The sequence below is a fragment of the Cololabis saira genome, chromosome 18 (assembly GCF_033807715.1).
Source record: "Cololabis saira isolate AMF1-May2022 chromosome 18, fColSai1.1, whole genome shotgun sequence".
Taxonomy (NCBI): Eukaryota; Metazoa; Chordata; class Actinopteri; order Beloniformes; family Belonidae; genus Cololabis; species Cololabis saira.
The window spans coordinates 11,803,633-12,091,990 of record NC_084604.1 but is presented as its reverse complement, the minus strand read 5'-3'; the positions used below and the strand labels follow the sequence as shown (position 1 = coordinate 12,091,990).

General features: G+C 41.1%; 4 protein-coding genes across 6 annotated transcripts in view; 2 read left to right on the top strand and 2 right to left on the bottom strand.

Moving 5' to 3' along the window:
• The window catches only part of LOC133418595 (exostosin-1), a 380,641-nt gene extending 315,854 nt beyond the window's left edge, over nt 1-64,787 (bottom strand). Inside the window, exons 1-2 of the mRNA XM_061707365.1 lie at nt 64,503-64,787; nt 62,336-63,087 (exon numbers count right to left, since the gene is read on the bottom strand). Of these exons, the coding sequence (XP_061563349.1) occupies nt 62,336-63,087; nt 64,503-64,787 (1,037 nt within the window). The remainder of the gene's footprint in view (nt 1-62,335; nt 63,088-64,502) is intronic.
• Nucleotides 64,788-94,209: 29,422 nt separating this feature from the next.
• LOC133418413 (sterile alpha motif domain-containing protein 12-like) lies at nt 94,210-100,006 on the bottom strand. Of its 3 annotated transcripts, none has more exons than XM_061707088.1 (5): nt 99,916-100,006; nt 99,309-99,428; nt 96,496-96,642; nt 96,225-96,365; nt 94,210-95,955 (listed from the first exon to the last, which is right to left on the bottom strand). In XM_061707088.1, exons 3-5 carry the CDS (start codon nt 96,614-96,616, stop codon nt 95,939-95,941), a joined length of 279 nt encoding a protein of 92 aa, XP_061563072.1. In that variant the 5' UTR covers nt 96,617-96,642; nt 99,309-99,428; nt 99,916-100,006; the 3' UTR covers nt 94,210-95,938. The 3 variants fall into 3 exon arrangements, with proteins under 3 accessions (XP_061563072.1, XP_061563071.1, XP_061563073.1); XM_061707087.1 differs by having other exon boundaries at nt 99,314-99,428; XM_061707089.1 differs by having other exon boundaries at nt 99,324-99,428.
• A 47,711-nt stretch (nt 100,007-147,717) lies between these two features.
• Nucleotides 147,718-149,851, top strand: LOC133464923 (uncharacterized). The gene has a single exon (XM_061747128.1). The coding sequence runs from the start codon at nt 147,906-147,908 to the stop codon at nt 149,511-149,513; it is 1,608 nt and encodes a 535-aa protein (XP_061603112.1). The 5' UTR covers nt 147,718-147,905; the 3' UTR covers nt 149,514-149,851.
• Nucleotides 149,852-162,774: 12,923 nt separating this feature from the next.
• On the top strand, nt 162,775-277,134 carry scara5 (scavenger receptor class A, member 5 (putative)). Its single transcript, XM_061707260.1, has 12 exons — nt 162,775-162,948; nt 175,997-176,114; nt 183,684-183,812; nt 225,126-225,325; nt 229,178-229,356; nt 229,440-229,566; nt 229,647-229,815; nt 239,292-239,372; nt 243,669-243,776; nt 256,776-256,841; nt 264,562-264,750; nt 271,979-277,134. The coding sequence occupies exons 2-12, from the start codon at nt 176,003-176,005 to the stop codon at nt 272,110-272,112; spliced, it is 1,494 nt and encodes a 497-aa protein (XP_061563244.1). The 5' UTR covers nt 162,775-162,948; nt 175,997-176,002; the 3' UTR covers nt 272,113-277,134.
• Nucleotides 277,135-288,358: the final 11,224 nt, after the last annotated feature.

The following is a 288,358-nucleotide window of genomic DNA, read 5'->3' as shown; positions in this document are numbered from 1 at the left end:
TGCTGTCAGTTACATCTCCGCCACATTAGAAAGAGTTCCCCACAATCCCCGTGGGAATCTGTGCAGTCTGTAAAACTCAAGAGGGTGAGAATGTACGGCTGCTCCCCGCTTTAGCCTTGTTTAGGCTGCTGCAGGTTATAAAACAGTTGTATGTTTTATTTGTCTTTACTTATTTGAAAATTGTTTTTTTAGGTTAATTTTGTCCGAACAATTTGATTTGGATACTGCAGTTTAGGAGCAGAGTGCATCGACATCATGCTAAAAGATGCATTAACAATAATCCTGTAATTTTTTATTTTTTTTTTTACCTTGTCTGCACACATATTAATGGTTAATACCATGCTGGTAAAAACCTGGTAAAAAGGCATATATGTGCATTGTTACTATATTTAATATATAAACATATATATACGCATACATACGCATACACATACATATATATATATACACATACAAACCCTTTTTTTTGGGGGGGTGACATCCGCTGCTAAACCAGGAAGCAAGAACACACATGGAGGCGCACGTCGAGCACTGGAAATCTGCAACAAAAAAACAAAAAAAAAAGAAAACAGAACAGACACGAAACCGACACGGAACCGGCAGAAACACGAGCAGCAACTGTCCCAAGTCTCGAGATCCAATCACAATCTGAGCTAAGCTACCGCGATATAGATTTTATTTAAATGTGGATTACAAATGGAATAAACAATTATGCTAATTTAATGTGGTGAAAAATCTCCTCGCATTGCATGTTTTTTTTGTTGTTTTTTTACACACACAATAGGTTTGCCCATCAATGTTTCTGAAAATGTATCATATATGTATATATATATATATATATATATATATATATATATATATATATATATATATATATATATATATATATATATATATATATATATATACATATATACATATATATACATATACATCTTCTGGACATCCTCTGCTTTTAACCCAGTTGCCAGTTACACAAGGAGAAGTGTGCTCCCATCTTTCCGGTGCCCGGGGATCAGGTAAGAGGTTAAGAGCTTTGCTCAGGGACCCACAGTGGTTCACCTTTGTTAGCAGCCCAGGGAGTTGGACCTCCAGGCCCAAGCCTGCCTCTGCACCTCTGCCACTTCCTGATTGTCACATTAGTCAACGTTCAATCTCATGATCCAAAACTAAAACTTTCCTTTAGTGAAGATATTCCTCATGGAAAGAGTGTAGCTTGTTTTTAACCTCTGAGTTCCCTCTTCAAGAAGTCGCAGGGCTGGTGGGGAAAGTTTTGACGGATTAAATGCATAAAAAAAAAAATATATATATATATATATATATATTATATATATATATATATATATATATATATATATATATATATATATGTATGTATATGTATGTATGTATGTGTATAACTTTCTCCCCTGTCAGAATAGTTGTTGTGAAGTGTAATAAGCATTTTCTGGAGTATATCCAGACAACAAATAAACTGGGATATTTCTCACTAAGATACGCTAGATGTGATTTAAGGAACGTGGGCAGAAGGATGTGACAAGATTAAAGCTGTTTTGGGAAAATGTCTTCTTATGGAAATGCTACAATTTCCACTTGATATTGATATGTCACTGATATTGTAATTAAATCAGTTCCCTGTTATGGATGACAACTTTAACTTGCTTAGGGTTTCCCATTACGCCAACTTACATGCATCAAAGAAGTATATATTAATTAGTTCTTTGTGAACACTAGAACAGTGGCAATATCGTCAGATCATTTCTGTTTAGATAGTTTTACATACACACACTGCAGCTCTGAGAGCTTCAAGAAATGCATCAGAGGACCTGCAGGTTACACTTCAAATGGGGTCAGACTTGTTGCTCAGACCTCTAGTGCGTGAATATACTACTAGTGAATACTATTGCTTTCCACTCACTTGTTAATATACATGGGATTGATTTGAACTCAAAAACCACAACCTGAATTAGCCCCACCAACCATTCTTGACAAACTGTAAAAGGAAAAAAAAAACAGCACTACTGACTAAACAAAATATTCACTGCACTCGCAATACTATTTCCAGCTATGGCACACTATCTATCATGTTTGAAGAGCGGGCGTGGTTAAACTCTGGACCAGAGTGGATGCTGGTCCTCAAGAAAATCTCTGTTCTTAAAAAGTGGGAACATCTTCTTTCTCATTTATGCTTTCCTCAACAGATTTAATACTTTTTGGTTTCTATGCAGTATAGTCTAAAATCTACTTTAAGTCTCCTGCTGTCCGCCGTGCACATTCAGACTGTGGCCTCAAACTTATTGGATAAGGGCTGCCCTCTACAGGGAGCCCAGTATAAATCCGGCTTAGGACTGCGTTCTTTTCAAAAGGGTAATGTCGTGTGTGTGTGTGTGTGTGTGTGTGTGTGTGTGTGTGTGTGTGTGTGTGTGTGTGTGTGTGTGTGTGTGTGTGTGTGTGTGTGTGTGTGTGTGTGTGTGTGTGTGTATGCTGCAGCTCCACACCTCATGGTTAGTCGCACAGCTGCAAGCAGCAAGTGGTGTGGCTTTCGAGCAGGTATAAGTCTGTATCAGTCCTCTCCTGGCAGCACACAGAGCTTTGCAAACAAATGTCAGCCTGTTGTAGCCTTTTTCTGCGAAATGAGGGGTGTCAAAAACCAAAATCTGGAGCAACTGACAGCAAGAGCAGTAAGGAGTATTGGCTACTTTCTGGGAGTGTGTGTTTGTGTTTGTGTGTCTGTGTGTGTGCACTCTTTTTGGTTCTTTTGGCTCAATAGGAATAGAGTTGAGTTATGATCAACCAAGGAATACTTTATGATGGTTTCAAATAACAGAATTACAGGATGTAATAATGACAAAATCTGTGAAAAATGATATGGATCTGGCGACACAGTCATGGGTCATGAGAGTGAAGAGCAGCGGGCTCAGGACGCAGCCCTGAGGTGAGCCGGTGCTCAGGGTGATGACTGAGGAGGTGTTCTTCCCCACCCGAACAAACTGGGGCCTTTCAGAAAGAAATTCCAGTATCCAGTTGCATAGTGCTGAAACCAAGGGCTGCCAGTTTATCTGCTAGATGCTGGGGGATTATTGTGTTAAAAGCTGAACTGTAATCAACAAACAGCATCCGTACAGAGGTGTTCCTCTCCTCCAGGTGTTGAAGGCTCAGATGGAGTGCAGAGGAGATGGCGTCCTCTGTGGAGCGGTTCGGGCGATAGGCGATCTCAGTGTAGTTATAAAAAACAACAACAACCAAATGTGAGTAAACTGAAATGTATATGGGAAATATGCGGATGGCCAAGCTGAATCTTGGCCATCCGCATATTTCTTCACATATTTCTCTTTTTTCATGATCTCATGCACCAAAACAAGGTTCTCTGCTGACAGCAAAACTGTCCCAGGACATTATACTCCCAGTACCATGTTCCTTTGTTGGAACTTAGTTTTTTAAGTTCAAGGCATCTCCCATCCTTCACCAACAAAAGCAGTTTCCATGTCCCAGTACAGCTCAAGCTTGGTGTCATCAGACCATCAGAAAGACTTCAAACACTCATCCCCATGTTTTAGGTGATCAGAAGCAAACTTCAGTCTGGAAGTGCAATGGAGTTCTTCTTCTATTGTGACCTTGAAATTCAAATCTTCTGTGCAACATGAAATCTTTAGGAAAAGCCAGTTCGGTATTCAGGATTGTTCTTGAAAATCTTTCACCATTTAACTCCCCAAAGTTTGGGAAATCTTGCACTTTTGCCACATCCAAGTTTGTTTTTGATATAATTTGTCTCCTCTCACAACCTCCATATTCACTACATTTTGAATAAAGAGAACATAAGCATTTACAGTATCTTACATTCAAAAGTGAACCAAATAATTTCCTTAACATCAAGTCATGTTTTGCTACATAGAGTTTGACAAATAATGCAATCTTTTAAGCACTTTGAGTGTCCAAGAAAACCGCAATATAAATGTAATCCATTATTGTTATCATTATTATTATTGATCAGTATTTTTGAGGGGAGAGTTTCGTTGTACCCTAATCATTTTGACTTCAAGTGCATATTACCACATAAACTGTTTGTGAAGGTCATGTGATTTTAGGCTTATAATCATGATCCTTCTCGCTTCATTTTGCATTTATTGACTTGTTTTCATAGACGTGGTTGTGAATGTCTCAAGAACTACCAACACTGCATGTCGTGTTATTTCTGCTTAGTTGTAGGAGAAAGTGTGGTAGTTTCCCCTGGCACAGGTTACAGTGCCAGGAGAAACTAATGTAACACAGCTCAGCAGATCTCAAATTAGAGTCGTATTGGTCGTGAGAGATGCATTCAAAAGAGCAATTCTTTCGGGGGAATGAACTTAACTGAATCACTTACTGAAACAATCCATTCATTTCACAATTCATCTGAGAATAAGGCAGCAAACGCTGCAGCTGTTAATGAACATGATTGGTTCTCTGCAAACGTATGACCTCAGAAAATCAGTCACTGAATGAATGTTCCCCTATCCCCCGAGCCAGCGACTAATATGGTCAGGTGTTAGGACTTTGCGCAAGATCTTAACTCTTACACAGTCACAAAGGCAAGTTCTTGCTGTTTAAAACCTTCTCAATGAACAGAATATCAAATTATTAGGGTGTCCGTGTGAAAAGGTATAGCGACCCATCGATGTGTTCAGTGATTTACTTACTGAGCATAATGGTTCATAGTAAATGCTCATCCCTAGAGATGCTCTCAGGCTTTAACTGGAAAGCCCAGGTGAAATGCCAAATTATTTGAAACTGCAGCTGTGGTTCTCCTCCACCAAAATGAAGTAGTGGTGTTTAACCACAATAAACGCATGAGGCAAAGCCAAACAAAAGAGACAAATGTGATGGTTTATCTATGTCATATATGTCGGATGGCAACTTAAATAATATATAAATTTGGCTTAATCCAGCTAAACACCCCTACACAGCTTCTCAATATTTCCCTGAATTAACATTACGTCCCATCTGTGTTCCTTTTACAGAAATTACCTAAATGAAATTATCATAAAAGGAAAATGTTTAATCGCATTAGTTTTAAAAAACACGAAGTTCATTTACAGGGAAAGAAAGTGGGAAACAGTCAGAAGATGAGAATTGGAGGATCTGCGTGAGAGACGAGTGTCAAGGTGAGAGCAAGCTCAGGATAATCAGTGCATAAAACCAACGTTAAGGCTACACGATTTTATTCATCTTTCCAGATTTTACAAAAACACAGAGTGACTGACCCTCAGTGGCTGAAGCATTCAGCAGGCTCAGGCATAGTGAAGACATGATTTGAGTTATTAATGATTGTCCTTTGACAATTATTATTAATTAATAAAGCAGATTATTTATCAAATTGAATTATCAAAAGGAATTAATCAAAACGGGGCACCACCTGACATAATCAGGAAAATGATAACTAAACAGCAAAATCAGTCTCAAGGTAAGTTATTCCTCAAAATAATAGTGAAGGAATAGAGTCCGAGCACAACCAGCAGTTGTGACAAATATGTATAAAATAAACACAAACAACTTCTCTCATTCAAATTGATCAGAATGTATTTACACAAGTGTCAAAGAGATGATAAAACAACACTTAGGATAAATTCTGATGGCTAAACTACACAAAAACAACAATTAACAAAACATCAACACAAACTTCCGATCATCTGCGTGTGTGTGGGTGTCAGCGCGCGCGTGTGTGTCAGTATGTGTGTGTATCAGAACAACGTCATGTCACGTGGACATATAACCAACCAAAAGGGAGATGGCGGACAACGGCACGCAGACCAAACAAGATGGCGGACCACGCCACGTGGACCAAAAGGGAAATGGCGGACAACGTCACGTGGGCTTAAGCAAAATGGCGAACCACGCCACGTGGAACAAACAAAATGGCAAATACGTCACGTGGATCTACAACCAAAATGGCGGACAGTGGCTATTCATACACGTGATAGGCTAAGACAAAAGAAAAGATGGCTGACAAAGTCACGGGGTGACTGAGTCGCGCGCTTTTCAAAGCTACGGGGGAAGGTTTCTCCACCCAGGCTACTGGAGGTATTGGAGGCCTGATGGTCTAGGTCAGAGGTCACTGACTGGCAGACCGCGGTCCGGGTCCGGACCCAGACGCCGTCCTACGTGGACCCAGACCTGTAATCAATAAATTACTGAGGGATTCTATATTCTGACGGGGCACTTCTATTTTAACCAGCGCAGCTTTACTATTCTTTACGGCATTTGTTTAGCAGACCTTACAGACCAATTGCATATGAGTTAAGCCATCCCACATGATGCTGCTCAGCCAATCAAATCCGTGTAAAAATGTGCCACGCGCCCAATGACGCAAGGCGCCCATTGTATTTGTAAAGGCCGATTTATGGTTCCACGTTAAGCCTGAGTTATGGTTCTGCGTCAAAACAACGCTGTGCACACGCCATCGCCGTGATGCCGTCGTGAACCCTTCGGACTTCTCCGTCACTCCATTTCGCCGCGGTGCAGTACCCCCTGTGACCGCTAATTCGCGATTTTTTCCTGAATGGTTTATCCGACTTTTTCCGGTCACAGTCAATCAAAGAGATAAGGACAACTATTGTGCAAAAAAACAAAACCAAAAAAAGTAGTACTAGTAGTAGAGACCACCATGAGAATGTTAAAGGGGCCCGGCGGCGGCTCCGTGGCGGGACACCTGGAGCGGACGGGGCGACTAGGCCTCGCTACCGAGAAGGAGACGAGGCTCCCGGAGCAGCTGCGCCGCAGAGGCGGGCCGCAAGGCCGGGGGAACCACCCGACCGAGCGGCAGCCGCAGCTTCCCCGCGATCAGGCTCGGATGAGTCCTGACAACTGATCAATGTAATAACTTAAATAAAGTACAATCAAACTAAGTTTTGCTCTCGCTCTATTTTTAAATACGCAAACTTGTATGCTCGTGTGTGTGTGTGTTGTGCGGCAAGCGTGTGTGTGTTTAAGGCGGCGCTCCATGTGTGTGTAGACCATGCCTTTTCGGTCGGTGCACCGTGTGTGTGTTTTAAATACAGAAATGACTCACAAAACTGAGGGTGCGCCTTTCCACACGGCGCACCGTATGGTCGTCAAAATACGGTAATAGCAGCCGATCACAAAATGCACAGACCAATTGAGTACGAGTTAAGCCATCCCACATGACGCTACTTAGCCAATCAAGTCTCGGCATTCCAGCCACTTGTAAACATTGCGGCTCTGCTCTAAAAAAAAAAAGTACCGGCACACTGAAAAAATATGGCAGAGAGAGTCAGATAAATGAAGAAAGCAGAGAGAAATAGACGAAGAAGAGTCGGCAGTTAGAATAACAGACGGAAAAAGGAGCGGGAGACAGAGAAACAGGCGGAGAAGTGAGTCGGAGACAGGGAGGCGATACAGACGGAGAAAAGAGCGGGAGACAGAAACTGACGGAGAAGCGAGTCGGAGACAGGGAGAGATACAGACGGAGAAAGAAGTGTGAATGAAGAAAGAATGGCACTGTCTAAGAAAAGAAAAGTGGATAGTGAGAACAGAGCTTTCAACCCGGAATGGACAGACTCGTTTCTGTTCATTCTTCCCACTGAACCACTCTGTCTGATATGCTCAGAGACCGTGGCGCTGATTAAAAGTGGCAATGTGAAACGCCACTAGGTGACCAAACACCAAGATTTTGACAAAGCATACCCACCCAAGTCTGAACTGAGGTCACAGAAAATAATCAGGCTCAGAACTCAGTATGATCAATCCACCAGGATCATGACTCAGTCATTCACTGCCCAACAACGTGCTCATGAATGTTCCCTCAGAGTTGGATTTTAGGTCAACACAAAAAACCATTCACTGATGGGGGGGTCGTTAAGGAGTGCATGAGTGTGGTTGCCGAAACCTTGTTTGAGGGAAAGCAAAAATAAGAGCTTTGTAACAAAATAAAGCAAATACCCATGTCAGCATCATCAGCCACAAAGAAAAGTGAGACTTTAACCCAGGATGTACTAACCCAGCTGGATGAAGCCATTCATGAGGCACCATGTGTAGGCTTGGCTGTAGATGAGTCCACTGATGTGTCTGACAATGCTCAGTTGTTAGTTTATGTAAGATTCTTCAACAAAGACAAGAACATGTTCTGTGAAGACCTCTTAGGTGTCACTCCCCTTCCCCTTCAGACCAGTACAAGAGGAGAGGACATGTATCTGGCAAGGAGATGTTAACAAAGCAAGATATAGAGCCAAAACAAGTGGTTTCTGTAACCACAGATGGAGCCTCTGCCATGATAGGGAGAGAGAAAGGAGCTGTGTCAAGACTGAAAGAAGACAATCCTGAGCTCATTGCTTACCATTGTATCATTCATCAGTCTGTCCTGTGCTCCACCTTGTCAGGTGAGCATGCTGAGGTGATGAACACAATGATGAAAATGATACATTTTCTCAGGGCATCCTCCATCAGCATCGCTTGCTCAGGGAATTTCTCAGAGAAGTTGAAGCAAATGCTTGGGCGGCAGTAGGTCAGGTGGTAGAGCGGGTTGTCCAATGATTGGCAGGTCGGCGGTTCAAATCCTGCTCTGTCCCAGTTGCTGTTGTAGTGTCCTTGGGCAAGACACCTTACCCACCTTGCCCTGTGTGAATGTGCTTGTCATTTACAAACGGTCCAGCAGCTCACCTTGTCCTAGGGAAGAAATGGCATGAGCACATCACCCCTGTTCTGGCGCCCCTCCAATGGCTTCCAGTCCAGGTCGGGATCAAGTTTAAGATTTTATTGTTAGTTTTTAGGAGTCTGTACCATATGGCACCGTCTGAGCTTTCATGATCCTGTCAGAACTTTGAGATCAACCAATCAGCTGTTCCTAGATCCAAATTAAAAAGCAGAACAGAGCATTTTCTATTGTTGCTCTCAAATTGTTAATTTCAGGGTTTTAATTTGCTTTAGTGTGTTCAGCACTTTGGTCAACTGAGGTTGTTTTAAAGGTGCTAAATAAACAAACTTTACTGTCCTTGAAATTATAGACACGTGACACCAACCACTTTTTGACTGCGTATGTTAAGACCCAACACCGCTATCGCTCATGGTTGCTGTCTCCAACTACAAGATATCAGTTACTCGGTAAGTCACAAGAATTTCAGGAGCAAAGCATTTAGTCTAAAATACTACACAAGATGTTTTCAATCAGATAAAATTGCATCTTTCTGCGGTATAAAATAACCAGGTCACTTTTCGTATACTCTGAAAAAAAACTTCCTATTTGAATCATCAGCTATTTTTACTTTGAAACAATTTCCAGTGAAAACAAACACTTTCTTAGAGGAGTAGTGCTCAGGGTATCCGGAAATTTAGCAGTGAGACTCTGGTGGAACTACAAAATTACAATTTTCTGTCTTTGTTAATATATGCAATAGTAATCCTGCTCACAATACAATACAGACTAATTATATGTTGCAAATAAATCTGCAAGCTGCCTATATGATTAAACTAACTCCAGAAACCTTCAAGGGATGCCTTGGAAAATGAGCAGAAGTACAAAATATGCATTTTTCTGGATATTGAGTTATATCATGCATTAGAAATGGGTTTAGTCAAATCATAGAAGAATGATGAAAGCTCAATAAGCTCATTTAAATACTTGGAAGCATCAATACTGCAAAGAAAAAAAGACAGTTGGAAAATATTTATACTGCTTCGTACATTTTGGATTAAATTCAATTCTAACTTCTTCATAACATTTAAAATTTGCAAAAGAAAAAGCAAGAAAGATGAAAATTGAAGACAATTTCCCAATAATATTAAACAAGTCATTTAAGCCAGTATGTTCACACATTTTTCCAACGATTCACTTTGAATATTATCCGTTCATTAAATGTTCATTTTTGGTTGCAAACACTCCCGTAATTATGCCTCCACTAACATCCGCACTGATCAGTCATCAGAATGCAGACAGAAGGAAACACAATTAGGGAACACCTGACTGTTGTTTGAATACAAATGGATCTAGCTCAGTCTTTACTTTCAAGACCTTTTTCAAGAAACCATAAAAGAAAAGGTTTTAAAGCTAGTCTTAACGCAGCTTAAATCTACAACATGCAGAGCTATGAATGCAACTCACGCAAAAGTTCTGTCTTTCATTAGTGTGGATTATACTTAATTATTCATAATTCACTGCAGGACTTGTGTCAGACGTCACTGCAAATTTGACCACATCACAGCAGAGTGTACAAGTGCGTTAACTTAACTTTTGGACTTGTTGCTGAATGGTCCGTTTTGCTTGTGGTCCAGAGCATATGGCATCATTTTCTCACCAAAAAGAGCTGGACTATTAATTGATACTGATTTACTATACACGTTTCTGCTGTGTGGTGGTCCAGATTCCTCCGAGTCCAGACGCCTCCTCCAGACAAGGATGTAATGAGTCTCATCTTTTACACTGTTTTGTATCTTAGTGAACCAATATTAATTAAGATGTGCAGCACATACTACATCTCAACTGATGAAAAACGCAATCATTGTGTTTCTCCTTGAAATCACATTTAATTCCTTTTTTGTGTTTTCATGTATCTTGATCCATTCACAAGGAGCTAGTAAAATTTAATTTAGAAATTAGTTTACTATGCAGAGCCCTCACATTGGGTAGATGATGTGTTTTACTAAAACATCTTTACATTATAAAGCTTTCTGGTTCTAATTAATCCCACAATACGTAATGGTTTTTGTTAAGTGACATCTGCAGATGCAGCCAGCAGTCAGAGCTTTAGTTGAGGTAAAGACCTTGGGCTGCCAGACCAGCATCCGTATTGACCCTGAACCAAGATTAAAATTAAAATGTTCCTTTCCACATGCTGCAAAATTTTTTGAACGTTCTTCATGATAAATAGAATCAATCATTATTATATCCTGTAGTTGCCATAGTTACATCAGGAAACCCAGAGGAAGCGAACACAAAAACAGATCCCGTATCCCTGAGCAAAGAGTGGTATATTTCATCTGTACTGTCTTTATAACTATGTGGTTGTATTTGTATTTTCTATTTCTTTTCTCCTACCTCCTATACTAATTTTGTTGTCCTTTTGTGAGCATTTATGGCTACCTGTCTGAACATAAGTCATCTATGTCTTTTTATTCTTCTTCTATTTTCTACTGAACCTACTTATTCGTCTGTCTGGGATCCCTCATTAGTCCTCTCGCTGGACTCCCATCTCCTTCTGTGCACTCTCAACTGCAACTGCAAGTGATCATTTTAACGCAGTACTGATTTCTTGTTTGCCTTTCTTTCTTGTAGTTATTGTTGACCACAGTGTCTTGACTTTAACTGTGCAAACATTGCTCATTTATTTATATAATTTAGTATTATATTTGTTGTTGTTTCATTCCTCATTGTAGTTATATAATATACTTTGTCTCGACTTTTTTATCGCATCCTCTTACCCCTCTTTTCTGATCCCCCTCTACTCCCTCCATCTGCTTGTTTGTGTTTAGCCTCTATTTGTATCCAGCAACTGTAAAAGGAAAATAGTGGAGCTGGAATATTGAAAGAATGAGGGCAGGGTATTTGTCATGGTAGGATGGAAACACTGTGCAATACCATAGCTGAAAAAAATCTTTTAATATGATGAAAAAAACATAAAAGGAGAGGGGGAGAAAAACTCTCAACAATACGGAATACCACAGTATGAACCGGTATGTAACAGACGCCACACACTAAAAGTTCAAACAACTGGTCGGTATCAGATAAACAAATGAAACAAGATCTCTGAATCCACAAAAACTGGTCTAAAAATGTTCAGTTCATTATTATAACATGAAAGGATAGTGATGAACCATTGCCTTTGAGAGGGAAATATGGACAAAGCAAAAGTTTGAAAGATCATGATTTTTGAGTCTATCAAAGAAAATCAGTGTCATTGTTTAGCTGTGAAAGCAGGAACATTTCCAGATGAAAAAAGAACCTACGATGCTAAAATCTGAAGAAAATGACTTACTGGTTAAAGGTATTGTGGCATAATTTTTAACATTCTTTTAACACTATTAAAAGTCTTGGCCAATATCCCTCAAATGTGTCTAAAAAGGTGTAACAAGAAAAACTTCACTCCAGTACTCCATGCCTGGCTTTTTTATGACGGTGGTTTTTGCGCAGTGAAAAACGCTTCCTTTTCCCCCTTTCCTGTCCATCATGCCCTGCTCCTTCTCCCAACCCGGACCTATTCATGGGTTTCAGTCACGTGACATTTTTTGTTGTCAGCGCCATCTTGAGGACCGACCGAGGACCTTCACGTCGCGCAGCCAATATGACGTCTCACCTAATAACTCACTTAACTCCCGAAGAACAGCAACGGTATCTACAGAAAATTGACACTTTAGGTTTCGATCCGTATATAATAGCTAATCAATTACTGACTCCACTCCAGTCTGCCAAAAACCTCCTAGATTTGTCGTTTGCGGACATATATATCTACCTGGTCCACAATCCTTCTCCATACACCGGCGAAGCTCCAAGCCGTTTCCCAAATCCAACTCAGCCTGGATCATTTCTCGTGTCCTCTGCTTTTTCCCCACATCTCAGTAATGATCTGACATGCTGACATGTTTGCTGCATTTAACACCACACGTCGCTCATTCCACGCTGTTTGCTGTTTGATTGCGTCACCACACGTAGTTATTAATGCCGCGTTCCATTTACCTCGGAAATCGGAACTGGGAACTGGGAAAGGCAGCCATCTTGGAATGGTAATTCGGGGGTGGTGAAGCTTCTCCCACTTTCCCAGTAGGAAATCCCACTACGAGGGGCGTTCCAGTTGAAAATTCCCACTGGCAACTGGGAAATTCCGACTTCCGAGGACAAATTTTTTTCCCCACTTACAGGACCTTTTCTCTCCCTCCCGTCCGATGTTCCGGGACCTATATAATAATAGGATATTATTTCTTTCTGACACTTTATTGTGGTTTTTGTGGTGAAATGAGGAGGTATCATAGAGATAACTTCTCATTTCAACTAACTGGATCAGCCGTTCCTCATCATGACTGTTTCCTACAGCGCTTTCAACCGGCTTTCAACACGAGTGACAGGAAGAAAATAGAAGAACATTTAATTATCACAATATCCCACGGCCCACTTAAAGCACTGGTAAAAGGTCAATCCCGTTTTTTTAGACTTATTATTGTCGCATCCCACGGCACAACAGATAGACGGCATGTTGGAAGTCGGTCCTCAAGATGGCGCTGCGAGTACTGTGTGACGTCACATGATATCCATGAATACGTATAGGTCTGCCACCCAACCAGATGCGCCGTTTTTGCATAATTATGCGGAAACTCCCAGAAAGCACACAATACACTGAATGTTAAAAGTTCGTTTTTTTTGGGTGTAATTGATGTCAAGACACCCAACAAAACACAAAAAATCAAGAGAAATGTGTTTTTCATGTCACAATCCCTTTAAGATAATCTATAAAACCTCAAACATCAAACGTTGTGACTATAATGCAGTATTATGGTATAGAAATGCTTCAGTTGGTCTGGTTCTGGAATAGTTCGGCAACTTTATGTGCCAAAGAAAAGAAAAGAAAGAAAGAAATCATCTGAATACCTGAATAACTGAATTTTTTTTGCTTCTATCAACAGATTGTTTAGTTTGGCTCAGGGAGAATGAAACATGATCATTCTTTGGTATTTCTTCTTTGTGCACCACATTTCTAACATTATAAATGTCTTCTTTTATGAGGACTCTGAAAAGCTGTCACAAAATTTGGGGAAAATAAGTTGAGAGGGAGTTTTTTACATTAGATATAACAGAGTTTCTCAGCACGTAATCTATTTAGAGGGAGATTTTCAAGGTCAAATTATCTTTAAAGAACTTCTTTGAAACCTGAATGGATTCAGGGATATCAGGACAAAACAAATTAATCAAATCATGCGATATGACCAAAACCTTCAGAGACTGTGCCGGAAAAACCAACCAACCAATAAAATAGTCACGTAGGCATTCGTACTGTTGCTTCATGACTTCACCAAGACAACCAAACATTTCCAAACAGCTCCCCCATATCACCCATTAAGCCTAATAAATAACACTATAGGTTCTTAATTTCCTGTTTCTGTAACATAACTGCAAAGTTATTTACTTAAATGTCTTTGGTTTTTGACTTTCTAAGATGGTTTGAAAAACTGGGTTTTCACCAAAGATTTTATTTGTGAACCTATGTGACAAATACATATCTGCACACTTGAAGGCTTACAGGGTATTTTTCTGTTAATTTAAGGTTTAATGAATTATGAGTGTGATGGAGGTACCGCCATTCACAATGAGTTTACTTTTACCATTGACCCATCCACCTCTTACCGAGGAAACATGCCATTGACTAGGGCTGTTCGATTTTGCCCAAAAATAAAATCTCGATTTTTTTCTCTCAAAATCCGATTTTATATTTATATCGATTACGATTACGATTATTTTGTGAATTGACAAAAGGCAAAGAAATGATTTCAAATATGCTGTTTTTTTATTGAACATTTGCCCCATTGGGCTTTAAGTGCAAACTTTGCTCTTATTAAACCAAAAATGAATGAATAAAGTGCAAAACTCTGTAAAATAAGTTGAAAAAAAGTTTTAAAAAATATAATAAAATATAAAGTTTTATCTCTGAAAAAAAAAATCAGCAAATCAGCACTTGCAAATATACATTAAGTTATATTTCCAATTAAATAAAACAAGAGATTTTCTAATTAAACTAAACTGGGTCTTTGCATGCTAAATAATAATGCACCAACATTAAACATTCATCAAGCCGTACTACTGTACATGACTCATGTACGGCTGTAATACAGCCAGTACCAACAGCAGTCTTTATCCTCCTCTTGCCCAAGAACAGGATTTGGTAGCTCCATTTGCAACAATCATTATTTCATCCATTAACTAATGTGTTAGCGACCAGAGGCATATATAAATCAGCTGCATATAGATTTACAAGCGCACACATATCCAAGAGTCCATTAAGGCCCCACTGACAAATCAAGTAGGAAATACAAACCCTGATGCTCCATCACTGAAAATTAATATATGCAAAACAAATGAGCTGCTCTGGCTTTTAAAACATCAATCTCATTATAGTCCTGATTTCAGAAATGGGATACAAGCGGCACAATGTGCACTTGTGCATGGAGACAGCAGTTCAAGCCTCAAGGTCAGACAACCTCAAATTCAGCACATCCATTCATGTATCCGGGGCATTCGTATATTTTAATACTCAAAATCTTACATTTAGACTATGTAGGGGAAAACTGGCTCAAAATTCTGTTGTGATTCCAAAACAGCATTACAGCCCTCGATGTATCTCTACAACATTCTGACTAACCTCTTTTCATTCTTGGCACTCTGAGCAAAGTTATAAAACTCCTGCAAGGCATTGGTTTCTCCTTTTGTCTGTCTTCTCATCTCCGTCTCTGTCAGGTATTAAAAGAAGCACTTCTCACTTGCAGGCAGCTCGCAGAAAGCCTGTTTGGTAAGACGACTACAGACAGGCAAGTCAAACGGAGAATCAAACGAAGAAGAGGGGAACCGCATAAACGGAGTTCACAGAGATCTGGTATCATAAGGGAAGACGAGGAAAACGAAGGTAGACATGTTGAGAATGCAGGATGTAGCGAGGCTAAAATAAGAGCCAGGTGGGGGTGTGAAATGGTGAGGGAAAAAAAAGACGGACAGAGCTGCCTCACTGAACAGTCCTCACCTTTTAACCCTAAGATTTCACTCCGTCTTCAATATACAGTTTATACTGTAGGCTTATTGCCTAGTCTGGGTCTCTTGAAAGGTTTTATTTGAAACAAAAATATATATGCCACAATATATCTTTTATTATTCTCAGACCTGTTGCAAGGAGGTGTTATTCAGAACATGCTGAAGAAAGTTTTGTGCTGATAACATAAACATCAGGGGTTATTGATGTATAACTCCTTATTTATCGACGTGGGAGTTATTGGAAATCATTTTTCAGAAATATTAGTTGGTCTGTTTGTTAAAAAAAACTGATTATTGATCTTTTGATGATCTGACTGTGGTGATTCCCACCAGGTTTTTATGTTTTCATCTTTTCCTCTTCTGCTGTAACCAAGTATTCACGGCTGTTTTACTTATATCTTCAGTAATCCCCTAAATTTACCATTTTATGATAAAGATCTTTTTTATCAAATGTTAAATGATAAAATATAAAAGAGATCCAATTATTTAAATTCACGTTTCAAAACCTTTCACAACATTGAAAACCTACTTACAGTGTTACACGTGGTGGAAAAATATTTAAACTACTTAATAACATAGAAGTCCTGAATCAAAAGTCCTACCTGAGTAAAAGTATATAAATAAATGTAGTACATGTTTCAAAAAACCCAAAACAAAACTGTTAAGCCCGCTCCGCTCATGCTACCACTGTCAGCGACACCAGCCTTCTCCTGAAACTACAACTCCCAGCATTCCTTACTTCTCCACTTCATGGACTGCACCTGTGCCCTCATCACCTTCATCCGTTTCACCTGGTCTCATACCCACTAAGACCCTGCACATTCCCTAGCTGTTCGTGTAGTATTGTTTGGTCCTCATTTCCTGTGAGTTCATGCGACACCGGTGCGTTTTACAGCACTGTGTGATTTATTATTAAACCATATTTTAGTCACGTCGGCGCTTGTGTCCGCCTGTTGCTTGAAAACCTGACAAAAACAAAAGCTTTGTTCCGGTAAATATTCATTTTGACATCCTATAATTATTAACACTGAAGCATCAGTATGTTAGCAGCGTGCTAAAATTATGGCTGCTGAAGAATGATTCCTGGGAAGCTGGAATGGGATGGATCTTTGGAAAAGGCACCAAACTGGTCTGAAATCAGCCAGAATAGGCAGGCAACTGATCATTTGTGAACGCACAAACGTCATCTCTGTGGTTAAAATACCTGCCCCAAAGTCTACACTTTAATATCAGCAAGCAAACCAGGATCAACTTTCTTTTTTTTTTTTTACCCACATTTTTAAGAGATTTTCATTTTAAAAGGAAAACTGGTGGCTAAATGTCTGCTAATGATGATCATATAATTGATGTTATGTCAACATTAAGGTTGGGTTAGGTGTATTATGTTGTATAATGTTGATTCTTTACATTAACAAGCTATAAATACAAAGGAAATACAAACTTAGTACTGAAATGCTTGATTAGAAGAGTCACTAGTCACTAACTAGAAGACTGAGAATCTAAACCAACAAATCTCACAAGAAAATGTGCATTTACTGCATTTGTCAATATTACCAAGAAAGTCACTTTAAAACTCCAACTATAACATATAACCGCATTTGAACATATTACAGTTGTGACATTTTGACTTTTTACAAAACGTAGGCTGCAACCTGAGCCAGCAGTAAAAATGAATTGCTTTGCTTTCATGGTTTGTGTGACCAGGGGCCTCATTTAAAATGGAGTGCGTAGGAGTCATACTAAAAGTGCACGTACGCTCAAAAGCCGAAAATGCCGGGCGCAAAAAAAAATCCGGATCTATAAAACCGCGTGCACGCAGACTTCCACGTAAGGTTCTCTTTATAAATCACAGTCCAGCTGGAAGGCTGCGCACGTGAATCCGCCTGGTATCCCGCCCTCAACACGCCCACTTTCTACCGAAAATGGAATCATTTTGCATATGAATGAGCCTGCTGAGCATGCGCAGTGGCTTCCTGCAACCTGTTTGGCTTCAGAATGAATGAATGAACGTGTCGAGCCACCGTGCCACTGAATTTCACTGAGATCTGAGATCTAGATGTTGTTGATGAGGAGGAGGACAGGAAAACCACATTATTTTGTGGTCACAGTAAAAGTAGAAAAATAAATAGTATAAAATAAAGCGAGTGAGTGGCAGCACGCCGTTGCTGCGCGGAAAGCCGTGAGTTCCCCGGTGCAACAGGGGGACACACGTCCCCCCGTCTTTTCAAAATCATGTTTATTTCCCCCTTACTTTTTACAGTTTAAAAACTAACGGTAGGCTCAGCCTTAAATTGCAAATTATCAAGACACTGTATGAAAGCGATACGAGAACGGCCCCGCAGCCCCCCCCCCCCCCCCCCCCCCTCTCTCGTCTCCCCTCAGAGCGGCTCAGGGCGGGTTTATGGTTCTGCGTCACCAACGCAGAGCCTACGGCGTAGGTGCGCGTCGCCGCGTACCCTACGCCGTAGGCTCTGCGTCGTTTTAACGCGGGGCCATAATTTAGGCACCATACACCCGCACGTAAAGGTTTCACGCGCCCGTAAAACTCATATATATGAAAACAAATCTGAGTCCCTTTAGGGAAGAAATGAGGGGCTCCGTGGGGCTCCCTAAACGCAGCCCCTCATTTGTTCTGTCCTAAAGCGGTGAAGGAGGTTCCCGGCGTGTCCTGCACCGCGGCTGCAGCTCCAGCAGCACCAGAGTCCTGACTGACAGCTTCACACACAGAGGAACACGATCAGCGCTATATTATTTTATTTTATTATTTTATTATTTTAAGTCTGATATATTTTGTGATATGTGATGACATTATTAAGAGTATGACATGAATCTGGCTTCATTTCACCACCTCACAGCCTGCGTCGCCAGCTCCCCGTGTCTTAAGTAAATTCTTACGGGAGGGTCCTAGTTGCCGTAAAGATAAGCAGATTTTTCGGTTAGTTTTTTCTTTTTAGATCCGAGGATTTGCGTAGAAGGCGGCTTACGCAACTTTCAGGCGCTTTTTCTGCGCAAGCAAGCTTTATAGATGAGGCCCCAGGTCCTTTAAAGGTTTACTGGTCGGAGCCCATTTAATATTATATATATTATATACTGTATATACTGCACATGCCGAGTTAAAGATTTTTTGCAACCTCACTGCAGTGACAATTTTACCTTTCTGTATTTTTTTCTGGTTTTTGTTTTTTCAAAAAGCAATATAATCAAATTCCCAATGACTGCAATCTCCACTTGATCTTTTGATTTCTTGTTCTGTCCCCAAATGTCGATGAACTGAATGAAAACGTACCATCCAGTCAAACATTACAGCTGTTTTGTACCTGTAGTGGGGATATGAATATCACAAACTGACAGCGTTTATGAGGCACACGGCTCAGTGAGAGAAGTGGAAAAAAATGTTTTGGTTCCAGGCAAAAAATAAATAAATGAATGCTCCTGTCAGAAGAGCTTGCAAATGCATCCATTCACACCTTTGCTGGAGCTAGAATCATCACTAAAAGCCATTAAGTTCAGCGAGGAGCTTTCATGACAGGATAGCTAATAATCACAGTTACTTTAAGTATAACACTTTCTTTCCCTGTTGTACTGAGATGCACTCCGTCGTTTGTGCAACTGCAGTTTACCAAAGAATGTTAGCGATGGCTGACACCCGTGATTACTGTGTGACAGTGTGTCACACAGTAAAATCAAAGAAGAAGAATGCAATTCAGTGAACAAAGGATGACAGTGGCGGACATCCAGCACATCATAATCTCTCTTCTTGCAAGAAGGAGCTGATCTTTTGGTGCACCGTCAGAAGGGTGAAATTGTACAATATGCTTCTTTTTATTTGGTACACTTGGTACACTCACAACGTTTTATGATGGCAACTCAAATAATTGTATACCCTGCTGAACCAAATGGCACTGTACTGCTTGGTGGAAATGGGCTCTTAGATAAAGAAGTCAGAAGTACTGTCTAAAATGGGATTTTCTGTATAAATGAATACACTTTGAGTTTAAGGGGGGCGGGGCTGAGCGGGTGAGGTTAGAACCATTTTTTTCTTTTTATTTTACCTAATGCTTATGTGGACCCAGTTCTTGTACGATATAATAACGTCTCTGTGAATATCTGCAATATAGCAAGTTTATACAAACCAGCCCTACAAATGACAAAAGAAACTTGTCTTATTCATTGATGGCGGAACAGCTCAAGTCAAAGTGTAAGTAAAGGCCTTTTTTCTCCAACATCTTTAGAAATGTCTGTACTTTCCTTATGGTTGTTGTTGCCGTAGATGTCTTTATTGTCACTATTATCACTGTAAATGTGTATTAACAGGCAGGTGTACCTTAGCCTCTCCGGGTATGTATAAGAATATAAATAATATGTATATGTGTGGTTATGTACAGTATATCCGTGCATCTTTGCATGTTTTACATTTAATAATTTGAGGCCCAGTTCCTAAAATTCATATTCAAATGTAGTTCCAAACTTAATTGTTAAATGTTGTTCTGTTGAAAATATGACCACAAATATGACCACAGCAAACCAGCCAAAGCAGTAACTAATGTTGTTCTGCTTGTCTTGTTAAATCCTGTTTGCATCTTTTTAATTTGTTTTCTTAGCATTTCTTGATGACATCTGGACATCAGCAATCAAAAGGCATGATGTTACATATCGTAAATAAAGCAAAGATTATAATTTCAATCGAATAAAAATGATGAAATATGATGAAAAATCTTGAAAAGAAAATCATCACATGAGATGTGTTTTTAAGCATATCACCTCTCCCTTCCACTGGTCACTACTTTTATTCACAGTGTTTCATCAAGGCTCCATTCAAGGCTTGATGGTGGATTTAGACATTGATCAATGAAATATAACATCAAAGCACTTTAGTTACACAAAACTGTAGAATGTTAAACTAGAACAGCCTGAAGCAACAATCGCCGGGATCCAAGTAGATTAGTGGCAACAGCAGCCCACGCTTGAGTGGCTTCAATAACAAGCCCCTTTGGATGAAATCCTGTATGAGACACTGTCACGTGTCAGGGAAGGGAGGACCCAATTGCAGGAGACTGAGGCAGCAGGAGTATCAAGCAAAGGTGTTTTATTGACAAAAAACACTGTTAAGCAGGTTACTAAAAGCTTGGCGCATCCAAAAAAATAACAGCGACTGGGAAAAACCCACAAAACCAGGAATAACCTCAGTTAGGGGAAACAAACAGTACGGACCAGCATGGAGGAAGGGAAAGACAGGTGGCAGGTGTGTTTAGACAGAAGTATTTTCCTCTTTAAAAGAAACTATAACTGTAAGAAACAATGACTGACTGCAAAGCTATTTTTGATCAATTTGATAGATTGAGAATCAGAAAGGAGAATTTATTTCAGGATATGAACAAACAGAAAATATTAATGAAAAATGTATAAATTTTTTTTGCAGGAACGTGAGCTTTGAACTTGGGAGCTTGATAAGAATTTCCATTGTACCTAACATGGACCTTGAGATATAACCAAAAAAATAAAATGTCTTACTCTTGTGCCACTTAACAAGGTCTGTGGTCTACCGTGGTAATTAAAATTCAGCCTAGGTACTAAGGAATAAAGCTTATACCCCAATATTTTCAGACTAAATATATTTGATATAATTTGATCTTTTATATGAAGCAGTTTATGTTTTAAACGAGAATTTGCCCAAATGATAAATTCTATTTTAGTGCCACACGTAATATGTAATAGGGCATTTTTATTTAAAGGCTTTAAACTTCCAGATTACACAGATGAGCAAATAAGAAATCTGCAGTTACAAGTTTTTTCCTGTTGTTGCATACTTTTTATCAACATGTAACTGAAAAGGTAACCCTAATTTAAAAACATACTAAATTTCACAATTTTGACTCTCGAAGGTCGGAAATTCTGAAACTCTGAAATTCTCACTTTAGAAAAACATTGCAACAAAAGCTTTTAAAATTACAGGATCTGGTCCTGAGAATACGCGTTACAGTGGAGGATGATGATGACTGAATGAGCAGCAATGTGATGTGACTGACTTTCTGTAGCCCAAAAAACATAGCATGCTACTTTACAAGCTTGTCTCAGACTATATGTAAGAGTTTATGAAGTGGGAAATTTTTACTTTATTAAGTCATATTTTCTGACCTGTTTTCCCATGACATTGTACACTCCCCAGACTCTCGATTGAAATGCAAAAATTAGGCAAAGTTAAACAGATACAGAACCAGGAGACAAGAAGAGAGGAAATAGTTCTGGTGGAAAAAAAGGCCTTAAAGCAACATGGATATTGATATATTGCCCCATCTCCATATCTCCTTCTAACATATATCCGTATATCTATACTTCTGAGCCCTAATTATATTTGTTGGAGATCTTTGAGGGTTCTAAAATCTATGTGCCAGGTTTGGTATGTATAATCTCTGCTACCCACACACATCTAAGACTGGAAAAGAAAAGAAAACAAATAATATTCTTGACAAAAACAAAAGGGTTCCAGCAATTTTGCTGTTTGGCACCCTGAATATTAAAAACATGACCTCACCGAGCGGTTCAAAGCTTCAAATTTGAAAGAATTCTTGTGTAAAAACACCTTTTCTTTGGAGAAAAAAAAACATTTCATTTTCACCCTCTGCATTCATCTGTTTCCTTAGTGCTAAGAATGTAAGTCAGCAGAGTCAGTAAAACAAGATATTGTTATTCCTCATGTAAGCAAAAACCTTGACCTTCTTCCTTTTTTACCACACAAATCCTTACATACTTAACCATGAATTGGGTGTACATTGAATTCCCTGGTAACTGTTTTCAAATCACGTTCAAGTTTAAGTTGCTGTTAAATTGTCCATAGTGCAAAGTAAACCTTGAAGCTGAAATGGAGACAGGAATAATGCCTGATATAAGCACTGTGCTCTTTATCTATTAGACAGTGAATGTCCGAGAGTGTGTTTATGAAACTTTTATCATCTCTGAGACTCATACACAGTGCTTCACTGAGATCTGATTAATTATACAACATCTGACTGCTTAATGTTCACTTTGTTAACGTCTCTCCAGCTGGCTTTCTATTCCTGTTAATGTCTTTTGATCTCTTCCTCCTCCTTTTCGCTCTGATCCTGCGTTTTAAATGAAGAGGAAGGATTAGCTCAACTAAATGCTGAACGAAAACACATGGTGTTTGTTCCTTTTATAGTTGTATATACCGTGACATATTTTCTCCACTCCAGCGGAGCACAAAGAGATATTTTTATCATGAAATGTGTAACACTGTAGCAGCAAGAAAAGCGGCAGGTATTTTCCATCTGATACTTTTAGGTGACCTTAATGTCAGAATGATTGGTGGCCGCATATTTTGGTGAGTCAGCTTTATGATAAATGATCATTACCTTTATTAAGAACATAGTTGAATTGCCTTTTTACGGCCCGAGCACTGACCGTGCGAAGGCCCTATTGTATCTGTAGGAATTTTTCTCTGTTTTCTTCTGGTTTTTTTTTCCTTCTTACGATGAAATGAGGGCCTTTTTGCCCCCCTAAACGTGACCCAAAAGTCACCAAACTTTGCATGCAAGCCAGGCCTGGCGAAACTTTCATATTTAATGGTTTGCATTAATGGGCGTGGCCTAATGGCTCAACAGCGCCCCCTAGAAAACTTTGTGCCTCAAGCCCCACAAAACGGTTCAACGTAAATGCACGAAAATCGGTACACACCTGTATCATGTCGCAACTTAAAGAAAAGTCTCTTGGCGCCATGGCCGAAACCGAACAGGAAGTCAGCCATTTTGAATTAATTGTGTAATTTTGGCACAATTTATGCCATTTCTTCGGCCGTTAATGCGACCCGAACCGTAACGTGCACCCAGGTATGATATACATCAAAATGTGCGTCTCGATCCTGCGACGATGGGCATTACTTTTCTCAGTCAAAAGTGTTACCGTGTCGATGATAGACACCAAAAAGCACACCCCCCCTTCATCTGATTGGTCCATATTTGATAGTTCATATTTTCTGTCATAACTTTTGAATGGTTTGATATAGAGTCGTGGGTGGTGTCATCGGACTCGGTTTAGACTCCTTCACCTTAATTGGTGCAAATTAGCCCAGCCTCTTCTTCTGATTTGTCGATATTTGATAGTTCCTATTTTCTGCAATAACCTTTGAATGGTTTTACATAAAGAGTCGTGGGTGGTGTCATCGGACTCGGTTTTGAGTCTTTGACCACAATTGGTGTGAATTAGCCCCGCCCCTTCTTCTGATTGGTCGATATTTGATAGTTCCTATTTTCTGCCATAACTTTTGAATGGTTTGACATAAAGAGTCATGGGTGGTGTCATCGGACTCGGTTTTGAGTCCTTGACCTTTATTGGTGAAAATTGCATGCGCGCGGGCCCGTTCATCGCTGCTTACAGCTTTAATTTTATTTATGTTTGCATGCATACGTGAGTATCTTTTCTTCCCTTTGGGGCAAATACCTTTACGCTTTTAGAGGCATTTAAAAAGTCAGACTTGTGAAAAAGCAATCTTCCTTCGTTATCCAACAGGACACCACACACCAAGTCTGATAGATGGCCCTGACCTCGCCCTGGTGGATATCATGGTAATGTCTCTTCCTGTGTGTGTGTGTGTGTGTGTGTGTGTGTGTGTGTGGTGTGTGAGTGTGTGTGTGTGTGTGTGTGTGTGTGTGTGTGTGTGTGTGTGTGTGTGTGTGTGTGTGTGTGTGTGTGTGTGTGTGTGTGTCTGTGTCTGTATTCGCATAAGCAACCTTTTGCAGCAGCACAACATGGCCATTGATCCTGGCCTATAATTGGAGAGCCTCAGACAGAGCAGAGCGTGCGTCTATGTCATTGCTTTTACAGGAAATGTTTACTGAGCTGCACACTGCTACAGAGATAAATTCTGATTCATATTTATACCATCTAGCTCACTTCAATAATTTTTTTCTTGATGTAAGCTCAGTTTTCTTGCAGCATATCTCAAGCCACAAGTCTCCTGGATAATTTAACAATACTGTAGGATTAGGTTGCAAGGTTCAGTTAAATAATTAAACTTTTCCTGTCAGTTTGGTGATTCACGTGGCTGTAGAAATTTAAATATGGTTAGAGGAAGGAAAGTTTGTAAAAGTTGTACTAATGATTTACTATTAACTTTTTGGAATGAGTGAACTCAAAGGTAGATTAAACATTTAGAGAGGCAAACAATGATAAATGTTTAAACAGGAATAAAAATACAACATTTCTTGCCTTTTCTTTGGAGACAGTCAGTGTGCTCTCAGTAGTACAAATGACATTTGAGGTTGATTGATGAAATCAAAGAGGAGCCTGATAAATAAACTTTAATGAGCCCAAATATGTCATTAAAAACAATATTAAGAAATTAAAAAGATCATAAAAGTTTCTCATAAATTTTGATCCACACCTACAGTACCGTTACTTCATGTGTGCAATGCATTCTGGGATGAGGAAAGTAAAGCACGTCCTCACGATAGACTGTATATACTGTGGACAAACCATTAAGTCAACTGACTCATTGGTCGGTTTTGATGCCTCTTTTTCTTTGAGCGTGGTGCAGCCATGTTGCGGAAGCATGAAAATTACGGATGAGGAAGTAATAGTATCTAGCCACATTGTTTGTAGTGACTGTCAATCAAAAGGCTATGGGTTGTAGTTCCCTCTCCTCAGGTGCCACCGGATGTAGTTTTTTCCCTTTTCCGGCGGCACTCGCCAACCAGCCAACCATGAGAACGGGCAAGCAAACATGCAAAGGGCCTATTAGGTTAATTGATTATTTTAAATTACCCATAGGTGTGAGTATGTCTTTTTATTGTACTTCAATGTAATTTTAAAAGCCTGACTAGATAATTATGCATGTGTCTTTTAAAAAGTCTGTTCGATGTAAATGTTTGTGTTTGGAAAGACAAACTGTTTGCTTTAGGTATCCCAAAATGATCAGACTTGCACAGTATAACCAATCAAATCAAATCCTCTTGTTGCAGCTATTAGATAAAGCTGTACTAACCCTGCATAGAGAAAAAGCTGGCTAGTCGAAGAACCCCCCCCCCCCCCCCCAAAAAAAAAACCCAAAACAGGCTGTTTGTGCGGCATGTTAATAAGATCCCTCTGTTGACACCGATACTCTGCTTTCCACTTTATGCCTTCGGACTCCCCTGCAGCACTTCTCACACTTTTAAACCACTAAACTTTGATATTATGAAACTGCGGGGTCAGACTTACAGCTCATATCAACAGAGGAGGAATAGCAGGAAAAAATGTGCGAATGTGAAGAAAAAATGTAGGCTATAGACTATTTAAAATTCTCAGTAGCTAATAATGTTAAGAAAAAAAAAGGATTTTCCATGGTTTAAAATTGGTTAAATCAAAGCTCACATAAATATAACAACGTGGTACACAATTTCACAATTTATTTAAAATAACCTAACACACTCTTTTTGCTGAAATTCAGAAAAAGTACACCCTAACGAATGAAATAACTAGCAGGTGCATCTAATTCTATAGAAGCAACTCTGTACCATAATTAAAATGAAAATGGAACAGAAATGCCTCATTTTCAGAATACAGCTGCATTGTTTGACCCATACATAAAGTTCTTCAAAACTGCTCATACTTCAAATCAAATCAAAGTTTATTTAGACGGGACCATGCACATTAATGAACACTACATTAAGCAGTGTAAATACACTGGGTTTTAGCAGAAATGCTAGTTTCCACCCGCAGTCCCCACAGAAAACATATAAAACAATTTAGTCAAACAATACCTTCAAACAAGGGAACAAACATAAAACATACATAGTAGCAAAATAGATTTAGCAGCATTTAAAAGCAGTATGGATTGTATCTAAAGTGACTTGAGTTTACAGTGGTAGCTGTGATTGAAGCCCGGCTAGCTGTGGTTGAAGCCCGGCTAGCTGTTGTTGAAGCCCGGCTAGCTGTGGTTGAGGCCCAGGTAGCAGTGGAGGTAACGCAGGAAGGGGCCAAGCTACCAATGGATGTAGCCTAGGTAACAGTGAAGCTAGCCATGTGTGAGGTCCAGATAGCTGTGAATGAGGCCCAGATAGCTGCTGAGGCAGCCAAGATAGGAGTAGAGGTAACCCAGGAAAGGCCAACCTACTAATGGTTGTAGCCCAGTCAACAGTGAAACTAGCCCTGGTTGTAGTGATTGAAGTCCAGGTAGCAGCAGAAGTAGCTCCATTAACAATGGATGTAGCTCAGGTAGCCTAGCATCCAGGTGGTTTGTGTTCTGTTGTAATGGCCCTGGGTTTATTTCAACATCACCAGCATGGAGCAGGATCAACAGAAGGTGTACAACGCTCAAGAGAGGTTTAGAAGACGGTGACAGGGGGGGACGGGGGCCTCGCAGGCGGTGGGTTGCCTCCCTCCTACTTCTCCCCTCTGTGGGGTTGCCGGTGGCCTGGGTTCCGGGCTCTTCCGTGTCGGCCTCTGGTCTCGCGGGTGGCGGGGTTGCTCCCCCCCCTCCCCCACTATAGATACACTTCAGGAGGAACTTTGTTTGGTTTATTACACACACACACACACACACACACACACACACAAACACACACACACACACACACACATATAGTCACTTAGTCACATGCATATACACACACACACACACACACGCATGATCATATACATACACACACACACACATAGACATACACACTGGCTTGTTCACCTGCATGCTGGCTCTCTAGTTTTTGGGTTTAGGTAGCGGTAGCGATAGCTTAGCTCAGACTGCGATGATCAGATCTCAAGATTTAGGTGGATTGCTGTTATTGTTTTGGCTGGCTCCGTGCCGGTTTCGTGCTTTGTTTGTGGTTTTTTGTTGCAGATTTCCAGTGCTTGATGTGTGTCTCCGTGTGTTCCTGCTACCTGGATTGGCAGTGGATGTCGTCACCCCCCCCCCCCCCCCAAAAAAGAAAAAAAAAAAAAAAACACTGGGTTTGTATGTGTATATTTATGTATGTGTACGCATATGTAGGGATGGGAATCGAGAACCGGTTCTTGTTGAGAACCGGTTCCCAGTGTTTCAATTCCTTGGAATCGTTTGCCTTTTTCCCAAACGATTCCCTTATCGATTCCAGTCGGCACGAATGACGTCACCAAGCACGTGGCGCACCGTGCGCATTCGCGCGCAGCAGGAAAACACGGGGACAAAGCGGCACAAACGCTGGAAAGTTTGGTTACATTTTACCAAAAAGGATGACAACAGGGCGACAATTCTTGCAATGTGGACATTTCAACAAAGGGGGGAAACTGTTAGGACTCGGCCGGCTGATGCGCGGAGTCAGCCTGCATGTGGTAAGGCTGATTTATGGTTCCGCGTTACACCAACGCAGAGCTACGGCGTAGGGTACGTGGCAACACGCACCGTACGGCGCGCGTCGCCGCGTACCCTACGCCGTAGGCCCTGCGTCGATTTAACGCGGAACCATAAATCATGCTTTAGAAGAGCTGCGCCACGCGGACGTGCCGGGCGCTCCGGCGGACAGCGGAGCTCCTGACACAGCTGCATCTCTTCAGCTCATTTATGGAGAAGGTAAAGAGCTTCTACCACTAGATGCTCCTTTCATCAAGGCAGGGAAGAGTATCAGGCCAGAATAAATGAATGTTATCATCAGTGACTAAGTTTGTGGTGTTGAACATGTTACTGAACATTCTTGTGTAATTGCTACAAAATAATTAGTTGTTTTTCGTTAATTTCTACAGAAGAATATTTATTTTATTATTATTATTTTATATTAAATACATATTTTACTGTATATTACAAATCATTTTGTGGGGACCCCCTGGCACCATCGAGGAGCCCAAGGCTGTGGGCATCTTAATGCCGCGTTCCATTTGTCCTCGGAAGTCGGAATTTCCTAGTTCCCAATCGGAATTTTCAACTGGAACGCCCCTCGAAGTGGGTTTTCCTACTGGGAAAGTGGGAGAAGCTTCACCACCCCAGAGTTACCATTCCAAGAAGGCTGAACCTTCCCAGTTCCCAGTTCCGATTTCCGAGGTAAATGGAACGCGGCATAAGACCTCACTTATATTTTTTTTGTTCAAAGATATAAAAGTTTTATATCTTTGAACAAAAAAGATCGGAGAAACAAAGAAATTGAAACAAACAATTTTAGTATCAACTTTGTTTTATTAAAACAAAGTTGATACTAAAATAGTTTATTTTTAGTATTTTAGTATCAACTTTGTTTTATTAAAACAAAGTTGATACAAAAATTGTTTCTTCTCCTTTTTTCCAAATGAGAATCGATAAGAGAATCGATAAAGAATCGAATCGATAAGCAGAATCGATAAGAGAATCGGAATCGAAAAAATCTTATCAATTCCCATCCCTACGCATATGTGTGCGTATATATATGTATATATATTAAATATAGTAATAATGCACATATATATACTTTTGGTTTCTACCGTCATGGTATCAATCATTAATATGTGTGCAGACAAGGTAAAAAAAAAAAGAAAAAAAAAAAAAAAAAAGAAGACGGTGACAGTTCATGTTTACCAGGGGGTGGCCTAGCATGGCCCTCGTCTAGTACTCTTGTGAAGAGGAGATGTTGGCTCACCTATAGGCTACTGGATGGAGGACTTGGTCGCTGTTTTTATCCCTTTCTCGTGGAAACGTTAGACACAGCAACAAGTAAAGAGTACCTGTTGTAAAGAGTACTTGTGACTTGATTAAAGTTATAAAGAAAAGGACATTGCTTTTGACGTCAGCGGTCACTCCCCTTCAGTCCCCAGTCTGACTGTGCTACACATCCAATACGTTAGGGAGCGTTCATATTTGAGCAATAGATGAAAAGTAATAGTCCTATGCTATCGCCCTTTGGCTGTATTTGAGCAGCTAATATTGAGGTGACCCGACCCAATGACCGCACAAAATGTGTCATGTGTTGTAAGTGTTTGCATGTTAGCTTGGAATCGTACCTCAAGCAGTACGGCGCACAGGAGCAGAAGGTGTCGTTATTAATGTGGAGGGAGTTGGGTTGAATCCTATTGTTTCCAGCTGGTTTTGCCGTTCCAGGGTAGCTGCGACTTCCCTCGGCAGCGCTGGCACAGATTTCACCATGGTGGATTTTCCTGCCTCTGAAAAGATGTCACGTCTACGGTTCACACCCTCTTCTTGTCCTACTTTTCCTCTCTTGCTCCAGCTTCAATATGCACAAGGCCCTCTAACGCATTGGCTGCGTAGCACCTTCATGCTGGGGACTGAAGGGGAGCGACCACTCACCCCACTCTCCTGGGCTACGTGGGATTTGCCATTTCCATCTCAACTATGCAACACTTTTTGCAGGTCGGCATGACAAAAAAGCAATGTAATTTTCTTCATCATTTTAATAAAGTCACAGAATGAGCAATGTTCAGGAAAAAAATGAAAAAGCTGTTTGGATGATTTATTAATTTAATTTATGAGTCAAACACAGCTTTGTTGTGAAAATGAAAGAGCATTTCTGTTGATATATTTCAGTTTGAATTATGGTTCAGATTTTCTTCCATACTAATCAAACACACGATTAATTTATCATCAGGAGTTGTAAGCAGCTTTATAAAGGCAGAAGCGTTTGACAGTTGGTCAGGGTCATCGGCTGTATAAAGAGAACAAGGGATAAACCTCTCTGTGATGTCAAACACAGGTTTCTAAAAACTAGCGTCAAAGCATGATTTTTTTTTTGTTGGTTTGTTTTGTTTTTTAAACCCCAGTAGTCACTATCTTTGCACAGCTGACTCAGCCCAGCCCCTGGAAAATCTAAAAATTGACAAATGGGCAGAACAAACAGGCTGTCGGTTTGAACTTGCCCATCTACCTCATTTAGCACAAACTAGCTTAACAGATTAATATTACCCTTTGGACCATATAAATTGTATATGTTTATAACTATGCAATAATTTGAGGTTTAAAATTATTTCAACATGGTACATGAAAATCACACATCCCATCCCTACCTCCCATAAGTATGTTTATTCTGTTGTAAAGTTGGATGCTTCAACAAGGGGGTTGTAGCAAGGGCTTGCTACTTGGACAGAGGACACAGGGTTTAGTGGATAAATTCTTCACTTTATTTTCACCAAGATCCACACTTGTGAAACAGCACTCCGCTCTGTGTCCTTCCTCCCAGCAGAGACCCATGGTGTGCAGCCACTTTTTATGTAGCCAGGCAGGGTGGAGAGGTTGATTGGGCAGGAGCAGGAGAGGAAGCCAGGGACCGCCATCCTAGCCCCCGGGCCTTCCAGGTTGGGCCGACCGCTGGGACGGCTCGGGAGGTCGTCCTCTGGGTCGGGACGACTGGCGAGGCGGCTCGGGAGGTCGCCCGCTGGGCCGGGCCGACCGGCGGGACGGCTCGGGAGGTCGCCCTCTGGGTCGGGCCGACCGTCGAGAAAGGTCGGGAGGTCGCCCTCTGGGTCGGGCCGTGGGTGGCCTCGGGGCAGACGGAATCCGTGGCGCTGGCCGAGGTGCACCCAGGACCGCCTCCGGAACAGAAGTTAGCGCCTCTCCCCTCCGGGACCGACGCCTCGGCGGCCGATGCCTTCGCCTCGCCGACTGACGCCTCCGGACTGCTGTGGCGAACCTCCGGCGTGGCGCAGGGGTGGGTCGCGCTGCGGGTCCCGCCGTCGCTGGGGCCGCCTCAGGAGCCATCGATTGGCGGCCTCCAGCCTCCACCTCACGGCCTACCGGCTGCTGCGCCACCAGCGCCTCCAACGCTGCGGTCTGCCGCTCCCCATGGCTCTGCAACAGGGCTGCCAGGTCCGCCAGCACCTTTGCCAGCATCTCCAGGGTCCGCTCCCCGCATTTCTCCTCCATCCTGTCGGGCCCCACGTTGGGCGCCACTGTAGAAACCTCGTGCCACTGGGGTCGACCGACAGGACAGAGGACACAGGGTTTCGTAGAGAAAATGGTTTATTTACTCTTTCATCCAGCACCTTCAGCAGCTCTCCTTCCTCCGAGCAGAGACCCATTGCTGGTGTGCAGCCACTTTTTATGTAGCCAGGCAGGGTGGAGAGGTTGATTGGGCACACATGTGCCCAATCAGCTGAGTGGCTGCTCCCCGGCAGCCCACACCCAATCCTCCACCCTGCCACAGGGGTCAATGAAAATTGACTCACCTTTGGAGCCACCCTATTGGTCATTTGAGGAACTGCATGTTTTCACACTTCCACATTGGTTTGATTTTTCAATACAAGATGTGGCCTCTTGGTCTGGAGCAGTCTGGTGTATGCTAACACAACGCTAAGTAGGTAAGACATAGCAATGGTGTGAAAATGGGTATAAGGCAAATTTCAGACAATTTGGAGTCCATCATATTACAGGGAGGATGATTTACAACTAAAAATACTGAAGGTGTGGCAGAAAATGTATTCCAAGGTCAGACTGTGTAATGTCCTGAGAGATTACAAATAAGTCCACAAGAATCTCAGACTCTACAACTACAGGCAGCTTGTCCACAAACACCATAGTATACAAAAATATTTTTAGAGTCAAACTTGAGAGCACCTTTCCATCAGCGGAAGCTTAGTTAAAATTGGGTGAAACATCAGGGCATCAATCCCACATACATCAGTAGATCCACAACAGAAGGGTTAAAAAATAAAAGAATGGATGTGTTGCAATGCCACAGCCAGTCTTTTATGCACTGAAATGGATCAGAGCTCTGCATAAACGAAGGTTAGAAAATATTAGCGAAGGGGAGAAATCCTGTAAAGAATAGTGGGTCAAAATTCCTCTACAAAGCTTTTAGAAACTGATAATGTCATAAAGAAAATATTTTTTTCAAGTTGCTGTTGACAGAGAGATGTAACTGAAGCTAGTTTTTCCACTCACTGCTTCTGCATTTTTGGGAAATTAATTTGTTTCTGAGTATTAAAAGCTCATTTGAAAAATGTTTTTCCTCTCTCTCTCAGCTCATACCCACAAACACTTATTTAGAGAGCAAAATAGAGTATATCAAAAATTGACTTTCAATTAAACTGCTGTCTTACTGAGTCCTACAGCAGCTCTGAAATGCAGTCTCTTCGAAGCAGCCTAGACCGTTTCCCCTTTCGAATTTACAAACAGAAATGACTTTGAACACTCATTTCTGACTGTCTGAGTTTCCAATCGGCAAAGCACTCGAAGGGGACTGTGTCATCACGAGTGCTGGGGTGTTGCTCAAATGTGTGTGTGTGTGTGTGTGTGTGTGTGTGTGTGTGTGTGTTTGTGTGTGTGTGCTTGGATGCTCATGCATATGCATGTAGAAATAATACATGGCGGCATGATATAAAAAAAAAAAAACAGGGTAGCTGTCAGCAGAAGGCAGATGGGGTCACAGGAGATGGTAGCGGTGGTACACCCACACATACAAACATGCACAAACAAAAGTTAGTGGAAAGACAAACGGCTGTCAGCACATCACATGTGAGTCAGGGTGAGATTCTCAAGTTTACTTTCACAACAAACAGAATGATTTCACAATCCGCTTCACTACCTCATGTCTTTGCTGACATGTTTTCACTCTGAGATTTGTGAAGAAAGGATTAAAAAAAAAAAAGGTGTCAATTAACTTTCCAGTCCCGATGAAATATGGTGGTGCTTTAGGAGTCTGTCTGGTTTAATTTAGCAACGAAAAATTGGGACAAGATTCAGGTTTTTATGACTTGTTTAGGGCTATAGGGACATTGAACTCTTTCCAGTGTTACTTTCACAGTTATTGTTTCGTTCGCACTACATGACAGTGACCAGTGACTGTCACACACTAACCCATCCCTGACAGTGACTTTGTCACCCAACTGGTCTTCAAACCAAATAGTGTCAACAAAACAAAGATGCGATACAGAAAATGAGGCGACAACAAAACAGATGTGATACAGGAAATGAGGCTTGATAACGCACAAAAGGGGAGTTATTTATTGTAAGCTTTCAGTGCACAACATTTGTTCAGAATAGACAACAAAAAAAATAGACAAAGAATATGGAAAAAGATTGAATTAGCACATAAGAGTTGTCTTTGATATAGAGACACTTGGAGGTGAGTAAAACACTTATTTCTAGAAACCTTAGTTTGCTGCTTGTCTTGTATGGCATATTGTGTCTTGCTGAATGCTTGCAGCATATACTCCTTCAGGGTCAGGTTTCTCCTCAGGTTTTTGTTCCTCACTATTCAGTGATCTCATTGGCTGTAGATTAAATGAGGATTACTTTGACAGCTCCAGATATTAGTTGCCCATTGTAGATAGTTTGGCAATGTGCTGGTTAGTGTCTTTGATGAGCGTTTGAAGCGTTTTCGCTCAACAACTGAGTGCTGACATCAACCCGGGGTCCCAACCAGATGGGGAGTTCAGCAACTATCATGTCATGTGAATTTGGCTAGAAGCCGTATTCCGGCCAGCCGGCCATAGGCTTTGGCAAGAAGGAGCTCTGACTGTGGTTAGGGCAGCGAGCCTATCACATCATCTGCTGCCCTGCCAGTAATTTTCTACTCTCCTCCCCTATACTCCACTCTCCCTGCCGGCCACACCCAGCGCATCAGCCAACTCTGCTCACTTGTGCAGTCACATGCTCCTCATCTGTGACAAGCCTGGATTTAGGCCTCTCTGGTTCACGGACTCACTGCCAGATTGTTTTTGCCCCCATGCCTGACTCTCCAGCACTTTTGTGGGAAATGCGGTAGGAGAGGTAACGGGGGAGTGAAGGGGTGAAAATCCTTCAAAAGGTCTCATCGTTGCAGGGCCGATCGGCGGGCCGGGTTGCCCGCTGGTGAGGTACTGCAGTGTGAGGTACTGTGTCAGGGCTCTGAGCTGGAGTGGGACAGTCCTCCGTGTCATGAAAGTAGAAGCAGTCTCAGATATGACAGAACAGATGTGGGGTGGCCTTCTTCTCACGCTTATACACTCCTTCTCAAACACCTTGCAGAAGACTCCGATCGGCTGGGTCCATCTGGATGTTGCCTTATGTCACAATGTCCCCCAGAAAAGACCCTGAAGAGACATGGAATTCACATGTTTCAGCTCTGACATAGAGGGAATTCTCCAGGAGGACATGATATCACCATAAAGGACCGTTACCCACTGCCACTCATCTACACTGTCTTTGAACAGCTCCAGGGGGCCACCATTTTCTCCAAGCTTGACCTGCGCAACGCCCACCATCTCCGCATCAGAGAGGGAGATTAATAGCAGGCAGCATTCAACACCCCAACTGGACACTACTAATCTATTCCTCCGCTGCCCTGCCAGTAATATTCCACTCTCTCTGCTGGTCACAGCCACCGCATCAGGTAACTCTGTTCACCTGTGCACTCAGGTGATCCTCATCTGTGTCAAGCCTGGATTTAAGTCTCTGTGGTTCAGACTTGCTGCCAGATTGTATTTTTCCCATGCCTGACTCTTCAGCACTTCTGCAACGACCATCGCTTCTGTGTCAGCCCCGGTAAATCCTCCAGCCTTATGTCCCCAACCACGAGTTTGCCTGCCTGCTTTCTGTTCCTTGTCCGCCTGTGGCTGGTTGGTACTAGGCCAGTTCCTGCTCCTACCACAGACCCACCAGATAAGCTTCTCCTCTCCAGCTAACATCCTCTGGGAACTTATCAAGCTCTGGATCCAGTTCTCTGCTGCCATTCTCTGACCTATAAACCTGCCAAATAAAGACTGTTTGTTTAATTACAAAAACATGGTTCATTTGTGCTCCGATTGGGTTCACTCCATACCTGTTACAATCTCCAATCAAACACATTTACATAACTTCCACGTGATATGTGAAGATGGTCAACAAGCATCAAAACCTTTTAGAGGACAAAAGCACCAAAGTTACATAATCACTAAGAAGCTAAATCAGCAAAAGATTCAGCATAGAGATTTCTCTACGAACATAACACGTAATGTAGGTATCATATTATATAAAGATGCACTTTTTTTAAGTCAGCTTTTAAACACGTATCATTTCTAAAGATGCACCACTCTTAAAGTAAAATGTTATCTTTGTTTTAATCAAACTTTTTGTTGTTGAATAATCTAAACTTTGTGTTGGTGTAAATACATTAAAAACACAAATCCTCTCTTATAACTCTTGTAACAAAAATACGCTCTCAGAAGCCTTATCCAAATGCAATTAATGAATTATTTCTCATGCAACAAGCCAACTTTTTACTTGATTTAATTAACAACAGCACAATCTAATAGCTTCCTGTGAGGTAACCTTAATGATATTAAAGTTTATACAATATGAGTGTCAGTTATTGACTTCATGACAAATATAGCAACATCAACTCAGAGAGATAAACAGGATGCTCAGTTGATCGATTTGTTTCATTTAGCATTTCTCATCAATAAATATTAGAAATCTCTCTCCAGTCTCCAGTCGTCTCTGTTGTGTGAAAAGTATGAACGCAGGGTAAAGAAAATGAAAAGAAATCAGAGATGAGTTGAAGAACTTCAGTCTAAGGATTAAACACCGACACAATATCTGGAGAAAATCTTGACAAGGTGTCAAACAGCAAGAGCACAGCTTGTGTTTGATGTGTTTGAGTGTGCCACAGTCAGCAGAAACAACATATGGCCCCATTAAAAATAACACAAGTCAATTACTAGAACAGGTTAGATCTGCCAACACAGCAGCACGGCTGCAGACAGGAATACTTAACTTTTATGAGTCAGCCCACAGAGCAAAAGTGGAACAGATTATACAATAAATCCTGATGCAAATAAAAATATGCAATAACCTGAGTGTTATTGTCACTTCCTATAAAGAAGTAGTTTTTTGTTCATCTTAATAAGCAGGCATCTGGAGTTTATTAAAAAAAAGAGGTATTTGTTAAATCCTCAAGTGGCTTTCAAATTGGCATAAAGGTCATTTGGGCTGCAATAATCTAGATGAAATGGTTTAACTTCAGCGTTTTTGACATTTCATTTTTAAGAGCAGTTACCCCAGGAAGTGCACAAAATCTAAGGGAGAACACCATGGAAACTATACTGCCTTCTGGTTTTGTGTTTGTGATAAATTGTTAAATTGTTAAATTGCCAATATGTGGTATTTCTTACAACTTTATTCATCTAATTCACCAAAGAAGAGTCAAAGATGTTTGTCATTAGCAGAGAAGATTTGGTAAATCTTTCATGCGCACAACCCACATACTCAACTCTGCTGCTCATCCTGAACCAAGTTCTTTACAAATGTGGTGCCATGTAAAAGGGAAATAAACAGGCTTTCCAACAGTATGAATGTTATTGCCAAAAAGCATTGTAACAACAAAAAAGTTTACATTAATGGGTCACTTTAATCATTAAAAAGACCTTAAAGACAATAAAAATCTGAAACTGGAAGTAACATTATGTCAAGCATAACTTAAGTCAACAAGTAACTCAACATATTAATATGCATCTTGCATTGCTGATAAATAGTCTGGTAATAATTTGACAAACTAGATCATAAAATCCTAAAACATTTCACCTTATAGGAATAAATTAAGACTGGTGCCTGCCTAAATCTGATTTTAAGCACAGTATATCCAGATTACTCTAGATATATCTTTTGTACAGCCTGAACCCCTAAAAACCACATATAATGCAGCTTTCCCAAGCATGCAATTCTGATTAGATTTACACGTATGTGTCTCAGTCTGGACAGTCTGGTGGCTCAAATAGCCTTTTTGTGTAATTTACAACATAACACAAACAACAACCATGTCTGCCAGCATGATGTAAGTGACCGGGGATTGAAAATTTGGGTTGCGGGGCAACATAATTCTTTGCCACAGTAGTACAGCCAGTTCACCATCTTGCATTTTGTTTTTTTCACATCTGTTCTATGCATGTAGGTTACCATAGCAACCGTGGGGATTAGGGAACTTGAGCAAGGACGTGCAGATAGGATCTAATCACCTGGAACACATCATTTAATGCAAACATCCAGTGAGGAAGGGTAGATTCTGATCAGATGTGCTAAAAGTAACATTTCCTCAACATAGTACAAAAGCTTGGTATCCAAATGACATAAAGAAGAACAGAGGTCAATCAAAATCAATATGTATTCAGCTATCCTGTTAAAGTTTGCATTTCTCCAGTGGCATTATCTTTACATTGTCAAGTAAGTCATGAGGCCATACCCTACACAAAGTATTTTGGTGTTTAGAATAAATAAAAACGTGTATCGGGATCTTGTTCACGAGTGAGGGAACGATGAAGCGTGAGATTGACAGACGGATCGGTGCAGCGTCAGCAGTTATGCGGTCGATGTACCGGACCGTCGTGGTGAAGAAGGAGCTGAGTCGAAAGGCGAAGCTCTCGATTTACCGATCAATCTACGCCCCTACCCTCACCTATGGTCATGAACTTTGGGTAACGACAGAAAGGACGAGATCGCGGATACAAGCGGCCGAGATGAGTTTCCTCCGCAGGGTGGCTGGACGCTCCCTTAGAGATAGGGTGAGGAGTTCGGTCACCCGGGAGGAGCTCGGAGTCGAGCCGCTGCTCCTTCACATTGAGAGGAGTCCGCTGAGGTGGCTTGGGCATCTGTACCGGATGCCTCCTGGACGCCTCCCTAGGGAGGTGTTCCAGGCATGTCCCTCCTCCCTAGGGAGGTGTTCCAGGCATGTCCCTCCTCCCTAGGGAGGTGTTCCAGGCATGTCCCACCGGGAGGAGACCCCGGGGAAGACCCAGGACACGCTGGGCTGGCCTGGGAAGGCCTCGGACTCCCCTTGGAAGAGCTGGAGGAAGAGCTGGAGGAAGAGCTGGAGGAGGTGTCTGGGGTGAAGGAAGTCTGGGCATCCCTGCTGAGGCTGCTGCCCCCGCGACCCGGGAACAGATAAGCGGAAGAAGATGAGTGAGTGAGTGAGAGAAAAACGTGTATATAGTAATAGTAATAGTCATCCTTGTAGTGCACCAGTTAGCCCTTGTGTATCTCTCCTTTCTCTGTTTTTCATTCTCTCTGTCTCTCTTTTTTTGCACTGCCCAGCTGGTCTCTGGCAGGAGGATCCCCCCTTATGAACCAGGTCCTGCTCAAAGTTTCTTAATAATAATAATAATAATGACTTGGATTTATATAGCGCCCTTCAAGGCACCCAGAGCGCTTTACAGAGATCATTATTCATTCATACACATTCTCACCAGTGGTGGTAAACTACGTTGTAGCCACAGCTGCCCTGGGGCAGACTGACGGAAGCGTGGCTGCCATATCGCGCCTAACGGCCCCTCTGACCACCACCAACATTCATACACATTCAAACACATTCACATGGGGCAAGGTGGGTAAGGTGTCTTGCCCAAGGACACTACGACAGCAAACTGGGACAGAGCGGGATTCGAACCTCCGACCTTCCGATCATTGGACGACCCGCTCTACCACCTGAGCCTCTTCCTTCCTAAAGGGGAGTTTTTTCTTGCCACTGTTTGGCTTAAGGTTTTTCTCCCACTAGGGGAGTTTTTACCTCCCATTGTTTATGTTATGTTTATATAATAATTGCTCGGGGGTCATGTTCTGGGTCTCTGGCAAGATCCTAGAGACAACTTCGGTTGTAATAGATGCTATATAAATAAAAGTGAATTTAATTGAATTAGTGGAGCACAAAGGAGAACCTTGTAAAAGAGAGAGAAGACAAGTAGGTGTAACACTGAGATAAAGGGGAGTGAAAAAATTAAAATAAAATGTATAGAGAAAATTTTAAAAAGAAAGGAAAGGAGAATAGAGAGGAAGAAAGGGATGCAAGGAGGGAGAAGAACAAAATAGATGGGAACTTAAGAAAAGAAATAAGAAACACGAAAAGGCAAAACTTTTCAAAGTCCTTTTGCAAAGAAGTACATAAGAAATAAAAGAGAACAGTGCCAACTATGATGAGATGTAAAGAAAGAATGTTCAGAAACAATGCAAGAGATTGAAATGAATAAAGAGAAAGAAGGGGGAAGGAGAGGAGAAAAGATGAAGAGGAGAAGCAGACTGCTGGTTTCTGAGTGTGTCAACGTTTGATAAGCACCATCTATCCAGCTGTATCTGCCTGAAGACAGATCCTGATAAGAGTTAATCTGTTCTGATCACTTTCACAGCCTGACGTTAAAGTGACACTGTGCTGTTTTGAGCCTTATGTGTTAGTTACACAAGCCCTTTGCTTTACATGTGAAAACATGTTTTGAGTTTTAGACTCCAGGTCAGACAGCAGAAGCAATGGGGAGAGCACAAGAAGACACCTTGAACTCCTTTACAGTTATGAGTTTCTTGGAACAAACGATGGTTTAATGAGAAAGTTAACTGACAGATTCATCAATGACAATAATTATCTGCGGATGTAGACTCAGTCATTCAGGTCATGGTAACTCTCATGGGCTTGAAAAAGGCAGCCGGACTTCTTTCTATTTTGTTCTTTAGGAATTATCACTTCACCTCCAAAAAGTATAGTCAGTTAAAATAGAGTGAGGTGGATTTTCAACTTTCTAAGATGTGAAGTCATATGTAACTCATCGGCCCTTCCTTCCTCCACCCCAACCCCCCTTACCCTTCCCCCAATGGACAAAACGTCTAAACAAAAACAAAGCAGTGGTGTATATGCATTCCAGTGTTGTGAAGGATGCATGGACAGTTACATCTAAACAGCAACTCCTGTTCACCTCATCAGGCCAAGACTCAGAAACCCAACTCCATGTTAAAGACAAGGGTCCTCCTCTGAGGACAAAATTGCACACATTTTGGACAGAGAAAGCAGATGGTTTGAAACAGGAGTAAAATAAGCCATCTATGTCAAATGGGAAAAAAAACTGTATTGAATAGTGGAGGGAGATTCAGATTTCACCCATTAAACACCTATAATGCAGCTTTGAATCTCCTACCCAGACAGTTTCATAACCATTCGCACCTTGATTTAAGTGACCGAAACCAGGTGAACATCTGACTGTGAAGAAACAACTCTTAACGAGACACAGCAAGGAAGGGAGGGCAGTGACTTCCACACAACTTCACAGCTCAGTCAAAACTCCAACTCACTCTATTTGAACTGACTATACCTTCCGGATGGGAAGGGATTTGTTTTGAAGAACAAAAGAAAAGTCCAGATGCCTTATTTCAAATCTTTTGACAGACAGAAATTCAATTCAACTCAAAAGTTTTTTCTGCTGAACATGATAGTGTAAGTAACGGTGAAGCTTGAACATTTAAACAATGAATGCAAGAGAGACACTTTTTTTTTTGGAGTCAACATGACGTTTAGATAGAAAAGAGATATTCCACCCAAGGCTCCAGCAGACCCCCGTGACCCTGCAAAGGATAAAACAAGTATCTTGTGTCATATGTAAAAAACATTGTGTTTTACAAGCATTTGTTGTGTAGCTCTGAAATATAATACAGGTTGTAACTGCTGCCTGACGGGACTTTTTGTACAAGGACAGTCTTACATTTTTTTTTTACTATTTTTTTTTAACACAATGGCCACGGTTACATGATGTTTTTTAATTCAGAATTAATTATTCCGAATTAAATAATTCCGAATTAAACTATTTTCCTTCGAGTTTACATGGAAATAGTAATTCCGAATTGAGGTTTACTGTACATGAAAAACACGTTTGATCCGCTTTATCCAATTCCGCTTAAGGTCTGGGGGTTGGGAAGGTTCTGATTGGATAGGGGGGCGGACTGGAAGTTACGTCTACTGGAAGAAAAACAAACTTAGCCGCTACAACTTTGAAAAGCTCACAATTTGTATGTTTCCTCCCATCTGTTCTCTTAATTATTTCCAGGTCCTCCAGGCTATTTATTAAATAAATGGTCTCTGCTCTTGACCACCGTTTACTGCGTGCTCCCATCTTGAAACTTTGTTGGGAAAACAAGCCCAGCGTGGAATATAAGCGTCATGGAGACAGACGGGCGAGGGAACGGGCAGCGCAGAAAGACCGGAATTAATGTAAAGTGGAATGAATGTTTACATGATCACGGAATTATTCTATTCGGATTTAAAATCGGAATAAACCATCCACTTACTTCCGAATTAAGTTTAATTCGGAATGGCCATTTTCATTCGGAATTAGGTGTTTAAATGGTAATTTTTACTCATTTTAAATCGGATTTAATTTTAATTCTGAATTAAAGAGGAATTAAACTTCCCATGTAAACGCACTGTCTCCTCTAATAATCAGAAGTGGTGCAAAGATGTCTCTATATACTTTGTACACATATTCATAGTGTCTAAAACGCTATTTTGCTGCTCATACATTAAACATCTGTAGTTTTGGCATAAATTATCTCTCTTCTATACAGTAGCTCTTTTTCAATCCTCACACAAGAACTAAATACCTAAACCACTTCTTTCTTTCTCCCTAATGTCTCTTTTTTTAATTCATATTAAATACATTGCTACGCTATGGACAATCCATACATCCAACGTAAATATAAGCCTCCTGATATGCTTCTCCTCACCACTGTGCACTTGCAGGTGGAGGCTGCTGGCTGTGTTTGCCCTCCGTCTCTAAACCATGATGCTGCAGAAGACCAAAGGCCATGACTAGCCACAGGGTTTCAAGAGCAATATCACATTTTCGTAATGAGAGCCAATGAGCTGTAAATCCCTGCTGACACAGTTATGGAGTGAGAAAAGCTAATGGCAGCGATCGTGAAACTATTAAACATTCCCAAACCCCACTTACCTGTGTAGCAAAGACATTCATTCAAAAAGCCACCTCATAGGTCATTTCCTCGCCAAGTAGTAGAATTATTTTTCATTCATTCATTCATTCATTCATTCATTCATTCATTCATTCATTTAAAAAATATTTTTTTTAAAAAGCAAGTTTAAATTAACCAAAATATTAATACTTTGCTCTCTTGTACCATTTCCACAGGTTCTGTATAAAAACAGATTATTTTTTGTTTTTAATCATTACATTTAAAAAAAAAAAAAAAAAAAAAAAAAAACATTTTTAATGCTTCCATTACAAACACTTAAAGGAGCATGAGGCAGGATTGAGGCAGGATTTATGACAAAAATCCGTATACGTTTTAAGTTTTCTAGTAATAATGTCAGATGAAGCGTTCCAAACCAAAAAGAATGAGCCCTCTAGTGTATCTCTCCGTTGCCTTGAACAGGCTGTGTGCTGCAAAATGTGCTGCAATTGTGGGCACGAATTTCCCGTGCTGTCCTGCGGATGTGACGTCACATGACGCTGCATGCGCGTTCTCCCCGTTCTCCCGTGCCGGCTTCGCTGTCGGCTGCAGTACCCCCAACGGTCGTTGTGGCGCTAATGAGTCTCATTTCTTAAAGGAGCCTCATGCTCCTTTAATATAATTAGCAAGGTTCGTCTTATGTAAAGGTGTTGATACCATATCCCAAGGTCTTTAAAACTGTATTTGATATTGTTATAATAATATATGCAGAAATAGAAGCAGAGATTCTTTCCCGACCAAGTCGTTACTGCTAATTTTATAGCAGCTGTTTTTAGTGGGTGGAGTTAGAAATGTGGTTTGACTCCACCCCTCACCTCTGCAGGGTGTGTATGTTTTCAAATGATTGTTAAAGCTTCAACATAAACACGTCTGAGGGACACCAGATGCAGTGGGATGTGAAGATGGGCAGAGAGGCTGAAAAAACACCACTGATCTGAGTCTGTGATGCCACAGTACCCTGAAAATCTGAACAGGCCATTGATCAATTTACTGTACTTTCAGACTCAGTCACTTGAACTAAAAAGACAAGGTTGTGTATTTGATACTTGTATTCACTTCAGGCACCCAGTTATGTGCTATTCAACAAATAAATGATTTGAAAAAGATAATATATCCCTTTCAATTTTAAATGTTTTCATAGTAAATGCGGTGTTAATTTCTCTTGAATGAAGTCTGTAACTCGACCTTGTTCCTGAAATAGAATAAGAGAAACTCTATACTTTCTTTCAATTTCTGGGAAATACTGACTCTACGAACAGCAGCAGGTGTAAAATCTAGAATAACAATAATCCCTGAAAGGAGATCTGATGTTATCCTTTACAGGAATGTCAGATATTAAAAACTGTAGGTCAGTGTTAAAGTAGAGCTGTTGGTATCAGTTCAGCTTCTAGCCTGGGACTTTATTCTATCACTGAAGCAAATTTATTGCTGGAGGGTATCTCAATTCTCATTAGTTACACCAATTAAAATGTTTTTTTGTTTTTGTAATTGTTTTTGTCTAACACACTCAAAAATAGCTGACAGTACAAATAGTATACAAGGCTTTGTTGAAACTCACAAATACACATTCTGAGATGAATTTTATACTTCTACTACATACAATTTAGCGTCCCTTTTTACACAAAAAACTCATTTTCAATGATATTTTGATGAGTTGGACCAATTCTTTATACACTGATGGTTACCAGCAGCGATTTATAAAAACCTTATCTCACTGCAATGACACATAATATTGTGTTGAAATTGAAAAGGCGAATAAGTAATTTTGGAGTTTAAATGAGTGTTTTGTCCCCCAAATGATCGCCATATGTAAGGGAATTGAGATTAATTAGAGCAGTCGTGAACTTTCAGCGCTCTTTTCTTCGTGTGTGTGTGATTTTTTTTGTTTCGGTTTTTTGCACAATAGTTCTCTTTGATTCACGGTGACCAGAAAAGTCGGATAAACCATTCAGGAAAGAACGCACCCCCCTAGCACTCGCGGGGGGTACTGCACCGCGGCGAAATGGAGTGACAGAGAAGTCCGAAGGGTTCACGACCTCATCACGGCAGCGGCGTGTGCTCTGCGTTGGTGTAGCGCAGAACCATAATCCAGGCTTTAAGTGTTTCCCTGCTTCATCACACCCATGTACAAGTGACTGTGTCCTTAACAGACTTGTGCAGACCTTAGTGAGAAGCTAATGATGACCATTAGTTAGAATCAGGTGTGCTGATGCAAGGAGCCACCTAAAGCATGCAGGACAGTAGCACTCGGGGACCAGGTTTGCCTCCCCCTTACATAATACAACTCTCACACTAATCACAGCAGGAATCAGGCAGTTTGTCACCTTTTTTGATAAGCTTCCCCAGTGATTGAGAGGAAACAAGGGTTCTTTCCATTTCCTTCACCAGTTTGGCTTAAAGAAAAAGAAAGTAGGATCTACTAACACAAGCATATGTGTGAATTAGTTCAAGCGTTGCAGCATTATAAGTAGCAAAACTCCTTTTCTTTCAGTTGTGACTTTTGACAACGTAAGAGATGATGGGAGTCATGAATGAGTGTAAAGCTGTGGCACAGATTTCAAAGGAGATTCTGAAAGCAGCTGCCATGAACAGAGCTATAAAGACGTAGAAAAGTTAGCTTTTGTAATGTATCCCTGTAGTGCTCTAATAAAAGCATGCAGACATTTTTATTAAACCCTATGCAGAAATTGTATCAACCTTTTTTTTAATGCCATAGTAAATGCAGGGGAACTATTAACACGCCTCATTTTCTTCATGTCACCAACTTTTCATTGACAGCTAACGCGGTGAACATGCACTCAATGAGCACTTTAATAGGAAGACCCCACTAAAACTAGGCTCACTCAGTCTTTACTGTTAAGCACTCTAAATAAGTTATGTATGTCATCAAATCCGCAATACTTGAGATTCTGCTTCATGTTGGCATGACTGCATCCCATCGTCCCTGGAGATCTATCAGCTGAACATTGATTATGTCAATGTCCTGTCATGTAACTGGACTTTTACAACGTAATGAAGCATTACCAGGCTGGAATTGGACGTCAGGGCATGGTGAACTATGGCTGTAAGAGCTTTCTTGTTTCCACAGGCTGCCGCTCTAAAATCTTGATTTACTGGTTTAAATGTGCCTAAAGTGTGTCAAAACAACCCTCCCACCAGCAGCAGCTTCAGCCACTGACACAAAGCTGGTTGGCTGCATGGATTTTTGCTGTAGGTGCCAAACCTGCAGCTATAGATTCACTAGACTACACTAGAAACTTTTTAATGAGTTGTGGGCCACTGCAGCCTCAGATTGTATTTTTCATATGTTTTGTTACCTGTTTGACCACAATCAGCCTGACCAGTCCATTTGCCACCAAACATTGTGAACATTAACTGAAATTCCTCACCTGTAACTGCATAGTGGGTCACTGATTGACTGTATAGTCGTACAACAAACTCCTAAAAACACCTGGTGAAACAAACAGATGTTGGCATACTTTGATTGACTGTCGGCTCAGCCAATGGCTAGCCATCATAACTTTGTAACCAGTAGTTTATATTAACCCAGCATAAGGTAAACAAAGTGGTAATTTCTGATTTTGCGACCGGCACGATAAGTGAAGCAAGATATTCTGCTGTAAACATCCGTCGACAACTGCAGCTTCTCCAGCGTGGAACGGCTGAAGGAGCTGACAGCCACAGCAAACTTTGATTGACACACGGTGGGTTATGACAAAAAAGTATTGTACTGTATTCTTAATTTTTTCCTATTCTACATTCTATGGGAAAAAGAGGCTTCAAACTAGAGGGCTGCATTGGGATTGGGTCCCGCCGGGTCCCGCAGGACCCAACGCAAATCTCGCGGGATCGGGCGGTTTGAATTTTGCTGCGGGCGGGAGCGGGCGGACAAAAAAAAAACACTGCGGGATCGGGATGTAGTTTAGCGACCAGATGGAAATCAATGACGTGGAAAAAAACCTCGAACAAGGTCTTTACAAAGCAAAGACAAATCAAGGCCAGTCAGATATTTGGAGAAACTGCATGTAGTGTCTGTGGGCGCATGTTGGAAGAGAGACACACGGGACCGCAGTCGGTCAGCAGCATTCTCTTCCTCCACAGCAATATAATGGCTAAGCGATTCATTTGTTAAATTGCAGTAATTTGTTTTATTCATTAACATTGTTTATTTTATGTTATTTATTAGTCTTATTTGAGCCACTCACAACCTACTCTCGTTGCTGTCACCATAATCACATAATTGACGCGTGCGCAAAAGGCGAGTTTTGCAGGAGCGGGCGGGAGCGGATGTAAACACTGCGAGAGCGGGCGGGAGTGGAACACACACGTTGCGGGTGCGGGCGGTAATGGTCAGAAATGCAGCGGGAGCGGGATGAAAAAAACAGTCCCGGGCAGAGCTCTACTTGAAACCCAATCTTCAGGAAACCAATGTGTTACGTAACTGATGCTTCCTGCAGTTTATATCAAATTATTAGTACATATCATAACAATAAAAATGTTTTAAGGTTACTTAAGGCACATTTCCACTAGGAGTTCAGGGTAAATCTGCCGTACAACGCCCCCCCCCCCCCCAACCCTTCAGAGGGCATGTTTCCATTACACTGTAGCGCCACACAAGAACCTTGGACTGAAAAAATAGCGCCACCTAACACCAGGTGGCGGTAATGTACAGTTTTTGCAGTTCAGAAATAGCCAGAAAAAGTGTATAAATAAATTGGTGTAATATGACAGCAAGACCTGAACTGTCCATCCATGATTTTATCAAGTACTCTAACTGCATCAAATGTACTTGTAGCAAAAATGTCTCTGGTCCAAATACTTGATATAAATGATTTGTGGTCACATGATTTGAGTTCACGTGAGAGGGCTGAACGTAATTTCCTGCTTTTAGAATACCCAACCAGCAGAGACCCCCCCCCCAGGTAGAACCTCTAGGCCCTCTCCTACACTACAGGACCGTCTTTTGCCCCGTAAAGGTTCCTGAGGGTTATGTTACAGGACTGTTCCAAAATGTACCCAGAACTCCCACTAGTGGAAAAGCGCCTTTAATATTTTTACTAAACCTCTACTTTGTACTGAACACGTAACTTGAGTAAAAGCAAATGTATCTAAGGGATTGATAGCATAAATTAAAGATTTTGGAGCAAATGTTATCTGCAAATTCAATACAAATTGCAGTTTATTGAACTGAGATTAATTTGTTCTTTGCTACTTTGAGAACCCTGACAAAAAGTTAATTTAATCAATCTGACAAATGTTTAATTACACCCACTGTGCCACTTCAGATCCTCAGTTACCACATGTTATGTCAACTTCTTTTTCCTGTTAAGGGTGACAGAGTCAGCTAAGATAAATGCCAAGGCCTTGTCGCACTAAATGCCAATCTATGTTAGGTTTCACCCAGCAAGAGGAGCGATTAACCTCTATTCATCTGCTGATTGGCCACAGTGGCGAAATCAAAGATGATCAATAGAGCATCCTTTCATCCTCCAACCAGCCTTGGCAGAGAGCTTCAGCACATCGATCAGTTCAGCTTTTGCTGTCTGACAAATCTGCAAATAAAAATGCTTTGCACAACTCTCCTTAGTCTCTTGGTAATGGGCAATGTTATGATTATTTTTCAAGAGTCTAAATGACTTCATAACTATAAATTTCTTCCACTGGACAGTTGCAGGTATTCATTACATGAACACATTTTTTAAAGCTTTGTACAGAATAAATGACATGAAAGTCTAAGTGAAAATAAAATCAAAGGAAATGAGGAGTTTCCCAGAGATGTCAGGAAACCATGGTGACCTGTGTCAGGAAAATAATCAATCAAACATAGGATTTGCTTCCCACCATCCTGGTGTTAAAGTTGTAGTGCAGGATTTTCACACACTGATGAGTGTGATATGTCATCCGCTTTCTAAACAAGGTCACACAAATAGTGGGATGTTTACCAAGCTTTTGCAGCGCTTACGACTAACCAAACAGCGACTGAAATGGAGAGAAAAACTGAAAGTAAACTGCAAAAACGAAGCACTTAACAGAGAAAACGAATGGGCCTAATTTCAAGTGAAGTCCAGTCACATACATGTCAATCAAATCTAAATCAATAATGAATTCAACAGATATTTTTCAAGATCGATTCATTTAATATTACATTATTATTTTTTTTCCAATTTTAGGCCAGTTATATGCTCCAAATGAGTAAATTACAAAAAAGGGCAGAAAAAGCTTTTACTTCTTTATAATCTTGGCATTTTGTCTCCCAACACTTAAAGGAGCTTGAGGCTCCTTTTAAGAAATGAGACTCTCTAGCGCCACCCTTCACCACGACGGCCGTTAGGGATACTGCAGCCAACAGCAAAGCCGGCACGGGAGAACGGGGAGAACGCGCATGCAGCGTCATGTGACGTCACATCTGCAGGACAGCGTGGGAAATTCCGGTCACAATTGCAGCACATTTTGCAGCACACAGCCTGTTCAAGGCAAAGGAGAGATACGCTAGAGGGCTCATTCTTTTGGGTTTGGAACACTTCATCTGACATTATTACTAGAAAACTTAAAATGTATACGAATTTTTTTCATAAATCCTGCCTCAATCCTGCCTCATGCTCCTTTAAAAAACATTCTGACTTTGATTATAACAAGGAACGAGATATCTCTTAAGTCTTTTTTTTTCAAGGAAGCACAGCAGCAGGGCGTCATGGTTGATGCATGTTTTAATTTCAAAATTCTCCACACATTGTCTGTTAGGGACTGGTCAGGGCTGCAGGCAACCCAGTCATGACCTTGCACAGACTATGGTTTTGTTTTGTCTTGTTGGAAAACAGTGAATGGATAGTCCTGGGAAAAAATGTGGTTTTAAAGTACTTAGTAAAGTAAAAGTTATTCTAATCTCAGTGTCATTTTTTAGGCATTAATGGTGCTATCACAGAAGTGGAAATTAAATTAGCTAAGGGCATTGATTTTCTCTCCATTTCAGTCGCTGTTTGGCTAAGGGCATTAATAGAGGCCCATACTGCAGGCTCTGACTTTTGCTGATAACTCATCTTTGGACCAATGGCAATGCCAGGAGTCATTCCTGCGAGGAACACAGTGATCGATTGGGAGTATAAGCCATGAAGATGGAAGTTAAGTAGATACCAGCAAAGCTGGCAAACATTATAAGAATTTAATAGTGACTTTAACGTTATACATGCAGACACTGGTAGCCAGTGGAGACCAGTGAGTAGCTCCACTTTGGGTTCCTTAAAAACCTGATGCATCACCACATTTTGAATCATCTAAAGGTTTTATGGACTAGATTGTGATAAACAAGAAGAGTGTGTTGCAAGACAGTGTTGCAGTAATGGAAGTGTGAGATAACCGTGGTCAAAAGATGGGTCCCCCACTGGGTTAGGTAGAACCCGTTTGTTCATAAAGCAGCATGAGTGAGAGACCATAGCTACATGTATATGGGCAACGGAGGATGGCTGGTCATCAATCAGCCAAGTTCCTCACCACCAAAGTGGGAATGAGAGATGAGAGGCCAGCATTAATCAGGCATATTGATTGGCCTGACCACAATACCCATTCCCACTGTGTGATGGTCCATCCTGGATTCCACTGAGACCAGAGAAGTTAAAATTAGACTAAAAAAAAAAGCTTTCTTTGTTACCTCAAGTATAAAGTGGCATTTGCAAATGTAGCATCATATTGTGTTTGTGTCAAGTTACTTAACGTAATCCCTTAATCATGTGGTCATTTCAGCTTTTGATGAATGACAGATTCTGATTTAGTGAGGGATCAGCATTCACAGGGTTCCAGCTTAGGCTCACAGCGTTGACCTTTACGCATTGAAATCGTCAGCATACCCTGGATCATTTAATCATATCAAGTTATATTGAAGGATGTATAAGCAAATCCCTTTTGAGACTCATCCATTAATGAAAAATTCAATATTTCAGTTATTTACCCCTGTTTTTTTTTTTTTTTTAACCAAGCGGAGATCCTCTACATGTTTGTTCATCAAAGATTTGACACGGCTCTTAAACCAAATGATCATCACAATCATCTGCTGACATCACCTGTTAGAAATGACATCATTATTTTTGCTTTCAGTTTCTGACTATTTTTCCATCTTCTTACAATTTTTTTTTTCATTTAGATTTTCAGTATCATATCACATTTCCTTCTTCGGCATTGAACAAACCCCACGCAAAAAAATGTCCTGACCAACCAGCAGGATCAAACGGAGATCCAGGTTTATTTGTAAGTGTACTGTGTCATCCCAAGTGTTTGCTGCCAGGTGTCCCTCTTTCTTCCTGTCCTTGTGTGCATTTTCAAAAACAAGCTGCTTTCGTCTGCTTTTTGTTGCTCAAATGGGGTCACACATCAAAGTTCTTAGAAGTCCTGAATTTGTCTCTCCGCCTCTCTGAAAGCGACAAACTCTGTCATTATTCCTCCGGGTGCTCTTCATCATGACTTGCATCAAAGATGCACTGAGACAGCAGAGCGGTAAAACCTTTTCAGTGTTTGGTTTAGCTCAGCGGGAGAAACGGGAAGACAGGGGGAGTGAGGAAGAGGACAGACACGGAAATAAAGGACAGATAGGAAAGAAAGGACAAGCAGGAGAACGGGAGAGATTAAAGTGAGGAGAGGAGAAAGGATGGTGAGCAACAAGGAAAGAGGGAACATAAAAAGTTCAATATTTTCCATTTTGAAGTCTAATTGTCTTGAACATAGGTTTTGTAGATCACACAGCCTGATAGACAGATCAGGTGCCTCTCATAGCAGCTTCTTTGACCCCCGGCCACACTCCTGACATCTCACTCTGCTTATTGTCACTGATTGTTGTTACTCTACATAATGTTATTGATCACTTTTTCGAACCAATCAAATGTAAAATACAACAGGACTGCCAGGACTGTTCAGGACGCCTCCTTCATGTGTACGAATAGGTGTTGTTTGTGGATGGGCTGTGTGGCTGCAAGGTGAGTTATAGAGCCGTATATGTTGGAGCAAAACTCTAGAAAGGGAGCGTTGTTAACTTTTAGAATCGTCTTGACAACAATTGATCCAGGACACTTCTGAATGTGAAGAACAACGTGTTCCCGGTGATGATTCAAGAATTTAGATCTCAGTTTTGCAGCATGTAGTACACACGAGGCTGCACACTTAGGGCCCGATTTACTAAAGGTTTGCGTGTGTAAAAACGCGTGCAAACTTGACATCACCCGCAAACCAATGTGCAAGCTGATCTACTAACAGCGTGCAAAGAGGACTGCGCCTCTCAAATGCGCAAAATAGCACACGCTATTCATTTAGTACTTTTGCCCTGATGAATAATCAATATGGGGCGTACCCGCCAGAAAGCGCTAAATACTGGGAGGGGAAAATGCAAATATCTCCTTTTACCACGCGCAATGAGATTTACCAAGCCTGAAAGTAATTGCGGGGATTGTGATTGCGTCTGTATTTAATACGTTCGAAAGGAAGGTGCTAATCTGCCCAGCATTACGCACCGATGGCTGCTCGTGCGCAACGGAAGATAAGCCATCTTCAAGGGCTGTAGACTGTTTTTTTTTGTTCTTGCAGCAACTCTCTGTCAATGTCCTCATAAACTGGCCGCTTTTGAGGCTCTGCAGGGATGCTTGTTGGTGCCTGATTTGAGGAATGGGGTGGGGATGGCGAGGATTCTCCACTTGCAAAAAGAGAAATATTTTATTTGAATGTTAAATCGAGTATTATTCAGCAAAAGGTTGCCACAGGAGGCACATTCATTTTTTTATTTGTGATAATAAATAAATCATGTGTTTTCATGGAGAAAAAAGTGTTTCTTATTGTGCGCCTATACTTGTTCTGCAGTTGGCTCTAGCGTGTCATACCCCGGTATCCCAGTTATCTGCTCCTCGCAGAAGCTGAGCTGCACCTGCTGCTCAATGCTGGTTAGAGGCATCTCTTCCGCAGCCCCTCCACCTGTCTTGTTTGCCGAAGTTTTATTAAAGGCCACTTTTTCTTTAGTTCTTCGCCTTATATCTTGCCACCTTCTTTTAACCTCATCTGCCGTTCTTTTTGTCTTACCAACTGCATTTATTCTATCGCAGATTTTCTCCCATATTGCGTTTCTTTTGGTAATGTTTAAATTTCTTTGCTGTAGTTCATGAATGTGTTTATTTGCCTCTTCCACTAATATCTCCAACTCCAACTCGTCAAATTTCATTTTGCGCTTGCGACTATCCTGCTTCTCCTGCTTCCATCCAGACTCTCCATGGCGCAAACCGTAAGACACGCAACACCTCATTTAAATACTGCTGTTTGCACCTGTTACCAATTGCGCACGCAATCTTAGTTGATCACCCGCAAAACACACAACAACAGCACGTGCAAACTTTTTCAGTGCACACGCAATTTAGTACTCTTTATTTAGGATCTTAGTAAATCGGGCCCTTAATGTGCAACAACTTCCAACATCTTCATAGTGTTGACTTCTGTTACCACAACTCCACTAATTCTTTAGTTCATTTTACATTTTGCTTTTCTGGAGGCATTGTGATGGGTTGCATTATTAGCTCATTTTAAGTTACATTTTAACTGGCTAGTCAGTGGACGAGGTCGTGGCATATCAGGCTCAGTCAGAAAATCAAATTAGGCCGTCTTTGTCCGCAAAACCAGTCACATTGTAAGACCTGACACAGCCGATTCGGACCTGCGATGGCGGTTATTTCTACGGGTCTTTCACGACAGCCACCTTTCATCTGAGACGGCTGAAAATCGCCCAGCGTGTACGAGCCTTCAGTGAGAGCATTTGGATGATTTCATCTGTGATTTACAAACTGCCTTGACTTACGTTAAGATGTATTTACAATCAAATGTGCACATGGCATGATGCCAAGCAAGGTGGAGCGTGTTTCCTGCAACAGCCTAACCTCCTGCCAGCTAAAGCAGAGGTTGATAAATACATATTTATTAGCTGTGGCTGAGTGCTTTTGCTACAGGCAGGAATCCAGTCAGCAAACTCACGACATTGACCTTTTACAGGGGAACAAATGGTCTGAAACTTTCAGCTTTGAGTGCTCTGAAACACATCTATTCATTATTTTTGACAGTTGTGTACCACTTAAAATACAACTATATGACATTAAAGATGACTATGATATTACAAATCATTTCTGAATGTCTTGAAGTCAGGAACAGGATAATATGGGGTTTTTAAAGGAATATCTTTCAACACGGCCAGCAAATTAAGTTCTTTTCTAATCCGTCAAAACATGGAGAGTGGAGCCCACCTGCGTGGCCACAGCTGACATTTAAATTAATACAATCGGACACTTCCATCATACATACTGGATTCTGCAGCTGGCAAACTTTCACAGATCTGACAGCAGCTGTGTGTGTTTTTAAGCATGCTGGGACCCATCAAATTAAACACACTGAACAGACAGAGCATGTTATAACTAATTCATTTAGTGTCTTTACTCCCTTTTTATGAAACAATTACAATGGGAACGCATTTGTCAAATGACAGAGTGATCACCGGGTGTTAAATAACAATGCAGCATTCGCTTTCAAAGGTGTTTGTGTGCATCACACAGTAAAGATATATATAAATGTTTCATTTCCTTCCTTCACCAGTGCTTAATGAAAGAAGCCATCACCTCCACCGTGAACCACATTGTGCTCTATTACAGTGACTTAACTTGGATGAAGAATGGAACACATTTTATGGCAAACTAATGCCAAGAAATGCATCAAATTCCAAGGAGTTCCCATACTTTTTCTAACCTCTTCAACAAGGTTTCGGGAGTTTCTGCAGGAGATTTAAAGTATCTCTTGCTCTGTTTAACCTAATCTGATCGCATGAGCCAGCTTGTCTTGTTGTAGCTGACAGAACAAGCAGCTCACTAACATCTCAGTAAGCTGCACAGCAGCGCTGTTTGGGCGTAGGTGTATAGTTCCACAGGAAATTGCGCACACCTCCAACAGAGGGTCAAGGCCGTTCAAGTTTTTACTGGAGCAACTGTGAAGGTGTAAAAACACCAACAACAAACATATTACAAGCCTGAAATACTCAGCTCACATGGACAAGATCAAGACCGAACTAACGCAGGTAAAAGCTTGCATTTGCAACGGCACAGACTTAACTGTTAAACTACTAAATCACTGTTTCCAAAACTAGTTCTCCTCAAGCAATGACACTAAGCAGTCAGTTCTGGTAATTGCTTTATGGGCCGTCTTGATTTGTGCATTATGAAAAGTCAAACTGAGCCTGAGAGCTTTAAACATCTTTGAGTTCATTGTTTTATGTCTTTATAACTTGCACAATCTCTTTTTGTACTTTTGAGCATCAAATCAAGAAAAATGCATTTATATCCTATAACAATTCAAAGCACTTTACATAAACTTGAAATGAGTTAAACGATGTATCAACCACAATACATACAGGTAAACAGAATAGCAAAGAAAAGAAATTAAACAAATTTTCTTTAAGAGTTAAATATATATAGTGTATAAGATTTCAGATAGTGTCCTAGTTTTATGTTTTTCTTTTTACTCCTTACTCATATGAAATGTCTTTATTTTATTTCTGCTTACAATCTGTGGCATTTAAAGACCATCTGTTTCTATACAGCAACAAAAAGGAAACCGTTGTAAGCATGGCAAAATAAAATGATTAGACTTAAAATTACTTTAAGATCCTGTAAAGATAAGAATTGAAATGGAAAAGAAATGGAATCTGTGGCAGAGGCAAAACTTTGCAGAGGGAGATTTATGCATACGCTCCTGAGATGCCAGGACACGGCTCATGCCATTGGGCCATGGGTACTGTTTCTTTCCTTCAACATTTTAAGCATGAATGTTATCTTAAAAAATGTAAAAGTCATCGGAGTTAAAGATTTTTTCATTTCTACCACTTTGTAAGTTAAGCCCGCAGCCTGTGATATCAAACTGTCTTTGGGTAAAAAGTTCAGTACAACAAGGGTCTAATTGGTTAGGCGGCTGTTATCTTTGTACAGTAAAACAGCTTGAGTTCAATCCGGCGCCGCTCAGAGGGAGGCGAGATCTCTATCTATCCCCTTCATTCACAGCTTAATTCAATTGGAGGGCAATTATCGACCGCCCCGAGGCTCCAAGATCCCCGTCGGTTTCTGTTCTCATCAGGGAACCTCGCTGGGTAAGATCTCCCTCTAAACACATCACACACACACACACACAGACACCATCTGTACTTGGTGATGTCTGTATCGATGTGCTGTGTGTAAAACACCAGAGCAGGCGCCAGCAAACAAGCAGGAAGGATTCCTCAGCAGCGAGCTGCTTGTTTTGCAGGAGGAGGAGTTCAGAAGAACTTGTATCCTTGAGCGGACAGAACGATCGAAACCCATCTACATCAGATGGCAGACTGATTTTCTGTATTAGTGTTCGTGACATCATGAGGGCCTTCAGACAAAATATAAAACAACAGCTGACCATACTGCTGTTTTTCTGTTTGTTGGTTTTTTCATGAATGCATATTAAATGTTTAGCAAGTTGTTACAGCATGTGGATTTTATTACTGTGAAGTTTTAGGCGTGCGATAATCCAGCATGTAAACCGTTTTTACACCCACTGGGCCTCATTCATGAACCAAGAGCAGAACACATTTGTGCAAAAACTGTTTCGGCGTTCATAAAAACTTTAGTCCATAACTTTCCACATGTACTGTATGAACAAAATCTCCTGTTTCCAACCATGTGAAGGGCTTCTGTAAAAAGCTTACAATTGTGCAAATATTGCTCATCATTATCAGATGTTAAAACATTAACGTTATTTGGACTTTTATTTTCACAGTATGCAGATACCTTAAAACACATGCAGTAAATTAGAAACATAGTATTGATGTATATATACTGAATTGATGGGCATTTAGCATATTTAAGATTGTGATCAGATTGTGTTTACTCAAATGCCAATGGGTTGATTAAATCAACTGCTGACAGACACCCACAAAGCCACTTGCACCGATACAAAGTGCACCAATATTGTCACTAAAGGTGATTCAAGCGGCAGCCCCATGCTCAATAAACCCAGGAAGGTGTGGAGAATGATATTGGCTTGCTGTTTGTCCTGCACAATATGGCCATGAAATGAGGCCTTCCAGTGATCCATTCTTTTATTTATTTTTTTGTACATGTACCATGTCTACCTGCAGGCTGAGGATTCATCTTTACACCCTCTTATACGGTGCTGCCTGGACAAGGATTTATGCTAATTATCGAGCAGCAGTAGCGCATTTCCAATTTGCACTCAACCAACATTCATAAAGGTGCACATGTTCTTATGATCCAATCTGAGTTCATGTGGGGTTCTTGAATCCAGAGTAGGTTTTTAGTAAGGGGATTGTTTAAATGTAAGCTAGAGACAGATTTGTGAAGATTTCATGAAATTTGCTCGTCTCCCAAACCCATCACCTGTGTGTCAGTCCGACTATGAGAGGTTTGGTTTAATTCTGTACATTGTACATTTACATGTATTTTAAAGCTAAGATTTTAGTTGGACTAATATTTATTTTTTCTCTAACATGTAAACACACTAGGTGCGTTTCCATTAGTGGGGGTTCCAGGTAGTTTTTCCGGATTGTTGATGTGCAGCTCCATTACCAGGAACAGCCTTTGGAAACCGTAACGGGGCAAAGAACATTCCTGTAGTAGGACAGAAACTCCGATTGGCCTACAGGAACTCCCTGGCAGGAGATCTCTGCTGATGAGGATTTCTAAATTACATTCAGCCCTCTCACGTGAACATTAATCACGCAAACACAACTCATTTCAACCATTTGGACCAAAAACATTTGCTGAAAGTACATTTTATAAAAATTACAAGAAAAAACAGTAGAAGGATCAACGGGTCGTTTCAGGATGTTGCCGTGTTATGCTAATGAAGCGATCACGCCCCCCGCGTGATCGCTTCATTAGCATAACACAGCAACACGGCAACACGGTTTTCTTTTCATCTCAATCACTACTTATATTAAAGAAACAAACAGAACACAGGTACAATCCCTTTCTTTATGTGTTTCTTCTCTTTTTTCTTTTGCTGCCTTCTTTTTTTAATTTTTTAATTTCCTTTTATGCTGCTGGATGTTTCCAAACAGCTAATGCTCATTACTGCCATTGTGTGGTCAGCTGCATTAAAAACTAGGTACTGGGTGAGGTGTTGTGTTGCCAAGAGGTGACAACATGCAGTTAAAGAACTTAAATCATGATTACTGCAACATAACATTTCCCTTCAAGGATTTATAAAGCATTTTTGAATTAAATTGAACACCATAAGACAAAATTTTCATGACATGAAAGTTTAGCTTCACTCATAGTACCACTACATGACAGTGCTTGGAAAAGGTTAGAAAAAAGTATCATGATACAAAATCCAAAACGCTTCATTATGAAAAATGTTTACCCCTTGCTTGTATGACCCAAATGTGAGACATAAACAATGTTAACGAACACGTCATCTACATCTCTGAACATGCAACAAGACCCACTAATTAACCTGACTTGCAACCTCACAGACATAACTACTTTTCTTTCCTCACTAGAATAATCTTATAATGATTGGTGGTTTTTTGCGTGAACAGTGGAAGGTTTTTTGCAGGCAGCTTTGTCTCAGCTGATCGCGTGCCCAACTCAGACATCTATCTTATGACAAAAATGTATACAGTTAATTTCTGGATTTCAAGCACATGACCCGCTGGATGCAAATGCTGCTGGCATACAGAGGACTTTTCCTGTAGCCTGCAGACAAATGCACAGCAATCTCTCCAACAGATGACATCTGTGTGGCTAATCTAAAAGTATTTCATCTGGCTTGACTACATATGAGGTGCTATATCAACTGTCAGACCGTGTCATAATACGTCAATAATGCAAATTAGCTGAAAATCTGAGCAGCCCCTGGCGTAAGCCTGGCCAAGAGAGGGGATGCAACAGTGAAAGGGATTCTGTGGCCCTATGAGAATGTAATGTAATGTAATTGTAACCACAGTTTATCAATTTTTAGCCAAACCCACCCCATATCTGGCAGGTTTTTTTAACAAGGTAACCCAAACCCACGCCTAACTCTAAGGGTCAACCCATCCATCAATAGAAGACCATCATTATGTCGGAAGTTGATGAATTAGTTGTGTGCTACAAACTGGGTAATTTTTACATTTCTGTGCAACTAAAACTACATAGAATTAGTTGGTTAAGGTTTTTAAATGTACCTGCGGTTGTACGAAGCAAGCTGTAATGGAAAAGAAAGTAAGGCACCAGATACTTCACAAACACCAACTGTCACACGAGAGCAGCGACATCTAACATAAACAAACATTTTCAAAAATAAAAGTGCACCCAAACAACCAAATGTTCAGCAGCGTGTAAATCCTGAGCAACGTTAAGTCTGGATGTTTCTGTCTTTATGAAAGAGTTTTTGTACATCATGGAAAGTGCCTTCAGGTTAAAGAAGGTTTCCTCAGCTGTGGGCTTGAAGGCTTTGGATTTCATTTATTATGTTCACATTCCCTTAAACATAACAAGAGTTAGAAAAGACTTCTGCATAAAATAACTATTTATTCATCTTTACTTTTAGCTCCTCCAGCAAGCCTCTGCTCCCCTCTCCATGGAGGCATTTCAAAATATGTAATACAATATCTGCAAAGTGAGGTGAAAAGTAAAGAAATTCCATCATATTCCAGTGTTCAAAATTATTGTTTTGTGCAGAAAGAAGATTTAGCCTTAAAAAAAACTAAGAAAAGACAGAAATGTAATGTGGATTACCTGAAACCAGGAAACACTGAGTAGTTTTTCACTTGAAACAAAAATATGTGATTTTATGAAGCTGGATTACAAACCTATCCATCTTTTCATGTAGTTTGCATCAATCTATGCTTGACTGGGTGAAACAACCCTGTAAACTACACGCACGCACGCACGCACGCACACACGCACGCACACGCACACACGCACACACACACACACACACAGCATGCCATATTTCATAAAACATGCCAGAATCGAATCAGCAATAACGTCAAGCTCAAAGTCAAAATTTCATCAAATAAAGTAGAAAATAAAATAAAATCAGTTATTTCTTGACATTCTTTTTTTTTCTTTTTTTGTATTTTCTAGAAAAAAGCTCTACTTGATGTTTTTGTTTCCTGATTTATTTTAAAAGAAACCATCAGAAATCTTTTTCTTTTTTCTTTTCAGCAAGATGACACATTTCAAAGATGCTTGAAATATATGATTGAGCAAAGTGAATTCCAGGATTAGACGAGGAAAACAGCAGACGTGAGCTACTGAGAGCTGAACAGTTGGTATTTGATATGATGCCAGTAGCAGACCGACTGAGGCGGAGGAAGAATTAATGCACTGTTTAATTAGTCAAGCCGCCTCTTAAGCACTTTTCTGCTCATTAACATACTCCATCATTCACCACCTTTTGTGTTTTATTCAGCGGGTCTGCACTGAATTGCTCTCATTAAAGACTTAAAACATGTATCTTGTTGTTTAGTTCCTGAAAGTTTTATCATTCCTCTTTAAAGCTGCACATAAAACCAACAGTTTTACCAGCCACGTTCATTAATCACCACATGTTCATGCACTCCAACATGATGTTAATATACTGACAGTTGCAGTTAAATACATTTTATGAAGAAAACCATCAACACTCTTACTCAAAAAACAGCTTTCAGTGAATATTGTAATTTAAAGGTGATCACGTAACTAATTTTTATGTTAGTAGTTGCATTTTATTATCTTAAACTGTTGGGTTCGGGAGAATCTGGTCTCCCCTGTTGTCAGCATGTGAGCTGCAGCTGATAAGGCGTTGCTACCGACCTGTGAAGCAAAGGGAAATATAACTCTGTGTATGTGATTTCTGTCATTGCTCTTCAGCAACACACTGCAGTCCATTACTGGTGGGTAACAGAGTTTTCTCTCACTGTGCTGGCTTTCTGCTGCAGCACATTAGATCTGAAATGAAACAGCGCCTGCAGGCTTTAACTGCTAACTGTACAAACACAGACAAGGCCAAATGAGACATGGTGATCTTTATCCTCAGCGTATCATTTCACAATGAGATGCATCATGTGACTCTTTATGTGAGGAGGGACACACATAATCATCACCACACTCTGCTCTGACTCATCATCTCTCTCCATGAACATATTTGAGCTACTTTCAACTCATTTTTCACAGACAACATTTAACAAAATTGCTGAATCTTCACCACCTCACACAAACCCTTGATTAGAAAAAGTTTGCTGATGAACACATTTCCATGCTAATGCAAAGGGGGTGTATTTTAGAGTTAATTTGGTCCAAATAGCTGATATTTTGCTGGGTTTCATGAACACAGCCGCAGCCAGGTGAAATACAATACATCGATACAGTCCAGGACCTCGAAGTTCACCAGATCAAAAGTCCACATGGAACAGAAGCAACCCATGGAGGCTCCACCCTGGAACCCACATCTAACAATGAAACAGTTGTCTTCTCAATTTAAAATGAACAATTTCTGTCATTTACCAACATTCACCAAGTGCCAAAACAAACATGTTAATAATGTTCAAATAATAACACAATAATCGAATAATAAAATGGATTCATAATAACAATAAGTTATTCCGCCTTTCTTTTCTTTTGTTTTTGGAGGGTGAGTTTAAAAAATATAAAGCTTGAGAAATGTTTATTATTCATATGCTGTATGTAGTGATACACCTTTGGCAGAATTTTGGCTCCTTGAGTTGCCTTTTTTCTTTCTTTTTTGTTCTGAATTGTTTTTCACCACATCCAAATGAAAATACCTGTTTTCGTCTTACAGGAACATGATTTCTAGGGCACTGAGCTGCCTGAACTATATTTTCCAAGATGTTGCAACCACCAGGCCTTCACCGCAATCTCAGCTTTATGCATAAAGCATGTACTTCGATAAATGAAACTCACCAGTCAGAACAAGTTTCTTCAAGCCAACAGTCAAATTACTTTTTTTCTTAGATGTATTTTGAGAAACAACCGCTTACTTGAGAACTGCTGCAGAGGACTCAAAAGACTGAAAGGAAATTGCCAAAATGGCCTGATATTTGTAGAATGTTCTGTACCCACAAGCACATTGTAACAGTTCAGCTAATTTCTTGCTGCACTTTGCAGACTTCCACATCCAGCGTGTTTTTTTTTTTCATTCAGCATCAGCAGTTTTCTGCACCTAAAATTTGCTACAGATGACTCAAACCTACACATCCAAGAAAAAACGAGGTAAAGTTGGGAGAGATGCCGCTGCTTCACTGTTCATGCAACTGTTTTGCTTCTTTCAACTGTCGGCTTTAGCTAAAATTTTCAAAAGGTGAACTTCTCTTCTTGGCACAGATCGCTTTTCAGTTGCTGAGCTGACTAAACTTTCAGTCTTTCCTGCCGCCATATCTCCCTCATGCACACAAAACAGTAAGGATACCTGCACATTTGTGTTTAACTTTGTCTCAAGAGGCACAGCAACAGTGAGGCTTAACTCCCATGACAGTTGTGATATCTCCACATGAAAGCATCCAAGGCCTTTTCCTCAAAGAAGAGGCGCGTCATGCAAAGCAGTCACAGTCGCAAACTCCACTCAGAAGAAGGGTTTGCAGCCAGTAAACCAAATTTGTAGCGATCAGCAGCATTAACAAGCACACACCTGCACACAAATATCACGAGCTGTTGTCAAGACGCACAAACAAGTCACATTTGAAACAGCAAGTTTCAGCAAGAGCTGATAATGAGAAAAGTGTCACAACACTAATATCTGCAAAAATGCAGTTCAGCTGTTCTCTTTACAGACACACAAATAGACTGAACTGATAGATAAAATCCCCAAAGGCAAAAGGACAGCAATGAAAAGGTGGGAGAATCTTAAACCAGGACACTGAGTCAGCATGGAAAGCCTTTGGACTAATCAATCACCTTAATTCACAGATTCAAGCGCACAGATGCTTGTTACAAACAGCCCCCAGAAGCAGGAGAAGAGGGTAAATGAGATCAAGAAGCGCATCTTACTTTGAGTAGTCTTCATTATCTCTTTCGCAGCGGGAATCCTTGTGTTTCTCCCAGTCTTTGCCATGTTTACACGTGGTCAGCAGAATAATATCTTCCCCATTGTGGATGTGGTAGAGAGCATTCCTCGTCTCTGAACCAATGCCGGTTAGATACCGCTTCCCTTTAAAAACCAGCTGGTACTTCCTGGAAGGTGGGGCATCAGTCAGCGTCACATGATCTGTGCCCCTGCCTTTAAGGGGGTGATCCTTGGAGAACAGAGGGATGGAAATGTCAAAGTTGGGTCGGAAGTTGATTACATCTGCGCTGGCTTTGGCCAACATGGCCTGGCCCACCTCAAACCCCAGATCCTCTGTGTAGTCCGGCCAGGTGCCAGAGTACAGATTGAATATCAGGTGGTTCCTGCCATCATTCCATGTTGGCAGGCTGTGGATTCGGGCTCTGGCGTTCTGGACGTACTGAACGGACAGTTGGTCCCTGTCCAATGTGTCCACAGCCAGTATGAATAGACAGGCCCGTGAAGGGTCCGTGGTGTGAAAGCGAGACCCTTCGATGGAGGACAGAATCTTCCGGTAGGTCTCCGAGACCTCGTCCCCTCTCTGGGGAGGGTAGATGTAAACTCCGAAGCCTGACTGGCAGCGAGCAAAGTTGAAGCAGGTTTCCATACGGCAACGTTTGTACCTGTAGATGTTGTCACGGATCGCCCGTCGTTCACGAGGTGAAGTGTGCTGGTGATGGAGCTGAGGGCTATCCTCCTGCACGGACAGACGGACACAGATGAGATGATAAATGACACGCATAAACGTCACACCAAAGGTCACTCCTGTTCGTCTCATTCATTAGGACTCTCATTCAACTGCTTCAACGCATCATCGGGGCAGGCAGACAGGCAGAATTCTTGATTTGTGTTTTAACTTTTCTCAATACCAAGTCGTGTGTTTTGTGCAGCATTCTTAGTGGGTCTGCAAAGCATACTGGGATATGTTGATGTTTCAAGTCTACACAAGGCTGACGCTATATGTGTTCACCCATTTTTAGTGCTGTCTGAGTATGTAGTTACAGTTGGTATAACCCTAGATAGTCCCCTCAATGTATCTCACAAAGTAGTGTATTAGCCAGCAGCGTTTTATATGTGCAAAAGCAATGGACAGCCACAAAATGATGTTAATATTGTTCGGTAGCTCATTCTCCTCATGGGCTCACTTCATCACCCCCTACATTGTACTCCCCTTTAGGTCCATAGGAACTAGGACTTGGTGCACTATAAAGTCTCCTTTAGATGGATCATTGATAAGAAAAGGGTGGAGTTAGAACACATCTGGGGAGTTTTATCATACTTCGGAGTGAAACAGTACGTCTGCTGTGGCTGATAACATTTCACAAATCCCCACGAACACACAGGGTTTTTGTGTAAAACAGCATTGCTATAAAACATGTCTGCATTCCATCTGTCTGCGCCCGAGTTGAGGACACATCACGCAAAGAAAAAGCACATGCCTCTCTTTCTCTGACGTTCCAGAACACACTGCGCAAGAGATAAAACAATGCGCGTTACAGCGGAACATGACACCATACGTGGCAGCAATTTACCTTTTGATCTTAAATCTTTTTTTTTTAAACCCACAGTGCCAACTGTAATGGACTACAACCCTGTCTCTGTGATCCCAGCACACTTTGTGTCAGTGGTTGACATTTCCCCCAGTTTGTTTCTGTTTTGCCCCACCTGTGTCCCATCTGCCCTGATTGTCTGCACCTGTGTCTCGTTATCCCCTGTGTATATCAGGTCTTGTCATACCCTTGCTCCTGGTGGTTCCGTACTGTGCTTTCCTCCATGTGTCCTGCCAAGTTTTTCCTCCAGTTTTTGATCCCTGTTTCCGTGTGTTTTTGATCCTGCTAAGCAGCGCTTTGTTTTTTGGTTTGTAAAATAAACCCTTTTTGTTTGCGAAGTCCTGCCTCGCTCTCCTGCATCTGGGTCCTCATCACACCAGTCGTGACACTTTGAGTATTTAAAGCATATTTTGTTTGTTTTAGTTTCAATTTTCCTTTGATTGTGATGTTGATGCTTCTTCCATATACTGTAGCTCATAATAAATAAGACTGTTTTCGTAATTTTCTAGTTTGATGTTTGTCATTGATTTATTTTCTCTCTATAAAAATCAGTCCGTTCTACCTCCTGCTCTCCTCCCTCCAGATACGGCTGCAGCAGCTCGGTTGACTCTGGCCAGCGTCTGGCCGGTCTGGACGGACGCCTCTGGGGCAGAGGCTGGGGGTGGTATGCCACCTGATCCTGGTAGTAGAACTGATATTCCTGCTGGCGGTAGGGGTGATACTGGGGAAGCTGCGGATATTGGTACGTCTGCTGCTGGAAGTCCCCTATTTGCAGACCCCAAAGGTAGACGAGGAAGATGAGACCGGCCCCCACAGACATGAGCAGGTACCGCTTCTTGGCCTGCATGTGTGCTGTGGGGGAGAGGAAAAGAAGGAGGTGGTGGGTTTGAGGGAAAGGGGGGAAGAGAGAATGAGGAAGAAGGAGGATGTAGGTATCAAAACAAGAAGTGGAGCAAGAAGGAGTTTTAAGATGCAGACAAAGATGGAAAAGGAAAAAGGGGTTGAGATTATGATAAAAGATGAAAGATGTAAGGTGAGGAGGGACAAGGGATGGATGAGGAACAAGAAAATGATGAGGAGAGGGACTGAAGGGAGGCAGACAGAGGTCAGCTCTCTATCCACAGTTAGGCATTTTGGGATTTATGGGGTCACTGAAAGAAAAAAAAATACATATAAATGATCAGTTAGAAATAGAACTTTACAAAAGGAACAACGAGAAAGCTTAAAAATTATAATGCGGGTACATTCATACAGTTTTATTGTCCAGTGCATTTTGAAAGTGGTCCAATGCTGCATAATTATCAACTTTTCCAAGAAAAAATAATAAAAAACCCACAATATGTGACCAATTCCATTAGTGAACGGGAATCTCAACATCCTCTAAATCACTAGTTATTAGCAGCCAAGTGGAATCATTTGTGTCATTTTCAGTCTTTGCCAGACACAATTTGAAAATTGAAAATTGTGGCACTTTGTCATCAATTTGTCATTCTTCTAAACACTTTTAAACGTCTTCCAGAGTCCACTTTCTGGGGTAAGTCTGCAGCGGGATTAAATGTATAAACCGTACTATGGGAGTTTTAAAAATAGCACTTGTGTTGTTTCTAACTGACCAAAGAACACAACTCAGGAACTTTTGTTCTAATAAAAAAAAGGAAGGAAAAAAAACTCACCTGTTCACAAGGAACACCTGTGGTTCCAGAAAGGCATCGTGGTGTCCTCTGCTCTCCCCTCCAGCAAGGGTCCACTGTTTGGTAACACATTCTCCATCAACCCCGGCAAAAATAAATGATTCATTAACTCAATTAAAAAAAACCCAATCAAATCCTTTGAAAACCACGCGTGGAAACGAATCAACACGCTCCGAGGGCGAAAGGGGACGAGATGCGTTGCGCTGCGTTCATCCTCTGTTGTGTTCCCAGTCACAAACTTTCCTGGAGAAAGAAATCCCCTGGCGTGCACGCGTCTGCCACCTGAACACACGGCTCTGTCAGCGCAGCAGGCTCCCGCGGTGCAGATTTCGACACGCACTCATCCCTGCCGGAGGAGCGCAGACAGATCCGTGCAGAATGAACGGTGTGAAGCGAGACGCGTTCTGCTCCAATCAGCGTCTGCCATCCATCCTCTCAGGAAACCCCAGCGAGAGGTGAACAAACAAAACTTTGGAATGTAAATCCGCACTCCCGCGTGTGCTTTCCCCCGTTCACGCCAAGAAATAAGGAGAAATCATCGTGTCAGGTAAGTTGAGAAACACCCCGGCAAGGACCGGGATCCGAATACATACGCGCGTCAATAAGATCCTGTCGGGAGCGACTTCACGCTCCTCTGAATGGCAGCATTTTCACTAGGGGAGGTTCAATAATGGATCGGATGAGCATCTCTAGTGTTAAGGCTACTGATTGATTTCCAACGACTGGCTTCCAGCAGTTTCTGTCCTCACGCTGCCATCCCGAATCCTCAGCACGCAGCAGAACCCGCAGCATCAGCACCGGATCATCCACGGAGGGGCGTCTGCTGCTCTGCTGTGTAACACTGATACACATATTGTACTTGATCTACTTAAAGAAAATAAGTCAACTTTTTGCATGAGATTATTATGTAGATCAAGAAAGACTAGTCTTTGTATAAACTACTTAATTTTATGTATGTAAATAATACATTTTGCAAGTACAGTCAACTTAATTGTGTTAAGATTACTTTATTTATCAAAATTAATTTGACTTTAAAAAGAAGAAAAAAAAGAAAAAAGGAGATAAAAAAGAAGAAAAAAAGAGAAAAAAAAGGAGAAAAAAGGAAAAAACAAAAAGGAGAAAAAAGAGAAAAGGAAAAAAAGGAAAAACATTAAAAAAAATGAAGTAGACTTTACTTGCAAAAATTAAGTTGACTTTACTTGCAAATGAATTTTGTACATACTAAAAATTGAGTAGTTTATAGAAAGACTAGTCTTTCTTGATCTACATAAAAATTTCATGCGAAAAAGTTGCCTTAATTTTTTTAAAGTAGATCAAGCAAGATATGGAGGTGTTCTACTTAAACAAATAAAGCATGTTTCATCTAAACGTTGGTCAATCTGCCCAATTGATTAAAATTGTTAAAGGAAAAGTAAATACAACAAGATCATTGCTTGTTGTTTGTGTGTAAATGAAAAGATTGCCTGGGATTACATAAATAGGCTACTGCTTGTTAAGAAAAAAATGCACAATGTCTTGTTTTTTGAACAAATGCACATTAAGTCCAAAACGTATTCATACAAAGCAACAAACTTCATTTTTAATTGTTAATATCACAGATTTAAATATGTTATATTTACATGCGCTTAGATTTATTTTTTTCAGTGTATGGTCTCCATTCACCATCTCCCAGTCTGAATTGCGTTTGTTAAACAGATACGATATGTTTTATCGTCAGATTAAACAAGACGTGTCAGAAGCGATCAATGAAGTAACAGCTCAACAAGTCCCAGAGGAGACGTCTAGGCATGAGTGTTGTCCCATTTTCAATCACACTTTTTCATTTGCAAAAATACACTTAAATAAATCGTCAAAAATAAGTAAATAATAGTAATTTAGGATGCAACTTGCATTTCCTTTCGATTAAGTTAGGTGATTCTGCAGTTTGCCACAGGCTACATGTGACAAAATCTCAATTTGCTGAGCTCGTTGGGGGCAGCTCCATGCTGACGCTGAGGGGATTTTCATGGTTTAGACTTTTTTTAAACCGTCCCGTCTCCTTCATGTAATATTCAAACACAACGAGTCACATTTAGACCCGAGGTGTCTGCACCTGGACCGGGCTTCTCCCTCGTTTCTGTGTATTTGCAGTCATTCACCAGCATCAACTCACCCTGCACGGGGTTTGCGCCGACGATTCTCTCATTAGTTGGAAGGACAGTTTGCAGATGCAAACAGGCCGATGGTGCAACAAACAGCGTCATCTTGTGGCATTTCTTTCGGAACCACATTTCAATAGTGGTATCCGGTTATTTCTGCTCAGATGCAGACTTTTTAAATAACAAATCACTGCAACAAGCGTGTGGCAAGAAATGATTCGCTCATTTCCAAACACTGTTCATGGAACATGCATAGTTTCTTGTTAAAGTAGCAACCTTTCTATCATTATAGTCATTTTGTACAAGGCTCCCTCAGGCAGAAAGCGGTGCCTGTCTGGCTAATGATTTAAAGCCAAAATCAGCAAACTGCACACAGCACATTAATATTAATCCAGCCAACCTCTGCTGCCTTACGACTAACTGATGACAGAGACATTTACACTGAAGTCAAGAGAGAACAGCTCTGGAATAGAAAAAGAAAGAAAAAGAAAGCCTGTTTTTCATGGATGAACTAGAAAACTTTACAGTGAATTTGCAGTAATAGACAAAAGCAACACCAGGAAAGCTACTTTACATAGAATAGAAGTCTGTAATAATATAATACATTTGTGTAATCCATGTAATTATTATTAAAGATTCTTAATGTAATAATAAGACTTTTTGAAATTTTAAAAATCAACCATGTTGTTATATGTTTAAAGAATTAAATGACCAATGTGCTAATGAGACGACCGTACTGGTGAGTGGGGATGGTCTGCCAAGCCTCGTAGTACCAATTGATCCTGCCAGAGGTGATACAGATAATTAATTAATAACTAAATAATCAAAAAATACTATCATCATCATCATCATCATCATCATCATCATCATCATCATCATCATCATCACCATCACCATCATCATCACCATAAGGACAATAAAATAGATTTGTGTACCACTTTTCTAAAAATATTTACAAAGTGCTTAGCATAGTAGTAGAAAATTCAATACAATTCAGCTGTAAAGGCCTCCCCGAAAATAGAATTAACCTCTGAAGTATTCCAATTAATATAAAGCCAGTAAAAATAACAATAGAAATAACTGCAGAGCTAAGGAAGCCAGCAGACTGAGTCAAAGCCTTCATTTTATACAATCCCTGAGCAAGCTGCAGGCGACTGTCGAAAACCTCCGATAGCAGGAAGAAACCTCTGGCAGAACCAGAGTCAGGAAGAACGGCCGTCTGCCTTGGCCGGTTAGAGGATGAGGGGATGTTATGGTCAACAGTATCAAAGGCAGCACTTTAATCTAATGACATCAAGGTTGAACATTCACCTTTAAACAGTAGGTCATTGGTCACCTTAACTCTTATATGGAGTGCTCTAAAAGCAGACTGAAAGCTGCTGAAAATACTGTTTTCCCTCATAAATGTTATCAACTGGCCAAAGATCACTTTCTCTAAGGCTTTAGATAGAGTTAAGAGTTTAGATGTAGGTCGGTAGGTTGTTGAGATGTGGGCTCCAAATTATGTTTCTTTAGCGGTGGGTGCAAAACTCCATGCTCAAAGCTGACTGGAGAAGATCCAGAAGCTTGAGACAAATGAAACATCTTTAAGACTCTGGGGAATGCTTCTTTAAGCAGCGGTGGGGAACAATATCCAGAGGATTTCTTTGGGGATACTATTTGCTCTAATTTTGAGAAATTCTGCAAGAATCCGACTGTATTTGAGATCTGATATTCTCCCCTCTGTTAATAAAATAAATCCGGGATTCGTCAGGTAATTCAGGATCCCATTCTTGAGGGGATGATGGGAAACCATTTAAACGTTATGCATTAAACAGTTTTCTGGGATTATGATTGTTGCTGGATATTAGTTGAGAAAAGTAGGCTGATCTTGCATCCTTAACTGATTTCTGATTAGTATTTGATTGTGTCCCTCTTCAAATTTGCTGGCCTTCCAATGACGTTTATATTTTCTACAGTATTTGGTGCATTATTGGATTTTTTTTTTTCTGATTTTAAGTGGAGCAATTTGGTCAAGGAATAAGAGACAATGGTCATAATACAACTGCAATAGTACCTCAGATCCAAACGATGGTAGTGTTGTCGTATTCACTCTACCATCATACTTTCAAATGAAGAAGAGTAGGTCATGCTGGCTGAGAAGTTATTCTAATTGTGTGTAAATCTTGTTAAGAATACCACCCGGATAGATGATTTAAGCTAAACTCACAGCCTGGCTGGGGGGTGAATCTGTGATTAGTTGGTGGTCACCTCTCATTACTCTAAACAGCTCAAAACTGAGCCATCTGTGGTTGCCGATAGATATCTAAGCATGGAAAATATCTGGAACCGCTGGGTACATTTTCATTTGAGCTACATTTGATGAGAGTGCAAGGAGTGGGTTGACCATGGGATCACCACGGAGAAGGAAATCCTGTTGGGGGGGGACGACATTGTAGTCTTTCAACCCAACACAAAGTATTATACCCCAATTCAAGAGGGCAACTACTTTTTTCTCACCTATGACGGTTCACCAATACCTCACAAAACGAGACTGACCATCAGAAACGTGTCAAATATAACTGTGGCTAATTTATAGGGGTGTAACGATACACTAATCTCACGATACGGTACGATATACGATATTGAGGTCACGATAACGATACGATACGATATTATAGCAGTATTTTTTTAACAACCTTGAATGAGGAACATATGACTGGAAAAAATTGTCTTTTATTTGAAAGACACAAAATACAAAACAATGCTGTGCATTTGCCCTATTGTTACAGTTTGTAATGCTTTATAACTGTTTAAGTTTTAAAGAGAAAGCCAGGCCAACCATTTTCCACAAACTGAACTAAAAGTAAATGTCAGGTTTGCATTATGCATCTTCAGTTTCATACAAGTACAAATATTTTGCCACAAACTGAATAGTTTCTCTCATGTATGATTTGACTTTTTTCTTTCTTATTTAACAACTAAAATTAAATAAATAAATAAAAGTAAATAAATACATACAATTTTACATCATAAAAAAGACTGATTCATGCTCACCTTATAAGTGTAAGAGATTTATTTTTGTTAAGAAGTTTGTTTTGGTAATTCAGGGTTCATTGTTTTATAAATATATTCTTTATATTCTGATGTAAATCAGGGACTATAATGACACTAGTCAGTGTATCTGTAGTGATTAGTCTGTTTTAGATTGGGCGGAGTGATACAGCACTAGGTGCTATGTTGATGCTCTAAAATCCTACACTGTTGAGCGGACAATAAAGTACACTGGAACTCAGCAGAAGTTCCCCCCGTGTTTATCCTACTCACGACCCGAAAAAGGTTTAATTCAATAAGGTAAGGCTTAACTCTACACCAGCCTTACATTAGTAAAAGTTCAGAGCTCAAAACGGGACCAAAAAATGGGACTAGTTTATTCTGAGCGGAGTAAGATTTTGGTCCGTGGGTCGAGATGCGGTTGCGGCCGCGGTCGCGGTCGGATGCGCGTTTCTAGTCAACACAATAGATTAATATTAATAACTCAATATCGCGATACACTTTGTCACCTCCACGACACGTATTGTGACGTTTTTGTATCGCGAAATTTCGTGGCACGATATATTGTTACACCCCTACTAATTTAACATCACCAGTTAATATAATATGCTTTGAATGACAATGCAATGTCATTTTGTTTCTTGATTTTGTCTCTTAGCCCTTTTCTTGTCCCTTTTTTTATGTCTTCGCTTTTTAAAGCACTTTCTGTGAAAGTTTGTTTATGTGCTATACAAATAAAGTTTGACTTGACTTGACAATGTCTATAAGCCTCACATAAATCAAATAAAACCCTTTCTTTTGTAAGTTAACTTTACATTTTTGCTCTAAAACCTTTCGTAAACTCCAACTCCTGTAACAAAAAAAAGGCACTCTAAAATTGCTGTGGCAGTTTATTTTTCTCCTGCATAGTATAATCTTCCCTGGAAGTTGCTCTGTTAGATCAGGCTATCACAACAGACTTTGTTGTTTTTGGTTAATGTTCATTTATACATATAAGTAATTATGTTGACTTACATTTGTTCTTTGAGCTGTGAGATACAAACCAAGGCCAGACTGTAGTTTGTAATTCGGTCATTTTACCTCTCACAGGATTAATCTCGCTTCATTCACTTCCACTTCATCATTTATTCCATTAATCTGAGTTTATTGAATAGTTTTTTAAGGTATCATAAGTCATTTGCTGCTGCTGCTGCCTTTAAGCAACCAAGACTTTGAACTTATTTCTGCTAAAGTGGTCTCATACTTTATTTTGCTGAATTGTTTTTCCTTTTTGTTCAGCAGCCTTTAAACTCAATCTCATAGCTATAAATATTGTTGTTGATGCACTTTTACGTCTTTCTGTCATTCTGTTGCCAAAACTGGACCGTCTGCATAAGTTTGGAGTGGTATAAATCCTGGAACTCCGGGAACCAAAGAAAAGGAAACCTATAAAGCTTCAGATTTATTTCAGCACTTGAAAAACAATGCAGCACAGTATTGTAAATCTTCTGATGTTTATCTAAAACACTTGCAGATGTAAAGCCACCAGTCTCCCTGAAGGGCAGAGTTTTCCTCCGATTCACTGAGGCTGTGATTGCTGAAGGATTTGCTGGTGTCGCAGGCTTCATGGGTCATTAGGGGATGATAAATCTCAGAAGGTGTTGCTGGTGTTCACACAGCAAAAGAGAGAGCCAACTTTGATCTGTCTCTATAGTCCCAGTCCACCACTTCACTTCCTCCACTTCTTCATCTTCACTTCTGTATTAATCCTGGATCGTTCAGCTGGACTGAATCCCTTCTCCTCTTTTCTGCCAGTGTTGTGGAGAGGAATGTGATGCGTTCCCACTGTACCTGATGTGTTGTTTTTCCGGGCGCACTCTGCTCGTAGAATCCAAACAAAATAAAAGGAGCCGGTAAAATAAGTGGAAGCAAACCACAGTAACATGTAGCTGCAGTGTCTGAGCTGGACCCACATGGAGCTCCAAAAAATCCAATAAAAAAGTCCACTGACACAGCTGTTTGACCCACGATGTCCACACAAGATGGGAGGGTTTCTACACAGACATTATTTTGCTAATACAAATTGATGCAAATTGATTTTGTGACCTGATATGAAATTACTGCCACAAATAAAGAATAATAGCCAACGCTGTTCCTTTCAACAGCGTAACCAGCGGCTGCTGAAGGGGAACCTCAGCGGTGACATTCCTCCAATAAAAATACCTATAACCAATATTATTATTATAAAAAACACAAACACAAAGTAAGCAATTACGAAAATAATAATACTATAATAAATAATACTAACCCAATAAATCTAGACAGAATCAATAGAAATAGGTTTATCTGTGCACACACAGCATTTTGTGTGTAGACTGTGCGCATTTTACGTGTTTGTTTAATATGTAGTTTGTTAAAATAAAAATGCCTTGAGTAGTGTGCTGGTGCCTGAATACATTGGATATATTTTGAAGCTTAATATTTTTCAAAACATTTCTTATGAACCAAAGGGGCGCCCAGCAGGAAAAAACTGGGAACCATGTGAAAGGCACAGATGAGACCAAAGTGGAATGGTTTCTGGTCAATAACATACTGTACCACAATCAGATGCAGGAAATCAACAAATCTTAAACTATTTACATATTATAATAGGGATGGAGCAGTTTGTTGTGCGGTAGTGTTATAAAGTAAAAATAGTATAGTCTAAAGCTAGAAAAAACTGCCGGTTAAGACACAGTGCAGTTAGAGGTGGATGATGTCCTCTCTGATGTCTCTGAAACATCAAACACAAACCTGAATCTTTTCATGGCATGGAGCTCTTTAGAAATGGATTGAAAGGTGAGAGAATATCCACTGACATGCTTTGTAGCCCCATCTGCAGTCTTTCCACCATTTGATCTGAGCTTCTTGCTAAATGTTAAGGTTATACGAGTCTTGTTTCAGTCTCAGTGATACTTTGTACTGATTTCTGTTAAAAACTGTTTTAACTGGAGCTCAACTACAAAGTCTTTTCATGTTTTTCCCCCCTTTTAGGTGTCTTCTCTGATCTCTCATCTCACTGAGCTTGTAATGCATCACACCTCCAGTCTCAGCCTTCATCCGCCTCCCAACACTTTTCTGACTTCTCTCACATTTATCTGGCTTTTAGCAACAAGCTTGTTGATTCCAAAGATGTTTTAAAGAGCTGGTGGAGAGCATGTTTTTAATATTGTAACACATTTATGTCATTTTTCCATGTACTTGAAGCCATGTCAAAGCCAAAATAAAAGCACTGTAGTGAAGAACATGATGCACTGCTAAATATCAGGGCTTTGAGGATGAGCACAGGCATGTGCAACTGTTGCCCTGGCAACAGTATATTCGCCCTATTTGCCCTGAATTGCCCTTCCAGAGTGGCAAATTCAAATATAAATGTAGTTGTTGCATAAATAAAAGATGCATGTAATATGGACAATAAACTCATGACCATAGGTGAGGGTAGGTGCGTAGATTGACCGGTAAATCGAGAGCTTCGCCTTTCGACTCAGCTCCTTCTTCACCACGACGGTCCGGTACATCGAGATAACTGCAAATTGGATGCTGCACCGATCCGTCTGTCAATCTCACGCTCCATCATTCCCTCACTCGTGAACAAGACCCCGAGATACTTGAACTCCTCCACCTGAGGCAGGACTTCCCCACCCACCCGGAGAAGGCATGCCACCCTTTCCCGGTGGAGAACCATGGCCTCGGTTTTGGAGGTGCTGATCACTGCCGTTTCGCCATCACCTTCCTAAACACGCATCTGACCACCATCACAGGGAAATCTTCTGGGCATTAAATTCTTTTCTTTTTTTCTTACTTATCTTGCACTTTATATTTATATTTATTATTTTCTTACTTATCTTGCACTTATATATATTAGGACCAGGGGTGGACTGGCCATCGGGCATGCCGGGCATTTGCCCGGTGGGCCGATGGTGATTTTGGGCCGGGCCGGCCCAAAAAAAAAAAAATTGTTTTTTTTTTTTTTGGCCCGATTTTGGGCCGGCCGATTTTTTTTTGTTTTTGGCCCGGGCAGGCCCATTGGCCCATTTGATTTTGATTTTTACCTGACAACAACTGGTACTGGTACGCCAGGGTACTGGAGAGGAGATTACGGCCGATAGTCGAACCTCGGATTCAGGAGGAACAATGCGGTTTTCGTCCCGGTCGTGGAACACTGGACCAGCTCTATACCCTCCGCAGGGTGCTCGAGGGTTCATGGGAATTTGCCCAACCAGTCTACATGTGTTTTGTGGATCTGGAGAAGGCATTTGACCGTGTCCCTCGTGCCATTCTGTGGGGGGTGCTGAGTGAGTATGGAGTCCGGGGCCCTCTACTAAGGGCTGTCCGGTCTCTGTATGATCGAAGCAGGAGTCTGGTTCGCATTGCCGGCAGTAAGTCAGACTTGTTCCCGGTGCATGTTGGACTCCGGCAGGGCTGCCCTTTGTCACCGGTCCTGTTCATAATTTTTATGGACAGGATTTCTAGGCGCAGCCAGGGGCCGGAGGGGATCCGGTTTGGGAACCTCAGGATTTCATCTCTGCTTTTTGCAGATGATGTTGTCCTGTTGGCTTCATCAGACCGGGACCTCCAGCATGTGCTGGGGCGGTTTGCGGCCGAGTGCGACGCGGCAGGGATGAGAATCAGCACCTCCAAGACCGAGGCCATGGTTCTCGACCGGAAAAGGGTGGCATGCCTTCTCCGGGTGGGTGGAGAAGTCCTGCCTCAGGTGGAGGAGTTCAAGTATCTCGGGATCTTGTTCACGAGTGAGGGAACAATGGAGCGTGAGATTGACAGGCGGATCGGTGCAGCGTCCGCAGTAATGCGGTCGATGTACTGGACCGTCGTGGTAAAGAGGGAGCTGAGTCGAAAGGCGAAGCTCTCGATTTACCGGTCAATCTACGCCCCTACCCTCACCTATGGTCATGAACTTTGGGTAGTGACCGAAAGGACAAGATCGCGGATACAAGCGGCCGAGATGAGTTTCCTCCGCAGGGTGGCTGGACGCTCCCTTAGAGATAGGGTGAGGAGTTCGGTCACCCGGGAGGAGCTCGGAGTCGAGCCGCTACTCCTCCACATTGAGAGGAGTCAGCTGAGGTGGCTTGGGCATCTGTACCGGATGCCTCCTGGACGCCTCCCTAGGGAGGTGTTCCAGGCATGTCCCACCGGGAGGAGACCCCGGGGAAGACCCAGGACACGCTGGAGAGACTATGTCTCTCGGCTGGCCTGGGAACGCCTCGGACTCCCCCCGGAAGAGCTGGAGGAGGTGTCTGGGGTGAGGGAAGTCTGGGCATCCCTGCTGAGGCTGCTGCCCCCGCGACCCGGTAACGGATAAAGCGGGAGAAGATGAGTGAGTGAGAGAGAACAACTGGTACCACTGGCCGATTGGTTATGATGAGTTAGATTGGTTATGGGCTGAAGTCAGGGCCGCCGCAAGGGGTGTGCGAACCGTGCGACCGCGGGCCTCGCGCCCCAAGGGGCCTCGCGCCCCAAGGGGCCTCGCGCCCCAAGGGGCCTCGCACCCCAAGGGGCCTCGCACCCCAAGGGGCCTCGCACCCCAAGGGGCCTCGCGCTATGGGCCGTTTTTTTTTTTTTTTTTCAATTTTTTTTTTTCAAATTTTTTTTAGTTTTTTCCCTTATAAATATCAACAGTCACGTTCCATTACAGACCTAAATGTGTACTAGTCTGTGCATATCAATAAATATATGTGCAATGATGCGCGTGTCTGTTGTTCAATACAACTGCGTCAGACCAAGCGCAGACACAAGCTGCTCTGATCCAGACGGTGGAGTGTGGAACAAACGCGAGGGCCCCCCCCGGCCATTCCGCACAGGGCTTCGCAAGTCTCCCAGGTAGCTCTGGCTGGAGTAGTCACAACATTAGAGCGCGTGGCTTATTATTGATATTATTATTTATACTATTTGAAGAATGATGAGTTCATATTCAATATCTTATATATTCTATAAAACTAAATTAGCAATTCCAAATTTAAGTTGCTTTTTTGACAGGGACAGTGGTGTTTGGATTCCTGATTGTCACTAAATTTTAATAATGCTGTGATTAATAGTGGGTGGGTGAAATAATACATCAATCTTTTTGGAGAAATGTTTACCTACAGTGATGCCATCGCAGCAAAGACTTTGTGTATATATACATATATTGGAAGAACCCACTGTTTAGGCAATTCATGGTCATTAGTTAGTAAAAACAGAGGCAGCGCTGCATTCCCCCTGTTTAAAATGGTCAAATATGATGATATCAGCCTGAAAATCACAGGACTTATCTGTGTTGGTGAAAGAAGTCAGCAGTATGAATTTGAAAGATGTGTGAGCATCCCTTCATGATAAACAGAGGGAGAACGCATTCTGACAGCAGTATTTCACGCTGTCAGAATGCGTTCCCCCTGTTTAAAATGGGTTAATATATCATTGTAGATATCTGAAATGTTCTTTTTGACTAGGAAGAATTGAATTACAGATATTTGCAACACATATCCAGTCTAGCTATTAAATGTTAAAACGGCTTGCCATACAAGTTTGCTGGTCTACTCAGAAACACTACTAAGTACATCTATAACGGGACTGGGGGGGATGGTGTAGGTTTAGGTTTATTAGACAAGAACATACACACCAACAAGACATTGTACAAGCGGTGTGACAAGAACGTTTGTTTTCATTCATAGGCTTCATTTTCTTTCCATCAATACCTGGTGGGCCGGTCTAGGCTCAAAATGCCCGGGCCGATTTTTTGTCCCAGTCCAGCCCTGATTAGGACCAGCACCTGCGATGAAGCACCTGTAATTTCATTGTTATGAAATATGAACGATGACAAATAAATAATATTGAATGCCTTTTAATAGCATCTCTGACATACCTGACAATGTGTTCACTTCAAATACTTTTACACTGTAGTTCAGATTTGTGAAGGACGCCCTTTAAAGGTATTGCCCATTAAAAATACCTTAATTTGTAAGAAAAAATGTGAAGTGCACAGCAAAAAATGGCAATACTTTTACATGGTGTATATTCACATACCCAAATTACAGTGGACATCACCATGGGCGTCAGTTTGATTTCAGAAGTGCTGGGGACATTTACCATAAACCTGAGTAAGGTTTGAAAAGTGCTGGGTACGAGCTACGCCCATTACTTCCGAATTGAGGTTTCATGATAAATAATAGGGATTGCATTAGATGATGCGTATTGACGCGATATTGTCCCCATATTAAAAGCCATCTGCGCGGTCTTATTTAGGTCGTCGGAAACATCATATACATATTGCAAGCCTTTTATTATTTTAATATTGCTGATCATGGCTTACAGTTTAAGAAAACTCAAATATCCTATCTCAAAATATTAGAATATTCTGGGAATCTTAATCTTAAGCTGTAAACCATAATCAGCAATATTAAAATAATAAAAGGCTTGCAATATTTCAGTTGATTTGTAATGAATCCAGAATGTATGACATTTTTGGACTCCAGAAAAATAAAGGACTTTATCACAATATTCTAATTTTCTGAGACAGTCCTGTAAACTTGTTTATGTCGTTGTGCTGAACCACTTGCGAATATCCACGGTTACTTTGTGTTAACGGAGCAGCAGAGAGCAGAGTCTTGCTGCTGCAGGAAACTGCGCGCTGGAAGCAGATCAGTGACGGACACTGGCTGATTTATGGTTCCGCGTTGCACCAACGCAAAGCGTACGGCGTAGGATACGCAGGGATGCGAACGTACGGTACGCGCCGCTGCGTAACCTACGCCGTAGGCTACGCCGTCGATTTAACGCGGAACCATAAATCAGGCGCATTTGTCAGTTTTTTCAGACTTTTCGTCTTTTCAACTGAGCATGAAGACACATAAAATGAGGGTGCAATGCTTATGCACCCCCGTAGAACCGGGCCTGCAGAACGCAACTTTTAATTCCCAACTCCTACCTGGAGGTGAAGCCCGAGTCCTCCCCGCTGTCTGTCACACACATATACAGATCTGGGCACAGACGCAGCAGGTCATGTTGTCCCGCCACTAAGATTTTGCTGGCCTTAATGTTTCCTGTGTTTTATTCTGTTCATTATTGATACATTTAGTGTTGATGTGGTGTGACAGACGTGTGTATGGGGCGTTAATGAAAATACGGGACAAATCGCGTCTTACTTATTTTTTTTATTTTTTTTTTTTTTTTTTTTTAAGTGGTGGGGACAAATCTGCTCGTCAGACAAAGTGGTGGGGACGCGTCCCCACCGTCCCCGGCATAAATGACGTACCTGGACATCACTGTTCACTGTCCATAAACTTTGAGCAGGACCTGGCTCATAAGGGGGGGACCCTCCTGCCTGGGTAGAGGAAGAAGTGTAGAGGGAGATAGGACAGAAAGGATGAAGAACTGAGAGAGGAGTGGTACAAATACGATCATATTACTACAATATTAAAATACTACCAAATAGAATACTACCATATTTTACTGTAGGAAAATAAGAAGCGATGGCCTCTTTACATTTACAGCCTTATCAAATAGACATCTGTTGTAATAATACTTTTTATTATAATTGACAATGTTAAACTCAAATGTTTTTAAATAGTCATCAGAGAAGAGGGGGTTTACAGGTGACACCAACAAATTATCAGGTTCTATGGTGGATAAGGTGTCTTGCCCAAGGACACTACCACAGCAAACTGGGACAGAGCGGGATTCGAACCGCCGACCTTCGGATCATTGGATGACACCTGAGCTACTGCCGCCCCAGTAAAAGTTTAAATACGTATACTCCCATTGCTACAAGTTTGAAGCAAATATGAGGACTTCAAATAGTGTCCACTTCCAATACTATTTATGGTGAAGGTGTGTGAGATGGACACGTCCAATGGCAATACTCTGGATTAAATCCCATTCAAAGCTACTGCAAATAGACAACTTGTCCATTTACAATACATTTCCTCAGTTATTTTCAAGGAAAATGTTGGGGCTCTCTAACTCAGAGGTTACCCAATACTGAGGTTCCAGAAGGCTTCAGCATTGCAGAGGACACCTGAGACGAATGGATGAGAGAAGATTTTACACGCAATGTGAATTCCCACCAGATGCTGATTATACCCTGTAAACAGCAATCCAATATGACAATGTTGACTTATTTTGGTCCGAGGGTCTCCTGAATGTCAAGGGTACATGAAGTGGGGACAAAAATCAATTTGACTGGAGACTGTTTGGATTCCCAGGACCAAATGAGTTTTGGACCCCTGAGACCCATTCAGGGTCATTTGAAGATCATTGGCATTCCAACCCCCTTTGACCCCAAGCCTCAGAGACCCTAACATTGTGTGACATGAGAACTGCTTAGAGGAGTTTGACTTGAGGTACAACAAAGTGTCTGAGGCAGAACCCTGGAGAGGCATTGGAGGTTCATTTGCAATAATAAGTGCTTTGAGATTACCTTTTGTACAATGGCAGGGAGTTTCCATTCTACTTTTTTTTTTTTTTTTTTTGATGGAATCTATGGAATAGCACTTAGTCCAGCTGTCCCCCTGGACCAATTTTTCTTGGGAGACTGATCCTACCAAATCCAGTTGGCCCAGACAGCACAGCCCCTGGGCACAAAAACCCCTCGACCATTTTAAGACGGAAATTCCAGAAGGGAAAAATGACCTTCTGAATAGAACAAGCATATTTCCACAGTGACTAATATTGGTTTCCATGTCGCAAGGGCAAGGAGAGATAACAGTCATTATTTCAACAGACACACACTGAAATTTTGGACACCTCTTAATCCGTATTCTATAAACTAGTTTTGTGGTGATATGTTTTTCAGGATAATAAAGCACCTTTCTACACAGCAAAGAGTAAGGAAGCTGAGGGACAAAATAACTGATGACGTTCCATGCTGCAAAGCTGAATGAGCTGAATAGTGAGTGGCCACACAAACACATGAGGAGTCACAATTTCACATGGTTTAAATAACTGAGAAATAGCTTGATTTTTTGGTCCCTAAAGGTTTGCGATGGCAAAACTCTAATGCCTGGTGTTTCCACATACTGTTGACTCTGCATTACATAGAAAAAATATATAATAATGATAACTGATGGGAAGTAACTTTTTTTTATTAATTAGAAACATACATACATAACAAGTAAAGATATCCACAATCAAATGGTAAAAAACACCACAGTGTCCTTTGAGTAAGAAATGGCTTTAGTAAAACTTAATTGGAGGTTTCCAGCAAAAAATCTTATCTATATATATATCTATCAATAACTATTAAAAGAACTCCAGATCAATCCTGAGTTCAGGAAACTCTTCCCAGGCTCAGAAACCTTCCAAGGCCTTTAGTATCTTGCAGTGAACATTATGTTTTCTTATTTTCTTACACTTGCTCCCTTTTTTTTCTATCACGTAGGAGAGAAAGTTGAGAGATCCTTTTGTGTCAAGTTGAAGGTCACTATTTAAGTTGAACATTCACTCAGTGAAACCAATGTCCCAACAACTGCCCCGTGAAATATTTTCTATATTAATGGCTTCAGATGAAAACTGTAAATTCAAATTCAAATGAAATAGCCATCTTGAGGTTTTGGCATTTCAATTATCTACAACACCCTACACGGCGCTCTGTCATACTGGCAGCTTTAACGTTTTGATATTCTGATCGGAAAGTGAACCCACAAACATGCAAAGTCACAAATACAACACATACATGCTGAGGATACACAAATTTTGATTCATAGTCAGAGAAGTTGCGCCTCAGTAACTAACCGGCTTGAGAATTTATGTGAAGCCAAATTTACGAGGTTCTCATACATTTTCAAATGACTCTGAGAAGAGGGATAATTTAGGAGATAATCCATATGAGGAGCAAACAGCCCGTCAGTAAAACATGCATCATGACACTGATGTTGACTGTAATGTGTGATTAGTATTAAAGGGGAAATGAAACACTGGATGAGGGTGGCACATTTTTCAAGCTGGACTCCAGCTCCAAAATATCCTTACAGTGATTATCCTGTCTGTGAAACCGGCTTTAAATAATAGAAAATCAAAGTTACATTTTTTTCAACAAGTTTAGTGTCATCTTGTTCTGGTATGAAGTCCTTCCCAACAGCCAAGAATGTTTTGCCTTAAAGGGACAAATGGGGCCTCATGTACAAAGACTTGCGTGGATTTCCTACTGAAACATGGCGTACGCTTAAATCCAGAAAACGACCTACGCACAAAAAAATCCAGATGCATGAAACTGTGCGTAGGCATGAATTCAAGCACATTTCCTTTGTACATCCCAATCAACGTGGAATTGAGCGCACATGTAGGAGTACCAGACCCCCCCCCTATCCACGCCCCCATTTAAATATGCAAATGTTTTGAATAGGCCCTCGAGGGCCGGTTTCCCTGTTTAATTGCACCATGATACAAGTGACTGTGTCATCAACAGAACTATCCAGACTTTGATGACAAGCTGGTGACGATCATTAATTAGAATCAGGTGTGTTAAAGCAGTGAAACAACATGCAGGACACCGGTCCTTCTGAGATTCAGTTTGACACCTGTGACATATTTTTCTATTTTTTTTTTTATATTCTTTATTTCATTCAAAAAAATAAAATAATTCAATACAAATACAAATGTTCTTAACTCGTGAATGAAAAGCAAGCAGAAAGAAGAAGAATCTTATCTGGTCTGCCCCTTTTTCCAAGAAATAACTTCACAAATAACATAAATTAATCATATAATCTGTACATTAATGGAATGAAAATGCTTCCTGTTAACGTACACATATTCATCCAGTGATGGTGCTTTTATAGCAATGTGTGTGCAGTCGATAGCTCCGATTACATTAGGAAAACCGGCTAAATATTCTTTCTCTTCTTACTGCGCCATTTGTGATATCTTCTAACACTGCCAAAGCTGCCATTGTTGTTAACGGTATTTCTGCACCACTTTGCTTTTATATCCACTCATGTAATTGCAGATAGTTGAATGTGTTAATTGTTCATCAGTGTGTCTGATGTCCACATCACTCTGAGGGCTAATTGTTTTCACATTATTAACAGTTTCCCAGCATCACCACTAAGTGTCGCCAACGGACCAATAGCTGTGGAAACGTGCGTACGCCAGCCATGAAGTTGGCGTCGGGCACCGCACATTTCCACGGTCATTTCACCCTTGATACATCTGAACGTTTGCGTGGAAAAGGGCGTACGCCATGTTTTTATGCGTACGCACGCTTTGTACATGAGGCCCCTGCTCTTTTTCCCACATTTGAGCTTTAGTGAAGGCAGTGACTCAGGGTGAGAGTGGATGCCCTAATCAGCCAAATTCCTCCCAAGTCCACATTTTGTTTAGGCCTTTGGACCATGTCTGGCCTCAACAACGCTTGATCTAACCCATGTCAAACTTGGCCTATGATATCTGGGCCACAATGACCCTTACAATACACCATAAAGCAAGGCAGGTCCAGTTCAAGACCTTTGAAAAAGATCATATTTACCAGAAGTGATACTGAGCTATAACAACCAAAAGAAACCCTTGGGCCTGAATGTGTTTGTTGGGACCACATAAGTAGTTATAGCACAGAATGAGTTAATACAAAAATGAGTCCTCATTGTATCAAAGGAAGAGTATAAAAGTGACCATTAAAAATGAAGCAGTGTCTCTTGTGTTAGTCACATAAGGAGAATGAGAGGAAGCATGCATCTATTTCTGTAAAATAATGCTCCATGAATGTTGGGAAATAAAATAACAATTAAAGTAAACTTGATCAGTAAAATTGATTGGACAAACCATGGCAACAGAACAAAAAGTAAATAGGCTTTCAGAAGAGATGAAAGGAAGAAACAAGCGCACACTTAATATATTTCCAGCTCCTAATGCTCACAGCTATAAATTTGTCTTGAAAAGAAATGAGTCGGTTCCGGTTATGGAACTCTCATTTAATGTAATTTAAACTCACCATAAATGTTTGTTTCTCTTTATGCACTCTGTCATTCTTCAATTTCTCGATCAAAAATAACAACAAAAATGAGAGATGAGAGTGCAACAGAGAGACAGCACTTTGGAAAGCTTTAGAACCTCCTAACGTACCATTAGAACCATTAAATAGTTTCCACTTTCACACGGACTGTGGTCCCTCTTCTATCTGCCTCCACTGTGCACATGTGCATACAAAATGATCCTAGAAAGGAATATTGCCTCCCCAGCGGTTTTCAGTGTTTGGTTTCAGTGACGACGGTCCCTTCCCTTGTCTTTGTTGTCCAAAGCCAACAAGTCCTTAATGTCGCTGCACACTGACTTTAGTTTTTGGCTCTGCTTTTCTGACAACGGGCTCTCAGTCATCATCCTCATGATGTGCTGATATAATTCATCCTCTGCACCATTCTCGGTCTTCATCATGGCCAGTACGCCTTTATGCATAGCACTCGTTCAGATAGCACGATAGCAGGATGAAAAAGGTGCTGCACCAATATAAAAATAAAAATATGTTCTTTTCTAAGCATTAAACTAGGCCCACGAAATATTATAAATTTGTCAAAAAAAAACAAGAAGCGGCCTGCTCACTCCTGAAGTTAAGAAGGAGACTTGAGCTCAGTGTGGCCCTCCCAGGGTTGGTAGAGGGTTAGAAAAGTCCAGGACTGACTTAGGTAGGAGCACTGGGTGGGGTTTTTTTTTTTTTTAAATGTGCACATGTGCACATACACAATATTTTATAGAATAGATAGAATTAATCATTAATTCCCAATAAAAGTAGTTGTTAACAGAGTGAGATGCTCACAGAGAGCACAGGGAAGAGGAATTACAATGCCGGCTTAAAATGTCTTGGAAAAGTCCTGGAAAATAATTTCAGGGAAAGAGTGGGAGCCCTGTAAAAAGTCACAATTAAGAATTTGCATTTTCCTGATTAGATTCATCCTTGGTAACATGTATTCAGTGTAGAGCTGTTGTCTTAGTTTTACCCGCAGGACTTAGAGGCAGCTAGAGTCCATCCTCCATAACTTTCATCCCTCTCTCTCCGTTTTTCACTCCATTGTTTCCCATACATAGAAGATAAATCAAGCACCATGAGTCTATTTATGTGAGAGGAGATAGATGGGCCATTTGTTGACAAAACTCATTTTCCCACTTTCAGGTAATAAAGTACATTGTGTTGTTGTTCTGCCTTTTCCTTTTTTTTTATTTTCCTTTTTGTGGCTGTAGCTGGTGATTTACCTCCACATCCACCTTCCTTCCTGTGTTGCTCATTTTTCTTGACAAATGGCTGTTTTTGGTAGCGTACGGACAGGAGAACACGAGTATCCAGTTCTGGTCACCTTTGGCTTGATTGGCCAGACGAATCGACCGCAGGCAAAGAACAAGACCAGGGGCCTTATGTACTAAGAGTGCGGCGCACAAAAAACGTGCGTACGCCACTTTCAACGCTCACGGTCGGATGTACAAAGAATGACGTGAACGTAGAAAGCTGCGGTCCTTCACTCACACATTAAGGCTTTTGTACGCACTTTTCTGAGGTTCTGTCCGTTGGCGACACTCACTGGTGATGCAGTGAAGTGCAGAATATGAGGAAACTTAACGTCAACAATAAGTTCACGACCACGTGAAGGACATGACAGTCCCCACATCACCAGATAAATTACACAAGAGTGGAGCTGCAACAATCTCACAATCAACCACATGATCTGAACAAACAACTAAAGGCAGGAGCTCAACGATGGAACCTGCAAATCCTGATGGAGCTTTGGCTCCGTTAGAGGAACCTGCTGATGCAGGATCGGGAGCGAGTCCTCGCACCACACCGATCTGCTGGTCCAGGACTAAGACTGGACCATCAGCTGGTTCAGGTACCAAGAGGATCCTCCTGGATCTCTGTCCTGAACTGGACCAGCTGCTCCGGTTCAGACCGACATGATCTTTCAGATGGAGCTGCTGACAGGTCGGACATATCCGTCGTCATGACGACCGTATGGGACGAGGACTGGAGATTAAAGCCAGATCCTAAAACATCCCATAACTGTGTCTGGAGAGAAAAACATTAAAATACATTTTGCAGCAAAAACCGGTTCTGATGTCTTAAAGATGTCTTAAATAAAAAAAAAGGTGTCACGGAAAGGTTGGTTGCGAACTGTGATTCAGCATGAAATACGTTTTTATTGAATGTTTAGGCAACTTTCAGAGTCTGATATTAGTCAGCTGCAGGTGCTGCAGGATCCAGAAAGTGTTTCTCCGGTGATGAACCGTTGTGCCAAAAAGTGATTGCCTGCCAGAATCTGATTTCTTCGGATTTGTGGCCGCGGGAGCGCGTACAGCAGCCCATTGAGCGAGAGCGCCACAACGTCAGAGTTTCAGATTATGAAACTCAAGAATGAGATCAAGTCATATTTAGGCAGAAACAACTTTTCATTAACTGTATTTGGCCTTCAATCAATATTTGACAGGTAAAAAGACCCATTTTCAGGGGAGAAATCAGATTCTGGGAGGCAATCACTCTTTGGCACGACACCGGGATCTAGACCGGTCTCTCCTCCTGCGGATGAAACACTCCGAGTTACAGCAACTTTGCTCTTTATTTCTCACGTTTGCACCTCGATAATCCCGCCGACACAAATTGTCTTTATTTCTGCAGCAGAGGAATCAGATCTTAATGCTTCATGTTTTAAATATAAATTGTATATTGTTCACATTGTTATACTTATGAGAGTGGTGATCGCGGACATCCATAATGTGTAAGACTCAATAAACGTGTGCATTGGTCTTAGTCCGTTATTATAATATGCATGACAATAAAGCGGAACGAGGAGCCGTTTTTCATCCACCAAAAATTCTGGTGTTGGTTCTTAAAATACAAACAAGAAAAGCAGAGTGTAATGATGCACTAACGCTGCCCATAAACATTAACAAACCCGTACGATCATAATAAAACCACAACTCTTCACCGAACGCAACGCAAAGCAAAGAACACCATAATGTAGGTGTCAAACTGAATCCCAGAGGGGCCGGTGTCCTGCATGTTTTAGATGTTTCACTGCTTTAACACACCTGATTCTAATTAATCATCGTCACCAACTTGTCATCAAAGTCTGGATAGTTCTGTTGATGACACAGTCACTTGTATCATGGTGCAATGAAGCAGGGAAACATGTAAAACCTGCAGGGACACCGGCCCTTGAGGACTGGAGTCCGACACCCAGCTCAGAGCCGATGTTTTCTTTTTTTATTAGTTTTACCTGTTTTTGCACATTTCTTGTTAGGATGAGCAGTTTTTAATGGATAATTATCTTCATTATCATATTCAAACATATATTTGAGGGAGGAGACGGGGCAGAGTGTTGTGCTCCCGCATGTGCGCTCAAATCCACGCTGATTGAGATGTACAGAGAAACCTGCGTGGATTTGGGCGTACGCACAGCTTTGTACATATGAATTTTTGCGTTCTTGTTAATTCCACGCACGGATTCAAGTTGAAATCCACGCACTCTTAGTACATGAGGCCCCAGGAGTTTTTAATCTCCCCATCAAGACTAGGCCAAAAAAATCCATCAAATATCTTAAGTTATTTCAATATTTAACAATACACTAATGAGCACAATAAAACTTCGGAGGTGTTGATGAAATCATTATGACATTTTTTCTTGAAAAGCTCCCCTTTTCACAATTTCTTGAGGAATTATACCTTTGTGATATAAAAACTGTAAATATCGAACTTATACATACACACCCTAACCCTTGAATCATATTATTACTGTATGAGAGAGCAGGCAGTATCAAATCCTTGCACAAATACTCTGCTAGTACATAAACTGGATCTGGCACACACTAAACTGAGAGAAAAAAATAATAATGGCCAGTTTGAACCTATCAATCACGGTATTGTTGGTCAAGATGAGTCGACATGGCCCAGATATTTAAAACACTGCATTACAGATAGAAATGCTGAAGCAATTCAACAGTCTTGGCCACAAATGTGGCTAAAAAGCATGTCAAAATCACCTGTGGTCCTGCGTTTAAAGATGGCATGCCCTCTGTAACACTTTTTAGTGTTTTTCGGGTTATGCAAAAAAAAAAAGAAGAATATGGGACTGCACGAAGTTGTGGAAATCAAAATGTGCTCGTTTATCATGAAAAACAGAAATGGTCACTTCAACTGTTGGCTTCTGTATCACACATGACAGCAAGGTCCAAACAATCCAAAAAACAGTGACATCACTCAGTCTCAGTCTGCCAATCATATGGCTGTTACACCTCTATCGCTGGGTGTGCTATTAAACACCAATAGTGGAGAGAGCTTTTAATGAAAAACAAAGGAACTGACAGGGCTGGAGTGACGCTGGGTTTCATGTAATCTGAAGAGAAAAGGTGAGAACTTTAGAAGTTCTCTCATTTTTAGTCAATCCGTTTGATGGAGCATTTATGAATTACAGTCACTGTAAGTAAAGTGACATGATTGTAAATGTGACCATAATAGTGAATACTTGAAAGAAAACCATTTACAGTCAGAGGCTGCCTGAAGTCTGACGTCCATGAACTTCACCGTATTCTGAGTTTCCTTCTTGGAAATGCTTTGTCAGCCCTTCAATTCAATTCAATTCAATTCAGTTTTATTTGTATAGCGTCTAATACAACAAATGTTGTCTCTAGACGCTTTCCAGAGATCCAGAACATGAACATAAACATACACATAAACATAAACATAAAAATAAACATAAACATAAACCCCTGAGCAATTATTACATAAACAATGGCAGGTAAAAACTCCCCTAGTGGGAGAAAAACCTTAAGCCAAACAGTGGCAAGGAAAAACTCCCCTTTAGGAGGAAGAAACCTTGAGCAGGACCAGGCTCATAAGGGGGGACCCTCCTGCCGAAGGCCAGACTGGGGGAGTCAGGGACGTCAGCAGCACACAGCAGGCAGGTGGAAGCAGCAGAGGGATGACCAGAGGTGGGGGGGGGGGGGGGGGGGGGGGGGGGGCAGCAGCACACACACACTTCACTGAGGTCACCTTCAGTTGCTGCTTGTTTGCAGACCTTCCTGCTCTTAGGTTGTTTTGTCTTTTTCCTTAATGGAAAGTTGAGATTAGGGCAGTGCCTTGGACACTGAAGAATGCTCCCTTTTGTTGCCTTCAAAAAGTCTTGAGTTATTTTTGCAGTGTGTTTAGATCAGGGTTTATGGCCATGACAATAATAACTAATAATGATAAACCATATTTGTATGGCATTTTTCTAAACAGTAAATAGCCTAACAAAGCAAGGAATCCAATTCAGTTTGGCTTTAAATACACCATAAAGATAGACGTTAACTCCAAATTAGCCCAATTAATATAAAGCCGTTCAAAATAACAGGAAAAATCATTGCCGAGCAAATGAAAACCTAACAGATTCCTTCAAAGTCTTCATTTGATGCAGCCCCCAATCAGGGTTAGGAGAGGGAGAGCAATGCCCAGGGCTGACTTAGGTAGGAGCACTGGTCGAAAAAAATGGGACAAAATACAAGATAAAAATATTTAAAAAAAAAAAAAAAAGATTCTCAGAATAATTCTACAAGCTTGTGCATTTTTCTGAACGTGTTTACCTTCAGCTGAAAGCCAAGGTCCTCTCATCAGTAGATCACATTGCTCTACACAGGGAGGTTTTGACCTCAAAATGATATACAAAAACATTATAGCTGCAAACACAGTTTCTTATTATACATTTAAAGCAGGCTACCGTTAACATGTTGGAAGGAAGTGGATGGACGGAAACTGACATTGAAATCCCAGGTTGGTTCTCATTGGATCATTTCCAATAGAAACATGATATCTATGCCTGCTTCAAGTCTCTGGATGTGACGTTTCATCACCAGTAATTTGTGCGTGTCGTGTCCTATAAGCTCTGATTTAATGGTCATGAGTTTCATGGACACAGTATGTTGGTGGGTTTGTGTTGTTTTAATTTGCTCTTTGCTTTGATCTAACTTTTACGTAGCTGTCTAAAGTCGTCTGTCCATGTGCCTTCAGTTATGTCTTCAGCAAATGAAATGATGCTGGACCAGGTTGAACTCAGGTGATACACTGCAAAAACTCACAATCTTACCAGGAATATTTGTATTATTTCTAGTTAAAATGTCTAATTTTTAGTCAAAACATCTCATTACACTTAAAACAAGAGTCATTACCAGAAAAATTATTTATTTGACAATTTTCAAGTAAATTTTCACTTGAAATAAGTAGAAAAATCTGCCAGTGGGACAAAATTTATCTTCTCATTACAAGCAAAAATATCTTGTTCCACTGGCAGATTTTACTACTTATTTTAAGTGAAAATCTACTTGAAACAGGTGAAAATTGTTGTTTTTTCCAGTGATGAGTCTGGTTTTAAGTGTAATGAGATTTTTTTGACTAAAAATTAGACATTTTCACTAGAAATAAGACAAATATTCTTGTTAAGATTTTGAGTTTTTACAGTGTAAACTTGGCCTTTACAGAAAACTCCCCTTAATCCCTCTGTGTCTTTGGATCCCTGTCTGCCTTTAGCATCAAGCAGAGTCAAAACAACTTTGATTAATTTGTCTAAATATGACCAGTCAGTACATTACTTGAATAGAATCCTCCTGTTCCTGTCTCCCTGTCCTGTCAGTAAACACCAGTGACTCAGCATCATCGGACGCCATGCTTTAAGCCAGTGATTAGTTTGAGAATGACATTTATTTGCATCTTTCGAGGCCTGTGAAGTAAGCTAAACGGCACCGTCGTGGCTGTCTGAACTTCGAGTGAACTTCTATGTTTCCTCCCTACTTTTGGTCTGACGAAAACAAACTCTTCCTTCACAAAGTATTGATCTTCTTCTCCTTGCTGCAGCTTTGAATAAATCACAAGAAAGTGAAGAGACTGTTGTGTCTGGCATAAGACTGAATGACTTAAGGGAGGGGGGCTCACAGTTATGTTTAAACTTGACTTTGAACAGCTTCCTACCTCCGTGTCAGCAGCATCCATCTCCACTGCAAACACGCAGGCTTATCCGGCTGGATCAGAACTGTTGAAGGGTTTTGTCAGCTGCTTCGTCCTCTGGGTGTCAGCAAAAAGCGGGAGGCGGAGGATGTGACGGCAGTGGGAGGTGCTGAAAAATGGCTGTAATTTTGGTATTGACTGTTCAATATAAGCTAACAAAGCCCAGGGAGCATTGAAGCGGCCCTCTGGTGGTTACTTAAAGGGGACCTATTATGAAAAACAACTTTTCTCTTGCTTTAACATATATAAAGTGGTCTCCCCTCAGCCTGCCAACTCAGAGAAGGAGGAAAGCAACCAAATTCTGCAGTGTCTGTACAGCCGCCCGGATGAGCCATCCAGTGTGATGTGGCTTCTATGAACCGTTCAGATTCTGCTCCCTTTCGTCACGTAACGAAAATGCGATTGCGATGCGTGAAACCACGCCCACAACTAACTCCGCCGGCCGGAGCTTCCGCCATTTTTTCGTAGCGGTGTATCGCGTCATTCAGGCAGCCAATCAGCACAGAGCCTCATTATCATAGCCCCGCCCACTCAGAATCCCGCATAGAGAATGAGGTTAGAGAATGGGAAGATAAAGACATGGCCTAGAGACTGAATTTCTCATTTATTTAGCAAAAACAATCAAAGCTTGTTTTTTTTTTGTTTTACTGTTGATGTTTTTAAAAAGAGGCTCAAGACCCATCTCTTTAATCAGGCTTTTAACTGACTCATTTAACTCTTTTACATTTCTTATGCTCACCCTTATTTTTATTGAATCTTACTGCTCTGTTTTATATTTAGTTAATTTTTATATATTTTTATATATTTCTATATTAATAAGTTTTATGTTTATTTGTTTTTTCTTGTTTTTTTTTTTTTTCCTGTTAAGCACTTTGTGTTTCATTATTTGTAGGAAAAGTGCTATATAAATAAAGTTTGATTTGATTGATTTGATTTAAGACATTCAAGGCCTGTTTAAAATAGGGATTAGATGCCATAATAGGTCCCCTTTAAGCTGGCTGCACCTGTAGTTGCATGGAAGTTGTAAGTTGTTTGAATCTCACACTTTTCCTCTTTCTCTAAAGCCTTTTAGAAAAGAAGCTCTTTCAGTCTAAAGTGCTTATGTTGCATGTACTCAACGGGGCTTCGGGAGAGCATCACGATACCCTTCAACAATTTGGCAGGTTCTTCAAAATGTCACACGTATGAGTTTGGAAGACGTCGGCCTCATTGGTTGATGCTCATTCCTCCTTCTGGCCCAAATCAAATATATCCCATTCAGTTGTACTGAGTTTAATTCTGCCCGCTCTGATTTTCTGAGACAGGCCTCACAATAAACTTTAGCACTGGTGAGATTTCACCAGACTTCTCATTTGGGCTCCGCGGTCAGGGTCAGCGGTGCTGTTCATCATCCCTTCAGTCTCACAGCGAGGTGGATTTACATTTGCGCTGAATAAGCACTGCCCTTGCCAAGTCCTGCCAAATCAAATGCCACAGCGTCTCCTGAACTATTACTCACTCTCAGGCACACAGGCACAAACATTCAGGCCCGAGAAAGAGACGAGAGGTCACCAGAGCCCTGGAGCTCTGCCACTCACACACCCGTGTTCATAAACACGTCGTTACTCCTCTTTAACGGCAGCTTGTATATTTCTCTACGTTCTCTTGTGTACGAGAGTGCACGCTGTTAGGTAGTTGAATAAAAACAGCAGCAAGTCGTCGTGTTTGAAGTGTAAGTGGAACATTTTCATAATGTCTTTATTACTTTATGTTTTCAGGAACATATAAGTCACAGTTAAGTTTGGACTCTCAACGTATAACATATAGCAGTTTTTGTTAAATGTTTTGGACTACTGTCTTGTCGGGAGGTCCAATGAATTCCTTTCGTTCTTATGCAGATTACCAATGTTCTCCTCCATACTCTTAAAGATCAGCCAAGGTTGAAGGATCGAGAAAGACTTTATATGGGCAAATATCTGGTCAGTGAGACATAACTGGGCGGTTTGGAGGCAGGAACATGGCTTTCATCAAGTCTGAGGAAAAAAAGAAAATTTCATCTATAAGGACATCATGAGGTCAGACAGGGTGACGGCAAGGATCAGCAAAGTTAGCAAAGTAAATGGGCTCGCAAGAAAATGCAATAAATATATTATAAATAGATTCTGGAAGAAAATCTACGTCAGTTTACGCACAAATTAGCAGCGGTGGGTGTTTCTGTACAAGTTCGTAGCAAAGGTCATTCTACTCTTCAAAGGTGACTTTCATGAAGCGTCTTAGCATTTGTTAGAGCTGTGTGACTGCTGTAATGGAAAATACAGGTTGTACTTGCAATAAGGAACGGTGGCCTTGCATTAGAGAGAAATTAAGATTTGAGACCTTTCTTTAGTCGTGTTCCTGCACAGTGCTAACCGCGTTCTGTCGTCCGTGTATGCCATTAAGAGACATCTCTTAATTTGGCATAGGTAAAGTCATATATGGCTTAAATGGGTGCAACATCATGTACTGCCAAGCATGCTGCCACTGCGACTGTTTTCTTCCCCTCTGTTTCTCCACTCAGAAGCAGCTCCACTTGTGCATCGGTCGGCTCCCAGCTGAGGCTCATCACTCACCTCCTCCATAAACATCCGCTTTGCTGCATCCACAGGGCACCGGATTATAAAACCACTAAACAGAGTCGGTCTCGGCTAAGGCCAGTCCATTTCTGGTTATCTCTGCTGGATCTACTTATTTTGTTTTCCCTGCCAGCTCTGATATCAACCTGCCTGAACCCTTCGGTCACGTAGCATCCACAAACCATCCTCCGGCCTCCTTGGAGGCATCGATACCACGCTGCAGCCTCACCCATGAGGTCTGACAAATGCCCAGTAAGAAATGTTTGAAAGGAAATGTTTTTAAAACAGGATGGACAAGTAGTGCAACTTTAAAATAAAATCATCTTGAATGTATCCCAGGGGCGCCGGATTCATTTCAGAAGTGCGGGGGCCAAAAAGTGTGTAAGTGTGCGCGTGCGTGTGTGGCGGTGTAGCTTTACCCGTCTCTAAGTCACGACAACAATCTTCCACGCAGTCGGAGCCAGCACTAGGTTGTTTCTGTTATATTTATTTTACCTAATAGGCGGGAATGATGTCTTTTTAACGTAAGTGTTGCAATATAGGGGCATTTGAGGAGTGATTCACGACTTAAGGCTGATTTATGGTTCTGCATTACACCAACGCAGAGCCTACGCCGTAGGGTACGCGGTGACGCACACCGTACGGCGTAGGCTACGCCGTCGATTTAACGCGGAACCATAATACAGGCTTTAAAAAGAGGTGAGAGGAGGGAAAAGTGGGGGGGCCAATGGCCCCCTGGCCCCCCCACTTCTGGTGCCACTGATGTATCCGTGTAAATGTCAGAAGCTATGACACTTTTTTTACTGTAAATTTAACTCCACATGAGAAAAATACAGAAAGAATAGAGTAGGCATTGAATGTCTTTCTCCAGGCGATACATTTATTCAAGTGTGTCAGCAACAGAGAATAAAGAAAACAACGGCTTTTATCTCCAGGACTGAGGGGATGATACGACGGCTGCGTTGGATTATCATAAGGTTGACAAACCACCAACGACGTTTGGCTGCTGCACTTTTATCTTGTTTATCGCAGCCAGCATTTGCCATCTTCACCTCCCGCTCCGTACGACTCTGGATTTAGTCTGCACGAGCTGAAATGAGTACGTTTGTATTATCATGACCTTTAGTCTTAGCTGCAGATCCTGCACTGTGATTGGAGGTGTTTCCAGACACACACGCTCACAAAATAAAAGAAGACTTACAGTGACAACTCTGGATATTTATGAGTCAGGAGGCGGCAGCTTCATGACAGACAAAAGACTGATTACGGTCCACTACACTTTGCCAAGAAGACATGATTTATTGTTTAAGCGGCAGTCTGGATTACGTTCCGTTTTTTAACTGACTGCGGTAAAGCAAATAGAAACATTCAAACACATTACCTTTCATATCATATAAATGTGATGCACATTCAAAGGAGGCCAACGTGAAAACACGAATACATCTTTGCATATTTAAAAAAAATAGAAACCCGAAAGTTTGAAGACCACTTGAATGAAAGGTGTTTACAGACATCAGTCACAGACTTCAACTTCACATGATGCTCAACAACCAAGACTCGTTACAATCGCAGCGGTGAGAGGAGAAAAGGACTTCCTGTACTTCTTCTCTGAATTTCCTTTTTCACGGCAGGCTTCTGAACTAAAAACAGGACGATACGCATCAACAGCTGCGTTTTAAAATCAACTTCAGGGAGTGTGTGAAAGAGAGAAAAAGAATCATTCAAATACTGACGTCAGCTCTTGCTGACAGACGGGTTAGGAGCTTAAGAAATATGAACCTCGGCTTCATTAACGAGACATGGCGATAAGTCGGCAACAACAGGGCAGAACTGAGGCCGAAAGAACAAACAAAAATTGGAGAAAACAGATTTTTGTGCACAAAAACATTCATAAACACTAAAACGAAGCTTAGCGCTGAGATAAAACAGAAGCTGAGGGGGGGGGGCGTTGAAAATTTAAGGTTCTGTCCTTCAAGCCTTGCTTGCGTCTAGATAAAAATCTAATGGCAATTCGTCCAACAATTTACTTCCATCTGGAGCGGAGAGCTGCTCTGACCGACCGTTGCTCGCGCTCCATCAGCCGAGCGGCTTCTGTGACTAAAATAGCGATCATGGATACGGGATCATTATTTGCCGTTCTCAGAAACAACCGTAAGAGAGACTTAGAGACGAGCTTGCCATCGGTCCAAATGCTGGAGCCGTCTCCCTTATTCAATCTGTCAAAACGCTGTTTGGATAAATGATACTGTTATTGTTGGATGCAGCACAGACGGAGGGGGAAAAAAAAAGAATAATGGACAACAGGGATCAGAACAAAAAAAAAAGAGACAACCAGACAAAAAGTAATCTCACCAATCTGTACAGGTCAGATTTCACACAGGAAATGGGTTTCTTTCTCTCTGCACTCCACATCGATCCCTCTTCCTATTCACCTTCTTTTGTTATTTCCATCACTCCCACCTTTCACTCTCCTTCACACGGACGAATGGATGGATAGGAAATTAAAAAAAGAAAAAAAAAAGAGTCAGCTTGCTTTTCTTTGCTCTGATGTTTGTTTGTTTTTTGTTTTTCTCTTTTCTCTCCATCATCCTTTATGAAGAAAAACAGTCTGGGGAGAAGATGAGAGAGCAAATAAAATGCAAGTTAGCTGAAAGTGTGATTAACAGGAACATACGTGTTTTTTCTCAAGCTGGATGGAAAACAATCCTTTGTTTTCATTGTGGCCTGAATTAATTAGTTTCTTATTAATTCCGACTACGCTAACGTTGAATTATTTACAGGTCTAGTACCAGTTTTTTTTTTTTTTTTTCCTTTCATCACATTAATAAAGAAAAATAAATGTGAAAAAACTGCTTGTGAAGCTCTCGGTCTCCTCACCGGAGCAGATGTCGCTGAGTTCAGTGATTTCCTCCTGAACTCTGAGGAGCAGGACGTCCTGCAGTATCTCCTGCTGCTGCTGCTCATCCTCCACCCCGAGCAGCTCCAGGTGACGCTCCCTCAGTCTCAGCAAGGCGCGGCCTGCGGAGTCATTCACGGCTCGGACGTGTCAGTTCAGGAGGGAAAAAAAAACCCAAACTGAAATCACGGTATGTAACTTTAACAGCAGTACAAACCTGTCTGCGTAAAGCGTGTGGATATTGACATTCACCTGATATCTCATGCTTGATGATGGCCTTGTGGAGCGTGCTCATGTGTGTCGGGTGCTTGTCCTGAGCCCATTCCAGCACCTCGCTCACGGACCACGACGACGCTCGCTCCGACAGGCCCATGGCCCCGCGACCTCTGCAGCTGCACCCTGACAAATGATCAACCAAGACTCGGACAGAGCGCAGACCCAAGCATTTCTTCCTGGGATTTTTTTTTGTCTTTTTCCAATATCGTGTAAACCCAGATACATTTCAGCCTCCATTCAAGGTCAGGAAGATCCAATTTACTGTTACCTCCTTAAACCTGGTCCAATGTTTTTCCTCGTTGCTTTGGGACCCGTTAAGAAGTTAAGATATCACAACAAAACGTGTGACGTCCACATGTGTGTAAGCAGGTCTTAGGAAGTTACAAACGCAACACTTTTATGATCAATTTAAAATAAGACGTCCTGCAACATTCGTCTTTATGAAAGAATACTTTTTGACTGTTAAAGTAATAAAGAAATAAAGCATATTTGATCAAAAGAAAAAGGAAATCAATTTTGGCCTTGCACGCACGCACGCACGCACACACACACACACACGCACGCACGCACGCACACCTCTTAAATAAGGGCAAAATCTGCATTTGATGTAATTACAGCCTACATCCTGTATTTGGAGGTTTGGGCATCATGTCTGGTCTCGTAAACGTGCCTTATAATCGAGTGATTGATTTCCCATTCAGCTTCAATCTCCTGCACCTGCTGTTCGTGAATTCACTCTCCTAACTCTAAAGGGCTCAGAACAGCAGGATCGGTGAAAGGGCAGAATAGCAATTACAATAAAAAGAAGGGAAAAATAAATAAAAAACAAATTAGTGGACTCCCATTTCTCTCCAGCTCACCTTCTCTCAGCCGTGAATTCACAGCGCACTTGAAATCACTCAAAATATTTCCTGCCCCATTTTTCTGAAATAACAACGTTGTTTTTTTTTAGTAATAAATGCTACCGTTTCCTCTTCTGATTGAACAGAAGCAAAAACGCTTATTTTTCATTTGTCTAGTGTAATCCAGTGTTTACTTTGTTTTGGGCGTTACGACACGAAAACATCTCTGTCTTTACTGAAGAGCAAAGGTTCGATTTTAGCAACAATATCATGATTTGAGATACTAATTATTTGACACGTATTAATCTGGAAGAGCTCATTTTAGTTCATGGACTGAGATGGCTGCTTTGTTTTTCTTCCCGTTTCAGCTCATCTCATTAATTCAGGAAAACAAAATATATTTAAAACAAAATATTATGTCTGAAATTCAGATAAGTAGAATAGTGAACGAGGGACGTTTCCCTAACATCTTAAATAGTTGGACAACAACAGATTAAAAGGTTCAAACATCTGCAGGAGCAACTTTCCAACAGATTTACTGCTATTGGCTACAACTGTAGAAGTGCTAAATATTACAATGTTTAGACAGTAAAGCTTTTACCACGCTGTCATTTCTCCATCAGTACTCACAATACTTCAAAGCTGCACTGGTATTGAGGAATATTTTCTATAAAAACATCCCAAGGTGCGCCACAGGCAGTGGTTGCTGCTCAAGATTTCATACAAATTTCATCACGCGTGCCCCCCTCGGAGCTGCATCCTTCCCCTCGCCCCCCCCTGGAATCATTTAACCTGATAATCCTGGAAGTATCTCATTTAATACCAGATTTTCTGAGACCTCTGAACCACACCCATAATCATAATCTAATTTTATTAGAAGCGTTATACGTATAAATGGATAAAAATAAGAACACTTGAGGTAATAGCCATTAAAAATCTTTAAAAAATCTGAGGAAATGTTTTTTTTTTGTGTACCAAAAGGTTGTGTCCTATGGTCACTGAAAACGACAGGAGTTCATTGTGTCAATTTCATAAAAAGCCCAGAGACTATGAGCACACCAGACACGATCTAACGGCAGCGCTTTATCTGTCTTTACTGTGAACATCTGGGCTCGCTACATGAAAACTTTCATAGTTATTGGAGACCTTCAAATGTGATTAAATCAATTTTTTTTCCCCCCCTTCTATTTGACAGTTTGGATTAAACACATTTCTTACAAGTGTTACCAGCAGAGATTTGTCTGAACAGGCCCATTTTCCAGTGATTCATCCGACAACCTTCTAATCAAAATGACGCATATAACCGAGATGCCGGATTCCTGTTCAGAAACCTGAAAGCAGCCAACTCTGACATTGTGAGGTCAAAATAGTGTTTTGTTTCTTCTTTTATTTTCAAAGTTCCCTCAGGTTAATTTGGCTTTTCTTCCAGTTATATCCTCATGGGCTGCAGCGCTATAGGGCAAAAACTGTTAAAACTGTTGATATGTGACCTTTTCAGGAGGCCGGTCTAGTTATTAGGTTGTAAATATAGGAATGCAATTTCCTGAGTTAATTAAGGAGGATGTGTGATTGGCCGGGGCAGTAACGAGGTCCCACAGGAGTAATTGACATACAGAAAGTGAGTAGGGCGAAGAAACAGATTTGGTGAGCTGAGGATTAAAAAAATAAAAAATCTAATTTTTGGTCTATAATGTTGGTTTTATTCCTGGGTATAGTGTTTTTTTTTTTTTTTAAGCCATACTTCCACATTGGGTCAGATTCTGTTGAGGCTGATTCTGGCTTATTGCAGTTTGTCTCATCTTTTTCTGAAATGTTTCATTTAGGTTCATGCAGTCCACTTACAACTACAGCAGGACTTTCTGAGGTCCTTACTACACATTGTATTCTTCATTAAACTTATGCAAACACCTGTGTTGGAATTAAATTCAAAAGCCAAACTAAATTCACCCTACTGAAATACACCTCCTTGCCCGTCTCTGAGCGTGTCTCCTGCAGGTGCTGCTGCCCCCTGCTGGTCAGAACATGTCAAGATTAATTTCCTCACAAATCAATGGCCAGAACTCGGACCTGCAGAGAAAAAGGGATAATACAAAATAAGACAGAAGACAGTAGCAATATCTGTCCAGTACTGAGGCTCAGATTACGTTTTTCTTTCTCAGAAATAGACTTTAGATCTAAATGGGAATGTTCTCAAGCCACACAGGAACAATGCAGACCAGATTAAAGTCCAGGGTTCGGAACAAGACTCAAGTTTTGTGTCACTGGCTGATTTATGGCCCGCGTTACACCAACGCAGAGCCTACGGCGTAGAGTACGCGGTGACGCACACCGTACGGTGCGCGTCAACGCGTACCCTACGGCGTACCCTACGGCGTATTCTACGGCGTCGCTTTAACGCGGAACCATAATTTAGGCTTTACTAGTAAACAGCCCGCCAAGTACCCTAAAGTTTACATTAACTCGTCGATAGACAATAGACTGTTTTTCAAACTTGTTAAACGCCAGAAACAAAATTCAACAACACATTGTAATTTCACAGATCAGACTAATTTACCTCTGACCCTGTTTCGTCTGTTGTCGGTATGAGGACTTCTGTCTTCGGTCTTTACCTGACCAGACCACCGCACCTTGAACGTCTCCAGACAGGACTCAGGTATGTTCCAGGCTCCGCCCATCACGCAGGTAGACACGCCCACCCACTTCTCCACACCCCTGTGGTGCCTTCAAGACCTTCCGGAAATATTTCTATTAAATCAACTACAAACGCATGGAGTGCTGCTGGGTGTATAAAAAGTATACTTCAGGTGCTCTTCGGCATGGGGATCCAAAAGATTCAAAAACAATTTAGAAAAACCGAGGCACTGAAGAAGTTAGAAAAATATAAAAGGCCTTTATTAAATCATGGCTTAGAAAAAGTTAAAATGCCTAGAAAAAGTTAAAATGCCAACATGTTTCGGCCATGTAGGCCTTCCTCAAGGCAGATAACAAAGACGAGGTCTTTGGCATTTTAACTTTTTCTAGGCATTTTAACTTTTTCTAAGCCATGATTTAATAAAGGCCTTTTATATTTTTCTAACTTCTTCAGTGCCTCGGTTTTTCTAAATTGTTTTTTTATTTCTATTAAATACTTACTCAAATAAATAGCACACTGTTTCAACTAACGTGTTATTGTGAGGACATAGAAAGGAAGAACATTTGAGTTACCGGGCCTGCAAATGATCGAAAACTGCAAATCACGTTTTTATGGAATTTTGTTGTTAAATTAACAGAAAATTAAGCCAAAACACAGCTTTCATACACATTCAGAAGATGGGTAACATGCATCTATCAAATGCACTTGATTAATTCACTGTCAGCAAGTGTGACTTTTTCTGTGTCACTTTTTTTGTGTCACTTTTTTTGTGCCAGTCTTTTGGTCTGGAGGACAAAAATGGTCTAGGGCTAACTATATTGTCAATTATCTTTGAGAAGCAAATGTTGCTGTCTATGAATTTGGGAAAGGTTACAATGGTGTTAAATGTTATACAGTACGCCTATGAATAAACTCTTGCTCTTATTTTGTGAAGTTTTTTGTCTTGCTGAGATGTATCTGCCACATTTTGATGATGATGTCCCTTTGCTATAGCCCTTCTTAACTTTTAAGTACATAACTGGGCAGATTGATTCCCGAAACGATGATGGACAGAGTTGGTACGCACATGTTCTGTATGTGTTCTTGACAGTTCAATAAATGATGCCAACAGAACGCAAAACTTAAAGCTGTCCTAATGTCTTGCTTATTTTCTACCGCACACAAGAAGGAGAGCTGTGCACAATTAACAGCTGTTCATGTTTTCTTAAGCTGTAAGCCATAATCACCAATATTTAAAAAATAAAAGGCTTGCAATATTTCAGTTGATTTGTAATGAATCCAGAATGTATGACATTTTTGTTTTTTTTTTAATTGCATTACAGAAAATAAAGCACTGTATCACAATATTTTCTGAGACAGTCCTTTAAGTGAGCATTATGGTTGGGACAGTTTCTATGCAACATATTTTTTTTTTTTGTCCTTTTTCACAAATAACAGACCCTTTCCCCCTACACACATACAATCAAAAAGTGCATATTAGGCCGACAATAATACAGACAGAAAGATTAATTATTAGAGGACAATTCCCCTTCTTTTACAACAACCCATTTCCATCAGTATCCAAATACCACACAACATCTCTCATCTTTGGTCAACAGTGTCCATTTTCATTTGTAGTCTTGCGGTCATCTGTTCCATGATGTACTGTATACCTGCTTCAGTCTCTGCTTCCACTGTGTTATCGTTGGGGGTTTACTTCCATATCTTATTAATATGAGTTGATGAGCTTATCTTGGAAGTCAACGAGTGTTCTGAAAAGTGTAAAAAGGATGCTGACTGAGGTTCAAAATGACAGATATGGGAAATAACACAGGAGGACTAGGTCTGAGAGTTTACAGTGATGCTGATTGGGGCATCAGATGCAACAGGCAGATGTAGCACAACAGGGTATTGTGTTAGTCTGAGTGAAGGAAGCTGTTTCATCTCTTGGAAGACAAGTAAACAACCAACAGTAGCATTATCAACTTGTGAAGCAGAGTGCATGGCTTTACCAGCAGCGTAACAAGAATGCATTTCTTTGGAGCAGTTGCTCAGAGGTACAGACCAGCGAGTTCAAACCAAAGTGTATGAGGACAACAGCGGTACCGTTGCTCTCGTCAAAGACCCAGTAAACATTGGCACTAAGTACCACTTTATAAGAGACACTGGGAGGTGGCAAGATAAATCTGGAATATTTTCCTACTGAGAAAATGGTGGCTGATGTAATGACAAAGCCAGTCACCAAGGTAACACTGACAAGATCTGAAAGTCAAAAAATGCTTTGTTGCATGGTAAATGTTAAAGGTAAAGAATAAAAAGTAAAAAGACTTATTTTTCATCGGAGAAAAACAAAAGTTCTAGGTAGTTTAGGATGCAGAACCTAATCTTTTATTGACATAATAAAGTGTGATGACATCCCTCCACTGGCTCTTTGTCAAATTTCAAACTGATTTCATTAATTCACTGTTTACTTTTAAAGTTTGAAATGGATTTGTGCCAACTTATTGAGGCGCTCTTCTTCACATCAACCACAAAGCGGGCTGGTTAGTGTAAACTAGTACTCCTAAATGCTTCTACCAGTCAGTAAATGTTTCTATATCACGGTTAAAATGGAGAAGTGATTGAACTTTTGCAGGGACTGCCACAAATATGTCCTGCTCGGACTGCAAACGTCTTCAAATCACCATTTAAGATTCACTTTTTATCATTAACTTGCACCTTGACAGGAGTAGGAGACCTACATTTACCAGGTCATTGTACAGCACTGTTTTTCTGTTTGACTATTTATCTATTGTTATTTGTGAGATCATTTGCTATTGTAATTTATTCCATATGTACACACACAGAGCCGGATTAACGCAAAGGCAGACTAGGCATGTGCCTAGGGCCCGACAGAGGGGGGGCCCAGACAGAGGGACAAAAAAAAAAAAAAAAAAAAATTTTTTTTTTTTTTTTTGTCTGCACACATATTAAAGGTTGATAACATGCCGGTAAAAACCTAAGGCATATATATATATATATATATATATATATATATATATATATATATATGTGCATTATTACTATATTTAGTATACATACATATATATATATACGCATACGCACAGGGCCGCCGCAAGGGATGTGCGAACCGTGCGACCGCACGGGGCCTGGCGCCCCAAGGGGCCTGGCACTATGGGCCGTTTTTTTTTTTCCCCCTAATTTCTTTTTTTTTTGTTTTTTTTTCATTTTTTCCCTTATAAATATCAACAGTCACGTTCCATTACAGACCTAAATATGTACTAGTCTGTGCATATCAATAAATATATGTGCAATGATGCGCGTGTCTGTTGTTCAATACAACCAAGCGCGGACACAAGCTAGTCTGATCCAGACGGGTGGAGTTGGAACAAACTGTCACACAATGTCGAGAGAACGAGACAGATTCAGGAAATTTCCATCAGGGGGTGAAAAAAGAAAAAAACTAAAGAAAATGGAAGAGTTTAATGTCTCTCTGAAAGGCACGTTTGATAAATTTGTTACAAAAATCACAGATCCGCCCGGGTCTCAAGCAGCCATGGGGCCCCACGTCGAGGCAAGAGATGATGATGAGGCAGGGGAAGGTATCCAGTATTTTGCTAATTGGAGAGTTAAAATTGCGCATATAGACACCCGATCCGACCCGAAAAACCCCAAAATTTCGCGGGCCCCCCCAGCCATTTCACACAGGGCCTCGCAAATCTCCCAAACGACTCTGCATACGCATACACATACATACATATACACATACAGACATACATACTACAGCACACTTTGTCTTACTGCAAATTTTATTGGTCTTTGTTAATAGAATTTAATAGAGCGTTGTAATAACGTATAAATAATAAAAATCTAAAAATAGTCTGATAGACTGTTTAATATACAACACATGACTTATTTTTGAATACAAAGAACCAACTTGACTATGACTATGCTATGTAAAATGTGAATTCAGTTTTATTAGTAACTTTGGTAAGTTTAAGATTTCATAAATAACATCGATGGAGGGGAGCCCAAAAATCACAGTCTGCCTAGTGTAGTCCATTTATTTAATCCGGCTCTGTACACACACACAAACTGAACTGATGCTTGGTGGGTTGGTACCAGTGATGATTTGCGCAATTCTGTTCACATCTGCAGGCACCCTCTCCTGGGCTGTGCACAGCACACTCAAGTCTTCAGTATTTTTCGGTTACAATGTCCTCTATTACTTCTCTGTAGAAGTTTACAACAACTTCAATGTGGAGTTAAACCTGTGCTTGCATGTGTTTGTGTATCACGTACCCTCAGCATGTCATTCAGTATCTGCATCCATAGAGGGCGCTCGTGCACAGCTGCAAAAAATCTTTCCTTACCTCCCATCCTCAGCACTGGCAGTTCAAGCAATCTTCAGCTGGAAGTTTATGGAAGCCACACGATGATGTTACGGGCATATTGTTCCAAGTTTCTCGGACTGTTTTCCGGGACAGACTTGCTGACTGTCTCTGACTCGGTTACTGTGACAGAAGCTGTGCACACTGTTGTGCTTTGGCGGCTCTGCCATGATAAAAATCATTTGGTCCTCCAAAGGTCTGAAAATGATGCAAATTGAACCTCAACTGAACAACTCCACAGCATATTATACTGTGTCTTTTATATATTTAACAAAAGCTGAGTGACATTACAGAGGCAACTACTTAAAGAAATGGTTTTCTGGACGCTGTTATTACTCTCAGTTTGCAAGCATTCATGCAAAGACAGCTTCCTGGAGGTTCCAGGGGTTCGGCGTGGTCCTGAAAAGCCTTTCAGTCAAGTTAAATTCTGGATATCGACTACATGATCACGTAGAGGCAATTGTTGGGCCTTGTCAGGAGTGACATTTGTCTTGACTGTTTTCCACTTGTCCTCCACTCATCAGCTGAGCAGTACATCAGCCCTGGTTTTTCCTTCAGTTCACTACCAGTTCACAAGTTCCTACACTCCATAGTTTTTCTGTTATTGTTTTTTTTTTATTTCCCAGTTTATCTGCCTGATAAGTAACCTTTGTGTTCTGTAACTAGACACTTTATGTGCCAGCAGCTCTGCTCCACGTGTAGGAGGAAGCCATGATCACCTTTCTGCTCCGCTCACATCTCCACTCACGGGACAACCACCACCTGCAGTCAGTACACGTTTAAGGACTCTAAGCATTACCAAAATCTACCTGTGGACATAAATACAGTCTGGACATATTAACTATGTAAATATTTCACCCTTGCCTAGCATTTTATGTCCAGATTACAAACACTTAACATAATCTTTTGTATTTTTGAATGATGGCTTCCAAATTATTTGGAAGAGGCCACAAGGCCTTTACCTGATTATTGAGCAATAAAAGGGTCATTTCTGATGTTTTTCCTCCTTGGTATTGTGTTACATACATTTAAATATGTCCTGATATGTACAATCACTGTATCTATGTAAATGTAAAATGTACAATCTAAAAATGTAAAGCAAGCACACTTCTTTTTTTCTTTTTCATGTGACCAATTAACATAACTCTTTTCTGGGGGCAGACAGATGAAACACATCCAGTCCTATGCGTGAGTCATGCAGGTTTGTACATTTTTACAACATTGTTGAACATTTGTTCCCATTTGGTTTTGGAGATGATGAGTTTAAGAGAGAACGCAGAGCATGATTTATTGTACAACTGATTCAGTACTAAATATCATGAAAAAAAAATTGTTAACTACAATAGTTGAAGTCCAGGAGCAAAGCAGCTTGTTGTAAATAAAAAACAAGGATCCATTTCTGATCTTGAAAGGGCCTGTAAGTGCAATAGTATTGTTGACACAAAATATCAATAATTACAATCTATAACAAATGACACAAAGCTAAAAGGTAGAGCAACTCTGCACAAATAACTTAATTTGTTAATATGCATCTGGTTTTGCTTTCAGGCCTGCACCACACCCAAAACCATGTTGCAATTCAGCACTAAGGTAAAAGGGGAAAAAATGCTTCAAACGAGTCATTTTAATTAGGATTTTGCACAAAAGGAATATCCATATGCCCGAGAAAATAATAAAAGTGCATTATCATCATATCAGATTATGATTATCATCATAATCTGGGATGTCTGATCACTCAGATGTCACTCAATCAAGAAGTTTCATGTATCAATAGCTACAACCTCATGGTTGCTTCTCAAGCGCTGCAGTATGCAGCTATAGCTGAAAAATGTAACATTAAAAAAAAAAAAAGCCATGTTTTAACCTTGTCTATTAGACAACATGCAATGACACAAGTACATGATTAGCCTTTCCTCATTTTGGGAGTTAAAATGTAAATTAAAAACTGACTTTGAAAGATAAGCCCTTCTTCCTCTTTCTTAATAAACCGCCTGTGAAAATTGGCATGATGAAGCCGATAAACCTTTTTTTGTATATTTAGTAACAGGGCACTAAAAGTCACAGATGCAGTGGAACGCAAGTAGATATGATTGATATGACTTTTATTAATCATTCATTATTATAGCTTTAAAACCAATATATCATTGAACACATACATTCATGTTAATAAAAACTATAAGCAAGCTTTAATCCTGACACTGATTTTAACTGGAACAATGCAACTTTAACTGATTTTGACTGTTTAAAATTCTGAATTATAAAACAAGCACACTTTGTTTCATGTGAATTAAGCTTGTTATAAAAAGGCCTTTGTCATGTCGACCCACATGCAAAATCACACTCCAAGACAGAGGTAAATTGAGGAATTAATTTACAGTATGTGCAGAAATGAGAATAATGTTGATGCTATATGTCTGGTCTGGGATTCATCTGAAGGAGGAGAGGCAGTTAATGGCTGGACTGAGATGAGTGTGACTGCATAGAATGTTTTGGCTGAGGAAAATGGGCTTACAGCTCCTTGGAGGGTTTGCAGAGGGAAGGTGGGGTAAGCAGGATCCGGGCGGAGATGATCAAACAGGTGGTGAGTCTCTTAGATCCGGAATAGCTGAACCCGAAGCTGGAGCGAGCAGGCAGGCAAGATGAGGTGTCAGAGCTGCAGCAGGTGAGGCGGTCCAGATCCTCCATCATGAATATGCGAGTGACAGCAACTCAACCTTGGGTGAAACAAAGAGAAATGAGCTGGAAACTGGTCCAGGTCCCTCACAGGAGGTTTCACAGAAGAAGCACAGGGTGGCCATAGCAACTAATCATCCAGCAGAGTTGGTAGTTTAGCAGCTCCTTACATCAACTCACCTGATGACCCAAGGAGCTGCAGGTGTGCTCCACTCAGGGCCGCTCACAGCAGAGAGCCAATCAGGAGAGAGCCTCCGACTCAAACACAAACACTCACAGTTCCCAACAGATTCAGGAGACTTTATTCAGAAAAGCTCATTTTATTTGTGAGCTCATTCCCTATCAGATCCATTGTATTTAAGTAATACATAATTAAATGATGGACTTTCAATAAAATCTATCATGAAAGCACATAAACAATATGCTGCAGGTGTTATGTTTGTTTTGTTTTTATTCACTTTCACACATGTGAATTGGTCTCCTGGAGAAGCTATCAAAAGCTTATGGTAGGAGCCAATGTACATACATACAGTAGGCAGGAATACATACATGCACTTGCACTTAATACACACATAACACAACAAAACAACATGCACATTATACTAGACTACCACTTACATGCAACATATCACATTACAAACACTTAACATGAAACATTTTGTGATCCCGAAGTGTACGTTTATATATATGAGCTTAACAATTGATTCTTTAACTGCCGTTTAAATATGGAGATGGACTGTGACTTTTTAAGGTTATCATTCAGCTCGTTCCAAATCTGTGGTCCCCGACACACAACACTCAAACTTGTTCCCACAAGTTTACGTTTTTTCCCTATAATAAAGTGTTTGTGTCTAGTTTTGTGGGTGTGCTGGGGAACGGAGATTGGGATGAGTTGAGTTAGGCTGGGATTCAAACCTGAGACCACCTGATAAATTGTACATGCATTATGGAAGTAGTTATATTCTTTGAGTCGAAGAATACCATAGTGGGCAAACAGATGTCGAGTAGGTGAGTTAAATTCAGTCCAAGAGATGGCACGGATCATTTTTTTCTGTAAAACTTCTAATTTTTTTAGATGACTGGGGTAAGTATTACACCAAATAATATTGCAGTAATTTAAATGAGGTTCGAACAAAGTTTTATAAAGAGTGAGAAGGGCAGAGCGTGGAAGCAGGTGTCTCAGTTTGAAAAACAGACCGACATATTTAGATAGTTTTTCCACAAGGTGATCTATATGACATTTAAAATTTAGACGAAGGAACTTTGTAGAGTTTACTCTCTTTATTTCTTCATCATTTATTACGATCTGAAAGGCCAAGGAACGAGGACTCCCTCGTTCCTCTTTTCTCTGACATATCTCATATTGGCCAGATACATGTGCAAGAACATTTGCGGTGTCGAAGTGACTTGATTTCCAACGCCACTCCTCTTCTTTTTTCTCTCTTCTTTTCTTTGTATGATTTATTTTTTAAAACAATTTTAACATCCAATTGAAAAACACCTTTGTGTTTTGTATAGACAGAGACAAAAGCACAACTCCACCAGGTAAACAAGGGGGGTAAAAAAGATACTTCTTTTGACCTGTATGCAGCCTTACGCTGCCATACTGTGGGCGGCAGTAGCTCAGGTGGTAGAGTGGGTCGTCCAATGATCCGAAGGTCGGCGGTTTGAATCCCACTCTGTCCCAGTTTGCTGTCGTAGTGTCCTTGGGCAAGACACCTTACCCACCTTGCCCCGTGTGAATGTGTATGAATGTTGGTGGTGGTCGGAGGGGCCGTTAGGCGAGATATGGCAGCCACGCTTCCGTCAGTCTGCCCCGGGGCAGCTGTGGCTACAAACGTAGCTACCACCACTGGAGAGAATGTGTATGAATGAATAATGATCTCTGTAAAGCGCTCTGGGTGCCTAGAAGGGCGCTATATAAATCCAAGTCATTATTATTATTATACATATAAAGACAACATGATGCAAAACTAATACATATTCCGATGTCTGAACATTTTTTAACCATTTTGATGGTATCAAATCTAAAAAAGGACAATGCTTTCAAATAACAGATATTACTATTTTCAATTTGATAAAGGCAAGAATTGCTATTTGTTTTGATCTATGACTAGGAGGGTCCCCCTCTTAAAGGTATTGTGACATCATTTTTAACATGCTTTTAACACTATTAAAAGTCTTGGCCAACATCCCTCAAATGTGTCTAAAAAAGTGTAACAAGAAAAACTTCACTCTAGTACTCCATTCCTGGCTTTTTATGACAGTGTTTTTTTGCGCCGTGAAAAACGCTTCCTTTTCCCCCTTTCCTGTCAATCATTGCGCCGCTCCTCCTCCAAACCTCCTCCAACCCAGCCATACGCTCACAGCGGTGTCGGAGAGTTAAGCCGGGAGCGACAGGCGAAGCATGCACGGAAAAGCAGCAGGGCGAACCACAGCAAACAATCATAAAAATAAAGGCATGCAAGCAGCAGTGTCCCCTTATCTTAAGTCCAGTCAGTGGCTGCGGGTCTTTTTAGCAGTTTTCCTCCGGTGACGAGAACAAAAGAGGCTCTAAACAGCTCCGTGTTAAGCCTGATTTATGGTTCTGCGTTAAATCGACGCAGAGCCTACGCCGTAGGGTTCAGCGTACGGTGCGCGTCGCCGCGTAACCCTACGCCGTAGGCTCTGCGTCGGTGTAACGCGGAACCATAAATCAGCCTTTATGGTGCGCTGGAGAGGAGAGGAGACAGGGAGCTGGGTGGAGGGGGCGGTGATTTAGCGGGTCTATACGTCACGGCCCGCCACCAAATGCGCCGTTTTTGCATAGTTATGCGGAAAATCCCAGAAAGCACACAATACACTGAATGTTAAAAGTTCGTTGTTTTTTGGGTGTAATTGATGTCAAGACACCCAACAAAACACAAAAAATCAAGAAAAATGTGTTTTTCATGTCACAATACCTTTAAGAGCCTGGTCCTGCTCAAGTTTTTTTCTCTCCTAATGGGGAGTTTTTCCTTGCTATTGTTTATGACATAAACAATGGCAAGGAAAAACTCCCCATAAACTTTATGTAATAATTGCTCAGGGTCATGTTCTGGAAAGCACCTAGAGACAACTGGTATTGTAACAGATGCTAAATAAATAAAATGTAATTTGATTTAATTGAGTTCATACATTTCCTGTGTTTCTTGTAAGCTTGATAAAGGCAGCTTTTTGAACAAACCAAAGTCAGCGTGACTTTGTTCTTTTTTAAAAGCTGTTGATAGTTCGCAACAATTTACACATAATAAACCACACTCAAACCACATGATTTATGTGAAGAAACACTCTTTGATAGTGAGAGTGTAAATGAATGTACAAACTGTGCCGTATCCGAGATAAACAAGTCACTCTGCACATTTGGTGTACAGTATTCATTGAATAAACTTAAAATACAATAAAAGTTGGATTAATGAAGTATTTGAATTCTCTATTTGACCCTGCTTTTGATGTTTGTGCCATGAGAAACTAACCACATGCTATCTGAGGCCTTAAACTGGGAGAGAAGACCACTCATCATTTAACTCTCAGGAAACTCTCATCAGTGTTTGGGAATATGTCTATCCCACATCCAATGTAATGGATGTATCCCTCCATTTATAAGGGTCGTGAAATACACCTGTAAAAGTTAGAACTCCTTTGAGGGAAGGACTATTTGAGAAGAGATGGCAAAAGTGGACATTTTATTTACAGAAAGCATAAGGATGCGGGCCTCTTTTTTTTTTCTTCCTCTTTTCTTTTTATTGGATAGATTATTAATGTGCTAACCCGCAAGTTTATGTTTGTTTTTCTACTTTTTATTTTTATTTGTTTGTTTGTTGCACGGTGAATATACAGATAATTTTTGTGATCTGGTAAAAATGTGCAGTTCAAAAAATCTAATAAAAACAAAGTGACAAAAAAAAAAAAGTTAGAACTCCTGCTTCAATCCTATGTGTTTTATGAAAGAAAAAAGAAAGAAAGAAAGAAAGAACAAAACAAAGAAAGAAAGAAAGAAAGAAAGAAAGAAAGAAAGAAAGAAAGAAAGAAAGAAAGAAAGAAAGAAAGAAAGAAAGAAAGAAAGAAAGAAAGAAAGAAAGAAAGAAAGAAAGAAAGAAAGAAAGAAAGAAACAAAGAAACAAAGAAAGAAACAAAGAAACAAAGAAAGAAAGAAAGAAAGACCTGCGTCCGTCGTGTTTCATGTATCTGTACTAAATCAGCAAATGTGAGTTTGTTTTTATGTAGAAAGTGCCAAAAGTAAAAAAGACAAAGAATCTTGCATGTTGAAGAGTTGGACAGCACCAGGACATGATCCCACACCTGTTGGCTGAAGAAACTGATTACATTGCCCAGCAGCGCAGATTCCCACCCAGTACGGCTCCCCCAAGGCCATCGGAGAGGGGCAATTACCTGCCTCTGCACAACATGAACGCTTCTGTCAGGCATCATAGCAGCTAAAATAAACAGGTACAAGACTCCACGTCTGAGCACAGCGCATGAAGAACTCATCAGGACTGTTGCCAAAGACTGCAAGATGAGGCAAACCAATGTGTGCACTGCCTGGATCAGCTACAAGAGCGCCTACAACTCTCGGATACTGGAATGCTTGGAACTGTACAACATCAACAGGAAAGTGAGGGTCTTCATCAAAAAACGCGACTGTGGAAGACTACTCTTCTGCAAAGGCCTGAACCGCCAATAAAGTCGTAGATATCCCCAGTGGTGGACAGTAACGGAGTAAATTTACTTGAGTACTGTACTTAAGTACATATCCAGAGGATTTGTACTTTACTTGAGTATTAGATTTCTTTGGTACTTATTACTCTTACTTGAATACATTTCCAAGACAAATATTTTTACTTTTACTCGAGTAAATTTCTAGGAAGGCAGAAAAGTACTCGTTACTTTCAGGTCTGCTCTTTTTTCTTCTTCCCTAAAATCCTATTGGACACAAGCTGTTTTTGTCAAAGGAGGAGACCTATCACAGTGCACGCTCTCCACTGGGATGTACGTAAAGCGGAAATACGTCAAGCCTCCCCCTGAGGGGGATCCAGACTTAGTTGGATGGTGCAGGTTCATTTGGTTTCAGTTCATGATTGTTAATAAACTCTGCATCATCTGCTGTCCTCTTATGATCCCATTCATTAGGGCCCGAGCACCTTCAGTGCGAAGGCCCTATTGTATCTGTAGGAATTTTTCTTTCTTTCTTTCTTTCTTTCTTTCTTCTGACGAAAGGAGGGCCTTTTTGCCCCCCTAAACGTGCCCAAAAAGTAACCAAATTTTGCATGCAAGTCAGGCCTGGCGAAAAATTTGATATTTAATGGTTTACATTAATGGGCGTGGCAAAATGGCTCAACAGCGCCCCCCGGAAAACTTTGTGCCTCAAGCCCCACAATACGGTTTGACGTACATGCACGAAAATCGCTACACACCTGTATCAGTACACAACTTAAAGAAAAGTCTCTTGGCGACATGGCCGAAACCGAACAGGAAGTCAGCCATTTTGAATTAATCGTGTCACTTTGGCGAAATTAATGCCATTCCTTCGGCAGTTAATACGGCCCGAACCGTAACATGCCCCCAAGTGTGTTATACATCAAAATGTGCGTCTCCATCCTGCGACAACACGCATTACTTTTCTCTTTCAAAAGTGTTACCGTGGCGACGCTAGACGCCAAAAAGCGCGCCCACCCTTCATCTGGTTGGTTCAGACAGAAAAAACTTTGCGCCTCAAGCCCCAGAATACGGTGTGACGTACATGAACGAAAATCGGTACACACCTGTATCATGTCGCAACTTAAAGAAAAGTCTCTTGGGGCCATGGCCGAAACCGAACAGGAAGTCGGCCATTTTGAATTAATTGTGTAATTTTGGCGCAATTTATGTCATTCCTCCGGCAATTAATACGGCCCGAACCGTAATGTGCACCCAGGTGTGTTATACATCAAAATGTGCGTCTCCATCCTGCGACTACGCGCATTACTTTTCTCTTTCAAAAGTGTTACCGTGGCGACGCTAGACGCCAAAAGGCGTGCCCCCCCTTCATGTGATTGGTCCATATTTGATAGTTCTCCAAAAGTCACCAAATTTTGCATGCAAGCCAGACTTGGCGATAAATTTGATATTTCATGGTTTGCATTAATGGGCATGGCCTAACGGCTCAACAGCGCCCCCTAGAATACTTTTATCTGCCATAACTTTTGAATGGTTTGACATAGGAAGTCGTGGGTGGTGTCATGGGACTCTGTAATGAGTCCTTAAGCTTCGTTGGCCTTAATTAGCCCCGCCCCTTCTTCTGATTGGTTGTCCCGATTTCCTGCTATAACATTGGAATGGTTTGACATAGAGAGTCGTGGGTGGTGTCATCAGATTCTTTATGGAGTCCTTGACCTTCATTGGCCAGAATTAGCCCCGCCTCTTCTTCTGATTGGTTGTCCCTTTTTTCTGCTATAACTTTTTAATGGTTTGACATAGGAAGTCGTGGGTGGTGTCATGGGACTTTGTACTGAGTTCTTAAGCTTCGTTGGCCTTAATTAGCCCCGCCCCTTCTTCTGATTGGTTGTCCCGATTTTCTGCTATAAATTTGGAATGGTTTGACATAGGGAGTCGTGGGTGGGGTCATCAGATTCTTTATGGAGTCCTTGACCTTCATTGGCCTGAATTAGCCCCGCCCCTTCTTCTGATTGGTTGTCCCTTTTTTCTGCTATAACTTTTGAATGGTTTGACAAAGGAAGTCGTGGGTGGTGTCTTTTCTGATATGCTTATGGGGGGCGGTGGCCGTGAGTGCGAGGGCCCGTTCATCGCTGCTTGCAGCTTTAATTAGGGCCCGAGCACCTTCAGTGCGAAGGCCCTATTGTATTTGCAGGAATTTTTATTATTAGGGCCCGAGCACCTTCAGTGCGAAGGCCCTATTGTATCTGTAGGAATTTTTATTATTATTTTCCTGACAAAAGGAATGCCTTTTTGCCCCCCTAAACGTGCCCAAAAAGTCACCAAATTTTGCACCCAAGCCAGGCCTGGCGAAAAATTTGATATTTAATGGTTTGCATTAATGGGCGTGGCAAAATGGCTCAACAGCGCCCCCTTGAAAACTTTGTGCCTCAAGCCCCACGATACGGTTTGACGTACATGCACGAAAATCGGTACACACCTGTATCATAGCGCAACTTAAAGAAAAGTCTCTGGGCGTCATGTCGAGAAATCGAACAGGAAGTCGGCCATTTTGAATTAATCGTGTCATTTTGGCGAAATTTATGCCTTCCTTAGGCAGTTAATTCAGCCCGAACCGTAACGTTCCCCCAAGTGTGTTATACATCAAAATGTGCGTCTCCATCCTCCGACCCCACGCATTACTTTTCTCTTTCGAAAGCGTTACCGTGGCGACGCTAGACGCCAAAAAGCATGCCCACCCTTCATCTGATTGGTTCAGACAGAAAAAACTTTGCGCCTCAAGCCCCATAATACGCTTTGACGTACATGAACGAAAATCGGTACACACCTGTATCATGTCACAACTAAAAGAAAAGTCTCTTGGCGCCATGGCCGAAACCGAACAGGAAGTCGGCCATTTTGAACATTCTGCATTAATCGCGTAATTTTGGAGCAATATATGCCATTCCTTCGAGAATTAATTCAGCCCGAACCGTATCGTGAACCCAGGTGTGTTATACATCAAAATGTGCGTCTCCATCCTGGGACTACACGCATTACTTTTCTCTTTCAAAAGTGTTACCGTGGCGACGCTAGACGCCAACAAGCGCACCCCCCCTTCATCTGATTGGTCCATATTTGATAGTTCCCCAAAAGGCACCAAATTTTGCACCCAAGCCAGGCCTGGCGAAAAATTTGGTATTTAATGGTTTGCATTAATGGGCGTGGCAAAATGGCTCAACAGCGCCCCCTTGAAAACTTTGTGCCTCAAGCCCCACAATACTGTTAGACGTACATGCATGAAAATCGATACACACCTGTATCATGGTGCAACTTAAACAAAAGTCTCTTGGGGTCATGCCCGAAACCGAACAGGATGTCGGCCATTTTGAATTAATCGTGTAATTTTGGCGAAATTTATGCCATTCCTTCGGCAGTTAATTCAGCCCGAACCGTAACGTGTCCCCAAGTGTGTTATACATCAAAATGTGCGTCTTCATCCTGCGACTACGCGCATTACTTTTCTCTTTCAAAAGTGGTACTGTGGCGACGCTAGACGCCAAAAGGCGCGCCCCCCCTTCATCTGATTGGTTCATATTTGATAGTTCTCCAAAAGTCACCAAATTTTGAATGCAAGCCAGGCCTGGTGATACATTTGATATTTCATGGTTTGCATTAATGGGCGTGGCCTAACGGCTCAACAGCGCCCCCTAGAATACTTTTATCTGCCATAACTTTTGAATGGTTTGACATAGAGAGTTGTGGGTGGTGTCTCTGTAATGAGTCCTTAAGCTTCGTTAGCCTTAATTAGCCCCGCCCCTTCTTCTGATTGGTTGTCCCGATTTTCTGCTATAACTTTGGAATGGTTTGACATAGAGAGTCGTGGGTGGTGTCATCAGATTCTTTATGGAGCCCTTGACCTTCTTTGGCCTTAATTAGCCCCGCCCCTTATTCTGATTGGTTGTCCCGATTTTCTGCTATAACTTTGGAATGGTTTGACATAGGAAGTCGTGGGTGGTGTCATGGGACTCTGTAATGAGTTCTTAAGCTTTGTTGGCCTTAATTAGCCCCGCCCCTTATTCTGATTGGTTGTCCCTTTTTTCTGCTATAACTTTTGAATGTTTTGACATAGGAAGTCGTGGGTGGTGTCATTTCTGATATGCTTATGGGGGCGGTGGCCGTGAGTGCGAGGGCCCGTTCATTGCTGCTTGCAGCTTTAATTAGGGCCCGAGCACCTTCAGTGCGAAGGCCCTATTGTATCTGTAGGAATTCTTCGCGTTATTATTATTAGGGCCCGAGCACTTGCAGTGCGAAGGCCCTATTGTATTTGCAGGAATTTTTATTATTAGGGCCCGAGCACCTTCAGTGCGAAGGCCCTATTGTATCTGTAGGAATTATTAGGGCCCGAGCACCTTCAGTGCGAAGGCCCTATTGTATCTGTAGGAATTCTTCGCGTTATTATTAGGGCCCGAGCACTTGCAGTGCGAAGGCCCTATTGTAATTGCAGGAATTATTCTTCTTCTTCTTATTGTTCTGACAAAAGGAAGGCCTTTTTGCCCCCCTAAACGTGCCCAAAAAGTCACCAAATTTTGCATGCAAGTCAGGCCTGGCGAAAAATTTGATATTTAAGGGTTTGCATTAATGGGCGTGGTAAAATGGCTCAACAGCGCCCCCTTGAAAACTTTGTGCCTCAAGCCCCACAATGCGGTTTGTCGTACATGCACGAAAATCGGTACACACCTGTATCATGGGACAACTTAAAGAAAAGTCTCTTGGAGCCATGTCGAGAAACCGAACAGGAAGTCGGCCATTTTGAATTAATCGTGTCACTTTGGCGCAATTTATGCCATTCCTTCGGCAGTTAATACGGCCCAAACCATAACGTGCCCCCAAGTGTGTTATACATCAAAATGTGCGTCTTCATCCTGCGACAACACGCATTACTTTTCTCTTTCAAAAGCGTTACCGTGGCGACGCTAGACGCCAAAAAGCGTGCCCACCCTTCATCTGGTTGGTTCAGACCGAAAAAACTTTGCGCCTCAAGCCCCAGAATACGGTGTGACGTACATGAACGAAAATCGGTACACTCCTGTATCATGTCTTAACTAAAAGAAAAGTCTCTTGGCGCCATGGCCGAAACCGTACAGGAAGTCGGCCATTTTGAACATTCTGAATTAATCACGTAATTTTGGAGCAATATATGCCATTCCTTCGAGAATTAATACGGCCCGAACCGTATCGTGAACCCAGATGTGTTATACATCAAAATGTGCGTCTCCATCCTGCGACTACACGCATTACTTTTCTCTTTCAAAAGTGTTACCGTGGCGACGCTAGACGCCAAAAAGCACGCCCCCCCTTCATCTGATTGGTCCATATTTGATAGTTCCCCAAAAGGCACCAAAATTGGCACGCAAGCCAGGCCTGGCGATAAATTTGATATTTCATGGTTTGCATTAATGGGCGTGGGAAAATGGCTCAACAGCGCCCCCCGGAAAACTTTGTGCCTCAAGCCCTACAATACGGTTTGACGTACATGCACGAAAATCGCTACACACCTGTATCATGGCACAACTTAAAGAAAAGTCTCTTGGAGCCATGGCCGAAACCGAACAGGAAGTCGGCCATTTTGAAATCTGATTGGTCCATATTTGATAGTTCTCCAAAAGTCACCAAATTTGGCATGCAAGACAGACTTGGCGATAAATTAGATATTTCATGGTTTGCATTAATGGGCGTGGCCTAACGGCTCAACAGCGCCCCCTAGAATACTTTTCTCTGCCATAACTTTTGAATGGTTTGACATAGGAAGTTGTGGGTGGTGTCATGGGACTCTGTATGGAGTCTTTGAGCTTCGTTGGCCTTAATTAGCCCCGCCCCTTCTTCTGATTGGTTGTCCCGACTTTCTGCTATAACTTTTGAATGGTTTGACATAGAGAGTCGTGGGTGGTGTCATCAGATTCTGTATGGAGTCCTTGAGCTTCGTTGGCCTTAATTAGCCCCGCCCCTTCTTCTGATTGGTTGTCCCTTTTTTCTGCTATAACTTTTGAATGGTTTGACATAGGAAGTCGTGGGTGGTGTCATTTCTGATATGCTTATGGGGGGCGGTGGCCGTGAGTGCGAGGGCCCGTTCATCGCTGCTTGCAGCTTTAATTATGGGCATGCCAAGTAATGGCATGACCATATTACAATCGTCCAGAATGGCCCAAAGGGCAATGTTGCTAGCATTTTGCTAACAAGCTAAAGTCGCAAAAGTCCCACGTCACACCAGCGGGTGTACAGCATGACCCCGCTCTGATGTGGAAAAAAAAAATCTCCAAAAACTAAAACACGCCCGAAAAAATGAGGAAAAACATGAAAATGAAGGCGATATATTGGTATACAGAAAAGGTTTCCCTTTTCTTATTATTCTTATTCCGCACTTTTTTTCGTCCGTTAATACGGCCCGAACCGCAACATGCACCCATGCATGGCATACATCGTTGGATGCGTCTCCATCGTGATTCGATGGGTATTACTTTTCTCAGTAATAGGGGTTACCGTGGCAACGCTAGTTGCCAAAAAGCAAAAAAAAAGGCGAAAATTCCCACGCTTATTGCTCGGCCGAACTTTATCGTAGAGACATCGTTCAAACTTTGAAACACTCGGCCCGATAGTCTTTAAAGGACCATACAACTTCATCATTCTAGTTATTACGGTTTTTGCGATATTTAACTTTCAATTTAAAAAAAAAATCCCTTTTATTTTGGACGCTTGTTGCTAGGCAACGGTTTATCGTACAGACATCATTACAACATTGACCAACCCGGGACGCTTTGTACTGCAACATATTTTAGTCTCGTCATGCTTGCTATTACGGTTTTTGAGATATTCCACATTGCTCATTTTGACGCTAACGGAACTTCGGATGCTTATTGCGCGGCAACGCGGTATCGCAGAGACTTGGTTCCAACGTTAAAAGACTCAGGTTGATGTGGACTACAACATACTGAGGTCTCATTACGCTGTCGTTTACAGCTTTTGAGATATTAAAGCCAAATTGTCCCATTCTATCCTATGGGGCTTGTTACCATGGCAACAAAAACCAATGCATTTGTATGGGGGACCATGTGAATAAACAATCTGTTAATGCTGCCCGAACCGGAACGTGCACCCATGCATGGCATATATCGTTGGATGCGTCTCCATCGTGCCTTAATGTGCATTACTTTTTTCAATCAAAAGTGTTACCGTGGCAACGCTAGATGCCAAAAAGCAAAAAAAAAGGCGAAAATTCAGACGCTTATTGCTCGGCCGGACTTTATCGTAGAGACATCGTTCAAACTTTCAAACACTCGGCCTGATTGGCACTAACGGACCCTAGAACCTCATTATGCCAATTTTTAAAGTTTTTGCGATATTGACCTTTATTTTTATTTTTTTATTTCCGTTTGACTTTGGACGCTTGTTGCTAGGTAACAGGTTATCGTAGAGACATCGTACAAATGTTTCCCGACTCGGCACGCTGTGGACTTCAACATATTCAAATTTCATGAAGCTGGGATTTAAGGAAATTTTATGTCAAAATCCAGGCCAAATGGCCCCATTCATTCGGATGGGATTTTGTACCATGGTGAAAAAAAAAACCTATCCGTTAACGTAGCCTGAACCGGAACATGCACCCATGCACGGCATACATCGTTACATGCGTCTCCATCTTGCCTCGATGGGCATTACTATTCTCAGTCAAAAGCGTTACCGTGGCAACGCTAGATGCCAACAAGCGCGCCCCATTAATAACTTTTGGGAGCACAGGAATGAATGAAATACAAGCGTAAAAACACCTCAAACTGACATAGAACCACCCTAAACACAACCACTACAGCCCCAAACCAAAGCAGCGAGAGGGGACGAATGGGCGGTAGGGCATGCCCATATCAAAATTTCCAGAAATTTTCTAGTTATTATTATTATTATTATTTTTCTGACGAAAGGAGGGCCTTTTTGCCCCCCTAAACGTGCCCAAAAAGTCACCAAATTTTGCACCCATGCCAGGCCTGGCGAAAAATTTGATATTTAATGGTTTGCATTAATGGGCGAGGTAAAATGGCTCAACAGCGCCCCCTTGAAAACTTTGTGCCTCAAGCCCCACGATACGGTTTGACGTACATGCACGAAAATCAGTACACACCTGTATCATGACGCAACTTAAAGAAAAGTCTCTTGTAGTCATGCCCGAAACCGAACAGGATGTCGGCCATTTTGAATTGGTCGTGTCATTTTGGCGAAATTTATACCATTCCTTCGGCAGTTAATACGGCCCGAACCGTAACGAGCCCCCAAGTGTGTTATACATCAAAATGTGCGTCTCCATGCTCCGACACCACGCATTACTTTTCTCTCTCAAAAGCGTTACCGTGGCGACGCTAGACGCCAAAAAGCGCGCCCACCCTTCATCTGATTGGTTCAGACAGAAAAAACTTTGCGCCTCAAGCCCCATAATACGCATTGACGTACATGAACGAAAATCGGTACACTTATTTATCATGTCTTTACTTAAAGAAAAGTCTCTTGGCGCCATGGCCGAAACCGAACAGGAAGTCGGCCATTTTGAACATTCTTAATTAATCGCGTAATTTTGGAGCAATATATGCCATTCCTTCGAGAATTAATACGGCCCGAACCGTATCATGAACCCAGATGTGTTATACATCAAAATGTCCGTCTCCATCCTGCGACTACGCGCATTACTTTTCTATTTCAAAAGTGTTACCGTGGCGACGCTAGACGCCAACAAGCGCACCCCCCTTCATCTGATTGGTCCATATTTGATAGTTCCCCAAAAGGCACCAAATTTTGCATGCAAGCCAGGCCTGGCGATAAATTTGATATTTCATGGTTTGGATTAATGGGCGTGGCAAAATGGCTCAACAGCGCCCCCCGGAAAACTTTGTGCCTCAAGCCCCATAATACGGTTTGACGTACATGCACGAAAATCGGTACACACCTGTATCATGGCACAACTTAAAGAAAAGTCTCTTGGAGCCATGGCCGAAACCGAACAAGAAGTCGGCCATTTTGAAATCTGATTGGTCCATATTTGATAGTTCTCCAAAAGTCACCAAATTTTGCATGCAAGACAGACTTGGCGATAAATTTGATATTTCATGGTCTGCATTAATGGGCGTGGCCTAACGGCTCAACAGCGCCCTCTAGAATAATTTTCTCTGCCATAACTTTTGAATGGTTTGACATAGGAAGTTGTGGGTGGTGTCATGGGATTCTGTAATGAGTCCTTAAGCTTCGTTGGCCTTAATTAGCCCCGCCCCTTCTTCTGATTGGTTGTCCCGATTTTCTGCCATAACTTTTGAATGGTTTGACATAGAGAGTTGTGGGTGGTGTCATGGGACTCTGTAATGAGTCCTTAAGCTTCGTTGGCCTTAATTAGCCCCGCCCCTTCTTCTGATTGGTTGTCCCTTTTTTCTGCTATAACTTTTGAATGGTTTGACATAGGAAGTCATGGGTGGTATCATGGGACTCTGTAATGAGTTCTTAAGCTTCGTTGGCCTTAATTAGCCCCGCCCCTTCTTCTGATTGGTTGTCCCGATTTTCTGCTATAACTTTGGAATGGTTTGACATAGAGAGTCGTGGGTGTTGTCATCAGATTATTTATGGAGCCCTTGACCTTCATTGGCTTAAATTAGCCCCGCCCCTTCTTCTGATTGGTTGTCCCTTTTTTCTGCTATAACTTTTGAATGGTTTGACATAGGAAGTTGTGGGTGGTGTCATGGGACTCTGTAATGAGTCCTTAAGCTTCGTTGGCCTTAATTAGCCCCGCCCCTTCTTCTGATTGGTTGTCCCGATTTTCTGCTATAACTTTGGAATGGTTTGACATAGAGAGTCGTGGGTGGTGTCATCAGATTCTGTATGGAGTCCTTGACCTTCATTGGCCTGAATTAGCCCCGCCCCTTCTTCTGATTGGTTGTCCCTTTTTTCTGCTATAACTTTTCAATGGTTTGACATAGGAAGTCGTGGGTGGTGTCATTTCTGATACTTATGGGGGGCGGTGGCCGTGAGTGCGAGGGCCCGTTCATCGCTGCTTGCAGCTTTAATTAGGGCCCGAGCACCTTCAGTGCGAAGGCCCTATTGTATCTGTAGGAATTCTTCGCGTTATTATTATTATTATTATTTTTCTGACGAAAGGAGGGCCTTTTTGCCCCCCTAAACGTGCCCAAAAAGTCACCAAATTTTGCACCCATGCCAGGCCTGGCGAAAAATTTGATATTTAATGGTTTGCATTAATGGGCGAGGTAAAATGGCTCAACAGCGCCCCCTTGAAAACTTTGTGCCTCAAGCCCCACGATACGGTTTGACGTACATGCACGAAAATCAGTACACACCTGTATCATGACGCAACTTAAAGAAAAGTCTCCTGTAGTCATGCCCGAAACCGAACAGGATGTCGGCCATTTTGAATTGGTCGTGTCATTTTGGCGAAATTTATACCATTCCTTCGGCAGTTAATACGGCCCGAACCGTAACGAGCCCCCAAGTGTGTTATACATCAAAATGTGCGTCTCCATGCTCCGACACCACGCATTACTTTTCTCTCTCAAAAGCGTTACCGTGGCGACGCTAGACGCCAAAAAGCGCGCCCACCCTTCATCTGATTGGTTCAGACAGAAAAAACTTTGCGCCTCAAGCCCCATAATACGCTTTGACGTACATGAACGAAAATCGGTACACTTATTTATCATGTCTTTACTTAAAGAAAAGTCTCTTGGCGCCATGGCCGAAACCGAACAGGAAGTCGGCCATTTTGAACATTCTTAATTAATCGCGTAATTTTGGAGCAATATATGCCATTCCTTCGAGAATTAATACGGCCCGAACCGTATCATGAACCCAGATGTGTTATACATCAAAATGTCCGTCTCCATCCTGCGACTACGCGCATTACTTTTCTCTTTCCAAAGTGTTACCGTGGCGACGCTAGACGCCAACAAGCGCACCCCCCTTCATCTGATTGGTCCATATTTGATAGTTCCCCAAAAGGCACCAAATTTTGCATGCAAGCCAGGCCTGGCGATAAATTTGATATTTCATGGTTTGCATTAATGGGCGTGGCAAAATGGCTCAACAGCGCCCCCCGGAAAACTTTGTGCCTCAAGCCCCATAATACGGTTTGACGTACATGCACGAAAATCGCTACACACCTGTATCATGGCACAACTTAAAGAAAAGTCTCTTGGAGCCATGGCCGAAACCGAACAGGAAGTCGGCCATTTTGAAATCTGATTGGTCCATATTTGATAGTTCTCCAAAAGTCACCAAATTTTGCATGCAAGACAGACTTGGCGATAAATTTGATATTTCATGGTTTGCATTAATGGGCGTGGCCTAACGGCTCAACAGCGCCCCCTAGAATACTTTTCTCTGCCATAACTTTTGAATGGTTTGACATAGGAAGTTGTGGGTGGTGTCATGGGATTCTGTAATGAGTCCTTAAGCTTCGTTGGCCTTAATTAGCCCCGCCCCTTCTTCTGATTGGTTGTCCCGATTTTCTGCCATAACTTTTGAATGGTTTGACATAGAGAGTTGTGGGTGGTGTCATGGGACTCTGTAATGAGTCCTTAAGCTTCGTTGGCCTTAATTAGCCCCGCCCCTTCTTCTGATTGGTTGTCCCGATTTTCTGCTATAACTTTGGAATGGTTTGACATAGAGAGTCGTGGGTGGTGTCATCAGATTCTGTATGGAGTCCTTGACCTTCATTGGCCTGAATTAGCCCCGCCCCTTCTTCTGATTGGTTGTCCCTTTTTTCTGCTATAACTTTTCAATGGTTTGACATAGGAGGTCGTGGGTGGTGTCATTTCTGATACTTATGGGGGGCGGTGGCCGTGAGTGCGAGGGCCCGTTCATTGCTGCTTGCAGCTTTAATTAGGGCCCGAGCACCTTCAGTGCGAAGGCCCTATTGTATCTGTAGGAATTCTTCGCGTTATTATTATTATTATTATTATTATTTTTCTGACGAAAGGAGGGCCTTTTTGCCCCCCTAAACGTGCCCAAAAAGTCACCAAATTTTGCATGCAAGGCAGGCCTGGCGAAAAATTTGATATTTAATGGTTTGCATTAATGGGCGTGGCAAAATGGCTCAACAGCGCCCCCTTGAAAACTTTGTGCCTCAAGCCCCACGATACGGTTTGACGTACATGCACGAAAATCGGTACACACCTGTATCAAGGGACAACTTAAAGAAAAGTCTCTTGGGGTCATGCCCAAAACCGAACAGGAAGTCGGCCATTTTGAATTAGTCGTGTCATTTTGGCGAAATTTATGCCATTCCTTCGAAAGTTAATTCAGCCCGAACCGTAACGTGCCCCCAAGTGTGTTATACGTCAAAATGTGCGTTTCCATCCTGCGACAACACGCATTACTTTTCTCTTTCAAAAGCGTTACCGTGGCGGCGCTAGACGCCAAAAAGCGCGCCCACCCTTCATCTGATTGGTTCGACAGAAAAAACTTTGTGCCTCAAGCCCCATAATACGGTTTGACGTACATAAACGAAAATCGGTACACACCTGTATCATGTCGCAACTAAAAGAAAAGTCTCTTGGCGCCATGGCCGAAACCGAACAGGAAGTCGGCCATTTTGAACATTCTGAATTAATTGTGTAATTTTGGAGCAATATATGCCATTCCTTCGAGAGTTAATTCAGCCCGAACCGTATCGTGAACCCAGATGTGTTATACATCAAAATGTGCGTCTCCATCCTGCGACTACACGCATTACTTTTCTCTTTGAAAAGTGTTACCGTGGCGACGCTAGACGCCAACAAGCGCACCCCCCCTTCATCTGATTGGTCCATATTTGATAGTTCCCCAAAAGGCACCAAATTTGGCACGCAAGCCAGGCCTGGCGATAAATTTGATATTTCATGGTTTGCATTAATGGGCATGGCAAAATGGCTCAACAGCGCCCCCCGGAAAACTTTGTGCCTCAAGCCCCACAATACGGTTTGACGTACATGCACGAAAATCGCTACACACCTGTATCATGGCACAACTTAAAGAAAAGTCTCTTGGCGCCATGGCCGAAACCGAACAGGATGTCGGCCATTTTGAATAAATTGTGTCATTTTGGCGAAATTTATGCCATTCCTTCGGCAGTTAATTCAGCCCGAACCGTAACGTGCACCCAGGTGTGTTATACATCAAAATGTGTGTCTACATCCTGCAACACCACGCATTACTTTTCTCTTTCAAAAGTGTTACCGTGGCGACGCTAAACGCCAAAAGGCGCGCCCCCCTTCATCTGATTGGTCCATATTTGATAGTTCTCCAAAAGTCACCAAATTTTGCATACAAGCCAGACTTGGCGATACATTTGATATTTCATGGTTTGCATTAATGGGTGTGGCCTGACGGCTCAACAGCGCCCCCTAGAATACATTTATCTGCCATAACTTTTGAATGGTTTGACATAGGAAGTTGTGGGTGGTGTCATGGGACTCTGTAATGAGTCCTTAAGCTTCGTTGGCCTTAATTAGCCCCGCCCCTTCTTCTGATTGGTTGTCCCGATTTTCTGCTATAACATTGGAATGGTTTGACATAGAGAGTCCTGGGTGGTGTCATCAGATTCTTTATGGAGTCCTTGACCTTCATTGGCCAGAATTAGCCCCGCCTCTTCTTCTGATTGGTTGTCCCTTTTTTCTGCTATAACTTTTTAATGGTTTGACATAGAGAGTCGTGGGTGGTGTCATGGGACTTTCTACTGAGTTCTTAAACTTCGTTGGTCTTAATTAGCCCCGCCCCTTCTTCTGATTGGTTGTCCCGATTTTCTGCTATAACTTTGGAATGGTTTGACATAGGGAGTCGTGGGTGGGGTCATCAAATTCTTTATGGAGTCCTTTACCTTCATTGGCCGGAATTAGCCCCGCCCCTTCTTCTGATTGGTTGTCCCTTTTTTATAATTAAATCGCCACGAGCCGCCAGTCGCTCTCGCGCTGACTCCCGCTTCCTGATTCAAACGTCTGCCGGCCCCGCCCCCCGACCAATCAGTGGCGCGGAGGGTGATGACGGCCCCGCCCCCCGACCAATCAGTTGCGAGTAGGGTGATGACGGCCCCGCCCGCCGACCAATCAGTGGCGCGGAGGGTGGTGACGGCCCCGCCCCCCGACCAATCAGTGGCGAGTAGGGTGATGACGGCCCCGCCCCCCGACCAATCAGTGGCGCCAAAGATCTTCTATACACAAGATAGCGCATTGCCATTACTGGCAATGGTTTGAAATGGTATACACTTCCGGTCTCCTAAGTGGGCGTGGCCTCCCCTCTCCCCATATCGTTTTGGAACATAAAACACTAGAGTACAACTTTCTTCCAAAAAGACTTAAATAATAAAAATAACAGTATTATTAAGCAAAGAAGCAAGTTTTATTTTAGTTTTAAACTTCATTTTATCCGATGGGAAAATGATGAGAGCCAAATCTCGCGAGAGTGTGTTGCTCAGACAGAGACAGGTCTCAAACAAAGTTAATTTTCTCCTAATCTGTCGGTCTGAAAATTGCCATTTTGGTGTCAGAATGTTCAGAAGGTTTGTGGCTTTTGGAAAATGCGTCCCATATTTACTTAGGTTACTATGGAGCGAAGGAATTGGTAATAATCTGTGCTCACGTTCACTTTTCCCATAGGACTCAATAGACTCAGGACCTACTTCCGGTCTCCTAAAGGGGCGTGGCAGTCACGTGACACAGATACAGAAACTCGAACCTTAGTGGGCTGTCTCGGTTTATAGAACGTCTCTGGTGGCGCGGAGGGTGGTGACGGCCCCGCCCCCCGACCAATCAGCTCCCTGTAATGTGGTGACGTCAGAAATATTCCCGGCTCAGCCCGGTTACAACCTTGGCAGAATGGTTACAAAAAAAGTAATAATTAAAAAAGTAGGGTTTTACTAATATTTATAACTTACAAATATTTAAAAAAAATTAGAAAAAAACAGTTCGAGACTTACATCACTAAATATCGATATGTTGGTCTCTGCTAAGGCAGTAGGTCATATAAAAAATAATTAGCTGAGTCTTAGCTCAGCCAGAGCGTTCCCGTCTTTGGAGTCAGATATCCAGAGTTCGATTCCAGCAGTATCCAGATATTTTTGTCAGCAATTTTTTTTTTCTACATCAAAATGTGCGTCCCTGTCCTGCAACGACGCACATTACTTTTCTCTTTCAGTGTTACCGTGGCAACGCTAGACACCAAAAAAGTGCGCCCACCCTTCATCTGGTTGGTTCAGACGGAAAAAACTTTGTGCCTCAAGGCCCATAATACGGTTTGACGTACATGCACGAAAATCGCTAAACACCTGTATCATGGCACAACTTAAAGAAAAGTCTCTTGATGCCATGGCCGAAACCGAACAGGATGTCGGCCATTTTGAATAAATTGTGTCATTTTGGCGAAATTTATGCCATTCCTTCGGCAGTTAATTCAGCCCGAACCGTAACGTGCACCCAGGTGTGTTATACATCAAAATGTGCGTCTACATCCTGCGACACCACGCATTACTTTTCTCTTTCAAAAGTGTTACCGTGGCGACGCTAGACGCCAAAAGGCGCGCCCCCCCCTTCATGTGATTGGTCCATATTTGATAGTTCTCCAAAAGTCACCAAATTTTGCATGCAAGCCAGACTTGGCGATAAATTTGATATTTCATGGTTTGCATTAATGGGCGTGGCCTAACGGCTCAACAGCGCCCCCTAGAATACTTTTATCTGCCATAACTTTTGAATGGTTTGACATAGGAAGTTGTGGGTGGTGTCATGGGACTCTGTAATGAGTCCTTAAGCTTCGTTGGCCTTAATTAGCCCCGCCCCTTTTTCTGATTGGTTGTCCCGATTTTCTGCTATAACATTGGAATGGTTTGACATAGAGAGTCCTGGGTGGTGTCATCAGATTCTTTATGGAGTCCTTGACCTTCATTGGCCAGAATTAGCCCCGCCTTCTTCTGATTGGTTGTCCCTTTTTTCTGCTATAACATTTTAATTGTTTGACATAGGAAGTCGTGGGTGGTGTCATGGGACTCTGTAATGAGTCCTTAAGCTTAGTTGGCCTTAATTAGCCCCGCCCCTTCTTCTGATTAGTTGTCCCGATTTTCTGCTATAACTTTGGAATGGTATGACATAGGGAGTCCTGGGTGGGGTCATCAGATTCTTTATGGAGTCCTTGACCTTCATTGGCCTGAATTAGCCCCGCCCCTTCTTCTGATTGGTTTTCCCTTTTTTCTGCTATAACTTTTGAATGGTTTGACATAGGAAGTCGTGGGTGGTGTCTTTTCTGATATGCTTATGGGGGGCGGTGGCTGTGAGTGCGAGGGCCCGTTCATCGCTGCTTGCAGCTTTAATTTGTATTTTTTTTATTATTCTTATTATTTTTCTGACGAAAGGAGGGCCTTTTTGCCCCCCTAAACGTGCCCAAAAAGTCACCAAATTTTGCACCCAAGCCAGGCCTGGCGAAAAATTTGATATTTAATGGTTTGCATTAATGGGCGTGGCAAAATGGCTCAACAGCGCCCCCTTGAAAACTTTGTGCCTCAAGCCCCACGATACGGTTTGACGTACATGCACGAAAATCGGTACACTCCTGTATCATGACGTAACTTAAAGAAAAGTCTCTTGGCGTCATGCCCGAAACCGAACAGGATGTCAGCCATTTTGAATTAGTCGTGTCATTTTGGCGAAATTTATGCCATTCCTTCGGCAGTTAATACGGCCCGAACCGTAACGAGCACCCAGGTGTGTTATACATCAAAATGTGCGTCTCCATCCTCCGACACCACGCATTACTTTTCTCTCTCAAAAGCGTTACCGTGGCGACGCTAGACGCCAAAAAGCGTGCCCACCCTTCATCTGATTGGTTCAGACAGAAAAAACTTTGCGCCTCAAGCCCCATAATACGGTTTGACGTACATGAACGAAAGTCGGTACACACCTGTATCATGTTGCAACTTACAGAAAAGTCTCTTGGCACCATGGTCGAAACCGAACAGGAAGTCGGCCATTTTGAACATACTGAATGAATCACGTAATTTTGGAGCAATATATGCCATTCCTTCGAGAATTAATACGGCCCGAACCGTATCATGAACCCAGATGTGTTATACATCAAAATGTGCGTCTCTATCCTGCGACTACGCGCATTACTTTTCTCTTTCAAAAGTGTTACCGTGGTGACGCTAGACGCCAACAAGCGTGCCCCCCCTTCATCTGATTGGTCCATATTTGATAGTTCCCCAAAAGGCACCAAATTTGGCATGCAAGCAGGGCCTGGCGATAAATTTGATATTTCATGGTTTGCATTAATGGGCGTGGCAAAATGGCTCAACAGCGCCCCCCGGGAAACTTTGTGCCTCAAGCCCCACGATACGGTTTGACGTACATGCACGAAAATCGCTACACACGTGTAGCATGGCACAACTTAAGGAAAAGTCTCTTGGAGCCATGGCCGAAACCGAACAGGAAGTCGGCCATTTTGAATTAATTGTGTAATTTTGGCGAAATTTATGCCATTCCTTCGGCAATTAATACGGCCCGAACCGTAACGTGCACCCAGGAGTGTTATACATCAAAATGTGCGTCTCCATCCTGCGACACCACGCATTACTTTTTCTCTTTCAAAAGTGTTACCATGGCGACGCTAGACGCCAAAAGGCGCGCCCCCCCTTCATCTGATTGGTCCATATTTGATAGTCACCAAATTTTGCATGCAAGCCAGGCCTGGCGATACATTTGATATTTCATGGTTTGCACTAATGGGCGTGGCCTAACGGCTCAACAGCGCCCCCTTGAATACTTTTCTCTGCCATAACTTTTGAATGGTTTGACATAGGAAGTCGTGGGTGGTGTCATGGGACTCTGTAATGAGTTCTTAAGCTTCGTTGGCCTTAATTAGCCCCGCCCCTTCTTCTGATTGGTTGTCCCGATTTTCTGCTATAACTTTGGAATGGTTTGACATAGAGAGTCCTGGGTGGTGTCATCAGATTATTTATGGAGTCCTTGACCTTCATTGGCCTGAATTAGCCCCGCCCCTTCTTCTGATTGGTTGTCCCGATTTTCTGCTATAACTTTTGAATGGTTTGACATAGGAAGTCGTGGGTGGTGTCGTTTCTGATATGCTTATGGGGGGCGGTGGCCGTGAGTGCGAGGGCCCGTTCATCGCTGCTTGCAGCTTTAATTATTATTATTTTTTTTTTTTTTCTTCTGACAAAGTGATGGCCTTTTTGCCCCCCTTAACATGCCCAAAAAGTCACCAAATTTTGCACCCAAGTCAGGCCTGGCGAAAAATTTGATATTTAATAGTTTGCATTAATGGGCGTGGCAAAATGGCTCAACAGCGCCCCCTTGAAAACTTTGTGCCTCAAGCCCCACGATACGGTTTGACGTACATGCACGAAAATCGGTACACACCTGTATCATGGGACAACTTAAAGAAAAGTCTCTTGGTGTCATGCCCGAAACCGAACAGGAAGTCGGCCATTTTGAATTAATCGTGTCACTTTGGCGCAATTTATGCCATTCCTTCGAGAGTTAATTCAGCCCGAACCGTATCGTGAACCCAGATGTGTTATACATCAAAATGTGCGTCTCCATCCTGCGACTACACGCATTACTTTTCTCTTTCAAAAGTGTTACCGTGGCGACGCTAGACGCCAACAAGCGCACCCCCCCTTCATCTGATTGGTCCATATTTGATAGTTCCCCAAAAGGCACCAAATTTGGCATGCAAGCCAGGCCTGGCGATACATTTGATATTTCATGGTTTGCATTAATGGGCGTGGCAAAATGGCTCAACAGCGCCCCCCGGAAAACTTTGTGCCTCAAGCCCCACAATACGGTTTGACGTACATGCACGAAAATCGCTACACACCTGTATTATGGAACAACTTAAAGAAAAGTCTCTTGGAGCCATGGCCGAAAGCGAACAGGATGTCGGCCATTTTGAATAAATTGTGTCATTTTGGCGAAATTTATGCCATTCCTTCGGCAGTTAATTCAGCCCGAACCGTAACGTGCACCCAGGTGTGTTATACATCAAAATGTGCGTCTCCATCCTGCGACACCACGCATTACTTTTCTCTTTCAAAAGCGTTACCGTGGCGACGCTAGACGCTAACAAGTGCACCCCACCTTCATCTGATTGGTCCATATTTGATAGTTCTCCAAAAGTCACCAAATTTTGCATGCAAGCCAGGCCTGGTGATACATTTGATATTTCATGGTTTGCATTAATGGGCGTGGCCTAACGGCTCAACAACGCCCCCTAGAATACTTTTCTCTGCCATAACTTTTGAATGGTTTGACATAGGAAGTTGTGGGTGGTGTCATGGGACTCTGTAATGAGTCCTTAAGCTTCGTTGGCCTGAATTAGCCCCGCCCCTTCTTCTGATTGGTTGTCCCTTTTTTCTGCTATAACTTTTGAATGGTTTGACATAGGAAGTTGTGGGTGGTGTCATGGGACTCTGTAATGAGTCCTTAAGCTTCGTTGGCCTTAATTAGCCCCGCCCCTTCTTCTGATTGGTTGTCCCGATTTTCTGCTATAACATTGGAATGGTTTGACATAGAGAGTCGTGGGTGGTGTCATCAGATTCTGTATGGAGTCCTTGACCTTCATTGGCCTGAATTAGCCCCGCCCCTTCTTGTCATTGGTTGTCCCTTTTTTCTGCTATAACATTTTAATTGTTTGACATAGGAAGTCGTGGGTGGTGTCATAGGACTCTGTAATGAGTCCTTAAGCTTAGTTGGCCTGAATTATACCCGCCCCTTCTTCTGATTGGTTGTCCCTTTTTTCTACTATAACTTTTGAATGGTTTGACATAGGAAGTCGTGGGTGGTGTCATGGGACTCTGTAATGAGTTCTTAAGCTTTGTTGGCCTTAATTAGCCCCGCCCCTTCTTCTGATTGGTTGTCCCGATTTTCTGCTATAACTTTGGAAGGGTTTGACATAGAGAGTCGTGGGTGGTGTCATCAGATTCTGTATGGAGTCCTTGACCTTCATTGGCCTGAATTAGCCCCGCCCCTTCTTCTGATTGGTTGTCCCTTTTTTCTGCTATAACTTTTGAATGGTTTGACATAGGAAGTCGTGGGCGGTGTCATGTCTGATATGCTTATGGGGGGGTTGGCCGTGAGTGCGAGGGCCCGTTCATCGCTGCTTGCAGCTTTAATTATTATTATTATTATTTTTCTGACGAAAGGAGGGCCTTTTTGCCCCCCTAAACGTGCCCAAAAAGTCACCAAATTTTGCACGCAAACCAGGCCTGGCGAAAAATTTGATATTTTATGGTTTGCATTAATGGGCGTGGCAAAATGTCTCAACAGCGCCCCCCGGAAAACTTTGTGCCTCAAGCCCCACGATACGGTTTGACCTACATGCACGAAAATCAGTACACGCCTGTATCATTGCACAACTTAAAGAAAAGTCTCTTGGAGTCATGCCCGAAACCGAACAGGATGTCGGCCATTTTGAATTAATCGTGTCATTTTGGCGAAATTTATGCCATTCCTTCGGCAGTTAATACGGCCCGAACCGTAACGAGCCCCCATGTGTGTTATACATCAAAATGTGCGTCTCCATCCTCCGACACCACGCATTACTTTTCTCTCTCAAAAGCGTTACCGTGGCGACGCTAGACGCCAAAAAGCGCGCCCACCCATCATCTGATTGGTTCAGACAGAAAAAACTTTGCGCCTCAAGCCCCAGAATACGGTTTGACGTACATGAACGAAAATCGGTACACATCTTTATCATGTCGCAACTTAAAGAAAAGTCTCTTGGCGCCATGGCCTAAACCGAACAGGAAGTCGGCCATTTTGAACATTCTTAATTAATCACGTAATTTTGGAGCAATATATGCCATTCCTTCGAGAGTTAATACGGCCCGAACCGTATCGTGAACCCAGATGTGTTATACATCAAAATGTGCGTCTCCATCCTGCGACTATGCGCATTACTTTTCTCTTTCAAAAGTGTTACCGTGGCGACGCTAGACGCCAAAAAGCGCGCCCCCCCTTCATCTGATTGGTCCATATTTGATAGTTTCCCAAAAGTCACCAAATTTTGCATGCAAGCCAGACTTGGCGATAAATTTGATATTTCATGGTTTGCATTAATGGGCGTGGCCTAACGGCTCAACAGCGCCCCCTAGAAAACTTTTCTCTGCCATAACTTTTGAATGGTTTGACATAGGAAGTCGTGGGTGGTGTCATGGGACTCTGTAATGAGTTCTTAAGCTTCGTTGGCCTGAATTAGCCCCGCCCTTTCTTCTGATTGGTTGTCCATATTTTCTGACTATAACTTTTGAATGGTTTGACATATTTGAAATATGCTGGTAATGTGTCGCCAACCACAAAAATCTCTGGAATTTTGGTGGAATCATTTATTTTTTTTCCTTGCCCGGTGCAAATGACATAAATAAAGTGCATGGTTTGGTTGTGAAAAAATAAAAGTAATGTTACGTGAACAATAAATCAAACGCTCCCTTCCATGCAGTGTGTGTGTCTAGGAAGTAAAGACTGGAACATGCTATTCACAAAAGAACAAATAGTGGGGTTTAACTAATATTTATATCTTACAAATATTTTAAAAATTACGAAAAAACAATTCGGGACTCAGATTACATCGCTATGTTGGTATCTCCTAAGTCAGTCAGTCAGAAAACGGCCAAGCTGATTCGTGGCTCAGCGGTAATGTCACCGTCTTTCGTGTGGGAGATTGTGGGATCGATCCCAGCTCAATGCAAAGATTGTTGTCAGCAATTTGTGTGTTTTTTTTTACATCAACATGTGCGTATCCTTCCTGCGACGACGCGCATTACTTTTCAAATTCAAAAGCGTTAACGTGGCAACACTCGACGCCAAAAAGTGCGCCCCCTTCATCTGATTGGTCCATATTTGATAGTTCTCCAAAAGTCACCAAATTTTGCACCAAGCCAGGCCTGGGGATAAATTTGATATTTCATGGTTTGCATGAATGGGCGTGGTCTAATGGCTCAACAGCGCCCCCTAGAATACTTTTTTCTGCTATAACTTTTGAATGGTTTGACATAGAGAGTCGTGGGTGGTGTCATCGGACTCGGTATTGAGTCCTTGACCATAATTGGTGCAAATTAGCCCCGCCCCTTCTTCTGATTGGTTGTCCCGATTTTCTGCTATAACTTTGGAATGGTTTGACATAGAGAGTCGTGGGTGGTGTCATCAGATTCTGTATGGAGTCCTTGACCTTCATTGGCCTGAATTAGCCCCACCCCTTCTTCTGATTGGTTGTCCCTTTTTTCTGCTATAACTTTTGAATGGTTTGACATATGAAGTCGTGGGTGGTGTCGTTTCTGATATGCTTATGGGGGGCGGTGGCCGTGAGTGCGAGGGCCCGTTCATCGCTGCTTGCAGCTTTAATTATTATTATTATTTTTCTTCTGACAAAGTGATGGCCTTTTTGCCCCCCTTAACATGCCCAAAAAGTCACCAAATTTTGCACCCAAGTCAGGCCTGGCGAAAAATTTGATATTTAATGGTTTGCATTAATGGGCGTGGCAAAATGGCTCAACAGCGCCCCCTTGAAAACTTTGTGCCTCAAGCCCCACGATACGGTTTGACATACATGCACGAAAATCGGTACACACCTGTATCATGGGACAACTTAAAGAAAAGTCTCTTGCCGTCATGCCCGAAACCGAACAGGAAGTCGGCCATTTTGAATTAATCGTGTCACTTTGGTGCAATTTATGCCATTCCTTCGGCAGTTAATTCAGCCCGAACCGTAACGTGCACCCAGGTGTATTATACATCAAAATGTGCGTCTCCCTCCTGCGACCACACGCATTACTTTTCTCTTTCAAAAGCGTTACCGTGGCGACGCTAGACGCCAAAAAGCGCGCCCACCCTTCATCTGGTTGGTTCAGACAGAAAAAACTTTGCGCCTCAAGCCCCATAATACGGTTTGACGTACATGAACGAAAATTGGTACACTCCTGTATCATGTCGCAACTAAAAGAAAAGTCTCTTGGCGCCATGGCCGAAACCGAACAGGAAGTCGTCCATTTTGAACATTCTGAATTAATTGCGTAATTTTGGAGCAATATATGCCATTCTTCGAGAGTTAATTCAGCCCGAACCGTATCGTGAACCCAGATGTGTTATACATCAAAATGTGCGTCTCCATCCTGCGACTACACGCATTACTTTTCTCTTTCGAAAGTGTTACCGTGGCGACGCTAGACGCCAACAAGCGCACCCCCCCTTCATCTGATTGGTCCATATTTGATAGTTCCCCAAAAGGCACCAAATTTGGCATGCAAGCCAGGCCTGGTGATAAATTTGATATTTCATGGTTTGCATTAATGGGCGTGGCAAAATGGCTCAACAGCGCCCCCCGGAAAACTTTGTGCCTCAAGCCCCACAATACGGTTTGACGTACATGCACGAAAATCGCTACACACCTGTATCATGGCACAACTTAAAGAAAAGTCTCTTGGAGCCATGGCCAAAACCGAACAGGATGTCGGCCATTTTGAATAAATTGTGTCATTTTGGCGAAATTTATGCCATTCCTTCGAGAGTTAATTCAGCCCGAACCGTATCGTGCACCCAGGTGTGTTATACATCAAAATGTGCGTCTACATCCTGCGACACCACGCATTACTTTTCTCTTTCAAAAGTGTTACCGTGGCGACGCTAGACGCCAAAAGGCGCGCCCCCCCTTCATGTGATTGGTCCATATTTGATAGTTCTCCAAAAGTCACCGAATTTTGCATGCAAGCCAGGCCTGGTGATAAATTTTATATTTCATGGTTTGCATTAATGGGCGTGGCCTAACGGCTCAACAGCGCCACCTTGAATACTTTTCTCTGCCATAACTTTTGAATGGTTTGACATAGAGAGTCGTGGGTGGTGTCATCAGATTCTGTATGGAGTCCTTGACCTTCATTGGCCTGAATTAGCCTCGCCCCTTCTTCTGATTGGTTGTCCCTTTTTTCTGCTATAAACTTTGAATGGTTTGACATAGGAAGTCGTAGGTGGTGTCAAGGGACTCTGCAATGAGTCCTTGAGCTTCTTTGGCCTGAATTAGCCCCGCCCCTTCTTCTGATTGGTTGTCCCTTTTTTATAATAAAATCGCCACGAGCCGCCAGTCGCTCTCGCGCTGACTCCCGCTTCCTGATTCAAACGTCTGCCGGCCCCGCCCCCCGACCAATCAGTGGCGCGGAGGGTGATGACGGCCCCGCCCCCCGACCAATCGGTGGCGAGTAGGGTGATGACGGCCCCGCCCCCCGACCAATCAGTGGCGAGTAGGGTGATGACGGCCCCGCCCCCCGACCAATCAGCTCCCTGTAATGTGGTGACGTCAGAAATATTCCCAGCTCAGCCCGGTTACAACCTTGGCAGAATGGTTACAGAAAAAGTAATAATTAAAATAGTAGGGTTTTACTAATATTTATAACTTACAAATATTTAAAAAAATTAGAAAAAACAGCTCCAGACTCACATTACTAAATATCGATATGTTGGTCTCTCCTAAGTCAGTAGGTCAAATAGAAATGAGAAGCTGAGTCTTAGCTCAGCCAGAGCGTTTCCGTCTTTGGAGTCAGAGATCAGAGTTCGATTCCCGCAGTATCCAGACTTTTTTGTCAGCAATTTTTTTTTCTACATCAATATGTGCGTCCCTGTCCTGCAACGACGCACATTACTTTTCTCATTTAAAAGCGTTACCGCGGCAACGCTAGACACCAAAAAGTGCGCCCACCCTTCATCTGATTGGTTCAGAGGGAAAAAACTTTGAGCCTCAAGCCCCATAATACGGTTTGACGTACATGAACGAAAATCGGTACACACCTGTATCATGTCGCAACTTAAAGAAAAGTCTCTTGGCGCCATGGCCGAAATTGAACAGGAAGTCGGCCATTTTGAATTAATTGTGTAATTTTGGCGAAATTAATGCCATTCCTTCGGCAATTAATACGGCCCGAACCGTAACGTGCATCACTTTTCTCTTTCAAAAGTGTTACCGTGGCGATGCTAGACGCCAAAAAGCGTGCCCCCTTAATCTGATTGGTCCATATTTGATAGTTTTCCAAAAGTCACCAAATTTTGCATGCAAGCCAGGCCTGGTGATAAATTTGATATTTCATGGTTTGCATTAATGGGCGTGGCAAAATGGCTCAACAGCACCCCCCGGAAAACTTTTCTCTGCCATAACTTTTGAATGGTTTGACATAAAGAGTCATGGGTGGTGTCATGGGACTCGGTATTGAGTCCTTGACCATAATTGGTGAAAATTAGCCCCGCCCCTTCTTTTGATTGGTTGTCCCTATTTCCTGCTATAACTTTTGAATGGTTTGACATGGAGAGTCGTGGGTGGTGTCATCAGACTCTGTATGGAGTCCTTGACCTTCATTGGCCTGAATTAGCCCCGCCCCTTCTTGTGATTGGTTGTCCCTTTTTTCTGCTATAACTTTTGAATGGTTTGACATAGGAAGTCGTGGGTGGTGTCATTTCTGATATGCTTATGGGGGGCGGCGGCCGTGAGTGCGAGGGCCCGTTCATCGCTGCTTGCAGCTTTAATTAGGGCCCGAGCACCTTCAGTGCGAAGGCCCTATTGTATCTGTAGGAATTTTTATTAGGGCCCGAGCACTTGCAGTGCGAAGGCCCTATTGTATTTGCAGGAATTTTTATTATTATTATTATTATTATTAGGGCCCGAGCACTTGCAGTGCGAAGGCCCTATTGTATTTGCAGGAATTTTTATTATTATTATTAGGGCCCGAGCACCTTCAGTGCGAAGGCCCTATTGTATTTGCAGGAATTTTTATTATTATTATTATTATTATTATTTTCCTGACAAAGTGATGGCCTTTTTGCCCCCCTTAACATGCCCAAAAAGTCACCAAATTTTGCACCCAAGTCAGGCCTGGCGAAAAATTTGATATTTAATGGTTTGCATTAATGGGCGTGGCAAAATGGCTCAACAGCGCCACCTAGAAAACTTTGTGCCTCAAGCCCCACGATACGGTTTGACGTACATGCACGAAAATCGGTACACACCTGTATCATGGCGCAACTGAAAGAAAAGTCTCTTGGCGTCATGCCCGAAACCAAACAGGAAGTCGGCCATTCTGAATTAGTCGTGTCATTTTGGCGAAATTTATGCCATTCCTTCGAAAGTTAATTCAGCCCGAACCGTAACGTGCACCCAGGTGTGTTATACATCAAAATGTGCGTCTCCATCCTGCGACAACACGCATTACTTTTCTCTTTCAAAAGCGTTACCGTGGCGACGCTAGACGCCAAAAAGCGCGCCCACCCTTCATCTGATTGGTTTGACAGAAAAAACTTTGTGCCTCAAGCCCCATAATACGGTGTGACGTACATGAAGGAAAATCGGTACACACCTGTATCATGTCACAACTTAAAGAAAAGTCTCTTGGCGCCATGGCCTAAACCGAACAGGAAGTCGGCCATTTTGAACATTCTGAATTAATCGCGTAATTTTGGAGCAATATATGCCATTCCTTCGAGAGTTAATTCAGCCCGAACCGTATCGTGAACCCAGATGTGGTATACATCAAAATGTGCGTCTCCATCCTGCGACTACACGCATTACTTTTCTCTTTCAAAAGTGTTACCGTGGCGACGCTAGACGCCAACAAGCGCACCCCCCATTCATCTGATTGGTCCATATTTGATAGTTCCCCAAAAGGCACCAAATTTGGCATGCAAGCCAGGCCTGGCGATAAATTTGATATTTCATGGTTTGCATTAATGGGCGTGGCAAAATGGCTCAACAGCGCCCCCCGGAAAACTTTGTGCCTCAAGCCCCACAATACGGTTTGACGTACATGCACGAAAATCGCTACACACCTGTATCATGGCACAACTTAAAGAAAAGTCTCTTGGAGCCATGGCCGAAACCGAACAGGAGGTCGGCCATTTTGAATAAATTGTGTCATTTTGGCGAAATTTATGCCATTCCTTCGGCAGTTAATTCAGCCCGAACCGTAACGTGCACCCAGGTGTGTTATACATCAAAATTTGCGTCTCCATCCTGCGACACCACGCATTACTTTTCTCTTTCAAAAGCGTTACCGTGGCGACGCTAGACGCCAAAAGGCGCGCCCCCCCTTCATGTGATTGGTCCATATTTGATAGTTCTCCAAAAGTCACCAAATTTTGCATGCAAGCCAGGCCTGGTGATACATTTGATATTTCATGGTTTGCAATTAATGGGCGTGGCTAACGGTTCAACAGCGCCCCCTAGAATACTTTTCTCTGCCATAACTTTTGAATGGTTTAACATAGAGAGTTGTGGGTGGTGTCATGGGACTCTGTAATGAGTCCTTAAGCTTCGTTGGCCTTAATTAGCCCCGCCCCTTCTTCTGATTGGTTGGCCCGATTTTCTGCTATAACATTGGAATGGTTTGACATAGAGAGTCCTGGGTGGTGTCATCAGATTCTTTATGGAGTCCTTGACCTTCATTGGCCAGAATTAGCCCCGCCTCTTCTTCTGATTGGTTGTCCCTTTTTTCTGCCATAACTTTTGAATGGTTTAACATTGAGAGTCGTGGGTGGTGTCATGGGACTCTGTAATGAGTTCTTTTGCTTCGTTGGCCTTAATTAGCCCCGCCCCTTCTTCTGATTGGTTGTCCCAATTTTCTGCTATAACTTTGGAATGGTTTGACATAGAGAGTCCCGCTTCCTGATTCAAACATCTGCCGGCCCCGCCCCCCGACCAATCAGTGGCGAGTAGGGTGATGACGGCCCCGCCCCCCGACCAATCAGTGGCGAGTATGGTGATGACGGCCCCGCCCCCCGACCAATCAGTGGCGAGTAGGGTGATGACGGCCCCGCCCCCCGACCAATCAGTTCCCTGTAATGTGGTGACCTCAGAAATATTCCCGGCTCAGCCCGGTTACAACCTTGGCAGAATGGTTACAGAAAAAGTAATAATTAAAATAGTAGGGTTTTACTAATATTTATAACTTACAAATATTTAAAAAATTAGGAAAAAAAAGTTCCAGACATTCTATCGCTATGTTGGTCTGTCCTAAGCCAGTAGGTCAAATTAAAGGAATAGCTGAGACTTAGCTCAGCCAGATTATTGCGGTCTTTGGTGCCAGAGGTTGGGAGTTCAAGCCTGGCAATATGCCCGAAACTTCTGTCAGCAATTTTTGTGTTTTTTTTTACATCAAAATGTTCGTCTCTGTCCTGTGACGACGCACATTACTTCTCTCTTTCAAAAGTGTTACCGTGGCGACGCTAGACACGAAAAAGCGCTCGTCCCATTCATCTTGGTCCATATTTGATAGTTCTCCAAAAGTCACCAAATTTTGCATGCAAGCCAGGCCTGGCGATACATTTGATATTTCATGGTTTGCATTAATGGGCGTGGCCTAACGGCTCAACAGCGCCCCCTAGAATACTTTTCTCTGCCATAACTTTTGAATGGTTTGACATAAAGAGTCGTGGGTGGTGTCATGGGACTCGGTATTGAGTCCTTGACCTTCATTGGCCTGAATTAGCCCCGCCCCTTCTTCTGATTGGTTGTCCCTTTTTTATAATAAAATCGCCACGAGCCGCCAGTCGCTCTCGCGCTGACTCCCGCTTCCTGATTCAAACGTCTGCCGGCCCCGCCCCCCGGCCAATCGGTGGCGAGTAGGGTGATGACGGCCCCGCCTCCCGACCAATCAGTGGCGCGGAGGGTGATGACGGCCCCGCCCCCCGACCAATCGGTGGCGAGTAGGGTGATGACGGCCCCGCCCCCCGACCAATCAGTGGCGAGTAGGGTGATGACGGCCCCGCCCCCCGACCAATCAGCTCCCTGTAATGTGGTGACGTCAGAAATATTCCCAGCTCAGCCCGGTTACAACCTTGGCAGAATGGTTACAGAAAAAGTAATAATTAAAATAGTAGGGTTTTACTAATATTTATAACTTACAAATATTTAAAAAAATGAGAAAAAACAGCTCCAGACTTACATTACTAAATATCGATATGTTGGTCTATGCTAAGTCAGTAGGTCAAATAGAAATGAGAAGCTGAGTCTTAGCTCAGCCAGAGTGTTCCCGTCTTTGGAGTCAGAGATCAGAGTTCGATTCCTGCAGTATCCAGACCTTTTTGTCAGCAATTTTTTTTTTCTACATCAATATGTGCGTCCCTGTCCTGCAACGACGCACATTACTTTTCTCATTTAAAAGCGTTACCGCGGCAACGCTAGACACCAAAAAGTGCGCCCACCCTTCATCTGATTGGTTCAGAGGGAAAAAACTTTGAGCCTCAAGCCCCATAATACGGTTTGACGTACATGAACGAAAATCGGTACACACCTGTATCATGTCGCAACTTAAAGAAAAGTCTCTTGGCGCCATGGCCGAAATTGAACAGGAAGTCGGCCATTTTGAATTAATTGTGTAATTTTGGCGCAATTAATGCCATTCCTTCGGCAATTAATACGGCCCGAACCGTAACGTGCATCCAGGTGACTTATACCTCAAAATGTGCGTCTCCATCTTGCGACTACGCGCATTACTTTTCTCTTTCAAAAGTGTTACCGTGGCGATGCTAGACGCCAAAAAGCGTGCCCCCTTAATCTGATTGGTCCATATTTGATAGTTCTCCAAAAGTCACCAAATTTTGCATGCAAGCCAGGCCTGGTGATAAATTTGATATTTCATGGTTTGCATTAATGGGCGTGGCAAAATGGCTCAACAGCACCCCCCGGAAAACTTTTCTCTGCCATAACTTTTGAATGGTTTGACATAAAGAGTCATGGGTGGTGTCATGGGACTCGGTATTGAGTCCTTGACCATAATTGGTGAAAATTAGCCCCGCCCCTTCTTTTGATTGGTTGTCCCTATCTCCTGCTATAACTTTTGAATGGTTTGACATGGAGAGTCGTGGGTGGTGTCATCAGACTCTGTATGGAGTCCTTGACCTTCATTGGCCTGAATTAGCCCCGCCCCTTCTTGTGATTGGTTGTCCCTTTTTTCTGCTATAACTTTTGAATGGTTTGACATAGGAAGTCGTGGGTGGTGTCATTTCTGATATGCTTATGGGGGGCGGCGGCCGTGAGTGCGAGGGCCCGTTCATCGCTGCTTGCAGCTTTAATTATTATTATTATTATTTTCCTGACAAAGTGAAGGCCTTTTTGCCCCCCTTAACATGCCCAAAAAGTCACCAAATTTTGCACCCTAGTCAGGCCTGGCGAAAAATTTGATATTTAAAGGTTTGCATTAATGGGCGTGGCAAAATGGCTCAACAGCGCCCCCTTGAAAACTTTGTGCCTCAAGCCCCACGATACGGTTTGACGTACATGCACGAAAATCGGTACACACCTGTATCATGGGACAACTTAAACAAAAGTCTCTTGGGGTCATGCCCGAAACCGAACAGGATGTCGGCCATTTTGAATTAGTCGTGTCATTTTGGCGAAATTTATGCCATTCCTTCGAAAGTTAATTCAGCCCGAACCGTAACGTGCCCCCAAGTGTGTTATACATCAAAATGTGCCTCTCCATCCTGCGACAACACGCATTACTTTTCTCTTTCAAAAGCGTTACTGTGGCGACGCTAGACGCCAAAAAGCGCGCCCACCCTTCATCTGATTGGTTCGACAGAAAAAACTTTGTGCCTCAAGCCCCATAATACGGTTTGACGTACATGAACGAAAATCGGTACACACCTGTATCATGTCGCAACTAAAAGAAAAGTCTCTTGGCGCCATGGCCGAAACCGAACAGGAAGTCGGCCATTTTGAACATTCTGAATTAATTGCGTAATTTTGGAGCAATATATGCCATTCCTTCGAGAGTTAATTCAGCCCGAACCGTATCGTGAACCCAGATGTGTTATACATCAAAATGTGCGTCTCCATCCTGCGACTACACGCATTACTTTTCTCTTTCAAAAGTGTTACCGTGGCGACGCTAGACGCCAAGAAGTGCACCCCCCCTTCATCTGATTGGTCCATATTTGATAGTTCCCCAAAAGGCACCAAATTTGGCATGCAAGCCAGGCCTGGTGCTAAATTTGATATTTCATGGTTTGCATTAATGGGCGTGGCAAAATGGCTCAACAGCGCCCCCCGGAAAACTTTGTGCCTCAAGCCCCACAATACGGTTTGACGTACATGCACGAAAATCGCTACACACCTGTATCATGGCACAACTTAAAGAAAAGCTACTTGGAGCCATGGCCGAAACCGAACAGGATGTCGGCCATTTTGAATAAATTGTGTCATTTTGGCAAAATTTATGCCATTCCTTCGGCAGTTAATTCAGCCCGAACCGTAACGTGCACCCAGGTGTGTTATACATCAAAATGTGCGTCTACATCCTGCGACACCACGCATTACTTTTCTCTTTCAAAAATGTTACCGTGGCGACGCTAGACGGCAAAAGGCGCGCCCCCTCTTCATGTGATTGGTCCATATTTGATAGTTCTCCAAAAGTCACCAAATTTTGCATGCAAGCCAGGCCTGGCGATAAATTTGATATTTCATGGTTTGCATTAATGGGCGTGGCAAACGGTTCAACAGCGCCCTCTAGAATACTTTTCTCTGCCATAACTTTTGAATGGTTTGACATAGAGAGTTGTGGGTGGTGTCATGGGACTCTGTAATGAGTCCTTAAGCTTCGTTTGCCTTAATTAGCCCCGCCCCTTCTTCTGATTGGTTGTCCCGATTTTCTGCTATAACTTTAGAATGGTTTGACATAGAGAGTCGTGGGTGGTGTCATCAGATTCTTTATGGAGTCCTTGACCTTCATTGGCCTGAATTAGTCCCGCCCCTTCTTTTGATTGGTTGTCCCTTTTTTCTGCTATAACTTTTGAATGGTTTGACATAGGAAGTCATGGGTGGTATCATGGGACTCTGTAATGAGTTCTTAAGCTTCGTTGGCCTTAATTAGCCCCGCCCCTTCTTCTGATTGGTTGTCCCGATTTTCTGCTATAACTTTGGAATGATTTGACATAGAGAGTCGTGGGTGGTGTCATAAGATTCTGTATGGAGTCCTTGACCTTCATTGGCCTGAATTAGCCCCACCCCTTCTTCTGATTGGTTGTCCCTATTTTCTGCTATAACTTTTTAAGGGTTTGACATAGAGAGTCGTGGGGGCTGTCATTTCTGATATGCTTATGGGGGGCGGTGGCCGTGAGTGCGAGGGCCCGTTCATCGCTGCTTGCAGCTTTAATTATTATTATTATTTTTCTTCTGACAAAGTGATGGCCTTTTTCCCCCCCTTAACATGCCCAAAAAGTCACCAAATTTTGCACCCAAGTCAGGCCTGGCGAAAAATTTGATATTTCATGGTTTGCATTAATGGGTGTGGTAAAATGGCTCAACAGCGCCCCCTTGAAATCTTTGTGCCTCAAGCCCCACAATACGGTTTGACGTACATGCACGAAAATCGGTACACACCTGTATCATGGCACAACTTAAAGAAAAGTCTCTTGGAGCCATGGCCGAAACCGAACAGGATGTCGGCCATTTTGAATAAATCGTGTCACTTTGGCGCAATTCATGCCATTCCTTCGGCAGTTAATTCAGCCCCAACCCTAACGTGCACCCAGGTGTGTTATACATCAAAATGTGCATCTCCCTCCTGCGACCACACGCATTACTTTTCTCTTTCAAAAGCGTTACCGTGGCGACGCTAGACGCCAAAAAGCGCGCCCACCCTTCATCTGGTTGGTTCAGACAGAAAAAACTTTGCGCCTCAAGCCCCACAATACGGTTTGACGTACATGCACGAAAATCGCTACACACCTGTATCATGGCACAACTTAAAGAAAAGTCTCTTGGAGCCATGGCCGAAACCGAACAGGATGTCGGCCATTTTGAATAAATTGTGTCATTTTGGCGAAATTTATGCCATTCCTTCGGCAGTTAATTCAGCCCGAACCGTAACGTGCACCCAGGTGTGTTATACATCAAAATGTGCGTCTACATCCTGCGACACCACGCATTACTTTTCTCTTTCAAAAGTGTTACCGTGGCGACGCTAGACGCCAAAAGGCGCGCCCCCCCTTCATGTGATTGGTCCATATTTGATAGTTCTCCAAAAGTCACCAAATTTTGCATGCAAGACAGACTTGGCGATAAATTTGATATTTCTTGGTTTGCATTAATGGGCGTGGCCTAACGGCTCAACAGCCCCCCCTAGAATACTTTTATCTGCCATAACTTTTGAATGGTTTGACATAGGAAGTCGTGGGTGGTGTCATGGGATTCTGTAATGAGTCCTTAAGCTTAGTTGGCTTTAATTAGCCCCGCCCCTTCTTCTGATTGGTTGTCCCGATTTTCTGCTATAACTTTGGAATGGTTTGACATAGAGAGTCCCGCTTCCTGATTCAAACGTCTGCTGGCCCCGCCCCCCGACCAATCAGTGGCGAGTAGGGTGATGAAGGCCCCGCCCCCCGACCAATCAGTGGCGAGTAGGGTGATGACGGCCCCGCTCCCCGACCAATCAGCTGCCTGTAATATGGTGACGTCAGAAATAGACCCGTGCTCAACCCGGCTAGAACCTCGGTAGAATTGTTACAGAAAAAGTAATAAAAATAGTAGTGTTTTACTAATATTTATACCTTACAAATATTTAAAAAATTAGGAAAAAAAAGTTCCAGACATTTTATCGCTATGTTGGTCTGTCCTAACCCAGTAAGTCAGAGTAAAAGCTATAGCTGAGACATAGCTCAGCCTCATTATTCCAGTCATTAGTGCCAGGGTTCGAGAGTTTGAGCCTGGCAGCATGACGAAATTTTTTGGCAGCAATTTTTGTGTTTTTTTTACATCAAAATGTCCTCTGTCCTGCGACGACGCACATTATTTTTCTCTTTCAAAAGTGTTACCGTGGCGACGCTAGACGCGAAAAAGCGCGCGTCCCCTTCATCTGATTGGTCCATATTTGATAGTTCTCCAAAAGTCACCAAATTTTGCATACAAGCCAGGCCTGGTGATAAATTTGATATTTCATGGTTTGCATTAATGGGCTTGGCAAAATGGCTCAACAGCGCCCCCTAGAATACTTTTCTCTGCCATAACTTTTGAATGGTTTGACATAAAGAGTCGTGGGTGGTGTCATGGGACTCGGTATTGAGTCCTTGACCATAATTGGCCTGAATTAGCCCCGCCCCTTCTTCTGATTGGTTGTCCCGATTTTCTGCTATAACTTTGGAATGGTTTGACATAGAGAGTCCCGCTTCCTGATTCAAACGTCTGCTGGCCCCGCCTCCCGACCAATCAGTGGCGAGTAGGGTGATGACGGCCCGCCCCCCGACCAATCAGTGGCGAGTAGGGTGATGACGGCCCCGCCCCCCGACCAATCAGTGGCGAGTAGGGTGATGACGGCCCCGCCCCCCGACCAATCAGTGGCGAGTAGGGTGATGACGGCCCCGCTCCCCGACCAATCAGCTGCCTGTAATATGGTGACGTCAGAAATAGACCCGTGCTCAGCCCGCTTAGAACCTCGGTAGAATGGTTAAAGAAAAAGTAATAAAAATAGTAGTGTTTTACTAATATTTATACCTTACAAATATTAAAAAAATTAGGAAAAAAAAGATCCAGACATTTTATCGCTATGTTGGTCTGTCCTAAGTGTGACGACCCACCCTGTCTTAACAGGGTGTTCTGTTCATGTGCAGGAGGAGGGGACCAGCCTGCATGGGTGTGCCTAGAGGAGGAGGCACACCTGACTCCAATCAGGCCCAATATTTAAGCAGGCTGGTCAGGGCCATTTGGCCTCTCTCCCCTGCTCAGTAAGCATGGTTTTCTTTTGGTTGTTTTGAGTTTGTTTGTCTTTAGTTTTCTGCACTTGCACATACACTACACTTACACACATCCACACCTGCCATACACCACTGATCAAACTGATGACTCACACCTCACCTTACCTGTTTGATTGATTTAATTATAAATAAATACATTGTTTTGAACATTTATCCCTGTGTGTCGTCTCCCATTTTTGTCATGACGAAGTCAGTTCATGACAAGATGGGGGCTCGTCACTTTAGTTAAGTTTACTGGTAGATTTGGGTTGTTACTTGCTTGTTTTTCTATCAATTGTTTGGTAAACTTAAGCTTTGTTTGTGTTCTGTGGAACAGACTGGTTTGGGAGACACACATAGGTTTTGTATGTATGGGAGGGGGGAGAGCATTAGGAACTCATTCTTTCACTGCAGGTTTATAAAGTTTATAAAGTGCTTTAGTCCTTGGGGCTCCAACTCCCGGTAGCTTTTAACAGTGGGTCTCCATATGGGACCTGCTGTATTTTTTTTTGTCTGGTTTAGATTGCATTCCACGAAAGCTGGAGTGTGGTGGTACCACTGAGAGGCCCTTGTTGGAGGGGGGGACTCGGGAGGGCCACTGAAGACTAGGGTTGAGCCAGTCAGTCAGGTTTTGGGTAGGCAGGTTACATAGGGGAGTTGGGCCCTGGGGTCTTTTGCTACTTGTTAGTTTAAACCGTTGCAGTGGTTTTTTTTTTTTTTATTTTTATTTAAAAAAAAAAAAAAAATGAGTTCTGTGGAGGACTTTCTGCAGGATCCATCTGTGGATAGACTGGACAGATGCACAAAAGACCAGCTGGTACAAATAGCAGAGCACTACAAAATTGCTGTCCATTCAAAACTGTCAAAGGTTAGGGTGAAGATTTTTCTGATCGACAGTTTGGTGACAAAGGGTGTGTTGTCAGAGGAGGTGGTCCCAGAGGATGATGAGAACCCAAGTGCTGGTGGAACTTTTTCATTTTCTTCGAGCCAATTAACCTTTGAACAACAAAAGGAATTGCTTAAAATTAAACTTGAACATGAGAAAGAAATGGAACATATAAAACAAAGGACTGAGTTAAAAAAATTGGAATTGGAGCATGATAAGTTCCAGTTGAGTGTTCATGAAGCAAAACAGTTTAATGTTGGTTCTAATCTGCAATTACTCCCCAAGTTTACAGAGAAAGATCCAGATTTGTTCTTTGCCCTGTTTGAGCGGGTGGCAGACGCCAGAGGTTGGTCAGATGGTGAGCGCACCCTACTGCTCCAATGTGTCCTTACAGGTAAGGCCCAGGAGGCCTATGCTTCCTTATCAGTGATTGATAGTCAGAAATATGGGGTTGTTAAGGAGGCAGTGCTACGTGCGTATGAGTTGGTACCCGAAGCCTACAGACAACGTTTTAGGACTTGGAGGAAAGAGGAACATCAAACGTATGTGGAATTTGGGAGGGATATGTTGGTCCAGTTTAACCGATGGTGTGTAGCATCAGAGGTTAAAACCTTTAATGGGCTTTGTGATTTAATGACTCTGGAACAATTCAAAAACTGTGTGCCCGTTGATATTGCCACTTATATAACTGAGAGGAAAGTGAAGACCCCCCAAGAAGCGGCCATCTTGGCTGACGAGTACTGTCTAACACACAAAAGTGTATTTGGTGACTACACGCTTCAAACTGGTGGGTCCATTCGTACAGGAAAGCAGGGGGATTCAGGGGTTCTAAATTCGGAGCATGGTTCCGGGAAACGGAGTGACCCTAATGTTTGTCATTTTTGCCATAAAACTGGACACTGGAAAAATTCTTGTTTTTCTCTTAAAGCTAAAGAGACGACATTGAGTGGTGCACAAATCAAACCGTCCGCGTTGGCTGCACCTGTAGTCCCCTCACCTCAGCTAATTGTTAAAATGGAAGGTGTTCCTGACATGTTTTCTGCTGGGGGTGACCCTAAGGCTGGGTATTCAGCATTCGTTTCAGAGGGTTTTGTTTCACTGTCTGGTGGAAAGGCAATTAAGGTTAACATCTTGAGGGATACGGGTGCGTTACATACTTATGTCCGTCGCAACATAGTTCCATTCTCCTCCACGTCAGACACGGGCGATTTCAGTTTGATGCGAGGTATGGGTATGCAGTTAATTCCGGTGCCCCTACATAGAATGAGCATTGTCTGTGGGTTGGTTAGTGGAGAGGTGGTGGTGGGAGTGCGGCCTGAGTTACCAGTGGAAGGGGTCGATGTAATACTTGGAAATGATTTGGCGGGGGATAAAGTGTGGGCTGAGGCTATAGCTCCAAATGTGGTTACCCAGGTCCCAGTCTCATCTTACCCAAGTAAACAAGAGGGAAAAACAGAGGTTTTGCCGGCATGCGCAGTAACCCATGCTAAGAAGAAGAAAGTGAAAGGTCTGGGTAAAGAAATCACCCTCCTCATGCAGACCCTCAACACACTGAGCACCCCCGAGGAAAAGCTTGGAGGCCTTTGCACGATGTACGCCGAACTGTTGGAAGAGAACCGTAACACTCAGAAGCAGATGAAGGTGCTGCAGAACCAGCTGGTCCAGGAGAAAGACAACCTGAGGAACGAGCACAGCAAGGCCATCCTGGCCCGCAGCAAGCTGGAAAGCCTCTGCAGGGAGCTGCAAAGACACAACCGGACACTCAAGGAGGAAGGAATCCAAAGAACGCGGCTGGAGGAGGAGAAGAGGAAGGAGGTGACTTCTCATTTCCAGGTGACGCTGAACAACATCCAGACTCAGATGGAGCAGCACGACGAGAGAAACGCCAGCCTTCGACAAGAGAACGCAGGCCTGGCAGAAAAACTCAAGAAACTCTACGAACAGTACAAACTGCGCGAGGAGCACATCGACAAAGTGGTGAAGCACAAAGACCTGCAGCAACAGCTGGTGGATGCAAAGCTGCATCAGGCACAGGAGCTGCTGAAGGAGTCGGAGGAGCGGCACGAGAGAGAGAAAGACTTTCTGCTAAAGGAAGCCGTAGAGTCTCAAATGATGTGTGAGCTGAAGTTACAGAGTACCTGTTGGTCTCCTCTCTTAAGGGGGGAGGTGTGACGACCCACCCTGTCTTAACAGGGTGTTCTGTTCATGTGCAGGAGGAGGGGACCAGCCTGCATGGGTGTGCCTAGAGGAGGAGGCACACCTGACTCCAATCAGGCCCAATATTTAAGCAGGCTGGTCAGGGCCATTTGGCCTCTCTCCCCTGCTCAGTAAGCATGGTTTTCTTTTGGTTGTTTTGAGTTTGTTTGTCTTTAGTTTTCTGCACTTGCACATACACTACACTTACACACATCCACACCTGCCATACACCACTGATCAAACTGATGACTCACACCTCACCTTACCTGTTTGATTGATTTAATTATAAATAAATACATTGTTTTGAACATTTATCCCTGTGTGTCGTCTCCCATTTTTGTCATGACGAAGTCAGTTCATGACATAAGCCAGTAAGTCAAAGCAAAAGGTATAGCTGAGACATATCTCAGCCACATTATTGCGGTCTTTGGTGCCAGAGTTCGAGAGTTCGAACCTGGCAGCATGACGAAATTTTTTGTCAGCAATTTTTGTGTTTTTTTTACATCAAAATGTCCTCTGTCCTGCGACGACGCACATTACTTTTCTCTTTCAAAAGTGTTACCGTGGCGACGCTAGACGCGAAAAAGCGCGCGTCCCCTTCATCTGATTGGTCCATATTTGATAGTTCTCCAAAAGTCACCAAATTTTGCATACAAGCCAGGCCTGGTGATAAATTTGATATTTCATGGTTTGCATTAATGGGCTTGACAAAATGGCTCAACAGCGCCCCCTAGAATACTTTTCTCTGCCATAACTTTTGAATGGTTTGACATAAAGAGTCGTGGGTGGTGTCATGGGACTCGGTATTGAGTCCTTGACCATAATTGGCCTGAATTAGCCCCGCCCCTTCTTCTGATTGGTTGTGCCGATTTTCTGCTATAACTTTGGAATGGTTTGACATAGAGAGTCGTGGGTGGTGTCATCAGATTCTGTATGGAGTCCTTGACCTTCATTGGCCTGAATTAGCCCCGCCCCTTCTTCTGATTGGTTGTCCCTTTTTTCTGCTATAACTTTTGAATGGTTTGACATAGGAAGTCGTGGGTGGTGTCTTTTCTGATATGCTTATGGGGGGCGGTGGCCGTGAGTGCGAGGGCCCGTTCATCGCTGCTTGCAGCTTTAATTTGATTTGTTTTTGGTGTTTCTGCAGGTTTTATATAACATTGTGGTTCTAAAAGCAGCACATCAGTGCAGCTGGTTTCAAAGAGTTAATTCTCAGAAACAAGAGTTAAAAATTTAGAAAAAATATAGTAATTTACTGATGTGGAAAATAAGAAATTTACTCTTACTTTTACTTTTACTTAAAGTAAATTTAAAAGCATTTACTTTTGGATACTTAAGTACCTTTAAAAGCAAGTACTTTTCTACTCTTACTCGAGTAATATTTTGACTGAGTTACTTTTACTTGTAACAGAGTAAGTTTTGACCAGTAGTATTTGTACTCTTACTCAAGTACTGGGGTCGAGTACTCTGTCCACCTCTGGATATCCCTTATTCCCTTTCTTTTTTTTTGTTAACAATTTTTTATTAATTTTTTTGCCAACTTTTAAAAAGAAAAAGGGTGCAGACAGTCACAAGCACTGCTCTGCTGTAGCAACATGTCCACTGTACATCTGAAAAAAAAAAAAATGTGTCACAATAGTTAAAACAAAACAAAAATATTTCATATGTTGTACATATTTACGCTTGCCTTATTCCCTTTCTGTTGATGTTCTTTTGTTACGCATCAGTGAGGTACGGAGCCAGAAGTCACAGTTCATGCACATCTAAGCTCATAAAACAGATATCACTCCAAGGTATTGTGAGTTTGCATCTTTGCTTTGTTGTTTCACATGTTTTAATTATGTCGTGTTGCGATTCTCAGGAAAAAAACAAACAAAAGCAAAGAAAAATACTGGCACATTTAAAAGGGTGGTTCTTTCGGGCAGGTGAAGCATGATGTGGGGAAGGGGCTGATGAGCAAGTATATGTTTCTAGCGTCCATACTTGTGGTTTTCCAATCCAGTTTTTCTAAAAGAGCAATCAGCTTTTTGCCAGAGTGGCAGATGGGTCCAATTTCTAAACTTTGGGCCAAAAGTTCTGTATATTCACTGGGCCTTCACAATACAAACTGTCATTATGCAAAATCACTACATTCATATAAGATAGCGCTAATATATTTTGAATTTAAATCCCCGGCTTTACATAGCACACAAACACAGTTGTTTTTACCATCCAGCTGTAATTAAACCCAGCTGATTCCAAAGCCACTTAGTTGCCAGTCTAAAAAAGCAGAAGACACCTTCTAAAAGTCTGAAAATGGGTTGTGTAACAGTGTTTTACCCATGTGATTGAGCAAAGCCCTCCCCTAAACCAGACGTATATTACCAGCCAGAAACTCACTGCAGCTTTAGTTCTGCTGATGTTTTTGACTTTGAGCAGTTTGACTGAGACAAAAATCTTTCAGGTAAAATTTTTTATACTTCAGATATTTCAGAAGATTTGATGATGTCGTTATATTACGTTCCACAGCGTTGTTGTTGCAGCGTAACTCTGGATGTGACTGTTGTGCAGGATGAAGTGGGCTTTGGTCTTCCTTGTGCTGTCGCTGGTTGTTCTCATGGCCGAACCCGGTGAATGTATTTTGAATTCTCTCTGGAACGGGGTCAAGTCCATGTTTCAGGGTGCCAAGAAAGGATATCAAGGTAAATAAAAGTGATTATTCCATTGGAGCCTTTCAAATTAAAATGCTTTAGACCTACCTGTAGATGCACCACACATGCAGAAGATTCTTTTTACATATATTAACTGACAATGACACTGTATTGTATTTCATACCATACCTATCTTTTTTTAGACTACAGAAACCAGCGCCAACTGGAGAACAGTAAGAACTTCTCACTTGTGATCAATGTTGATGAAGGTTATTTGAAAATGATGATCATGTATGTGCTTTATCTCAGTTCTTTGATGGTGGAATCATGCCCAGTTGTTGTGTTCAAATATCTTTAGACCTTATTCAACACATATAGAATCTAAAATGTGCTGACAAAGATTTATAAAAAGAAAAAATCAAGCCAGTTAATATGTCATGTATCTTGGAATTGTCACATAATGCTTATATTACTAAAATCTGACAACAACAATCATTTTAAGTTTAATGTCTTTTGATAAACTGCCTCAGTCCTAATTATTATTTCTTTATGTAGAAGTGAAGCCCAAGGAAGATGATCTGCAGCTAAAAAAACCGGATCAAATACAGGATGATTTGCAGCTGAAAAAACAGGATCAAATGCAGGAGGAGGATCTGCAGCTGAAAAAACAGGATCAAATACAAACAAGTCTCCCGGTTTTGCATTGTTTGCCTTTTGCACAGCTTCGTTTAGTTCCAAATCAGTAAAAATTAGCTGATGTTGCCATCTTTCTTTCTGATAAACATGCAAAGCAGAATGTCAAGTGGTGCTCGCTGTCATGTTTGATGTGAATAAATGTGGTCCACAGCAATCCATCTCCCTCACAGCATATTTACTGCTTTTTTAAACGTTTTCATACAGTGATAATAAAGTCATTCAGAATGAATTTGATCATGTTTTTTGTGTGACGGTCTGTTTTTAGAACTGACAGTTGTACACTGAGGGTTAACCCATGTTGACACTTCCATTCAAAGTTTATTATACACAAAAATAATTCAGCTTGATGAGCACTCAGCATGGTGGACAGAGCTTTTATGAGACAGGTAAATTGGTAAAAACCAGAAACAGAAAGATTTAAGATACCAAGGGGCATCAGTGTTTTAAAACAGAGAAGGATATGAAGGCAAATGCCAGGAACAACAAAGATCACACAGGTGGAAACAAAACTGACATGAGAGACTGTGGAGAGGGGCTAAATAGACATCTGACTGGATGCAGATCTTTGTTCTGGGGCAACACACTGATATACAAAGTTATATGTACTTTTCTTAAATGATGTTGGTATCACTTTACAATAACACTACATTTACAAATTATACTTTAATTATTCTATAAAGTCTTTATAAAACACTATTATACCCTATTAGCAAGAAGAAAAAGTATTATGGTGCCCCTTTGCCTGCCAAAAAATCCCAATCCCACCATCCCCAATTTATCCCTACAATATTTGATGTGAAACTGTGTTCTTGACCAATAAGCCTCAACCAAATAAAAAGAAGTGGAACTCCCAAAGTGAAGCGAATTTAAAAGAGAGATCCAATCAAAAATCCAACTACAGAACTAATATGCAGTCAGTTTGAAAATGATGCTGAGCTAACTACTGGTCTGTAGCGATACAGGTCTATGGATAGATAACATATTTCATAGATCTATAATTCTGTGCTTTATAATATAGCTGGTAGTTATTCATTTATGAAAAATGGCAAAATGTTTGTAACTCATTTATGAACAAGATACCATGAAACATCTACAAGGACAAAAAATAGGCATCCCACTGAAAAGCAGGTTCAAACAGTTCTGGCTAATGGAGTAGACAACACAAGAACTGATCTTATACATGATATTTCACATAAGTGGGGGATAAGTGAGCTCACTGGTTGGAAAGCAAAGGCCCTCTATAGCACTTTTTATTTTCTTAACTAGTGGGTTATAAGTAGTTGGTATTTTGTGAAGAGTTTCCAAACAAACTGTAAACTGTTTACAAACCCTTAACAAGGGTCTTCTTATAATAAAGTGGTGCCATTAAATCTTGTGACATCTACTGGTGAAGTTGCAGATTGCAGCTATCTGAAATGTGGATATACGAGATACACTGACACACTCTTGAGGCAGATTGTAGTCTTGATGAAACATCATTACCTTGGAGGAATGGGGTCAGCTGCCAGTCCACACAGTGAAGGATCCCTGGGTAAGACACAGAACCCCATGTTGCCTCTAATGCAGTCATCCATGTGTGCTAGTGCGTGGATGGTAGAAAGGGCACTGCTCATGAGATCTCTATAGACTAAAATAGCATGCCAGGTGAGACATCAAAGGCCTCAAGGATGACTGTATCATCCTGCCCCTTTCCTCATCCCAAACCCTATGAACGACACCTGGGTTCACTTCAAAAGTGAGAAATTAAGTGAGTTAAACCAAAACACATGGCTGAACAACATTTTAGAGGCTCTGGTTGTGGCCTCTGTGAGGGTTAGTCATAAACATTTTTATTTTATGTGCATTGTTACTATTATTTGCTTTAAAGTTGGAAACAAACAGAGCCAAAACTGGCATCTCTAAAGACAAAAGTGAACGTGCAATAGTGTTTAAGATGTCATGTGACTTTCTTGTGTCAAGTAGGAGTTTGACATTGGATTACTGTAAACTCTAAATTAAACTAAGAAAGATTTCTTATTGTAAACATTCAACACGATCTTACGAGACTCTATCGGTCTTACCAGATTGTTACACAATAATATGAAGGCCATCTGTAGAATGAGCAAGATAATAGAAACTTTACGTTGAGTTATTGAGAGAGGAGAGCGAGGGCTAAATTGACGCTTAATTATGAATGTGGCCAACTTTACACACCATAGTTCAGCAGAATCATGAATACAGAGAAGCCATTTTATTTCAGTGCAATATATACAATGCAATATATACAATGCAATCCTGGCATCCAGCATACATCCATACATGACCCCACACATGACGGATAACATACCAGTGAAATCTACATGTTCTTGTTCGGTGCTATGATGGCTGTGAGGACAAAACTTTTAAATGGGATTTTTTTCCAGTCCAGTCATAGACATAGATTTCCAGGCTACTCCAGAGATACATAGCTTTCAGAAAAAATAAACACGAGAATTTGCTCCACTTTGGCCGAAGGTTTTCAGAAATAATAGTTTTCTTTGATTAAAAACCTCACTTAAAATGATCAGTGTGCATGAAAAAAATAAATAAATACAAATTATATATATATATATTATATGTATATGTGCTATGCCAGTGATTCTTAACCATAGGGCTGCGGCCCACACTTGGGCATCTCGACCATGTGGTGGCGCTGTTACTGACTGCCAGCCGGTGGAGGAGGGAACCCAGGGGAAGAAGACGGGGGAGCTCTATAAAGAGGAGAATAATTCCGCAGCACGTTCTATTTACCTCGGAAACTCATCTAGCTGCTTTATCCTTTATTATTTTAAGATCCTTTATTTTGCACAAAATAGTTTTAAATCCGCCAGGATAAGGGCCGGATCGTTTACTTGGTCTGCGCCCAGCAACGTGGGAGAGCGAGCGCAGTGTGGTCCTTTATTTTCCAGGTATGTTTTAAATTAGTTTAACGGTGGAACTGGTACTCAATAATTTCTTAATATGTTTTAGCTTTGAGGAGAATATTTTTGTGATGTTTTATTAAGTTAAAAAGTATATTTTCTTTGTGTTCAAGAGTAAACACGTGCGTTTTGCCGCCATCTTGTGGAATTACTCAATTCTGACATGCGTTGTGCATGAGTGAATGTATTTTATTACATTTCGTTAAGGCAAAGACCATATTTGTTCATGTTAATTGTTTAGTTACTATGTATGTAGCAGTTTTTGTATTAAAAAGGTGAATTTCCCTGAGATAAAGTTAATTTTCACAAGACTTATTGAAGGTAATGAGCTAATAAGAAAGTGTTTGTTGCTTGTAGGCCATATTATTTTGTAGCTTTATTAAGATTTTGGTTTGAATGTATTTTACCATTTGTGTACTGCAGGTTAAACCTAAAGTAACTTAAGTGTGCAGTTTACAGATATTATTTAAAATATGGTTTAAACTTAACAGTTTGCAAAGAAGTGTTGATGTAAAATGTGATTTTAAAAAGATAACTAAAAGCTCTGGTTTGAGGAAACACTGTATCACTGGCCTGATCATTTATCCACATCTGGAATCCCAGCTTCTTATTATTCTGGTTCTGCTATGCACAAATATAATTTCATTTGCACTTTATTTCAATTTTATTTACAGTTTATTTAATTTAAAAACATTATTTTGAATTTATTTATTTTACTTTTTATTAATAATAATCTCTCATTTCCCAGTACTGTGTCCTTTAGGATTTGTTCGGGTCCTGCCCCTTTGCAAGCTGCGATGTAAGTTTTCTGTTATTTTCTGCTTTAGCACTTGACACATGGTCTCGCCACACCTGTATGGATTAAGGATCTTTTGTTGTTGTTGTTTTGCAAATTCTACCAGCTTGCGAAGGATGGATTCAAGAGAAGCATTCCTCTCTGGTGCCGCCATTAGATGGAGAGCGCGTAGAGGTGTTGAGCAACAGCTTCAACAAATTAGGGACATGCACAGCGAAAGCTTTGCTTCCCAGTGTTGCAGTATAGTGGAAGGACAGCCTGGATTGCACTCACAGCAGAGAGACATGGGGGAGATTGTGGATGAAGGGATGATGGAGGAGGACATTGTGGTGGGCACATCATGTTTTGACCAGCAGTCTTTTGGAATGGATCTGCCTGAGGAGTCGTCTGACTCAGACCAAGATGCAGATGAGACAGATCAGTCCTGCAACCTGGAAAGAACCACTGAAGTTTTTATGCCCAGCCTCAATATGGGCCGTTCTGGGAAGGAGCCAATAATATGTACACGTAAGTGAATTATCGAATTGTGCAGTTTATAATTCATAAAGTGAGGAAAAATCTGACCTTTAACGACACCAATTTTTATTGTGAAAGAATAATGTATCGTAAATGAATTAAATATTCTTCCTTAACACACATGGGCTGTAAGTACTTGGACGGCTGTTTAAATTACCATAGACTTTTAGAATTAAGATGGCCCCACATCCAGTGGCGTCAATTCAGTGGTAGCTAAGGTATGGCAAGGTTACGAGTCACAAAACTTAACTAGAGTATCAATCAACACGTCCAGCAAACACTCGTCACAGAAGTCTGCTATGTAGCTTATGTGTGTGGTCAAGAAAATTGGAACTTTTTCAAATGCAGTCTCGCTCACTGCAAAAACTCAAAATCTTACCAGGAATATTTGTCTTATTTCTAGTTAAAATGTCTAATTTTTAGTCAAAAAATCTCATTGCACTTAAAACAAGAGTCCTTACCAGAAAAATAACTTGTTATTTGACCATTTTCACCTGTTTCAAGTACATTTTCACTTGAAATAAGTAGAAAAATCTGCCAGTGGGACACTCATTACAAGCAAAACAATCTTGTTCCACTGGCAGATTTTTCTACTTATGTTAAGTGAAAATCTACTTGAAACAGGTAAACGGTTGTTTTTGAGTCTTGTCTTAAATGTAATGAGATTTTTTTTGACTAAAATTTAAACATTTTAACTAGAAATAAGACAAATATTCTTGTTAAGATGAGTTTTTGCAGTGTATAATAACGAGTGAAATCGATCATGTTCTTCTGATTTGCATTTGTAGTTATTCTATATGTATTAAGTAATAGAATAATCAATACAAAGAGACAGAGTAATTCCATAAATGTATTTAAAAAAAACAAACATTTACATTTAACCCTTGAAGCCGAGGTGTGGCGGCTGCCATACCTTGCCATACCCAATTGACGCCCCTGCCCACATCATCACATACCACTCATTATACCTAGAGACTGTCATGGTTTTTGAAAATCAACAAAATACCATGTTATTATTTTCCAAAAGGCAATTTGAAAAAATAGTCCATGACAACTTTTGGGGATTACCTCATAGTTCAAGTGAAGAGGGGCGGGGCGGCTGGGGGGCCGGTCAAAGGGGGGTGGCGGGCCTGAGTCGGTCCCCACTCCCCAGGCCTTAGTTTGGTGACCCATGATGTAGCGTTTACTGTGTAATTGTCTGATTTTGGCACATTTAGAATTCTTAACGTGTCTCTAAATCTGTTGTTGTTTTTAGCTGCTGACCTCTACAAGCTCACCCTCATGGAGAACATGAAACGGCAGATTAATCAGCTGTACATGATGATGAGTGTGATGATGGCCAGAACCAACACAGCAGCTGAGCCTATTGGGGAGATGCCTGCTGAGATACCTTTTCCTCTAGCCTCTCTTGATGAGGTTGATTACTTTGAAGATTGGCTGAAAAACCCAGCGAACACTTTGAAAAAAGAGCACATGGTATTTATGCGCATATTACAAGTCCACTAACTCTTTGGTAAAACGGCACAAAGTAGATTTTCCCTTTTGGAATGAATGGGATTCTATGGATTTAGGCAGTAAAGTTTTACAGCTAATAGCCTACATTTTATCCTGTCCCATTAAGAGAACTCTGATTCAACCATATAAACCATTTACTTTCTGGAAGCATGTGGATGTAATACATTACATGAGATATGTCCCGCCCTCCACATTGTAAGGTTGCTCATAGATTAGGTATGGGTTAATTGCATATGGCTGATACATTTATGACGTGCAACACTTGATTCAACAGACCGATTCAACAACCATATATAGTCATGGTCAAAAGTATTTTCACCCCCTCCGGATTTGTGGATTTTTAAGCAAAACTTACACTTTTGAAGGTTTTTTGATTAAATAACCAAACCAGGGTATTTTCCATAGCTCAATGCAACTAAATCAACAATTGATTTCCCCAAATCCAACACAAAATACCACTAAAATGCAGCAGGTAGTGAATACTCAATGGTCAAAAGTATTGGCACTCTTCACAGCAAGTGTTTATGGTACTGATAAAAGTACAGTTCTCATTGCTCAAATCCAGTATTAAGGTTATGTGTAGTCAGACGAAAGCTCTTGTAGCATTCCTGAGAAATATCACCCCTTCCTTAAACTCTCACAATTACTTCTACCTCTCCATCATTTAGCCTATCAATCTCTTACTTCTTGCTTATTTAATCTCTTGTTTCCACAGGTGGCAATGCTGGCCTCTATTGGTGGGAGGGACACAAAGAACCTGATTTTCAACATCTTGGCACACGTGTTCTCTGACAGTGTAGCCAAGTCCATCAATTGGAAAGGGGTGAACAACAAGAGGAAATTCAGTGAGATGGCGACCAGGGGCATTCTGGCTCGTAAGTATTAGCTAGAGATTCCTTTCACTGTCTTTACCATTGGAGTAGCTAGAAATGGTCGAATGTCTGTCTGTTTTTGGCAGAAGCTTTTATCCAAAGTGACATACATACAAATAAAGCCCTTCCAGGCCCGCGGCTACACGTATGGTCTTTCCTAAATCAGCACGCTCTTATTCTTTCACTCACTCACACCATTTTAGTCACATATTCATTATTATTTATTTGTGCAAGCGTTGTAAATGTCATGTTGTCAATTGGCTAATTGAATGTCATTAAATCTAATAGGCTATTTAGGCTACTCTTTGTTCATTTGCTTTTTGTGCTTTTTGTATGTCTTACAGGAGCAGTGAGGAAGAACCGGATGGGCGAGAAGGCCACAGATACTGAAATAAATCAGTTCAATATTCGGTGGTTCAACCTGGCGTGAGACCGTGGGGGTGGCCGCCGTGCACGCACGCAGCCCCCAGCAACAGACGGCATGCAGGCACCCACCAATGCACCCACCAACTGAAAAAATAAAAAATCAAACTTTCAACCCCTAAAGTCTAAGTTTTGTTTTTTGAATCAATTTTAAAACATGTTTTTATCTGCAACAAAATGAGCGCCAGTTACATGACACACATAGTGCTTTGTTTGCCTTTTTAAATAACCAACAAATATTTGTGACAAATTGTGTGGGTAGCCTATTTGTGTGGGCCTTAATTGTCTGATAGCCTAAATATGAATCACAGACCAGGGCCACATGAGCCCCAGATATGAATCACAGACCAGGGCCACATGAGCCCCAGATATGAATCACAGACCAGGGCCACATGAGCCCCAGATTTGTTACGGATCAGGAACAGATCTGGGCCAGATCCGCACCACACATAGTGGCATTAATAAGTGATGTCCATGATCATGGACATCACTTGAGACGCACACCTGCGAGGTAAATGCAGTGGATCCATTTTCATATGTACTGTAAAGTTATTGTTATGTAACATAATGTTACACTGAAATCAAACGCTTAACATTGTCATTCAAAGCAGGTGACGTTAATGTAACTTTTTCTCAGTGTAACATATCTATACAGTCATACTGCTGAGAAGTATGCTGATTTAAAGACGACACTGCTTAAGTTTTACATATGACAATGGATCCACTGGCTCAGGGGCGAGGTAAGTGCAGTGGGGAAAAATACTCTAAAACTGGGCAAGTTGGAATCACTGGATAAATATAACATTTTACATTTTTTCTTTCCCTGATGAGGGTGTAGGCACCGCCTCACCTGCCTCCCCTGACCGCACGTCACTGCGCATGCGTATCAAGTGATGTCTATGAGCAATCTGCGCGCACGGATTGTAAAGACTGAGTGCACAATTTGGTAAACCGTGCACACGGATTTTTATCGAGTTTATTTTATTTTTGTTTTGCCACCGGCCCTTGCCGGGCTCCGGAGGTTCCATGTGAGACATGGTGCCACAAAACTATATGCAGCTGTCTCCAGAGCCGGATTAAATAAATGGACTACACTAGGCAGACTGTGATTTTCGGGCCCCCCTCCATCGATGTTATTTATGAAATCTTAAACTTACCAAAGTTACTAATAAAACTTAATTCACATTTTACATAGCATAGTCAAGTTGGTTCTTTGTATTCCAAAATAAGTCATGTGTTGTATATTAAACAGTCTATCAGACTATTTTTAGATTTTTATTATTTATACGTTATTACAATGCTCTATTAAATGCTATTAAATTATCCTTATCTTATCGATTGTGAGCATTTTGCAGAAAATCTTAATTAAATGTGTTGATTAAATTGAATAGTTAAATAAGAAGTCAAATCTACAAAGACCAATACAATTTGCAGTAAGACAAAGTGTGCTGTAGTATGTATGTCTGTATGTGTATATGTATGTATGTGTATGCGTATGCAGAGCCGTTTGGGAGATTTGCGAGGCCCTGTGTGAAACAGCCAGGGTGGCGCGTGAGCGTAGCGAGCGCGCGCAAAATTTTTGGGTTTTTCGGGTGTCTCTATGCGCAATTTTAACTCTCCAATTAGCAAAATACTGGATACCTTCCCCTGCCTCATCATCATCTGGGCTTACCTCGACTCGGGGCCCCACGGCTGCTTGAGACCCGAGCGGATCGGTGATTTTTGTAACAAATTTATCAAACGTGCCTTTCAGAGAGGCATTAAACTCTTCCATTGTCTTTAGTTTTTTTCTTTTTTCATCCCCTGATCGAAATTTCCTGAATCTGTCTCGTTTTCTCGACATTGTGTGACAGTTTGTTCCACCTCCACCCGTCTGGATCAGAGCAGCTTGTGTCTGCGCTTGGTCTGATCATTGGATTGAACAACAGACACGCGTCATCATTGCACATATATTTATTGATATGCACAGACTAGTACACATTTAGGTCTGTAATGGAACGTGACTGTTGATATTTATAAAGAAAAAAAAAAAAAATAGGGGAAAAAAAAACGGCCCATAGCGCCAGGCCCCTTGGGGCGCCAGGCCCCTTGGGGCGCCAGGCCCCTTGGGGCGCCAGGCCCCTTGGGGCGCCAGGCCCCTTGGGGCGCCAGGCCCCTTGGGGCGCCAGGCCCCTTGGGGCGCCAGGCCCCGTGCGGTCGCACGGATCGCACATCCCTTGCGGCGGCCCTGTGCGTATGTATGCGTATATATATATGTATGTATACTAAATATAGTAATAATGCACATATATATATGCCTTAGGTTTTTACCGGCATGTTATCAACCATTAATATGTGTGCAGACAAAAAAAAAAAAAAAAAAAAAAAAAAAAAAATTTTCCCCTCTGTCTGGGCCCCCCCCCTGTCGGGCCCTAGGCACGTGCCTACTCTGCCTCTCCGTTAATCCGGCTCTGGCTGTCTCAGGAGACGATCGGGACATGAGTCCATGAAAACTTTGGGGGATTTTAGCAGAATGAGATATTGTTGATATTTTAACCTTGGCCAACAAAAAAAAGCTCATTGATGTTGCTTTAAACAGGTGTGACAGACAATGGGAGACACGCGTATACCCCCCTTTGTCTGTAAACTGTTCATTTTAGGCAGCTGATGGCTCCGATATTCAGTGGATTGAGCATGTGCACCAGCAGAGGGCGCTCGTGTGCAGCTGCTGCAAACCCCCCCTCACCTCATCCTCGGCACCGGCAGCCAAGCGCTCTCCAGCTGGAGGTTTGTAGTGGTCACATGACGATGTTGTGGGTATATTATCCCAAATATCCGAGTTTCTTCTCCACTACACCCTCTGACTGTCTCTGTCTCTGCCTCTGCTGCAGGGACAGAAGCTGCACACGCCGCTGTGATTTACCTTCACGTCAGACACAGAACGGAGCAAGTTAACGCATCAACACGCAACTTTTGGATGGGAACTATGAAGAACGCACAGTTTTGATTTTGTATTTTTTTTTTCTTTAAGTGACAGCTGACACGGTGAGACAAGAAACTTAACTTAACTTAACTTAACTTAACTTAACTGGAATTTTAGTCGTGCATGCTCAAATTAACCTGACTGAAAATATGCAGAATGAAATGTTTAAAACTGCACCTGCTGCTCACCTGTATTCCCTTCAAAATGAATTAATTTGAAGGTAGCCTGCAGTAATGAGGTCCCAGAACTCATCATGACCTTAAAGGAAAATGATGTTGCCTGCTATCTATTCATGAATACCAGCAGAAATTAATTTGTTTTATATTAATAGGTTCATATCATTTGTCCTGCATGTGGAAAAAGGCAGCTTCATTGCAAAATCACCAAGCAGGATAAACTTTTGACCTTTATGGGGGGGCGCACTGACCGACATCCATTAAATTTTAATTACAAATGGGATGAATGGAAAGTTAAACAGCTGATTTGCTAGGTGATGTTCATTGGAGCCGTGTACCACAATACACAGGAAATTCAGGTCTAATGGAACTCATCCACAGAAAATTGCCACTTTGTGTTTCAGCAGTCATGAGTGAAGTATCTCTTTAATTAAAGGAGAAAATGGGTTAATGTGGCACACGGATGGTTGAGCAATGACATGGGAGGTTTGCCTACTGTACATGGTGATGTGGTGCTCTCGGTAACTCCACAAGTAAGTTTGGAAGGGTGGATGTAGGCTTCTCTGCAGAAGTGATAAGATGAGTTTTTTGTTTGAATCTGCTTTAAATAGTACAACAGTACAGACCACACACCCTGCTGCCCTCTTCTCTAACAATTGGATGCTCTGTTGGAGACAAATGACAAGACACTTGAGCTTAATGTGATTCTGGTTGTCGGCTTTCAGGGTTAAATTTTCAAATTCTTTCATAGCAGTACAATGTCAGGCTTTCATCATCACCATTTCGGCTTAATCCCACTTGGAGGGGTCGCCACAGAGGACGATAGTCCGCACATCGATTTGGCCCAGTTTTACACCAAAGGCCCTCCCTGGGGCAACCCCGCAGAGACACACACAAACATACATTTTTGGGCTGTGAGAGAGAATCCATGCAAGCACGGGGAGAACATGCAAACTCCACACAGAACGGCTCCTGCCAGACCCGGGAATCAAACCAGGAACCTTCTTGCTGTGAGGAAATAGTGCTAACCACTAATGCACCGTGCTGCCACAAGGTTACTCCTTATGATCTTGATATCTCCAAAGGCTTTACGGAAATATATACAAGTTGTAATCTTGAGCTGCATGAATCCTCCACAACCTGGATATCTATAGTTAAAGGTTTGGGCAGGGATACACATTTGGGTTTGGTCTGTTCAAACCTCGCTACTTCAGTATTCTTAAGACTCTCTTTTGTTTTGCTTTAGGTTTTTTTGTTTGTTTTTTACTTAATATGTGGTATACTGAAGACGCTTTTTTATGAATGTCATATATTAAAAAGGCTATTGTTGGTAACTGCATCAGATTTCTCGTTTAAGATCAGTAAAAAAGTTATTTTCTCTGATGAAAACCCTTTTACAGCTGGAAAATCTGGAAAACCTATTGTATGCAGAAGCAACAGTGAATACTAACATGAGTCCAGAAGCATTCCAACTGGTACCATCCATGTTTGGGGTTCACTCCCACTTAAAAGAGTTAGTTCACTTTTGACATTGATATAAATTACAGTAGGAGATCAAAATGTCCATCAAATGCAGATTCTTCCAACACTGTTTTAGCCTTTCAACATTTTTTGGGGCATTGGAACAGGTAGTCTAGTGGCTACAGATGTGGGCTTGGGTCTGGAGGACCCAGGTTTAAGCCCCGGAATGGCAACCAAGATGAACCACCTTGGGCCCCTGAGATGTAAGTTGCTTTGGATAAAAGCATCTGCTAAATGACAGTAGTAGTAGTAGTAGTAGTAGTAGTAGTTTTTCCAGCATCCAAGAGCAAAGGGCAACATCTGGTTTTCAAAGCTGATGGCAGTGTGGAAAAATTGCAGTTCCTTGATTAAGTCAAACTCTATTGACCCAATCTTGTAACTTACAACTTTACAAGATAAATAAACATGTTTACAGCCTGGTTATAAAAATGGTTTTGGTTTAACTAGGTTAAACATCAGTGACGGCTGTATAGGGGTGAAGGTTTATTTACCCCATCTGGTAAAATTATATAAAACCACAAATTAATACATAGACACAAATACACATAGAAAATAATATATGGCTTGTTGCGGTGTTAATTGTACTACAGTCTCAATGTTGGCCCAGAGGTTTCCAGGAGCAAGCCTTAAAGGAGCATGAGGCAGGATTGAGGCATGAAAAAAATTCGTATACGTTTTAAGTTTTCTAGTAATAATGTAAGATGAAGCGTTCCAAACCAAAAAGAATGAGCCCTCTAGTGTATCTCTCCGTTGCCTTGAACAGGCTGTGTGCTGCAAAATGTGCTGCAATTCGGTCCCGATTTTCCCGCGCTGGGCTGTGGATGTGACGTCACATGACGCTGCATGTGCGTTCTCCCCGTTCTCCCGTGCCGGCTTCACTGTTGGCTGCAGTACCCCCGACGGCCGTTGTGGCAAAGGGTGGCGCTAGAGTGTCTAATTTCTTAAAAGGAGCCTCATGCTCCTTTAATAATTAAGCAGAAATCTGCATCACCAGTTGCTAGCCAGGGTTAGCCGGACGAGGCCTATTTGGACGGCCTCTAGCTCATCTGCTGCTAGTTGTGGTCCCGGCCCGAACAGCTGGTTCCTCCGGCTGAACCACCAGTGGTCCATGGCTCGTTCAGGTTGACTAACCAGACTATTAGCCACCAGTTGGCTAGCTAGTAGCTACCTTTATCAATAAATCCTCAGAGACTTGAGCCTTCATGGGCCTGAGCTCTGATTGAGCTCAACCAACGTCCGACAGCCAGCAGAGAGCAGCTGCTGTACTTGTTTCAGATGTTATTTTGGTAGTGACATCTGAAATGAGGAGGGATGGATGGAGAGATTCACTCAGAATAAATGGAAGATAATACTAGTTAGCATCGTAGGTTGGCATGAGTGAAGCTAAGATATAACTAGTGGTTGAGGTTAAGTGGGTGTGCTTCAGTCTGTTGCCAGGCTTGTTCTTTTTTCCCTATTTTTTATTTTTGGATTAAATGGGTTGACTGGAGTCCACTAAAGCTAGAACCATGGCCAGGTCTGGATCCTATTGAGAACTTTTGATCAGCCTTCAAAAGGCAGGTGGATGGAAAGTATTTGAATTAAGAAATGTTTGTCAATAGAAGGCTTGGAAAATTATGAAATGCTTTTACATGTTCCTTAGTGTACCTTGTGAAAAATGTGAAAAACATCATCTAAGAATACAGAAGCAGCAAGTTTGCAGAAACCATAATTTGTACAATTACCAAAACCTCTGGCTACAACTGTAATTTTCATTCTTTACATATGTTAAGGTTACATTTGTTTTTGAACTGCATGCTCACCACAGGCTGCCATTCCTCTTTAGCCCTGAAGATGCTGTGTCAATGATTTACCAAAACTTTTAAATGAAAAAAATATTTGTGAGATCGGTTATTGTATGTAGATTTGTTGATATAACAACAAACTGTGTTTACTGCAAATAGTAAATACTAAATTAACTGTATTAGACCCATCTTTCTTGGCCGTATTGACCACTCAGACTGCTTTACTGTGCAAACTACAGTTTAGTTTACACATTTTTCTCAAACGTATGTAGTGCCTTTACTTTTTTAAGCCTGTACAGTGATTTCCATCACATAATCTTAATTTTTCCAATGCAACAATCTCAACATACATCCTATATTTATTTACAGGTAATGCAGCATTTTCTCTTTTTTTTTCAACTTGAGATACTTTTTGGTTCCTCAGATTCCTCGGTTTTTGCTTGAATTCCTCTCAATTCCTCGTGTCCGTTATTTCATCTCCTATGGTTCGAGTCGTTGACAGCAAGACATTGATGACTTTGCTTTCCCACCAGTCTTTGTTGGCACTAAGAGACCAACTCAAAGTCTAACTCAGTGCAATCAAAACATGCCGTACTCCGCGCACTCAAACACATTGTCTGTAGACACACACAAACACGGATGCAGGGATGTGGAGTGTTTGCTGGGATCTCCTAGCAGCCCTAATGGTTGCTCCAAAGATCCAGTCTTCATGTCAACGTGACCCTTGTAGCCCCTCTTTAATGAAAAAGGTTTTTTTCACCACTTTCTCCAACACTCGCAGCTGTGCTGCAAAAGCCTGAGGGAGTTCACACCCACAACTCCTGACTGGAGCTTCTATCATTTATCCTTTAGTGTTGCTTGACACGGCTCTTATGTCCCATGTCTTATTTAAATGTTTTCTCCACCTTTTCACTTTATTCATATTTGTTATCAATCATGTGAAGTCTGGGAAACGTCCTACCAAACTGGAGGAACAAACATGCTCCAAAGTAAATAATCTGAGGTACTAACTGGCCTACCATTTAAAACCTGGACAAGAAATTGTCCACATAAAGTGTGCTTTTAATGATAAACTGAGACCTAGAAAAGTCTGTGCAGGTCTTTGTGGATAACTTTGTCTGCTTTGTGATCAAGATAGAGTTACTGGTTGTGATGATAAATGCTGAAAGAAACCTCCTCCACTCCTCTCTTGCCCCAAAGTTTATGAGTTGGAGCTCTGCCAAGATGAAATATTCAAAAAACTCTTTGTGTTGCAGCTCACATAGTTCCTATGGAGAATTATGAGACATCCATATGTTACATGTAGATGTATTAGGATGCAAATTAATCAGTCAAATATAAAGAAACTGGTGAAAATTATATCCCAATACCTGGCATAAGGCCACTAAATTAATACAAAATCAAATTATGTTTAGTATCTGAAGCTGAAGAAATGAGACTTATCAGCCAGCAATTCAGGACAACAATGCTTGAATGCAGGGCCGGCCTAAGCCTCCATGGGTCCGGTCCCTAAGCAAGATTTGATTTTGGGGCCCTCTATTACTGCCAATAATACTGATTATTGATCATTCACATATCCACGATAAACTTATTTCATGTTCTTCCCTGTCATTACAAATACACTGGTAAAACTAGATGTAAGAACTTTTTGTTGTAGTTAGATTGTAATTCCCAGTGATTAAGACCATGGAAGCAACAACAGATTAACAAACAGAAAAATATTTCAATTAATATTTTGCAAAGTCAGCAACTGCCGCTACTGGCCTCACAGAGAAGCAATAGATAAAAGGTCAAAGAGCTGCACAGTTTGTGTTGTTTACATCATCCTATTGTCAGCCTGGCATGTTTTTACCCATCTAGGCAGTAGTCAATATGCCAGCAGTAGTCTACTCTAGTCTGTTAACATAATATTGTTTAGGTAATAATATTAATTATTGTGTTTTCGTACAATAACATACCTTTGATGATGTATGAATCATCACTCACACATAAAAAATAATTTTATTTTTTATTTTTTTAACTCTTGGGGGCCCCCTAGTGGTCGCGGGGGCCCTAAACAGCCGCTTAGTTTGCTTATGTCTTGGGCCGGCTCTGCTTGAATGAAGCTGCATCCCCAGGTGCCAGCCTCAGACTCAGCCAGGGGATTGTGGTCACGGAAAACCAGAGGAACTCAAAGGTGTGTGGGCTAACAAAACGGTGTGCTCCCAACCTGCCAGGATTCGGATGCGGGCCACCCTGAGTTCTTTAAGGTTCTTGATCTTAAAAGGGCTGTCTTAGTCGACAAGTGTCTATGAGAGTGTGGACAGCTATGATAGTCCCTCTAGATTGGCAGGCTATGGTGGTGGATCCCTGTTTTAAGAAGGGGGAGACTATGTTATGTTCTAGTTCCAGGGGAATCACACTCCTCAGCTACCCTGGGGAGGTATATGCAGGGATCCTGGAAAAGAGTGTCCAGGTAATATTTGAACCTCAGATTCAGGAGGAATCAGGGTTGATTATGTCCTGGCTATGGAACACTGGACCAATTTTAAACCCTCACTAGGGTCCTAGAGGGGGTATGGGAGCTTGCCCAACTTGTCTACATGTGCTTTGTGATTCAAAAGAAGGTATTTGTCCATGTCCCTCAGGGTATTCTGTTGGGGGTGCCTGAGGAGTATTGGTCACTGGACTCGTTGCTACAGGCTATTGATTTCCTCTACTTAAGGAGCAAAAGTTGGGTCCATGTTTCCAGTAATAAATTGGGGCTCCCCTTTTATTTAGGGACATAATTTTTAGATGGAGCCAAGGTACTGGGGGGGGGTTCCAGTTTGGCAGCATCAGGATTATGTCTCTGCTTTTTGTGGATGATGTGGTTCTTTTGGCTTCAACAAGTTCAGATCCACTCTACTGGAATGTTTTGGGGAGTGTGAAGTGGTGTGGATGAGAATCAGCTACTCGAAATGGTTCTGAGTTCGAAAAAGATGTCAATACCCTCTCCAGGTTTAAGATTAGGTATTGTGGAGGACTTTAATCTTGCTCATGAGTGAGGGCAGAATGGAGAGAATCCGTGTGACACCTGCTGTACTGTGGACTCTGTTCTGTTCTGTTTTGGTGAAGAGAGAGTTGACTCAAAAAGCCACATTCTCTGGTTACAAGTTGACTTATAGTCTGACCCTCACCTAAGGTCATGAACCAAGCACAGCCACTGGAAGAATAACATTTGGGATATAAGGGTAGCTGGAGTCTCCCTTGGATATAGCATTAGAAGTAGTGATGCACCGAAATGAAAATTTGTGGCCGAAACCGAAACCGAAAATAATAATAAACACTTGGCCGAATACCGAACAATACCGAACATGGTTCTTCGCAGTTTTTCATTTATTTTGCCAATTTTTTCACCATTGCATAAATCAAATAAATTTAATTTAGGCATGCTTTTAAAAGAAAAAAATGTTTTACAAAATTACAAGGTAGAAAACATTTGTTGAACATAAAAAACTGAACATTTTTTAATTTCCCAGCATTTCTTAAATATTCCAGCAGACATTATACCAGCAAAGAACAATAACTTAAAATAAATAAATTAGCAAAATACATTTTTTGGCCATCTTTGAGCTTACGTTAGGCTTAACTACTGAACATTGTAACATAGGCCTTAAAACAATAAAAAATGCATTAAAGCGCTCAGGGTTTTTTATCATTTCAAATGATAAATCAAACTTGTAGTGCTGAAAGACTTTGCAGATGTGCCCCCTCTAGATATTTGAGCAGAACATTCATTGCAAACAGCCATTCTTGTATTATTCTTTGCCACTCTAAAATACTTCCACACTGCTGACATGTTTGCACCGCACCACTTCACTCCACGCTCTTCCACGTTTGATTTCCTCATCTAAACGCACCTGTAATAGATTGATTTATGTCGTTTTGGTTCCACCTGCTGGTGAATGTTAGGTCAAATTCTTATGTGGTTAGTTTTTGGTTGGCCAACGATTTATGTGGTGCGCAACCATTACGGGAGCGTTATGTGGTTAGTTTTTGGTTGGCCAACTATTTATGTGGTGCGCAACAGTTACGGAGCGGCCAGTGTATTTCCTTATATTACAACGCCCTTATTAATTGTTCGGTTTTTTTCCCACTTATTCCACCGAACGCCGAAAGTGTTTTTTTGCCATTTTCGGCCGAACAATTTCGGTTACCGAACAATCGGTGCATCACTAATTAGAAGTTCAACCTTTTCAAGGGAGTCTCTGAGTAGATTATTTCTCCACATTGAGAGGATCCATTTGAGATGATCGGGGCATCTGTTTGGATTCTTCATGGACTTGGGGAACTCCAACTGGGCGAAGACCTTAGAGTACACCCAAGACAAACTGAAGAGATTACATCTCCCAGTTGGCTTGAGAACACCTCTGTATTCTCCTAGAACGAGGTGGTTTAGGAGAGGGCGGATTGTGTATCTTTACTTAAATGCTGCCTCCATGACCAGATCTCAGATTAAGTGGAAGTTAATAGATAGATGGACATATAGATGAATGGGTAGATTATATAACTATTTATTCTGCTTGATTTAAAAGCCATTAATTGCAACAATCTTAACAATAGTAAATCAGAAGTGAGAGAAATGTTGTGTCAATTAATCACAGAACTATCTTTTTGGATGTATTTTTCACAGTAGTTAAAATATACAGTACATAAAAAAACAACACTGCACAATTTATTTCTGTGTGTGATATTCAGGCATCTTGCAAATGTATAAACAGAGAATCAAGCTGTATTTATCCAGAATTTCACAGTTTACTGTAGTTGTTTGTTATCCACCAAACTGCCAGCTCTGTTGCAAAGGGATCGTATACAACCTAGTTTTATCAAGCTACCACATGTCCACAACATGTCCACCAAGACAATACAAAGTGGCTGTGGTACACCAGGAGGATCATCCAGGGCGAGTCAAGTCATTTCAACCCTACATCTCCATTCAGAGTATGACTGGAGAAGTTTGAATATCGTCCTTCCACAGTAGCTTGGATATGTGTCATAAAATGAATGAACAGATGCATAATTTTATCAGATGAGGTCATAGTTGTTAAAGGTCTGTGTGAATGCAATTGCTGTTTCCATTTTCACATTCAATTACTCTACTGTGTTTTGGAAAATTGGCAGAGGAAATAGTTTTATTACATGCTCTGATGCAGTACAAAGAGTAACAGTAGCCACGTCTGAGTAGGTTAATCTCAGAAGCTGTTGTAATGGACAGTGACAGGAAAACATTTGTTTAGTTTGGTTTTCACTGTGGGTTTTTTACATACAAGTTGTTTTTTTAAATCATAGTAAAATTTCCAAGTGACACAATGGCTGTCCATGAGGCCAGATTTTCAACCATGCACAACTTTGGTTGTCATACATTATGTGAGTTTGTTGATACATTTCTCATTGGTGTCATTAAGATTATTAAAAAGTACAAGGCATTCAATACGGTTGCTGGAGTGCAGTTCCAGGAGTCCATGTCTCAACAAACCTGGGAACTCTATGGTCTATGGCAACACAATTAAAAGATGGAAAAGGTACATTTTGTTTGGAAAAGTAACCAGGAAAGGTACATGGAAGCATGATGCCAGTCAGAGTTGTTTTGGCTTTAATGCCCAGTGATACATTTGCCAAAAACAGGCATTTCAGCGGACACAACTTACTCCCACTGTCAAGCACAGAGGAGTGATTATTTAAGGTTCAAATCAAATCAAGTTTATTTGTATAACACTTTACAATAGGCAAAACGTACCCAAAGTGCTTGACATGAAATTACTAAAACAATAGCCTACATAAAAGTGATAATTAAAACAAACGTGTAAAAATAGTTAATAAAACAGTCCATAAAATAGTACGTAAAACCAACACAAAGCGTAAAGCCAATATAAGCAAGAATATCAAATGACCTGAAGAAACTTGTCTAGTTCCAGTCAAAAGCTAGACTAAAAAATTGAGGCTTCAGTTTTGACTTAAACACGTTTAAGTCCATGGCAGTGCGAATGTCGGGTGGCAGTTTATTACATAGTCGGGGGGCTGCAATGACAAAGGAGCAGGCACTCCACTGTTGAAATTTGGATCGGGGGACATCCAGTAAAAGCTGGCCTGAGGAGCGTCGAGCCCTGCCGTGGTCCTGGATGGCTAAAATCTCAGACAGATAGGTCGGTACTAGGTCATTAATGGCCTTAAAAACAAACATCAAAAGTTTAAAATCAATTCTAAAACAGACTGGAAGCCAGTGGAGCGACAAAAGGACAAGGTAGATATGCTCGTGTCTGGATGTGCTGGTTGAAAATCATGCAGCAGCATTTTGTACCAGCTGAAGATGTCCAATAGTGGACTGGCAGAGGCCAACATACAGAGCATTACAATAGTCCAGTCTAGAACTGATAAAAGGATAGATTGCCTTCTCAAGGTCCTGCTAATTAAGAAAAGGCTTTACTTTGGCCAAGAGACGGAGTTGGAAGTAGCTCGTTCTGTCAACAGAATTAATTTGTTTATTAAATTGTAGCCTGCAGTCAAATATTAGACCACGATTCTTTTACCTGTGTTGTAAAAGAAGGAGCCAGGATGCCCAGGTTTTCAACCAAAGGGCTCTACAGTGGAGACATACCAAACAGAATACATTCTGTTTTGCTAACAATAAGGTGCAAAAAGTTTTTGGTAAGTGCAGGGCTTTCGTTATGATATAATTGCACATCATCAGCATAAAAGTGAACGGACAGATCATGTTTTTTTTTATTGTACTCAAGGGCAACAAATACAGGAAGAACAGGATAGGGCCGAGAATCAATCCTTGAGGTACCCCAGAGGTAAGGGGATCCTGAGAATAGCAGTGGTCACCAAACATCACAGAGGAGGTCCAATTTGTCAGGTACGACCTAAACCACTGGAGGACGGTGCCTCGGACGCCAACATACTGCCCCAAGCGAGTAATAAGAACTGCATGGTCGACTGTGTGGAAGGAGGCTGTGAGGGCCAGCAGCACCAACACAGCAGGACTCGCTGCATGCAAATACAGGGCAATGTCATTTTGCACCTTCAAAAGTGCTGACTCAGTGCTGTGCCGTAATCTAAAACCAAACTGGAATTTTTCGAGAATAACATTTTTCTCTGAAAAGGACTGTAATTGATTAAAATTAGGTAAAACAGAAGGGTTAAGATGTGATGTTTTTTTTTTTTTTTTTTTTTTTTTTTTTTTTAAGGAGGGGTCTGATTATAGCATGTTTGAAAGCAGTAGGGACAAGTGTTGATAAAGACTAGAAAACTTGGTCCAACACAATCAAAAGCCTCTTTCAGAAACTTCTCTGGAATAAAATCCAGTGGACAGTGAGTGGGTTTCATGCCACTAACCACTTTAGTGAAGGACAGCAGAGAAATAGTCTCAATTATCTTCAGGGGAATCTATATTAGTGATGCTCTGTCTGACATAAAACACTTTATAAGTGAAAAGGAGACAAACTCTTCGCAGGTTGCTGTGGAGGGGGTGAGCAGGACGGATGGGTGTGGGTTAATGACAGAGTCAATGGTGTGAAAAAGCAGCCTTGGGTGATGAGAGCTGTTAGTTATAATGGAGGAGAGATATTTGGATTTGGCCTCCTTCAGATCTCTCTGGTAGGCAGCCAAAAACTGCCTTAACCAGCTCAGAGATACGCGTATGCTGTCCTTCTTCCATCGCCATTCAGCCTGCTTGCATTGTTGTTAAAGATGACGAGTGTGGTCATTCAGCCAGAGATTAGTCTTAGTTTTGACACTTTTCAATCGAAATGGGGCGCCCAGAAAGGCAGAGCAAGTGGAACTGAAGGAGGAATGAAGACCATCTGGACAGAGGGGAGGAGGAGGAAGCTCTGCATCAGGTCTCAGCTGGGAGTCCCTGAAGGCAGCAGTGAACTCTCCAGCTGTTAATGCGGGGAAGATGCGACGTCTGCAAGCAAGGGAGACAGGCTTGTTAGGGTCGGGGGGGGCAGAAAAATCGAAAAGAATGGGGAAGTGAGGTTGGTTGAACGCCTCTGTATACCAGAGTAATCTGAAGGCAAATGAGAGGCCACGTGTCTGACAGCCCAAGCTTGGTCAATATGTTGTGTTACAAAAGGACAATGATCCAAAGCACACCAGAAAATCTGCATCAGAACAGCTGAGAAAGAAAAGAATCAAAGTCAAAGCCCAGACCTGAACTTAACTGAAAACCTGAGGCAGGACCCCTGAGAGCTGTGCATAGTGAATGCCCAAAAACCTCAATGAACTGAAAAAAAGGGTCAAATTTCCCTCAAAACAATAAAAGTGACATAAATAAATATTGGCACATAGAGTTTGCTGTTTGTCTGAGGTTACATAATACCACTGCAATCGCATGGTTTTATAATGTGCACGAAACAACAGAAATGTAGGATTAAAAGATGGCGCACAGACATCTGCAGATTACTATTATGATCAGTCAGCAAAATATTAGGTCCCAATCAACTATTCATGTTGACCATCTAGCTGGCTGCACCACAATGTTCACTCGTGGGAAAGTTTGCGCTCAAAATGAATGACAACTCAGTTTATACTTTGTAATGCGTGTATGCTCTTTGAAGATGTTAAAGATTACTGACAATTAGGAATGGGTGATATTTTACCGTTCACAATAAACCGTCAAAAAAAATTGCCCACGGTAAGAATTTGTCATCTTGCGGTAAAAAACGATAAATTCCCGTTGATGACGTTTTTGTGTAAAACTGATTTATGGTTCTGTGTTAAATACACACACATTGTATATGAAGGAAGGAAGGAAGGAAGGGAGAAAACAAGGAAAGAAGGAAGGAAGGGAGAAAAGAGGAAGGGAAGGAAGGAAGGGAGAAAAGAGGAAGGAAGGAAGGAAGGAAGGAAGGAAGGAAGGAAGGAAGGAAGGAAGGAAGGAAGGAAGGAAGGAAGGAAGGAAGGAAGGAAGGAAGGAAGGAAGGAAGGAAGGAAGGAAGGAAAGGAGAAAAGAAGGAAGGAAAGGAGAAAAGAGGAAGGAAGGAAGGAAGGAAAGGAGAAAAGAAGGAAGGAAAGGAGAAAAGAGGAAGGGAAGAAGGAAGGAAGGAAGGAAGGAAGGAAGGAAGGAAGGAAGGAAGGAAGGAAGGAAGGAAGGAAGGAAGGAAGGAAGGAAGGAAGGAAGGAAGGAGAGAGCAGTAGGAAAGAAGGAAGGGAAAAAAGGAAGGAAATGAGCCTGAAAGAAAGAAAGAAAGAAAGAAAGAAAGAAAGAAAGAAAGAAAGAAAGAAAGAAAGAAAGAAAGAAAGAAAGAAAGAAAGAAAGAAAGAAAGAAAGAAAGAAAGAAAGAAAGAAAGAAAGAAAGAAAGAAAGAAAGAAAGAAAGATAAATTCCCGTTGATGACGTTTTTGTGTAACAAACATGGTGGATCTGAGAGCGAGATAGATTTATCGTTAAAAAGGTGGAGTTGAATTGGTATTTTTTTTATTGTCATTTTTATCGTTATCGGGATAAATGCCAGAAATTATCGTGATACATTTTTTAGTCCATACCGCCCATCCCTACTGACAATCTGCTCCTCAGTCGTTCAACATCTCACTACAAGTGTCACTAATGATAGTGAGGCAGGTCATATTGTTAAAGTTACTGAAATGCATCTTTTGTCTTTACTCAGGGGGAGATGGACAACAAAGCCATGTATCTGAGCACAAATGAGGAGAGAGAAACACCCTCCCTGTATGAGGAATCTTATGATGGACGCAACTTGTTGAAACTCAACCTGTGTGATGAAGGTAAGAAGGGTGATTGCTTTGAGTGTAAGGTTTTCCTTCATTTGAATTTCCAATAGAAAACTCTTTCCTAAAAGCACAAATGTCTGGAAGATCCCCCAAAATGTCACGTCACAGTAGTTTACAATGAGTAATGTTCTCAGTGACAACATCAGAGCCGAAGGCCTTCTGGGAACAGAACAGATTTAACAGATTTTCAGGAAGGGACTTTCTACAAAGCCATCTACACGTGATACAGAAAAAACACCCACACACTGATAACCAGCAGAGACTAAGTCAAACACATTAACATGCACAAGAAACAGGCGGTAATGCTCTTAACTTTTTGGCGTCAAAGTCCTTTCGCTGTGGTCATCTCTGGAAGTTGGAAATCTCCAGGAGCAACATCTGTATGTGTGTAAGCTCAGGTGCAGCTGAACTAACCCACAGCTGACCATGTGATTTACTCAGGTTTCTACCCACAGCTTGGCCAGATCACTGGGAAAGTCTAAGTGACCCTTTAATAGGACAATGTGTTGACAATCTGACGGAAAGCAGACATTGGATCACACATCTGAAGCTCTGCAGCATAGCTCATCCCAGATTAGTTAAACATCATGTTCAATTAGCAAATATATTTCTTTATAGGTTCACTGGAGCCCAAGATCCTGGAAGGACTTAATGGGTCATAGACTATAGACACTTTAAAAATGATGGGTGGAAAAATATGTTTTTATTTTGGAAAATAAATCAAGGTTTAGTGGTCTAATGTGTTGTTAAAAAGGTATATCTCTTTTCTTTTTCTTTTCTTTTTGTGTGTGAAGAATAGTGGAAAATACATATGTTGACTCTTGTGAGAATATCATATAAAATCTGAAGTAATTCGCCAGTGAATTGACTGTGTTACTTAGGGCCTACTGTCCTGCTGCCTCACTAAACCTCTACTACGCTCCAGCAAGTGGTCCAGGACCTGAAGCAGTGGCATGCCATGTTCATGTTGTTAAGCTGCATCCTTTTAGCGCCACTGAGTATTATTCTAAAAAAAATGCAACTTTTATTTGATCAGTCCACAAGACAGTTGCCCGTAAGTACTGAAGATGGCCAGTAAATACAGTACCGGGGAGACAGCAATGTCTTCATCGGAGAATGGCACAGGATTTGTGCCGTACCCAGTGACCTTAGACTCATAAACAGATATGTTTGTTAGGTCCAGTGATGTCTTAAAGGAGCCGTCTGTAAGAAATGGTCAAAACTGGTACTGCAGTCACTTTCAAAATATTGTTGAGCGGCGTGTACCCTCCCCCTCCTCCCCCCGACCAGAGGTTGCCAGGTAGGCTGCAGAATGCAGCAGGAACGTAGGCTGCGATGGCTGCGATAATTAGAGCCGAGCTGGCAACCCGGATGCCGAAACAATACTGACTTGGTGATTGGGAGATAGGTGGAGGGTGGAGCTTCAGAAACAATACTGACTTGGTGATTGGGAGATAGGTGGAGGGTGGAGCTTCAGAAACAATACTGACTTGGTGATTGGGAGATAGGTGGAGGGTGGAGCTTCAGAAACAATACTGACTTGGTGATTGGGAGATAGGTGGAGGGTGGAGCTTCAGAAACAATACTGACTTGGTGATTGGGAGATAGGTGGAGGGTGGAGCTTCAGACCAAAACAAAAAATGACAACATAAACATCAGTTGAGGGCTGCAACTCCTCTTTTTAAACTGGAATATCATGGCTTGAGTGCTGTTGTCAGTGACATAAGTATTTGAAATGAACATGATTTTTTTTTTTTTTTCTGTTGACATATCAGGGTCATTTTATGATTCTTTTTATTATTGCTCTTACATACAGCTCCTTTAAGGTCTTTAGTTGTTCTTTATAAACCTCATGAAAGATTCTGTGTTTTGCTTTTGGCGTGATGTTGGCTCAGTCGTCTGACTAGGTAGCTTTTATTCTATTAATTAGGGTTCATTATTCTTTCCTGCAGTCTGTTAAAACCTCACAGGGGAACATTTGCACATTTAATCAAGTAGCTCCCCCTATAGGTGTGGAGGTTAAGTCACAATGCTGTCTGAGATTCACTTCTTTGGTTTGCTCGCTTGAGCAGTCTCTCATTTTCTCTTCTGTCATTACTTTCTTGAGTCTCATAATCATCTGTGCCTTGAGCAAGATCCATTGTTGTTCATGTGTGACATTGTGCAGTGAAGTAATACGAGATGTCCAGGATGGGAGTTCAGAGTTTCTTTGGGTGGATTTTGGCCTCACATACATAGCAATCAGGCAAGCAAGTTAGCTCCTTCAGACAGAGAGCAGATCACGAATAAATTACTGGTTTTAATTCTTATTTGCAGCAAATCAAAGTGAAAATGTCAGTGAGAAAGGTTCATCACATTCCAGATGTGCCTGTATGGGAAATTTTGAGCTTCTCTGAACAATCAGAAATAATCAACTCCATTTACCTCTAGTTTCAGCCGAGTATTTCAGCAGGTAGATTAGGGGTGGGTATTGGGAAGGACCTCATGATACGATACGCATCACGATACTTGAGCCACGATACGATACAAATTGCGATGTCCCGATTATACGATATATCCCGATATATCGCGATATTCTACATAGTTCACCGAAAAATTTAAAAATGCATTACACATCTTAAAATCCAAGTTGTATATATGTACATCAGATGATTATGATAATTCATTGGACAAACTGAGTCAAAACAATGTAATTCAAACTTTCCATTTTAATCATGCAACATATTTGCATGAAAAAACACACTGAAACACAATGAAAAGTGCAGTGTGTGCATTATTCTTAGATACAAAATACTCAAAATAAAATGCAGTGTCTCACCCACACTGAAATCACAAAATAAAGTGCAGCTAGGGGTGGGCAAAAATATTGATACGGCAATATATCGCGATACATACATTGAATATCGATATCGTATCGGGAGACTATGTATCGCGATATATTGCCGTATCAATATTTTTGCCCACCCCTAAGGTAGATGTACATTTATGAAGCCGTGAGCACTGGGACCCTGAACACGTGACTGAATTTGCAGAGCAGCTAGGTAAAGCTTGTGAAAGAAAAGTCTAGTGTGTGGAGGTGTTTTTGTGTGCTTTTCGAATGTCACCGCTGTGAAACAGTTGGCAGTTCTAATTACTTCTCAGATTTAGTGCTTTCATTTGTGACTCCATGGGAATGCACCCCAGCACAGCTGGCGGAGGGTTTGGGGCCAAGTCCAGCAGCGCGCTTACAATCTGTCAGAAAAAAATTTGTGGCTTTTTTATCCTTGTTGACCTGAGGAAAATGTTAGAATTATATACATTGTTAGATATTTGTAATGGTCAGAGTCCCCGGTGACACGGCAGACGTGCCGGGGCTGAGCTCCAACATGGTTCAGTCTGTGATGTTTGTGCAATCTGTCCGTTGTAGAGACAGTTCCTGACTTTGATGGATCTTGTTACACTTACAAAGCCCTGCGGGGTTATGATGTGGAAAGTTAAACTCGAAGGAACAACACCCAAAGTGTGGCATTCATTAATCTTAGCAGAAACAAACATTTTCCCGGGCACACTCAATTTGCAATCATCTGACTCACACCGGTGCTGACGAAAATAAACAGACTAGTCGTATATTTGGTCAAAGCAGATTTTGTTTCTTTTCCATTATAAAGTTTACATCCAATTTTGCTCATTCCAGTTGAATGTGTTTGTTAAAATTTACAAAACATGACTGAATTTTGATCATCCATAGATCTCAAAAATATCATCAAACCCCATGAACAGTGTTAGGATTAATAACATTTACAGCTTTGACTTTAAAACTCTCTAGGTTTTCAAGACTCCACTTTAGTGATTGATTTAATAATTCATTTAGCTACATAAACTTTGTATAATCATTGAAGTATACTTCTCCAGTCGCACAATTTGCTTCAATTCGATTTTTGGCCAAGTTTTGCTTCTTGCATTTTGTCATTTATGTGGCCACTTGTTCAAACAATGAACCATCACTTGTGGTCATGCCGGTTTGTGGAGTCTTCGCTGATCTCCTGTTCCCCCCATTTACTCATCTTGCAAATGTAGATCCTACCTGTGATCTCCTGCTGCTGTTGTTCCTCTCACCAGCTGTTTCCTTATTTTATAAAGTTATTCGTCGTAAGTTCAACATGCCGCCCGTTGCCGTCAATGTAAAAAGGACAGGCGATACTCTAGAGCTGCGCGTTAAACGCGCGGTATCCGCCAAAGTAAAAAGGGCTTCTGTTTTGTGTATGACTTTCCTTTTAGTGTCTCACAAGTTTATAAGCTCCCAAACTATCTCTGTGTTTCAGTTTATTTTGGTGTGTTTTGATCACCGACCCTAGAAATCTAGATATGCTGCAAAGCAAATTTAAATTTGCATTGCAGGTACGTCAAGCCACCATCCGTTGGAGCTCATTAAGTGTGCGCTAAAGTCTTGGACAGCCCATCAAATCAGTCTACCCATGTAGAGAGTGTCTGGCCGGGAGTGTTGATGGCTGCAGCCGAGGATTAACGGCTGTTTGAATCGGCTTTGGCATCAACAATTAAAAATTCAGGCTTTTTCTTGAAAAATTTAACAGAAAACGGCACTCCAATCATTCCTTTGCAAGGAACTGTTTTGCTGACGGGCTGCGGCAAAAGTTTAATTTACTCTTTACACAAACACTCTCCCATTGATACTTCGCTCTGTATACGTCACCTTGTTCTTTGCTCTGATTGGCCGTAGTGCCAACCAACTACGTGCAAAGGGCGTTAGGTAAGCAACGTCAGGCAACCTTGGATGGCCAGGCCCTAGGGATGGTTCTCACTCAGACCCTATATCTTTCTAGATGTAGGTCTGATCTATCTGGCTATTGATCACCATTTCTTTACCAAAATGCATACATGCACCATGTTAATGTAGGAAGCTGTGAGGTGTTCACAGCGCAGTAGACACAGATACCTCCTGCATCATAAACACGTCTGCATGGAGCAGGGAACTACTGGCTGCTTCAGGGGAGATGAGGAGTAAATTCCTCTGAACAGGATGCAAGACAATAAATTACAGTGTTACTGACTCGTGGATATTCATTTTTCCTCCTTTTGACTCCCGAGTCAGCAGTGAGTTTTAGTTGGCATTACTTTATCAAAAGGTTGATTGGTCTTCACGTCACAGCTCATGCCCACAGTCGAATATCATCCGACTAACAAGGCTACGTTAAGTGGGTTAAAGTTTGCTCCGTTGACTGACAGATCAGTTCTGCATATTATTACTATTGACAGGGCTGCACATAAGTGGGCCGCCAGAGCGCATGCGCCGTCAAAATCCACAGTTGGGGCTCATATTATTGGTTGTGGCCAGACCAGAATACTAATATTAAAAAAATATTGAAATAGATGAACTTTTACACCATATTCGAGTTGAATTATTGAAATAAATTAACTTTTACACCATATTCTAGTTGAACTATTGAAATAAGTTAACTTTTACACCATATTCTTCACCTGAAGCAATAATCTACACCTTGGCTGATGTGGACATACAGAGCATAGCTCCTAGCTATTTCAGCTGCTATATGGTTGGCTGTCTGTACAGTCATGCAAGTTCAATGCTATTAAAGAACACGTTTTTTCATATAAAATAAACACATTTTTATGCAGTTTAGAAGTTTTGGGGCTTTTTTTTGGCTCCTGCGCTGCTGAAATCGAGGCGTCCTTTATTTCTATTTCTGAAAGTTGGCAACCCTAGGTGCAAAATATGCCATGAGCATCCCAATCTGGCCGATAAAAACTGTGACTTTTATACTGACTCTACAGACTAACACGCACCATAATTTGTTAATTCATCTTTATAAGTGAATAAATATCGTTTTGCTCATAACTTATTCCTGCATCCCTCTTTTATCGATCCGGCGAGACGGGTCACCGCGTTTTTTGGAGCCCCAAGTCACATATCCAGGGGCTCCTCTGAGCACCAGACCAAAATAATTATGTGCAGCCCTGACTATTGAATAATCTGTCATTCAGGTCATCTCCAGCTTTTTGAGTAATGGGGATGCAGTAGCTCCACTTGCTCCACTGATGAGGAATCTGATGAGCCTGAAGGGGGAAAAAGGTCGGTTTACTACTGGCTTAAAATAAGATTTCATTTGTTTGTTTGTTTTTCCCCACAATCAGCAGGACAGATATTGCCAGTGCAAGGGACAATTATCAGAAAAGTGCATGGTCATCTCTCCCAAAGCACCATGAAAGTAAATAGCTGAGTCATTTTCCCAGTGACTTATGAAGACTGTGATTCTTGAGGAATCTCAGGAAATTTCTTCATCCGTTTGACCTGAAGGGAATGTTCCCATCAGCAATCTCACCGCTGCCTGCCATCAAGCTGTCACACACGCACGCACGCACGCACGCACGCACGCACGCACGCACGCACGCACGCACGCACGCACGCACGCACGCACGCACGCACGCACGCACGCACGCACGCACGCACGCACGCACACACGCACGCACACACACACAGAGAGCTATCCTTATCTTATTCAGTTCAATTCAATTATTCTTCATTGATCCCTGAAAGGAGATTATATAATTATTAGGTCACCACATTGAGTTCTGTTCATTTTTCAGAACTCAGATCCCAACCGTTACCCTTATTTATGCCTAACCCTGATTTAATCCATACCCACAGCTCGGCTCTAGCTCCACCCAGGGAACCCTACAAGTGACGTTGTGGGTTATTAAGACCAGCCTTTGGACCCCACATGAATCACTGGTTCTAATAAACTCAGAGTACAATCTGAATCCAAAACAAGGGGCACACACACACACTTACAGTGAAACATCTTTTCCATCATTAATATGAAGCAGTGTGTTAGTTTCATCTGAACTAATTCTCAAGAATCCGTCTGACCCCGAGAGGCTCTGAAGTGCTGACATGAGTTATTGTCGTAGCTCCTCGGTGAGTGTGCACAGTTCATGTAACAGAATATGATGTGTGAGTCATGAATAATTGTAGAGTAATGCAGAGAGCTCTGCCAGAAGATTATGGATGGACTACCAGAAAGAATCCGGCCAACGTATGTGATTTAGCCTGCATTTATGTCTGAAAAGTCACAATAATTTAAAACTTCACCAAATTCTTTGTGCTTTTCTGTGACTATTATTCAAGTTGTATGTTGTGGAGGCAAGAAAAACAACATCCAAAGCCAAAATCCTATTTGTCACGATCCAGGCAAGATTTTAATTTCGTCTCGCCATGACGACAACATGACAGGTGTAGTAATTTTTCAAGCTGACATAATCTTACAGCTATAGTGTGCATGAGTGTATGAACAGACATGCGTCAGTTCCCCGTCAGCAGAAGATTTCTCTGGATATTTATGTAAAATGTTCTGCAAACGTGATGAAAGTCAAAGGATTAAAGTTCCCAGACACAGAGGGAACAAACTGACAGAGAAAACCTTTCCGTCAATAAATCAGAATACTTTTGTTGTTGTTTTTTGAAAGAAGGAGAGAGATCATGGTTTTATGTCTTTTTTTTATATTATTGTTTTGAAATGTAAAAAAGCCTCTCTTTTCCCTCTCGGCTAGCGTCTGGAATGCGTCGGAGGAGGCAGGATCTTTGCTGCAGTCACCTGAACTCCCTCTCAGCCATCAAGTATGCCATTGTTTCCCTCTACGTCCTGGTTCTTCTCACCATCTTCGGACTGTGCCTGGCAGGTAGGATGCGGACTTGGTTTGATGATAACATAACACTTTTTTATTTAGATTGGAGTTGTCTTGAAGCACTAAGCATCACCTACAGCCTCATTAATGCAATCAAAATGTTTCCCTCTTTCCCAACTTGTAGAAACTCAACAGACATTTTAAATTGAACATAACTGGCAAATGTGTCACTGAAATCAAAACTGCTTCTAAGAAAACAATATCATCAAAGCTATGACATTTATTCATTTTATAAAAATCGTGTGTTTATCTGCAGTTTCAAGAGTTCAAATTATGAACAAAATGCACTTTGCAAAAGGATATGATTTATCAAGACCTAAGAAACAACATAAAAAAGTGTTGCAAAAGAGCTCAGAAAACACATGGCAATTTCAATTCAGTTATAATTTACCTCATCAGGTAAGAGTTTATAAAGCCACAAATGTATTTATAATTAGGGGCGTGTCTTTGACTGGCATCTGCATCGCAGTCTATGATCTTAAAAAGTTGTCCTTATTTCAGCTACATAGTGATTAGTATTTACTTCTCATCTGTGGATTGGTGACTTTTCAGTGGGAATGAAAGGATATTCCTCTCTAGATTGAAGACAGCTGAACGTGTGTCACAACCTTTCCCTTATTGGAATATCTTTGAAAGTGCTCAGTAGATTTTTAGCAGGCGAAGCCGAGTTTAAAGCGGCTGCCGACGTGGATGGTGTTCTTGCAAAGCACAGCATTAGAAGTAGTATTATCTTTTGTGAGAAGGGTGTAGTGCAGATCCTTGGTTTGCTAGGTTGGTGCAGTTCAGACATAAATGTGGCTCATAATAGCTCTATCACCGTTTGTATTGGGGTATTGGAATATTTACATTTTTTTACTTTTTGTGTGTCTTGTGATTATTTTTCTAGTCCATGTGAAGTACCTTAGTCAACCCTGGCTCTTTAAAAGTGCTATACGAATAAAGATTGATTGATTGATTTGTTTGTATCTTCACATCTATTTGGCTCATTGAAATCGCTGCTCCTTCCATAAACTACACACGCTGGCCAATATAAAGATAGAGATGTACTTTATTGATCCCAGCACTGGGAAATGATTGTCCAGCAGCAGCATAACATACACAAACAAAAAGAAAGTGACAGCTCAACATAAAACCTAGATATGTATAAGTAGAAAAGTAATATCTAAAAATGTCTAAACATATTTACATCCTATACGTTAGGAATGGGCGATATTTTACCGTTCACGATAAACCGTCAAATAAATTCCCCACGGTAAGAATTTGTCATCTCGTGGTAAAAACGATAAATTCCTGTTGATGATGTTTTTGTGTAAAGCTGATTTATGGTTCTGTGTTAAATCCATGCACAACGTACGTGAAGGAAGGAAGGAAGGAAGGAAGGAAGGAAGGAAGGAAGGAAGGAAGGAAGGAAGGAAGGAAGGAAGGAAGGAAGGAAGGAAGGAAGGAAGGAAGGAAGGAAGGAAGGAAGGAAGGAAGGAAGGAAGGAAGGAAGGAAGGAAGGAAGGAAGGAAGGAAGAAATGAGCCTGAAAGGAAGGAAGAAAGAAAGAAAGAAAGAAAGAAAGAAAGAAAGAAAGAAAGAAAGAAAGAAAGAAAGAAAGAAAGAAAGAAAGAAAGAAAGAAAGAAAGAAAGAAAGAAAGAAATGAGCCTGAAAGAAAGAAAGAAAGAAAGAAAGAAAGAAAGAAAGAAATGAGCCTGAAAGAAAGAAAGAAAGAAAGAAAGAAATGAGCCTGAAAGGAAGAAAGAAAGAAAGAAAGAAAGAAAGAAAGAAAGAAAGAAAGAAAGAAAGAAAGAAAGAAAGAAAGAAAGAAAGAAAGAAAGAAAGAAAGAAAGAAAGAAAGAAAGAAAGAAAGAAAGAAAGAAAGAAAGAAAGAAATGAGCCTGAAAGAAAGAAAGAAAGAAAGAAAGAAAGAAAGAAAGAAAGAAATGAGCCAGAAAGAAAGAAAGAAATGAGCCAGAAAGAAAGAAAGAAAGAAAGAAAGAAAGAAAGAAAGAAAGAAAGAAAGAAAGAAAGAAAGAAAGAAAGAAAGAAAGAAAGAAAGAAAGAAAGAAAGAAAGAAAGAAAGAAAGAAAGAAAGAAAGAAATGAGCCAGAAAGAAAGAAAGAAATGAGCCAGAAAGAAAGGCGGAAGGCGTATCTGAGAGCGAGGAGTCATTCCAGTTTTGCAGTACAGGTGGACTCATTTAATTGGTTTTTAATTGGTGTAGTTTAATAGTATTTAGTATCTTTTAGAGCAGTGATTTGGGGGCTCCAAAGACTGAATGTGGTGAGAGATTTATAGTTGCAAAGGTGGAGTTGAATTGGTGTTTTTTTTATCGTTATCGGGATAAATGCCAGAAATTATCGTGATATTTTTTTTAGTCCATACCGCCCATCCCTACTATACGTACATAATGGTAGTGTGCAGCAGAAATGATAAATAATAAGAAATAACAAATGTTGCCTTGTGTAAGGAGAAGTCAGTTGTGTGCTATAACCAATAATGATTATTATTGAGAGTTATTGTATAGCGTGATGGCATGTGGTAGGAAAGAGTTCCTGTATCTGTCTGTCGGACAGAGCTGTAATAGTCTGTTAGAGAAAGAGCTCCTCTGTCTGTCCAGGGTGGGGGGGTGGTCGGGGTTGTTCATGGAGGAAGGTTTCTTCTGTGTCCTCATCTTCACCACGGCCTCAAAGTCCAGTCTGTGTGTGTCTCTGATGCTGATGATGCTGGAGACAACAGACTGATAAAAGATCTCCAACATCTTACTGCATACATTAAAGGATCTGAGCTAGAGTCTGCTCATTCCTTTCCTGAACACAGACTCTGTGTTAGATTTCCAGTCCAATCACTGTCAATCACGACACCCAGGCACCTGTAGTCCTCCACCACATGCACCTCCTCCCCCTTAATCTGTAGCGGGCGTGCAGGCGTCTTCTTCCTGTGAAGTCAATCACCATCTCTCTTGCTGACGTTCAACCTCGAGTGGTTCCGTTCAGTCCAAGCCACAAATCTGTGTGTATAAGGTGAAGAAAAAAGGAGAAAGCACAGTCCCCTGTAGAGTTCCTGTATCACTAACCACCACATCAGACATATGTCATCATATACGTGTAGTTGAGTAGGCCTGTGTTGAAAAGATCGATTCTCCGATTTTAAATCGATTCTCATATTAATTCCTAAAAATCGATTAATATGTATAAAGATCGATCTAAAAAAAAAATATATATATATATTTTCATCATTACATTACAACTTTTGGTACTTTTTTGTTTATGCCCAAAAAAGGAATATTTTGTTGGACACAAGAATAATTGGTGCCATGTTTTTGCCTTTAAATATGTTTAAAGGTATGAAAACATTCAAGTTTTCAGTTATAATTGCATAAATTGTCTATATTTCTTTGCTTTATATACTGTCTTGGGGTTACATTTGCATAAATGTTAAAAACCAAATTCTCATACAGTAAATGGGGAAAAAATAAAAGCGATTTCTTTCGTCCTCTCTTTCATCCCTGGATCTGTTTGGTAATTCTGACCCACATGATGTTTCTGAAAGCAGTTCTATCAGCATTCTGGGAGGTGATTGGTCCTTACAGCATCATTAGCTGCCAATACTTGCTGTTGAATCTCAATATAATACTAGTATTAATATGTTGCATAACTAGACAGTCATATAATTCATGCAACAGCTGAAAAAACAGTTTTATTAACAGTAACCCAAATCAATATTGGATGGAATCGAATCGGATCGAATCAAAGCGTGATAATCGAGTCTGAATCGGAATCGAATCGATTCTTGATATTTGAATCGATCCCCAGCCCTATAGTTGAGTAACAGTTGCAGTTACGGTTTTCATTTTACTACACAACCTGTTAAAATTCACTTATTTAGATGGATGGGTACCTATGTTTGCATTTCTTTTGCCAAAAATAAATAAAAAAAAAAAGTATGTTGGTGAAAAAAATAGGATCATAATACTGAACGTGCTGAAAATTCAACTTATTATATTTCTGTAACTGTCAAGTAGCTTTTTGTTGAGATGACACCAGTCTCTCCTCACGGCTGAGCTGTAACATCAGACACGCACCGTCACTCACACATGAACGCATCATAACTGTCAGGGCTCAGAAAGCCTGTACTCTGCTTTACTGTTGAACACACAAGCGCACTTGCAGGTTCAAAAGTTATTAGAACAACTCCAGCAGTGAACTTTCTTCACTTTACAAAACAAACATACTTCTGTTTTCTGCAAATCTGTTTCTACCCAAATCTGTTTCTACCCATTCTGATTTTTCTAACTTGTGAAGTCGGTGACCTTCTCCACAGTGAACTGAAAGGCCGAGGAGCGTGTTGGCGAGTTTGTGCTCCTCTCCATAAGACTTTTACAAGTCTCACGTGACTTGTAGAATCAGCTTTCTAAGTGCAGCGTTTGAATGACCCCCGGGTGACCTTTCCTCTCCACAGCTCCATAAAAGACAGAGGACATAAAGCATGTTGGCGACTTTGATGCTGCCTTCTTTTGTTCTGTGATATGTTTCCTGCACTACTCTCTATGCACAGGTGTGGGAGTGTACAAAACTACAAGTTACAGACTCATTTGTGCTTTCTCAAGGGAGTCTTTACCTTCATTTACTGATTGACGTACCCACTGATCGAGACCCTGGTGATTTGCTTCAGTGTAGTTTCAGCTTCACTTTAAGATCCCGTGCCTCAAAAGCAAATCAGGGCCAACAACTGTCAAGAAATAAAACAAACAAACAAAACAAAGAACAGGAAATGAGAAAAAATCCAGTTAAGTCCTTCAGTGATGTTGGGTTTGGCAATTAGATTTTGCAATGTAGCATGTGTCATTAGAAAAATCCTGCACCGTGACCTCTCAAAGACACTCTTGTTGGAGTAAATCTCTCTTCTGTGGCTCTCCAGATGTTGAAATGTTGACGTTTCAACCAGACGCCACGTCCAGTTTTGTCTGTCATTAACAAAGATGTTTGAAGCTCTTTTTTTATTCCATCAAGATTCCCTGAACTATTAATTCAAGAGATTTGAATCATTTTATTACCTGATGACCTTTGCTTCTGTAGCAATCAATTGAGGTTACCTGTAATCTTAACATCGAACTTACCACATCTGTAAGTTATAAAGTTATAAACTGAAGAGTAACAGGACCTTTTCCACCTTCCACAGGAGTGATAGCACCACTGTTAGTCCATGCAAATTGTGATTTAGAGCGCTTGCCAAACCTTTCTGCCTTTTTCCGCTGGAGAATTAGAGGCAGCAATGGCAACACGACACAAAGAGCAGCTCACTGAATGAGCTCAAATTCCTCGGAGGAAACTATAACAGCATGATGAGTTAGATCACACACTTGTGAACCTTTTGTTTTCGTTGGACAAGCTCAGCAATTATCTCATGTGACAACTTTTCTATGAAGGGCTGCTCGATTGTGGGGAAACAAAATTATGATGACGATTATTTTGGTCAACGCTGAAGTCAAGACTACTTAAAACAATCATCCACCACCTTTTTAAGCGTGTTGCATTTATTGAAGTCAAAGTAGAAATGTGGAGATTTCAATAGTAAATTAAACGGGATCGCTGCTAGTCTGCAGTACGGCTGATGTCTTATATCCTGAAGGAATTTGATGGATGAAACAAAATCTCAAGTGCTTTAGTCGCTTCAAAGCCGGGTGGATCAAACTAATAGCTTTATTTCACATAGTTCTCTTCAGGTACAGGACTCAAATGGCAGTATAATAATAATCAGATAAGCATCTCTGATATCCACTAAGCAAGCAAATTCCTTCTGTGTATTTTTTTTATGTTTTATTTTCTTATATGTCCCCAATGCAAAACTGAGGAAATCTTACGTTGGCAAAATTAAGAATAAAACATATTAGCCATAAAATGTTCACATACAGTTGATATAATCTTTTACAATACATCTTGTTAAAAAAATAAGTGTTTGTTTTTTGTTTTGTTTTTTCATCTAAGATCAGGTTTACCTCATTTTTAGCCTCGGTAAATAACGTACATGTTTTATTATTATCATTATTATTATTATTAGTGTGACTTAAGTAAACCTTGGAAAAGCAGGAGGGTGGGGTTTGTTTTTTACATGGCTGTACCGAATAGGGGGATTAGTCACATTCACGTTCACCAACCAACCCAAACAACTGTTAAATTTCCGATGGTCGATGTGAAAGTGTAAGCAGAACAGCTTTCAAACATCACGTCTCGGTGACCGGCTCTTAACAAGTGAAGCTGCAGTGGAAATTTGGACGTGTGGGATGTGGAAATTAGCATTAGCTGTGATTTCATATCATTCGGTCTCATAATAAATGTTGACGTTTTTGGAGCGTACATTGCTGCACTTCCTGGTTGAGTTGGAAAAACTCTGGCATGACACAATGGTGGCCCTGTGCGTGCGTGCGTGCGTGCGTGTGCGCGCGTTCGTGCGTTTGCGTGCGTGCGTGTCAGACCTTACGCCTGCTACCTTCTGCAGACCCCAGAGTGGCCTCCTTGCAAATGTCAGATCTGCTGTTTTGAAGAAAGGAGGACAAAAACAGGTGGTAATGACAGAAGGAGAGAAAAAAGAAAGGGAAGAATTAGAAGGGTTAGCCTTTGAAAAAGCAACATATAGCATTAAAAGGTTGCCTTCAGATCAATGGGACGCTGGTTTAATCAACTGCATGATTCTGAATTTCATTTGAAGGCCTCCTCTCCCTGAGCCCCCCCGGTGGTAACCGCACTGCTGGTGGCATTAAAGGGCCGTGGTTGCCTCTATTCCCAGGCTCAGAAATGTAGTTAAGAGCTTGGAGCGGCTTTACTGCCATCACGGAGGTATTTGGATGAGTTTTCTTTAAGAAAAGCAGTCCAATCAGGCTTTTCAGCCGGCCTCTTTTACATTAAATGCCAGCAATGCAGAATGTAAGTGGCTCCAGAGTAGCTGCGCAGGACTTCAACACACAACTTCTACTTCTACCAGTGCTCGGATGTGAACCCATACAGCCCTGTGTAGTCAACATGCTCTTTTGTCTGAAGCCTTCTTTTTTTTTTTTACTTTTACTTTGCCTTCTTGGCCTTCCTTCAACAAACGGCTCCCTCCTCCACAGGGCATTCAGACATGGTCATATTTCATTTCTAAAGACATCACACACTCGCATCTTCAGCTGAAAACATCTGCATCGATGACACCAGTGATCTAGTATTTACTTCTTCAGCACGTCTTGTCCTTAATCTTGAACGAGCATCCGTTCAAGATTAAGCATCGGAGTGATAAACCGGCAGGCATAACAGCAAAACGACAAAAGGATGAAAGGAGCAGATGTCGCCTGCTTCATTCATCACGCCGTTACGAGCTGCCAGATCAGTCCATTATTTCTGCAGGCTTATCTGCCTGGAGACTGAAGAGCGCTCTGGTCGGCAGGATCTGCAGCAGAGTTGGGACTGCTCTGTCATAAAGCCAGAGCAGTCCCACTCAGAAAAGGCTTTTATCCACTCAGAAGAGGCTCTTTAAGACACTTCTGTCTCTGTGGTGAGTTGTTTTGACTGACAGGTTAAACGTTTTAGCAGTTAGACATCTCTAAATGTAAAAATGTGTTCAATCTGATGGCGTGTTCTGATGTCAATATTTCTGCCCTCGTTTCCTCAAGTCTCTGGTCTGTAAGCTGTCAAAGAATAAGACGCTAAATAAAATATGACAATAGCATTCACTTGAATTATGAAAGAAATAATAAACGTCCTCGCAGTTTTTTTCCCTGTTGTGTTTTTTATCAAACTTGCCTTTAAAGAAAAATGGTATAACGGTGATTATTTAATCATTTTTTCAATTATATACATTTTTTAGCTAGCATTAGATCTAGATTATGGTAAAGAAGAGGTGTTATGAAACGGATTCCTAATATCTTGTTTATTTTCTCTTAAAAATGGCATTTTAAGTAATTTTCATGACTGTCAGCTATTTAGGGATGATAGGAAACAACATTTGTGAGGGAATTTTTTCTCACATTTTGTGTTCCCACTTAGGTTTTATAAAATACAGCCATTTCCTCATGGATGTAGTTGATTGGTTCATATTATGTGTAATTCCCCGAAGAGTTTTTGTAACTTCTCAAACTGAAACTTCATGTGCAGCTGACAGTTTCCATTCATCCTGCCATCAGTTTTGAATGAAACAGCAGAACAACAGAACTTTAACTCTGTTATGAGAAATTCCTAAGCAAATAGTTTTTTTCTCTTTTTTTAATGGGATTATATCCAAGGTATTATACCGCCGTATCCCATAGGGAAAATCGTGATCATTCTATTAAGCGAGAAATATTAAAGACTAAAGCAATTTTATCGTATTGTTTTGCTCTTTAATGTGTCCATATGGTGCGTCCCAGTGGGAGAGCGTGCACGTTGCACAGTCTTTGTTGCAAAAAGAGAATAAACTAGTTGACTGATTTTTTTTTTTTTTTTTTGCAAATATCTGCCCATTGACATGATTTCTGCTGGGGTTTTTTTTTTTTAAAGGTTTTTTTTCTATGGCTCTAGTGGCCTTTATTCAAGGTGTAGGCAGGATGGGGGTAGAGAGAGAGAGAATGGGGACGAGGCCGGGACTCAAACCTGCAACTGCTGCAGGAGGACTGTGGCCTCAATGCATGGGCCGCTTGCTTAAACCACTGTGCCACCCAGCGGCCCAATTTCTGCTGTTTTTGTGCTAATGGACAAAATAAATAAATACCCGGAGGAACACAGTGTTTTCCATTAAAATGTGAAATATTCAGGAAAAGACTAACAGCCAACAAAGTCCACATTTGCTGGTCTGAAGGGTTTCCTATAAAAACAGAAAGAAGGAGGCCATTCCAAAAAAAAAAGATTCCTCTTGGGTTGCAGAGTAGCATTCAGTCCGTCTTGGTTCAGTAATCCATTTCTCAGCAGGATCTTCGTCCTGTACTTTCAGTTTTTGTTTCTGCAAATACACATCTGACACATCTGACATATCTGACCAGTAAGTGGTGAGTTTGTTTTTTTTTGTTTTTTTTTACATTTGGCAGTTTGTGTGAAAAGAAACCAAATCAAGTTCAAAAAGTCCTACTGTAGTTTACAAACTGGTGAAGTGATCCGAACCAGAACAAGCAAAGTAAGGTGTGAAAGCAGCATGAGGTCATCCTGATTATTGCTAGTTGGCCTAACAGGCCACCACTTTATAGTGCGGGTTCATTCTCTGTTCCTGTTGTCGTAGATCCTCATTTAGCATCAAACCACTGGTGAGCATTTGGCAGCTAAAGAGCCTCACGTTAGCTTTGGGAATAACAACAGGAACTGGACCAGAACAGAGAGAGGCTGGTTATGTTGCTCCATATACAAAGAGGGCAGACTTTAAGCAACATTTTTGTTCATATAATTGTTACTGTTGCATGCCAAAATGACTACAAATGTTGGAAGTCTTCATATTACAGCTATGAAACACATGTGAGATTTAAAAAAAAAACGAAAACCAGTGTTGATTTTTCGTATATTTCAGATCACAGAAATTCTCTTTAATGGTTCAGTAGATTTGTTTTTGCCTTTCAAGCCTCAATTGAAATCAAAGTCCCCCAAATGAAAAACAAAGTTACACATGAGCTCAGTTATATGCTTCATTTATCGCTGTTCTCCTCGCATGTACGCTGACTCACACACACTCAGCACCACACGGATCTTTTATTTTTTTCTTCCCCCTGTAACACAGCTGATCTAATATCGGGGTAATCTAATCCTGACATTACAGTCTTCCTCCTGCTGCATCTGAAATCACTTCTGTGAAAAACTGAATGTATAAACCAACGTCACCGTCTTATACTTTGAGAACCTGCAGACAGAGCTTGGGTTGATAATGGCAGAAAACTCCAAAGGCAGAAGTTTTAAGAGAGCTTTACACCTGTCCAATATTCATTTCTTTTCTCTTTTTTAGCAAGTGCTCCTTGCTCAAATAAACCTGCTCTTGTCAAGAAGTATTCACCCACCAGAGATTTCCACTGATTTGTGCAGTATGTATCCTAAAGAAAGTTTGAGATGCAGAGTTGCATGTGGCCGGTGTTGCTGGGCGGAGGACTCGCTGCAGATCTTCAAACCCTGCGTTCCTGTTGTAGGTGCAACTGACTCATGTTTTCCATTGAGAGAGAAAACATGCAGCTTGCAGGTCTGGCATGATGCGGCTCTTTTCCTTTGCCAGTTAATTGCTGGAAAACCTGACAGTAGATTTATTATTCTTGTTTGAAGTAAAGAAATCTTCCAACTAGAGTTTTTGTCTTTCAGTGATACTGCAGGCTGCAGCCGTGTTATTGCCAAGTGAAAATGGCCAACAGACGCAGCATCCAGGGAGAGCGTTGCTTTGTTTGGGTCCTCCGACTTTGTGGTAACTGAGTTAAGTCGTGGCATTGCTATCAAAATAGATTTAAATCAAAGTTTCTCGCTGCAGCTGTAATCTCTTTTGGCTGCAAATAAAATCTTCTTCGACAGATCTGCATGCTGAATATATTAAAGTAAAGAAATAGCTTTTCTTTTGTAGAAAGATGAGCATAATAAAGAGTTTTTCTGTACGATGTGCATCTGTGGTGAACTCCAGGTGAATAAATTAGATTATTTAATTGGAACATAACACCTCTTGGAAAGCTCCTGTCTTTCCTACAGATGTAACTTTGACACCCACCTTAATTGTATTGGCAACAGCACCCCTTAATATCAGTAGCCCCACATCAACCCTGCAAAAACTGTCCAAAACTTGAGTCCAACCTACAAACCTCCCAAAAACCCAATCAGATTAATATTCTGCAGCATGAGCCAGACAAAGCTGGATCTGAAACTGCAACCCGTCTGTGTCAACCCAAGGACACGTCCACATGTGGGTCCACCTGCTGAGCTACAGCCCATCACACCGGCCTTTTCCTCCGTCACGGTAACAGAAAATTACTGCGTAAAGGAATGTTTGCAGGTTGTAGCTTAGCGGTTTCCCCTGCAGGAGTGGAGATGCGGTCCAAGATCCACGGTTGCTCAATCGGGCCTTAACTTTCTTCTTTTTTTTCTCTTTTTTTTCCTTTTGTTCTCTTTCTTTCTTCTGTTTTTTCTTTTTTCTTCTTTTTTTCCTTTTTTTCTCTTTTTTTCTTCCTTTTTCCTTTCCTTTTTAATCTCGACATTTCAACTTTTTTCTCGAAATTTTTGACTTTTTTCACGACATTTCGACTTTTTTCTCGAAATTTGGATTTTTTTCTCGACATTTCGACTTTTTTCTCGACATTTCTGCTTTTTTTCTCGAAATTTGGATTTTTTTCTCGACATTTCAACTTTTTTCTCGAAATTTGGATTTTTTTTCTCGACATTTCGACTTTTTTTTCGACATTTCAACTTTTTCTCAAAGTGCATAATAATTCCCCCAGTTATAACTAATATACAGTAGATACATGCAGCATGTGTTGTCTTCATTCTAAGGCTTATACAAGACTTTTCATTTTTTGCGGCTCCAGACATATTGTTTTTTGTGTTTTTGGTCCAATATGGCTCTTTCAACATTTTGGGTTGCCGACCCCTGAGCTAGACAATAGTTCTTAAAAGTAATCAAAGGTTCCTTTAGATGAGAAGGAAACATTCTTTATTAAGTTCTCCTTTGGAGAATTTCAGAGGATTATTTTTTGGGGTTTTTATTTTATTTTATAGATAGGGGGGGTTATTCCTGCATCTGCGAATAGTTTTACTGAACATCACATTATTTTCTCCCCCTGTAGAAATCAGCTCTCCTTGCCACTGGCGAAGAGGAGAAGATTGACATATGTGACTATTGGGAAAACAATGGCAGACTCTATTTACTGTAGCACAACCACAAGCTTTAGATTACTTTAGCTCCTTCGAGGGTCATTTAAGAAAGCACACAGTCGGGATTACATTTTTTTTTTTTAAAGGAAGAAAAAAAAAAAGCTGTTGTTAATGTATTCCATATGTGTTGGGCTAAGTTTAAGCTTTCCGAGGGTAAATGTGACATCAGAGAATGCCACTCCCCAAAACTTTACAGGACAACCTAAAAGGTCTCTGACCACACCCGCGTGGAAACAGTAAGCATGTTTGGCATCAGGAGACGAGCTTTTTCTGATCTCGGTCTGTTTATGTTCGACACGGCTAAGAAATTCTTTTCCCAAACACACGTCGCCTGCAGGAAAATAAATCGTCTTTCACCGTATACACGGGCACACATAAGCACTCAGACGACCCAAAACCTCTCACTCTGCACATGCATTAATGAGTGAACCTGTGGTGTGTTCAGCTGTGTGCGCTCCGTCATTAATGCCAAAAATACCAAAACAAACACACGCACACACCAGTGAGCCCCAAGATTAAAAACCACTGAGTAATTCTGGATCTGGTATACGTCTGGTTAGTCTTCATACATGCAGGGACTGATTTAGATTTAAGTAAATCACGCGACCCCACACATCCACATATTTGGAGACACGTACGTCAGTGTGCACACCATCTCAGGGCCCCTAAATTGACTCTGAGAACACAAAGCCTTTTCTAACGAGTCCTTGTACTCTCACCATAGTTCTCTCAGGAGAAAAGAGTCTGGAGACGGCCCAGCTTTCCCAGTGGGAGATCATCATAGTGGAGACACACACACACACACACACACACACACACACACACACACACACACAGAAGCAGACTTAAAGACATAAAGAATAGTACGGAAAGACAAGAGGGGACCCAGAAGTCACCAGACAACCTCATTCAGTAAGTCAAAAACAGGCATTTAACATGTCAAGACTAATTGATCCAGACTTCATTCTATATCTGTTTCTTTTATTATGCAAAGAATGACGCTCTTTCCTCGACGCCTAAAGCACAATAGTTTGAAGTTATAATTCCCAGGGTTGAGTAGTCTTTAATTGGTAGATTAGTGTCAGCGTCTTCATTAATAAACCCTGTTGGGTGTTTTAATATCACATTCTGCCCACCTTCATTTGTGGCTCCTTTATCAGGCGTGAGTTCTGTTTTTAGAGTTCATAAATACTAATTAAAAAACTACAAGCTGACAACTATCATTCACAACTCCCTATATATATATATATATATATATATATATATATATATATATATATATATATATATATATATATATATATATATATATATATATATATGTGTATATATATATATATATATATATATATATATATACAGGGCCGCCGCAAGGGGTGTGCATGGGGCCTCGCGCTATGGGCCGTTTTTTTTTTTTTTTTTCCCTTTTTTCCCTTATAAATATCAACAGTCACGTTCCATTACAGACCTAAATGTGTACTAGTCTGTGCATATCAATAAATATATGTGCAATGATGCGCGTGTCTGTTGTTCAATACAACTGCGTCAGACCAAGCGCAGACACAAGGTGCTCTGATCCAGACGGTGGAGTTGGAACAAACTGTCACACAATGTCGAGAGAACGAGACAGATTCAGGAAATTTCCATCAGGGAATGAAAAAAGAAAAAATGTAATGTCTCTCTGAAAGGCTCGTTTGATTAATTTGTTACAAAAATCACCGATCCGACTCAAGCAGCCATGGGGCCCCGCGTCGAGGCAAGCCCAGATGATGATGAGGCAGGGGAAGGTGTCCAGTATTTTGCTAATTGGAGAGTTAAAATTGCGCATATAGACACCCGATCCGACCCGAAAAACACAAAAATTTCGGGCGAAGCCCCCCCCCCGGCCATTTCGCACAGGGCTTCGCAAATCTCCCAGACGGCTCTGTATATATATATATATATATATATATATATATATATATATATATATATATATATATATATATATATATATATATACATATATATACATATATATACATATATATATATATACATATATGCTGACAACATGAAAACATTGGTTCCGAGAGAAAACAAGACAAAACCAAATAATTTGTGTCCTTTTCGGCAGTGTTTCTTGAGAAAAGTTAAGAGGAAACGTAAGAGAGGTTTAACCACGTTGATGTAGTGATGTAGTGATGTGGCTCTGTGGACATGGGAGACCAAACCAGATCTTACATTGATCCAGAATTGAACTCTGAACTGACTCCAGCACTTGGCCCTGCCCCTTCTCAACCTTTCCCTGACCCTGCACCTAACCTGGGGCTTGCTGATTGGGCCGGAGCATCTCGTTGCTGCTTCCACCTGCCTGCTGTGCTTTTGACGTCCCCGACCCCCAGTCTGGTCTTCAGCAGGAGGGTCCCCCCTTATGATCCTGGTCCTGCTCAAGGTTTCTTCTCTCCTAAAGGGGAGTTTTTCTTGCCACTGTTTGGCTTAAGGCTTTTCTCCCACTAGGGGAGTTTTTACCTGCCATTGTTTATGTAATAACTGCTCAGGGGTTTATGTTCTGGGTCTCTGGAAAGCGTCTAGAGACAATTTTTGTTGTATTAGACGCTATATAAATAAAATGTAATTGAATTGAATTGAAGCACTTACGTAACTAAAGGTGAAGCTGCTGTGGCGTTACTGCGAGGCTAACTAATCAGTTTCATCAGAACCAGAGCACTTCCTCAGTACAAGAGGAGTGAACAACAGCACAGCTGCTGATCCTTCTCCCCCAGTCTCTTCATGATACATGCTGACAGACACACCAGTAACTTTTGTGCCTGTTTCAATTTACACCGTATCTGATAGTCCAAGTGAAGCGCTAAGTGGCTAGAAGGAACAATGAGTTTTCACAGAAATTACTCTCTGCCCAGTTCCTTCCTTTCAAGCTGTCATTCAGTAATTTCTCTCTTAAGAAGACCAACCATTTATCATTTGCCCAGCTGACACCGCTTTCTTTGAAAACATAGAGCACTTCACGCTGCTTCAAGCCAAATAAGGTCAGGGGATGCAATAAAGTGGGACGCCGCAGCGTGTATATAACTCCAACACAAATAAAAACAGCAGGTCTCACTGATGCAGCTCTCCATAAACAGTGTTGGGGATTCCATAAATCTGCTTCAGAAGAGGAGACGAAGGGGAGGAGGGGAGGTCAACACTCCAGGGATGTCAGTGCAGGGTACCAGGCGTCCAAATAAGTCCCCTAAATGTCTCTTTCTGCTTTTTGGCTTCACAAGCAGAGTCATTAAGCCACAGCAGACTCCAAAGACAGACATGCAGACACACTAGCACGCTGCAGGGGTTTGATCAGGCTAATTGTCCCGTTGCAGCTCTGTGAAGTCATTCACTGCAAAATTATGAGAGTTGGCGCCACAGAGCTGAATGGTTATTAGTTTCCATTTGTGTTTGGTTGAATGGCGACTTGGAACAAAAGAATAAAACAAACAATGTGAGGAAAGGAATCCGAAGCAAGCTTTTTAAGGCTACAATTGACAACTTTGAAAGTCAACTTTGCAGCTGTGTCACAGTGAATGAGGGTTGTTTTCTTTAAAAAGAGGACATGTTTGAATTTCTCTGCATTTTTCCATTTTCTCTCCTTTAAATATAATTCAGACCATCATTATTTTCATTCATCTTTTATTAACTTGCGGTATACATCTGCCAGAAATGTAACTGTTGACTCTTAATGTTGTGTTTATTAGGGGTGGGTTAAAAATATCGATATATTGATATTTCATCGATATACATGTGTAGGAACGATTATCGATATATAAATCCAAGTATCGATTAATAAAAAAAATAATATATATATATATATATATATATATATATATATATATATTTTTTTTTTAATCCCGATTTTTTTCCCCCCATTTTATCACCCAGTGCTCCTTCCTAAGTTAGTCCTGGGCATTGCTCCATCTAACAGCCCCGGGAGGCCCTGCACTGAGCTCAAGTCTCCTCCTTAACCTGAGGAGTGAGCAGGCTGCTTCTTTTCACCAGTCAGGGTGGGGCTTCTCTGGCCGGACGTAGCGATGGAAGGATCACGTTATTCCGTTATTGTAACTAGAATATCAATAGAATATCGAATCGAATCGGAAATCGTATCGTCTTGGGACCTAGTGTATCGGAATCGTATCGTATCGGGAGGTCAGTGATGATACCTAGCTCTAGTGTTTATATTAAGTATTGCTCTAAAAGCTTGCATTTTTTTTTTGTTTGTTTGAAACCTTTTCCTTGCGAAACATTACGTTTTGAAGTGTTAAATATCATTTCATACCATCATACCATTTCTCCATGGTGGCCCGCCCTTTCTCCATCCGAACAAAAGCGAGTTGGTTTAGTTTAATGCCTTAAACGGCTTTTGAACTGAAACTTTTTACCGCTTTGTTTACGTTCATGTTACAGTTATGTGCACTTTATTGCTGCTGTACATTTTTTTAGTTGCATGATAAAACGTTTCAGCTGTATAGTGCATACAAGCACAATGCTTGCAGGTGGATTACACAGCTCAACACAGACAATCGTTAGAAGTTTAGGTTGGGAAACTTGTGTGGCCATCGCTCCGGTGGCAGGGTGGCGATTACGTCAACAGTGACTGTGAAAACTGAGATGTTTTAATGACAGCCAGCTGGGCCTCCTCAGCTGTAGGGTACGACATAGAAAAGCACTTGTCTGAACTTGGTTTTTGGCTTTTATTTGCATGGAAATTTGATTGCAGCACTTATGACCCATATTCATGTGTGAAGTAGGCCTGAGTTTAGTTACTGAACCCGACTTTGTCGGGATCCTTTGTGAGTTGGTCCCCAGTGTGAAGTGTTTATGTGGTGGAAAAACAACTTACAGCATTGAGTAAGTTGTCTGTGGTTTTGTGGATCCTACTGTGTAAGCATATAGAGAAGCCTCTGCAGCCCTCCATAAAGTCAGTGCAGGTTCACAACAACCAAACTAAGTCTCTGTATTTTCAGAGACCTCAGTCCTGGTGGGAGGTGCCAGCACCGTCACTGTGGAAACGGTATAAACTCTCTCAGGATATGAGTTACATCATAGCATATTAGAGCCTGTTTTGACCTGACACTGAGATTTGTCGATGTGAGCCGATCACAAGCGGACTGCTCTAAGTGCATGTGTTCCAGAGGTGTCAGGTAAAAAAGTACAAATACTTCGTTACCTTACTTAAGTAGAAATTTTGGTTATCTATACTTCACTGGAGTAATTATTTTTCAGACGACTTTTTACTTTTTCTCCTTACATTTTCACGCAATTATCTGTACTTTTTACTCCTTACATTTTAAAAACAGCCTCGTTACTGTATTTCATTTCGGCCTTTAAAAAAAAAACTATCCAGTTAAATTGCTCCATCCGGATAGAGTGAATTTGGTTGTGGTTGTTTCAGATGTTCTTGTCCAGTTTTGTTCTTACATCCGTTCCCTCAGATTCCTGCAACTAAACTTGGATGTACATTCCAATAAAGGTTAGGATAAATGATAACATGCCTCTGAAGTTTGACTTTTTGCACCATTACAATACTTATAGGCAACTAGTCATTATATCTGCTGCTCTCTGAAACACATGTTAATGCTCAATAGTACACATATATGGTTCTTTAATATATTTGCATTATACTAAGATACATTCATTTTCAATGGCTTTTGTCCTTAATGGCTTTTTTTTCCCCCTTACATTACTTTTACTTTTATACTTTTAAGTAGTTTTGAAACCAGTACTTTTATACTTTTACTTGAGTAAAAAACTTGAGTTGATACTTGGTATTTTTAAACTCTAGTATCTATACTTCTACCTGAGTAATGAATGTGAATACTTTAGACACCTCTGATGTGTTCACACCGTGCATTAACGTGCGCCTGAAGTGACATCAGATCTCACCCCTACATGCAAACAAGTACATTATTTCCTTGCAAAGACTGTATTCAGTGTTTAGTTTTTGTTAAGCTATAGTAGGCAGTGCTGCACTGAACCCCGCCTCGTTGAAGAGGAATACCCTTCCTGAAGATGAACTTAGGAAGCAGATCAGTCAATTTGTGAAAACTTGTGCTCCAAAAAAAGTCTCACAAAATAAGCTACAGTCCTTATGCTTATTTTTTGTAAAAGCCTAATAAAGCTTATTTAGGAGATTGCTGCCCGGAAATAACATAAATAGTTTCAAATGAGTATAGTTCTTATTTTTGCCACTACAAGATGTATTTGAATACATCTAGAATCAAAATAAATGTAATACAGCAGAGGTCTAAGCAAAGTTTATTACCAGAAGAGGGAAGACAGCAAAAATGAACTTCTGATGAAATATTACACTTCCAAAATGCACATTGTTTGAATTTATGTAGTGAAACATAAACCCTCCGCAAGTCTATAACATCTCAACATTTTTTGTACAAAGATTGATTTTCCTATTACGCAACAGATTTTCCTAGAAAGGTTTGTGAAAAGAAATATTTAGATGGACTTCCCAGAGTTTGGCATACCTGTGCTGGTGAGTTTTTCTATCCAATAAAGTTTTATTTGATACATGGCACTAAATATGTTATTGTTTTGTTGTATTATCAGTTGACCTCTTCAGTATGTGTGCAAGGCGCCCCCATGTGGTTAAGGTGTCTCAGGAACAGCTTGAGGGATTTCAGTGATCAACACCCCCGTGGAAACTGATGCCATCAAATTCACGTCACGTCAGGCATCCTGCAAACAGATCAATAAAAGATTGTATCTGATAAAGATGCAAGCTTGCAACTGCCTGCTTTTGTAACCTCCTCTTCAAAAGAGTAACATATTCTAAAAGGAAATCAAGATTTCAACACATACCCCAACACATACCCCTGTTAAATAAGTGTCCTAAACACATTTCCTGGTTAGAAAATAAGACTATCACAAAGTGTCGAGCCAGCAAGTGCAGCTGAAATAATCTCTTGACTTTTAAAGTTCCTGGGATGTTAGCGGTGAGCGCTGTCATGGATATGTAGTTGCTTTAGGATCTAAAAGCTGAAATGTTCAGCGTCTGAGCCGCATCACTTTTCATGGGACCCTTCCCTGACCTCTCATGCCTTGTGAATGAGGACATTATTATCAGAATAGAAGAGTTTCCCAGCAGCACAGACCTCTCCGACCCAGCGCTGGTGTCAGAACCATTTCAAAGCTGCTTCAGCTTCACAGTCATCTGAGAGCCAGTTTTTGTTTTTGAACATCCATTTTGAATTCATAAACTCTGTGAATGCTCGTAGCGGTGCCAACCAGCGTCACTGAACGCTGGTATTTGTGAATAGTGCTGTGAACGGGGTTTATACACACAGTTTTGAGCAGAATGTACAAATGCCAACTTGTGACACACCAGTAATGTGCTTAAACATCTTGAAGTTGTTTCTCAATAGAGTTGAAATACAGTAAGTATCATGAAGTGTGTTCATTTCACAGCAGAAACATGCGCTGCATTGGGCTCATGCGTTTACATTTTCATGTTCATATGGGTGGCCAGTTTTTTAATCTGCTTTTTACCAAGTTTTTCTAATCTAATGAAAAATCTAAATACTATGAGGGAGGATTAATACAGGAGCAAATTAAGATTTGTATACACTTATCTCTGAGTTCTGATTATCAACACATTCAGGTCAATATGGGTTCAGTCGCCTGACCTGCAACACTTAGGGCCTGATTTACTAAAGGTTTGCGTGCGTAAAAACGTGTGCAAACTTGACATCACCCGCAAACCAATGTGCAAGCTGATCTACTAACAGCGTGCAAAGAGGACTTTAGAGGATGAATAATCAATATGGGGCATACCCGCCAGAAAGTGCTAAATACTGGGAGGGGAAAATGCAAATAGGTTCATTTACCACACGCAATGAGATTTACCAAGCCTGAAACTCTCACGCCTGAAAAATACTTGGATTACTATTTTGTAAATGCAACTGCTGGGGTCAAATTTGAATGGACAAAAAAATGATGAAGCAAATTGGAAAGCATCATTTTGTTTCATGATCTACTCGTCTGGGTTGGATATAATTTTCACTAAACCTAAACTTAAGTATCATTAAGTGCAGTCAAAGTCTGTATTTTATAAAGATTCTGTTGCCGACATCTGTATCTTGTACAGTATCTGGGTTATTTCCAGGCATTTCCAGAGTTTTCAGCCTGTCACATGTGCATACCCGGTGAGGTTGGACATGTGTGTGATATACAGTATGTTTACATGAGGGAAATGTGGACGGAGATCTTTTCTGACATGGAGCTGAAAGATGAGTGTGGATTTAAATGGGTTTTTTTTTAAAAAACAGCATTTCAGAACGAATGTGGACGAGTGTGGATGCAGCCGTGCGAGGCTGGAGTCAGACACTCGACTCCAGTCAGCCTTTGCGTCAGCCACTTCCAAGGTGCAGCAGCTGCAGCGTGCTGTGCAGTCAGAGAGAAGATTAAAAAAAAAGAGAAGATCAAATTCTACTCTGATCTGGGTCTGTGATTCAACAGTAAACCCACAAATTCATTTGCCTCATTGAAGGAGAACTCAGTTCAAGGTTGTCCCAAACAGAGTAACCAGCTGCTGTTATGGCTGTTTCTGAGTTGGAATTCACTTTGAGAAATGCTTTCAAGCACGGAATAAGTGTCGTTTTTTTGTATTTGTTTGTTTTTGTATCATGTATTATCACTTAAATGTATTAATTTAAAGAGGTGTCAAAAGTATTCACGTTCATTACTTAGGTAGAAGTATAAATACTAGAGTTTAAAATACTCCTGTAGAAGTTGAAGTATCAACTCAAGTTTTTTACTCAAGTAAAATTATAAAAGTACTGGTTTCAAAACTACTTAAAGTATAAAAGTAAAAGTAATGTAAGGGGGAAAAAAGCCATTAAGGACAAAAGCCATTGAAATGAATGCATCTTAGTATAGAATAGAATAGAATAGAATAGTAGACTTTATTAATCTCCCAGAGGAGAAATTCAGTCGTGCAGCAGCCAAAACACACAAAAAAAAGTAGTAAACACTAAATAAACGGATAATATTAGCACTAGTATAATGCAAATATATTAAAGATAAATATATTAAAGAACCATATATGTGTACTATTGAGCATTAACATGTGTTTCAGAGAGCAAACACGTACAAACCAATAGGGTGTCGGGATGGTATTATGTTTATACTTCTCATCAAACCACAACCAAATTCACTCTATCCGGATGGAGCAATTTAACTGGATAGTTTTTTTTTAAAGGCCGAAATGAAATAGAGTAACGAGGCTGTTTTTAAAATGTAAGGAGTAAAAAGTACAGATAATTGCGTGAAAATCTAAGTAGTAAAAGTAAAAAGTCGTCTGAAAAATAATTACTCCAGTGAAGTATAGTTAACCAAAATTTCTACTTAAGTAAGGTAACGAAGTATTTGTACTTCGTTATTTGACACCTTTGTTCATTTACTAAACAAGGGAGACTTGTAATGGTCATTCATGCATACAGCATGTATTTCTTTTCTGCACAAACACATAGACAGAGAAAGAGAGAGAGTGAGAGCGCTCTATTAAGTCATTCAGCGTCTCACAGCATGACCTTCACTTTGATGTCTGCCACATCAGTCAGGACCCACGCTTGGAAATCAAACAAACTCCGCCGCCACCGCTGCCGTCACTTCATTTGGACATTCCTCCAGTTGAGTTACAGCTGCTGAGCTCCATAAATGACCTCCCCCAAAGCTGAAGAGAGTTGACACTCCTTTTGTTTTTAACCTTTGACATAATCACCACGTAAACACATGGAAATCCTCAGTATTACACTTCCATCACTACAGCACGCCACGATAAACCTCAGCTTCACCCAGTCCATCCACTTTTACTAAACTGACAGTCGTCTCGTGTCTTCATGGCTAGAATGGTTATGTAATAGCTCGTGTAAATCTGTGGTTTAGCAGTGCTGTGTGCGTGTGCAGCTGCAGAACTGGAGCATATCTGAACGCTAATGGCCTAGCATTAACCCATAACAGCAGTTATGCATTAGCAGGCTGCGAGCATGCATGCATGGATGTGAGGGTTGATCACCTCATGTCACACATGTGGTCTGCATCTGAGGGTTTGGCTCGCAAAACTCAACACAATTAGACACATGATCACTCTGTCAATCTTCCTCAGTTGAGGTATATAAATAGTCATCAGTTGTATTTTTTTGTATTTCAAGCCTGAAACAAATTCCATCAAAGTAGTTGGGGACGTGGTAATTTAAGGCTTGATATAAGGATATGTCAAGCAGCATTTACAAAAGTTTGTATGTAGAAGGATCTATGGAAAAAATCATAAAAACAATATTGAAACAAAGCTGCTGTGGGAAAAAAGAAAAGGCCTCGAATGTTTTTTTTTTTCTTTTTTTCTTTTTTTTTTTACCTTGTCTGCACACATATTAATGATTGATACCATGAAGGTAGAAACCAAAGGTATATATATGTGCATTATTACTATATTTAATATATATACATATATATACGCATACATATGCAGAAATATACACATACAAACCCAGTGATTTTTTTTTTTTTTGGGGTGGGGGGGGTGACGACATCCACTGCCAATCCAGGAAGCAGGAACACACGGAAACACACGTCAAGCACTGGAAATCTGCAACAAAAAAAACACAAACAAAACACGAAACCGGCACGGAGCCAACCAAAACACGAACAGCAATCGACCCAAATCTTAAGATCTGATCGCAGTCTGAGCTAAGCTACCGCTACCGCTACCTAAACCCAAAAACTACAGAGCCAGCATGCAGGTGAACAAGCCGGTGTATGTTTATGCCTCGAATGTTGTTGAGTGCGTTTTGTCATTAAATGATGTATACAATCTGTAGGAATGTCAGTGTTTAAAAGGGAAGGGAGCACAAACAAAAGCCGAAAACCTGTAATCTTTGATCCCTCTGAAGTCTCTGCATCATTTATCAACTGTTAATATGCCCACATGGTCGAGGGGTTACCTCAAGAAACCCTTATCAAGCACTATAGCAGCTTTATAACCCCCATGCAGAGGCATCAACGCTCTGGGCTGATAACACCTGTGATGCACCGTCACACTGTGAACATGTGTATCCTGGTCATGAGAATCAGTATCCCAGAACTTTTTAGGAAGAAATGGAAAGACATAGGTGATATGGCAGAAATATATCACGATTTAAAAAAAATATTAAACAGATTTGTTGTGTTACCACCCGACGTGCAAACTGTTTCTGTTCACACTTTGCAGATTACGTTTGCTCAAGCTCGATCACTTGCGGAAAACCCAAACCAATTCCATATAATTGAGACGCAATATCTTTTTGGGACCAACTCCGTTTGGCTTCCAGCCATCGCTCTCCATGCGCTACCGCTACACACACAAACAAGGAAAGCGCGTCACTGCTCGTAATTCGCTATGATTGGTCGGTCAGGTTGATGATGTCCAGACATCTGGTGAGTCGGTGCATCAGCATAGAACTGCAATTCATAGAATGTGTCCTACACGATCCCAGGATCTCACCAGTTTGAAAGATCGTCTTCACGTTGTAGTTTTCACAATCTAATATCATCATATTGGCCACCCCTAACATAAAGTGTCAGGGTTTGACATTCCCCCCAGCCTTTCAGTTTCTGTTTTGCTCCGCCTGTGTCCCATCTGCCCTGATTGTCTGCACCTGTGTCTCGTCGTGTCTCATTATCCCCTGTGTATATCTGGTCTTGTCATTCCCTTGTTCCCTGTTTTGTTTCTTTTGATCCTGCCAAGCAGCGCTTTGTTTTTGGTTTTCTGGAATAAATCCTGGTTTTTGCAACTCCTGCCTCCTGCTCTCCTGCGTTTGGGTCCACATCAAAACCCCAGCCGTGACATAAAGTATGGTATGGGGTTGTATCAGTGCCCTTCCCAAAGGTTCCTGGCCTTTTTGCAGTGGCAGCATTAGTATAACTCAAATAAGATATTATACCAACATATGCTGCCCTTAAGACATCTTTTCAAGGGACAATTGTGCTTTTTTTTAACAAGACAAACAGGTGTTGAACTGGCCTGCCTGCAGTCCTGACAAATATGGAACAGAAGAAAAGACAACAATAAAAGAAAACAGTTTAACACCTTTAACATGCGTTATTAGCATGACTAGGACATAAATATACACAATTAAAAGTCAAAATACATCCTTGCTTTCCTCAATACCGGGTATCTTTTAAGTGTTATGAGAGGCAATGCAAACATTTCTAACTGGTTTAAGTTTGACTGTCCAAACTTTTGTGTTGAATGTATTACTGTCCTGAAACCATAAATACATTGAAGTTGTGTGACAGCACATGAAATATCTTGGGGTCGTAGAGATTTAATAGAAATCCAAGAAGGTATAAGACTCAGATTTTGCTTAAGCTGATAGCACACAACGCTCAGTTTTTCCTGTAAGTTGCTACCTGTATGAGGAATAACTTGTCTCTGTTGGTTTTACAACCACAATGACCATAAACAATGAAGCTAGGATTTCAACCACACTGACCAGCCTTAGCTTAAAAACCTTTTGATGGTTGAAGTTAATAACAGTACACTGCTTTACTAGAGAAAGGTTCAGTACTGCTTTGAAAAACTCGCCAAAACAATGTTACAATGTCCAAACTACGATGATACAATAAAAATTAAGCTACCTTATCATATCTATCCAAAGTAGAAGATGGGCTGATATTGTGCTGATCATTCCAGCCACATTGATCGTCTCTCTTATGCCTTGTTAGTCTATTATTTGTGCTCCACTCGTGCAAATAGAAACTTAAATGTTTTTTCTCACACACACTTCATCGTGTAGACAGTCAGACGTAACCGATCTTAACTCAGGATGTCTGTCATCTGTTTAAAATGCAAAAGCATCACCCGTCTTTTGATGTGCACTCAAAGAAAGCAGGTTGTTCACTCTCAGATTTTAAGATCCTGTAATTTCATTCTTGCTCACCGTTGGAAGGCTTTCAGGTCTGCAGGTCACAAAAAGACTCTTTCTTCTCTGTTTGCCTCCCTCCTTCCTGCTGCTGGCATGTCCTCAAAGTCAAGAAGGATGTTGGTCGGTTTTTGTCTGGTAGAGCGAGGCTGGTGCCTTGGTTACCAACAGATCCAAGCAGAGTAATGTCTTACTTGGTGTTGTTAGAGGGGTGTTAAAAGACTGATATGCTGTCAAAATGAAACAGAGCTGTTCACTTGTATGGAACATATCTATATTTAGCAGGAAAAAGCTGCTTTATTGTTTTTCAGGTTGCTGTTTTTCTTACTGTTCTGACAGGTGGGATCATTTTCATCCCTGTTTGGTCTATTATGGAGCCTGAACTGAAGGGGCTTTCTAATTTAGGGTTACATTACACGGCTTATGAATGTTAAGGTTGTTTCAGCTGCTTCATGGAGAAAGGTTAATATACTGTTATATTATACTATATATATTTATGTTGGATGAATTTACAATATGCAGTTTTGGATTCATGCCTATCCTTATAAGAGTTTATCTTTCACCCTTTTCCTGAAAAATATCTGCCTAATGTACGTTTCCAGTAACTCTGATAAGCAACATAATCAGAATTTAATAGATTCAATACTATACATAACCACATTTAAAAATACACTAGACTAATTAACTTCATCGTGGATATTTAACATCTCTGCTGCTCCATTTGGGAAAAAAGGGGGAAAATTAAACTCAACGTTTTTTGCTTTAGATGTGTCACATGATGCAGCAGTGGCTTATTTACCCCCAGAATATTGTTCTTTTGGTATCATAGACAGTATCAAGTATAGCTGCCTCATCTCAACCACAATTTAAAGGATGAAGTTGGTAATGTGTTAAAGATAAGCACCAATCAACAACAAAATGATCTATCTTATACTCTGTAGTTCCCTCTTGTATGACCAAAGTAGCAATCACATTTTGTGCTGAGAGGTCACAGTGGCAGTAAATCCTATGGATCCCCTTACTTGGATAAGGTTTGTTGAGCTGCGTGCGCTGCACATCCAATCAGATGGAGATTTGAAGAGTTTGGAGGCCTATTCAGTGCCTTAAGACTCTTTACCATTCTTGAGTCATTTTCTGAGCAGTAACTCAATCTGTTGGGACCACGAGCCACTGCTGTCACGTAGAGACGTTGTGATGGTTTGTTTTGTAACACGTGAATCCCAGGACCCAATGGTTCCCTGCAAAACATTGCGATGCAACAAGATTATCAGTGTTATTTGTGTAAACTGACTTCACTGTAATGTAAAAGATGATCAACGCATATCAATAAATGCCAAACCTCAACCAGCACTGGGTCAAACATACCAACTCTTTTTGTGGCTTCAGCGGCTTATTTCAGAAAGTTAAAATACTAACTCAGTCAGCAGACCCTGGCATGAGAAACTCAGAGTGTCTAGTTTCAAAGAGTTACTTCAATCAACTCTTGAGTATGTTGAGTTAAGTGTGTGAACCATGACTATGAACAGACGTCCTCCATGGAGCTTTGATACTGTGATTCACCATGACAATGTCAGCTGAACACAAGAGATCCTCCTCCTTTTACTTTTACTAGACCTTTTACTGCATGTAGTACATTTAAGAATATCTTTTAGTGGAAAAGTAACACAACTGCAATGATGAGGAGGGAGAGTTGGTGTGGGACAAAATGTACAAGTGTTGTTTGAATATTTCATGACAATGTTATATGACTGTATTGTATGCAACTGAAATCCTGATGTTGAAAAATCTCAGAAGCAGTTGAAGATGAAATATGAAAAACATAATTCAGACAAGCAGCTCAAACATAACAGTCTGATGGTTGTTACTTTAATAAAATGTTGTGGCAAAGAAAAGTTAATTCAAAAAGCTTTGGTGGGAATATGGGTGCCATCAATACATCCAATCACATTGGTAAATCCTACAGGAAAACATCTTTACTCAGAGGCGGCGAATGGTCTCCATCCGTCTGTATAGTCTGAAAACCTGCAGTCAGTTGTCTTGGTGAAGCACATACTAAAATTTGTATTGATCAGCACACCAAGATCTTTCATTTTTAGGGAGAAGGCCCTATTGTATCTGTAGGAGATGTTTTTATTTTCCTCGTTCTCGTTTTTATTTTTCCGACGAAATGAGGGCCTTTTTGCCCCCCTAAACGTGCCCCAAAAGTCACCAAATTTGGCACGCAAGCCAGGCCTGGCGAAAAATGTGATATTTAATGGTTTGCATTAATGGGCGTGGCCTAATGGCTCAACAGCGCCCCCTAGAAAACTTCTTGCCTCAAGCCCCACAATACTGTTTGACGTACATGCACGAAAATCGGTACACACCTGTATCATGTTTGGCACAATTTATGCCATTTCTTCGGCCGCTTCATCGCCGAACCGTTACGTGCACCCAGGTGTGTTATACATCAAAATGTGCGTCTTGATCCTGCAACGATGCGCCTTACTTTTCTCAGTCAAAAGCGTTACCGTGGCGATGTTAGATGCCAAAAAGCGCGCCCCCCCTTTCATCTGATTGGTTCAGACAGAAAAAACTTTGTGCCTCAAGCCCCATAATACAGTTTGACGTACATGCACGAAAATCGGTACACACCTGTATCATGTTGCAACTTAAAGAAAAGTCTCTTGGCGCCATGGCCGAAACCGAACAAGTCGGACATTTTAAATGAATCGTGTAATTTTGGCGCAATTTATGCCCTTTCTTCCGCCGCTTCTTCGCCCGGACCGTAACGTGCACCCAGGTGTTATACATCAAAATGTGCGTCTCGATCGTGCAACGATTACTTTTCTCATTTATCATTGTTATCTCAAACTCTTCAAAACAACTGAGAGAAGAAATAGCTTAAACTTTCTCCCCATTGCTTTCGGTATTAGCCAGTTCCTATTTCCTAGATGTGCGCTCGTGTTTGAAAGTGATTCAGGACATTAGTTATGCTCCCACATGCAGATAACTTTCCCATTGTCATGGTCACTCATCATGTTAGACTTTGAAAAGAGCTAAAGTTAGCAGCAGAAACTCTTGAGGCAGGACATCGTTTGGAAAATGTCTTTAAAAACAAAATCTGTGTTTTTGATGGAGCCAAAAATCTGAGGATGTTGCAAAGAAAGACACAACATGAGCAGAGCTGTTGTTGCAGGCTGCCGCAAATGGTGTGGAAAGACGACCACAAGCCAATTACTTCACTGTAAATATACATCACCATCAAGCGGGATTTAGTTATAATATCAGTTAGACAGTCAGCTCAAGTCTGTTGAAAAAAAATGCGACTGAATATTTTACCTAGAAATAAAACAATTTGCAATCTACAGCAGTAAACTAGGTGTCAAGATTGGACAGATATCTGTTCGGGGGGGGTGGCGAGCCACGAGGTCAGCCGTCTCCTCTCCTGCCGTTTGACACTTGAATCATGTCTTCTTTTTAAAAGGGTCATTAAAGATTATCCAAAGAGCAGGACAAACATTCAAAAACTGCTTGTTCTGGCTTTTGTGTGTGTGTGTGTGTGTGTGTGTGTGTGTGTGTGTGTGTGTGTGTGTGTGTGTGTGTGTGTGTGTGTGTGTGTGTGTGTGTGTGTGTGTGTGTGTGTGTGTGTGTGTGTGTGTGTGTGTGTGTGTTGGACATCTGAGATATTCCGACTTGATTCCAGTAAAATGTTCTGCTTAAACTCTAGTCAACACCATCGCTGTGTCAGTCAATAATCTGATTTATTTCCTTTCTGACAAAAGACTTTTGGGGTCAGCATCAAAGAAGGAAAAGGAGGAGTAGAAGGAAAGCGGGTTGTGAGTACAGGCTTTTTCACCAATCTATCATCTTGTCCGACTCCTTCAAAGTGATCCTTTGATAAAAGACCTGTCAGCAAACATTGATGTTTTTTAGATTCAGGCTTCTCCACTGAGGTATTCTTCCATAAATTGCTCAGCATCAGAGTTGGTTTACATTTTAGCACAAACTAATAGGTTCTCTTTTTCATTTTTTGGCAACAGTTAGCTGCAGTCATTCTGAGAAGGTTGGAACAGGAAAATAAATAAATAAAGAAGCAAAGCCTTGATCTTTTCAGTTTTAACAAGTACAACACACAAACCTACCAAGCTGTCTCTGTTTCAGTTAGGCGGTCTTAAAAAGTGTGCATACTCGCACGAGTGTTTCAGCCACTTTCATCCTTTTTGTGTATCAAAAAAAACCATGTGGAAAACAATGTCTCACAATGATTGTGAGTGCTGTTCTATTTCAAACATACACGTTGCTGCTGTGTTTTGTAACTTGAGATGTATTTATTTATTATTTTTATTCACTAAAATTACAATGATCCTTGTTGAAAGGAGAAGAAAACATTTATATAGTTTGATGCATGACCTGGCTGAGATTGTTTCTAACCCTGGTGGTTCTGGACGGGAAGATAAAAACAGCAAACATCCAGATGTTGCAAGATGGTACGTTAGCATGTGGTCAGCAATCAGAAACGGTGCCAGAGGGTGAGGCTCCAAAACAGAGATGGAGTAGAGTATTTATTTACAATCTTTTTAGGTGGTGCACTTAAGAAAAAAAGAAATAAACAAATCATTAAGTCTACTTGAATAAATAAACTCTTATATGGGTGTTAAAAGACTTTACACTTCCTTTTTAAGGAATTAATCAAGAACGATAAGAAAATCCTTTTGAACTTAACTGGACAGCGAGCTGTCACTGGTTGTTGCCGTCCAACGCAGGGATACCTGTAAACTGCAATAGTGTAAGATATGTATTAAACCCCACCCTGGACTTCTCTGTTCAGGTTCTCTAGCAGAGCTCTGGCAGTTGGAGGGTTCTACACAGTATTTCAGCTTCTTCCCAGGACTGCACTCTCCTGGGCTGAGGTCTCTGATGTTGTTCCTGGGATCTGTCCCAGACACTCTCCCAGCTCCGACAGCTCTGATTACCACTGGCATCATAGAGGTGGAGTTATATGTACTTCAACATCTGATATGTTGCCCTCTAGTAGCTCAACCCCCTCAGTTTTGGTCATTGTGTCCCTCTTTGTTGACATTTGGGTGCATTTATTGAAGACATTGTGGTATCACTGCTGCATATCTTGGTGAGATGGATCAGTGAGTCAATGTCTGTCTCCCTCTTGGTAAACAGCTTGATATCATCCATGGAGGTGGAAGGAGGTGGATGATCATTGCGCCACTTTGGAACTGGGGTCCACAGCCACTCTTTGTTGTGATGATCTAGCTAAGAGGGTTTATATGGAGCTAGAACAGTCTCATAATTCGCAAATGCACACACCGTTTCACAAATGCACAGGACAAGTTTCACAAATGCACACACCGTATCACAAATGAACAGGACAAGTTTCACAAATGCACAGAATAATTCACACGCACGTAGAACAAGATACACAAATGTATTTTTGATGCACACACAAATATAACCTTATTTACAAACGTTTTTTTGTCTGTGAGATGCGCTGGATTTGCGTGTGACTTTTGAGACTCCCCTGACGTGTCCCGATGCACAAATACTTTTTTTTTTACACAGAAGGATCTGCAACCAATCAGATGTCTTCCTTTGTTTCAGCCTGTCATAAGAGCGCACCCCACGTGGGGGACGATTTACTCGTAAACCAATCAGATTAAAGGGGCGGATACACCTGCTGTTTGAACTGCGTTAGCACCGTTCGCTTAGAAAAGTGATCGGTGTGTGCATTTGTGAAACTTGTCCTGTACATTTGCGAATTATGAGACTGTTCTAGCTCCATAGGTTTAGGCCTGTGCAGAAACAGCTTCTCCTTGCTATAGTCCAGACTTAATGGTAATGTTTGCAGTCAGCTTTAGGTCAGTGTCTAGCGTTGTCTTCCACAGTCCACCTGGGTCCTCTTTAAGGCTCTCTGGGTCTTATTGATGTTGTACAGCACCAAGCATTCCAGTATCCATGTGAGCAGCAATAAGTCAAAGGCTTCTTCATTGTCATTGCAGCCAGTGCTCAGATTGGTTTGCGTTATTTCTATTTTCTTCTTTTCCAAATGTCCATCAGACCAGTAGTTGGTGTTTGGCTCCTCTGGTGCTGCTTCCAGTTCCCTTTTGGGCTCATGTGTTCACCTGTCTTAGCTGATAGTTCTGTTTACAGCAGTGGTAATGACAACATAAAACACACAAGACCAAACAAATAAAGTACAAGTAGCCCAAGATACCACCTAACAGAAATATATAAATTAATGTATCATCTATACATGCTTATTCCACAGCCAAAAGTGCTGTTGACACTTTAAACTCTGAAGTGTTTTTATTCCACTTGGAACAGAAGAAGGTTTGGATAGATTGAGGTTCAATACTAATGTTGATCTACAAAAACACATTAAGACATAACATGAGCTACAGAAATAAACTTGAAAAATGTATCCCCTTTTTCTATAAATCCTGTTTGTCATGGTACTTAACTGAATGTGTTCTCTTCGCTTTGGACAAACCCGCGCTGACTTCCTGCGCGTAAGGTAACTTTATTAAAAAGTCTTAGAGCGCTGCATAGGAAGGTTTAGTAACCATGGAGACACAGTCAGGACGCGGAGGAGCAGAGCAAAGCTGCAAATGAGAAAGTGTTTGCTTTATAAAAGAATCTGTAAACTAAAAGATAGCACGCAGGAAATTGTTTAAGAAAAGAGAGATGTACAAATCGCAGAACATTTATTTTGACTGCAGCGCAGTAATTTGTTTATGCTACAATAAATTAAGCTTTTGTGATTGGTTTGAGGAATGAAAACTAAAGTCCAGAAACGTCAAAGACAAAACAGCAATAACCAACGTAAAAAAACAACAAATAAAACAAAGAATAACAGGATTATCAGTGGATGTTAAGTATTTTGAAAATGCAGATTGCAGAATTAAAACCACACTCATTCCACTGAAACACAGAAACCTTGGTTGGTTTTATGTTCAGTTTAATAAATCAGTGACTTGAAACAATCTATTGTTGTGTTAGTCTGACAGAATATTTGGACAGAATGATCACAGGGTACCGCCACCTATTATCAATGTACTGCCCTCTATATTTCTTTATTTGTGGCTTCTGTTTGTCATTTTACAGCAAAGAACGACATCTGAAATCGAATTTTAAAGTAAATTAGGCCATAGTATTTTGACCTTTATTTAAACAAAGACAAGTCAATTTAGTAAATGTAAACTGATGCAGAGTGTGATGCTAAAAATACCTCTAAAATGTAAGGATTGAGGGAAAAAAAACAGGAAAGTTTATCAAATGTACCAGTAAGACTGCTATGAAAGAGTCATCAACCAGCAGATTTATTGGTGACTTGCAGGGTGTTAGGGTTGGGTCCAGAAAAAGATGGATTGTGGCTCCCTGCTTTAAACCAAATCGTGCAAGAGAAACATCAATGAATTAAGATTGTAAGTTTAATCATAATTTTTTTAACACTTTAATTAAAATCCTCTGTAGTCAACGACTGCCTGAAGGCTGGAGCCCATGAACATCACCAAACTCTGAGTTTCCTCTCCAGAGAGGCTTTGCAGGACAAATCTAAAAAAGTTTAGGTGAAGTGTAACAAAAACAGGGGACATCTGATCTGACCACAGTTGGATGTTCCTTTCTGTGAGGGAGAAGGATTTACTTATCTGAATATAAGTACCACGGAGTGCTGATTGATTCAAAACTTTCTTTCAAGGCTCAGGTGAAAAAGGTCTGTAACCGGGCCAAGTTCAATCTTTCAAATTTCAGGTTCATTGGAGATTACATGTCAACAGAGGCAGCTAAGATGTATATGCATTCTATGGTCATTTCCCATATCACTTACTGCTTAACAACCTGGTCGCAGGCTAGCACCACTACTCTAAAACCATTACAGTCTTTGTATAAACGAACACTCAAAATCCTTGATAAGAAATCAGTATTTCATCATTGTCCAATACTGAAAAAATATAACTTGTTGAGTTGGGAAAATATGATTAAATATGTAGATGTTTGTCTTATGCACAAGATTATATACGGCCTGACTTCTCCTCCACTCAGACACTTGTCAACATTAGAACAACTGCTGATCGGTTCACAAGAGGTGCAGCAAGAGGGGATTGTATTATTCCACTCAGAAAAAGTGCTTTCAGTCAGCCTGCATTCTCTGTTAAAGCTGCACTAGAATGGAACTCCATCCCTGCAACTATCAGAGAACTGGACACATACAGTTTATTTAGAGCTCATTTAAAGAAATGGTTGATTAATACTCAGCTCTGTCAGCACTAAAACTTAATTGCACCTTTCTGTACTTCTGTACTTCTGTACTTTTCTGTACTTTCTGTACCTTTCTGTACTTTTCTGTACTTTTTCTGTATTCTTACATCTGTCCAGGGACTACAGATGAAAAATAGCCTCTTGGCTAAGTCTGGCACATTTACAGCAATGTTTTATTGATGTGCATTGTCCCTGTCAAATAAACCAATAAATAAATAAATACACAGAGAAAAGTTAAGACACATTTACTCATCTGTTTTGCTTTGTTTTGTTTTTCAAGACCTGAATAAACTACGCATGAAAACACACATGCATAGACGAGTCGAGTTAATGGTTTCCTCTTCTGGACGGTTAAACAAAAATGCAGCCTGAAAGATCTCAAACACTGAAAAAAGAAAATCTTTTTCCAGGTTCTTGTTTTCATTTTGTAAAGCAGGTTGTTTCTGAATGTTGTGTCACTGACATATGATACAAGGAATGAGAGGAAGTTTGTCTGATTAAATATTCCCTGCGGCTGAAACAAAAAGAAAACAAGCTTAATGTGTGCCTGAACATTTGATAAGGAAATATTTGTGCAAAAAGCAACGGATGTGGATAATCAGAGAAATGTCCCACACTCCCAGACACCATCATCACCTTGTCATAAGTGCATGGAGCTTTCTCAGTGCTGAGTCCTGCAAAGAGCTGAACAGATCTAACTCATTCTGATGAGCAGAGAAGTTAAACTAAATGCAGAAATGCTCCTAAAAGAGTCTTTAGCTTGCTGCTGCGGATCGGACACAGTTTGGTAGGTCAGACTTCGGTCCTTTGCTTTGGAAATGTGTTTCCCAGCCACACTTAGTCCAAACGCTGGTGCAGATGAGCAGCAGACTGACGTAGACCGATAATCTGGGATGCGTTCACATGACTCCGTGAAGCCCAGCTGTTGAGCTGGCTTGTTCGCTCCTGCAACATTTGATACATGAATGGATAAAGTGTCCTCTGCCTCTGCGTCTCCAGAGGGCCAGAGGAGACCTCAAAGACCACGAATCTGTGTGAAGCAGGGATTATTGTGTTTTGGATATGGCTTCCATGCCAGCGTGCGAAACAGTCGGCAAAGAATAAGACGCAGGAGCTGGAAAAGACACTCTGTGACTTTATAGGCCCACACGGCTGAAATCAGAGAGGTTTGCAGTGGTTCTGCCAGGAGTGCATCCTCTTTTTTATTCATCTCTCACTAGCTTTGTCTGAAAACTCAAAATACATTTACCAAATGGCCAAAGTGACCTAAAAGAAAAAAGACTTCATGATTGAACAACATTCATCTTCCCTGCACTCAGAATGCATATGTTTGTTTTACTTGTCTGAACATTTATTTTCTTCTCAGAGAGTTAAAAAATCCCAAAGTTCCTGTTAGATCCATCTTTTAAAACAGTGTTATCAATTATTGAAATGATAGATTGATTGGGAATCACTTTAAACAATCAAGTTGTCAGTAAAAATAGTCTCCATGAACATCTCAGGACTGAGATACAATCAGCTGAATCAACTGATAAAAGTGAAGAACAACAATGATTTTCTCAAAAATGTTCACACTTCAGGTCCGTACCGAAGAAAAAGTTGATATATATACAAGTGTTGTCAAGCAATAAAAGAAATTGAGAGATTAACTAATTAAGATCTGTAATTAATGTATCTAATCTGTTTTTTAATTGCACCTAAAAATTGCTGAAAAATCCCTCAACTTGAGGTGTTTTCCTTTAAATTCATGACATTATTGTGGCAGATCAAAACATTGATATAAAACAAAAAAAAAGCAGCTTTATAAAGTAATTTATTTATTTTTTAACAGACTTGAGCAGATGCAGTCCTAGCCGTTTACATCCACTTTCCAAGAACATTCGCCAGCCTCTCCGTCGCAGACGTGCGCATGCGCGAGGTGCTCTCCTAGAGTCTAGTTTGGGGAAGAGCGTTGCTATGGCAACATCGTTGTTGCTAACGTTAGCTGCGGCTGCGCTCACGACCGGGTGCTTTGCGTTTATGTGGCTAAACTTGAGCTGCTCCTAGTTTTTGAGTATATCCACATACTCAATGATTAGAATGATTAGAGGTCTTGGGGCCGAAACCATCTCAACCTATTCTCAAACTTTAAATTGGAACATTTTAAGTTGTGTGTTTTTCAGTTGTGATCGTTTTTCTCGTATTTTTTGCATAAGAAATACGCTTATTATGTTTAAAATTAAAAGGTATCTTTGGTATCAATGGCAAAATGTATTTTCTTAATTGGAGCTACTTTTGGTATAAAAGTTGATTTAATCACATGCGTAATATTAAGGTGGTGAATGCTACTGCCCCCCTCACGCTGTTGAGCCTTGCACCATCTTTCAGGTCGGCGTCGAACTAATAAACAAAAGCCACTTTCACAATATTAGTAATATCAGTGTGTTTTCACAAAGTATTGCGACATTCTGCAGTCTGAAGATGAACCTGTTCCTCATTTTCCTGGTTAACAGTCAGCAATAAGTCCCTAATGTCTGTGGTCATCGGATAAACTGGCCTCAGTTTATCCGTCACGACTGGGATTAATGGTGTTTTCGATGCTTAAAAAGACATGTAGCGTCATCCTATGAAGGCGGTGGCACCAGCAGGTTCCTCAGCAACACAGCGGGGTTCACTGCATGCCAAAGCTCATAATCCAGCCAGTCTCTCTGGCCAATGTGGTGTCATACCTGGTGTTTTTGCAACATCAAGGCTTTGTCCATTATGCAATACTGTACTATAATATTGTACTATACAATACGATCTTGACATTTTTTGGGAATAGGCATTGTGACAACATGATGTGTTGATTGATCTTTTCCCTCTGCACAGTTTGCAGCCATCATCTTGCCATCTTTCTGGAATAAACTCCAGAAGCTTAAGAGCAACATTATGAAGTTTTACACGGTTCCACCTCCCTGCATTTCACACTGCACAGCGAGGCGGGATAAAGGTGCTACAGAGGAGGACAAACTGATTATGAGATTAAAGCTTGTGTGATAAAACTGACATCTAGCTGGTGAAATAAAAGCAATAAAGCAACATATATTTCCAACAAGTGCCAATGGAGACAGCGCCAAAATGGAAGTCAGGGTTTAAATCAGTACACAGATTAGAAATAATACAGTTGTTGTCATTGCGTATAACATACAACAGGAACTGTATGTTTTTCTTTTAAAAGAAAAAAACAATATAGTATATCATTCAAAAGAAACCCAGTTTTGTTTTGGAGTTCTGCTCTGAACCGCTGCGTCTGTGCATGGCCATCAGGTTACAATAACAGGTTAATAATGATTGTGCCAGAGTTTTAATTTGGTAATGAGTCTGGGCTGTGTTTACAAGCTGTTGTGGCTCTTACAGTAAATAGAGAAGCTTTTCTGTGTCAGCATGTTGTCTGTCCTTCAAGTTAACAGAGCAGTGGTTTAATAGACGTTAATTAGCAGGAAGTTTTTATTAACTTGATGAATTATGCCTTTAGGGGATATGACCACAGGAAACAGTGTAAGACATGCTGTGGAAAACCTGGCAACAAGACCTGGATTAGCCTTACATCTCTAATAGCACATGGCTGCTTGATTGCGTTAACCAACTAACCTCAAACTCTCTGAGTTTAAAATAGAGAAAAAAATGTATCTCTGCACTCTCCCTCTGAAAAACGTGAGAGGAAAAAGATGCAGTAGAAACGCTGAAACAGGACAGGGGGGCGGGGGTGACTTCACTAATAAAACCAAGTTGAACTTAGTGATTTTCAACATTGTCATATTGTTTAGCCAAAAATAGATACATTGCCTCTTCGCTATCCATCCTGCAAACGACCGCTGAAAACAGAAAAGTAGTTTTGAAAGTCCGACCCGTCTTATTTCATTCCATATCAAAACAAATGCACAAATGCAGTACGCGTTGGTGGTCATGGGAAATGTAGTGTTCTTTCTGGTAAAGCACTACCGCTTTTGTCCAAAGGAGCCGCCAAACTCAACAAAAGCTGAAAGTTACATGGTGCTGCTTTAAGCTTTAAGCACCATGCTGCACTCCATGAATATAAGTGTTTTGATTAATCAGGAAAGTAATGGACAAAAACATGATAATGAAGTGTATTTTGTCACTTCTGCTGCTTGTGAAAACCTTGTTATACCAACTAAAGGACATTTTGCTTTTAAAAAAAGTACATGTGAATTTTATTTTTTTTATCTACAAACATGCAGTTTTAAGTTAATATGAAAATGAAGCAGTTTCTGCCCCTTCCTATTCTCATCATCTGCAAGAAGCAAAAGTATTCAGAAGTGATCACATCGTTGCTGCTTCGGTGTGACTTTTATCTGTGGTCGCAAGCTGGGAGCTATTTGAATCAGTGCAACGTAGAATCTGTGTTTATGTGTTTATCATTTCATTTACTCTGACTAATAAACAGAAGCAACTAAATCCCAGTTACATTCTGATGGCAGTGGAAAAACACAAATGCTGCATGAAAAACAAACATTTTCCCAAAGAGCCAAACCGTTGCAGCCAGACAAGTAAGCATTGCCAAACGTGTTGCATGTTAACGCCCAACACCTTCAGTATCTACGTACTTGATGCAAGATTTAGCAGAACTCCGACTTCTCATGTAGGCAAAGTATACATTGTTTTGAATAAAACTCTGGCACTTGAGAAAAAATGTTCTCTTGATTCCCAGAAAAAGGGCACTTGGCATGGCACAAAACAAACTGAAACATCTGCGTCACTGATTACTAAAGTATCCATTTCAGCCCACCCAGACAAAACGCAGTCCATGAGTTTTCAGACTGAAACACAGAAAACTGTGTTTCAAGTTGTGTGGAGTTTTGAAACAGGACAGAGGTTTTACCTTTAATGCAAACAGAGATGAAGGAGTAGGTCGTGTTCTTGGGTTTGATACTCATAGGATTCGTTTTATTTTTCTACTGCTTTAGTTTGACTTGTTCTTCCCTTTCCTCATTCTTTTCAATGTTGACATGTGTGTGCGTGCGTGCGTGCGTGCGTGCGTGCGTGCGTGCGTGCGTGCGTGCGTGTGTGTGAGACCATCATTGAGCAGTTATGCAACCTGTGTAGATGAGTTTATTTTTCTCTTTCAGGTCATTAAGAGTAAACCTAACAGACATAATCATGGTTTATTTGCATGACGGATGCTTCGCAGCACTTTTCTCTCTGTCCTTCTGAGGTCATGCTGACGCTTCTGGGCTTTTGGGGCTCACGGATCCACACGTTCAGACACTTTTATCGCTCTCAGGTCCATGGAAAGGGAAACAGAGTATCAGTAATATCAGGCTGCTAAGGGCAACGGTCGGTCCGGGACCATGTGCGAAGGGAATTACCTGCTTCCTTCCATTTCCTAAGCAAATGTCTTTTTTATCAAGTGGATGTTTTTTTCTTTTTTCTCTTTTTTTTCCCTTTCACTGAGACGATGTCGTCACCGTGCGAAGCGCAGGATCTGGTTTCAAAATATCTCGTGGGACATGGAGCGGTTACCATGCAGCTTGCTTTCAACATAACATAAAACCAAGAGTTTTTTCCCATTAGACACAGCGGAGAAGGCAGTGCCACAGTCACACACCAGCCAAGAGGCTCAGCTGCAGTACGTTAACTGTCAGCAAATGACATTTGAGCAGCACAAGCTGACCCTTTCCCACTCTGGCATCTTCTCATGTTCTTTCAGATTAATACGTTTACAGTATATCATCAACAGATCTCTCCAGTTTTGTTGAGGTTCACCACTCTCTTTAACGTGATCATTGTCTTTGAGAGTAGAATTTGAGCAATAGTGCCTGTCTACAGTCAAATACAGTGTTTCTTGTACAAATATTCAAGTTCTAGGCCTTTTACCTAAAGTTAGACTCCCGCTTATGGATTTCAGATCTTTTTTTTACCAGCCATTCACCAAAAGCCAGATGGTGCTCCCCACTGAAATCTTCATCACTTGTTGCTGGCAGGCCTGTTTTATTTCACTTCACTTCTTCAGCAATATGACACCAGCAGGAGTTACCTGGAGAGAGTGATGAAATGTTTGGTTTCTCTTTGAAATTTAAACCATGTGTTGATGATTTTCTTTATGGAATGATTTATGTCAAGTATGCACAACTTTGTTGGTGAAAGCCCCTGAGAGAGCTTCAGATCTCGGCATGGTGACACTGCAGATTTAAACAGCAAGGAGAGCACCCAGAGGATTAAATAAAACAAGATCTACCTGCCACTTTCAGAGGTTATAATTCATCTTGATTAGTAGCCACTGTCTCCAAGAAGATCAAATGCTTGTTTGACTGCGTTGAAAAAGTTAATACCGTCAATCGTTTCATGTTTTCTCACGTGAGGCAAACCCTGTCAGGATAAGAGGTTTTTTTTTTTAGTTAACAGCTAACAGCTGATAGCAACCCATAATGAGAGCCATAGAAGAGTAATTTTCTATCATCTAAAACAACTTAAATTTGATAGGAAAAATGCCGTTTCACATACTGGGCCTGCATAACACGGCCTGTTTTGCAACATGGATCACGTTACACTGCTGTTGCAACACAGTTCAGTTTCTGATTTGCTTTATTTATTTAGCACCAAATCACAACAAAAGTCATTCGAAGGCACTTTGCAGAGAAAATAAATTCAGAGCAGGCTGATTGTGGAAAGTCCGATTCATCCATCCAGCCATCATCGTAGGTATCTGCTGGAGCCTATCCCAACTTTTATAGAGCAAAAGGAAGGGGCACACCCTGTACAGGTCACCAGTTCATCACAGAACCACATGTAGCCAAACAACCACACCCTCACACTCACACATAAGGCAATCCAGCCATTGTGTTGCCCCAGTTGAACCAGCGTGCTTTATATATTTTGTATTGTACTATGTTTATTCCCTACATTACATACTGTTTAGAAATATGGGGGAGTGCATATTTTACCCATACTAAACCGATCTTTATTCTTCAAAAAAGAGCGGTAAGGATTATCACAAAATCAAATTATAGAGAACCATCAAATTAATTATTTATTAAATTAAGGGCATTTAAATTCATGGATTTAGTGGAATACAAAATAGCATTGATAATGTACAAAATGTTCAACAGATTGTTACCTAGTAAAATTGTAAGCATGTTTAAAATAAGGGTAAGTAGATATGAGCTTCGAGGGAAACGTATGATTGAAAAACCAAAGTCTAGGACTAAAATTAAAGATCCATGTATTACTGTAAGGGGTGTAAAAATATGGAATGCACTTGATGAAAAATTGAAGATGTGCCAGTCGATTCATGCATTCAAACGTTTGTTTAAGTTTAATGTGTTTGAAAAATATGAGGGATCCAGTAGATGATACTATTACGGAATTATGTTCCGGATTGTGTAAACGATATGATTTTTTTGTATGATGTTTTGTATGTTGCGATCTGAATAAGTTGATCATGTGAGAAGGGTAGGCGTAAATAAGCAATAGCTTCAGCCTATTCCTTTTCGGTTAGGTCTCTTTATTATGTGAACTAATGCTTTCTGTTGCTGTCTAAATTCTGAATGACCTGGCCGAAATAAATATATTTTCATTCATTCATTCATTCATTCAGTTCAAGTCATCCATCCATCCCTTTTCCACACATGCTTAATCCAGTGGCCACAGGGTTTCACCTGAGCCCATCCCAGTGCTTTACAGGCGAAAGGCCTTGTTCCCTTGTTCAAGGTCCAGTTCAAGCCAATTTACTGTCATTGTTTTGGTTTTTTTATGCAATTCATTCCAAAAGGAATCCAGATTAGGAATGCATATAATTCCAATTCATTAAAAAATTCCTTGCAAAGGAATCCAATAGGTGCTCCATCCTGAGCAAACATTAGTCCACAGTGGATATAATAAAAAGAAGCAGGTACAGTCCAGAACTTTAGTAAAATGTCATTTTTATCTCCGGAAATAAGCACATAGTATCTCTAATAAACACTCAACCCATGTCAGACACTTCGCTGCAGAGGACAATTTCAACATTATTCAGAATGAAAACAATTTCCCCAGACATTACAGCAGAAACAACTTCACACTTAGCCAAAGTCAGAAAACTCATAAAAACATTTAGGTCTTGATTTAAGAAAACAATACATTCAGCAAGAACAGACATCAAAATCAGTGCAGGCGACTGGATCCAACATCTGCTCAGCATTACACTGCTGGCTCACTGCATGCTGTCAGTTGTGATTGATACTAAGTGAAACTCGATTTAGGGACTTTTGCAGTTGCTGAGGGATCACTGAATCAACACAGAATAAATCTTTCCCTTTCCTTTCTTCTCCGTCCCATCCCAGTCTCTCGTTCCCAGGTGTCCTCGCACCGGCAGGAGGTGATGAGGGAGAACATGACCCGCGTGTCGGAACGCTCTCCACAGCTCCATCAGACCTTTGGCGAGGTGTCCACTCAGGCCGACCTCGTGAAGGACATCTGGAAACTGGAGAACCTCTTCCAGAACCACAGTGACTGGTTGCAAAGGCTGGAGATCCTTATCAAGGTACCGCAGAAGATCAAAATTGAATATCATAACATTAACTCTCTTTTCTTGCCTTTTTTGGGGTGTGGTCGTGCAAGCTGGAGGTTTGGGGAACTGGGGAGAGCTGTGTAAAATGGTCTGCAGTTGTGTGCGCTGTAAGATGTTATTCAGTCTTTCAGTTTTGTGGTTCAATCATTTAAATAAATAAGCCTGAGTTTAGTCCCCCAGGGACTAAAGATGCAAATTAGCCACTGGCTATAATCTAGCACAGGGGTCGGCAACCCAAAATGTTGAAAGAGCCATATCGGACCAAAAACACAAAAAACTAATATGTCTGGAGCCGCAAAAAATGAAAAGTCTTGTATCAGCCTTAGAATGAAGACAACACATGCTGCATGTTTCTATGTTAGTTAGAACTGAGGGAAGATTTTTTTTTTTATTATGCACTTCAAGAAAAAAGTCGAAATGTCGAGAAAAAAGTATAAATGTCGAGAAAAAAGTAGAAATGTCAAGATTAAAGTTGAAGTACAATCTTGAGAAAAAAGTATAAATGTTGAGAAAAAAGTCAAAATTTCGAGAAAAAAGTCGAAGTTGAGAAAAAAGTTGAAATGTCGAGGAAATAGTCAAAATTTCACGAAAAATTAGAAATGTAAAGAAAAAGTCTAAATGTTGAGAAAAAAAGTCTAAATGTCAAGTTTAAAAAGGAAAGGAAAACGGAAGAAAAAAGAGGAAAAAAGAAAAAAAGGAAAAAAAGAAGAAAAAAAGAGAAAAAAAGGAAAAAAGACAAAAAAAGAAGAAAAAGAAAAAAGAAAAAAAAGAAGAAAGAAAGGAAAAAAAAGGTCAAACATTTGTGAAAAAGCTCCAGGAGCCACTAGGGCAGCGCTAAAGAGCCGCATGCGGCTCTAGAGCCGCGGGTTGCTGACCCCTGATCTAGCATATTTACATGAAAATGTTATTAATATGTACTGTCCCTGGTTGTTTTTCCTTTAAAAATAAAATACAAATAAAATAAACACTAAAAAACAGAAACTAAAATTCAATTCAGTCTAATAATGGAGTGCTACAAAAATGTATACCGGTAAATATTGAGCGACAGTAATTTACACTGATAGTGAGTAAAAGGGAAAGACAATGCTGCTTGAAAAAGGAACATACAGTCAACAGGAAGTTTTCCCAGAAGAGGGTGGAGTTCAAGGTCAAACGTTGAATCATCCCTGCCATAACTTCATTGGATTAGTTATTGATGCTGAATATTATATATATACTTATATAGGATGAAGTTGTCCCAGCTAGTATGTGGTACATGATTAGCTCAAATTGTTGCAATTTTCTTCCACTGGCCTTCAGTCATTTTTACTGTAATGCTGCACGTAAGACTCTGCCAGGCTACAAGATTTACTGTGCAATTATTGGATCAAAGCCCACGCTGCTTTGCAAAAGGTTCACCACCACAGGAAAGTGTAAAATCAAAATTACAATCTATAATGTACCGTATTTCATTAACTGAATATAGGGTATTGTTTATATATAATAGTATAAGTGTTATAATAATAATTATGAGTCAGTCTCTCCACCAAAGTAAATCTGGAGCTGATTTAAGGTCCATTTCCATTAAAGGGGGTCCAGGGTACTTTTACTGGGCCTCAGTTATTACTACATGTCGCTATCATCAGGAAAGAACCTGCAACAAGAGTTCTCAGAAACCTCCGTGGGGCCAAAACACGTCAGAGCCATGCGTTAGGTACTCAAAGCAGTCCGGAAAAGCTAGAAGATGTCGTTCTTCAGTCATCTCACTGATCTTTCCGCACATTACCACCTCTGTAGTGTATGGAAAAAGCAAACAGAAGCACATCAACCATTTCATTTCCTAAGCTTTTGATTCCAGTTTTTTTTTTCTTTCACTCTTCGTTACCATTTTCATCTTCTGCTAACTTTTGGCAGTTGGCAAACAGCAAAATGGATCCATGTCCACCACAAGGTAGTATGTAGTGGGCTAGTAAGTTGATCACTGCATATGGGGGAAACATGACTGAAAGGATATAGGAGGAGGAGGTTGGCCCTGTTACAGTTTCAGGCTCCTAGATCTTATTTCAGACCTCCCACTAATAGAAACCCACCTTGGGCCACCAGCTATTGCTTTGCTATACAATCCGATCAGAATCAACATGTTAAGAGTTTGAGTGGAGAGGACCCAAGTGCAGAAGACAAGGTGGCAGGGATTTCAAAACAATTAAGAATTTGCTTTAATAAAAAGCGCTGTTATGCAGAAATACACACGGAAATCAAAAAAAAATAATCACTAGAAAGATAAAGACAACTAAAAAAGACCAAACCAGGGAGAAACAGACGAGTTGAGAAACAGACTGGTAGAAACAAAGGTTGAAACACAGACGGACCAACAGGGAGGAATGGAAAGACAAGACAAACAATCATGGAGACGAGGCCAAGGAAATAAGAAAAAACGACAAGCCAAAGGCAGACAGAAGTGAAGTTAACAGACACTGAAGAAGACAGAGGCAAGAAAAAAATAGAACACCAACATTAAACCAAACCCAGGGAATAGACACCCAAACTAAAGAACCTAATATGTACAAAAGTGTACAAACTTAAAACCCAAACAGAGTTACCCTACACCACGACACAACATGTAATCACTCTCACATTCTACAGTTAAATAATTAGTATTGAATCCTGACTAATGTGCATTCAGGTTGTCCTTTTTGAGTCTGACTTAAATTCAGTTGTAGTTGAAAGTCCTTTTTGGTGTTTTGCTTGAGACCATATATTTTGTTGTCTCAAGTGACAAGTACATCAAAATCTCATAATTGAGCCATTCAAACTGTGACATCACAGACCGAGATCAGAGTAGAAGTATGCAGCTTCTCCATCGTCACCCATCTCCATTACATTAATTTACTGTACCTTAAGTAGAGTCGGGTGGCCGGCTCAGTCCCTTAAAACCAGCCGCTATGAACAGCGCTGTGAAGGCATGGGAACTCTTGTTATTTGGCCAATGCATTGCTCACGCCAAAAGAAACACAGAGCTTATGAACAGGAAAGGCACAGGAGGGTAAAAGCTTGTTACCACTATTACTAAGATTCAATCTCTCTCTCTCTCTCTCTCTCTCATACAGTACATGCAACTAGACCTGTGTTGAAAAAATCGATTTTCCAATTCTAAATCGATTCTCATATTAATTCCTAAAAATCGATTTTTATGTCTAAAGATCGATTTTTTATTTTTTTTTTATATTTTTTTTATTTTATTTTATTTATTTTTTTCATAATTTTCGCCAGGTGAACTTTAATCCCAGTAGTCGGACACACAGTTTGTCATGACACTGAAAAATGCCAGGTGCTTCATGGCAATATGTGTGCGTGGTGACAGAATAAATTAGATAAGCTAAAATGATTTGTTTACTGCATGAACTGTTGCAATTTCTTTCTTTTTTCTACTTTAAATGGATATTGAAAGGCCTGTTTGAGTTATTTATTTCTTAGTTATTTCACAATAATTATTGTGAAATTATTATTTCACTAGTTATTTTACAGTCATATAATTCAGGCAACAGCTCAAAAAACATTTTAAATAACACTAAGCCAATATCGAATAGGATCGAATCGAATCATGATAATCGATTCTGAATATTAAGAATCGGAATCGAATCGATTCTTGACATTTGAATCGATACCCAGCCCTACATGCAACACCAAAACAACCCTTTGTGCTGTTTTAAGACATTGATCGATTAACAAATATCTTAAACGTGTTTCCATCTGAAAACGATATTTGATGTAATTTTCCATGTTGAATATTTAAGATGAATCAAATGCCAAAATGTGTCAGATGTTGCAGAGAGTTGTTTGTTGCAGGGCCTGGAGTTGGATCTGCGGAGTATCCAGGCGCACTCCCTTCAGTCCGAAGGCTACCTGGTGCAGCTGGACGACAGGTTGTCCTCGCTCAGCAGCTCTGCCGGCAGGAACCTGACAAGCTTGACTTCAGAGATGTCCCGAACCACCAGACAGCTCAGCGATCACAACACCCTGCTCAGGTACACATTTATATACAGTATCACACTGCATAGAGTTTGAAAAGTTAAATCATACGCTCTGCTTATTTCTGGTTGTATTTCAGAGAAGCGTCAGGGCATTTAAATGGGCTGAGAGAGAAATTAGATGAGGTCAACTGGACGGTGGGAGCCGTCAATCACACCTTCAGCAACGACATCAGTATTCATCACTTTAAGATTCAAGACTTGCAGGTTAGAAATTGATCACAAGTTAAACAAAAATGTCCTATAAATGAAACCTGATGCTGAAAAACTGCACACATTCTGCTTAGATCCAGATCAGCAACATAACGGAGGACACCAGCACTTTATGGGTGACACATGTCCACACGGAGGCCCAGCTGAGGAATGAGATGGAGATCCTGAACACAATCACAGAGGACCTTCGTCTCAAAGACTGGGAGCACTCCATGGCCTTAAAGAACCTCACAATTTTAGAAGGTCAGCAAAAAACAAGTGGATATCATATCAGACTTCAGGTCTTACCGAGAATTTAGGGGAAATTCAGTGAGATGAAGTACAGATGAAAAAAAAATAATAGACCACAAAAGAAATTGTTGAACACACAAGAAAGTTATTAATTCAAAATCTGAACATTGCATGCCTTTTGTACAAATTTAAGATCTTTGTTCCAGACTCCAGATTATCCCATCTGATAAGTTCCTAAATATCTGAGGCAGTACTGAGAAACCTGTGTTCATGAGTTTGTTGTTAGGCTGGGAAAGGAAAGAGGACAAAACAAAACCCTACCACAAAAAAAGTACATGTATTTATCTTACTGACATTTCTCAAATCTTCCTTAATTTGTTTTGAAATGCCATGAAAATAGTTTAGCTAAAGCTCCCTCTATGAAGGGAAAACGATCCCTCCCCAGAAGGGGTGAAAAACAGCCAGGAACAAATTCTCTGAATGACTGTTTTTGTTTGTGTTCCCGAAGAATATAAAAGATTTGTTATGAATACCAGTGATAAATGAGCAAAGCCTAATTTTTTCAGTACAATTTGATTTGTTTATTTGCACAACATAAAAAAACGGTACAAAAGTTGAAATGAACATAAAAGCATGAAAATATGTGCAGGTGAGAAAGGAAGCCCTAAATGGGCTTATTCAAAGTTCTCACCAAGAAAATACATTGTATTGAAATAATAGCAAGAACAAAAAACAAAAAAACAGCGTTCCAAAAAGATGGATATAAACAGACAATTTCTCGGTTGAGTGAGTGCGTGTGCTTGCATGTGAGCATGCACGTGTGTGTTTGTGTGTGTGTGTGCGTGTGAATGTGCACGTGCAGAAGTGAGTCCACATTAAGTGGAAGCACTTCTAGACGCTTGATCAATAAGGCTGGTCTTCAATCTCTGTTTAAAACTACTAATAGACAGTGAAGATTTTGCAATACGTATATGAGAATTCATTTAAAATACTAAAATACTTAAAATACTTGTATGTCGCAGCTTACTATACCCATATATTAATGACAGTTAAAGCTTTTCATAACTTACTGTATATGTTGGCAAATCACTGAGACAAATGGGCACTACAACACTAGAACAAGATGATTAAATATCAAGATCAATAGAACTATTATTTTTCAAGGCAGTGCTCCTGGTCAAGTCACAGAGTGAAGTTATTTGAAGGATTTTGGTCTTTGTTATCATCAAACTGCCAACAAAACTCCAGCCTCTTTGAGACTATGGCGCCTTTGTCATGACTCATACTTCACTTCATAAGGTACAAAGAGGGAACGGGAGGGGGTTGAGGCTTTTCTGAGAAAGCAGCAGAGGTATTTGAAAGCCCAGGCTGGGATGGCTCCATGCCTGCTTTGTGATGGAGCAAAGGTGATCAGAGGTGACATTATAGCACAATCTCTCTTAAAAAAGCACTAGAATAAGGGACTTTGTACTATGCGTTTCAAAAGCTCCTCACGAAAGACGGTACACCGGATGTTTTTGCATCTTGGGGAACTTTTCAAAGATCCTCTGAGGATTGAGGCGCTCCCTGAATTTCATGCTATCAAAGGCTGACTACATAGTGTTTAGATCAGGACTCTGGAGGCAGTAGCATCTGCTGCAAGACTAATTGTTTGGTCCAGCTGATGATTGCTTTGTATCAGGATTTAACGGATAAACACCAGAGAACCTTGAGAGAACAGGCACTTAACCCCTTTATGGGAGCCTGAACATGATTCTCAAAGAAATTTCAGGGCTCTAGTGAATCTGGAAACACCCTACTGCTGTGATTCCAGATGCTTCCCTAGTGGACCCATATAAAGGCTTTAGAAAGTGTCTAAAGCTTTAGCTTTCTGTACATTTTTATATAATGTGACATTTACAAAATTAAATATCCATGGAGCATTATAATCTGTAATTTTAGGTTGTAGCTCGTCGCTCCTAAAAGCTTTTACAGCAGCTCGTCTGAGCCAACTTTGTAATGTGATTGAGTGACCTTAGCATGCAAGTCTGATTTTACGCCATGCCATTGCTACCCCAGAGCATTAAGCAACATGGTGTGTTCTATCTCAGCTCCGTTCAGACCTTATAAGTCCTGATGTGGTGCGATTCTCATTGCCAGCATCCTAAATGACTTCTCTGGCTTGTTGAAATCAGAATAGGTATGCCGTGATGTAATGCTGTCAGGGGACACGGCCAGGGCTGATTGATAGCAACTCAAACTGGGACCCCGATCATCGGCTCTGCTTCACATGTGGGATGCCGTTTTTACTGAGCCTGGAAACAATTGTGGGTTAACTTTAGATATTCCACTCAGGATAAAAACTGATTACTTTTTATTATGTCATTAGCTTTAGCTCTGTAGCCCATTTGTTTCCTTTCAGCTTCAAGTCGCTTAGCCAAGAAAGGTTTTACATCTCCATCCATGTTTACTCTACTCACGTATCTTTTCTGCTCTTGGCATGGCTTCTTTGGCTTTGTCTTTATTTCTCTTTTTCTTTTACAGTCCTTTTATCTTTAATTCACCTTTAGCCCAATATGATCCCAATGCCACACATGCTGCTAGTTGTATTAATCACTTAAACATGAAAAAATTGTATAAATAATCGCCAAAATGTATTTTTGATGACAAAATTGCCAGTTCTCGGTTTATATTTCCATGGACTTAAAAAGGGCAAGGTATTAAATGATTTTGATCACAAATTCAATTAGCTATAAATTAATATCAAAATTTACAAAGTTAATAGATTATTTTTTGGCATTTTCTGGTTTACTTATACATAATTTCACATGTTCAGTTCTTCTTTCAGGATGATTTAAGTACAGTATCTAAAGTTTCAGATCTCTAGCAGTGCTGTGGAGCAGTTTTTAATGAGTGTGTGTCCATTTGGTTTGTTTAGCATATGTTCACACACCAGCGCTGGAAGCCTCCTGTTGGTTGCCGTCCATTCACGTTTAATGGAGTGATATCATCTGTTGCCGAGCCAACCATTAGTTCAATATGTTGCGTCGGTTTCATTGCTACTTTGAAAAGTTGAGAAATTTTAAACTTTCGACGCATCAACATTTGCGCCAGCCGATCAAATTGAAGCTAGCCCATGAAATCGCACATTTTTAAAGTTCATTCATTCAACAGGAAGACATTTGATTGCTTGTTTATGGTATGATGAAAGCACGTCAGAAACTCCACCCATTGCGTGTTTATGCAGCTGTGCGAACAAGGACCGAATACAGTCTTTAAAGTCTTTAGTGTCTTTAAATGTGTCGCACTGTTTCGACACGGAACGTTGTTTCACTTGATCCATGTCAACGCGAGGCCTGTTAGTTAAATTGGTAACTTGGAAAAGTGTGATGATGAAAAACTTACCTGGATTGCACAAAGCCCTTTAAATGGACAAAAATATGGACATTTCATTATGGACAGTACTGTCTTGTCTGTGCCATAAACTGTAAAGAAAAGATGGACCTAAACCTCCATGCTGTCTACTGACCAGCAGGGAGCGACTGTGTGCTGCCTCAGGAAACATTTGAACCCTTTTAGACGGACGGCTGAAGCCGTTAATGTAACGCTAAAGTGGTCCGTCTGAATGTGTCCAAAATATTTAAACCAAGCTAATTTCGTGCATTGATTCACCGTCTGGGGCTTAGTTTTTAGGACAAATGAAAGCATCATTTCAAGCTCTCTGGAGGCTCGTTGGACCGTCCCCGGCCAGCAGCACGTGTCTTCAGTGGCTCTTTAGTCAACATGGTGTCAGCCATGTTGTTTTCTTTTTGCTACAAAAACATGAATCTGATTGATTTTTAAATATTTTAAAGTGTAAATCTTAAAGCGTACCTTAGTAAGATATCATTGCCATCAGAAAGAGCGCACCTATTGAAATGGACCTTGTAGTAAAATTGTTTTGTTAATATAACTACATTTTCACACTTGGCAGTTTTAAAGAAGTGTAAACGCTTTCATCCAAAACATTCAAACAAGCAATCAAATTATGATGCAATATGATTAAATTTAGTTCAGTGAAACACAGCACACACCAAAGGAATGCACATGTATTGTATTTAGTATACTTAACTCTTGATTTCAAGTTAGCTTCGTTCTTCGTAAAGCAGGAGCTGAGCTGGAGATTAGATTATGGCACGCGGTTTGGAAACAGCCATTATTTGCTGCAGCATTTTGTTCATTTGGCCTAACTCAAAAGGTCTTTGTGGCATCTTTGCTGGTAAAAAAAAAGTGTATTTAACCCAAACAGATGAAAGCTCAAAAGCCTGCTCAAAAGAAAAAAGATACAGCGTGGGTCAGAGGTGCAGTCCAGTCAGGGTGTGATCATTACTATTTGTCTATTTTGGTTTAATATAAAAATGCTTGTGTGTGTTGGGCCGCTCGGTGGCACAGTGGGTTAAGCAAGCGGCTCATATACTGAGGCTACAGTCCTCCTGCAGTGGTCGCAGGTTCCAATCCTGGCCTGCGCATCTTTGCTGCATGTCATCCCCATTCTGTCTCTACCCCCTTCCTGTCTGCAACTTGAATAAAGGGCCACTAGAGCCCAAAATAATGTGAGGTGCCATCATTACAAATAATTATTGTCTCGAAGAAGTAGTGCAGCTTCATTAACCCACAAGTCAACAAAAGCTAATCATTATTTAAAACTTATCAGAATGCATCATTTGCAGCGGAGATTAGCTCAATAATAGGACCTGCCTACATTACATTTCTAAACTATGTCTTCTTTTCATACTGTACATATTTTCTCTTGCTTTTCCTCCACCCTCCTTTGTGAAAGTTGGCGTGTTTTCCTGCTCGTGTACGTTCCCGGACCGTCCCACGAACATTTGCTGTAGGATGTTTGTTGCGGTTGAAGTGACTCATGGTATTGTGATGTGATGATACTATAGTGGAGATACAGCTTTTGTTGCAGTTTAAGAAACTAAACAGATGCTCATCATGGACTTCCCAGTAAACAAAGAATCTAATTTGAATTTAAACATCTCTTTCCCTGGAATGTTGAAATATCTAATTGTTTACAGGTTTCAGTGGTTTTATTTTTATCCTATATTAAAGTGCTACATTGATATTATCGGAGTAGGAGGGTGTTGTGATTATTAAATTGTTTATTCTTAACTGAAGACGAAATTAAAAATGGTCTAGGTCAACATCCCGCACTCTAAAATAGTATTTCTCCTCATGCCATGCGTTGTTGAAGCTAAATGAACAGTTCAGTCGTCGTCTTCACACATTAAACATAAGCGTTGTCATAGTCCGTTGTGATTTTTGCCAGACCACACGAGTCAAATGGACAAAACAAGACGAGCTGTTTCTCCACTCTGCAGCAGATTAGTCACACATCCTGGATGCTGGATGGAGGCGCCTGAGCTCTCCTCTGAAGTTGTGATCCTGGCTCCACTTTCACATGTTTTCATAATGGTCCTGGACAGGCCACGCAGCTTGTTATTGTTGAAACACTGTCAGCAGAGTTATCAAAAGGAGATTAGTAATGTGACGCCTAGTTGAAACAAACTCTTCACAGCCACAGCTTTTAAAGACTGAAATACCAAAAGTTTGGGGGGTGAAGTCAAGAAACTGTGAATATGAGTGGATTTAATAAGTTCACACTAGCTTGAGATCTGTTTTTCTTTCCAAGTTTTTGATTTATTACTTTATTTATTACTTTTGATTTATGACAGCAAATTCAGCAGAGCTATAAGTTAACGCTGATGATAAACTGATTTCTTAACAAAGAGGAAAAGTACAGAGTAAATTTCTCCAACTACCATGTCTTCTTAGTTCACAGGTTAGAAATGGCAGTTTTTGAGATCTGAGATAAGAGATTTACAATTCTTAATGTTCAAAACACCATTATTTCTCACTCAACTGTATTAATTCCAAACTGTGATTTCAAAACAAAAACAAAACCACTGATGAGGATGTGGTTTTTCAGAATTTTCAGGATTTCAAGATCTCCATCTGCACTACACCACTGTAAACACATGGGACATCCATCCATGCTGTTTTTCTTAAACCAGACCCAAAATGTTGAGACATGGATGTGAAAGACTGACTCAGATTATTGCTCAGATCATAAAAATAACCTGAGTGCTTAGTGTCCTGAGCACGTGAAGAAAAACCATCGGGGGGCAGTCAGTCAGTGCACGTAGAATCCAAACACGCCTTAACGTGCACAGCTTACGTAATGTCACAGATGCTGCATGGCCAGGCAACACTACCTAATAGTAACCAGGGTAATCTGGCTATGAAAGCAAGGAGGATGGGAACAGAAATACTGCTCAGTTGATGAGTTGATTACTTGCAGGTTCACAGGATCTGCCAGAAGGAAGGGTGGACCTGGACCAGAGCACACACCAACACACCCACACACCCACACACCAACACACCCACACACACACTCACACAAGGCTGCAACAGGCCAGCATCCTCACATAAACACAAATGTAATGGTTTCAGATGAAAACATGCCAGTGTGGATGTAAACTTTGCATATATCACTGCTCCATCGCATCATTCTGTCTGACTGAAACGGTCTGCTTTAGCATCCGTCTCTTTCCGACCCGAACTGCTGTGATTGGCTGGTTTGAGCACTGGTAACAACCAGAACTCCTACTGTATTATATTATTATTATTATTATTATCATTATTTAATGGACTTACAATTGTAATGATTTTGCATGTCTCTTCCACTAAAACAGTGAATACGTTGGATCTACTTTGGCATCCCAATATCTTATAACCTCATTATTCTGTGCCAGAAGATCAGCTTCAGTCTCATTGCCGTTAATAAGAAAACTAACAAAACCCAGCTCACCTGTTCTTTAGATATCCTTCCTTCAAACTTTTTAAAAAGGGTTTTTAGCTCTCTGTCAGATGATTTGTTACATATTATTAATAGTTCAATTCTCTTTGGGTTCTTTCCAGCATCGCTGGAAACATGGATGCCTTAACAATGAGTAACTAAAGGCCAATTGCAAAACTTTCATTAAGATATTGAGAAAATCTTATCGAAATTAAAAACTTTTTGAAAAAGAACAACATCTTTGATGACTGATCAAACTTCTGATCATACCCAAGCATTGAAAATCCTTTTATAAAGATTCTGGAGGACATTTGGCTTAATAGTGATTCAGTAATACAGAAGAACAAGAAATACTTCTGGATAGACTGAAAAAGGTTGTTTTTTTATATGAAACATGAAAAGGCTAGATGTTACATAGTGAGTATTGTAATTCTCAATCTGAAAGAACCACCTTGACATATGTTTTTTTTTCTTTTCTCGTTTTTTTCTTCTGACGAAATGAGGGCCTTTTTGCCCCCTCTTGGCGCCATGGCTGAAACCGAACAGGAAGTCGGCCATTTTTAATTAATCGTGTAATTTTGGTGCAATTTATGCCATTTCCTCGGGCGTTAATGCGGCCCGAACCGTAACGTGCACCCAGGTGTGTTTTTACATCAAAATGTGTGTCTCCATCCTGCGACGATGCGCATTACTTTTCTCAGTCAAAAGAGTTACCGTGGCGACGATAGACGCCAAAAAGCGCGCGCCCCCTTCATCTGATTGGTCCATATTTGATAGTTCCTATTTTCTGCCATAACTTTTGAATAGTTTGGTATAGAGAGTCGTGGGTGGTGTCATCGGACTCGGTTTTGAGTACTTGACCTTTATTGGTGAAAATTGCACGCGCGAGGGCCTGTTCATTGCTGCTTGCAGCTTTAATGTTGTTTTTGATTTGTTTTTTATCTTAGCTAGAGCTGGAGGATAACTTGATTTAAGTGATTGGTTTTAAATTTATCATTTATCATGATATTGAAAAAAAAATAGTAATCTTCCACAAATTTCCTTAGATCTGCAACACCTCCCCTGAGACCCAGACAAATCTACAACGTAGTAAAAGTGAAGCTTTCTCATAAACCTTCCCAAAACAGCGCACTCTCTCTTCAGTCGTGGTTCCTGTTTGTGATGTCCAATATCATGCAAACTACTTTCTGCTGTAAAGGTAGATACCATCCATGGGAGCTTCCAGCATCTGCAGCAAGTGTGAGAAGTGTGTGGAGACTCACTGTGAGCTGAAAAAGACAGCGGGCCCCTCTAAACACCCAGGCAGTACCAGCCTGTAGCATCCCATACAATAAGAAGTTCTGGTGTAAAGACCTTAAAGACTCTAAAAAATATGGTTCCCATTTACACCGTTTACGTTTAATTCCATCGACACCAGACACAATACTGCGACTGAGTAAATGAAGCATTTAAATTAAGATTGTCCTTTTTCCCCTATTTTTTAATTCATCTGCATTTGATCATCTTTATAGTTTGAAAGACTTGTCAAAATCTGTTCTTATTTATTCATTTATTTGTTTACTTTAATTTTTAAACACAAAAATCTGTTAAAATCACATCATAGTCAGATGTGTGGTGTTAAAAAAAAAATCAGAGATTTTATTTCTAGGCCGTGTCACACAGCCCTCGTCACAGCGATGCAGATGACAGCCAGATAGATCTACAGCTCTCACCAAATGGCTTCACAATGAAGATGCTGAAGCACAGAAAGAAGTAGCAGCTCCTTTAATCAAACACACACGTGTCATTACGTTGGTTAGTTTTCCTTGGCTTGTGGCGCTCTCAAAAAGGATGGGAATACAAAAGTGTTTACATTTTGACTGTTCTCTTGTTGTGACTCTTTCACAAAAGATCAGCTGTTACCAGTTAAACGTGTACAGTTGTGAAGCAGCTGGAGGGAACAGCTGGCAGATCTGTATCTCAAAGCCAGTCACCGTTAAAAACCTGCAAATTAAACCTCTGAAGGATACCAACCGGTGGTCAGGCTCTGGACAATAACAAGTCTGCATTTCTAAGCATTCCCACAAGCTCTGCTGTGGTCCATCTTGTTAAACATGTGGTTCCCATTGTGGCCAGACCTTTCTCTATTTTTCACTCACTTTTTGGCTTCTTTCCCACTCAATCTCTCTCTCTCTCTCTCTCTCTGGACTAATCCAAGTACAACAAATCCTCAAACTGAGTCCTAACACTAGCTGTCAAGCCCAGTTTGACCTTCACTTGACAGCTATGGTCTTCTATGTGTTTGATTAAATCCATAAATAAGTACGATGACCTCCAGCATTTCTTGATGTTATTAAATTTATTATCTGGATCAGTTAAAATGTTGGTCTTATGCATCCCTTTCAGGTGGACATTTACACATTTCTTGCCTGCCTTCAATAAAAAACAGTCCCGCATACTGAATTAATAAAGGCAGTGTGTTTATATCAAACAAACACAGTAGCAGCTTGTCTCAACATAAATCCAGCCTTCAGACTTTTAGTTCAGAACTTACCTTTGATTTTGAGGCTAACTACATTTGATATAATTATATAAAAACCTGTCAGTCTCTGCTTCAGATATCATTTGATTGTACAACAGCATGTGTATTCTTTGAATTAGAAATCTGATTTCCTTCTTTGTGCAGGACCTCCTGGACAAAAGGGGGAGAAAGGTGACACTGGACAACTGGGGCTCCCTGGGGCCCCGGGGTTGACCGGCTTGAGAGGTGGGTACACACAGACTGTTAGTGCAGGGCCACAATTAATACAATTTTCTTATGCTCGAGCTGATTTCCAGCCGAGATGGCTGTGTAGTTAAAGGTGGGACCCTGAAAACCCTGAAATGAAATGAAAGTAGAGCTTGAACACGTTAACAAAGAACAAACTTTTTGAGATACTGCATAATACACTTGTCCAATTCCAATTAAAGTGAGGAGCAGCAACTGTAAGAAAAAAACAGGAAAATTCTGCTCATATTTCTGAAATCTTTGCGTACAACAAAAAAATGGTTACTTTTCAACTCTGAAACATGGCCGTGGCAGCATCATAGTCTGGAAATTCTTTGCACAAGGAAAATTGCAATTGTTAAAGTGGTAATTTTTTTAAATGTTTGTTGATAGATATGACTATGAAACAGAGTTATTTTCTCGTAACTATAGAGACGGAAGAATTCATCATCTCTGACTCAGTAATAGCCTAATCATAGTAACAATAAAGGTTAATGAAGTTGTCACTAGAAATGATGACTTGTTGTTTTGCTTACTATTTCAACACATAAAGGCTTCATATACCTCAATGGGTAGGTATATGAATGTAGATACTTATAATTCTTTATTGTATGTTCATCCAAATATATTTCCTTGATTAATGCACTAATTAGCTATTTAAAATATGTCTGTTTTGTTTCACTGGCCTTGATTGTGTATACAGGACTGTCTCAGAAAATTAGAATATTGTAATTTTCTGTAATGCAATTAAAAAAAAACAAAAATGTCATACATTCTGGATTCATTACAAATCAACTGAAATATTGCAAGCCTTTTATTATTTTAATATTGCTGATCATGGCTTACAGCTTAAGAAAACTCAAATATCCTATCTTCAAAAATTAGAATTGATTATTTCAGTTGATTTGTAATGAATCCAGAATGTATGACATTTTAGTTTTTTTAATTGCATTACAGAAAATAAAGAACTTCATCACAATATTCTAGTTTTCTGAGACAGTCCTGTATCTAATTAAAAACTGAACGTCAAAGTAATGATAGAGGTTATAAACATTCTAGAGGAAGTGGTAAAAGTTATTGTTCAAATGAATGACTTTAGAAATACTATTTTTAAAGCTGCTGGTGTTTCTGATTTAACACAATTTATTTGTATCACAGCATTTTCACATCTGTTGCTCCATTTCCAATAAAGCCAACAGAACTTATCATTACTGCCCCCAATGTATTTCCTCTTGTGTAACGACGTAGAGAGGGATAAAAACGCAGAACACAGAGCATTTGTGCCCTGCCTCCAAACTGTGCTTGTTGATTCATACTGGATTACATGACGGCATCCATCAGCAGTTTATTTAGTTTCTGACTCTGATCCATTCAGCCCAATTATTTCATCAACATTTGTGAGCAGTCACAACGTTGTAATCCGAGTACATCAGAGTGCAGTGCAGTGACGTTTGAAAAAGTTATCTTGATGCAATCAGCGAGTCATTACCGCGGTCATTTTGAGACATTCAAGTGTGTTTACCATAAACAAACTTCCTCATTTTGTGCCACACAGTTGGATCATGTTCTCTAAAAGAAATGAGGCAAAAAATGTATGTTTTAGTTAAGATAAGTGGATAATGGCAGAGGCAGAACAGGTACAATAGTATCACTACACACACACGCACCCACGCACGCACGCACGCGCGCGCGCGCACACACACACACACACACACACACACACACACACACACATATACTGTATACAGTACAGACCAAAAGTCTGGACATTTGTTTGTTTGAATGAGAAGGTGTTTTATTGCTATATTAATAAAATGTACTTACTTACTTACTTACTTACTTACTTACTACATAGATATTTACATTCACTGCTTTATTAACTATACCAGATGTACGTATTAACATGGCCAGTGAGTGTATACTTTAAGTTACTAATAACACTAAATTACCATCTTAAATTCGCTTCAACAGGAATCCAGACTACTACTTACGCAATAATCTTAATTTCATCCTTTTTAATGTAGCCTTAATGAGGCAGCGTCCACTGTTCTTGAGCTCCTTTTGAAATTCATTGTATATAAATTCAACATAAGCCACAGACTGCAGGCTGAGCCATCAACATTACAAAATACTTCTGAGATGTCAAGAATACCTACACCAACCGTCATGGATGGCCGTGCATGTAATGTATAGGAGTGGACTAGTAAAATGGAAGAACTAAATGCAGGTTCACATAGAAATGAGAGATCCAAACAGCAAACAAAGGGTGGTGCTTGGCAGGAATTCCCCACTTAAATCAAAAACAAAACTTTGCAGAACAGATAGAGGAATGAATAACACATGAAGTGGGCAAAGAACAAGGACAAGAGTTCGACATGAGGAATCAGTAAGGAGGAAAGGAAACCGGGATGTAAAAATACTGAAAAGAGTAATGGTTAACATAAACACACATGTGGCAATTGATATGCAGGAATGATGGGACTATACCGCAAATCCAGAAGAATGGCTTAGCAAGTTCAGTCAGAGCTAAAGCCTGGATTTCCAGTGTCATGAATGAGAGTGTATTAATCTGGCTGGACCACCATGATGATTTAAGCTAAACTCATAGCCTTCACAGATTTTTGGACTGAACTGTCTTAAATCCTTCACAGATTCTTTTCATCATCATCATATTATCATTACTATATTTTCAAAGTTTAAGACCCAGCTAGATCAAATTATGCTGGAGATCATTTAGATATAAAACAGCAGAGTTGCTGAATGTTGAATAAATCTAAGACTGTTGATTTATTGGCAGAGATTCTGTAATCGGAAAACAATTATAATTGATTATATTGAACACAGAAACTCTGAGATACTTGGCCCTGCAAATATATTAACCTGAACCACAAATAAACCTTTTTGAATTTAAAAAACTTGAGCCAAATATCCAAACCCACTGAGCTGTGCAAAACACCTCTAAAGAAACGTTGAATGTACATGAACTGTTCATCTGTTGTCTGTGTGCATCAGGTTACTAAGTCCATTCTTAACAGTTAATGTTCAAAACAGAAATAATGTGATAAATGAACTTGTATTATTGAATAATGTATGATTAATAATAGGATATTACTTGATGTAATAATAGTTAATCAATTAAATTCAAATAGTTATGTGTTTTATCACGCAGTGAGAGTAAAAATGTTGGAAGTTTGAGAACTTTCTGCGCAGCTGCATCATAAAAATGACAGGAAACCTATTACTTTGCACAACTGATGATTTTGTGCATTTCCTCTGTCATTTGCAGCTGCATTAATTTATTTTTATCATTTGATATTATCTTTCATATTCTCGTTACCATATCAACCTGGCATTCATGTGAGTGAAGTGTCAGGGGATTAGTGAATGTGGAGCTCAGGACACATCAGTTTACAGGTTCCAGCTCCCCCTTTTTATGTGAAGTGTGCGAAACATCTGAAGCAGAACGTCCAGCTGATTATCAACATTGTTGTCCCAGTTATCTCTGACCCTGGCTTTCCTGTTTCAACATCTGGCTGTTCCAGAGTTGAACTTGATTCCTGGTTGTACTGTATACCTCCTGGTGTGAGGTGGTGTGAGACAGGGTCATGGTGCAAAATGAATTAAGATGTTTGGGGAAATCTGCTATCAAAATAAAACATAAGAGCTGACAAAAACACAGACCTCAGACATCCAAAAGCGAAGGTCAAAATTCAGTGCATTTACATGGGAAGTTTAATTCTTCTTTAATTCAGAATTAAAATGAAATCCGATTTAAAATGAGTAAAAATTACCATGTAAACACCTCATTCTGAATAATTCAAAGTTGTAGCGGCTAAACGACTAAGTTTGTTTTTCTTCCGGTAGACGTAATTTCCGGTAGACGTAACTTCCGCCCCCCTATCCAATCAGAACCTTCCCAACCCCCAGACCGTAAGAGGAATTGGATAAAGCCGATCAAACATGTTTTCCATGTAAACCTCAATTCAGAATTACTATTTCCATGTAAACTCAAAGGAAAATAGTTTAATTCAGAATTATTTAATTCGGAATAATTAATTCCGAATTAAAAAACATCATGTAACTGTGATAACTGAAACGACAAAACAAGGAATGTAACAAAGCCTGTGGATGACACAAGGCTGATCATACCAAAATACCAAGTGTGTAACTGATGGATATTGAACCAAATACACCTGTTTCACTACTTCTATTATTCTTTTTTGTCTTTACAATCTTTGATGTCTAATGCTGCAGCATAATATGATCCTGATTTTTCTGATTATGTTTGTGTTAAAGGACTCCCAGGAGAAAAGGGAATGCAAGGCCCTCAGGGGATAAAAGGATCTGAGGGGCTGGAGGGCATGCAGGGGGAGAAAGGAGACCCTGGACCCGTCGGGCCTAAAGGTACATCTACAGCATTTCACCTGCGTCGGCTGCACCTCACATTTTAGGTTCTGGCCAGTTTGCTTGGGACGTGGCCATTAAGTGGCAGTTTAGGAAATCTTACTGCTCTTGTTGGACAGTAATAGGAGAAAAATAAATCATTAAAGTGATTGCAGCCACGGTAGTATGGACATATTAGAGGGCAGGTTACAGGACATTGGCCACGGTTACAAGATGTTTTTTAATTCGGAATTAATTAATCCAAATTAAATAATTCCGAATTAAACTATTTTCCTTCGAGTTTACATGGAAATAGTAATTCCGAATTGAGGTTTACATGGAAAACACGTTTGATCGGCTTTATCCAATTCTGCTTAAGGTCTGGGGGTTGGGAAGGTTCTGATTGGATAGGGGGGCGGACCGGAAGTTACGTCTACCGGAAGAAAAACAAACTTAGGCCCCGTTTACACGTAGCCGGGTATTTACAAAAACGGAGGCGTTTTCATGCGTTTTGGCCGTTCGTTTACACGGAAACGGAGGTCAAAGTCACCAAAAACGATCATTTCTGAAAACTCCGGCCAAAGTGGAGATTTTCAAAAACTCCGTTTTCCCGTTTGCGTCTAAACGGAGGAAAACGGAGGAAAACGGAGATTTAAGCTTCAGAACGTCACATTATGCACCAGAAACTCACCAGCGTCATGTGTGCGACCTGTGTTTACAATTAGTTTGGCCACCGTCAATATTTTCTTGTATTTTACCTGTTTAATATTCTAAAGTCACACTTAAAAGTAACTCCCCCCCCCCCCCCGTCCAGCCTCCTGCTCATTCAAGCCTGTGAGCGCGTCAGCCAGCAGCATGAAGCCTGAATTATGGTTCCGCGTTAAATCGACGGCGTAGGGTACGCGGCGACGCGCAAGGTACGTGCGCGCCGCCGCGTACCCCACGCCGTAGGCTCTGCGTTAATGTAACGCGGAACCATAAATCAGCCTTAACTGGAAGTTACACACGTGTCATTTGTTGATGTTTTTCCAGGATTCTGATTGGCTTGCATGACGTTAAGAGCGTTTTCATGCGGGTCCGTGTAAACGAGGATTTTTTTGAAAACGTAGAGGGGAAAATATCCGTTTTTGTAAATACCCGGCTACGTGTAAACGTGGCCTTAGCCGCTACAACTTTGAAAAGTTCACAATTTTTATGTTTCCTGCCATCTGTTCTTTTAATTATTTCCAGTCCTCCAAGCTATTTATTAAATAAATCGTCTCTGCTCTTAATCACCGTTTAGCGTCATGGCGACAGACGGGCGAGGGAACGAGCAGAAAGACCAGAATTAATGTAAAGCGGAATGAGTGTATACATGATCACGGAATTATTCTATTCAGATTTAAAATCGGAATAAACCAGCCACTTACTTCGGAATTAAGTTTAATTCGGAATGGCCATTTTCATCAGAATTAGGTGTTTACATGGTAAGTTTTACTCATTTTAAATCAGATTTAATTTTAATTCTGAATTAAAGAGGAATTAAACTTCCCATGTAAACACACTCAGTGAAGTAGCTATTTTGTGAGCCATTAACCTTTACACTTGACAACCTGGTAGTAGAAAAAAAATCCTGTTTCTCATTGTAGTATTGTACAACTCTCAGTAAAGTCGTGTCAACACATTCACACTAGATCATTTCAGACTCGTCACCTCAAGGACTCCAAGTTCCCTAATGAATAGAGGCTTTTGTACCGGGAATTATTAAGAACCGAAAACTTTGACACTTCTGACTTCACCAACAGGTGCCACCGTTTACTTTTTGCGTTCAGTCATGGAAGCAATAATTGCTTAACCAACCGTGTCTTGTTCTATTTATTGCAGCCCTGCAGCTGCCTCTGCTAATCGAACCATTATTCAGCTGTCCCAGCCCAGCCAGCACAGGACAGTCTTATATAATCAGAACAAAAATAAACACCTAGAGAACAATGTGTGCAGAAGATGTTTTCAGATCTCAGACATACATTTTGATGGGTAAAAAACAAAAAAAGGAGCCATTTGCGTCAACAAAGTCATTTATCATAGAGAAATATGTGAGTTGGTTTTCTTTTGCCAGCTGTGGTGTGTAATTTTAAAAACATTAAATATTGCACTCTTTATAACATTTTAGCTTTGATTATGGCAGACATTCACTTTGGCATTGCTGCAATAGATGTATACAATGTCACAACATCCATTTCCATCCAGAGCTGCAGTAATTACTCACTAAAACTCTCACGCTCCCTGAATCAGTCATTCACAATCTGGGCTCAATGAATCCTGCCACTGTAATCTTTGAATATCCTTCTGCTGTCAGGGGAGATGGACGAACTCGGTCTTTCAGCATATTCAGATAGTAGGCAGACTCATCTTTTGGGCGGACTGAAGCAAGCCCAGATCATAGTACGTCCCCCACAGGCTTGTGAGGTAGTCATGATGGCTCTGTCACCATTCTTCTTATCCCGAGGCACTGATCACTCTGGAAAAGGGTAAGAACAGTAAATCGTGACTCATCAGACCAAATGACCTCTTTGTCATCGCTCCAGGGTCCCATATTTATACTCCCTGGCAGATTTTGTTGTTAAATTTTCTATTAGCCTCATTAAAAAGTGGTTTTCTTAAGACTGCACAGTTATAATCCCCAATACCTGGACTTCTCTTCGCATTGTGCATATAAATATGCTCTTACATTCACCACTAAGAATTACAGTTCACAGATGTTTTTCTCCTCCTTTCAGTAATCTCCGATTAGCATTATTGGTTTAGTTTTGTTTTGGTTTCTTTCTGACGGTATTGTTTCAATTCTTTTAGATTTTTTCTGTCTGGTTATAAGAATGCGCTCTTAACCCAAATAATAGTATCATCAGTCCCCTAAATTGTTCTGTGTACTTGATGCAGACCATAAAAAATCTGCAGTTGCTAAGTGTATTTTTGTCATATTTGCTGAAATTGCCATTATTTTCAGATAATATTACCACCTGCAGCTCACGATGCAGTTCACAAGTTTCCGCTGCTCCAGTCACAGCCCACCAATCAGAATGTCAATTACAGTCCTGCACATGCTCTAGACCAGTGATTCTTAACCATAGGGCCGCGGCCCACACTTGGGCCGCGAGCGCCATCTAGTGGGCCGCGAAAAATAAATCAGTTTTGTACGTGTGGGCCGCGGGGGCCGCGGGACTGCATAGCAACTCCCGACCAAATGAGGAGAAGACACTCAGCTAGCTGTACGTGTAATAGTAAGAGAAATGGTGTGTATTTATAGAGAAAATCCTTCATTTTGCACAGAGTACGTTTAGATCCGCCAGGATCAGGGATCGATTACTTGGGTCTGCGCCCAGAGCGAGCGAGCGCGGCGTGATCATTTATCCTGACGCGTCCCCGCGGCCGGGGAGGTCGGTGCCGCTCGGGCGGCTCCGTCGTTACTGCTGAAGGATTGTAGATGTAGATGTGTGGGCTGGACTGTTGTTCGGGCTCGCAAAAGCATCGGAAAGTGACACGTCTCCACAATCAACATAATTAAAACTAAATATCGTTCCAGGCTCACCAATGAGCACCTTCACATGTGCATGAGAACCTGACACCATCCAGCCCAGATTTAAAGTCCTGGCAGGAGAAATTAGAGCTCAGTTCTCTCACTGAACGACAGAAAGTGAGGGCATAAGATTAAGGGGAAGAAAGAAAAACTGCAAAACTGTTCAATTGTTAAGATGTGTTTATATTCATTTATTATAAAAATGTGTTGAGACAATTAACAAAGAAGAGGGGAAATTCAAACTGCTGGTAGAGAAATAAAATAAGATAGCATTTGAAAAATAAAATAAAATCTATTTTATTTTTAAGAGAAAAAAATATGTGTAATTGAAGTTACACATGTTAATGGGCAAATATGTACTTTTTTAATATAACAGTCTGATGCAGATGTTGGTATAACTATGAGGCTACTTGAATATATATATATATATATATATATATATATATATATATATATATTGAGTACATTTTCTCTAAATGGACCTCTTAAAGTTGAATACCCCTGCTATACAGTGTTAATATTTAACGGGCCCCGGGCCACTCTGTACTGAAAAAATTGGGCCCCAAGGTCAGAAAGGTTAAGAACCCCTGCACTAGACCAGGGGTTCCCAACCTTTTTTGTGCCAAGGACCAGCAGAAGTATAGACAAAAAGCTCAGGGACCGGTTGACAATTTATGTCAATTTTAATAAACATTTCAGAAAGAAACAATGCATTTTAAAATGCAGGCTATCATCAGCGACGTTAGCTGATGTTGTGGCCTTTAAAACTTGTTTCTGCAAATCTAACTCACGTTTTTTCCTTTCGAAAAAATCCACTGGTTTTTCTTTGAGAGAAGGATGTTTTGTATTTAAGTGTCTTTGGAGCTTGGATGGCTTCATTGCTTCGTTGGCGAGCGTTTCTCCACATAAAATACATAGTGGGTTTGGCGCCTCCAAATCGCCCGTTGCAACAAATCCGTATTTTATATACATAATGTCGTACTTGCGATTAAAGCTTTTGCTTTTCTTTTTGGTAGGATTTTCCACCTGTTCATCACTATTTCTTTTACTCGAACAACCAGTAAAGAAACGGCTCATGGAGGTTTGCTGAGGTCCGCTCATCTCTGCAGCTGACTGTACCTAACCTAATTATATGACAAAAAAATGCAAAAATTGTTTTGTTAAATTTAGTATGAGGTTGCTTTAATTATGTGGCAAATGATAATAAACACGAGAAAGATGGGTACTTCAATGAAAAATAAATATTTTATTCAACTTTGCTACTGTTCATACAAAAAGTAAATAAAAAACAACAATTTTCACCTGTTTCAAGTAAATTTTCACTTGAAATAAGTAGGAAAATCTGCCAGTGGGACAAGATTTTTTTGCTTGTAATGAGAAGATAAATCTTGTCCCACTGGCAGATTTTCCTACTTATTTTAAGTGAAAATTTACTTGAAACAGGTGAAAATTGTCAAATAAGTTATTTTTCTGGTGTTATTTTTCTGGTGATGAGTCTAAATGTTGAAATAGCAGTAAAACCACATTCATTGATGAAATGACATAAGAGATGGAAAGGAGGGATGGCAGTTTTACAGGGGGGATGATTTGGACCGTTTTTATTTCAGGGGGGGATGATTTGGACTGTTTTTATTTCAGGGGGGATGATTTGGACCGTTTTTATTTCAGGGGGGGATGATTTGGACCGTTTTTATTTCAGGGGGGGATGATTTGGACTGTTTTTATTTCAGGGGGGATGATTTGGACCGTTTTTATTTCAGGGGGGGATGATTTGGACCGTTTTTATTTCAGGGGGGATGCCACCCCCCATCATCCCCCCTCAACTCCAGTACTGTTTGTTGCTAGGCGACCGAAAAAAGTTTTTCCGATCTGGCGCCCTTTTCCCACTGGTTTGGACATACAGTATAGCTACAGCTCAATTTGCAAAATGTATCTGTCCCTGCTTCAAAGAAAAGCCCTGGCTTTAGTTCTTCTGAGGAGGAGACGAGCAGCAGCATCAGCAAGGAGGGTCCATGAAATCCTCATGAAGACAGGATTTGGGGGAATCCAGGCTCGTTGGAGCTACAGCTCCATGATGACCAGGTCTACTTCAGATTGAACAGGGAGCAGTTTGACAGCCTGTTGGGGAGTGGGTCCTCAGCAGGATGACAACCATCTTCTCTCCTATTGGTCGCACCGAGATGCCCTCACAGCGCGGTGAAATTAAAAAATGTTCAATTCAGGCGCAGGCAGGTGAAACGCCCGTGGCAGGTGGCCTCTCCCGCGCCGCCAAGCTCGCCAGCAGAGCGGTCCGCTCTTGCGCTGCGGTAGCACATACACAATGAATGGGAAAGCCGGCGGCGGTCGCCGCTTTGCGCCCTCCTGAAAGGGGCTTAATACTGTTGGCCCCTGAAGGTTACATTTGGCCCCATAATGGCCCCTGTTTCAGAAAAATCCTAGAACAGCCAGTGCCAAGTTTTGTTACCCGCAGCTGCGCTGAGACGCAAAAAAAAAAAAAGCTGCTGAGACCCTGTCGTGCAGCGCGGCTGTACGCAGAGATTGTATGAGGTGAAGTGAAGTGAGATGCCTCGCTCTATGGGCAAAAAAACGTCTGGTGACAATTGCCGACAATTTTGATTATCGCTTTTTGTCGACAACGTCAACGAATCGTTGCAGCCCTAATTATGATCGGAACACAAGCCATTCCACGGCCCGGTAGTAACGCCTCTACGGACCGGTACCGGTCCGGGGACCGGGGGTTGGGAATCACGGCTCTAGACAACCCCCTCCAGCCCCACACTTCATATAGATATTTGCACGCCACCGTATGAAGAAGATGTGGTCTTAGGTATCTGTTCTCTGACGCCTTGAGTTTCATTGGTAGCGTAACTTACTCAGATGCACGCACTCCAGTGAGCACGGCCCAGCCCTCCACAGCAGGGGAAGGGAGGTGGGGAGGGCGTGATCGACGTATGGGTTCAAGTTCCCGACTGCAGCTTCAACCTCCTAAAGAAGAGGAACATCTCTTCCACAAACACAGGATTTGTCTTCTGACATGGTTGTTTGAGTTGAATGAGAAACTCCTTTCTTCCCAAATTTAAAGGAGCTTGAGGCTGGATTTATGAAAAAAAATTGTACACGTTTTAAGTTTTCTAGTAATAATGTCAGATGAAGCGTTCCAAACCAAAAAGAATGAGCCCTCTAGTGTATCTCTCCGTTGCCTTGAACAGGCTGTGTGCTGCAAAATGTGCTGCAGTGCTGGGGCCGCTTTTCCGCGCTGTCCTGCGGATGTGACGTCAAATGACGCTGCATGCACATTATCCCCGTTCTCCCGTGCCGGCTTCACTGTTGGCTGCAGTACCCCCGACGGCCGTCGTGGTGAAGGGTGGCGCTAGAGAGTCTCATTTCTTAAAAGGAGCCTCATGCTCCTTTAATACATATATGACTCCGCTATTTCGGGGGGGGGGGGGGGGGGGGCTCAACCCTCTTTAAAAATTTAGGACAAACAATAATCACTGCACATGATGCCATGTCCATGTTTTGCATTTATTTGTGACCCAATAGTGACCTAACACAACTATCAATAATCTGATCAGTTTTCTGATTAATCAGTAGTTTATGTTGCAGATTGTAAATCTATTTTTCCTCAGGCACAAGCATCCTCATGCATCCAAATTTTAAACGGAGAATCCTTTAAAGTGGACCTCGATGCAACATAACTTCATTACTATCTCTGTTTCTTTCTGTTCTCACTGGCTGCTTTACTCTTGACTCACTCTACCGAAGGCTCAGGGGTTTCATATCGCTCTCGATCTGGCATCACCAGCAGGACGGTGCCAACAATAGCAAAAAGGACCCTCAGACATGAATGCAATTCTCATAAAGAACTTGCAGCCATGACTAATGTGATAACGCTTCTTGTAGCCAAATGTCATTGTGTATGCACACAAAGAGTATGCAGTGTGTGTGCCCAGCCAACAGCTGGTACCAATCAGAGATGGTTTAGCTGAAATGTCCAGTGCTGAGTCCAGGACCAGTGTTGGCTAATATCTCTTGAAACCATGAAGAAGGCTGAGCCGCTATGTCTTGCTCTTAATGATCAGTCAGTACCAGACTACACTAAATGTGCCCTTTGCTGATGAGTGTGACTGCTGCTTGTCTTCATGCATACGGGTGCATGGCTAACCTGCAGCTCCCCCAAAAATGACCTTATCATACCAGAAAATAGTCCAGGAAAATGTACCCAGTATAAAAGGATGACTCAAAAGAGTAATATTCTCCAACTGGCAAGCTGAAGCCGCCTGGAAAAATGTTAGTTACTCACTCATTGTGTTGTTTTCTTCCTTGCATCGTAGGTTGCATAGTTTTATATTTGAAAAAAATAAGTTATTTTTATAAAAGGGGAAAAGCTTTTTAAAAGAACAGGATTGCTAAGAGCTTGCATTCTTGACACAAAAGAGGAGTTAATGCTGGACTAATCAGTAATAAATGAGTAAGTACTGCTTTGTATCAGTGGTTGGATCACAGTTAAAGAATAAATATCTAATGAAATTAGTAGTAGTATAATTGATTTATAGATGATTATGAAATCATGATTAATTGATAAGTATATTTATTTAGCCATTCTTAAATATTCTGTATGGTATATTGTTCTGGATTTTCACTTATATGAAAGTACCTGAAAGAAGCACAAAACTAGAAATACTGGGAAAAAATGGGGTGTGGGGGTATATTATTATCCTTCAAGAAGAGAGTTTTATTTCAAAATGAGAGCAGGCTTTCTTACTTTTACAATCATATCCTGAACTGCTTACCATCAAAACTGAACCTTCCATGTTGGTCTTCTGGATGTTAAATTGGCAACTTAATCCAAAGTAGGCATGTAGCTCTGTTTTGCTTGGATTTAGGAAATTGTATAAAATGAACTCCATTGGCCATCATCAAGAGATATCTGGAGTCAGTACTGCAAGTTCGCAAGTCAAATTGCTTTAAAAATCTTTGGGCGTGATGGGACCTGGATAGCTCAGTGAGTTGAGCGGACGCCATTTGTTGAGGCCATAGTCCTTATGCGGGCAGCCTGTCACTCTATACTGCAATGCCCCCACCACCTGTTTCCTGTATACCTACTTTCTCACTGAGTGCGTTTCTCACAAAATAGCTACTTTATTGAGTGCGTTTACATGGGAAGTTTAATTCCTCTTTAATTCTGAATTAAAATTAAATCCGATTTAAAATGAGTAAAAATTACCATTTAAACACCTGATTCCGAATGAAAATGACCATTCTGAATTAGACTTAATTTTGAATTGAGTGGCACTCATGTAAACACTCATTCCGCTTTAAATTAATTCTGGTCTTTCTTTCTGCTCGTTCCCTCGCCCGTCTGTCTCCATGACGCTTATATTCCGCGCTGCGCTGTTTTTCCAAACAAAGTTTCAAGATGGCAGCACGCAGTAAACGCTGGTCAAGAGCAAAGACCATTTATTTAATAAATAGCTTGGAGGACCTGGAAATAATTAAAAGAACAGATGGCAGGAAACATTACAATTGTGAGCTTTTCAAAGTTGTAGTGGCTAAATTTGTTTTTCTTCCGGTAGACGTATCTTCCCTCCGCCCCCTATCCAATCAGAACCTTCCCAACCCCCAGACCTTAAGCGGAATTGGATAAAGCCGAAGGAAAATAGTTTAATTCGGAATGATTTAATTCTGATTAATTAATTATGGTACAATGAATTAATTTAAAAACAGCCATTAGCTCATATGCGTTTGAGGGGACGGGTCTGCCGTTGTTTCTTGCAGAAGTGTACCCCTCAAGTGTAACCCAGCTCTGACTTTAAACCCCCCAAAAAGTCCAAGGTATCATGCAAAATTCAATTTGGAGCCAAGTTACACTCAGTAACTCTAGAAGTACTCCTTGATCACATGAGTGAGCATTACTGTACATTACCTTGGATCTCACACTATCAGTTAGCTAGTTAAAAATATTTAGTTGACTATCAGTTTTTCTTCTCAAATATTTCCGTTCAGTTCAGACACAGGCAGTTAGTACTGTTCCGCATTACAAGCAAGATTTCACCCAGAGTTGTTTCTTGAAATGGTCCAAGGGGGGTTGGGGAAACACTGCACCACAAGGGGAAGACTGAAGAAATGTAACAGCAGCTGGCAAAACAGTTTTGATTTCCACGGTACTGCACATAGATGTTGCCTGGTGTGAACCTGTGGCTGGAGATTCTGATTGGGAGTCCGGGTAAACTACTCTGAACCAGCATGTAACAAATACTTAAGTATTTCGCTGTGAATCAACTACACAAAAGCATTGTTTCTTATCGAGCTGTCGGACCAATGGGATGTTGGCCTAATGGGAATTTGTTGGAATGCTGAGTCGTGGGAATAATGGCGTGTCGAAACAATGGGAAGCCCCAATATTGTAACTTCCAGATGTGCACATCTCCAAATGCAACTACGTGTCTGGTTGACGGAGGCCACAAAAAATATGACAGGTCTGCTTGGTTTCATTATATTTTCTTCCACACATTTCCTGCATCTAATTCAGCTTTAACATTTCCAAGCTGGATAGAAAGACAGATCACCGCAATTTAGGGAAAAATGACTGTTGCTCAACATTTAACATCACCAGCTCACAAAAAATATGCTTTTTTTTGGGCTCCATTGCTGTGTCTGAGCTACGTAAAGAAAGCAAAGCTCTGACTGCAAGTTACAGCGGTGCAGAGAACAACCAACATAGCCAACTAGTGTTTGGTGGTACAATTACAGAGCGACACAAGCGCCAGCGATCCAAATGCCAACTACAACATAGGTCCCATACATGAGCTACATGTCCAGTTGCGACATACAAGCATAATTCACACTTAAGAGTTAAGGACATTTGTTCTGTACTGCCTAAAGTACATTTTGAGCTGATGTAATACCATCCTTTGTTTTGGATAACCTGTCACTTAGTGATGTAAATGATTTTTAGTGAAGGGGAAAAAAAGGAGGAAAAATAACAGAATGGGGAAATTCTTGCTTAATCAGCAGCTCCTCCAACGACTAAATCGTCGTGATTCAGCAGATGTGTGGTTTCAGGAAAGATTTAGCATCATCTGTCCCAAACAGGTGTTGTTTTTTTCCTCTTTACTGGAAAAACTAACATATTTCACAGTAAGAGGCCTAATTTACAAAAGCAATTTAATGGGAACTGCTTGGACACAGAGTTCAAGATAGCATCACATTTCACAGACTTCCACTCGTTTGTGGTGCTTGTTGTGATTAGTTCATTAAGGCCTGATGTAACATATGGGCTTTAGAGTTTCCATGTCTGGAAGGAGAGTCGGACCGTAATGGCCTATTGAGGCAAGGAGAAATCAGAGGAAATGATCTATTGTTGCCAGTCAGAGTTTGCATGTTACCATCTTGGGATGGAGGCACTTGTAATTAGTTTGAAGTAAACCGAAAAAGACACTGGAAAACTGGTACTAGGACTGATAAAAAAAAAACATGTCAGCACCAACAGCATCATTTAATTGAAGTCAGCTAAGCACAAAGTCGCTCAGTGTCCCACTAAAAGGCATTTCACTGGAAAGATTGAGAGAAGATAAAGAAAACTTCCTGCTCCGCTGTTTGGACAGCCACACGCTGGCTTTGCTCAGTGTTGTGTAGTGGTGCTTTCAACCATCTAGAGTCTAGTTTAACTGGCCACCGACGGATGAAATGTTTGCAGGCCTTCTGGAGTGAACCTCAGCGTAGGGCAGTCACTCGGGGAAGAGGAGGGGTGCCGAGGCTTGTAAAAACACCACAAGGAAGCTTTCTTTTAATAGATGAGCAGTGGATCGTAGTGCACATGCTGCACAGCGTGCGTTGGCTTTCTCTTCAGCTAAATCTCACTTCAGCTGGAGTTTAAAATGTTTGTTTTTCTGACAATATGAATAACTTTCATCTTGTAAAGGGTTGGGGTGGGTAAATGTTTCCCAGCATGCTGCAGACATTATGTTTGTTAACAAAAGTTTGAAATGATTGTTCATGATCTGTAATCTGTGCTCGTTATTCATTGTTATCGTTATTTTACAACAGTTTCAGTGTAGGTTGAGACATTACATATAATAGGAATTATTGGATACATTCCTAGAAAAAAAGCTTTGGATAAATAATGGACAGTTTCACAAGCTAAAATGTGTTTTTGAAGTACATTTTCCCAGAACTTAAAATAGTACATATGCAGCTATTTTGTCGTAAATCAGATTTTAAAACCAAAATTGGTTAATATGGGTTTCAAAGATCCACCTAACCACAACCCACTCATTAGGGGGAATTGATCAAACTAATTAGTTCAGACCATTCGCCTTTTTTCCAACCTTTCAGGGCTTCCAGGATGCTTCTGAATTTCTGTGGTTTAAATCAAACACATTAACTCTTTCTTGTGGCTCAGCAGTAGCTAACCAGCGTGTTTGTGTTTCCCAGCCGGGTTATTTAGTTTTGACGGATGTGGTGAAATGAAGGCAACGCTGACAGCCGGGCTCATCACAGGCCGGACGTAACGTACAGACATTCACATGATGGGTGGTGGGAAGCCTGACACCTACACTGCGTTTGAAAAATATATAAATAAATAAAAGCAGCCAAATTAAAGGTGGGATAAGCGCCCACTCAAAACTTGATCCTCTTATAGCTTCATGGCAAAAACAGGCTCGTGGTTTTGAAACCACATGGCTGAGAGACGGTAACGGTCGGTGAAGCGGACGTTCCTGGCGGTTTGGCATGAAATTGTGTTTTGAAATGAAAACAAATGAAAAGTGCTCGTATCCAAGCTACTAAACTGCGGAAGGTGTTCTGAGTAAAAGTACCATAATTTTGCAGAAACCACAAATCAAATAAAAAAAATAAAATATATATATATATATATATATATATATATATATATATATATATATATATATATATATATATATGTATGTGTGTGTGTGTGTGTGTGTGTGTGTGTGTGTATATATATAATAAAAAAAGCAAAAAAAAATTTAACTTATACTGACTTAGAGGTTTTGAACCGCTTTAGCTTTTCCAGTAAATTCAACATCCAAGAAATACCCGGACTTGTAGAAGTAAATTGAAGTACGGCGTCACAAATCCTCCATACCTCTGCTGCAGGTCATCTCTCCTTCCTGTCAGTCTTCACTTCTATTAAATGCCACTAGTGCCCATGAAAAGCAACAGATCCTGGGGGGTAATCTCTAATTTATGCTTTACGTCCGCATCTGACGGAAATTACAGGGCTCCTCATTTAAAAGGCCCTGCTGAAAATATACAGGACGCTACCAATGAGAGGAAGTGGCTGTGAGTTTTAAAATGTGTCAACGGTTAACCTGGTGTATTTATATTTTTTTATTTCGGAGGTCTGGCTATTTTCACTCCACTTCTGTGTCACTTTATTTCTGTGCGCCTCATTGCTTTTAACCCAATGAAAAGTTGTAATTGCTGTCGTTTTCTGTCCTCAGGTAACAGAGGAGACAGAGGCTTCAAGGGAGAGAAAGGGGACAGAGGGGAGCGAGGAGACCGAGCAGGTGAGAGCGGGTGCATGAAAATAAGTCAGATGCGTGCACTTTTACATCTACTTTACTTCTCTGCAGCAATAAAACTGTGAGTCACGCCAGCCTTCTTAAATTCAAAATGACTTAATATACGTGGGTGGGAGGTTTAGGCAGTTAATACGTTAAATTAAAGTACATTTTACTCCCTCTAATGTTGGCTTTTCAACTAAAATAAGCTTGACAGCTTATTGCAGAAGATGAGATATTTCTTAAAATGTTTGGCTTTAATGTTCCAGTTATTAACGTCTCGTTAGTAATGCCAGATCTCCCACTTTAGTTTGGTGTTTCCATTAAAGAGCAGCATCTTTCAGCTATTAGGATAAGCACACATGCATTAAAAAGCACTTATACACACGCAGTAACTCCTGCATGTTTGAATACTACGGAGAGCATGGTCTGCCAAGAAACTCGGCAATGAAATCAGGTGTTTTATAGACTGTAAATATATACATTTTATAGTAATAGTCCTGCTCATTTGGGTGTTGTAAACTGTCGGGTTCAACTCCACAGAGGCAGTTATCATATTATCCTTCAAAGTTTTAAACATCGGTTACGGTTTAAGTAGTTTATTCTCTTTTTATTTAGATTTCCTCTTCTGATTTCAAATAAATGAAACAAACTCCCAGTCCTCAAACATGGAACAAAATTTAAAAAGTAATCAAGGGACAATATTTGTCCAAATGTCAGCAGGAGCCAACGCACCAGAAGTCGTTGGATTTGTGTTTTCGCTGCTCCAACTCGCTGCCATATTTCCAAGCAGACAAACGTGAGCAGCTCTGCCGTTATATAAACATATATATTAGTATGCGGGATCCAAAACTCAGTTTTACGCGAAGAAAGATTTACAAGCTGATGATTTCCTGGCGTTCGTATTATAAACAGTCATCACTGGACCATTTGACAGCCTCTGCAAAGCAGCGTTATCTGCTTTTCTTTTAACATAATCTTACAGTTCCTGACACATGAGGAAGAACCACATGTGTCAGCAGCACACATCAAACGAGTTGGAAAATCATTATACTGTTTGCATGCACATGTTGTGTGATGGTTACCCAAAATAGAAAAAAAAAAAGGAAAGGAAAATAAATCCTAGAGTAAGGTTAAATGAAAACAATTTCTGGAAAGCCACAGTACTTTTCCTTTTTCCAGCAAACATTTTTCTTCCTTTGTTAGATCATGACGTCTGTTTTGCACGTGTGAGGGGGAAGTGTTCAGGTCACGCGGTGTTGATCCTTCACACAGATGAACGCCGTTTCTGGCCATTACTGACATTACTGACGTTGATCGCTAGACGCAGATGGGGAAAAATAGAGAGTCCACATGCTGTTTGTTGAAAGGAATATCAAATATCAACGTCAAAACCCTCATTTGGCCGACTCATCATCAGTTGCTTTACTTGTATCATTTAACACTTCAAAGTGAGCATTTTGCTCATTCACACGTGTCACACATAGACACAAATGAAAAGAGTTATGTTGAAAGACAAGTCACTATGAAGAGGTATTTCTCTGTTTTAAAAGATTAAATTGAAGCCAGATCCAACATATTTGGTTGTGCAACAGAGATAGATGTCTGGTATCTCTGTCAGAGCATTTCATTACGTGAACGAAGAAAGCAGCTGGGATCACTAGAAACAGGAGAACATTATCTCATTGCAGTGATCAGTATTAGGAAACCTCAGATGTTTAACTTTTCCTTTATTGATGAATAGTGTGAACAATAGCAAGTAGCACCATGATTCAGCAGCTTGTACATCCGCATGTAGCAGCGGTAACGGTAAGTGTGGGGTCTGAAACTGATCAGATCATTGAATTGAAATGCACACAGAGACTGAATCTGCAGCACTTCTGCAGCTATTCAGACATGTAATCATGTTTAAACTGCAGATGCATGAATGTATTCTGCATCTGATTACTGAAGAATATATATTTTTGCATTTACTTACTAAGTATGCAAAAGATTGGCTTTAAAGCATGTTTACTAGCTAGAACAAGAGGCATAACAAGTACCCTAACCCCTAACCCAACATGTAAGTTAGGCCCAATCCCAATACACCCCCTACTTTTCTTCACTAGCCCTACTTTCTACCACTAGCCCTCCCTCACTATCACTACCCCTAAAAAAGAAGGGACAGATTTTAGGGCACTTGAAATCTTCCCAGGACCCTGTCCCAATACACCCCCTACTCCTACTTTCAGCACCACCCCTAAATCAGAAAGCTGAGAGCTAAAAGCTGTTTTAATTTCAGCTGTAGCGCTGTTAATATGCCACTTTATTAAGTTTTAATATTTTTTCAGGCATAAAAGTAACCGTTAAGATCCCCAACCTGGGCTCAGTTTATCCAAATAACGCCTGTTAAGAAATTTGATCCGATGTTTTCAGCGATGATGAGACCGGGGCGCAGCAGCAGCAGCTCACGTACAGACGTGATCGCCAGCTCAACCTGCGCCGTCGTCCCGGGGAGAAACCTGCAACTCTGTGGAGAATTACCGCTGGCTGAAATAAATCATTTAGGAAGATAAATGTTGGTTTAATAGATGAAATCTAACAGTTGTAGCTACGCCTGTTAAGAAATTTGCCCCGAAATTTCTGCCTGCCTGGCAGCTTCGGGAGCTGATTTGTGGTTCCGCGTTAAATCGACGCAGAGCCTACGGCGTAGGGTACGGCGTAGGGTACGGCGTAGGGTACGGCGTAGGGTACGGCGTAGGGTACGGCGTAGGGTACAGCGTACGGCATACGGCGCACGTCGCCGCGTAACCTACGCCCTAGGCTCTGCGTTGGTGTAACGCGGAACCATAAATCAGCCTTTATTCTGGCGAGGTTGCAACAACGGGCAAACGAGTGATTATGTACATTCACTGAGTGAATATTATGAAAGTAAAATATATATTTCTCGCTAGAAATGTAAACAAAACACATTTTTATGCAGAAACTAACTCAAAATATTGATTTTATTCACTAAAAAATAAGAAATGTCCACCATGTTTGTTTGTTTTTATTCAGTCCGCAAATGACGACAAAAAGCATTCTGGGAAATTTTTCTGTCCCTAGATCAGCTAGTCCGCATCGGAAAACACTCGATCCGTAGGGACAGATTCATAGCCACTACACTAGTTTTCGTCACCACCCCTTGGTGGAAAGAGGAATTGGGACACCACTACCCTCACGGGAACGCATAAAATTTAGGGGTAGGGATGAAAACGAGGGGTAGGGGGAGTATTGGGACAGGGCCTTAATCTCCTTTTACGATCAGTCGTTATAAGCGTTGACTCTTTACAAGTAGGTTCAGTCTCTGTAAATTGATCATATATTTGAAGTTTTGAGGTCCCTATTGTTGCCTCAAGATCTGGATTCTGTAAGAGAATAATAGCAGTGTTTCAAGGCTAATATTTGGTCAATATTCTGATATCTGTGGAGGTAACCCCTGCCCCTTTCGAAAGAGCAAGTATTTGCTTGTTACGAAATCATGCAGAAACCCCTCTAGCAGCTGGAATTGCACAAGTGAGGGGTCCAAATTTCCGCTCCAGTTTAAGTCCCCATGAGACAAGATAACATTGTTCATGCATTTCAGTTCAGAGCTGATTATTTGTATTTCACATATGGCTAAATGAGTGAATCTACCTTTGTTTTCATTGGGGTTTTTTATCTGCCTTGACTTAATCTTGTGTTTATTTTCAAATAGCATTCATTCTATGAGACTATTTATATTTCATCAAATATCTCTGAACCCTATCTGTGGTCATTTTTGGAGTAAAAACATTTCTAAGTTTTCCAGTCCTTCAAGCATGCAGAAAAACGCGAGACACAATGCTAGAGGATATTCCAGCATCACCTGTCATGATTTGGTCGTCAGCTTTGGTGGTAAAGCACTGCTGTACTGTTGACGGTTTCAGCTGGGTAAACATATCGTAATCATTTCATGATGCTTTTTATTCTGTAAATCTTTCTAAATCAAGCAGAACCTGATTAGATCACCTGTAACTGCACCGTCTCGCTTTTGTTTGAATTCTCTGAATAAATCAAACAAAAAATTCAAACATTACATGAAGAAACTGAGCTCCGACATTTTTCCTGAAAGACACTTTCCCATGGACATGTAATAAAACACTTGTTTAGATTTTCATTCTTAGGCTTTTCCAAGGTTTTGTGTAATCTTCTCTTGACAATTCACATATCAGCAGCGAAACACCGTCTGGCATTTAGACGGCTGAGGTTGAGGAGCCAGCGTTGAATGTAGTAGTTCTTATGTTTCATAGGCGCACCTCTGCAAATGCAAGCATCCAAATACAAATTCCAGCTTTCTGTTATTTAAAAATTTGTTTTGGGACCCAAGCTTGTGGAAATAATGTTTCCATAACAATTTTCTGGAGAAAGCCTCCAGCATCAAATCTCTGAGCAATGGAAGTGGATTGAGAACATGATTTTCTTAAAAGTGCACGAAATCAAATAGCAGACCCAGTTTGACTTTTTTATTGACTTTAAAATTAATTGCATTGATTTTGAGCTTCAGAGATGCTGGATTTTATACCCGTTTCATTACTTTAGCCTGGCACAGCTGTAGCTGTGTCGTATTTAAAAGCCAGATACCAGAGTTATAACACAAAACAGAAAAGTATATAAGCTGTCCACTATAAACGACAATATAAAAAACAGTAATTACGCGAGCATGGATTTAAAACCATGTTTGTGTGCTCACCAGACTTGAAGTGTGCATATGCAAGCTAAATTAAAAGCGAACAAATGACTCTAGACACTAAGAACCGAAATTGAAAATGCAAGAGTTAAAAGACAAACACATAAAAGAAGTTCGAAGAGTAAAAGTTGAGAAAGACAACAGCATCAGAGTTTAAAAAGAACATTTAATGAACAGATGGAGCTAGTTAGTTTTTGCCCCGCAGCCATTCAGTCTGCTGCAGTCCAAACTCTTCCTGCTTGCCAGATAGACATTAGTACTTTGTGATGACTCCATGCTCTGGCCTTCCTCGAGCTCTTGTTGCTGCAGCTCTCCCGGCCTCTGAGGCTTGAACTACTTGGATGGCCACCAACGCTTGGAGCCCCCTCAACTTGTTTTCCCTGAGCAGAACCAGTCATTATATGCCATAAAACTGATATTAATACCCCTGCTTTTAACAGGAACGATGCAGGCCTTGTTACGTCTTAATTACGCCATGCCTCTGTTTTATGGTAAACCCTTTCATTCGGAGTCCGTACAGAGAGCTGTTGATCTGTGAAGACGATATATAAATTAGAAACCACGAATTTTGATGTTTTCATAATTACTTTGAGAACTATAATATTGTTTCTCTGATTGTATGAAACTTCACACTATGAAAATGCCAAGAATTACTTGACTTATAAGCTCTTTCATCGCTTCAGTGAATTTGTCTGTATCCTGACCCTAAACAAAATTAATGACTATGACACAAATAACTCAGCTATTTGCTTTGGTTAAACTTGATAGGCTTTTTGTCCTTTCACAGTTATGTGTCTGATTGGTGGATGAACTTCTACAGTATTAGATTTAATTCAGAAGGTCTGTGATTGAAAGTCAAAATGGTCTACATGTCTCTGGATGCACACCGTTTTTTTGGGGACAAAAACTCTAAAATGCTTGACAGTATACATTTGGGTGTCCCGTCACTCTTTGAGGGGTCTGGGTTTGAACACGTCATTCATGTTCAGATTTCCAGACTGTGACATCATAAGTCCCCATCAGAGCTGAACTATCCCGCCTCCCCATCTTCTTCTGCATCCAGCTTCACATCATTCTACTTTTGCTCCACCGAAGAAACCTATAGCCCAAAAGGATGTCGTTCAAGTTTTATTCTTGATGGGTGAGTGAATAGTTTCACCACCTGATCTTTTTTTTTTTGTCTTTTTCTAGTTATGCGTAGCTTTTATTAGAAAGAACACGACACAAGTACATCCTGCAGACTCGACACCATATCCAGAGGTGTCAAGTAACGAAGTACAAATACTTCGTTACCTTACTTAAGTAGTAATTTTGGTTATCTATACTTCACTGGAGTAATTATTTTTCAGACGACTTTTTACTTTTACTCCTTACATTTTCACGCAATTATCTGTACTTTTTACTCCTTACATTTTAAAAACAACCTTGTTACTCTATTTCATTTCGGCCTTTAAAAAAAAACTATCCAGTTAAATTGCGCCATCCGGATAGAGTGAATTTGGTTGTGGTTGTTTCAGATGTTCTTGTCCAGTTTTGTTCTTACATCCGTTCCCTCAGATTCCTGCAACTAAACTTGGATGTACATTCCAATAAAGGTTAGGATAAATGATAACATGCCTCTGAAGTTTGACTTTTTGCACCATTACAATTCTTATAGGCAACTAGTCATCATATCTTCTGCTCTCTGAAACACATGTTAGTGCTCAATAGTACACATATATGGTTCTTTAATATATTTGTATTATACTAAGATGCATTCATTTTCAATGGCTTTTGTCCCTAATGGCTTTACATTACTTTTACTTTTATACTTTAAGTAGTTTTGAAACCAGTACTTTTATACTTTTACTTGAGTAAAAAACTTGAGTTGATACTTCAACTTCTACAGGAGTATTTTTAAACTCTAGTATCTATACTTCTACCTGAGTAATGAATGTGAATACTTTTGACACCTCTGACCATAACGATGTGGACGGTATTAAATCATGACGGGCCAGTGAATGTGGAGCACTTGTCTGAATAATGAGGGTTAAGAGGTACAGAGGTAAAGTTTATGATGGTCTGATGAGACTAATTTCCTGTCTAAACAGTGTCTGGCTTCACTCACCAGCACTTTGTCAACAATCTTAACATTGAAGAGGAGTCCAGAACAACGCCAATGTGAGCGTGAGCGAATGTTTACATCTCCGGCTGATTTCCTCTCCATCCTCTAAGAAGTGATAAATCAAGTCAATTTTATGTGTACAGCTGCTTCAAAAATGGAAGATGAAATGCAGATTTGGGAAGTTTCCACTAAACACACAAAAACAAATGTACTTTTGGTAAGATCTTGTTTTACATTTCTTGGCCATAATACCCCTGAGCAAAGACCTCTGGCCATAACAATGAATCATCTTAACAGCGTGAAAGGTTTACGCATATTCTGTGGTTAGAGTACTAACTTTCTCAAGGGTGTTTGAGATAGATGACCTGGCAGAGACATGAGAAATAAGCCAGCTGATATCTCAAAGTTCATTAACTCAATACCTACAAAATAACATTTGAATGAAACTTTATTGGGCCGTTTTAAATTTCGACTGAGTGAACATAAATTCTTACTGAAGTCCAGGATATATCTTTGGATCTAACTAAGACTGTTTCTACCTACAATACCACCAAATAAAGAGTAATTTTATTTATTGATCTTTCTGAATCAGGGAATGTCTGCAGTTTATGGAAAAATTAATGGAAAATCGTGTTCATGTCAGTTTGTTTTCATACTGATTTGATTAACAGAGTTTCATCAAAGTCCTAAACATGCACAATGAAAATTATCTGGACTACGACTTCCAAGATCTTCCTGCAAATACTGGCGTTTTAATGCAATTATGATGGAATGAATAATAAAGACGTCGTCTGAAAAGTGCAGCAGGAGCGAACATGTACCAATGCCTCAAACAAGAAGTCAATGTGTGCATCTACAGATTATTACAACAATCACTGCACGTGTGTGTTTTGCAGTCGAGGAGACTCTTGTGCGGTTGGTGAACGGGTCGGGTCCTCACGAAGGCCGCGTGGAGGTTTTTCACGAACGCCGTTGGGGGACCGTGTGTGACGACGTGTGGGACAAAAACGACGCAGACGTGGTCTGCAGGATGCTGGGATACCGGGAATCAGCCATGTTTCACAAAACTGGACGCTTCGGACAAGGTACGCACAAGACACACACCGTCTACTGTTATATGTCTTGGATTCGTTAATAAATTCTTCCGGGATAATTTGTGACAGAGGATTATATTGTAGATAAAGATAAGATACATATTATTGAAAGAGTAGATTATGATGTATGTAAAGAAATGAATGCTTTCCTCTTCATGAGTGATAGATTAACCTTGAAAAAGAGGAAAATCAGCATAAAATGAGAAACAGGTACCCGTTATTCAAAACATTTCTTGCTGTACTTGGGGGTACATAGTAACAACTAGTTCATCTTTATTTCATCATTTTTCCTCAAGTCAAATGAAGAATCATATTAATACTGTAATTCCCTTAGAACTGACCGATTAGTTCATTTTTAGCTTGATTAAAAGTTGGAGCTCTGTCCCATACTAGGAAAAGTATGAGTAGATCATAGGAATGGGAGATATTTTACCGTTCACGATAAACCGTCAAAAAAATTCCCCACGGTAAGAATTTGTCATCTCGCGGTAAAAATGATAAATTCCCGTTGATGATGTTTTTGTGTAAAGCTGATTTATGGTTCTGTGTTAAATCCACGCACAACGTACGTGAAGGAAGGAAGGAAGGAAGGAAGGAAGGAAGGAAGGAAGGAAGGAAGGAAGGAAGGAAGGAAGGAAGGAAGGAAGGAAGGAAGGAAGGAAGGAAGGAAGGAAGGAAGGAAGGAAGGAAGGAAGGAAGGAAGGAAGGAAGGAAGGAAGGAAGGAAGGAAGGAAGGAAGGAAGGAAGGAGGAAATGAGCCAGAAAGAAAGAAAGAAAGAAAGAAAGAAGGATACATTCCTGTTGATGACGTTTTTGTGTAACAAACATGGCGGATCTGAGAGCGAGATAGATTTATAGTTACAAAGGTGGAGTTGAATTGGTATTTTTTTTATCGTTATCGGGATAAATGCCAGAAATTATCGTGATACATTTTTTAGTCTAAACCGCCCATCCCTAGTAGATCATAATGATATAGATTGTTGATAACATGATCAAATGTAAACAACCATTTCTGTGAGCCGTTCTTCTTCTTTATGTGAAATAAAGAAGGTCTTGATACTTTGGCTCACATTATATGTACATAAGAAAGATTTTTCCTGACGCTACAGTTTTTGCTGTTCAGCGGTGCCACTTGAGCAGTGCCCTACAATACAACAGGGATTAATAACAGTTTTATGGGGAAAGATACTGTATGGGAGCCAGATGTCCTAAAGAAAGAGTCTCAGAGGTGATATTTATCTCTTTTTCTATCATTTCCATTATATTTCATCCACCGGTCAGCCTTACGTCATCCAGAAGCTGTATCCAGACAGAGTTGTGACCAGAAACGTTTGGAAAATGGGGGGAAACATTACTTTCTTTCAAGGGGAAAACCTCCAGATACCATGAGTGACTAACATCACTGCTGGATTCAGCTTTCAAACAATCTGGAATTCGCATATGCTGCATCTTTTCCAATGAGTCACTTGCCTTTTTGATCGGTTCTTGTCTAATGTTCTTATATTTATGGCATCATCAGGGTTTCTCTTAGGACAGATTTGAGATTTTGAAGAAAAGTAGGGGGTGTATTGGGATTGGCCCTGAGATGTGAAAGCGCACTAAACTCCAAAACAGCAGACCATGAGAGCCTCTTCACTAGCGTTATACATTAAAATAAAACTGCTCATTGTCAGTAACACCAAATATTTCTGCTTAATATAGTATTATTACAGAGTTTATGTCTAAATCCCTTTATTTTCACCAAGAAATTCTTGTTTGACATGAAAGATGTTTGGTCCAAAGCACTATGGGATTAAATACATACAGTATGTCAGGAAGAGCTCATGGACTCAAACACAACTGTGGTATTAATTTCCAGCCATCTCATGATAAAACATTGCAATAGGCGCCAATAGAATTATTGTTTTATTTCTTTTGGACGTCAAATGTGCTGTGTATGAAAGCAGTATCGATGAAAGGCTGAAAATTTGACAAGCAAAGATGGACAGAGGATACCCACTTTGTCAAAAATGTCACTGAAATGTTCAAAAACACTGTTTCTTGATGAAAAATTGGAAGAGAGTTACATATTTCTCCCTTAACAGAGCATGAAATCACGTCATTAAACCCAATCAATTTGTGAGATTGTCTTTAACAATGTTCTGATGTCATACAGTCAAGAATGGGAAAAGGGGGAAAGTATGGCAATAAAAGAGGGATTTTATTTTCAAAACCAAAACATTCTATTGAAAATCTAAAAGCTTTAAACTGGATTTTCTTTTTTTTTTTTTAAACACGTGAAACTGAGATTATTAAAGATAATCCAAAACAATGTGAATAAAGGAAACAGAACACCAACACTTGAGATCATTGCTTTCCATGGATAGAAAAAAACTTCCCCTGGGAAGGTCTGATTGATGAATTGGAGCAATGTTCTGGTGGCCTGGAGACAAAAGATGCCTAAAATCCCCTTTTAAATCCTCTAAATCTCTCTGTAACTGTTTTACTCATGGGTGTTCCTCTGAAACCCTACGTGGTGTTCTGGTGATTCAACACTTATTTCTAAGATGCCTCATAAATCTGGAACGAGCAGAAATTGTACTGGCCCGCTAAAATGGTGCCGTAAATCTGTGTTAACATCCACAGTAAACCATTTAAAGGTCCATGTCCATTAAAGTAAATCCTCTGAGGGCGCAGCAGCAGAACAGCTGGGGTGTCATGTGCAACAATGGACCTGGATACCACTGCAACAGGACCGTGTGCAATTTTCCCCCTCATTTCCATCTTCTGCACACCTACATGGAGACATGCTGCTTACAGGATGTCAGATCTACTTTCTTATGTCGTATTTTGAACCAAGCAGAGATGGTGGAAGCACATGGCTCAACTTTGTCATATTAGCCATAATAGCCATATTAGATGTTTTTTAATTCGGAATTAATTATTCAGAATTAAATAATTCAGAAACTATTTTCCTTCGAGTTTACATGGAACTAGTAATTCCGAATTGAGGTTTACATGGAAAAGATGTCTGCCCCCCTATCTGATTTTTATGTTTCCTGCCATCTGTTATTTTAATTATTTCCAGGTCCTCCAAAGCATTGTATAATATGTTGTGCTGAGATTTTCACACTCACAGTTAATATTAAAACAAAAATTGCAAGTGAATCTCCAAATGTATTTTTGGTAAAATCGTTGGTCATCAACAGCCGTCTATCAACGTCATACGTCATCATCGATCACTTGTCAACAGGGAGCAGTAATCCTACAGCCTAAACTTGAGCGGGAGTTGGAAACACAAAAGTGGAGCGATAAAACGCAAAGAAAAAGAAAAAAGGGAGCAAGAAAAAGCCAAATTGCCCAAGCTAGACGCGTATTTTGTTCACCTTAATCCTCCTCCTGTGGGAGATGAACCACGTTGTTAGCAGCATTTCATCCCCGGGCCCCCGGGTGAGTTCGCGCAGCGCAAGGCTCGCCGAGTATGAAGCCAAATCAAGGCAAAAGTTTTGCTAATTTTTAAAATAAAATTTGAACCTGAAAATTCAAGTTTTGATCAAGTATAAAAGCAATAAACTATGCCAGACTGTACAGTTCAACAGCCACACTTTAAAGTTTGACATTTCAGTATTTTTATACTGCGATTGGTGCCAAGTACAGTCTAAAACCGCTTTTTAAACAGAAATGTGTCACTAGTATCTGTTGTGAAACTGGAAAAAAAGATTTGAAACTGAAAAAAAGATCTGAAACTGAAATAAAAAGATCTTAAACTGTAAAAAAATAAGTTCATGATCAAAACTTGAATTTTCAGGTTCAAATTTTATTTTCAAATTAGCAAAACTTTTGGCCTTGATTTCCATAGCCGAGTACCTTCAAGTAGTGGTATACACATGTCAAATAATTGTTTGTTCTCTGTTTGAATGAAAATAAAATCACAATTTTATCCAAAAAAAAAGTAGTGGTGAGTAGGCCACAATACTTCAAATTGAAATTTAACTTGTATGTGAATTTATGGGCCGCCGTGCCAATTTTACTGCACTACTGTCATTAGTTGAAATGGATGTTGATGGTGATTTCAGTGATCTGGTGGCTATCCGTGGTGCTGAACTCCTGTGTCTGAAATGTATCCGTTTTATTAGGCTATGTTTTTGTTGTTCTTGTGGTTTGGTGGCTTTTGTCATGTTATATCACTATATGAAGTGGGCTATGTGTAGGCTATGTTAATGAGACGTGTTTTTTTACAGCCAGGCTGCAAAGACCCCGGTCATAGGCCCCGCCCTCCGGCCTGGCTCTGATATGTTCCACTACTGTGTCGCTCTAAACCTTAAAGCCAATTAGGGTTGTTTGTAGCACGTGGTGGCAATTCAGGGACCTTTTTCCAACCTCTAGATGCGGGCTCTTGGTTTGAACCCACAGAACTGAAAAGAATCTTCTGTAGCAGTTTCAGGGAACATATTGTTTGCTATATATGTCAAATATATACGAACAGATGCCTTCAAGTATAGCACCGTTGCAACAGACCTGCAGGTTATGCCACTGGAGTTTTAGCATCACAATCTACACTTCTTTTCTGTGAAAAGCCTTCTGAGAAAAACCTAAACAGAACAACACAAAACACAAGCAAGAGGCCAGTTGGAAAACAAACTACATGTGGGGTCTTTTCATTTCAAATGATTTCAAGTGATTGATTTAGTTCCAACAGAAAAGTAGGAACAACAGTCTCACTACGTCACAGTAAATATTGTACGAAAAGCTGTTTTTAGTCTCCACAAACCTGACTGGCCTGTTGTTTTGATTATTTGTGTTGGGATCTTTCGGATCTGTCACTAAACCAAATACTGTGGTATTATAATGATATGCACTATGGACATATACTGCCATAAAAAAGACTCACTGTTTAAATGAAGAAGTCCAGTCCAAACAGGGAGTTTTCTGTATTAAATAGAATTGATAAGTAACCCAGCAATTAACTTCTATTGGATTTTCCTCTTTTTGCAGGAGACCTAGTAGTATACATGTTTGAGCAGCAATGTTGCATGTTTATGGCCATATGACTTCTATTCAGTTATTCTATGTATCTGTGTTGCTGTTATGCCACTTTGTTCTTACGTTAAGGACTCCCGTCTTGTTTCTTTATATTCGTCACTGTGATATTGAAGTTGGCTGGCCGATAACAGCATTTCTAAAGCACAGATGACTGCTATTACTTTGATAGGATTTGGCAACCTTAATGACAACATAGTTTATCTGCCCATCCTCCAGGCTCAAACGTTTAGATATGAATGCTACATAATTGCAGTGTACGTGCAGTTTATTCCCTAAAAGCTGTGTCGCCTCCTCTAAGCATTTAAAACTGTTGCAAAACTGAATCATCTGAGATTTCCTGAAACATCCAGTGACTCCAGATTTGAAAACAGAACCCAAATTTATGAGAAAATGATACAGCCAAAAGTTCTGTTTACCAGCTGGAACTTTATATTTTATTACCGGATATAATCTAATCTGATCAACAGCTCTGAGAGGAAGCTACTTGCTGTCTCTGTCACAGCGCCGAAACACCCACATTTCTAATGGCAGCTGCTGGTGGCCGACTGGGACACACATGTTCCCCATTTGTTCATTTGCCTGCAAAGCTTTTGTCCGTTTCAAAACTTTAACAATTGAGACGTAAACAAGCCGATCCATCATCAGTACCTGGGACCAAAACTGACTTTATTCATTGATCGGTCAGAATAATGGCACTGATGCAGAAAATTCAATTGTAATTCTAACCATTACGTTTCTACTGTTGCGTTAGACATGTGATTTATTCTTTTGTGATTCAATTGTTTTATATTTTTCTTTTTTCTTCTTTTTTTAATTGCTTCTAAGCCATGTTCAGCAGTCACAAACTCCAGCTGCTCATCGGTCTCACAAGTAGCTTGTTCATGATCTGCAGATGCGTGAAATTCAAACATCATAGGACCACAGAGAAATTAATTGAGCACTGAGCCATCAGGGGAACCACTGTGATTGCATTGTTGGGGCTTTAATTTCCATGTTTCACTTTCCTCTAAATGTCACAAGCTAGTGTAATAACAATCACTTCCTTCATTTCAAAATAGAAGCTTATGCTGTCGCTGTACATAGAAATACAGAATATTTAACAGTAGCTGGTGGAAACGTACTTATTAGAGCCTGAGCACTGACAATGCTATTGTATCTGTAGGAATTTTTTTTTTCCTCGTTTTTTTTTTTTTTCTCGTTTTTATTTTTCCGACGAAATGAGGGGCCTTTTTGCCTCCCTAAACGTGCCCCAAAATTTGATATTTAATGTTTTGCATTAATGGGTGTGGCCTAATGGCTCAACAGCACCCCCTAAAAAACTTTGTGCCTCAAGCCCCACGATACGGTTTGACGTACATGCACGAAAATCGGTACACACCTGTATCATGTCGCAACTTAAAGAAAAGTCTCTTGGCGCCATGGCCGAAACTGAACAGGAAGTCGGACATTTTGAAATTAATTGTGTAATTTTGGCGCAATTTATGCCATTTCTTCGGCAGTTAATGCGGCCTGAACCGTAACGTGCACCCAGGTGTGTTATACATCAAAATATGCATCTCCATCCTGCGACGGCGCGCATTACTTTTCTCAGTCAAAAGCGTTACCGTGGCGACGATAGACGCGAAAAAGCGTGCCCACCCTTCATCTGATTGGTCCATATTTGATAGATCCTATTTTCTGCCATAACTTTTGAAAGGTTTGACATAAAGAGTCATGGGTGGTGTCATCGGACTCGGTTTTGAGTCCTTGACCATAATTGGTGAAAATTAGCCCCGCCCCTTCTTCTGATTGGTCGATATTTGATAGTCCCTATTTTCTGCCATATTTTTTTAATGGTTTGACATAAAGAGTCATGGGTGGTGTCATAGGACTTAGTTTTGAGTCCTTGGTCTTTATTGGTGAAAATTGCACGCGCGAGGGCCCGTTCATCGCTGCTTGCAGCTTTAATTCCATTTATATTTGAATTAAGTTGGAAAAAAACCACATGATCAGTTCTTCAGATTAGAAATTCACCACAATTTCGGTCAGAATTTAAAGCAAAAACTACAGTAAAGGAGTACGTTTAGGCACAACTATAAAAGTCAGGGAAAAGTGAAAAAGAAAGCATATGGAAATATGATCATTTTCTGCTTCTTTAAAAAAAATGTCCAGTCTGTAAAATGTTGGATTTGAGTGTTTTCTCCTTGTGTTTTTGCAGGTACTGGTCTTATCTGGATGGACGACCTTGCTTGCACGGGGAAAGAAGACAACATTGACAAGTGCAAGTTTTCTGGTTGGGGAAAAACCAACTGTGGCCACGTTGAGGACGCCGGCGTGACTTGCGTCATCTAATTCTCCGGGACGCCAGCTCTACTGAAGCTGCTGAGCTAAAACAGGCCTTAAACTTCTGTGAGATGCTAAACGCTCTGCCATTTATACCAGGAGTGTCTTAATAGCAGTATGTTGCTCATGTACCAGCAAAAAGTGCCACTTTATCTAACAAACCCTTGTGTAGCACATGGACATCATCTGCAGCTTTTTATGAAGTTCCTGACTTGATGAGTGACTGTTTCAGCCACACGGCGGAATCACTGTTATCTCTTCATCACCTGCACAGTACGCGCTGGGATTAAGCTCATTTGTGTCCAACAGAGAACCAGTGTTTAGAGAAAAGGGCTGAAGACACCGTCAGCGGCTGATCTCAGAGCAGGCTTGCTGTTTTGATGTCTGATGTTGGGGAAGATCCAACATCACCATCATTTCCACTCACTGAGAGGCTGAAACAGCAACTGAAGGAACTGAGAAGACTGTGCCACTGATGAAGGGTTTCTCTCTCTTTTTTTTCTTTACTGGCAGCTGTTCTTCACAGTATTATGTAGGAATGCCTTTGCTAAGCACATCACAGCGTTGCCTTGTTTCTTGTAATCCAGCGTTGCCTAGAGGGTAATTTAGTTGGTGATTTGCAGGTCAAAAAAATGCCACAAAGCCAATTTTCTCACTAACAAGTTCTGAAAAGTTTCATTGTTTTCTCAACAAAACTCATTTTATCTTTAAGAGCTAGAAAACACATGTAGTAAAACTGCAAAGCTGAATTTTAAATGTTTTACATCAAGTATTATTTCTACTTTTCTTCCTTACCTTATTAGCTCATGTCTCTCCTTTATTGCTAAGAGGCCAAAAGACAATAACAAAGGTGCTTCTCATTTGGACTCAAAGAGCGTGGTGTTTCAAAACTGACCGTCACACTGATGTAAGAGCGATGGAGAAGAGATTATCCATCACACAATCTTTTATTAACCCCGTCAATGTGATCAGCTGAGTGAAACACATTTTGCTTAAACAGCATCTCCTTTCTTTTATTCTGCTTTTATTGTAATCATCTCAAACCATTTGAAGCTCCACAGATTTTTACTGCGTTGCAAGTATTGAAAGTCTTTCCCTGGGTTTTAACCAAAATCTGTTCATTGGAATGACACGTTTGATTGTTTTCATGAAAATAAGGAGCCTATCGTTTAACCTGTAAACCAATACAACAGAGAGCAGTGTGTAACAAATACTGCCATCTAGCAGTCGAGTAGGATCAGCTGCCCACCCCGTCATCTGCCATCATATCCAATCTAAGCAGAAAGCTTACGTAACCAGTTAAAAATAAAACTAGAAACTTTCACGTCGAGCCAAAGATCTTTGTTTTTCACCACGGACGGTCAAAAAGGAACGACCAAACAGATGTTTCCTTTCTTTGCTTGTCACAAAATGGCTTTGCCTCTTTTAGTTTACGCGTCCTTCACAAGTTACCCGTTCCAATCGCAGTTTTTCAATAGTAACTACGTCAAATTTGGTCTCGTATAAATAGGTAGTTCTTCCTCGACATTTACACTGCTCGAATATTACATTTCTGCCGGAAAGCATCTTAAAACTTCAGTCGTTTTTCAAAATTGTAACCCGCAGTTATAACTTTCACCCCTGCCGCTATCGCTGCTCTTTGAAGTGAAATGCATTCTGGGATGCTTTGCTGCCTCAAGATGGACCCTATTAAGAAGAGCAAAGCAATAACATTGAATTGGAATAATACTTTTACTGTGACTGATATGTTTCACAAAAACACGAGTATAGACGAACATGCATGTTGAGAAACACTCATCAGATTCCACCGCTTCGTTCTCCAGCGACTCTTTGAACCGCACTCTCCCCCCACGTGCTTTTTATAATGCTAAAATGCTCGATTTAAAAAGGACCTGCGGCGCAAATAAAGGAAATATTGGCTCTTTCTTACAGTAGTTTTTCTTTTTCTCGGACATCGTTGTTTTTGTTACACACTGCAACTTTTAAACGTTAACAGTCACTCCACTTGACAGATGGAGTGATTATGAAGAAGAACAGACGAGTATAAACAGATGGAGGTATGGATACACGTCCCCTGTGATTTATAACTGTCAAACTGGTGAACGTTGGCTGGTTTCATATTAACACACACACACACACACACACACACACACACACACACACACACGGAGCTTCGCTCAGTGGGGTTTCATTTATTGTGGCTCTCAAATCCAGAAAGGCTGGGGGGGCTCGTCAGGGGTCGTCCTCTTCTCTTCTTTTCCATGTTGAATTCGATCTATGTCCAAATCTGAACTCAGGCATGTTTTGTATTTGAAGATTTTAATGCATCTTAACATCGAGCTGATGGTTAAAAAAAAAAAAAAAAAGGCTGAAACATTAAACTCCCTTTAACATTTGATGAAAACGAATGTGCTCTCGTATTTCCCCTTTAAGAGCTCGATCCAAGTGATGAATGTTTTGGAGATGAATTTGACTTGTTTCGCTGGTTCAGCCAGGAACGACTTTCTCTGTCCAGTGTTGGAGTTCTTTGGTGTTTGTGGAGGTTTTCTGGCTCAAGAAGAAGATGGATTGCAGATGGAAAGCGAGATAATGAAGTGAGACACCAGGCTGAAGAGACTAATGCCAGTGTCAGTGGATGACTTTGCCTTTTTTTCTGTGTTTTTCTGAGTATGAGTCCGTCAGTTATTTGTGGCTCGCAGGAATGATGTAAATTTTTGGTTGAGTTAGTTTTCTTTGACTTATTTCCCCACTGTGGCTCCTTAACAGATTGTCACGTCTGCTTCATCGCATACCTTTCATATTTTTTACATTTTAGTTCCTCTAAGAAAACACAATGACAACTCTTCTGGACTACCAGGATGCTTTTTTCATAATTTCTTCTTTTTCGTGAGACTGCAATAATACATGTCTGATGATGCATTATTATTTTACAGACGGTTATAAAAAGCATCAATGACTGTTAAGTTGATTAATATACAACACAACATGGGACTTCTGGGACCTCTGGTTTCAAAGACTTTTCAGATCTTTGCTAAACTGATCATTAATAACTGTTAAGCAAAATAGAACATGTGATGTTTTTCTGAACTAAAATAAACAAAAATGTACATTTACATTCATATTTTCTAAATAACATCTGATTAGGACAAAGCCATGGCTGTCACGTGGAAACAAATCTACAAAAATCTCACTGTGGGGCTACAAACATAAGCTACCAGCTGGCATGCGAGAGATTTATTCATGTTTTGTCCAGTTTCTTCCCAAATATGCAAAACATCTTCCCACAGCACAGGAAGCAGTGAAACACAATCTGAACTGCAGCAGCTGACAACGACGGGACCTCCACTCCACCTTCATCGCTTTACCAAATAGCTCACTCAAGTGTTTCTGTGATTCCACCTTAGGAAAATGCTTTAAAACAACCAAAACAAGCTCTGACGCAGCACCGTTTTACTTGTACACTGTCCCCTAGAGGAGGACGGTGTTGTGATTCCTTCCAAACACTTCACCACCAGATGTGACGCCTCCTTTGAGCAGAGGATGCTCGCAAGATTAATAATTATCTAAATTTTTCTGACTGTGACTTTAAGGCCCTCAAAAGACTGATAACTACAAACGCTGCCTGTATGATCAGATATGTCTGAGGTTGTGACAGCATTTGAAAAAAAGGATAGATTAAATTTGCTCCTGATTTGATCTCATCTGTGTATAAATAAATGTTATAGAGACTGCGACCAATGAAATAACCACCCTCGATTCTGACTTGGCGTTGGAATCTGAGAAAAACGTATTTGACTTATGAAATGTAAACCATCCTGACATCATACTGATGCAACTTAAAACACATTGGAAACCCAAGTGCACTTAAATACTATAATATGTCATTTAATTGTGATTTAAAGCAATTTTATTGTAAAGCTTGCATAGAAATGTTACTCTATTACTTTTCTATGAAGAAACATTTCTGTATTTGTCACTTTTTTTATTTAGGTCAGCTTTTATACATTAGAAAAAAAGATTTGCTCTTCACTAATTGTTATATTTAAGATTATGCAACTTCAAAACTACAACGATCCCTGCCATCTCACTGTGACATTGCTTATTTAATAAAAATGGAGTCAAGTCACAGCTAATCAAATATGTTTGACCTCTGTAACATAAATGTTTGTTGATCTGGAGGATTCAGGTATTTGTTAGCCTGGTGACAAAAGGGAAAGACATTAGCAATCTTCTTAGAAAAGCGACTGTTGATGTCTTCAGAGGTTAATAAAACCGTTTAAACAATTAAATAATGTTCGATGTTGAGAAAGTTGAGAATAAACTTTTAAGATAGTTGCTAATCTTCCCAGGAATGAGCTTCCCAGCAAGTGCATAGCTCAGAGGACTTATGGAAGTCAAACTAGGATGTGTAATGGAAAAATGATCCAAAAGACACCAACAAGTCTAAAACGGAGTGAGTCATATTTTTTTTTATGTTTTGCAAAAAAACAAAATCAACTTAACCAAATATTTGATTTAGTTCTCTTTTTTTTCTGAAAAACATGACAAATCCCAGACCTCAACCCAATTAAAAGGCTGTGATCTTAAAAGAGCTGTGCATGAATGATGAGAGAAACAGACAACATCTTAACAAAAATGGAGTCTATCTCGTCTGTGACTGGGTGAAAGGCGGGATGGAGATGATGCAAGGGCCTGACAAAAACAAGCGACACAAACAACGTGCACTTAAGGTGGTTTTACATGTCGGTGAATCGTTCTGTGTTCTTGATATTTCCACATAGTGTCGGTATTTTGCCTTAGTTTTTGTTAACTAAGTTTTGCCACAGTGTGATGTGGCATTTGAAAGACCCGGTCATTTGATTTCTGTCTGCTGTTGATTTGTTAACCTTTAAAACTGTATTTTCTTTTTGATGACATAAAGTCTTTGGAATGCATACAAAATATATAAAACGTGATTAAAAATCTGATTTACGTTGTGTTAATCTGTATCACTGAAATGCTGCATATGAATTTCAAAAATAATAAAAGTAGGTGTGTTTAAACGGGTGAACTCTGTTATTCCTGCGAACATGTGGACGTGAATTTGAAGCAGACCGTCAGGAGGTTTCATACATGACCGCAGAAACTGACCCGTGTGGTCGTACGTGCTGATTGACAGCTACAGTAATTACAGGTGTGGACGTTTGCACGTGTGCACCACATGTGTGGCGGTGACTGGCTGGAAGACATCACCTGATCTGTGACACACGGTCTGAACTGATACTGACGAGTGAGTTTGAGTCGTTTAAACATGGTTTTATTTATCCTCCAGTAAAGTGAGATCATGTTACTTTTTATTATATACATCAAAGTATTAGGTGTATTAAGGAGTGAGATGATTTATCATGTCTATATTTGAATGAATTTCATTTGAGTATTAACTTTTACTCTCATAAAAATGATTTAATTCAGTGCTATGAAATAAGCAATTTAGCAGTTTTATCCTTTCTTTCTTCTTTTTTCACTTAGTCTCGTACTGTAAGTATTATTACTACCATGCTGATGACAGATGTGGCCAGAAGAGCTATGTTCTTTTTGGTTTCTTACATATCGTCACCCACTTAAAACAACGGAGTGAGTCATATTTTTTTTTTATGTTTTGCAAAAAAACTAAATCAACTTAACCAAATATTTGATTTTGTTCTCTTTTTTTTCCAAAAAACATGACTAAGCCCATTATTTTAAGGGGGGGTTGATATTACAGCTGGCAGTGTGTTCAGAAAATTACTTTAAATTGGAACTCAAAGACTATTTTTCCATAAATCTGGGATTTATGTCCAAATTTTGAGAACATGTTGCACAAATGAGGATAACAGGATAAAGTGATGACATTGTATGTCGAGGAGCTCAAAAGTCAAAACCACTGTCACATCACTTCTCTTCAAACGCTTTCTGGCCAACGTTGAAACGCCTCGACTCAAGAGCAGATGGGGAATTGAAAGCTCATCATTTGCCACGCGGTGAGATACTGAACTGGTGACACTAATTACCCCTACCAGAGTGGTTGGTAATCAGTATGGTTTGATGGCTCTCTGCTTTTTCATCTTTTTACTCAAAACGGTACAGACAAATTTGCATGACATCATTACTGCAGGTGGGGAATAACCCAACTCAGAAGTGGTTCAGGCAGGTTATTTTTTCATTCTCAGGCAAGGCATGCAGTTCTGTGTTTTTCAAGATTGTGAAACAATGCAAAGATCAGGTTTGATGGAGAAGAAAGTGAACACATTGGAGGGAGGAAAGAAAATGAATGAGCATTAAGTTCATAGCGTTAGCAATTAATGCTAATGCTGCACCTTTTGGGACGGACTCGACCCTTTTTTGTTTCACTGAGAGGGAGAGACAGAGTTAACCTGCAGGGCAGATGCTGCATGTTTGCACAACACAGCAATACGCCTTTTATGGGCTGCAGTTTGCAGTTCCAGATGTAAAAAGCACAATCGGAGGTAGATTTATCACACACACACACATCCTGGATGATCCTGTGCTGCCTTCCAGCATTCATGTTATGACCTTAAAGGGATAGTTAAAGTATTTATCCATTTCACCATCTTACGTTTGATGCAAATGAAAGTAGCCACAGTGGAGTCTGCACAGCTGCAGAGGGCTGTCATAATCTCAACACCCAAGGGAAATGTTAAGAGTTACCGAGCAGAAAGTTCTCACAAAAGTGTTCAAAATATTCTCAAATGAAAACAAGCTCCCATATATACTTTATCAACAGTAAACGTCATCTATCGTTAAGCTATTCCTCTTATCTTTGATTCTATTATAATTATGTCTTGAAACAGTTCTGTATTTCATGATGGCAGCGTGCACCCTCCTCTACCTTTCTGGCTGTTTTTTTTATCTCTATCTGTTCAGAAAATAATCCAGCCTCCTTTTATAAAGTGCACCACAACATATGGTTGAAGATCTCCCGAACATGAGCTCATTTTACTTCGGGGGAACAAAGAATTTGGAATAAAAAGAGAGAGAGAAAGTCCCAGTCTTGCTTTCTATGCCCATTTGTCATCAGACCACATTCCTGCTGCTTGTCCTCATAATGAAATGATTATCCTTCCACGCACTGAACTGCAGTGTGTTAAGGAAACAAAACACAACAAAAGAAACAGCAAAGTCGTAGTCGGCTTCACCTTCATCAGCCCGGTAATTCTTTCAGACACAGCCTTCGAGCCGCTGACACACACCTCACAACTCTAAAACGGTGTGACGTAACAGTTTTTAATCATAACATGTTTCAAGTTACATGCTGAAGGTTTTATAACACAATCCAGCTGTAACACTTGATGACAAATGTAGACATGGTCGATTAAAAAAAACACCTAAGAACAAGCAAAAAAGTGCAAAAACTGGCAAAAAGTAAATCATTGATACAAAAAGATTACCACCACAGTAAATACACCACACAGGCCCCCAACATTTGAAAGTTGAACAACACAGAGTTTAAAAATCTTCTTTTAAAAAAAAAAAAAAAACACTGATAAACTGGTAAAAAGAATTAAACCCTTTTCCGTCCGTAGTTACAGGAATTTGTGCAGTTACTGATGAAAATGCAGCCGGTCCACCAACCCGCCACCTGCCCAGTATGACAGCATCACTCACTCTGACCCCAGCAGACACACCTGTCCTGCACCTGATACAACCAACACCACACAGCGTGACTGACCTCCGCTGTTCAAAAGCTGTATTACAACTGTTTACTTAAAACTCACCCCCTGGGAAATATTCAAACCAAGAAAACTGGTGTAGAGATTGATGACCTTAGGTGTTGTCATTTTAAAAACTCAAAGGACACGTCAATTGTCCAGCCGGATACATTTGTTGATACGCAAATTTGTTATTGGTATTCTGTCACTTTGGGATGGTTATTGTTAAAGGAGAAAGTGGAATAAGGACTTTGGTCTCGGTGTGTGAGGTGTCTTGGATGAATACCAGGTAATGAGCTGGAGCAGAAGGGTCACGTCTGCACCTGCGTCTTACTCACCTGCGTCTTACTCACTGCTTCACAAGACAGTTGAGGGAGACATCGGTATTAATGACATGTCTGAGACTGGTTTTGATCATAATATCCCAGAGACACACTACAACAGCTCTTCTGCCAGCAGGTCTGTACAGCTCTGTTCATAACATCCTAGGTTCAGAGGCAGAAGTAACAGAAGTCGCAGCTCCTCAACTGGCCACTGGGGGCTGGCTGCAAAACCAAGTCAGTCTCCATTGACTCCCATGTTAAAATGTTCAACTTTACTGCAGAAATAAACATTTACAGCCTGGTTCAATAAAACATTTTGATCTCGATTGTTTGGACTTATATAAAGCAATACATTTCTAATATTTCATCCGTTGTCATCATGCCACAAAGCTCAGTGAACTCATCTGCAGTTTGTACTAAACCAGCATTAGCAAACCACAGCGGTAATTTCTGATTTTGCCACCAAAACAACAGTTGAAATGAGATATTCCACAGTAAATGTCTGTCAGCAGCCCTGCAGCTCCTCTGGGATGTATCGGGTGAAGGCGCTGGTAGCCACAGCTAACTTTGATGGACATACGGTGAGCCTTCCAGTTGGTGTCCAGGCCAAAACTGCCCTACAGAAAACCCGTGGGTCAGGTGACTGATGCGTTATACACTCTTAATACAGCATAGGTGTAACACCAGGGGTGCACACAAGCCGGTACTCGATTGCACATTTTAAATGTTTCCCTGCCTCAACACAACCCTGATAGACAAGGCTGTGTCCCCAACAGAGTTGTGTAAACCTTGATAACATGTTGATGACGACCAGTGATTAGAATCAGGTGTTTTGAAGACAGGGAAACATCTAAAACATGCAGTAGACTAGCCCTTGAGTACCGGCTTGTGTGCACGACTGTGTAACACCCACTTTTCTGTGGGGTGGGCCCATTTTGAATTCAGTTTTGTGTATAATGCAGATCTGAAGGGCTCGCAGAAGGACATACTCAGGGCACCTCAGCCAAAGTGACAGGTACAGGTAGTAAGTTCAGACACGTGCTCAAGCACAGAAAGTGATCTTTTCTTTTTAGTTTTGTGTTCCTTTAATGTGGTGGCACAGTTTGAAGGAGGAGGAGGAGAGTAAAACGTGATGAGCCGGTAAAAGGACACGTTTAAGGAGGGAAATATACAAGAGTTTTGGCTGATGAAGCCCTCATAGGGTGTGGCGTTGAAGTGCAGGAGTAGAGGGCAAAGAAACTATATCATGTTGATAGGTAGAAAAAACAGAAAGTTGAACCTATAGAACTGACCTGTACCGATCTGTCACAAAGAGAAAAGAGTTGAGTTGACAAACAAAACGTCACCAGTTGAATCACCAGCAGAGGTGGGTAGTAACGAGTTACATTTACTTGAGTAAGTTTTGGGAAATGTTGTACTTTTAGGAGTAGTTTTTAATCACTATACTTTTTACTTTTACTTGGGTAGATTTGTGAAGAAGAAACTGTTACTCTTACTCCGCTACACGGCTCCGCTACACGGCTAGGCTACGTTGAGCTGTTACTTTTCTTTTATCCCTTTTATCCGCGTACGCGTCAATCTCATGACATCACTGAGTGATTCTTTGGGAAAAATGTTTGTTTTTGCATGTTTTGTCACATTTATGAGTTTATATGAGTTCATGGGCTTGTTCTAGTTCTGGTTAAAAAAGAAAAGTACAAAGGCTTGAAATTTTGTGCTACTTGTGCTTAATTTATTTTTTTATTCTGTTATTTTATTTATTTTATTATTTATTAGAGTACTTGAATTTACTTTAAGATTATTTTAATTTAAGATATTTTTTATTAATTTTAATTTATTTTATTATTTTATTGATTTAATTTGCCTGAAGATGATTATTTTGTACTTTTGTCTGTTTGAATGGTTGTGTTAAAAAAAATAAATCAGATGTTACTCAACAGTTACTCATTACTTGAGTAGTTTTTTCACCAAGTACTTTTTTACTTTTACTCAAGTAATTATTTGGATAACTACTTTTTACTTCTACTTGAGTCATATTATTCTGAAGTAACAGTACTTTTACTTGTGTACAATTTTTGGCTACTCTACCCACCTCTGATCACCAGTCACCAGATGCTCCAGACATCATCCATGGTCATGAGCTGTGGCTGGAGGCCCAAAGAATGAAGTCATGAATACAAGTAAAAGCCAAAATTAGCTTTCTCTCAATGGTGGCTGGACTTTTACTTGACTTAGTTAGAGATAAGGTGAGGAGCTCAGTCATTGAGGAGAAACACAGAGCTGAGAGAGATCAGTTTGAGCATCTGGCCAGGGATCCTTTTGGACGCTCCCAGTGGACAAGTATTAGTCATGTTCAATAGGAAGTCTTGGGGAAGACACAGAACTTAGCGGCGAGATTATAGCTCTCAGTTGACTTGGAAAGTCTTTTGGATCTCTGATCAAACTGTTGCCCCATGTTCCTGGATAAGCTTCAGAAAATGAATGGATGATAAATCTCCAGAGGAGAATAGAGGTTGTGGTTGGATGGTCAGTCAGGTCTGGATAACCCTTTTGAGCCAATATAAAGGTGTTGAGACTGAAACCCCTTTGATGCAAATATTATTTCGAAGAAAGGGCTTTTGATACATTATAAACAGCCTGAGAAAAATTTAGTGAAGCTTTTAAGACATTTTAGCTGCCAGGAATGTGATCATCTGGCTAAAAAGTGTAAAGAGAAACGACGTGAAAGGCTGGGTGGAGACCATGGACGTGGGGATTGCTGGAAAGGTGTCAGCGCTGCTTTTTAGGGCGGTGAGGCTGTAGACAGGATAGACAGGAGTACAGACCAAAAAAAAGAGATGGGGAATGTTTCCTAAGTAGTAGCAATAACGGACCCGGGCTGAACACCAGAGCTGGGATGAAGGGCATGGGAAAGAGCAAAATTCAGCAACAAGCGCCGAGACGTATGTGGAAAGTAATGAAGAAAACTGTGACATTTATAGAAGGAGTGAAAATGTAATGACTGGGGTCGTCAAAACAAACTAGGATCCAAATTACTGTCAAAGTGTTTCCAACTATAATGCCGTTTAGGTGGGGAAAAGTAAGGGATTTACTCAGTGAACTAATGGGTCATGAAAGACAGGAACCTCACTGCAAAGGGACAGGATTTGAGTCATTGTTTAGCCAGCATATGTGACGGTCGGGCAGGACAAGAAACCGGAGAGGGACGGGCTTCTCTTTGGGGTAATAGAAAAATAAACACACTTGAGAAGATAGAGGGTCAGAAAAAGAGGATCAAGGCAGTAGAAACTTTTACTTTTAGTAGATGCAAGCACAAGCATCCAGAAGGAGGTACATTTCACTCAACAACTACAGGGGTAGGAGAGGTATGGACATGTTCCACCTAGCATGAGAGAACTCAGCAGAGCGCTGACTAAACCTGGGAAAACTTCACTTGGAAAGGATTGACCATGTTACATCATGGTGAAACGTTTAAACATGGCAGGATTAAAGAAGTTGTTGATTTTCTTTTAAATTCCAGTAAGGGAAACCTGGGAAGAATCGCAGCAAGCTGACAAGCAGCAGGCCCTGCATTTTTATGTCCCATGTTTGAAGACCGAGAAAAGAATGATTAATCAGAGTTGTTTTCGTTCTTTTTGAAAAATGGGTTTTGAGGCTACAAACCATCGTGGATTTTGGAGAGAAAAAGGCACAACAGATCCAGTGTTGTGACTGGAGGACGAGGTTTGAAAAGTTCTTGTCAAAGAGTCAATGGCAGCTGTAATTTTTGATCTGGAGTAACCTCATGACTACTTTGAAGAAAGACTTAAAGAGCATATTGCAGGTTAGAATTTTTTCAAAAATTATACCTGACCTTATGTGAAAATGACTATGTGAGAAGTTAATGTAGGATTTAATATGTTTTACAAGACATAAGGGCACTTATTCAGAGGAAAAAGTGGCTGATTTTAGCCAAGCTCGTACAAACGCTTTTTTTTTTCGAACACAGCGTCATATGACGTCACACCAGGGAGACGTCTCCACAGCTCTGCCCCATCTGTATGCCCAGACCCCGCACACACGTAGCCGGGTATCTGCTAAACCCAAGATATTTTCCTACGTTTGGACCTGTCATCCACATGAAAACACAAATAAACGAATGTTTAAAAAAACTCTGGGCAAAGGGAAGATTTTTGAAAACTCCGTTTATGTAGATGCGTGTAGACCTGGTGTAAACAGAGACAACCGGAGTTTTGCGTTTTCGAACGTCACATTATTCTCCAAAACAACAACAAATCTGCTCTGAGTCTGACGTCTAACGTGCGATCCAGAACTGCAGATGATCCACCATCTGTCCTCCGAGCTATTTATTAAATAAATGGTCTCTGCTCTTGACACCGTTACACCGACGCGGAGCCTACGCCGTAGGGTACGCGGCGACGCGCAGCAGGGCTGCAGCTGGGCTGCAGCTGGGCTGCAGCAGGGCTGCGTCGATTAACGCGGCAGCTCCGTGGCGGACACGGGGAAACTCCAGCTCGTTGCCCGAGGAGGAGGCGCGTTTATGGTTCCGCGTAAAATCGACAGCGTAGCCTACGGTGTAGGTTACGCGGCGCACGCAGCGTTCTGTGCGGCGCTGCGTAACCTACGCCGTAGGGTCTGCGTTGGTGTAACGCGGACCCATAAATCAGCCTTTTAAAAAGCGAATTTCAGCTGTCAATCAAAAGAACGTGGGGGGCCTAACGGGTTCGTAATTATAAGGCTGTGGCCCGTCATATTGGTGTGAATACACATTCACAACCTCTTCAGTGTCACAAATAACATTAAGATCCATTATTTTTCCTATTGTTGAATTCACCGCGCTCCCCAATGCAACGTCACTTCCGGTTCAACTTTTTCAGATGCGGAAGTAAAATACTCTCACAAAAACAACTCTGGAGGTCACTGTAGTATATATTTATGCGTATTTCAATGAAAATTCAGTTCCTACATTATTTTCCTACACATTGATTCACAGGGGTCTCCAACCTGCAATATGCTCTTTAATGACCAGAAAAATCTTTCTGCAGAAAGAGGAAGGCAACACTTTAACTGGATTATGCACTTCCTTAGTGGAAGGCCCATGAGAACAAGACCTTTTCAGTCGGGAGAACATGTGGTCTACACGGCACACAAAGCATGGGGATGTTTTCCAACTTTAATTTCAGTTCTGTTTCATTCCTTCCAGACTGCCAGTGGCAGTAAACAGAGTGGATATGTCTCCTCGCGCTCCGCGCAGGTCGAGATTTAATAACAACAGTGTCACGTGAGTGACGTGTAGGCTACCTGTGCGTCTATAAATACCGCCCGGTAGACTACATCCGGCCTCTTGAATCTTCTCGCTGTTAACCTGACGTACATCGCTGGTTAATCGCTCCGTAGATCCGTGTTTCGGATCTATATTTTCTGCAGGTTCGGAGAGGTAAGCTCAACTCTGGTTGGTGGTGTTTGACAGCCTGCCTGTGACTCTTGGTCGGAGCGCACGTTGTGCCCTCTAAGGCTGTGGCTGTCAAGCCATCTTACCTCTCCCTTTCTCCATCGGGAGGATCCGAGCGCCCGTGTGTCGGGCTGGCTCGCTCCCCAGCCACACAAACGGTCTTGAATTGTTTGTGCTGAGCTGATTCCTCCACATGCTAGATGTCCCAGCCGCGTTCAGTGGTCCGCCCACTGCTCTCGTCTGTTGGTTCCTAGCCTGGCTTGGTGAGTATTTTTTACTTAAGCTTTAAAAAAAAAAAAAAAAAAAAAAAAAAAAATATATATATAAATTTAAAAAAATATATATTTAAAAAAAAAAAAAAAAAAAAGCTAGTCCAGAGGTTCCGGACGCGTTCTGTGGCGGCCACAGTTCTCGCTTGGATTGCCTGGCTCCACACTGAATTGTTTGGATTAAGAACAGTGGTGTGAGGAGTCTGTTAGATGTTCTGATCGAGTCTCGGTTCTCGCCCAGATTTCCTAACTTGACCCTTTTTAATTTTTGGAGGAAGCGATGATGGCTTGTACATCATGTGGCACTCTACTGTTGGTAGAGGATGGCCATGAATTGTGCCCCCAGTGTCTGGGGGTGGGGCACCTGAGGGAGGCCCTCTCCGACCCCTGCATCAACTGCAGCATTTTGCCGCTCTCGGTGAGAGAGGACCGGCTGCGTCAGGTGGAAGGCCTCCTCTTTAGGAGCGACCTCCCACCCTCTGGGCCCGCTCATGTCAGTGCAGGTTCCCGCAAAAAGCACCGGGACAAGCGCAGAGCGGGGCCCCATGACGAGCGCAGTGGCCCTACGCAGAAGAAGGCGAAGGATGCTCCCTCACGCAGTGAGATGGAGGATTTACGGGCTGAACTGGAGCAGCTTAAGGCCTTAGTGAGGGAGCGGGCTCTGCCCTCCCCACCTCTGGCGGTCCCCTGGGAGTCAGATTGTGGAGACGATGCTATGTCTACCAGGGCTTCAAACTCCATGTTTCAAGGCCGTGACAGTGTGTTTAGCTCTGGCGAGTATCCCTCCCCTGAGCTGCCGTGTCTGGTGGTTGACCCAGCTAGCATACAGGCAGAGGCTGGCTCGGAGACATCCCTCAGGAGCTCTGGGAGCACTGAGCTGGGAGAGGGCCCCTGCCCTTTGCAGGCAACACTACGTGCGGCCCTGGCTAAGGTCGGGCTGGATGATGCGCCCGCTGCCCAACCGGCGAGCAACCCATTCTTTCGCCGGACTCCTGTAGCCCCGCCCTTTGATGTCCCGCCCTCGCCTGCTTTTTTGCAGGAGCTGCGGCGCTGCTGGGCAGATCCAAAGGCGTTTGCCTACCATGGCAAGGATGCGAGGACTTTGGCCTCCATGCGCCAGGCGGAGCAACATGGCCTGGTTCACATGCCTCCCGTGGACCCGTGTATCGCCTCACTGGTCCTTTCACCAGATGAGGCGCTCAAAGATAAGGCCCGCTGTCCTAGGCCTCAGTGCCGGGTAACGGATAGCCTTCTCTCGACGGCTTATGATGCGGCAGGCCGCATGGCTCGCATTGGGAACTCCCTCTCCGTGCTCCTCCTCGCCCAGTCCCAGATGTTGCAGTCGGAGCATGAGGGCGGGGAGTTGGGTGACACTAACGACGCTGCGCTCCAAGCCTTCGGGCTGATGACCAGAGAGCTTGGCCGCCTGATGTCCACCCTGGTGGTGACGCGGCGTCAGGTGTGGCTGGCGCAGGCACCCATGTCTGATGATTGCAGGCAGACGCTACGGAAGCTTCCGGTAGTGCCGGGCCAGTTGTTTGGGCCAGAGGCAGAACAGGCGTTGGAGCGCAGGAAGCAGTCGGGTCAGGCATCAGAGGCCTGGGGTCGTCGGAGTGCGAGCATGGGACCCCCAGCTCAGCACTCCAGGAGACGGGGCGCACAAGACCTGCGCCGTTCACATCCCCCGAGCCCCCCTCCGCAGCCCTGGCAGCACAGCCGGGTTGCTGGGGGTGGTGGGCGTCAGCCCAGGGGCGCACACCCTCCACCTCGCCGGTCTCAGCGGGTGCAGGGGCAACACCAGCGTCCCCCCAAACCCCCAAATAATCCTCGAGGCACTCTATGAGGGCCTCGGGCCGGCGGTGGGCAGGTTTTCACATCAGCACCTGGCCTATTGGGCAGCCCATTCTCCAGATGTATGGGTTTTGAGAACACTGTCCCAGGGCTACAGGTTGCAGTTCCGCCGCCGGCCCCCACCACCCTCCGGGGTCAGGGAAACCTCGGTCAGAGACCGCGGGAGGGCCCTGTGTTTGTCACAGGAGATAGCCAAACTCTTGGACAAAAAGGCCATCACAAGAGGTCACCCACATACACAGAGCAGTGGGTTTTACTCAACATACTTCCTCATTCCGAAGAAAGACACTTCTCTTCGGCCTGTGCTGGACCTTCGGGGTCTGAACCAGTACCTGAAGGTCCTCCCATTTCGGATGCTGCGTACACGCGACGTCCTTCAATCTGTCACTCCAGGGGAGTGGTTCACCTCCATAGACCTCAAGGACGCCTACTTTCACGTCCCAATACACCCAGATCACAGACGGTTTCTCAGTTTTGCCTTTCAAGGCCACGCCTACCAGTTCACCGTCCTGCCTTTCGGCCTGTCCCTGGCTCCTCGCATCTTCACCAGATGCATGAGGGCGGCCTTGACATCGCTATGCCTGTCGGGAGTAAAGATTCTCCCATATCTGGACGACTGGCTTATATGCGCCCCCTCGCTCCAGGAGGCGGAGCTGATGACATCCAGGGTCC

Coding starts and splice junctions, on each gene's coding strand:
- LOC133418413 (XM_061707088.1), bottom strand. CDS start 96,616: ATGGGCCTGTCGGAGCGAGCGTCGTCGTGGTCCGTGAGCGAGGTGCTG. Junction 96,366..96,495: donor CATCAAGCATGAGATATCAG/GTGAATGTCAAT, acceptor ATGACTCCGCAG/GCCGCGCCTTGCTGAGACTG.
- LOC133464923 (XM_061747128.1), top strand. CDS start 147,906: ATGTTGGTCCAGTTTAACCGATGGTGTGTAGCATCAGAGGTTAAAACC.
- scara5 (XM_061707260.1), top strand. CDS start 176,003: ATGGACAACAAAGCCATGTATCTGAGCACAAATGAGGAGAGAGAAACA. Junction 176,115..183,683: donor ACTCAACCTGTGTGATGAAG/GTAAGAAGGGTG, acceptor CCTCTCGGCTAG/CGTCTGGAATGCGTCGGAGG. Junction 229,816..239,291: donor GAACCTCACAATTTTAGAAG/GTCAGCAAAAAA, acceptor TTCTTTGTGCAG/GACCTCCTGGACAAAAGGGG.